The sequence below is a fragment of the Heterodontus francisci genome, chromosome 36 (genome assembly GCF_036365525.1).
Source record: "Heterodontus francisci isolate sHetFra1 chromosome 36, sHetFra1.hap1, whole genome shotgun sequence".
Taxonomy (NCBI): domain Eukaryota; kingdom Metazoa; phylum Chordata; class Chondrichthyes; order Heterodontiformes; family Heterodontidae; genus Heterodontus; species Heterodontus francisci.
In genome coordinates this window covers 32442012-32699402 of record NC_090406.1, presented here as the reverse complement: position 1 = coordinate 32699402, position 257391 = coordinate 32442012, and the positions used below count along the sequence as shown (strand labels likewise).

The window sequence follows — 257391 nt, the reverse complement described above, 5'->3', positions numbered from 1 at the left end:
CTTGGGTTGGTTACCAGCTCCTGGGGTTAAATAGACTTGGGAGTCCATTGGTCGGAGAAATTCCTCCACCTCAACCTATTTAGTGACTGGTTAAAGTTATGTTGCCTGCACCAGATACTAACATCCCAGAGATCCCATTCTCAAAATGGTGTCAGTATTACACCAGTGACCTCCAGCAGATACATTACAAGTTGATTACACCATCTCAGATCTGTGATTAGTTCTAGTTTTATAATGGGTTGTGCTGCAAGTTGAGCTGCACTGATTTCCCATCAGGTCCTTTCCAAAGTGCGACTCTGCTTATAACATGAGCTCGACAGCGGATTGAAGCAAAACTAGTCATCCCATTTTACCTACAAATACTGGGTCCCATACTTGCTGCTGCTAATCTTCACTGTTCAAAGAATCATCGACAGTCTCCTATTGCAACTCATTCATTCCCAGGACTTCCAGACTATGACACTCCTCACCTCACATAACGAGAGAAAATAATAATAGAGGAGAGGAACATATAGGCAAAGAGGAGGAAAGAGAAATGCAGAGATAAAGACAAATAGATGGGGTGGATGAATCAATATTTGGAGCAGTTACAGAGCTATTGGGTAGTGGGTTTAGTTTTGGATTACTCGAGCAAAGTGCTGGCACAGACACGAAGGGCCAAATGGCCTCCTTCTGTGCTGTAAATGTCTGTGATTCTACAGGTTTTCAAAACCTGTTTGGTATCACTTAATCACAACTTTGTAATTTATCACATCTTTCAACCTTGGTGGTGTTCTGCATGATAGGGTTTGGCCTTTCACTTGATTTTTTTTTCCAATGATAAAAAGAGACTGTCCTGTTCTTTATCTCCCAGTAAGGAGATTGTTGATCCTGTATAATGTGGAGCGAGAATATATGTGTTGGCGTTCAATACAGCTGTTTTTACTATTCTCGCCATTTGGCACATCAGCCAAAGGGAATGTTAAATGGGGAAAATGTGCTCCTGGCATTGACTAGGCTGCACACATATTCAAATGTACAAGATGGCCACCAATGGCAATTCCAAAACCAGAAAGAAGGGTAGGACAGAAGCAGGGCCCAGGGTGAAATCATGGATTCAGTATTGATATTTACCTTGGTGTTGATAAATATTAATTGAAAAAGTTAATACTTCATTTCTTCACACTACAGGATACAGAAGTATTTGGGAAAAACCTGCATTGCAGAAATCTTTGGATCACTCATTCATAAACAGGACTGTCCAGTCTGAAATAAAAACTGAAAATGCCGGTCAGGCAGCATCTGTAGAGAGGGAAATAGAGTTAACATTTCAGGTCGAAGGCCTTCAGCTGGTGAAAGGTCATCGATCTGCAATGATAATTGTTTCTCTCTCCACAGATGCTGCCAGACCTGTTGAGTATTTCTAGCATTTTCCATCATTTCAGATTTCCAGCATCTGCATTGTTTTGCTTTTGTATTACTGTCCAGTGTAAAAGCAGATGAGAAGCAATGCTTTTTAGAACTTTTTTCTTCCCCTTTTTTTTGAAGCAGTGCTCTCACTGGGTGAAGGGCAACAAATCCAAATGAGTTAGACCCATTAACATTGCTTTCTCACTGGATGGTAGGAGACACAATTTGAGTAGAGATGAACTGCACTGTTTTGTTCCCTTTGCCAGAGGTGTCTAATTGTTGTGACACACACCATCAAACAGCCAGTCTGAGAACTAACCAAATGCTGAACACCAAGCTTACTAGAGTTCAGGTGAGGGTGAATGAGTCAATGACTCCAGTTAGCAGGCTTGTTGTCTGAATTCATCCAATTTTGAAGAATCCACGTCCTGCAGCATAGGTATCAAAGATGCTCAAAAATGAGAGATTCATTATGTATCAGAAAATATCGAAGAAGTTGTTTAACAAGAACTCTCAATTCCCCATGTTTGATACTTTATAGACATTGCCATAAATTACATGAATGAGTTTCCCATGGAGACAGTCTGTTGCTAGGTTTATGATCCAGCCTGGGATTAAAATGATAGACACCATTTTTGCGCACCTTTTTGGGCCATAGCCATCTGTACATGCTGCACACAAATCTCCCCTGGGATGACAAATTAGCTCATGATGCAATCGTCCAAGGGTTTTGGACAAGAAATTTCTGGCATCCAGCAATGTTCTTCTCACTGCAAGTCTAGGCTGCAGCTCCTACTTGACACTTGTGATTCACTCCTGGAACAGATTTTATGCTGAAGGCTGCAAATGGGAAATCTTGGTTTCTTGATAGGTTGAAAATACCCATGCAGGACTGTCAAATAGGGTCTCCGGTTGGGACCAGCAGTGAGAATATCATTAAGGTCTTTGGGGGAGATAAAGGGGAGAATCTATCTCTGAATTGGAGGTATTGGAGGAGGAGAGTGCACCTATTCAGGACAGTGTGATTATTCAGGTAGTATTTTTAATGTGGTAGTTTGGTGCCAGTTGGCATGACGGCTAGGGAATGGGAAACATTTGGAAAGGTTTAAGTACAATCCTACAGCCCTGACCCCAGTGATTCTTTGTTGGAGATCAGGGAGTATTAAATGGTTGGCACAGAACCCATAAGTGTACCTGGGATGTGGAAAGAGGTTAAATGGATGGGTAGACCCCATGTTCAGGTAGATTGTACATGAACTGTGGAAGAAGAAAGATTGATGACTGAATGGTCTTTCCTCTTTTTGTGCTGTATTATGTTCTTAACCTTAATTGCATCCTAACAATATTGTGTGGGTAGATGTTAGTATCAGTAGTCAAAGCTCAAGTCAACAGGAACCAGGCCTGTTGAGTAGTGTATTGTAGAAGTTTATTGTAAGTAGTTAAGTGTCATCTTTAGCTCAGTAGTAACACTTGTGCCTCTAAGTCAGAAGGATGTGCATTCAAGCTCTACTCAAGAGTCTTGAGCACATAAACTAGGCTGACACTTCAGTCCCATGCTAAGGGAGTGCTCCATTGTTCAAGGTGTCATCTTTCAGATGAGATGTTAAACCAAAGCTCTGTCATCATCTCAGGTGGGTAGGAAAAAGAACCATGGAACCATCTGAAGATCAGAGGAGCTTTTTTAATTTGTTCATGGGATGTGGGTGTTGCTAGGAAGGCCAGCATTTATTACCCATCCATAACGCCCTCGAGAAGGCAGTGGTGAGTCACCTTCTTGAACTATGGCAGTCTTTGGGGTGTCGGTACACCCACAGTGCTGTTAGGGAGGGACTTCCAGGACTTTGACCCAGCAACATTGAAGAATGGCAATATGTTACCAAGTCACGATGGTGTGTAACTTGGAAAGGAACATGCAAGTGATGGTATTCCCATGTGCCTGCTGTCCTTGTTCTTCTCAGGGCAGGAGATCACGGGTTCTGAAGGTCAAAGAAGCCTTGGCAAGTTGCTGTATTGCATCTTGTAGATAGTGCACACTGCTGCAATGGTGTGCCGGTGGTGAATTGGGTGCCAGTCAAGTGGGCTACTTCCTCCTGGATGGTGTTGAGCTGACTGAGTGTTTTTGGAGCTGCACTCATCCAGGCAAGTGGGGAATATTCCATCACACACTCCTAACTTGTGCCTTGTAGATGGTGGACAGGCTTTGGAAAGTCAGGAGGTGAGTTACTTGCCGCAGAATTCCAGCCTCTGACCTGCTTTTGTAGCCGCAGTATTTATATGGCTGGTCCAGTTCAGTTTCTGGTCAATGATAACCCCAAGGATGTTGATGGTAGGGGATTCAGCAATGGTAATGCCATTGAATGTCAAGGGGAGATTGATAAATTCTCTCTTGCTGGAGATGGATCTTTTCCTGGCACTTGTGTGCCACAAACATTACTTGTCACTTATCAGCCCATGCCTGAATGTTGTCCAGGTCTTGCTGCATGCGGGCATGGACTGTTTAATTATCTGAGGAGTTGTGAATGGAACTGAACACTGTGGAATCGTCAGCAAACATCTCCCCTTCTGACCCTATGATAGAGGGAAGGTAATTTATGAAGCAGTTAAAGACAGTTGGGCCTAGGATACTGCCCTGAGGAACACCTGCAGTGATGCTCTGAGGCTATGATTGGCCTCCACCAAGCACAACTATCTCTCTTTATGCTCGGTATGACTCCAACCAGTGGAGAGTTTCCCCCCTGATTCCCATAAACTTCAATTTTACTAGGGCTCCTTAATGCCACACTCTGTTAAATGTTGCCTTGATGTCAAGGGCAGTTACTCTCACCTCATCTCTGGTGTTCAGCTCTTTACTCCAAGCTTGGACCAAGGCTGTAATGAGGTCTAGAGCCTAGTGGTCCTGGCGGAACCTAGTTGTCCCAGTTCCCTGGCTGGCATTTATCCTTTAACTAACATCACTAAGAAAAGCAGCTAATCTCACCATTCATCTCATTGTTGTTTATTGGGCCCTGATGTGTGCAAATTAGTTGCCACATTTCTCTACCGAATAATAGTGACTTACACTTCAAACGTTCTTTGTTGGCTGTGAAGCCTGAATTTGTGAAAGGTACTATATAAATTCAAATTGGTTCTTTTTTCCTTTCTTAAACTGATCACCTCCATTGTGCCAGTATTAAAAGAATGTAATTATTCTTTAATTGAGGAAAAAGCCATTACATCAACAAGTTTATACAAAAGCAAGATACTGTGGTTGCTGGAAATCTGAAATAAAAATAGAAAATGCTGGAAATACTCAGCAGGTCAGGTGGCATCTGTGGAGAGAAAAGCAGCGAAATGACAAAAGGTTAGTAACCTGAAACATTAACTCTGTTTCTCTCCACAGATGCTGCCTGACCTGCTGAGCATTTCCAGCATTTTCTGTTTTTACATCAACAAACTTGTCATTTATTGATAGATCTCAATATCAGAAATACATCTAATTATTTTGTAACCCCATTTATACTGTCCCCTTCAATGTTCTCTCTGGTAACTTGTTCCACTTCTCAGTTACCCTTGAGTTAAAAAAAATTGCCTGACTTAGGTTCTGGCTCCTAACTTTCAGTTTTAACTTGGATCCTCCTGCTGTTTGATCATTGCACTGTTAATTGGGCTGCAGAAGGGACTTTATGCAGGATCATTTCTCCGTCTCTCACTAGATTCATCAAATCATCTACAATTCCCTGCACACAGCAGAGAGACATCCCGACACCCCCATTGTCTCTGCTAGAAGTAGGTTTTTACAAACAGAATCTGGACTGACCAGCTGTTCACAAGGTACATTTATATTCGCCCAATATCTTTTATACCATAGATTCACCTTCTTCCTGAAATAAACCATTTTTCTTTTCAATCTCTTTTTACCACTCTTACTTCCAACCCTCTCTCCCACTACAGTAATTGAGAACACAGACTGCAGGATTCTCATTATATTCTTGTACGGTTCGATAATATGGAACAAAATCAGTCATCCCATGTTTTGTCATGTGCGCTGTGATTGAAACCATTTTTAAGGTACAGTACCTGCACTGATTTGTGAAATGATGCCTACTTTAGTGATTAACCCTTAAACTGTGGCTAAGAATACATGCAGCAAAGCTTCACACATTGCTCTTCCTGTCTGTGGAACTCTCTCCCAGACTATTTTGTTGAGCAGAGCTCCGTCCTTATTTGCAGAATCACTTGCTGAGCCAGGCTGTTGGAACATGCATTCAAGGCCATTAAAAGGGCATTGACCTCTTCTTTTGCAGCTTGGCACAAATGCTTCCAGCACTGACCAGTGATCACTTTCGTGAGATAATACCATCTGTTCTCATGAATGATGCTGTTGCTGCATCTGGTTGTTATATCAATTAATCTATTGCTCTGTACATCCATATATCTGTATTACACTACAAATCCTGTATGTGGCACATACTCATATAAATGTCACATATATTTCCTGTAACACATTGCCAATCATGTTTTGTTATTAACACCATAAAAACAGTATTCTCTGACTCACTGTGAGCAATGTTATGGGAGATCTGCTAGTTGGTTATAAAATATTTATGTGACACTCTTTGTCAATCGCAGCACACAATACAAACTGTCTAAAACAAATATCCATATCACACTTAAAAAAGGAATAAAATACATAAAGGCTGTCATTTGGAAAGCACATTTCTCCCAATAAATCAAAATAACTTGATTCACACAAAGAACTAGGATGCATGTAATCTTGATTAATCTTATCAAAACAATTTAATAAAGAGAAAGAAATCCAAGATTGTAACCTTCTGCCTGACCTCATCCCATGTTAACTCAATAGTAATCAGACTTTGTTGTCTTAAAACCACAGCAGAATGATACAAGTACATTACATGGTATAACACTGTTGTCCTTTGAAGACAACACATCACCCAATTTAATTCAGCAATTCCATAATAGATCTATATATGAAAAAAGCTTTGCACCTTGCAATCATCCATTACATTTTGGAAGTTAAATTTTGAACTGTCACACACAAATGTCAAATAATCTTAAAAAACAAACAAAAAGATTGGCAGTCATTGATAGGGAGCCTGAAATTTCCAAGTAGATGCAGTTAGTTAGCATGCCAAGACCTTGGAGAGGATGCACACCAGATTTACCAGAATGATACCAGGGATGAGGGACTTCAGTTATGTAGAGAGACTCCCGGGAGAGACAAAAACATAAAGAAATAAAATTATGGTGATATGATTGAGGTAGAGTTTTACACCATATTTAACCTGATCTGGTTATGCAGGACGCTGATATTGAGTGCCTGAAATGGGAATGTGTGCCATTCCCAACACTAACATCCCTTACCTTGATGAGCAGGAGTTACAGCACTGTATCATACTTAATGATTGTTAATGTATGACATTGCTACAATACAGAACAGCTGTGAACGTCCCACTCACAGACATTTTCATGGCCAATGGGGGCCCATCAGTATTTAACACAAGGGTGATTTGATACTTGGATTAGGAATAATTTGCATTTTAAAACAAAGGCAGATTTTCAAGATCACGGAGGACAGTTAAGGAGGAAAATAAGACTTGCATGATCTTGAGACCCTATTTGAACTAAAAAGAAGGCAGTTCTGTCTTGGTTGTAGTGGGACTCACTCATCTATCTATACAATAAATGGTAAGAGCAGTGCACATTTTGGGCTGAATTTTATAAGCCCGCAGCCCAAAAAAATGGCTGCCCACCTGTCTGGGCCGCATGCCAAAGAGGTGCCACGATTCCAAGCACAGCGGCTCGTTTAAATGGCCGGGGTGAGCTTCCCCCCCCACCCCGATCACGTGGAGGGAATGAGCTGTCCACCCAGGCAATGGCGTCAGCTGCATGTGCGCAGGTGCTGATGCCATCCCTAACTCTACTGGGAACTTTAAATGTTTAAAGGGAAATGGAATTAAAATAAACAAATACTTCTCCTTTGCCCCTCTCCCCCCCCCAATAACAACTAAATTAGTTATATTCCCTTCCCCCCAAAACACTTACCTTTACCATCTGACCCTCCCCCCCAAACTGCACAAACTTTCAACTACAACCTTTCCCACCATCCCCTACACCTATGACGTTAATTTGACCCCATTCCCCCCCACACTGAGAAACCTATCTTCCCCCCCACTTCCCACAAGTGCTCCGCCTCGTTTTCCCGGGCAGGGATCCGAAGGTGCGGCAGTGCCAGCCGCCGGGCTGAAGATCACAGCAGGACATAAGGAGGCAACGTGAGATTAATTAATTCACTCATTTTAATTTATTTAAATATTTAAATTGCGCTCCTGTCGCCAAATGGCTGTGAGGGGGGCGGGGGCATGGTGTGGTGTGGTGTGGCGCTGGGGGGTGCCGCCACTAGGCCTCGCCACTGCCGGTAATATTGGGTCGGGCCCTGCTGGCGTCGTGGTCCGTGGCGGGCCTCATTCGGGGCCATCTTCAGGCCCCCTCTACCACAGATCCCAACATCGAGGGCTCCTTAAAATCCTTCCTGTCCAACACACTTAGCTGTCACACTTCAAGTGTCACAGTCAATTCTCTGCCTCATACTTCAAAGAAGAATATAAAGGAACAGAGACAGTGTCCAGGAACGCAGAACACCAAACCCAAAACATCTGAATTCTTGAAACTGACACCTGCACAAACTTGCTCAGCATTTACTTAACATCAGCAGTGTATTTACTAATACAAAAGCAAAATACTGCGGATGCTGGAAATCTGAAATAAGAGGAGAAAATGGCAGAAACACTCAGCAGGTCAGGCAGCGTCTGTCAAGAGAGAAAAAGGTGTTAACGGTTCGGGTCAATGACCTGAAGGTTAGAGAAACGTTTAAGCAAGGCAAGGAAAGGGGCAATGGAAGGGAAGAATAAAAGAGAACGTCTGCAAATAGGATGGGAAGGCAGGAGAGAAAGGGATGATAGTGCAAGACAAAAAGGTATGGTAATGGAACAAGTAAAGAAACAAAGATGCGTGTTGAGGAAATGTAAATTGGAATATCAGAATCATTACCAACAAACCTTGTCTGAAAAAATTGGGGCAGAGGTTTGTTCTGAAATTTTTGAACTCGTTGTTGAGTCTGGAAGGGATCACAAAGCTTGGTCAACGAAGTAGGTATTAAAAGGGTCAAAGGAGGGGAGAGAGGTGGTGAGGTTTAGGGAAGGAATTCCACAGTTTAAGGCCTAGATGGCTGAAAACATAGCCCCCAGTGGCAAAAGAAGCCAGGGTTTAAATTTTCTTTTCAAAATTTTAATCAATTTTCATGTTATCCCAAACAGGAGGGAAAAGCAGATAAACATTGATGTTCTCTGTCAATCTAGTCTTTGAATTCAGGCCTGACACTGTGAAATGGCCTCACTATGTCATTCAGTCTCTGAAATGTAGTATCTCCAAAATTGCCAAGGGGAAATGTTACATTTTGCATATACCATATAATGATATATAATTATGTTTAGTTTAGTGATACAGTCTGTGCTGACCATCAACCACCCATTTATACTAATCCTACACTAATCCCATATTCCTACCACATCCCACCTGTCCCTATATTTCCCCACCACCTACCTAAACTAGGGGCAATTTATAATGGCCAATTTACCTATCAATCTGCAAGTCTTTGGCTGTGGGAGGAAACCGGAGCACCCGGAGAAAACCCACGCAGACACAGGCAGTACCCAGAATTGAACCTGGGTCACTGGAGCAGTGAGGCTGCAGTGCTAACCACTGCGCCACTGTGCTGCCCACAAATTATATAGTGTTTCTTTTTATATTACATAATGCTTGTGTCCTCCAACTTACTGAGAACAATGTGATGAAACACCAATCAGTAGCTATAAAATTCTTGTAGCTAGCATGTACCAGTTACACTTCAACAAATAAAAGGAACCTTCATGTCGTGACTTGTCAGACTGTTAATCAGCCTCTGAGTCCTTCCATCACTTGACACTTGAAGTGTGTGAAGGGGCGAGAACAATAACCACCTGCATGAAATGCCATGGGAGATCTTAGTTTTGATTTTGATGCATTTCACTCTCAAAAATAAATCCTGTCTCAATCCCTATGTTTCTTCTTGCTAGCAATTCTGACGAAAATCTGCTTTTCACAAATAGGCAGAAGGGTAAAGTGTGCAGATTGCCGTTTGCTAGAACTGTTTGGTGGGAAGATTCTGTGGTCCAGATAAAGATGTAGACAGTGCAATGCCGTTGCCGTAGCTGAAGTAATAAGGATTGAGGTTTGAGTCCTCTATCAGTTGCACAATCAACCCTGTTTTTTAAACTCAGGTCTGATGCTGTGCAGTGACCTTACTGCGTCCCCCTGACCTACAGTATAGAACATAGAACATAGAACAGTACAGCACAGTACAGGCCCTTCGGCCCACGATGTTGTGCCAAACCTTTAACCTACTCTAAGATCAAACTAACTACCTACCCTTCATTCTACTATCATCCATGTACCTATCCAAGAGTCGCTTAAATGTCCCTAATGTATCTGCTTCTACTACCACCGCTGGCAGCGCATTCCACACACCCACCACTCTCTGTGTAAAGAACCTACCTCTGACATCTCCCCGAAACCTTCCTCCAATCACCTTAAAATTATGCCCCCTGGTGATAGCCCTTTCCACCCTGGGAAAAAGTCTCTGGCTATCCACTCTATCTATGCCTCTCATCATCTTGTACCCCTCTATCAAGTCACCTCTCATCCTTCTTCGCTCCAATGAGAAAAGCCCCAGCTCCCTCAATCTTTCTTCGTAGGACATGCCCTCCAGTCCAGGCAGCATCCTGGTAAATCTCCTCTGCACCCTCTCTAAAGCTTCCACATCCTTCCTATAATGAGGCGACCAGAACTGAACACAATATTCCAAGTGTGGTCGAACCAGGGCCTTATAGAGCTGCAGCATAACCTCGCGGCTCTCAAACTCAATCCCTCTGTTAATGAAAGCCAACACACCATACGCCTTCTTAACAACCCTATCAACTTGGGTGGCAACTTTGAGCGATCTATGGACATGGACCCCAAGATCCCTCTGTTCCTCCACACTACCAAGAATCCTGTCTTTAAGCCTGTATTCCGCATTCAAATTCTACCTTCCAAAATGAATCACTTCACACTTTTCCAGGTTGAACTCCATCTGCCACTTCTCAGCCCAGCTCTGCATCCTGTCAATGTCCCGTTGCAACCTACAACAGCCTTCCTCACTATCCACAACTCCAGCAACCTTAGTGTCATCGGCAAACTTGCTAACCCAGCCTTCCACTTCCTCATCCAAGTCATTTATAAAAATCACAAAGAGCAGAGGTGCCAGAACAGATCCTTGTGGAACACCACTGGTCACCGAGCTCCATGCTGAATACTTTCCATCTACTACCACAATCTAACTTCTATGGGCCAGCCAATTTTGTATCTAGACAGCCAACTTTCCCTGAATCCCGTGCCTCCTTACTTTCTGAATGAGCCTACCATGGGGAACCTTATCAAACGCCTTGCTAAAATCCATATACACCACATCCACTGCTCTTCCTTCATCAATGTGTTTTGTCACATCTTCAAAGAATTCAATAAGGCTTGTGAGGCATGACCTGCCCCTCACAAAGCCATGCTGAATGTCTCTAATCAAACCATGCTTTTCCAAATAATCATAAATCCTGTCTCTCAGAATCCTCTCCAATAATTTGCCCACTACCGACGTAAGACTGACTAGTCTATAATTCCCAGGGTTATCCCTATTCCCTTTCTTGAACAAGGGAACAACATTTGTCACCCTCCAATCATCCGGCACTACTCCAGTGGACAGTGAAGACGCAAAGATCATCGCCAAAGGCGCAGCAGTCTCTTCCCTCGCTTCCCGTAATATCCTTGGGTATATCCCGTCTGGCCCCGGGGACTTATCTGTCCTCATATCATTCAAAATTTCCAGCACATCCTCCCTCTTAACCTCAACCTGTTCGAGCATATCAGCCTGTTCCACGCTGTCCTCACAGACGACCAGGTCCCTCTCACTAGTGAATACTGAAGCAAAGTATTCATTTAGGACCTCCCCTACCTCCTCCGACTCCAGGCAAAAATTCCCTCCACTATCCCTGATCGGCCCTCCCCTCACTCTGGCCATCCTCTTGTTCCTCACATAAGTGTAGAACGCCTTGGGATATTCCTTAATCCTACCCACCAAGACTTTTTCATATCCCCTTCTAGCTCTTCTAAGTCCATTCTTCAGTTCCTTCCTGGCTACCTTGTAACCCTCTGGAGCCCTGTCTGATCCTTGCTTCCTCAACCTTAAGTAAGCTTCCTTCTTCCTCTTGACTAGCTGTTCCACATCTCTTGTCATCCAAGGTTCCTTCACCCTACCATCCCTTACCTGCCTCATCGGACAAACCTATCCAGCAGTCGCAGCAAGTGCTCCCTAAACAACCTTCACATTTCTGTCGTGCATTTCCCTGAGAACATCTGTTCCCAATTTATGCTCCCCAGTTCCTGCCTAATAGCATTGCAATTCCCCCTCCCTCAATTAAATATTTTCCCATCCCATCTGCTCCTGTCCCTCTCCATGACTATAGTAAAGGTCAGGGAGTTGTGATCACTATTACCGAAATGCTCTCCCACCGAGAGATCTGCCACCTGGCCTGGTTCGTTGCCAAGCACCAAGTCCAACATAGTCTCCCCTCTAGTCGGCCTATCTACATATTGAGTCAGGAAACCTTCCTGGACACACCTGACAAAAACTGCTCCCTCCAAATTATTTGCACTAAGGAGGTTCCAATCAATATTAGGGAAGTTGAAGTCACCCATGACAACAACCCTGTTACTTCTGCACCTTTCCAAAATCTGCCTCCCAATCTGTTCCTCCATGTCTCTGTTGCTATTGGGGGGTCTATAGAAAACTCCCAACAAAGTGACTGCTCCTTTCCTGTTTCTGACTTCCACCCATAATGACTCAGTAGACATACCCTCCTCGACGACCTCCCTTTCTGCAGCTGTGATACTATCCCTGATTAACAATGCCACTCCCCCACCTCTTTTACCTCCCTCCCTATTCCTTTTGAAACATCTAAACCCCGGAACATCCAACATCCATTCCTGCCCCTGTGATATCCACGTCTCCGTAATGGCCACAACATCGTAGCTCCAAGTACTGATCCATGCTCTAAGTTCATCACCCTTATTCCTGACACTTCTTGCGTTAAAATAGACACACTTCAACCCATCATACTGGCTGCAACTTTGCCCTGTCAACTGTCTAACCTTCCTCACAGACTCTCTGCACTCGGTATCTGCCTGTTCAACAGCTACCCCATCCACTGATCCGTGGCTCCGGTTCCCATCCCCCTGCCAAACTAGTTTAAACCCTCCCAAAGAGCTCTAGCAAACCTCCCGCCCAGGATATTGGTGCCCCTCCAGTTCAGATGCAACCCGTCCTTCTTGTACAGGTCCCACCTTCCCCAGAAGGTATCCCAATGATCCACATATCTGAATCCCTCCCTCCTACACCAGTTCTGTAGCCACGTGTTCAGCTGCACTCGCTCCCTGTTTCTAGCCTCACTAGCACGTGGCACCGGTAACAATCCTGAGATTACTACTCTGCTCGTCCTGCCTTTCAGCTTCCAACCTAACTCCCTATATTCGCTTTTCAGGTCCTCATCCCTTTTCCTAGCTATGTCATTGGTACAGATATGTACCACGACCTCTGGCTGCTCCCCCTCCCCCTTAAGAATCCTGTGGACTCGATCCGAGACATCCCTGACCCTGGCACCCGGGAGGCAACATGCCATCCGGGAGTCTCGTTCGCGACCACAGAATCTCCTGTCTGTTCCTCTAACCATTGAATCTCCTATCACTATCGCTCTCCTATTCTCCCCCCTTCCCTTCTGAGCCACTGAGCCAGGCTCAGTGCCAGAGACCTGGCCACTGTGGCTTTCCTCTGGTAGGTCGTCCCCCCCAACCATATCCAAAACGGTATACGTATTATTGAGGGGAACGGCCACAGGGGATCCCTGCACTGTGCGCCTATTCCCATTCCCTCCCCTGACGGTCACCCAGCTAACTTTACCAAGTGGAAAGTGTGTTGTATCCAAATGGCCAGTCAAACCCAATACGAGATCTTTAAAATGTTTACTGTTCCTTATGACCACTATTTATAGGGTTATCCTAGAAACAAGAGTTCCATAATATTGTCAAGTGTGCAATTTTCAAGCACTTTTTTGAGGAAGCTTCAAGTGGCATTTAAGAAAATTGTAAAAAAAAATGTAATTTCAGCTGGGCAGCAGTCGCAATGTTAAAAGTAGCCTCAGTGTCATCGGCCTGGGGTTTGGGTGGTGGGGATAGATATCAACCACGATTCCCATTTCTGATGACTAACCAGTGATTCCTGCTGAAAAGTGCACATGCGACAATCGAATGAGGATGGGATTATGGTCATCTTTGATCCTTCCTTGGGAGAACCATCCACTGAGGCCTACTGTCTCAGCTCACACATGAAGGGCTGCCACTTGAGTGAAATAGCAAGGGGTGGTCGATGTCTGTGGCACCGGTACCCCAGCAGAAGTTGGGGAAAGAAGGCACTGAGAGAAAAGTGTTTGCAAAACACTGTTAGCTCTTTTGGCTTTCATGTACAATTGATTATAAGGAGTAATGTTCATTATTGACTATTTAAGTATTTTCTCATTATATTTTTCCTTTGGTGACAGATTAAGCAGAAAGATGTTAAAATGCCAGATTATTTTGAAATGGCTGGATTTTACAAGATCTCCATTGTTGCATGGGGAGATTTGGGGAGTTTGTGTCAGTGTGGGAACAGCCTGAGCAGTTATCATGGTGACAGTGCTTAACATCACTGGCTTATTTATACAGAACAAAGAATTTGACACCAAGCAACTAAAAGCTATCATCCATTGGGAGGCAAGCACCCGGATCCTGTCACATATCGGCCATATTTTACATCTTGCAGCTTGAGCCCCAGTTCAGATTACAGTACCGTGTGAGCTCGTCGTGCATTTAATGTGCAATTAAGGCATATAATTAGAGCTTGTTTTAGAGTTAGTACATGTATACAAATGCACGAAGCATGGTAAATAAGGTTGGTGAACTGCAGGCACAAATAGCCACGTGGAAACATGATGTTGTGGCAATAACGGAGACCTGGCTCAAAAAAGGATGGGACTATGTACTAAATATTCGTGGATACAAGGTGCTCAGGAAAGATAGGTAAGAAAGAAAGCAAGAGGGGTGGCAGTATTGATTAGGGATAATGGTGCTGGAGAGAGAGGATGTCTTGGAGTGGTCAATGACAGAGTCTATTTGGTTGGAGTCAAGAAACAATAGAGGTACAATTACACTACTGGGTGTATTCTATAGGCCACCAACTATTAGGAAAAATATGGAAGAGCAAATTTGCAGAGAAATTACAGAGAGGTGCAAAAACTATAGAGTAGTGATAATGGGGGACTTTAATTATCCTAATATAGACAGGGATAGTAATAGCATAAAGGGCAGAGAAATGTGTTCAGGAGAATTTTCTTGATCAGTATGTTTCCAGCTCAACAAGGAAGGAGGCATTGCTGGATCTAGTTCTGGGGAATGAGGTGGGTCAAGTGGATCAAGTGTCATCGGGGAACATTTATGAAACAGTGATCATAGTATTATAAAGTTTAGGTTAGCCATGAAAAATGACAAGGAGCAATCGAAAGTAAAATTGGAGAAGTGCTACTTCTGCTGGGGTGAGAATGGATCTGTCTTAGGTAAATTGGAATGAAAGATTGGCATGTAAAATTATAATGGAACAATGGGCTGCCTTTAAAGAGGAGATGGTTCAGGTACAGTCCCATGAGGAGGAAAGGTAGGGCAACCAAAAAGCAGAGCTCCCTGGATGACAAAAGAGGTAGAGAGTAAGATAAAGCAGAAAAAGGGGACTTATGACAGATGTCATGTTAATAATACAAGTGAGAATAAATAATACAAGATAAATGTAGAAAGTTCAGAAGGGAAGAGAACTGAGAGAGGCAAAGAGAGAGTATGAGAAGAGATGGGCAGCTAACAAAAAGGGAATCCTAAAGTCTTCTATAAGCATATAAATAGTAAAAAGGTGGTAAGAGAAGGGATGGGACTGATTAGTGACCAAAAAAGGGATCTACTCATAGAGGCAGCAGGCATGGTTGAGGTACAAAATAAGTTATTTGTATCTGTCTTTACCAAGGAAGAAGATACTGCCCAAATCATAGTGAAAGAGGAGGTAGTTGAGATACTGAATGGGGTAAAAATTGATAAAGAGGAGGTATTAGAAAGGCTGGCTGTACTTAAAGTTGATAAGTCACCAGAACTGGATAGAATGCATCCAAGGATGCTGAGGGAAGTAAGGGTGGAGATTGCAGAGGGACTGGCCATAATCTTCAAATCCTCCATAGATATAGAAGAAGTGGCAGATGACTAGAGAATTGAAAATGTTACACCCTTGTTCAAAAAAGGGATTTATGATGAGCCTTTAATAAAACACTAGTTTGGCCTCAACTGGAGTATTGTGTGCAATTCCAGGCACCACACATTAGGGAGGATGTGACGACTTTAGAGAAGGTGCAGAAAAGACTTACAAGAATGGTTACAGGGATGAGGGACTTCAGCTGCGTGGATAGATTGGAGAAGCTGGGTTCCATCAAATCTCCTTACAGAAGAGAAGGTTGAGAGGATATTCGATGGAAATATTCAAAAACATGATGGGTCTGGGCAGAGTAAATAGAGAGAAACTGTTCCCATTGGCAGAAGGGTCGAGAACCAGAGGACACCAATTTGAGGTGATTGGCAAAAGAACCAATGGCGACATGAAGAAAAGTTTTATTTACGCAGTGAGTGGTTAGGATCTGGAATGCACTGAGAGTGTGATGGAGGCAGATTCAATCGTGGTTTTCAAAAGGGAATGGGTAAAGCGCCTGAAGAAAAAAATTTTTCAGGGCTACGGGGAAAGGGCGGGGAGTGGGAAAAGCTGAGTTGCTCTCACAGAGAGCCGGCATGGAAATGTCGGGCCAAATGGCCTCTTACTGTGCTGTAACCATTCTATGATTCTAGTTCAATCAATCCAACTTTGAATTTAAAACAACTTAAATTTAGCAGCCCCAATCGCTTCCAAACTCCATCTTGCAGAACGTTAGTTAAATCTTCTCCAGTTGCTGAATCAGATGTTAATCCTTATTATGTATATTTTATCACTGTACACAAAAAGGCATTTACTGAAGTTTTGCAGGTCAGGTCACTGGTGGGTCTGCTCGTGCGGGTGGTGAAATTTGCTTCTGAAATCCAGGATGCAAAGAAATGCTAGGCCATGGTAAGTGTGACTGCTTGCTTATATTTAGATCTTTAGTACATGCCCAGGTGAGCACTGACTAGAACCACAACCAATTTTTGCTCGAAGCTTTCTGCAACTGGTGGGCACTACAGGCATTATTAATATGACAATAGCTATTTTAAAAGTACCAGATGCAAATTTTAGTTTGATCATACCGTCTTTTTATTTTATCAGTGGTGTCTTTAAAGTGGTCCGTGTAATTTTTTGGGATTCAATCATGGGTTGTGGAGGCCAATGGCAAGGCCAGTATTTATTGTTCATCCCTAATTGAGAAGGAGATCTGCCTTCTTGACCCACTGCAGTCCTTGTGATGTCAGTTCACCCACATGTTAGGTAGGGAGTTCTAAGGTTTTGACACAGCGATGATGAAGGAACAATGCTAAGAACATAAGATATAGGAGCAGGAGTAGACCATATAGCCCCATGAGCCTGCTCCGCCATTCAATACTAACATGGCTGATCTTTTCCTTCACCTCCACTTTCCTGCTCATTCCCCATATCCCTTGACTCCCTGTCTGTCTGTTTACTCTTCCTGTGGCACCTTACTGAATACTTTTTGGAAAACCAACTACATTACATCTACTGGCTCACCTTTATATACTCTACTAGTTACATCTTCAAATAAAATTGTCAATCATGATTTCCCTTTCATAAAACACGTTGATGCTCTCAGATCATATTATGATTCACTAAGTGCATTGTTAAGTCTTCCTTAATAATAGATTCCAGCATTTCCTCGAGGACTGATGTCAGGCTAACTGGCCTGTAGTTCCCTTTTTTCTCTCTCCTTTTGTTGAATAGCAGTGTTACATTTGCTATCTTCCAATTTACTGGGACCATTCTAGAATCTAGGGAATTTTGGAAAATCATAACTACTATCCCTGCAGCTACCTTCTTTAGAACCCTAGGATGTAAGCCATCAGGTCCTAGGGATTTGTCAGCTTTTAGCCCTTTAAGTTTCTGCAATACTTTTTCTTTGGTGATATTAATTACTTTAAGTTCCTCACTCTTATTAGCCCCCAGGTTGCCCTATATTTATGGGATGTAAGTTGCATCTTCTACTGTAAAGACAGACACAAAATATTTGTTCAACATCTCTGCCAATTCCTCAATCCCATGATAATTTCTCCTGTTTCTGCCTCTAAGGGACCAATGTTTATTTTAGTTACTTTCCTTTTTATATACTTGTTAAAGCTCTTACGATCTGTTTTTATATTCCTGGCTAGTTTACCCTCATTCTATTTTTTGCTTTTTTTAATCAACTTTTTGGTTAGCCTTTGCTGGTTTCTAAAACTTTCACAATCCTCAGACTTACTATTATTTCTTGCAACATTATAAGCTCCTCTTTTAATCTAATACTATCCTTAACTTCCCTAGTGAGCCACAGATGAATCTTTCTCGCTGAGTTTTTGATTTTAATGGAATTTATTTTTATTAAACATTTTGAATAGTTTCTTTAAATGCTTCCCACTGTTTATTTACCGCCATACGTTTTAGCCTATTTCCCCAATCAACCTCAGCCAGCTTGCTCCCATTCCTTTGTAATTTGTGCAGTTTATGTGCACTGGAATATGTCACTCACAAACTTAATATGGAATTCAATTGTAGTATGATCACTTTTTCCCCTAAGGATCTTTTATTATGAGATTACTAATTAAACCAGCCTCAAACCATCCAAAATAGCTTTATTCCTAAAATAAAAGCAAAATATTGCAGATGCTGGAAATAGTTGGTTCCACAATGTACTGTTCTAGGAAACTGTTCTGAAAGTGTTCTGCAAACTCATCTTCCATATTATCTTTGCCAATTTGATTTATCTAGTCTATAGGAAGATCACATTTCTCTACAACTATTATATTTCCTTTGTTACATGCTCCACTTATCTTTTGCTTAGTGCTTAGTTCAATGGTATAACTGCTGTTAGGGCACCTTATAAACTATTCCCAGCAGCTTTTACTGACCCTTGCTATTCCAAATCTCCAAGCATACTGATTCTACTTCCTCATCTACTGAGCCAAGATCCTTTCTTACTTTTGTCTTTATGTCAACCTTTACTATCAGGGCTACTCCTCCTCCCTTTACATTCTGCCTGTCTTTTCAAAATGTTAGGTAGCCTGGAATATTTATTTCCCAACCTTGGTCATCTTGTAACCATGATCTAAACCATTTATCTCTATTTGTGTCATGCATTCAGATAGAGAGCCTTTAATTTTTTTTAACTACTATTCTTTGCATGGATCTTATTTGCTGATGCACTATTACCATTAAACTCTCTGTCCTTTCCTGTCCCACTCTGCTAATCTTTACCCAAATCACTACATTGCTCTATTGCTTCGATTTTTCTCTTTAGATTTCTAATTCTCCCTTCACCTGACCCCTCCCACCCCCCTCTTTTAGTTTAAAGCCCTATCCACAGCCCTAGTTATATGATTTGCCAGGACGCTGATCCCAGCCTGGTTTTAAGTGGAGCCCTCTTTCCCCAGTACTGGTGCCAGTGCCCCATGAATTGAAACCTCTTCTTCCAACACCACTCTTTGAGCCATGCATTTAATTTCCAATATTTTCAGGTCAAGATATGATGTAACTTGGAGGTGGTGGTGTTCCCATTGGCCTGCTGCCCTTGTCTTTCTAGGTGGTAGAGCTTGTGGGTTCGGGAGGTGCCGTTGAAGCGGCCTTGATGAGTTGTTGCAATGCATATTGCAGACATATTGCACTGGTGGTGTAGGGATTGAATGTTTAAGGTGGAAGATGGATTGCCGTAAATGCTCAAAATATACTTTAAAAATCAATAGCACACATTTGGGGCTGGATTTTATTTTCCCACCACCAGGAATGGTGGCAGGTGAAAATAATGGTGGCCCGCATGTGATCTAGCATGTGACGGCTCATTATAATATGCAGCGCGGCCGTCCACCCCACCCCCCCCAATCACATGGGGGGTGGCCTCGGCAACACTGTCAACAGCATCGCCTGTTTGTGTGCAGGTGCTGGCACCATTTTTAAAGGGCTGCCAAAAATGCATTGACAGATGACAGTTGACCCTGTCTATCCCCCCCACCATCTACACTAAAAACAAATGTTTGGCCCGTTCCTGCACCACCCCCCTCCCCCCAAATACACTGAATTTGCAGAGTTGACCCCTTCTCCTCCCAACTGCACAAAGTGCAGAGGTCACCCCTCTCCACCCCACCCCCCAAAACTGCACAAAGTGCAGAGGTCACCTTTTCCCTCCCCTCACACTAAAAATTCAGTGTTGACCCCGCTCCCCACCCCCCACTACACTAAAAATGCTCTGATACCCACTTCCCCACCTCGGTGGTGCCAGATTTCCTTGGACAGGAAAGTGAAGGCACATGATTGCAGCGGTTTGCACTGAAGATTCGGATCCAATGGTAAGATTGCGGGGAATTGGATTTAAATGTATGCATAGATTTAAATATTTAAAGTCAGGTCCCGTCGCTGAGCAGCGAGTGGGGGTGGCCACTGCGGAACCTCGCCGCCGGGAAGATCAAGCCCGGCAGTCCCAGTGTCGGGCTCCGCAGCAGGCCCCTGTCGGTGCAATCTTCCGTTCCCCCCCACCTGCCATGGAGCCTGACATCAGGAGTTGAACAAAATTCAGCCCTTGATGTTTAATAAAAGTTTGTTTAATGAAGTGCTGGAAATTCACTGCAGATTGATCAGGTGACAAATGAGAAAAGACAAGTTAATGTTTCTGATGGGACCCTTTACGAGGACTGGGCAGTTCAAGGTTTAGTTCCCTTGTGCCATAAGTTTCGTTACTTCAAAATGCCCTGCAAATGTCTGACAAAAAGGTCAACATATATCGATGACGTTGAGGGGTTTCTAAGAATTAATCTGCACCTTTCATTGATTCCCAATACTTCAAAAACAGAAAATGCTGGAAAACACTTAGCAGGTCAGGCAGCATCTGTGGAGAGAAACAAACCTACACTTGTATGACGACTTTAACATAAGTAAACATCCGATAGCACTTCACAATATGTAATACAAGGACCAGATAAAAGCTCCACTATTATGCTTTATTGATGCAATCACTGTGATGCTCAAACGATATTGTTTCTGTAACTATTATTAAACTAATATTAAATGTTTAATTAGATTAACATTGAGTATTGATCAAAACAGTATTTTCATTTTAAATATTTGTTGCTTAGAAACTGAATGCTCCATACGCTCTCTCCATATTCACTGATGAGATTAAATACACCGAGACCTATTCTCTCTTCAGCTTAACTTACTTAGTACCTTTTAATAAAGCAAAATGTCCCAAAGTACTACACAAGTGATGTACTTGTGTAACTACTTGTATTATATAACAATAACTACTTATATTTATACACCTTTAATGTAATGTAAAACAAAATATGGCATTGAGCCATATAAGGAAAATATTAGGAGAGATGGCCACAAACTTGATCAAAGAGGTAGGAGGAAAGCAAGGCAGAGAGGGAAAGAGGCGTAGGGAGGGAACTTCAGAGCTTAGGACCTAGGCTTTTGAAGGCAGGGCATTCAATGGTGGTGTGATTAAAATCAGGGATGCTCAAGAGGCCAGAATTAGATGAAAGGAGAGTTCTCGGAGAGTTGTGAGGCTGGAGGAGATTATGGAGATAGGGAGGAGCAAAGCCATGAAGAGATTTAAAAACAAGGATGAGAATTTTAAAATCAAGTTGTTGCTTGACCAGGATCCAATGCAATGAAAATCAGACAATGAGCAGAAGCAGAAGGTGGTAAGGGAAGGTGGTAAAAAGCTGCATTTTGAGCAGGTTTTCAAAATGAGAATAAAACAATAACAAGATTAAAACAGTTGAAAATTTTCTTGATTTCTATTTGGTCAAAGTCTGTGAGACTCGCCTACGAGTGTATCAAGTTTGATTGTCCAGCCATGGTTAGAATTTGGAAAATAGGAACATAGGAGCAGGAGTAGGCCATTCAGCCCATCGAGCCTGCCCTGCCATTCAATATGATCATGGCTGATCATCCACTTCAATGCCTTTTACCCACACTATCCTGATATCCCCTCATGTCATTGGTATTTAGAAATCTGTCAATCTCTGCTTTAAACATACTCAATAACTGATCTTCCACAGCCCTCTGGCGTAGAGAATTCCTAAGGTTCACAACCCTCTGGGCAAAGAAATTTCTCCTTATCTCTGTCCTAAGTGGCTACCCTCTTATTCTGAAATTGTGTCTCCTCGTTCTAGACTCCCTAACCAGGGGAAACATCTCACCTGCATCAACCCTGTCTATCCCTTTAAGTATTTTATAGCTTTCAATGAGATCACCTCACATTCTTTGAAACTTTAGAGAATACAGGCCCAGTTTCTCCAATCTCTCTTCATAGGACAGTCCCGCTATCCCGGGAACAAGTCTGGTGAACCGTTGTTGCACTCCCTTTAAGGCAATATATCCTTCCGAAGGTAAGGGGACCAAAACTGCACACAGTACTTCAGGTGTGCTCTAACCAAGGTTCTATACAATTGAAGCAAGACTTCACTACTTCTGTAATCAAATCCTCTTGTGATAAAGGCTAACATACCATTAGCCTTCTTGATCGCTTGTTGCACCTGCATTTTAGCTTTCTGTGACTTATTGACAAGGACACCCAGGTCCCTTTGTACATCTACACTTTCTAATCTCTTACCATTTAAGAAATACTCTGCACATTTATTCCTCCTACCAAAGTGGATAACCTCACATTTTTCCACATTATATTCCATCAGCCACATTCTTGTCTACGCACTAAGTCTATCCAAATCCCCTTGAAGCAGCTTTGCATCTTCCTCACAACACACATTCCCACCTAGTTTTGTGTCACCTGCGAACTTGGAAATGCTTTGATATATATTGTGAACAGTTGGGGCCCAAGCACTGATCCCTATGGTACCCCACTAGTCACAGCCTGCCAATGCCAGAATGACCCATTTATTCCTACCCTCTGCTTTCTACCTGTTACCCAATCCTTAATCTATTCCAGTGTATTACCTCATATTCCATGTGCTTTAATTTTGCTAACCAACCTCCTGTGAGGGACTTTATCAAAAGCCTTCTGAAAATCCAAGTGGGCTACTGGTAGAACCAGTTCTTTCTTTTGGGCCTCCTTATCTCGAGAGACAATGGATATGCGCCTGGAGGTGGTCAGTGGTTTGTGAAGCAGCGCCTGGAGTGGCTATAAAGGCCAATTCTGGAGTGACAGGCTCTTCCACAGGTGCTGCAGAGAAATTTGTTTGTTGGGGCTGTTGCACAGTTGGCTCTCCCCTTGCGCCTCTGTCTTTTTTCCTGCCAACTACTAAGTCTCTTCGACTCGCCACAATTTAGCCCTGTCTTTATGGCTGCCCGCCAGCTCTGGCGAATGCTGGCAACTGACTCCCACGACTTGTGATCAATGTCACACGATTTCATGTCGCGTTTGCAGACGTCTTTATAACGGAGACATGGACGGCCGGTGGGTCTGATACCAGTGGCGAGCTCGCTGTACAATGTGTCTTTGGGGATCCTGCCATCTTCCATGCGGCTCACATGGCCAAGCCATCTCAAGCGCCGCTGACTCAGTAGTGTGTATAAGCTGGGGGTGTTGGCCGCTTCAAGGACTTCTGTGTTGGAGATATAGTCCTGCCACCTGATGCCAAGTATTCTCCGAAGGCAGCGGAGAAGGTAGAACCAGTAAGCTACCTAATACAAAGGGTGAAGAAATCACTTTTCAAAGTTTGGATTCTGAGTTGAGAGTTCGGATGTATCTGAACCTGTACTCAGATTGATGTCACAAAACATTGGAGAAATATAAGAGCACAGAATATATCTGAATTTAATGTCTTCTTTGAGTTAAGTAGATATAAGACAATTTCTTACAGTCAATAAAAGTTCAGATGAAAGTGGACTCACTGTCATATCTCAGTAATGCGATGAAAAGTCATACATTTCAGCTTAAAGATGAAATCAGATGGGGTCCCTGCTCCTGATCTGTTCAGTGGTGGAGACCTGGCTCTTTTCACCACTGGAAGCTGAAAGATTGGCGAGTGAGTTGCCAGATTTTTGTGTGTGTGTGTATGCACACACGTGCACACAGTGAACCAGATCAATTTTGGATATGATGCCCTTCACAATTAAATAACTCTTGTTACGACCAAGGTGGGGGTAATGCACTGTTAATTCAGTCCCACTACTCCACAGGTCATAGCATATTAGTAAAGTTTCCCACCTATTGGAAAATAGCCAAATTACACACTCTATTTATCCCCCAGAATAAAGCACACCAAACCAAGTTTCTTTAAACAACAACATTAACTATTTATTAATAAACTAAATCTTAAACAATAATGAGATAACTCTATATGTAAAAGGATTCTTTTCAAACTTCTTATTCTTCTCAACCCTCCTGCACACATACATACATTTTAAAAAATGGCTAACCAGTTTTAAAAGGATGTTTTGGTTTACAACTGTTTCTTAGGAATAATAAAATAACTGGGTTGTAACTTTCTGGTAGGATATTTCTGGGTCGGTGAGGTGTCCCAGAGTCGAATAGTTGGATGCCACATGAAGTCTCTCCAGGTGAAGTTGATGAACAGTCTGATGGGTAGGCGTTCATGGCACATTTTCTGCAGCAGGTGTCACACAGATCTTTCAGCAATGGATGTAGCAACAGGTCGACTTGGGTTTTGAAATAGCAGTCTAGCAATCGAAGCTTTCTTAAGCATTCAGCATTTCCCAAAACATAAGCGGCAACAGGAATCACACCTGAGGCAGAGATTTTTCAGAGACTGGAGGCAATAGGAGTCTGCACGGCTTTTAAAATGCAGGGCTTCCTCTCAGCAAAGGAGCTTTTTCCACAGAGAGCAGCAACTCCTCTTTTCCTGGGTCTTTTCCTCTCCAGGGTTCTTTTTTCTCTCAACGCAAGCTCGAGGAACAGCATCTCATCTACCAATTAGGCACACTACAGCCTGCCGGAATGAACATTGAGTTCAATAATTTCAGAGCATGACAGCCCCCCATTTTACTTTCATTTTTAGTTATTTTTTCTTTTTTCTTCTTTTTTTCTTTTTTACATTCTTTTTTACATTTTTTACAATCTTTTTTTGCATTTATTTCATTTCATCTTAGTTTGTTCAGTTTGCCTACCCACTGTTTTTTTTCAGGTTTGCACTTGCTGCTGTTCAATATTCAGTGCATTAACACCTAGTCTGTACTAATGCTTTGTCTTTCAACACACCATTAACATATTGTTTGCCTTTGCTCCATGACCTTTTGGTCAGCTATGTGGCCCGGTCCAATCTACACCTTCTCCTTTGTTATCTCTTGCCCCACCCCCACCTCACTTGCTTATAACCTGTGCCTTTTCTAATATTTGTCAGTTCCGAAGAAGGGTCACTGACCTGAAACGTTAACTCTGCTTCTCTTTTCACAGATGCTGCCAGACCTGCTGAGTGGTTCCAGCATTTCTTGTTTTTATTTCTTTTTTCTCTCTCCAGGCAGACAATAGCCGCCACCTCAAATGCAGAATTTCTTTTTTTTACAAGAGAGGCAAGCCTTCTTTCTCAGGGCGAGCTCTTTTTTTTTCTGGTCTGTAAAAAATAGGTCCCAGCCAGTTTGTTCGGCCTCCTGCCTCTCCAGCACTGGTCTTTCACAAAGCAAAAGTGAAACTGAACGTTAACAATAAGTCATGTGACCTATCATTTCCTTTGCTGTTGCTTGGAACAGGTGTCTTCCTGTCTGTCCCACTCAGTTCAAACACCAAGTTTCAGCATTCAATGTTCACAAAAAAATCCCTTTTCTCAGTCTTTTTAAAAGCACACAGAATTCTAAGCTTTCAAATAAAAAAACAAAACTCTTGTGACACTCTCAATGCTTACCACTTAAACTGACCCATGAAGAATGGCCACTTAGGCAAGTTACTGGAAGGCGGCTGATGCCTATGTAAAAATATTTCCCAAGAGTCAGGAGGGCAGGGGAGGAATCGTTTAAAAAACCCACAGCTTTACATGGTATTCAGGTACAAGGGCATTCCTTTAAAGATAAATTACAGTCAGTAAACTACTTCAATAACCCCTTGAGAATCCAGTTTAGGATTGGCTGTATTTATATATTCAAAGTCCATCAGAATTGGAACAGCAGGCATTGATATTTCATGGGCTTACTTGGAATCATTATATAATTGCAAACTCAATGAGTTTATAAACAGTAATTACTGACTATCCTTTGCATGACAAACAGCAACGCGCAGCCTCTATAATCTTATTGTTCAGACACAGATGTTCCCAGAAGAATTTCAACAAAATACTACCAATGCATGATGCATTACCAATTAAAAAGAGAAAATGGATTTCATTTTTTTCTTAACAATTCCAATACTGGCTAATGTGGCTGTGCTGTCATGTGAAAATGCGTTAAATCCACTGGACCCTAAATATTTTATCACAAAAATAACCTAATTTTTAATTTAAAAAGACTAAAGATTCCTATTAGTCTTCAGACATGGTGATCTTGACCAGGAATTTTCCTGTTCCACTGCTGTAACTTCACCTTAGGTAATGGGTAAATCCCATTTAAGCACGGAAATGGAGTTTCCGATGCAGTTCTGGCAAAGTTATGGTGGTGGGTGTGGACCAGCTCCGAGGAAATTAATACATTTCAATGTGGTTTTTGTCTTCCTACTGCTCTGCTCCTGCTGTGAAGTGGGGTGGAAATGGGACCAAAATTAACCTTGATAAGACTATTCAATTACTAAATAGCCTATGTTGAAAGATCCTCGATTGTATGAGTCCAGGTGGTACATCGTGTGAAACTCAATGTAAAGGCCTTCTCAGGTCACGAGAAAAAAACCCGACCCGAACCCGACAGAACCACATCAGATCTGAGCCCGAACTGGCCCGAGTCCCTCCATTTTTTCCCGTGCCTGACCCGACCTGAGCCCGACCATGACCCGACCCGAGCCCGACCTGACCTACCTTCCGCCTCCAAATCTGCAGGAAGCTGCAGCATGAACGTGATGATGTCATAGAGACACTCACTCACTCACTGCGTAAACTCAGAGTTTCCTTCTTTGACGTCCCGGACACCCAGCTCAGGTAGGTTTTTTACTTTTAACACTTCTTGCTGTGTGTGTCCGACCTGGACCCAGCCCGACCTGGACCTGGACCCGGCCTGACCTGACTGAACCCAAAAGCCGGACCTGGAAGAATGACACGACCTGACCCAAGCCCAACATATGTCGTCAGGTCCCGTCGGGTTCAGTTTGGGTAGTAGACCTTTAGCTCAATGTCCCAATGTATAGAGTAAATGTTGGATTGAGTTCATTGCAATTTTACTGGAAAAATCATTTTGGACTATAATTCTTCCAAAGTGGATCGGCACTCAGACAGATTCCAGCTCCCTTTACAATAACTCCCTGTTAAATTCCCTGCAAAATCATTAGTCGGATATGGTGCTCAGCAAACCGTGCAGCTGTCTGCTTTCTAACTGGAATCAATGTAGTTCTTTAAATTACACCAGTGCCTGAAAGTATAAAGCTTAGCAAACTCTTAATGCTCTACTAAGCCAAAATCTGCCCAATACTTGAATATTGCTCTTGTATGTGTGGAGACTTCCTCACATTCCAAGATGGAATACAAGAAACCACCTTTCCCTCACCTCCAGCCACCAACTTGTCTCATTAGCAACCTTTCTTGTCTCTCTTTTTAGTTTATTAATGTTTCCCTTAGCTGTTCCTCTCTTGATCCTTTCATGCACTAAACAGTATATTTATACAGCATCTGAAAGTCAATGAATGTCTCATGGTGTTTCAGAAAGAAGAAATGGGCAATAAGCAGTGTTAAGGGAACTAATTGAAGGCATAGTCAAACAGGATGGCTTAGAACTTTCTGTCTCAAGAGATGAGAGTATTATCAGCTGAACAACTTGGAAAAACAGAGTAACGAAATACTTCAACTTTCTGAAGAGCACTTAGCATGGATGTGGTTTTCCTGTGTCACACAAACACTGTATGAGGGGAGATAATTGAAATTACAACTGCAGCACCAACAGGTGTCAGATGAACCCTTCCAGAGCAGTCACTTTTATTTAGCAATTCTTTTTATTTGAAACTGACAGGTTCAGGTCTGGTTTGCAGGAAAAGGATTAGTAGACCTTCCTGTCTCTGATGCTGAATGATCAGTACTTAACAAAGGACTCAATTTTATCCCCTTATGCCCCCACCTCAATGTATTTCGTGCTTAGCATGACGTTGAGCTCTTCTTTCGTCATCTTCACCTCCGGGCTCAATTCTTTGACCAGGACTCCTTCCCCCGGCCAGCGGACCCTTTCACCGCCTCCAGTTTTCTCCATCCACCTGGACACCTCCCTCTGGCCTGTTACGCCCTCTTGATCTTTTCATTGAGAACTGTCAGCGTGACATCGGCCGTCTCAATTTCTCCACTCCCCTCACTCACTCTAACCTGTCTCCCTCCGGACTTGCTGCACTTCGTTCTCTCAGGTCTAACCCCAACATTGTGATTGAACCTGCTGACAAAGGTGGTGTTGTTGTTGTCTGGTGTACCGACCTCTACCTTGCAGAGGCTGAGCGCCAATTCTCAGACACTTCTTCCTACCTCCCCCAGACCATGACCCCACCACCGAACATCAAGCCACTGGCTCCAGGACTGTCACTGACCTCATCTCCTCCGAAGATCTGCTATCTACAGCTTCCAACCTCACAGTCCCATAACCCCGGACAGCCCGCTTCTAACTCCTTCCCAAAATAGGACTGTCCTGGTAGACCCATTGTTTCAGCCTGTTCCTGTGCCACTGAACTTATTTCTTCCCATCTTTAATCTATCTTTTCTCCCCGGTCCAGTCTCTTCCCACCTAGATCCATGACTCTTCGGACGCCCTACATCATTTTGACAATTTTCAGTTTACTGGCCCTAACCGCCTCCTCTTCACTATGGACATCCAATCTCTCTACACCTCCATCCCCCACCAGGACGGTTTGAGGGCTCTCCGCTTCTTCCTTGAGCAGAGGCCCAACCAGTCCCCATCCACCACCACCCTCCTCCACCTGGCTGAACTTGTTCTCACATTGAACAACTTCTCCTTCAACTCCACTCACTTCCTTCAAATAAAAGGTGTTGCTATGGGTACCCACATGGGTCCTAGTTATGCCTGTCTTTTTGTGGGATATGTCAAACATTCCTTGTTCCAGTCCTACTCAGGCTCCCTCCCTCCCTCACCTCTTTTTCCAGTACATTGATGAATGTATTGGTGCTGTTTCCTGCTGCCGCCCTGAACTGGAAAACTTCACTTCCAATTTCCACCCTTCTCTCACTTTTACATGGTCTATTTCCTACACTTCCCTTCCTCGACTTCTCTGTCTCCATCTCTAGGGATAGGCTGTCTACTAATATTCATTATAAGCCCACCGACTCCCGCAGCTACCTTGACTACACTTCTTCACACCCTGCCTCCTGTAAGGCCTCCATCCCATTCTCCCAGTTTCTCCATCTCTGATGCATCTGCTCTGATGATGCAATATTCCACAACAGCGCTTCTGACATGTCTTCCTTTTTCCTCAACCAAGGATTCCACCTCCCCACCACCACTGTGGTTGACAGGGCCCTCAACCATGTCCAACTCATTTCCTGCACTTCTGCCCTGACCCCTTCCCCTCCCTCCCAGAATTGCGACAGGGTTCCACTTGTCCTCACTTTCCACCCCACCAGCCTTCACATCCAAAGGATCATCCTCTGCCATTTCTGCCACCTCCAATGTGATGCCACACCAAATACATCTTTCCTTCCCCTCCCCTGTCATCATTCCAAAGGGATCATTCCCTCTGCGACACCCTGGTCCACTCCTCCATCACCCCTGACACCTGTGCCCTTCCCATGGCACCTTCCCATGCAATCACAGGAGGTGTAATACCTGCCCTTTTACCTCCTCTCTCCTCACCGTCCAAGGCCCCAAACAGTCCTTCCAGGTGAAGCAGCGATTTGCTTGTACTTCCTTCAATTTATTTTACTGTATTCACTGCTCACAATGCGGTCACCTCTATCTTGGGGGGACCAAACGCAGATTTGGTGATCACTTTGCAGAACACCTCCACTCAGTCCAAAAGCATGACTTCGAGCTTCCGGTTGCATACCATTTCAACACACCCCCCTGCTCTCATGCCAACATTTCTGTCTTTGGCCTGCTCCAGTGTTCCAGTGAACATCAACGCAAGCTCGAGGAGCAGCACCTGTTCTTTTGATTAGGCACTCTACTGCCTTACGGACTGAACATTGAGTTCACTAACTTCAGAGCATGACTGGCCTTTTTAAATTATTTTTTATTTTATTGATTAACCATGTGCCTGTTTTTCATGTAGTCAGAGCTGCTCATTATCCGCTGTTAATACTCTCTCTGGCCTAATGCTTTGTCTTTCACCACAAGCATTAACACACTCTTTGCCTTCGTCCCAGGACAGCTTTGTTAGTTAATCTCTCCTACCCTCTGCTCTATCTCACACCTTCCCTTTTGTTTTCTTCCCCCTCCCCCAACCTCTTCACTTGCTTAAAACCTAATTATTTTCTAACCTTTGCCAGTTCTGATGAAAGGTCACTGACCTGAAACGTTAACTCTGCTTCTCTCTCCACAGATGCTGCCTGACCTGCTGAGTATTTCCAGCACTTTCTGTTTTTATTTTAAATAGATTATTCATGTGTGTGTGTGGTTTCTATTCTGTGAACTCCTGGTGGCTCACTCGTTAAAGGCACTACCAAGCTTAACACTGAACCATACAGACCTGTAAGCTCCCAGATTCTACCCCAAGTCTGTGGTGAACTGGTGGGAGGTGGGATAGGGGGTAGGGCCACACCAACTATCCACCTCCCCTACACAAGAGAGGAGAAGTCAGCCATGGTTGCTACAGTTGATCACAGTCCAGCGATCCCTGTTAGAAAAACAAGTGACTTTGTTGTTGGGTGAGGATAAAATTGGGTGATGTATCCACGGAAGAATAGCCTGCTCATACTTACTATGAAGGCTGATGCATGAAGAATGGCCACTTGGGTGAGGAACTGGAGAGCAGCAGTGGCTGTGCAACTGTTACTGATCAAAAGTCAACATCTTTGGGAGATGGAAGGGGGAGAAAAAGCTCTAAAATGCATTATTCATGTGCTCCACAAAGACTGAAGTAAACAAGGTATTCAATAAATTATGAGAGCTGCAGTAGTTTGGAATTAGTCATGAATATAAAGCATTTTCATACAAATAGCGAATCCCTAATATCCCTTGGGCTTGAGAGTAAAGGGAACACAGTTTATTTGACACCGAGATTAGTATTCTGTTCAGGACCATTCAGAGCTTCATCTCACCCAACCTTGGTAAATACACACTGACAACGGACAGTAATGACAATTCTCCTCAATATAAAGTGAAATACATTTGTCAAGGGATTTTGTTCAATCATTTGTCTGCTTCGATGTTCCACATGTTGCACATATGTTATAGTGTGATAATTGCAGGCAATCACTTAAAATGCCTTATAAATTATAGGTATGCTTTATTAAAACTTTGAATTAGTAAGATGTTGAGAGTGTCTGAATGTAGGAATCTAATCTAAATGTTCAATTCCCAACCAATGAAGAAACTTTTGAATCCCAGCCTCCAGCTTTATCCAGAAGTACCCACCCTCTGTTAAGCTTTACTTGCTCTCTGGTGGCTCACTAGAACTAGAACAATGTTGTCCAACATGTCAGTCACCAGTCATGTGGCTAACAGTGTGATGTGAGGCATGTGCTGCCTGTAACTACGGAGCATCTGAATCATCATTGTGGGATTCATCCTGTGACTTGTCAGGTGATTCTTTTTGTTTTCTGGTTCTCTCTGTGCGTCTGATCCAGTCAGCAGCAAGACACTTGCAGCTCCTGAAACTGCTGTAAGTCAATTTGTTGTTTTTATATAGGTAGATAAAATGTTGATACTTTTTATAACAACTCTCAGCTATTTTAAAGTGTCGTCACATGCTACCAGTGATGGCCCTGATAGTTTACAGCAACTTTCGTTATTTTGATGGACATCTTGGTGTCCGGCATGATCTGCCACCACCTCAGGCTCTCGAGATACGCAAAGTGAATGTTGCGGAGAAGTGGAAGAGATTCGAGCGAGCCTGGAATCGCTACTCCTCTGCGATGAAACTTAATTAAGAGTTACAATGTGTGCAGTTGTTGACACTTCTCACAGTAATAGGGAAAGGGCGTGAAGTCCACTCCACATGGACGGATTGGGCCGTGGGTGGAGACAGAGATAAGATCGAACGAGTGCTGATGAAATTTTCTCAGTACTGCCAATCATGTAAGAATGTTTCTTTTATAAATTCAACAGGAGAATGTAGGATCCTGTTGAAACGTGACCAGTATCGTCCAGCATTGTGAAAACTGGTCGAAGGGTGCGAATTCTATCCTGTAATACCAGAAGTGATACTCAAGGACTGATTTGTGTTTGGAATTGCGGATTCGAGGATGCGAGCACAACCACTTTGAGAGGGTAATCTTACCTTGTCGAAGATTGATGAAATTTGTCACACGGCTTGAAAGTTTGGTGGAGCATCGGGGGTTTCAAGTGACAGAATGTGATTGTGATACTTGAAGCCAAGGAAACCCAAGGTCCGACAGAGACAAGCTTCGGGTCAACATTAAAGAATCCCCAAAAGCTTGTGAGTGTGGAAAGAAACATGAGCACCACAAAAGAGAGCGTTGCCCAGACATTGGGAAGGAAGACAAGAAGAGGAAAGAACAACCATTTTGCAGCAAAATGCCATGGGAAAAAATTGCCTGTACAGATAGCTAGAGCAATTTTTTTATTCTTTCATGGGATGTGAGCGTCACTGGTAAGGCCAGCATTTGTTGCTCATCCCTAATTGCCCTTGAGAAGGTGGTGGTAAACTGCTTTCTTGAATCGCTGCAGTCCATGTGGTGGAGATACACCCACAGTGCTATTAGGAAGTTCCAGGTTTTTGACCCAGTGCCAGTGAAGGAATGGAATATAGCTCCAAGTCAGGATGGTGTGTAGCTTGGAGGGGAACTTGCAGGTGGTGGCGATGGTGTTCCCATGTGCCTGCTGCCGTTGTCCTTCTAGGTTGGTGGTAGCAGTAGTAGGCATCCGTCTGTTTTGGAAGACAATGGACTGTACCAGGGGTGTATGCCACTTCTGAGTTAAACATTGTCTGTTGTAGCTGTAGAGGCTGACTCATGAGTGACAATCTCTCCCACAGCTGGCACAGACAAATATCGTTAGCCTAAGGTCGACTGATGTTTTTTCATTCCACTGGGTTCTCTTTTCTGCCATCTGGTCGTTTCTTTTGTCCTCTGCTTTTTCCATGCCCTTCCTACTGCCATTCTCCAGGAATTCTGGTCAGCAGCAAGGACCTCCCATACATTGACTTGGATCCCGGTTAAATTGAGGTCTCACTTGCATACATCCTTGTATCGCAGATGTGGGTGACCTCGTGCCAATAGCAAGCTCGCCATAGAGCATGTCTTCGGGGATGCGGCCATCATCCATTCGGTGGACATGATACAGCTAACTGAGTCGCCCCATAGACTCGAGGGCAAACATGCTGGGGATCCCTGCATGCTGGTGTACTTCCATATTCAGCACTCTGTCCTGCCAGGGGATGCCTAATATCCATCTGAGGCAGTGGAGGTGGAAGCTGTTCAGCTGCTTTTCTTGGCTTGTATTAGTTGTCTATACTTTGCTACTATAGAGGGTGCTGAAAACACAAGCCTGGTACACGCGGAGATTTGTATTTTCAGTTAGTTTGCGGTTGGTCTACATTCGTCTTCTCAACTTTGACATGACAGCTGCAGTCTTGGCAATCCTGGTGCCTGATTTTGGCCTCAAGGGACAGATTGGTGATCAATACTGGTTGAAACTCTGCAACAGCATATAATCTGCTGCTGAATCTGGGGAAGCTAGAGGATGTATATAGGAATAAAGAAAGCAACAGGCCCAGCAGTACCTAAATCTAGGTGGTAGAGGTCATAGATGTGGAAGGTGCTGTCGAAAGAGGCTTGGTGAGTTGCTGAAGTGCAGTACACGTTGCTGCCACTGTGCATCGGTAGTGGAGGGAGTAAATGTTTAAGGTGGTGGATGGGGTACCAATCAAGCAGGCTGCTTTTTCCTGGATGGTGTCGACCTTCTTGAGTTTTGTTGGGTGCTGCACTCATCCAGGGAAGTGGAGAGTATTCCATCACACTCATGACTTGTGCCTTATGGATGGTGGACAGGTTTTGGGGAGTCAGGAGGCGAGTTATCCACCACAGAATTCCTGACCTGCTCTTATAGCCACAGTATTTATATGACTGGTCCAGTTAAATTTCTGGTCAATTGTAACTCCCAGGATGTTGATGGTGGGAGATTGAGCTATGATAATGTCATTGAATGTCAAGGTGAGATGGTTTGATTCTCCTTTTGCAGATGGTCATTGCCTGGCATTTATATGGCACAAATGTTACTTGCCACCCAGCCCAAGCTTGAGTGTTGTTCAGGTCTTGCTGCATGTGGACACAAACAGCTTAATTTTGTTTTTTTACATATGAGTTGTTGTGATCTGAAATGCACTGCTCAAAAGGTGGTGGAAGCAGATTCAATATCAAATTCTCCTTTGAATGTTACTAAAGATTTGAAGGGGACAAAAGGGCTATAGGCAAAGTGCTGGGGAGTGAGATTAATTGGATAGCTCGACCAAAGAGGCACAGTGGACGGAATGGCTTCCTTCTGTGCTGGTATCATTCTATGATTCTAACACTACACTAGAGGAAGCTTTATCAATGAAAGTTTGCACTTAATTCAAATTATTTTACTGTAAAATGACAGTTTGAATTAAAAGTATTTTTTAGCGTTGGCAGGAATCCAACCACTATGAAAGAGTGGAAGTCTAGGATAACACATTGCACTGTTTGAATTTTCTAGCTGGGTTGAAAACAAACATTTTAATTAACAATGTTAGAAATGTACAACATTTCAATTTAATAATTTTTTATTCTCTCCCAAAGACAGACTCTGGTTGGGGTAAAGTTCCACTGGAAACAGACACTTCTAACTCCATTTATGAGCTTATGTAGTGAGTGTTGACAGGCTGTTTGCCAGCATCTGCTGGTGCTCACATCAGCGGAACCTGAGCTTCATACACAACAAAACATGAGCTGAGGAATTATCACTAACCCCAACTCCACTGCAGGTTTGAGTATATTAATGAAGGTGCCCTGGAGACAAATGCTTGGTGACCAAGATTCTGGTTGAGATGCACTGCCTCATGCTTCTGCGTTCACAAGTAGTGATGAATGTAAGATTATACACACGATGAAAAAATATAAGTTGAACTTCAATTTTGTTGCTGCGATAGAGCACTGTGGCAGCCAAATCAGCTTTCTGGATTTAGGAATCGGAGGAGATTATGCACATGGATCCCTTTACTGAAGGGGAGACCTTTGATAGTATAAGTTGTACAACACAAGGGGGCAAGATTTCCTGTGTGCCACATGGAATGAAATAGGTTTAAGGTTTTCTTGCATCGAGCACACACAGGAAATCTTATAAATGAAGGTCTGGTTGATCATTTTGCCTGGGCTGACACCTTCCACTCCACTTGATGGTGCTGCCTCTCACTGGGATGCAGTTCTATAGGTGCAAGGTGTCCTTATATCTCACCCATGGAGTCATTCTTCATTGAGTAAATTTGGAGGAAAAAATTCTTTTCTGCAAACCTACAAGATTTTCTCACTCTATCTTCTAATTTCTGTCTCATACAGCAGTGTATAACACAGACACACGTCCTGTGGGAGCAGCTGTCTCAGTTATCCATTTTTTTGTGGCTTCATTGTATGGATTGCAGCTGTCATGCCCAGTAAAGACATATCATATTCCTACTTTTAAGTTATGAACTTTATTTAATGCGGACTCTTTGAAATTGACTTCTTTTAAAAAAAGTGGACAGTGTGCTGCAAATGGCCGCCGAAAGTCCAGATGATCTGGCTTATGTATTCAAACACTGCTTCACTGTCTTGAAAGGACAAAAAGATACATTCCAGACTAAGAGGTGTTGATTAGACCTATCCTGAAACCATCAAGAGACATTCCTGAATTGAATGGATTTCTTCTGAGACAAAGGAGGTGTTAAGTAGACACATCATAACTGAATGATACTCATCCAAACATCAATAAATAGCCATAGATTCCACATCCTGGTCCATTGTGTGGTCACACCAGGAGAGAAGGTCACATGTCAACTAACAGAGACTCTAATTTCATGGATTTTTGACCTTAAAAGATAACCTTTTGGACAGAGGAAGAAATCACAGCCACATCACAGAAGACAGTCCAGCCAGGGGCTGTGGAAAGATCCAGCCGATACAAGAAGCAGCCCTGCTGCTAATTCTACACTTCAACTTTCAGCAGAGAACTGAAAATGACCACCCCCAGTCTGAAATCTTAATCGCCAAAATCTACAACACCTCAACAAATTCAACACTACAAACACCCAGGTCTGCACCTTTAAAAGAGACGGTCTTACTTAGAAGATTCAATAGGTTTACTATAAACCAGGAACACCTACCACACATTGAACTCTTACCCTTTACCTTCTATCTTCTCCTGAATATGCCTGCGAGAGCAAATGCATGCATGTGTAGTGTTGCTAACATTTTGGGGAACTAATATTGTTTAATAAATAGTTAATCTTTTGTTTTAAACCTACAAGAAAACCTGCCATTTATTTATTTATTTAGAGATACAGCACTGAAACAGGCCCTTCGGCCCACCAAGTCTGTGCCGACTATCAACCACCCATTGACCCTAAAAAGAAACACTCAGGGACTAACTCATCATTTTAAACAAAACACGATTGCAGTTAGTTGGGAGGTGAACAGTGGGAACCACCCACTCCCGTTACCACCTGTCTGTAACACAGCCATTCTAGATGCATTGATAGATATTAAACAGTGTGGCTATCTTGCAAGTTGGGGTTGGGTTCATTAGGAGTTTGACCCACTAACCCTGAAAGGAGTTTGCTATAAATAGAATGAAGTGCACTACATACAGAATTAATAACTGCCTTAAATTACACTCATCAATCTATTTATAATATAAATAAATGTTTACATCATGAAAAGATTTGGAACTAACAGAGTTAGATGAAACCATGTGATTTAAATTGAAGCAATATAACCATTTATAAGAGAGTTTGGTAAAGGTACATACCTCATACAGATTATATCCTCCTATCGGGTGGAGTTGCTCCAAGGTAGGTTAATAGACAAAACCATTTCCAGAGTAGACCTAAGCCATATAAGACTGGGAAAGGCCCAAGTTTGGATCTTGGATCTGACTTGCGTTTGCTGATCTTGGTCACAATGGCAAAAGGCATGCTAAAAAGTTACCGCCTGTGCATGATATAGTAATAGTTTTAAGTATGCTATGTTCAGTTCTTCCTCCCCACTCTTTGCTGTGGCATTGGGACTACAAGCCCTCCGGTACCTCATCCAGATGTGGAGCTAGACAAAGAGCCAGCAGGCTATTTGACCATTGGAACACTGTGGCTTCACTGGATCTTATCCTCACCCAGGATTTAGATGTACTTTCCAGCAGAGGTCACTGGATAGTGATAGCTTATTTTCCCTTCTCACCCAGGTGTGTTGATGACAATTGTTGTGCTTCTTGCCGATCCCTGATTTTAATTGCTTTATCAATGGTGACTGTGCCATCAGGTGCCTAGGCCCACAGCTCTGGAATTCTTTCTAAAACTTGCCATCTCTCCTCCTTTAAGACACCCCTTAAAACCTCTTTGGCCAAGATTTTGGTCATCTGTCCTAATATTCCCTTATGTGGGCTCAGTGTCAAATTTTGTTTAATAATTGCTTCTGTGAAGTGCCTTGGGATGTTTTACTACGTTAATAGCACTATATAAATGCAGGCCATTGTTGTTGTTGTCTCAACTATTACCTGCCGGAAACCAGGTAACTTAGCATAGACCACAATATCACTACAATGATTGGAGGAATTTGTTTTCTCTCAGCTGCCATGGTGGCCGTGCTGTCCTCTATCCCCCCTTCTGCCTCCTCCCCTCTACACACAGCTCAACTTTAATACATTTACCAATTACATTTGCCAGTTAAGGTTTGTTTAACAGAACAAAATCCTTCTTAGACAGGATAGAGGATGAGATTTGTGTGTGTTTCTTGATAAATTGAACAGGTAGTCACCTCATTCAATCATTTTCAGTGTCTGTTTCCAGACCTAATTTAACAAAGATGGTTTTCTTTGATTAACTGTTAACTTTTTCCTTGCCTTGGGAAGGATCTAGAATTACTACCTTTACTGATGCCACCTCTCTGTCAGGTTGTTTGCCTGCGAAATCAGGAGTGGAGACCAGCACAGGCAGGTAACCCTGAATTGTCTTTGACAGGCAAACTTGGAAAGCAAAGTTTCAAGGTGAATTGAATTCCATCCATTACAACAAAAGCATTTGCGTGAAAGGCAACTCATTAACAAAATAGAAAATGCTAGAAATATACAACAGGCCCAGAGGATTCCGAAAAATGGTTTCAGGTGTAACCCCAGGAGAGGTGGAAGGACAATGCAGTTGTACAAAGTTCTGATCAGAAACTAAATGGAAAGGACACTTTTTAAACTACTTAAAACCATTTATTTTCTTATTTGGAAGCAGAAATGTGATTTGAAGACATTGCTTCAAAAATCATTTAACATTTTTTTCCAATTTATTATCTGTAAAATTTCCAAGATCCCAAAAGAGACAGAAAGCACACCAAAAAAATAAAAACAAAAAATGCTGGAAATACTCAGCAGGAAAAAGGAACGTGTTCTGATAAATTTCCATTGATCAATCGCCACATTATGAAAGGTCACTGTTTACTCCATGGTCGAAATCATCTTTTAGTGTATCAGCTCCATATCATCAATGTTATCCTTCAAACGTTACCTTTTCTCGGCCTCGCAATTTTAATAGAAATTCATCTGGCCACTTGCTTTACACAAACTGCGAAACATACTTTAGATGTAATTTGGCCTTTTCTCCCTCGGGGTTCCTTTGCCTACTTATAACTACAGTCACCACAGTTAATATAGAGAACTCTTCTGATGAAAGGTCATCAACCTGAAACATTAACGCTTTTTCTCTCTCCACAGATGCTGCCAGAACTGCTGAGAATTTCCAGCATTTTCTGTTTTTATTACAGAGAACTGCTTCACGGATATGTGAAAGCAGAATTGTTATGGTGATAAATCGAAGCCGACTGGGCCAGTGGTCATGAGAGATGCTCAGAAAAAATACTTTTCTCTTTTAGTAGGAAGATATCATTTGTGTTATGAAGCAGTGAGGCATCCAGCAATGCCCCTCCCCCCAAAAAATAATTCTTGCAACATCCTTGTCCCAACTGCAACGCACCATGTTAACCCTGCAATGAGTTTAGCATCTCCAACTTAAGACAAGAATTATTATTCTGTTAATAAATATCTAAATGTGTCAAGTAACCTCTCACAGCAGGGTTTATCTTGAAGAATCAGTTTTTAAAAAACATTAAAAATAAAAATCCAATCAGCAGGCATATAATAGTACAGTTCTGTCTTGATGGGTTTATAATCAATTGCATAATCTATTATAAAAAGCTGGTTATAAATCATCTTTCTGGCAGTAGAATTCTACAAGTTAATTTAAAAACATTAGATGATTTGCTGTGCTCGTGAAAATTGGCAAATGGAATGGATCCATCTTTTCGTGCCCAGTACTGGCTTTAAGCACTCCCAGGTTAGGTATAGTATAAACTGGAAGCAGAGTAGAGCTCCCTCTACTTTGCCATAATCCCAACCTTAAATAAAAAGTTGTTTAAAGTGCCAGAGGGGATGTTTATCATTTTCCCCTTTGTGTGGACTCTAGGAGGCTGCCAATTGGTTCCACATTACAGGCATTTCTTGGACTTGTGTCCATTAGTAACAGGGCTCATTACAAGAAAGTTTCTTATGAGAGGTGCCAACCTCTCCCTGATATTAACTGGATCAAATTCCAAGCCCAGAGATGCCATTCTCACTACCTGAATCCTGGAGTTATTAAAAAAATGCTCTTCCTGTCATAATACTAAACTGTAAACTTTGCTATGGTTCAGTTGATATTTCTACAGCAATAGGAAGAATTATACAAATCCCAGTAGTAAAACTTCATATAAAGACTTCAGTATGGATGCAAGCTTAATCTTATGCTGAATTCTATATAAAATAATTGCATAGTAGAAAGATCACAGTATTTATGGGATTATTTCAAAATGTTTATTTAAAAAATGTCGGATACTCCAGATATGTACAAAGTTCCCAGAAACAGAAATCGAGAGAATAGACAACTCAAATGTGAGGCACAAAGTAGAACACAAACATTGCAATGGGAGCTGTGATTCTAAATGCTTCCATCAGTCAAAACAGTCAACTTGACATAGAATAGCAAAAGCACTAGCCAATCAAAATGTGAGAATTGTGTCACATGATCAGACCAGTTACTCCAGTAACCATGTAGAAGTCACAATTCCAATTGCTGTCTTAGTTGATGGTCACACTCTTATGCTCCAAAATGGGATTTGGGTCTATGCCTATGCTTTTCCCACACTGAGCTCCTGATTTCAATCACAACACTGTGGAAAGTTGTCAAACAAGAGGCAACTCCCCCACAGGAAGAGGGGAGACCACAAGACTAGGATTCCTTTTGAACACGAAATCCTATATCAATTCCAGGATAACCACACTTGCTAACAGCATCACATTTTGGAGGGAGGTCAAAGAGTTGACCTGCAGCTCTGGTGATATCCCACAGCTTGATATCATCGCGCGAGATGACAAAATCAGTGCATCCTGCAGAGACAGTAAATGCCTGTTGTGCTTTGAACACAAAATCAGGCCTTTGGGTTTAAATCCGAACAGGAGATACCTACCACTTCACAAACTGCAGAGAATTGGAAATTGTTACTGTAGTATTTGAATATCCAAGCTGCCTGTCTTTGAGAGGCACCGTGTGTACACCACGTGGCCTCAGGGCCACAGATAAGGTTTAAATTCATGTTGCCTCTAATTTGCATATACCAAAGATACTTATATAACAGATCTTGACCCCAATGAGGCAACAGAACAGCCCTTTCCAAACCTCCAAGTCCACAACGTTCAAACAGGACAAACCTATGAAGAATTATAAGCAGTCTCGAGTTGCCAGGATTCAGGGAATAAATATGTAGCGCACTAATATATTTACAAACAGATTCTCAAAATACAACCCAAGCAGAAGGTGAAGGCAATATCTTCTCCCAAAAAAAAGTCACTGGGAAGAGCCAGCATCAATTGAGTCACCCAATCTCAAGATTTAGCGAATCTGGCAAATTTACATTGGGGCTGTCATGAGTATGAGACCCATGTGTCTGGAATCAACATAGCTAATATGCCAAAAAGGACAATGTAAAAGCAGCTCAAGAAACATCCGACTTAAGTGGACCTGACTATGTGCAAATAAGCACAGGACACAAACACCTCTGAACTCAGCACAAATAATTCAAATTACAGACTCATTAGTGGGACCACAATTGGAAATGCTCAAGGTTACCAGTTCATTTTACAAAGTCTATGAACGTCTATATTAACATACTACTAACAAAAACCTGATACTGGGTGCCACATTATTTGCAGCACTTTCTCTCTCCATCTTTTCTATTTATGGCTGGTCAGAACTTGCACTGAAAAATCATACAAGTCTCTGTTGATCTTCTTCAATGTCTTCACTTCATCCTCCAGCTCAGCCACTCTTATTTTTGTGTTCTCGCCATCTCCCAGTACATGCTGCAAAGAAAAAGAAAAATGAATCTGAACAAATTACAGACTTCCCCTCACTTTTTATATTAACGATAAACATTTTAATGAGCTCATATGAAAAGGATAAATAAGATTGAATAAAATCACAAAGATGGAAATCAAGTCAAATTTAAAACTGCAAATACTCAGCAGGTCCACCAGTATTTGGAAAGAGAAAAAAAAAGTTGATTTTTGTGTATACTCTGAAGATTTTATACCCAAATAAACCTAGTATTTCTCTTTAAAGATTCTGATAGACTTGTTTATTTCCAGCATGTAAAAACTATTCTTCAGTTAATGGAGAAACTAATTTATGTAGATACATGCTGGTTTTATAATTCCAATAAGAAGTCCGATTGGAATATAATGATTGTTGAGAATAACTTTTGACTGTGTGGACTCTGCCAAGTAATTTATATTGAGGAACCCAGGTGAAGGGTATCAGCAGTGTTTTAAAAGCTTGTCAGGGAAGGGAAGACTCAGCAAAGTGAGGAGTTCCGCAGTTGCAGTTCCACTAGGAGGCACTGAGATGAATCTTGACTTCAACACAGTGAGAATACAGGAAGGAGGGCTGTGTGTAGGACACATTATTTAGAGCTTAGGGGAAACAAGGAAAGTTCAAATGTGCAATGGTTTTGATAAAATGGAAAGAGACAAAAAAGACTCAGACAGGGAGAGCAATGTTGGTGACTAAAAGTCAGAAAATGATTGAATTACCAAAGCAACATCCTTTTCTCCCCCCTGCCCAGAAATGTCAGAGAGATGCTCGAAGAGCCATCAGAAAGTGAGTGCAGAGTTTTGCATGCATGATGTTCCCTTTATATTGTAAGGTTCTGCCACAAGTTATCCTTGTGTTGTTCAATTGATGACATACCGTTTTGATCTTACAATAATTCACTAAACAATTATCTAGCACTTCTTAATTGACCACAAATTTTTGGGTTCAAGCACAGGAATATGTTTTCATTTAGTAAATTTTGGATTCATCAAGATGAGGGATATTAGTGCTGGAAAATGGAATACCTTATTTCAGGGACCCATGATTAACATTAAACACTCCCAGGTCATGTACGGCACCCTCTACATTACCCATCAAGCACATTCTAGGCCAGATGAAACACTAATTAGATGAAGAGCAAAGTTCCCATTCTGTCCCAACAATGTGCTTTAGGCCTAACCTCAGAGGATGTCCATTGCAGCATGTGATATTTTGCCACTGCCCATGGAAATCATTGTGTTTTTCCCTCAGCGAGATTGCCAATGCTGAATTAAAGGCTGTTTTGTTCTGCAGGCCACGATCCACTAGAAAGTGGACTGAAACGATGGAAATTAATTTCACAGGGATTCTTTGAAATCGACAGAGGAAGAATCTGGTACAGGGTTGAAACTGAACATGACAACCTATTAAAGCCAAACAAACCTTATCTGCAGCAGCACACATAACAGAATACAACTCCTCAGCTTTTTCCAGGTAACTTTCCTGAGCCTCCTGGTGAAAGATAGAGAGAAAATTTTTTTTTAAAAAAAGTTATACTGCAGCCATCTTGAAGCTGAAGGAGTGAGAGACGGGCACCTCTAGATGGTTTCATAAATTTCTGTTTAAATTGAATCTCATTGTGCTCACTACAGTTATACCGTAGTATTTGGCCCAGCCTATGGAATTATACTGCAGCAAGAGGCAGCACCTGAGGGACTGTACCCCAACAAGAGTCAGCACCCTGGGGAACTATACCCTGGCAACTGTTGGCGCCTGGGAGAACTGCACCCCAGCAAGAGTCAGTGCCTGGGGAAACTGCCCCCTAGCAAGAGTCAGTGCCTGGGAGCTGTACCCTAGCAAGAGTCAGTGCCTGGGAACTGTACCCTACCAAGAGTTAACACCCAAGGAACTGCACCCCAGCATGGGTCAGTGCCCAGGAGAACCACACCCCAGCAAGTGTCAGTTCCTGGGGAACAATACTTTGGAGTTTCAGAATTTTGATTTCAACACAGAGGAGAAAGGAGACACAACTCCTCTAAAACCAGTTATTTTCTGCCCTTCAACCAATTTATTATTGACTCCCACGGTATATGGTGAATCCATAACTACAGTCCTTTTTGTAGAACTTTGTTGGAAATTTTGATACATTACTTTGTAGGGCTTCAAACATTTCACTTGAAAGGCAATTTCCTCAAAAAAGTCAAGGTGGTTGGTCAGGCCAGATCTCTCCCTGAACTCATGCCCACAGCTTTTTGTTAGGTTATTATTGTACAGTTAAGTTAATAATTACATTATTGTGCACCCTATAGAAGATTTTTTTGCATCTGCTTTATCATTAGCCTGTTTCGACTCTACTGGGCCCTCTCCAGTGACTCCCTCATTACAATTGCTCGTGCCTCACAAATCTCTGTCCTCGTCTTTCTCAGTACCCTAGGATAAATAGCTATTATCCCATGGGATTTAATTAAACAGATTAAAATTTCACTGAACCTCAACAGGGAGGCATATGATAAAAGTAGAAACAAAATTAGAAATACCATGATGGGAAAAACGCTGTGGATATGTGAAAATATAAATTAGAAGGCTGTAAGGGAAAATGGATAAATAAAAGGAATCCAGAAGGGCTTTTACAAGCTCATAAAAAGTAAAAGAATAATTAAAGAGTAGGGCCACTCAGATGTAAAAATAAATCTAGTCATGCAGATGAAGGTATGGCAAAGATATATTAAACAAACATTTTAGGGCAGAATTTAAATGGGATTCTTCCACTGTAATTTTGGTGGAATCAGTGGGAAAACCTGACGAAACAGCCGATTTTAGCCATTTACCTGGTTTCTTCTCCAGGAACTCCATTAGTCCCTGGCAGAGAACCACTGCAGACATTTCAGGTACTTGTGTCAGTACTTACAAATGATGGTGGATGAGGGAATGTAGGTGTATTAAAAAATGTTATGGAACAATTGTCAAGCTGAGGACATAATCTGGAATAAAATTATGGCAGCTAGTATAAATTTGTTAATGGCCAGCTGTTGAGACTAATTTAATAGCATTTCTTTTCAGGTAACTGATCAACTGGACAAATAAAGGGAATGCAGTAAATGTGGTCTATAATGAGTTTCAGAATATGTTCAATAAAGTGCCTTACAGGAAGCTTTCTTATAAAAGTTCAAATGTATGGTAAGAGGAAAATGTGGAACATAGATAGATGGTTAATGGTCAGGAAACAATAGGTTAAAGTTAATCAGTGCTGCTTGGAATGTAGAATGGCCCCAAAGATCAATGTTGGACCCACTCTTGTTCTTGGTATATACAGTTGATTTAAGAACATAAGAATGTGAAATAGGAGCAGGAGTAGGCCATATAGACCCTCCAGCCTGCTCCGCCATTCAATAAGATCATAGTTGATCTTCTACCTCAACCCCACTTTCCCACCCTCTCCCGATTTCTGCTGATTCCCTTAGTGTCCAAAAATCTATCAATGTCAGTTTTGAATATACTCAACGACTGAGCATCCACAGCCTTCCGGTGGTGCAGAATTCCTAAGATTCACAATTCTCTAGTGAATAAACATTTCCTCATCCCAATTCCAAATGGCAAACCCTTTATCCTGAGACTATGACCCCCCTAGTTATAGACTCTCCAACCAGAGGAAAGAGCCTCTCAGCATCTACCCTGTCAAGCCCTCTCAGAACTTTATATGTTTTGTACTTGGAGAAGGAAGTATGGTAAAAGGAAGTAAATAAACAAATTCGCTGATGACACAGTAGTAGGGGATTTGGCAAACATTAAAAGATTTCAGCAGGACATGGACAGGTTACGGATTGGGCAGACAGATGGCAGAAGTGATTAAGCTAGAGAGGGTACAGAAAGATGTTGCCTGGTTTGGAGGGCTTGAGTTATAAAGAGAGATTGGATAGGCTGGGTCTGTTTTCCCTGGAGTGAAGGAGGCTGAGAGGGGACATGATAGAAGTATATAAAATTATGAGAGGCATAGATAGGGTAGATAGCCAGAGTCTGCTTCCCATGGTAGGGGTGACTAAAACTAGATGGCATAGATTTAAGGTGAGAGGGAGGAAGTTTAAAGGGGATCAAAGGGGTAAATTTTTCCCACAAAGAATAGTGGGTATCTGGAATGAGCTGCCTGAGGAGGTGGTGGAGGCAAGAACAGTAGCAACATTTAAGAGGCATCTGGACAGGTACTTGAACAAGCAAGGCATAGAGGGATATGGAACTAATACAGGCAGGTGGGATTAGTATAGATAGGCATTATGGTCTGCAAGGAGGCGGTGGGCCGAAGGGCCTGTTCTATGCTGTACGACTCTATGACTAAGTATGAACAAAAAAAAAGAGAAAAACCAAAGAGTCAGAGTATTTACTCAATTTCTACTGGAGGGTTTGTATAACTCCTTGAAGAGGCAAATACAGGCAAAGGTTTAAAAAAGGCCAACAGCTTTTTGAAATTTGTTAAGTATGGACATACAGTACAAGAATAAGGGAATATTATTGTAGTTGTGCTGGGCTACAATTAAGAATATTGTGTACAACTTTGTGGTGTCTGATTATAGAAAGGACATTAGAGAATGTACAGCATAAATTGAACAGGATGATGCCAAGAATGGGAAACTATAATTATAAGGAAAGACTGGGACTATTTCCAATTGCGCAGAGAAGGCCAAGAGAAGATTTAATAAAGGTTCTTAATATTATGAAAAGTTTGGAGAGTGAATAGGGATAGACTATTTCTTCTGGTTGGAAAGCCATTGACAAGAGGTCATCAATTTGAAATTGTCACAGACAGTAATGTTAGGAGAAATGTCTTTACTCAGGATTGTTCAAGCATGAAATGCTTTATAATAGAGAATGGCTGAGGCATAGACCATTGCATCATTTAAAGAGAAACTGGATAAATATTTGAAGTAGTAAATATAGGGCTTTGGAGAAACAGAAGGAAATGGGAATTAGTTGTGGATTTCCCTCGCTTATAATTGACACAGACATGATGGGCCAAACCGTCTCCTTCTGTGCTGTGAACCTCAACAAATTTATTTATTTTCAACATTTCATCTGAGTTATACTGAACTTGTTAAATTCTACTTCGGTTATTCATCCCTAGTGAATATTTGGAGGAATTAATCATTCATTCTATCTTGTGCTCAGCCTTAGTTTCAGCTTCATCTGCAATTTGTTTTATAGTCCTCACTTCTTCCCGAACTGCTCTCTTACTGCAGCTATGCCTTTAACCAGTCTCTCTCTGGACCTCTGACCACCCTTTTAACTTGTTTATATATCTTCCTATATTCATCTCCACTGAGCCCCTACACATTTCTCCCAACAGGATTTGTAGAGGTTGTTCTTGTCACTTACCTCAGGCTGAAGAATCACATTTGAAGTCACAGATTTAACTTTAACAAAGATTTAACAAGCTTTAATAAAAAGACTTCTGTACAGTTCTTGCTTACTGCTGCTCACTGTGGCTACATAGCCTTTTTGACCTAACAACAACCCCCAGGTCAGGTGTTTTCCCCAAAACACAGTTACTTTCAGTTTCACTTCCAAGTACCATATAGTCTCTAATACTCAAGCCCACACATACAATCATGACAGTTCTTCCTTCCTGGTTTGCTTCTGATCAATTTGTTAAACCATTTAGGATCACATATGTTGAGTTTACACTGGCTGATTCTAAGTATCTCTTTTAAAGGTATCCCACTTGTCCTTCACTGGAATGTTGTGTAAGTTTCCAATCAAGTTGCCCAAGCTGTTCCCTATTTTCTTTGAAGTTAGCCTTTTAAAACTATATACCTGGTTCCCGGATATTGATATTTGAGTCCCAGATCATGTTGAACTTGATTATCTTTCACTGTTAGCCTCCAAGGGTGCCAAGACTTACAGTTCCTTTATTTTTTCTGGGTCACTACTCTTATCATGTCAAGATGTGCACTGCCTCATGTGGCTTCCCAGACACAGTGGGCTATGAAGCAGAACAACTTCGATTCTGAACTACCTGGGCAATTCCAATTTATATTTGATTGATTGAAGGCATGACTGAAATACGTTCCACTCTAAAATAATCCACTAATGCTGTATGTAATTTTTCTTACTTAGTCACCAGTTTACTACCTACTGTTAACAGGAGGTCATATCAAACGAGAACAAATTGCATTTTGCATTTTTGGCTTGTGAACAAAATGGAAAGAGGTCTCATTGCTGAATGGTTGCGACTAAGGTATTCTTTGGGGCAGAATACAGGGAGCTTTATTGTGCAACAGCTGACCTAACAATGATATTGAATACTTAATCATCATAATCGAGACTCCTCAGATACTGAAGCAGTCCGTGTCCATTTGCAGCAAGACTTGGACAAAATTCAGGCTGATAAGTGGCAAGTTACATTTGTGCCACACAAGTGCCAGGCAATGACCATCTCCAACAAGAGTCATAGTCATAGTGTCATTTATGGCATAGGAGGAGGCCATTTGGCCCAACCAACCATCTCCCCTTGACATTCAATGGCATTATGATCGCTGAATCCCCCACTATCAACATCCATTGTTACCATTGACCAGAAACTGAACTGGACCAACCATATAAGTACTGTGGCTACTGAGGCTGGGAATTTTGTGGCGAGTAACTCACCTCCTGATTGCCCAAACCCTGTCCACCATCTACAAGGCACATGTCAGCAGCGTGATGGAATACTCTCCACTTGCTGGGATGAGTGCAGCTCCAACAACACTCAAGAAGCTCGACACCATCCAGGTCAGAGCAGCCCACTTGATTGGCACCCCATCCAACGCCTTCAACATTCACTCCTTCCACCACTGACACAGTGGCAGCACTGTGTACCATCTACAAGATGCACTGCAGCAACTCATCAAGCCTCCTTTGACAGCACCTTCCAAAACCGAGATCTTTACCACCTAGAAGGACAAGAGCAGCAGATGCATGGGAACATCACCACCTGCAAGTTCCGTTCCTGACTTGGAACTATATTGCCATTCCTTCACTGTCGCTGGGTCAAAATCCTGGAACACCCTTCCTCACAACGCTGTGGGTGTACCTACGCTACATGGACTGCAGCGGTTCAAGAAGGCAACTCACCACCACTTCTCAAGAGCAATTAGGGATGGGCAATAAATGCTGGCCTAGACAGCAATGCCCACATCCCACAAAAGAATATTAAAAATTAGGTGCTTCATTCCTCTGCTTTAGCATTCCTCATCTCAGTAAGCACAATATAATCTTAATTTCATGAACTTCCCTGGCCAAAGGGGAAGGGAACATAGGTTAGAGAATCTGCTACTACTGTACAGCCCTGACTGACCAACATATACTCCTTCAGTGCAGCTTCCAACTGGAAGTGAGAGATTGTGGAATTTGTTTTTACACACCAGCTTGGCACAATCATTTTCAGCTGGGAGTCAGAACTGCAATACCTCAGCATGTAATCTAGGCTGACACTTTAGTTCAGCATTGATGGAGTATTGCATCAATCAAGGTGCCATCATTTGGATGAGATATTTAACTAATGCCCTGTCTGCTTTTCCAGGTGAACAATTAAGATCCATGGTACTATTTGAAGAGAGGCAGGGAGCTCTCCTCATGACCAACATGCCCCCATCAACTAAGATCACCAAAAACAGATAAAGTGGTAATTTATCTCAAGGGCTGTTTGTGTAATCTTGTTGGAGCAAAGTGTTTGTCGAATGAACAGCATTTCAAAAGTAATTAATTGGTTGTAAAGCATTGTGGGATGTCAGATAAAGTGCTATACAGAAGTTCTAGATTCTTTTTCACTCAATATATATGAAACATTTCTACTTACTATAATATGCACAAGTGCATCCAAATCTAAAAGTTAGAAACCATTTTATTTCTGCTGAGCCTGGAGACTGCCTACTCACTACATTCTGTCTGATCAACAGGTCTCCTCTACATTGGGGAGACCAAGCGCAGACTGGGTGACCGCTTTGCGGAACATCTCCGCTCAGTCCGCAAGCAGGACCCTGAGCTTCCAGTTGCTTGCCATTTCAACACTCCCCCCTGCTCTCATCTCTGTCCTGGGATTGCTGCAGTGTTCCAGTGAACATCAACGCAAGCTCAAGGAACAGCATCTCATCTACCGATTAGGCACACTACAGCCTGCCGGACTGAACATTGAGTTCAATAATTTCAGAGCATGACAGCTCCCCACTTTACTTTCATTTTTAGTCATTTTTAGTTATTTTTTCTTCCTTTTTTTTTTACATTCCTTTTTACATTTTTTACAATCTTTTTTGCATTTATTTCATTTCATCTTAGTTTGTTCAGTTTGCTTACTAAGGGGAAGAGCAGGCAGGGAGCAGATGATGAATATAAAGGGACTGGTGGTCTGAGGTGCATTTCTTTTAATGCAAGAAGTGTAGTAGGTAAGGCAGATGAACTTAGGGCTTGGATTAGTACCTGGGAGTATGATGTTATTGCTATTACTGAGACTTGGTTGAGGGAAGGGCATGATTGGCAACTAAATATCCCAGGATATCGATGCTTCAGGCGGGATAGAGAGGGAGGTAAAAGGGGTGGAGGAGTTGCATTACTGGTCAAAGAGGATATCACAGCTGTGTTGAAGGAGGGCACTATGGAGGACTCGAGCAGTGAGGCAATATGGACAGAACTCAGAAATAGGAAGGGTGCGGTAACAATGTTGGGGCTGTACTACAGGCCTCCCAACAGCGAGCGTGAGATAGAGGTACAAATATGTAAACAGATTATGGAAAGATGTAGGAGCAACAGGGTGGTGGTGATAGGAGATTATAATTTTCCCAACATTGACTGGGATTCGCTTTGTGTTAGAGGTCCAGATGGAGCAGAATTTGTAAGGAGCATCCAGGAGGGTTTTCTAGAGCAGTATGTAAATAGTCCAACTCGGGAAGGGGCCATACTGGACCTGGTGTTGGGGAATGAGCCCGGCCAGGTTGTTGAAGTTTCAGTAGGGGACCACTTTGGGAATAGTGATCATAATTCCGTAAGCTTTAAAATACTCATGGACAAAGACGAGAGTGGTCCGAAAGGAAGAGTGCTAAATTGGGGGAAGGCCAACTATACCAAAATTCGGCAGGAGCTGGGAAATGTAGATTGGGAGCAGCTGTTTGAAGGTAAATCCACATGTGATATGTGGGAGGCTTTTAAAGAGAGGTTGATTAGCGTGCAGGAGAGACATGTTCCTGTGAAAATGAGGGATAGAAATGGCAAGATTAGGGAACCATGGATGACAGGTGAAATTGTGAGACTAGCTAAGAGGAAAAAGGAAGCATACATAAGGTCTAGGCGGCTGATGAAAGACGAAGCTTTGAAAGAATATCGGGAATGTAGGACCAATCTGAAACGAGGAATTAAGAGGGCTAAAAGGGGTCATGAAATATCTTTAGCAAACAGGGTTAAGGAAAATCCCAAAGCCTTTTATTCATATATAAGGAGAAAGAGGGTAACTAGAGAAAGGATTGGCCCACTAAAGGACAAAGGAGGAATGTTATGCTTGGACTCAGAGAAAATGGGTGAGATTCTAAATGAGTACTTTGCATCGGTATTCACCGAGGAGAGGGACATGACGGATGTTGAGGTTAGGAACAGATGTTTGATTACTCTAGGTCAAGTCGGCATAAGGAGGGAGGAAGTGTTGGGTATTCTAAAGGGCATTAAGGTGGACAAGTCCCCAGGTCCGGATGGGATCTATCCCAGGTTACTGAGGGAAGCGAGAGAGGAAATAGCTGGGGCCTTAACAGATATCTTTGCAGCATCCTTAAACACGGGTGAGGTCCCGGAGGACTGGAGAATTGCTAATGTTGTCCCCTTGTTTAAGAAGGGTAGCAGGGATAATCCAGGTAATTATAGACCGGTGAGCCTGACGTCAGTGGTAGGGAAGCTGCTGGAGAAGATACTGAGGGATAGGATCTATTCCCATTTGGAAGAAAATGGGCTCATCAGTGATAGGCAACATGGTTTTGTGCAGGGAAGGTCATGTCTTACCAACTTAATAGAATTCTTTGAGGAAGTGACAAAGTTGATTGATGAGGGAAGGGCTGTCGATGTCATATACATGGACTTCAGTAAGGCGTTTGATAAGGTTCCCCATGGCAGACTGATGGAGAAAGTGAAGGCGCTTGGGGTCCAAGGTGTACTAGCTAGATGGATAAAGAACTGGCTGGGCAACAGGAGACAGAGAGTAGCAGTAGAAGGGAGTTTCTCAAAATGGAGACGTGTGACCAGTGGTGTTCCACAGGGATCCGTGCTGGGACCACTGTTGTTTGTGATATACATTAATGATTTGGAGGAAAGTATAGGTGGACTGATTAGCAAGTTTGCAGACGACACTAAGATTGGTGGAGTAGCAGATAGCGAAGGGGACTGTCAGAGAATACAGCAGAATATAGATAGATTGGAGAGTTGGGCAGAGAAATGGCAGATGGAGTTCAATCAGGGCAAATGCGAGGTGATGCATTTTGGAAGATCCAATTCAAGAGTGAACTATACAGTAAATGGAAAAGTCCTGGGGAAAATTGATGTCCAGAGAGATTTGGGTGTTCAGGTCCACTGTTCCCTGAAGGTGGCAACGCAGGTAAATAGAGTGGTCAAGAAGGCATACGGCATGCTTTCCTTCATCGGACGGGGCATTGAGTACAAGAGTTGGCAGGTCATGTTACAGTTGTATAGGACTTTGGTTCGGCCACATTTGGAATACTGCGTACAGTTCTGGTCGCCACATTATCAAAAGGATGTGGATGCTTTGGAGAGGGTGCAGAGGAGGTTCACCAGGATGTTGCCTGGTATGGAGGGCGCTAGCTTTGAAGAGAGGTTGAGCAGATTAGGATTATTTTCATTAGAAAGACGGAGGTTGAGGGGGGACCTGATTGAGGTGTACAAAATCATGAGAGGTATAGACAGGGTGGACAGCAAGAGGCTTTTTCCCAGAGTGGGGGTTTCAATTACTAGAGGACACGAGTTCAAAGTGAAAGGGGAAAAGTTTAGGGGGGATATGCGTGGAAAGTTCTTTACGCAGAGGGTGGTGGGCACCTGGAACGCATTGCCAGCGGAGGTGGTAGATGCGGGCACGATGGAGTCTTTTAAGATGAATCTAGACAGATACATGAATGGGCAGGAAGAAAAGAGATACAGAACCTTAGAAAATAGGCGACATGTTTAGAGAGAGGATCTGGATCGGCGCAGGCTTGGAGGGCCGAAGGGCCTGTTCCTGTGCTGTAATTATCTTTGCTTGTTCTTTGTTCTTACCCACTGTTTTTTTCAGTTTGTTTTTCTTCAGGTTTGCACTTGCTGCTGTTCAATATTCAGTGTATTCACACCTAATCTGTACTAATGCTTTGTCTTTCAACACACCATTAACATATTGTTTGCCTTTGCTCCGTCACCTTTTGGTCAGCTATGTGGCCTGGTCCAATCTGCACCTTCTCCTTTGTTATCTCTTGCCCAACCCCCACCTCACTTGTTTATAATCTGTGACTTTTCTAATATTTGTCAGTTCCGAAGAAGGGTCACTGACCCGAAACGTTAACTCTGCTTCTCTTTCCACAGATGCTGCCAGACCTGCTGAGTGAATCCAGCATTTCTTGTTTTTGCAACAGGGTACTGAGTTTGGATGATCAGCCATGATCGTATTGAATGGCGATGCAGGCTCGAAGGGCCGAATGGCCTACTCCTGCTTCTATTTTGCTATGTTTCTAACCACGAAGGTAACTGTTAATAAGGTTTCTGGAATTTCTCACAACTGATTACATTGAATATCCTTTGTTATTGCTCCTTTTTAAAAACACCTCCATAATTATATAATTCGTATTAAATTGTGAAAGTGATTGCTGTGAAGAGGCAATTATGTTAAATGAATGCAGGGCTGTCTATCATGGTGAAATTTAACTAATGATCTCGCATATCAAGGTCTATCCCACACACTCTAGATTCTGATGAAGGTATTAATACCAAGCAACTTTTCTTTAAGCAAACAGTGAATTAACTATTCATAATGAAAGCTACTTTATTAAGACTGTCTGTTTGGAGATATTTAAAAAAAATACCAACATAAACCTCATTATGGTCTACGCAGAGTTAGCAGATCTCAGCCAAGGTTGCAGCAGGGAAGGTACAATTCCTCTTCGGGCCCATGGTTTAAGGAAAGAAAAAACAGAGATCAGGTAGGATCTCACACGTTGACACTCCACTCATCTGTTGAGGCTCGCACACAAAAAATGCTGAAATGGGCAAGGTGTCAGAGAGATGCCAGTCCTTCTGAAATTATAGCCCAGTATGTCTACACCTTCAAAAAAAGGGGTGAAAACTGATGGGGGAGTGGGGGGGGCACAAGGTGAAAAGAAGAAAAACCCAGCATTTAAATAACAGACACATAGCCTTGTACTGTTGTTACTTGCTTTTGATAACTTTTTTTGCCAAATAAGCAGCATTTCATAGTGGAAGTCGAGCTTCCTTGGATGGAATCCATGTTCCGTGAAGATTTATTTGCACTTTGATCAAACGCAGAGAAAGTAAAGGGCTCTTAAATGTTCTGCTTTCTCATGTCAGTGTGTAAATGTACAAATCTGATGTCAGCTATAATAAAGAGTTTGCAGACAATTCCTGAGTTTAAAAAAAAAAGTGTCCTTGTTGAAGTTTTAGCTTGGCATAGACTTTGTTAATTCTGGTACACGGGTTAAACATCAGCTTCACTCAGGGAGGAATATACCAGCTTAGTTTGTTATACATTTTACAGATCAATGGTATTTGTCAGGCAAAAGCCGGAGGCAGGAGGCTCAGCTGAAATGCCAATATCTTGTACAATTCCAAAAATATTTGTGATTAACAGCTCTCTCTGAACTTGAAAGTGACTTAAATTCACTGGATCCTGATTACTTTTTTTCAAGGTATTTATTAGACTATCTTTGAGATCTGTCTGAAACCTTTGGAGAAAGAGAACAAAGTAGTCTATACATGGTGAGGCAAAGAAAAGAACTGTCATGTATAAAATAGTACTTTAATCATAGTTTGTAAAAGCTGCACTAACCTATTTATTATTTTCTACTACTCAAGGAGCTAGTGAATCTTTATTATAAAAATCTATAGCATGTTAGCATTATTCAATTTAACAGTTTGATTAATATGTTTGGCATTAAGTCGAAATCTAGTGTAGTGCTATCTGGCATGTGAGAACAGTCACTGCAACATAACTAGCACTCAGCTATGAGAGTAGCCTGAAACATGCAAAAGTATCCAATGTTTAAAGAAAAAGATAAAGAAACACAAAAATATGACAGTCTATTTTTGAGATTTTTTTTATATTTACATAGAAAACAAAAGCCTATTCCTCTCCTTCCTCTCCTGAAAGTACTGACTCTTGCTCGGATACCATTCCATAGTCACTCTCCCATAACTCACTTAAATGTCATTCTTTACATAAAAGGGCAGAATTTTCGTGGCCCAGGAGTGGTGGGCTTGGAAATGGAAGGGGCGGGAAAATAACGGGGAGTCACATCGGCAGATCCCTGATGCACTCTTGCCACCAGGGAAAGTTTCCCAGCAGTGGGCAGCGACCCGGATCAGCTGCCCGCTGAATGGAGGTGGGCAGCCAATTACTGTATCTAATGCCCAAATTAGAAGCGATTTAGATGGCCTACTGGCATTTTGCTGGTGGCAGACTGGCTGCCCGCTGCATGGGGAGCCACAAGCTCCATGTAGGCAGCTTCCCTGTGGCAGTCCGGGGGCCTTCGGAGTCAAAGAGGGGGCACGGGCAGGAAAGGTAGCCCCTAAACCCCAACGAGCTTTCCGGAGGGATTTCCCCTCTGATCCACGTAGGCTTCCTGCTTGGCCCCTCTGAATTTTTATTTTAAACATACCTCTCTGAGGGCACCTCCATGTTGAGGCGCCTTCTCAATCCCCAACCTGCCTCATCAGTGCCCACCTCTCCTGGTGGGGCTGCTGAGGCTTCAGAGCTGCCGCTGGCAGCATTGGGCACCCAGGACAGCAAGCTCAGAGAAGGGAAGCTGTCTCCAGGAATATCCCTGTGCCTGCACCCATGCTGCAAAGTGTGGCCTTGGGACCCCATTTGGTTCTGATGTCAGGTCTGAAGCCTGCAGGAAAATTCAGCCCAAAGAGTCTGCATAGTGAGTGCTATTCAACCATGGAAGACGATCAGAAATAGGTCAAATGCGGTCTTCATCCCTTCACATTTTAGTCGGTTGCTGAATAGCAATGAAAAGCAGAAACAGCAAATGCTTGCATTATTAACAGCATTGTAACTGGGCTAATTAGATGTGTTGGCACTAATACACAATGGTGGGTGGAGGGCAGGGGGAATATCACATTTAACCCACTACTTGAGCAATGTGCAGTGTGCTTCTTGTATGATATTCTGAACTCGTCCCCTCAAATTTATCTCACTTCTTGCCATCACCAATGAGATGTGCAACCACGAATATAGCAGGTCAAAATATTATTTTGACACAGCCCATGTCTGGAAGGACAGAATCTGTAATTTTACCATTAATCGTATTTCCTAGTTCAAGTTGACAACACTCACCCATGATTACATGTTTTACAGAAATCCTAGGAACCCTGCTTTAGTAAAATGCCCAAAACGTGAAGAGCAATTTTTCTACAAAAGTATCACTATATCTGTGCCTGAACCTTCACCTGCACCATTGATTTCAACAGAGAATGGTGAAATGGGAAGTGTTCCTTCCTCTCAAGGAAAAGCCCAAGACAATGGAGGGGCAAAAAACATAAGGCACAGCTCCTGCTCTTGATCACTAGCCCAACTGGGAAATGCCTGTGTGCAGTGGTCAGGTGACAAATAGACCAGGTTTGATTGCGATGCCATTGACAAATGTATAACCTGCTGATGCTCTCTTTCTCGGCTCAGAGTGCCCAATTTGGACATGGGAACAGTGTCTGTGGGTTAATTAATTTACGACAGCAGAGAAAATTAAAAGGAGATTTTTGTTTTAAAGCACAGGAATAACAGTTATGATGGGGCATGGGATTGATTCAAGGTAGAGGGTGGAGATGCCAACATCACAAGCTTAACAAGCTATGAAAAATGGGATCAAAACTTTCTGTAGCCCAAAGCTTCCACCCTCCAAAAAAGTGCATCAACCTCAAAACTGGTGCTGGGTAATATGTGCACAGTGTGTTTATTGGACTTCCTCCTGACTTCCACCAGGGTGCTGGGATGATTGCTATAACAACCCCTGAATATACTTCCACCAAATATATACAGATAATGGTGAGGCAGAAAGACAAATAACTTATTTACCGTACCAATAACTGTGTACCTACCATGTAGCAGTGTTTTTATGTTGCCTGTCTGATGGGTGGTACTTTACCACCTGTGGTACAGGACTGCTCTGGTATTGGATTTCCAATGAATTGGATAGGCATAGAACCAATTAAATTGTGAAACACTGCAGATTAAACACAATGAAATGCTCTCCAGATCAATGTTGTAAGATGTGTCAGTGCAGGATATTAATCTTTTAAGCCCTGCTCAGTTTAGCTGCCTGATCTGGGCAAGTTTTTAGTTTACATCCTATTCTACTGATTAGAACCCCAAAATCCAGGCCAATGGTGGCAAAACTGTTACTATTCATACTCATTACCCTATGAAAATGACAGCAACTTCGGGCGTCCACGTATGCACAGCTAAACATGGCATTCCAGAAGTTGCTGTCAAATGATTCTCTACTTGTCTACAGGGAATGCAGTTGAAGACTTCGCAGATGATGATCTTAAAAATGACTTGAACTGATGCGAACTTCCACTTTTTATGCTCTAATCTGGCTGTAAAAGCCCCTGAAAATGTTAATCCTTGTAGAATGAGGTGCAGCAGGGCTTTTAACGCTGTACTAAATCATTATAACTGAATAGCCGCTCTGGCCCTGAAAAACAAATTCTATATTTGTGGAATGTCAAATTTCTCCATTATGATTAAAACGGCATAGATTTTTACATTATTTTAAAAGTTTGTATATACGATATTTCAGCTTCTACTGTACGCCCATGTGTATGTCCCAATCTTTATTTTGCTTTCTGTAAAATTTATAAAAAAGTGAATAATAAAGCAGGCTCACTACTTCCTGCTTTGCTGTCTGTGCGAAATATTCAATGTGACTTGCTGCTTAGCCTGCTTGATGTTTAGTTTAATTTAGTTTAGAGATACAGCACTGAAACAGGCCCTTCGGCCCACCGTCTGTGCCGACCATCAACCACCCATTTATACTAATCCTACACTAATTCCATGTTCCTGCCACATCCCCACCTGTCCCTATATTTCCCTACCACCTACTTACACTAGGGGCAATTTATAATGGCCAATTTACCTATCAACCTGCAAGTCTTTGGCGTGTGGGAAGAAACCGGAGCACCCGGAGGAAACCCACGCAGACACAGGGAGAACTTGCAAACTCCACACAGGCAGCACCCAGAATTGAACCCGGGTCGCTGGAGCTGTGAGGCTGCGGTGCTAACCACTGCGCCGCCCATCACTGCTGTGGACTGCTGGAATCTCCTATAATTAGTGCCAGGGAAAGGTGAAATCCACACCAAAGAGTTTGCTAGATCTTTGTGGATAGCTTTCATTGTCAGCAGCGAGCGCTGTCACTTCACTGCTGACTGTAAAATTCGGGCCATTTGTTTCTGGGTTACAGTTCCATGGGGACTGGCCCCCTGCCATCTGGACCTCACCCAAGTGGCCACTATCATGTGTGAGCCTAGACAGTCACTGTTAGCAGACTACATGATTGTGGAGGGCATTGGAGAGAAGTCCATTACTGCCCTCACCCAACATCTACATGCACACATTTCCCAGCAGGTCACTAATGATCAAGAGCTAGACCTCTGGCTGGTTTCCTTTTTCTATTGTCAGGATGCTGAGGCCATTTGTAACATTCCTACCACTTCCCTGGCTGAAATTGAATGGAAGACTAGCATGGCAGCTGTGACTTTGCTGGTTTATACGGTTCGAAATTTTTCCAGATCATTAACCCAATGAGTCATGGGGGAGCCAAGAGCAACATTTTCTTCGCCAAATGGGGTCGATGCCAACACAATGCTGCTGTTCCACGGACAAGATGGGAGCTTAAAGGAACCTATCAGTATGTGGTACTGTAAGCTCGTGGAATACAGTTAGAATCCCAGCCATGATACAAACATGCACACTGCCCCCTTCATCCTGAAAAAACTTGCAGTTATTTACATTGCACCTTTAAAGAACCTGAGGACATCCCAGAGAACTTCACAGTCAATGAATTAGTTCTAAGGCATAAGGAAATGTAAAATTAGGATGCAAATGATTTGGTTCAGTTAAATATTTGAATTTACAGGGTCCACATGTGGAAGTGGGTGAAGGTTAGAGGCTAATTCCAATTTTATCAATTTTTTTTGCCATAAAGAGTCAGACAGATACAGATAGAATTAATGTCAGCAAACAACCCTACTTCAACATCTTTTTTCCCCACAGAGGACCACAACAGTGGAACTCTTTACCTTTGCCCTTCTACCTTCCCTTCTAAATTTGCAAACTTTAAAAATCAAGTTTGGTGACAAGGAACCACAACTCCCTGATTTACCTCTTCTACTTTTTCTCAACCATGGTGATGTACTGCAGGATGGACTTCAGTCATTCAACTAAGATTAGTAATATAACAGCTTGCATTATATTGAGCCATTAATATGGTAAAGCCATTCCAAGGCACTTCACAGGAATGTTATCAAACAAAATTTGACACAGCTACATAAAGAGATTTAGGAAGGTGACCAAAGGCTTAGTCAAAAAGGTAGGTTTTTAGGTGAGACTTAAACAAGGGGAGAAAAGTAGAGGGGTGGAGAGGTTTAGGGAGGGAATTCCAGAACTGAAGGCAAGTCGCCAATAGTGGAGCGATGGAAATCTGGAATGCGCAATGGGCCAGAATTGAAGGAGTGCAGAGATCTCGCATGGCTGTAGGGTTGGAGGCAGTTGCAGAGATGGGGAGGGGTAAGGCCACAAAGTGTTTGAACACAAGGACGAGAATTTTAAAATTGAGGCATTGCTTAACTATGAGCCATTGTAGGTCAGTGGGACTAAGGGTGATGAGCAAATGGAACTTAATGCGAGTAGGATACAGGCAGCAAAGCTTTGGATGAACTCAAGTTTATGGAGGGTGGAGGATGGGAGGCCGGCCAGGAGAATATTGTAATAGTCAGGTTTAGAGGTAAGGCAAGGATGGTGATTTCAGCAGTGAATGAGCTGAGGCAGGGGCAGAGATGGGCAATATTACAGAGGTGGAACTAGGTTGTCTTGGAAATGGCGAGGATATGGATTCGGAAGGAATAAAATATATTGATCTGAGGTCTGCAAATAAGAATAGGGTACAAATAGCCAATTTTACAGACCATACTTAAAGTTCACTCTCTCTTTCTGAAACATAATGAGCTTCATAAACATAGAACCCGAGTCAGCAAGAAAAATCTAAATTAAATTTAAGTCTAATTCCAAGCTTTTACTGTTATCATAAACAATGTTTCCTTTTGTTGAAGATCCAATTTTTTTCAAGGAACCAGAATATATGTCTCAGAAAAAGAAAATCAGCAAATACTTTAGTTAACTTGATTAAACAGAAATATATTCTGGAAACCTATCATTGTTTGAACCAGTTGACAAAAAAGCCCAAACAAGATTCTAATGGTAAATATTAAAAGGTTGCAAGCCACTGCAGCCTCTCCACCAAACAGATGTTGTTACTCTAAGAGGTTAAAATGCAGCTCATTTTCAACTTTCTTATTCTGGGAATTGGCAAGACTGCTTGCTGGAGAATTACTGCAAAATCAACATGTTGACGTGGCGCCTGGCACAATTAATGACAATCTGAAAACTTGTGTGTATTAGAGGCACAGACAGGAAAACTGTTAAATGGTCTAAGCCTTGCAACAGATTTAATTCTTTTAAGCAGTAAGGTTGGCACCACATTCAAGTAATTTAATACTTTTATTTAGCTCTGCCTTTCCGTTTTTGAAGCTGGATTTGTTGGAACATTCAGTGCCAGCGATAGAGGAAGAGGATTTTAAAAATCCAACTACTGGGGAACAGTGAGCCAATGTAATTCACCAAGGGCAAAGGTGAAGGGCGAGTGGGACAGAATGTTGGCTGTGGAGATTTGAACCAATTGGAGGTTGGCAAAGAGGGCACTGGCAAAATTGAGCCTGCAGGTGGTAATGACACAGAAAGGGGTTTGGGGGAGAGGGTAGTGGAGTTAGGTAGGGTACAAGCAGAAGGTGAAGATGGAAGGAGGCCGTTTTGAAGATGTATAGGATTTTGAGTTGGAAGCTTAGCTCAAAGTTGGAAAGAATGCCAAGGATGCACAGAGTGTGGTTTAGCTTAAGTAAGCAGCCCAGGAAAAAGTGTGTGGGGGTAGGTGAGTGTGGGTACAAATCAGTGGTAAGGGTTTGGAGAGTATTGCTTAGTACCACGACGTTCAATTGGCGGAGGTTAATTATTGTTTGACAAGATTAGAAAATGCTTGTAAGTTTCAAGCTGCAGGAGATCTATCCAGCATCAAGTGAATGGCTTTCTCTCTGTTAGAAATTCAGAACAATTTAAAAAGAAACGTGTAGTGTCTGGAGAGTGATACAGCAGTCAGTAAAATATCATGCAGTATCCCTCAGGAGGAGTGTTTGCAACATCATCTACAATGTGTGTTTATATAGTGGCTTCAACATAGTTAAATGTCCCAAGGCACTTCACAGGAGATTTATCAAACAAAATTTGACATTGAACCACATAAGGAGATATTAGGGTAGATGACCAAAAGCTTTGTCAGTGCTAGTATTTAAAGGTGCATTTTAATGGAGGAAAGAGAGGTGGAGAGGTTTAGGGACAGAATTTCAGAGCTTAGGGCCTAGGGAGCTAAAGACACGGTCATCAAGGGTGGGGCGATCAAAATTGGCGATGCAGTTGTCAGATTTGAAGGAGCGCAGATATCGCAAAGGGTTATAAGGCTGGAGGAGTTTACTGAGATAGGGAGGGATGAGGCCATGGAGGGATTTAAAAACAAGGATGAGAATTTTAAGGATTGAGGTGTTGCCTGACTGGAGCCAATATAGGTCAACAAGCACAGGGGCGATGGGTGGACTAGACTTGGTGCAAGTTAGGACATGAGCCGCAGAGTTTTGGATGATCTCAAGTTTATGGAGGGTGGAAGATAGGAGCTGACCATGAGTGCATTGGAATATTCAAGTCTAGAGGTAACAGAATCATGGTTGAGGATTTCAGCAGATGATCTGAGGCAGGGGTAGAATTGGGCTATGCTATGGTCATGGAAATAGGCAGCCTCGGTGATGGTGTGGATATGTGGTCGAAAGCTCATTACAGGGTTAAATACAACATCAACGTTTCGAGCAGTCTGTTTCAGCCTCAGAAAGTTGCTAGGGACGGGAGAGGAGTTTGTGACGTGGACTGAAGTTAATGGCTTTCATCTTTCTACTATTTAGTTGGAAGAAATTCCTGCTTATCCAGTACCGGATATCAGACAGTTAGACAATTTAGAGACAATGCAGGGGGTCAAGAGAGGTGGTGTTGAGGTAGACCTGGGTGTCAACAGCATCCATGTGGAACCAGAAGTGTTGCTGGACGATGTTGCCAAGGGGCAGCATGTAGATGAGAAATAGGAAGGGGTTGAGGATAGATCCTTGGGGAAGACCAGAGATAACTGCGGGAGTGGGAAGAGAAACCATTGCAGGTGATTCTCTGGCTACGATTGGATGGATAAGGAACCAAGTGAATGCAGTCTCACCCAGCCAGACAACAGAGGAGAGGCTTTGGAAAAGGATGATGTGGTTAACCATGTCATTGCTGCAGAGAGGTCAAGAAGGAACTTTTGCAACAACTTATGAAACTTCAAAAGACATTATGAAGTCAAATCCTACCTTCTTCTCATGTTGAAGACGTAAAGTTATGGCACCTCCCTCTTCGTTCTCTGTGATTTCAGAGCTGTGTACGTGTCTGCTAAATTTTGGAAGACTTACACTGGGCCTGCTGTCAGGGTTGAACATGTTAGCCGAGGCAACCATCAAAAAGGCATTTGTCACAGGCCCTAGGGATAAATACGGGAGTGTTATAACGTGGACAGTATTTAACATACTGCACGGAAAACCTATTCATTATTTGCCAGTGCTTTGATTCAAACCAGTAAGTACAGACAAGCATCATTAATATTCTGCAAAAATGTCCATCCTTATAAAATAGATCACATCTTATTTAAAGAACAAATCTAAATTTCTAACTTTTGCCTTCTTCATGCATGATGCAAATTAAATTTAGTTGTGAAATTTTTAAAGCAGAATGATGTTAGTGTTGGAGGATGGAACAGTGAGGGACAGAAAATGGAAGGAGGAGGGATGTTAATACTGGGAAATAAAACACTTTCCGATTTCAGGTGCCCAGTGTCAATATGGAGAACTAACAGCTCAGTTTAGATAGAGGGAGAGAGAGCACAGCAGACATACACACAGAAACACAAACACAAGAACCTTACTGCTAAAATTAACAAAGATGGAAATGTGATCCCTGATTGTGGCTCATTTACTGCATCAACCTTCTGTGGCCTGAGATTGATAATGTGATGCCTAATTGATGGTAGTTCAATGGATTAAGCTGCAATCCAACTTTTCTTCCCTTCAACTCAACTCAAGGTGTTGACACCTGTTGTACTACGGTGGTTTCCAACTCTCTGCTATCTCACCTATGGCAATTCATCAACTGCGAACTCACACAATGGGCTGGATTTTCAGAAGCCCTCGATGTCGGTATCCGTGGCCAGGAACGGGGGGGCCTGAAGATGGCCCCGAATGAGTCCTGCTATGGACCTCGACGCTGGCAGGGTCCGGCCCGATCAACCTGGTGGTGGCGGCGAGGTGACCATAATTTGAATATTTAAATCAATTAAAATAATTAATTTAAATAAACATACCTCCTATTGTCCTGTTGTGATCTTTGGCCTGGCAGCCGGCACTCCGGGTGGGGGGGGTGATGGTGGAACAGGGTCAAATTAACGTCATGGGCGTAGGGGATGATGGGAAGGGTTGTAGTTCAAAGTTTGGTAGGGGGGGGGGGGTGGAAGGAGAAGGGCAAATAATTAATTTATTTGTTATTGGGCAGGGGGTGGGAGAGGGGCAAAGGCTATGTTTTTATTTAGTTTCATTAAATCTTTCTTTAAATATGCCGGTGGGCCAACAGCACAGGCAGCTGACGCCATTGCTGGGGACGGACAGCCCGCCCCCTTCATGTGATCAGTGTGGAGGGGTTGTTTGGGGGGGGGGGGGGGGGGGCGCCCCGGCTATTTAAATGAGCCGCCGCACTTAGAATGGTGGTGGCTGTTTGGCGTGCGGCCCGCATGGGCGGGCTGCCATTTCTTTTGCCCACTGCTGAAATTGGTGGCAGGCTTATAAAATTCAGCCCAATATATGTTAACAGGTTATTTTGACATTGGGGTGTTATTGGTCCAGTCCTATATTTGTCTGACATTCAGGCACATTGCACTTCCAGGAATAAACACTGGATAGCATTTAGGATTTGGGAGTGGTAGAAAAAGTCAGAACCCCAGCTGATTTTTCAACTGTTCAACCGGGTCACAGGGTAATTGCTGCCTTCCTACCACTCCCCCAACTTAGTATAAGTGGGGAACCATATACGTGCCATCACAGACTGCCTATCTCCACCTTCATAACACTGCTTGACTTAGCCCCTGTCTCAGCTCATCTGCTGCTGAAACCCTCATTCATGCCTTCGTTACCTCTAGACTTGACTATTCCAACGCACTCCTGGCTGGTCTCCCACATTTTACTCTCCATCAACTTGAGGTCACCCAAAACTATGATGCCCGTGTCTTAACTTGCACCAAGGCCCGTTCCTCCTTCACCCCTGTGCCCGCTGACCTACATATTGGCTCCCAGCCAAGCAACAGCTTGATTTTAAAATTCTCATCCTTGTTTTCAAATCCCTCCATGGCCCCACCCCTCTCTGTAATTTCCTCCAGCCCCACAACCCCTCCAAGATATCTGTGCTCCTCTAATTCTGGCCTCTTGAACATCCCTGATTTTAATCACTCCATCATTGGTGACCGTGCCTTCATGTGCCTGGTTCCCAAGCTCTGGAATACCTTCCCTACACCTCTCCATCTCGCTTTCCTCCTTAATGACACTCCTTAAAACCTACCACCTGACCCAATATCTCCTTTTGTGGCTCGGTGTCAAACATTGTTTTATAATGCTACTGTGAAGCGCCTTGGAACAGTTAATTACATTAAAGGCACTATATACGTTGTTGGGAATGAAACTGGGACCTTCTAACCCAGGGTTGTCCAACATGTGGCCTGTGGGCTAGGATCCAGCCTGCAAAAGATTTCCATTCAGCCCACAGATGTATTGCAGAGATGAGAAATTTCCCACTGTCTTCTTTCATTCCAGCTTTTTAAAAAAAATGCAAGTCAGTTTCACAGCTGACATCGGAGAACAGCAGTTGCTGAACTTCAAAAAAATGCAGGTTTTCCAGCAGGTTCTGACTGTTTTTACAAAGCCTGCCCGGGGGATGGGGGGAACAACACAGAGAGGGGGAAAACAGAGAGGGGGAAAACAGAGAGCGGGGACATAGGGAGAAAGACAGATGGGGAGAGAGAAAGAAAGGGAGATAGTATCATCAAGATCACTCCTGACAGACGGATATCTATCTGGAATACTCCACATCGCTACAAGAAGTGTGTTGGCAAACACTGACTGCTTGTGCAAGCAAAAAAATGCCAGGTATCTCACTAAATCAATGTCCAACATAGTAAAGAGAAAGTATGTTAATAAATTAACCTTCTCAGTTATAGCTTCTTCACAAAAATGCACAATTGTTGTCATTTTAATTGTTAAATAAATTTTTAATACCTTTATCTTTCAGAAACTGTCTCACCAGCCCCCTATATAAGACATGCGAAAAGGTTGGACAATCCTGTTTGAACCCATTAGACCATAGGAAGAGCTGTCTAATATGGCTTTGAAAATGATTACAAACATTTTCAGAGAATTCTTAATGATTTGCCAAAGTATCACTTTGCTACTCAAATCTCTGTAGAATATTACTTTGTTTAAACTATTTCTGTTCAGTTTATCACTCATGCTTAAACATAACCTTTCTATGGTGAACAGAGAAATAACTCGAGCTTAAAAAAAAACCTATAAATACTGAAAGTATACTGAAAGAGCCCTTTCCTATCCTGAGTGGTGTGAAACAGGGCTGTGTTCTCGCACCCACACTTTTTGGGATTTTCTTCTCCCTGCTGCTTTCACATGCGTTCAAATCCTCTGAAGAAGGAATTTTCCTCCACACAAGATCAGGGGGCAGGTTGTTCAACCTTGCCCGTCTAAGAGCGAAGTCCAAAGTACGGAAAGTCCTCATCAGAGAACTCCTCTTTGCTGACGATGCTGCTTTAACATCTCACACTGAAGAATGCCTGCAGAGTCTCATCGACAGGTTTGCGTCTGCCTGCAATGAATTTGGCCTAACCATCAGCCTCAAGAAAACGAACATCATGGGGCAGGATGTCAGAAATGCTCCATCCATCAATATTGGCGACCACGCTCTGGAAGTGGTTCAAGAGTTCACCTACCTAGGCTCAACTATCACCAGTAACCTGTCTCTAGATGCAGAAATCAACAAGCGCATGGGTAAGGCTTCCACTGCTATGTTCAGACTGGCCAAGAGAGTGTGGGAAAATGGCGCACTGACACGGAACACAAAAGTCCGAGTGTATCAGGCCTGTGTCCTCAGTACCTTGCTCTACGGCAGCGAGGCCTGGACAACGTATGCCAGCCAAGAGCGACGTCTCAATTCATTCCATCTTCGCTGCCTTCGGAGAATACTTGGCATCAGGTGGCAGGACTATATCTCCAACACAGAAGTCCTTGAAGCGGCCAACATCCCCAGCTTATACACACTACTGAGTCAGCGGCGCTTGAGATGGCTTGGCCATGTGAGCCGCATGGAAGATGGCAGGATCCCCAAAGACACATTGTACAGCGAGCTCGCCACTGGTATCAGACCCACCGGCCGTCCATGTCTCCGTTATAAAGACGTCTGCAAACGCGACATGAAATCGTGTGACATTGATCACAAGTCGTGGGAGTCAGTTGCCAGCATTCGCCAGAGCTGGCGGGCAGCCATAAAGACAGGGCTAAATTGTGGCGAGTCGAAGAGACTTAGTAGTTGGCAGGAAAAAAGACAGAGGCGCAAGGGGAGAGCCAACTGTGCAACAGCCCCAACAAACAAATTTCTCTGCAGCACCTGTGGAAGAGCCTGTCACTCCAGAATTGGCCTTTATAGCCACTCCAGGCGCTGCTTCACAAACCACTGACCACCTCCAGGCGCGTATCCATTGTCTCTCGAGATAAGGAGGCCCAAAAGAATAGTCAGTCGGTATCCGAAAGAGAAATTAGGTTTATGTTCCAAGTGGAGACTGTCTCCTAGTTAATCCATTTCTGTTGCTTCAGTTTTCTATGTTAATTATTGAGAACAAAAATGCTCAAATTCAATTATTGATGAAAGTCAGCTGTTTTAAGCCTGTGAAACTCTATTTTAGTTTTATACACATTTTAAGTGCAGTCTCTAAAGCTCAGTATTAAATAAATGAATTTGCAACCTTAACACCTGAATATTTAATGATTTGGAGAATGCATTGCCATCTGTAGTTTTGATTTCCACTTCTGTTAGTTTTATTTCTTCTTCTGAAGTTACTGTTTCTGGGGTATAGTTCCATGGGCGCCGGCTGCCCTTCAGTACCTCATCCATGTGACCATGACTCCAGGCAGCAAGTATCCCCCAACTGATCGATCATGTGGGGCATTACTGCCATGCTCAATCCTGTCCTCTGTTGACACACACAAACACATGCCTTCCAGAGGATATCACTGGGTACCAATCTAGAGCAAAAATCCTGACTAGTTCTGAAACATTGCTAACACAGCGGCAGCAAGGCCAATTGCAACGTCAGTACCGCAGGTGAGATCGGAATACAGTATAGACTGAGGAACAGATCTGGGGCCTCCAGTATACAGGCTACATTCCCCATGACTTAATTTAATACATTTGTTGCACAGATGAACTCATTCAACCTTAGTATTAATCCAACATGATGCCCAATTAGCAAGAAACAAGTCAAAATAACACAGGTAACAATAAACTACAAAAGCATAGGAACCTATAGATGAAGTGTGGTGACGGAGATACCAACATGACACAGGTCCATTTAATCTAAGAGCAATAGGCACAGCATCAGCCCAATGGCCACCTGTGTGTGATCAACCAATCAAAAATAAACCAAACCAAGGCAATTAAAACTGGAGTTAAAGAATGCACAAGTTTTCTACTCTGAAACTGCACTTGTGTATAAGCTGTAAAAATTATTTACAGACATCAATCACCAACATGCCAGCAGAGAATTCAGCCCCACAGAAAGTACATAAGTCTTTTTGCATATAATCAAATATGCAAAACATCAAATTGCTCCACCCTCATATCATAGTTTTGGCAAAAGAACATACTTAAGATGACAGAGAAAGGCCTTTTGGCTTACTCTGCTTGACCATCCTATAAGTGGTCTGAGCAGCTTGCGTTTGTTGTGTGGCTGTACTACTCAATATCTAATATGATAGTGTAAACCAAAATATAACAGGATCCTCCTGTGATTTCAACTGGATGTGCCTTTCGCACAAGTCTCTGCAGTCTTCTCAAAGCCAAGAAAACATTTGGTAAGAGGAGGCCAGATACATTGTTATGATGTTTTATTTTTCAGACAGCTTGTAAACACACAAGAACAAACATCCATCTACCCCACCTTCTGAATCTGATGAAAATCTGCCCTAGAAGCTTCCAGTTTAAAAATGTGACTGCCAAAAGTGCTTTTCTGTCCCTATTTAACTACTGCCGATGTTCACAACCAGAGAGGGAAGGCCTATGTCAGACAACCCCTGTTGAAAGCCTGGGATCAGGCACCTCTTCCCCATAATTCTTTTTTTAATTCACTCTTGGGATATGAGCGTCGCTGGCAAGGCCAGCAATTATTACCCATCATGGAGCAGATGGTGGTGAGCCGCCTAGAACTAAGTGGCTTGCTAGGCAATTTCAGAGGGCAGTTAAGAGTCAACCACATTGGTGTGGATCTGGAGTCACCTGCAGGCCAGACCGGTAAGGATGGCAGATTTCTTCCCCTAAAGGAGATTAATGAACCAGATGGGTTTTTAATGACAATCCGGTAGTTTCATGGCCATTATTAATGACACTTGCATTTTATTCCAGATTTATTAATTGATTGAATTTAAATTCCCCAGGTGCCATGTTGGGATTTGAACTCATGTCTCCAAAGCATTTAGTCCAGGCCTGTGGATTACTAGTCCAGTGACATCACCATCATGCTACCATCCCCCTATAATGAGACAGGCTAACACACTGTTTCTATAGGCATATAGATAGTAAAAGGCGGAGTAGGGCCGATTAGGGGCCAAAGGGGGGATTTTATGCATGGACGCAGGGCTGAGGTATTAAATGAATACTTTGCATCTGTCTTTACCAAGGAAGAAGATGTGACCCAGACCACAGTGAAAGGAGGTAATTAATATAATAGAAGGATTTAAAATTGATAAGGACGAGGTACTGGATAGGCTGTCTATACTTAAAGTTGATAAATCAACTGGGCCAGATAAGATACATCCGAGGATACGGAGGAAAATGAGAATGGAAATTGCGAAGGCACTGGCTATAATTTTTCAGTCTTCCTTAGTCTCAGGGGTGGTGCCAGAGGATGGGAGAATTGCAAAATGTTACAATCTTGTTCAAAAAAGGATGTAAAGATAAGCCCAGCAACTACAACCAGTCCGTTTAACTTCTGTGGTGGGGAACTTCCAGAAACAATAATTCAGGACCAAATTAATAGTCACATGGGTTAATGCGGATTAATTATAGAAAGCCAGCACAGATTTGTTCAGGGAAAATCATGTTTAACTAACTTGCTGGAGTTTTTTTGAAGAGGTAACAGAGAGGATTGATGAGGGCAATGCTGCTGATGCGTACATGGACTTCCAAAAGGCATTTGATACAGTGGCACACAACAGACTAGTTAGCAAAGTTATAGCTCATGGAATAAAAGTGACAGTAGCAAAATGGATATGAAATCGGCTGAGTGACCGGAAACAGAGTTGTGGTTAATGGATGTTTTTCGGACTGGAGGAAGGTTTGTCGTGGAGTTCCCTAGGGCTTAGTGTTGGGACCCTTGCTCTGCCTGATGTATATTAATGACCTATACCTCGGTGTACAGGGCACAATTTCAAATTTTGTGGATGATACGAAACTTGGAACAATTGCGAACTGTGAGGACAATAGCGTAGAACTTCAAAAGGACATAGGCAAGTTGGTGAAATGGGCAGACAGGTGGCAGATGAAATTCAATGCAAAGAAATGTGAAGTGATTCATTTTGGTAGGAAGTACATGGAGAGACAATATAACAAAGGGTACAACTCTAAAGTGGGTGCAAGAGCAGAGGGACCTGGGGTGGTAGGTGGTAAGGCAGGTTGCGAGAGCAGTTAATAAAGCATACAGTATTATATGGGGGTATTTATTAATGGGCTTTATTAATAGGGGTATAGAGTACAAGAGGGAGGAGGTTATGTTTAATTTTCACAAGACACTAGTTTGGCCTAAGCTAGAGTACTGCGTCCAGTTCTGGGTGCCACACTTTAGGAAAGAGGCGAAGGCATTGGCGAGAGCACAGAAAAAAACCATCTCTCCCACCAGGTCCCATTTTCTCAACTCTCAAATGGCCAGCGTTCCAGTGCAGGACAAAGAAAACTCTTCAAACACACTCTGAAGCTCTCTTTGAAGCACGGTAGCATTGACATTGATGACTGGGAGCAGCTTTCTACCAATCGTTCAAAATTGCAACAACTTGTCCATCAAGCTGCATCATGCTTTGAGTCCAAACGCCTGAATGGTGAGGCAGAGCAGTGGCAGAGAAGGAAAGCAAGCAAATCCTGCACTCCGGATCTCACTACCTCGTGGAACGTCTTGCCCCATGTGCCCAAAAATCTGCAGGTTGAGAATCGGCCTGTTCAGTCACCTGAAGATCCATGGCAGAAACTAGCGATCTAGAGTAGACATCATCCTCGAATTGAGGGTTAACGTTTCGGGTCAGTGACCCTTCATCAGAACTGAAGCGAAACGTCAACTCTGCTTCTCTTTCCACAGATGCTGCCAGACCTGCTGAGTGGTTCCAGCATTTCTTGTTTTTATTTCAGATTTCCAGCATCAGCAGCATTTTGCTTTTATTACTATAATAGGAGAGTTAGGGTACTAACAAGATGGGCTTCAATGGGACAGCTGGGGCATTAGAGATGGGCTTTGGTAGAGATGGGGTGGGGTAGCGAAAGAGAACTAGGATACCAGACAGAGCAGCTTCAGTGGCTGTCCATTACTTTTACTATGTTCAGTGGGGCACCAACTGTAGCAGAATCAACAAAAAAAAGTCTTGTTGGAGACAAAAAAAGATTGGAAATAAGAGAATTATTGCCTGGACAGTGAACGTTACCAGGCTACTTGATCATGGAGGACTCCACAGCCAGGACCAATCCTGTTCTCACTCAATATGCACCTATGTGCACTTCCAGCAGGTGCTAATTAGTGGTCAGAAGTGGAAACCCTAAACAATTTCCCTTCCCGAGTCCAAGGGTTCTGAGCCAACTGTATTGTGTAAAATTCCACCCCTGTTGAGATCTTAGCACAGACCATGGATGGAACCTGGGACCTTACTGATGTGCACTCAGGTACTCACTTGCCTTACCAGCTGAGCCAAGAGGATACCCTTGCTTTTTAGTCTGATAAAAAAAATCATCCAACTCATGATTTGGTCTCTCATTTTCTGCATCTCCCAACATCTGGTATACTCCAAGCACAGGAACAGCTAACACCACAAAATGCAGAGCTACCCAGCCAAACATACACACTGTTTTTTTTTGTCAGTTCTAATAACAATACTTTGATTTCTTCAGGCACCCTATCAGTGAAGCATGAAACATCAAATCTACAGGCTGCTTCTTCTAAGCAGATGAATCTGAATCGATTAGCTGATCTTAGTGGTAGGGATGTTAAAATTGGTCTTCACATATTGGGTTAGGGAGAAGATAATATTAACCAAGGCTCTTGCTCCTAAGTGGAAACTGCATTATGTATTGATGCCAAGTTAAGACAGGATTGGCTTCAGCTGTGATGCCTCCTGTCCACAGTTGAATGATGGATAGTCAATGATGGATAGTCACTCGGAAGAGATGTGTCCATAGAGCCAAGATTCAGCACTTATAAAGAACTTGTGAGAAAACTGGCAAGATAAAAGATTTCTCCTGTTATAGGATTAGATTAAAAAGTAGTTTTGATTGAGAGATATATATTAATTTATCCCTAAAAATGTTGGGGAAAAAAAATCCTTACATGACCAGTTGTCCTGTTTGGGGGCGTTGCCCATTTTGCTGTAGAAGACCTGGGTATGATTCATATTGATATGTTACTTCAAAGTTAAATGGAGTTCAAAAGAGTTAAAAGGTTCCCCCTCCAGCATGAAGCTGGAAAGGAAGAGTGGCGGCAGGGGACAGGGAGGAGAAATTACATAGAATATACAACACAAAAACAGGCCATTTGACCCAATCAGACCATGCTGGCAATTATGCGCCACAACAGCCTCTTCCCATCCTTCCTCGTTTAATGATCAGCATAAATCTCTATTCCCCGCTTTATTTCTGTTGTGCCCTAATGATCTGTGTCACAACTCTCCATGATTGGCGCATTTTTACTCATTCCTTTGCTCCTCTAACCCATTTAACTTATTTTCCAAGTATTATGGGGTCTTATTTTTCTTACCAAAATGTAATATCTCACACTTACCTATGCTGAAATTAATTTGCCAATTGTATACTCATTCTGCAAGTTTATTAATGTCTTCTTGTAATCTGCTGCAATCCTCCTCAGTGCTCACTATCCCTTCCAATTTGGTGTCGTCCGCAAATTTAGAAATTGTGTTTTTGATTCCAAAGTCTAAATCGTTAATAAAAAGACATTTATTCAGGTCAAGCCAGACAGACTGTGGAACACGGCGCCGTCTTCTAATCATTATTTCTTTCCTGCGAAGCATCCAATTCTCATCATGTTGGGTCAGCTCCATGCATTTTGAAAACAACAAAGAGTTACTTGTCAGGGTCCTCCACTCAGGAGAAGTAGCCAGCTTGATTGGCATCCCCAGACAGGGAAGGTGTTGGAGTCAAGCCCTCAATTTCCTTAGCAAGAGAGGCAACAGAACTGGGAACTCATGTTCTGGTTAAGTCTTACTGAGACAGGTAGGCAAGGGCCTAGGCCAGTTTACTTTGAGAGAGATGATCAGGCACAGAATAAGCCTTGGTCTGCTTTAGCAAGGATTCAAAGGAAGTGATAATTAGCCCACAGTAAGGCAGGAATTGACATGAATTTATTACGAAGGACTAAAGTTAAGTTAAAGGGAGGTGAGATTTGTTACAACTGTTCCTCCGTACTTTTACTTACTGACTGAAACAATGCAGCTTTTGATTCACACCTGACTACAATGTTAATGAATTTCTGCCTCGGATGAATGGAGATACAAAGTGAGAAGTGTAAATTTACAGTAACATGGGAGTGTCATTGCTATCCCTAGTCATGCTATCCTCTAACTAGATATTGGGTGGTACAGGTGAACTCCTGATTAGACCTGCTGTGTTGGCTGAGTCATTGAATACATTCAAGGCTGAGAAAGACAATTTTTTGAACTATCGGGGAGCCAACGGTTTATGGGGAACAGGCAGGAAAGTGGAGTTGGGCCCAAGATCAAATCCTTGATATTACTGAACAGCAGAGCAGGCTCAAAGGGCTGTAGGCCCTACTCCTGCTCCGATTTCGTATGTTATGTAAGGTCCACTTACAAGACAGACTACGGGATAAAATATCTAAAAAAGACCTGAAATTTCTAACATCAATACTAACTCCTTTGCTAATATAAAGCAGGAAGACATATAGAAAGATTAATTGCACCTAAACAAGTCACACAATGAATTACTTTCAACAAGTTCTGTGGGGAAATTTTTAGAATCTCTGTCTATTATCTTCTTAGTACTCCAAATTTCATGTCTCTCCAGAAGACATTTCCTCCCTCACAACAGTACTGTTGAATTGCTGCTGATTGCCATCTATCACCTTGCCCAATTGACTGTTATGAATAAGTGAGCTTTGACAGCAGGGTATTCATCTATGGAGGTATCATACCAAGACCAATCCTGTCCTTAAAGTGAGTCAACCCTCACACACATTCTAGCAGGTGCTGCAGGATACCATTTCAGTAGGAAGAGCCCCGAGTGATTAGCCTTCTAGATTAGGGAAGGACCAATGATCAGTAGAGGCATCCAGTACAGACCAGGAACCAAATCAAAAAGTCTTACTGGCCCCTATGTCTCGGAGACAGAGAGTCAGTGGGATGACAGATTGACATTTTTTTTTCAGGATTTCTCTACAGTTCTAAATAAGACTACTAATTGAACTAGCGTCTTAGGGGAAGACATGCCTTGTGCACAAGCAAAATGAAACTGTAATGAGGAATCTAACCAACCAGAGTCCTTATTTAACTTCGAATGAAGGCATCAAAAGCACTTTAGAATTCGTCTTTTTAAAGTTAATGGCCCGGAGACACCATCAAAAGTTGATAGCAGACAAGCAAGGATTAGCAATGCAAGAAGCCCTCTGCAAAATTAGAAGACTTTTCATTTCTCTCAACCCTCGAAATACAGGATTCCAAAAGATGGGAAAAACATTTTGCTTCAAGGGAAAACAAGTGCAAGTGGGTGAAGTTAATCCCATCAGGGCATGCATTTCTCTTTTTAACTATGATCTATTCCCAGCTATCCTTAGGCTCTTTTATCTTCACAGTTAAAGCACATTCAGTTTTTGGACAGCAGTACTTGTAGACTGCTCTCTCGCTGCTTTACATTTGAAGCAGGGAGCTGATCTCTAATGGCATGCTGGTCTCCATTTCTATATGAAGGCTAACCAGACAGCAAAAGAATAGAACTAGACGAATTATCAGGATGTAAGAATTGTAGACTCACATTTTCGATCTTTGCTGGAATATTCAAGTGCAATGCAGAATTGGTTTGGCCCAATGGTCAAACACTCTGTTGGCATCCACAATTACGCTTCCTATGAAGATAACAAAGGTTTGGCTAAGGTACCAAAAAGTTTGTAGTGGAACCCAACCATGTATGAGTGAGAACTTTCAGCAGAGGGGAGAATATTCCTGGTGAATCTAATTTTTAAAAAAAACTGCATTAAGTCAGTTGTAAGACACTAATGTCACGATCATACGTAACTGGACAGAACTTTCAACTATGATCCAAATTTCACTGTTAAAGCCATACAGCTCCTTACACACTGACCACTCGTTCATCCTGATTCCAGCAACAATCTCCTTCATCCTGATTCCAGCAACAATCAGGAATGGCAGGAGAAACAGGGAACACAACAATAAGAAACAAGAAAGGGAAGGAGAAAACAAGGCACTCCTTTACCATGAAAATGAAACCACTAATTTAAAGCGACTGAATAAGTCAATTTTTTATCATATGGAATTCTAGGATTTTTAAGTGGTGTTTTCAGGATAGGAATTCTGAAAATTTGCTTATTTTTCAAAATAAAAAATTAGCAACTTTGAGATTAAGAACAAACATTGCTGATAGTACAAATGGAAAGCATTATCCCTGAGGTTATCAGGTCCTCACTGGTATTGCAGTATTTTTCTGCTCCAAAACAGGTACTTCACTGAGGTTACTGCGAAGCCAGGCGGATCCGAGCAGAGCGAAGCCGGGCGGATCCGAGCAGAGCGAAGCCGGGCGGATCCGAGCAGAGCGAAGCCGGGCGGATCCGAGCAGAGCGAAGCCGACCGCGAGTATTGTGAAGCAGACTGAGATTGGAGCAGTGTGAGGCAGTTCGGGATCAACATGATCCAGTTCTGGAGCAGTGTGAAGCATTTCGGGAGCAGTGTGAAGCATTTCAGGAGCACTATTACGCAGGTTGAGAGCAGCTGATTGATGAGTCTTTTTTTAATTACTACGTTTAATAGTCCAATAAATAGAGGCATGGCAGGGCAACTCAGACAGGGTGGAATACACATCTAGCTCCATGTGGAACTCCTCAGGTGATTCTCGTGTCCTGGTCAACTACATGCGCAGGAAGCGTTGCCAGCTGTAGTAGCTTGAACTCCAGGTTTCAGAGCCTGAGCAGCAATTGGCATCACTGCGGTGCATCCGCGAGGCTCACAGTTTCGTGAATAGGACATTTACAGATGTGGTCACCCGCAGCTTAACAGTATGCAGGCAGAGAGGGAATGGGTGACCACCAAGCAGTCAAGGAGGATCAGTCAAGTAGGACAGGCGTCACCTGCGTGCATCTCACTCACCAAGCAGTATTCCATTCTGAATATTGGCGAGAGTTATGATTCCGCTGGGGTGTGCAGCCGAGTCTAGACCACGGCTGGCTCAGCTGTACAGAGGGGAGGGCAGGAGGAAGATTGGAAAAGCAATAGTGATAGGTGATTCTATAGTTAGGGGAACAGACAGCTATTTCTGAGGCCGTAGACGTGAATCCAGGATGCTATGTTGCCTCCCTGGTGTCAGGGTCAAGGATGTCACAGAGAAGCTGTAGAGCAATCTGAGGGGGTGAAGGTGAGCATCCAGCTGTCATGGTCCATATTGGTACCAACAACATAGGCAGAAAGAGGGATGAGGTCCTACAGACAGAGTTTAGGCAACTAGGAAAGAAACCAGCAAGTAAGACCTCAAAGGTTGTAATCTCCAGATTACTCCCAGTACCAAGCCCAAGTGAGTACAGAAATAGGAAGATAGAGCAGATGAATGAAGGGCTGAAGAGATGGTGCAGGAGGGAGGGCTTCAGATTCCTGGGACATTGGGATCGGTTCTAGGGGAGATGGAACCAATACAGGTCAGACGAGTTGCAGCTGAACAGAGCTGGGACCAATGTCCTGGTGGGGCTATTTGCTTGTGCTATTGGGGAGGGTTTAAACTAACTTGACTGGGGTGTGAGAACCAGAAGGTAAATGTAGAGAGGAAAACCAAGGTGCACTGAGAACTGGGAGAGACATATAGCACCAGAGTAGGAAATAGTAAGGCATTAGGTGGCACCAGTGTAAGGGGTAATGTAATAAGCTTTAAATTAGGTTTACACTGCATGTCTATGAATGCACAGAGTGTGGTAAATAAGTTTGGTGAGCTGCAGGCGCAGTTGGCCACGTGGAAATATGATGTTGTGGCAATAACGGAGACCTGGCTCAAAAAAGGCATCTGGATACTAAATATTCCTGGATACAAGGTGTTCAGGAAAGATGGGGAAGAAAGGGAAGGAGGAGAGGTAGCTGTGTTATAGAGTCAGAGTTTTACAGCACAGAAACAGGCCCTTCGGCCCAATGCACCTGCGCTGACCATCAAGCACCCGTCCTAACTAATCCCATTTCCCCGCACTTGGCCCGTAGCCTTGTATGCTATGGCATTTCAAGTGCTCATCTAAATACTTCTTGAATGTTGTGAGTGTTCCTGCCTCTACCACTCCTTCAGGCAGTGTGGTCCAGATTCCAACCATCCCATGGGTGAAAGAAATTCTTCCTCAACTCCCCTCTAAACCTCCTGTCCCTTACCTTAAATCTATGCCCCCTAGGTATTGACCTCTCAGCTACGGGAAAAAGTTTCTTCCTATCTATCCTATCAATGCCCCTCATAATTTTGTATACCTCAATCAGGTCCCCCCTCAGCCTTCTCCGCTCCAAGGAAAGGGACCCCAGCCTATCCAGTCAGTCTTCATAACTGAAATGCTCCATCCCAGGCAACATCCTGGTGAATCTCCTCTGCACCCTCTCCAGTGCAATAACATCCTTCCTATAGTGTGGCGACCAGAACTGTACACAGTACTCGAGCTGTGGCCTAACCAGCGTTTTATACAGCTCCATCATACCCTCCCTGCGCTTATAATCTTTGCCTCGGCTAATAAAGGCAAGTATCCCATATGCCTTCCTAACCACCTTATCTACCTGCGCTGCTGCCTTCAGTGATCTATGGACAAGCACCCCAAGGTCCCTGACCCTCTGTACTCCCTAGGGTCCCACCATCCAATGTATATTCCATTGCCATGTTAGACCTCCCGAAGTGCATCACCTCACACTTCTCAGGATTAAACTCCATTTGCCACTGCTCCGCCCATCTTACTAGCCCATCTATATCGTCCTGTAGTCTAAGGCTTTCCTCCTCACAATTTACGACACCTCCAATTTTCATGTCATCTGCGAACTTACTGATCATACCTCCTATATTCACGTCTAAATCATTAATGTACATTACAAACAGTAAGGGTCCCAGCACCGATCCCTGCAGTATACCACTGGTCACAGGCTTCCAATCGCAAAAACAACACTTTACCATCACCCTCTGTCTCCTTCCACTAAGCCAATTTTGAATCCAATTTGCCAAATTACCCTGGATCCCATGGGCTTTTACTTTCTTAACCAATCTCCCATGCGGGACCTTATCAAAAGCCTTACTGAAGTACATGTAGACCACATCAACTCCTTTACCCTCATCTACACCTCTAGTCACCTCCTCGAAAAATTCAATCAAATTTGTTAAGACAATCTCCCCCTGACAAAGCCAAACTGACTATCCCTGATGAATCCCTGCCTCTCCAAGTAGAGATTAATCCTGTCTCTCAGAAATTTTTCCAATAATTTCCCTACCACTGATGTTAGACTCACCGGCCTATAATTACCTGATTTATCCCTGCTACCCTTCTTGAATAATGGTACCACATTCGCTGTCCTCCAATCCTCTGGTACCTCTCCTGTGGCCAGACAGGATCTGAAAATTTGTGTCAGAGCCCCCGCTATCTCCTCCCTTGCCTCATCTGGGCCTAGGGATTTATCCACCTTTAAGCCCGCTAATACAGCTAATACTTCCTCCTTTTCAATGCTAATTTGATCAAGTATATCACAATCCCCTTCTCTGATCACTATACCTACATTGTCCCTCTCCATAGTGAACACAGATGAAAAGTAATTGTTCAAAACCTCACCTACGTCCTCCGGCTCCACACACATTTTGCCTCTTTGATCCCTAACGGGCCCCACTTTTTCCCTGGTTATCCTCTTGCCCCTAACATACTCGTCTGCCAGTGATTTGTCATGCCCCCTCTTCGCTCTCCTAATTACTTTAAGTACTCCCCTACACTTTCTATACTCCTCTAGGGCCTCCGCTGATTTCAGCACTCAATCTGCCATATGCCTCCTTTTTTCCTTATCCAATCCTCTACATCACCTGACATCCAAGGTTCCATTGACCTGTTGGTCCTACTCTTCACCTTTACAGCAACATGCTGCACCTGAACCCTCACAATTTCCCTTCTAAATGACTCCCACTGGTCTGATGTAGACTTTCCTATAAGAAGCTGCTCCCAGTTCACTTTGGCCAGATGCTGTTTTATCATATTGAAATCTGCCTACCCCCAATTCAGTACTCTTATTTCTGGACCCTCTATGTCCTTTTCCATAACAACCTTAAGTTATGGTCACTATCCTCGAAATGCTCCCCCACTGCCACTTCTACAACTTGTCTGGCTTCATTCCCTAGGAACAAGTTCAGTACCGCTCCTCCTCCTGTAGGACTCTCTACCTGCTGGCTCAAAAAGCTCTCCTAAATGCACTTGAAGAATTCCACCCCCTTTAAGCTTTTTGCACTAATACTATCCCCTCTAATATCGGGGAAGTTAAAATCCCCTACTATTATGATTGCACCTCTCTGAGATTTGCCTACATATCTGCTCCTCGACCACTGCCTGACTGTTTGGAGGCCTGTAATACACTCCAAGCCAAGTAATAGCTCCCTTTTTGTTTTTAAATTCCATCATTAGAGGAACCTTCTAAGATATCATCCCTCTTTACTGTCTCTTTAATCAACAGTGCAATGCTACCTCCTCTTTTACCCACTCCCCTATCACGTCTGAAGATTCTATAGCCTGGGATATTAAGCTGCCAGACCTGCCCTTCCCTCAACCATGTCTCAGTAATAGCTGTGGGAACAGATTAAAAGTAATCTAACCAACTAACTAATCAGCTAACAGACTAACTGTGAAGCTGTGGAGCCAATTTATAAAAAAACAAGCAGAAGCTAACAGGACAGCTGCAGATAGCTTAATAGTAGCCTATTGTTTAACAAAAACAACAAATGCAGGTCTGACAGCAACTGTGGAAAGAGAAGCAGAGTTAACGTTTCGGGTCAGTGACCCTTCTTCGAAACTGTTTAATAATCAGCCTAACAGTTCAAGGAGGGGGGATGTGAAACTACTGAAATAAAATGCAAGTATAAAATGCTGAGACGAATCAACCAATCATGCACTGATAATAGAAGTCTGCAAACCACTCAACCAGGGTTGGGGGTGGGCGTTACTAGTTTTGTTTGAATAACCATAAGAAAGGTTTTCTCCGGGTGCTCCGGTTTCCTCCCACAAGCCAAAAGACTTGCAGGTTGATAGGTAAATTGGCCATTATAAATTGTCACTAGTGTAGGTAGGTGGTAGGGAAATATAGGGACACGTGGGGATGTTTGGTGGGAATGTGGGATTAGTGTAGGATTAGTATAAATGGGTGGTTGATGTTTGGCACAGACTCGGTGGGCCGAAGGGCCTGTTTCAGTGCTGTATCTCTAATCTAAAGGCTTGCTGTAGTGAGCACATGTTCTTTTGTTTTGTTCTTTTACTTGTTCTTTTGTTTTGCTTTTTGTTCTTTTTGTAACCTTGCAATGTAACAACAATATACTGCAATAATGTTTCTAAAAATTACGGTCGGACTTCGTCTCTCTTTGTAATTGATGGGATCCAACAATAGCAATAATATCATATTCCCATGTGTTAATCAACACCCTCAATTCATCTGCCTTACTAGTAAGACGTCCTTGCATTAAAATAGCTACAATCCAGCCTTGCATTCTTTGCCTGAGCCTTAACAGGTCTACATTTACTCTGTCCTCCGGACTGACTTAGCTTCACATTTATATTTGATTGTACATCACCCCTTACTGTGCTTCCACTCTGTATTCCACCCCCTGCCAAATTAGTTTAAAACACCCAACAGCACTAGCAATCCTCCCAGCAAGGATGCTGGTCCCGTTCTGGTTCAGGTGCAACCTGTCCATCTTATACAGTTCCTACCTTCGCCAGAAACAGGCCCAGTGATCCAAGAATCTAAAGCCCTCCCCCTCCTGCACCATCTCCCCAACCATGCATTCATCTGCTCTAACCTCCTGTTCATATACTCACTAGCCCGTGGCACCAGAAGAAACCTAGAGATTACAACCTTTGAGGTCCTACTTTTTAATCTGCTGCCTAGCTCCCCAAATTCGTTTTGCAGGACCTCATTCCTCTTTCTGCCTATGTCATTGGTACCAATGTGGACCACAACCTCCGACTGTGCACCCTCACCCTCCAGAATACTTTGTTGATTAAGGAGAACATTATAGTGCTGGACAGAGAGGATGCCCTAAAGGGGTCAAGGACAGAATCTATTTGGTTTGAGCCAAGAAACAATAGAGGTACCATTACATTGCTGCGGATATTCGATCGGCGACCAACTTGTGGGAAGAATATAGAGGAACAAATCTGCAAGGAAATTACAGAGGGGTGCATTAATTATAGAGTGCTTAGTTATAATGGGGGACCATATAGACTGGGATAGTAGTAGTGTAAAAGGCAGAGAAGGATGAGAGTTTCTAGAGAGTGTTCAAGAGAATTTTCTACATCGGTGTGTTTCCAGTCCAACGAGGAAGAGGACATTGCTGGTTCTGGGGAATGAAGTGGGTTAAGTGAATCATGTGACAGTAGGGGAACATCCAGTGGCCAGTGACCACAGCATAATAAGGTTTAGTTTAGCTATGGAAAAGGACAAGGAGCTATCCAGAGTAAAGATTATTAATTGGGGGAGAGTCAACTTCAATGGAGTGAGAATGGATTTGGCCCAAGTAAATTGGAATCAAATATTGTGAGGCAAAACTGTAACTGAATAACAGGCTGCTTTTAAAGAGGAGATAGCTCGGGTACAGCCAAGGTAAATTCTAACAAGGGGGAAAGGTAAGGCAAATGGATCTAGAGCTCCCTTGATGATGCAAGAGATAGAGATAATGATGAAGCAGAATAAGGATGCACATGACAGATGTCAGGTGGATAATACAATTGAGAACCAGGCTGAATATAGAAGGTTCAGAGGGAAAGGGAAAAAACAAATAAGAGAAGCAAACAAAGAATATGAGAAGAGACTTGCAGCTAAAGTAAAAGGGAATCTAAAAGTCTTCGATAGACACTTTTTTAAAATTCGTTCATGGGATGTGGGTGTCACTGGCTAGGCCAGCATTTATTCATTGCCCTTGAACTGAGTGGCCATTTCAGAGTCAACCACATTGCTGTGGGTCTAGAGTCACATGTAGGCCAGACCAGGTGAGGATGGCAGATTTCCTTCCTTAAAGGACATTCGTGAACCAGGTGAGTTTTTACAACAACCGACAATGGTCATCATTAGAGTAGCTTTTGAATTCCAGAGTTCTTTTTACCAATTGAATTCAAATTTCACCATTTGCCGTGGTGGGATTTGAACCCATATCCCCAGAGCATTAGCCTGGGCTTCTGGTTACTAGTCCAGTGACACGACCATTAGACCACCTCCCCACATAAAGAGTAAAAGGCTGATAAAAGGAGGTGTGTGGCCAATTCGGGACCTAAAAGGGGATTTACGCACGGAGGCAGAGGGCATGGCAGAGGTACTAAATAAGTACATTGCATCTGTCTTTACCAAGGAAAATGCTGTTGAAGTCATGGTGAAAGAGGAGGTGGTTGAGACACTGGATGGGATAGAAATTGCTAAAGAGGAGGTATTTGATAGGCTGGCTCCATTTAAAGTTGATAAGTCACCAAGACCAGATGAGATGCCTCCAAGGATACTGAGGGAAGTAAGGGTGGAAATTGCAGAAGCACTGGCCATAATCTTCCAATCCTTCTTAGATACAGCGTTGGTTCCAGAGGACTGGAGAAATTATATACCCTTGTTCAAAAAAAGGGTGCAAGGACAAGCCCAGCAACTACAGGCCAGTCAGTTTAACCTCAGCGGTGGGAAAGCTTTTAGAAATGATAATTCGGGACCAAATTAATAGTCACTTGTACAAATGTGAATGAATTAAAGGAAAGTCAGCATGGATTTGTTAAGGGCAAATCGTGTTTAACTAACTTGCTTGAGTTTTTTTTGATGAGGCAACAGAGAGGGTTGATGAGGGTAATGCGGTTGATGTGGTGTACATGGACTTCCAAAAGGCATTGGATGAAGTGCCATTAGCAGACTTGCCAGCAAAGGTAAAGTCCATGGAATAAAAGGGACAGTATAGCATAGATATGAAATTGGCTGAGTGACAGGAAACAGACAGTAGTTGTGAACGGTTGTTTCTCGAACTGGAGGAAGGTATACAGTGGGATTCCCCAGGGGTCAGTGTTGGGACCACTGCTTGATATATATGAATGACATTGACTTGGGTACAGGGCACAGTTTCAAAATTTGCAGATGACACAAAATTTGGAAGTATTGTGAACTGTGAGGAGGATAGTGATAAATTTCAAGAGGACATACGACTGGTGGAATAAGACGACAAAGTGGTAGATGAAATTTAATGCAGAAAAATGTGAAGTGATTCATTTTGGTAGGAAGAACGAGGAGAGTCAACATAAATTAAATGGTCAAATTCTAAAGAGGGTGCAAGAGCAGAAGGACCTGGGCACAAAAGTGCACAAGTCACTGAAGGCTGCAGGACAGATCGAGAAAGCTGCTAATAAAAGCATATGGGCATAATAAATAGGGGCATAGAGTACAAAAACAAGGAAGTCATGATAAACCTTTATAAAACACTGGTCCAATCTCAAATGCAGTATTGTGTCCAGTTCTGGGCACCACACTTTCAGAAGGACGTTAAGGCATTAGAGAGGGTGCAGAAAAGATTCGCAAGAATGGTTCCTGGGATGAGAAACTTCAGTAAAGTGGATAAGTTGAAGAAGTTGGGTCTGTTCTCCTTGGAGAAGATTAAGAGGAGATTTGATAGAAGTGTTCAAAATCATGACGAGTCCGGCAGAGTAGATGGGGAGAAACTGTTCCCATTGGCAGAAGGATCCAAACCAAAACAGAGGACACCGATTGGCAAAAGAAGCAATAGAAACATGAGGAAAAACTTTTTTAATGCAGCAAGTGGCTAGGATCTGGAGTGCACTGCCTGAGAGCGTGGTGGAGGCAGATTCAAATTTGCTACGGGGAAAAGCAGGGGAGTGGGACAAGGTGAGTTGCAGACAGCTGGCAGGGACATGACGGGCCAAATGGCCTCCGTCTGTGCTGTAACCATTCTGTGATTCTAAGTAAACCATATACTGCATTTAAAAGTTTGAACTGTATCTGTACTACCATTTTAAGGAGCCTTCCAGATCCAATTGTATTTTGAAGATCAGTCCTCAGCCTCCTGAGGGTACACTGTACACTGCCTGGTAGCTGAAGATCTAGCTTCAATCCAAGGCCAATATCTCCTGGACTAGTGCTTGGCCTCTTAGGGGTTTCAAAGAGGAATGTTCCGGATTCCTCCCTCCTTAATTTGCCATAGGTTTTTATCAGCCTCTCCCAGGTTATTATGCAGCTTCTAACTAGTCGTAGGTGTCTGTCTAATCATGATGCTTCAGGCATAACAACTGTGTGGACCGGATGGTCTTTTGCTGTCTGTCATTTTCATATGTTCACATAAGTTAATCCATTTTCAATATTCGAGACACAAAACTCTGCTGGAACTGAAAAGCCAACTCTCAACCCTCTCATCACTCCTCACTAGCTCTGAACAGAGTGATCAATCAAGACTTAAGACAGCCAGGTATGAGCCATGTCTCCATGTGGCATAATCACTGTCACATATTTACTGTAACTATTTCGGTCAACTGCAGCATGGGGAGGTAGATACAAGAAACTGCAGCCCTCTTCTCCCCCTCAGTCTTTGCTTTTTGCAATTGAAAATACAGTGACTGACATCTTAACGATCACCAGTCTATAGAAACTTCTTCCTAGTGGTGACAATTTGGCCATTTGAAAACTTATGATTCCTGTTCCCCCTCCTTTCTCTCTGATGCCGACTCTAGTTGAGGTACCGGTTCAACGGGAACAGGCAGTCCTCGGGTGCCTCGTCAAGTGGTCATTCATTATGTATGAGCCTAGAAGTCAGGTCGGTAGGATATTCCATATTGGGAACATCAAGCTGGATCCTGTCCTTATGGGACATCCATTTTGGCCCACCCTAACTCAGCAGCATTGAGGCCAACAGTAGCATCCCAGGTGCTGTTCTGGTTACAATCAACTAACTCAGCATAGTCCAGGAATCGAACATAACAGTTTGCATTTATATTGTGCCTTTAACATAGAAAAACGTCCCAAGAGGCTTAATCAAACAAAACGAATGCTGAGTCAAAGGAGGAGATATTAAAGAAGTGATCAAAAGCTTTAGCAAATTGGTAGGTTTTAAGAACAACTCTAAAGCAGGAAAGGGATTTTGCGATGTAGAGAGGTTTAGGTAGGGAATTCTGGAGCATGAGGCCCAGATGGCTGAAGGTACAGGGCTTGCACAAGATGTCAGACTCAGAGGGTTACAGGACTGGAGGAGGTTGCAAAGTTAGGGAGTGGCAAGGCCACAAAGGGATTTAAACATGAGTAGGATAATTTTAAATTGCAGGCTTTGAAAGATTGGGAGCCAATGTGGGTCAGCAGTGACAGGAGTGATGGACGAGTAAGATTTGATCCAGGATAGGAAATGGGCAGCAGTTTTTTTTTTAAGATGAGCTGAAGTTTAAAGAGTGTCAACTATGGGAGGCTGACCAGGAGAGCATTAGAATAGCTGAATCTGGAGGTTACAAAGGCATGGATGAGAGTTTCCGCAGTAGATGACCTGAGGCAGGAGTGGAGGCAATTGATGTTAGGGAGATGGAAGTAAACACTCTTTGTGAGGGAGTATAGGGTCAGAAACACTGTTCAGGTTCGAATGGGCATCAAGGTTGTGAACAATCTGATTCAACCGGAGACAGTAGTCGGGGGGGAGGGGGGGCGGGAAGATGGAATCAGCAGTAAAGGCAAGGAGTTTGTGGTGGGGGCCTAAAATAACGTCTTCTACCTTCCCAACGTTTAACTGCAGGAAATTGCAGCTCATCCAAGACTAGATGTAGAACAAGGAGCCTGACAGCACTGAGGTAGTGGAAGGGTCAACAGAACTATTTTTGTTCCAGGTAAATCTGGCACTACAAGTTTCATATAACTAGGAAAATAGAGTGAGCACAATCACTTATATCATTTAAGCTACACAAATAGACAGTGGAGATGTAACTTTCTCCACAGTGATTTACTAATTGAGAATAAGACAACTTGGAGAGATGAGGTGACAATTCTGTTTTACTGTTAAATGCCAGGAAACTGCTTGGAGTCTGGAATCAAAATTGGTAGAAACTGGCTGATTAATAATGATTGGGGCCCAGAAGGTATTTTGGTCACTTGTCAACTTTTCCCTTTTTGCTCCGAATGCCAAGTGTCACTCAGAATTCTGTAAACTGCAAAATGAACTCAAACAGTTGGGAAATGTGCATAGAACCTAATATCTTCCAGAACTGTTAAGAGGACAGAGATCCCTCAAAGCATCGGGCAAATAACATTAAAATAGAATAACGCTTCTCACTCGAAATAAAACTAGCCGCCGGCAGGGCACATAGCTAAGTCATCTGCTGTAATAGTGTCACATTTAAAAACTGCCAACTGGGACACCCAACCAGGAACAAAACCATTTCATTAGATTTGCCCCAAGTATACTTAACTCACAGGTACCAGGTCAAATACACCAGAAATCAAATTAGTGCGCAGACTTCCCCAATACAATATATGAATTGTGCTTTGTTGACTTTTTTTCTTGTAAGCCAGAAATTCCTGAGGCGAAACCAGCTCCTTGTTGTCATCAGTTTAATGATGCTGACTTTCTCCCCATCTCTCCTAAAGGCACTGACTGTTGCTAGGGTTTGGGTTCCACAGGCACTGGTCACCCTACGAACATATATATGAATTAGGAGCAGCAGTGGGCCACTCAGTCCCTTGAGCCTGCTCCGCCATTCAACAAGATCGTGGCTGATCTAACTGTAACCTCAACTCCACATTCCTGCCTAGCCCTGATAACCTTTCATCCCCTTACTTATCAAGAACCTATCTACCTCTGTCTTAAAGATATTTAAAAGCTCTGCTTCCACTGCCTTTTGAGGAGGAGAATTCCAAAGACTCATGACCCTCAGAGAAAAAAATTCTGCTCATTTCTGTCTTAAATGGGCGATCCCCTATTTTTAAACAGTGACCCCTAGTTCTAGATTCTCCCACTAGAGGAAACATCCTTTCCACATCCACCCTGTTAAGACCCCTCAGAATGTTACATGTTTCAATTAAAATGCCTCTCACACTTCTAAACTCCAGCGGATACAAACCTAGCCTGTCCAACCATTCCTCATAAGACAACCCGCCCATTCCAGGTATAAGTCTAGTAAACCTTCTTTGAACTGCTTCCAATGCATTTGCATCCTTCCTTAAATAAGGAGACCAATACTGTACACAGTACTCCAGATGTGGTCTCACCTATGCCCTGTATAACTGAAGCATAACCTCCCTACTTTTGTATTCAATTCCCCTCACAATAAATGATAACATTCTATTAGTTTTCCTAATTACTTGCTGTACCTATATATGAACTTCAATAATTTTGTTTCTCTTGCATTGCACTTTGGTAAACATCAGTCTCATGAGCAGTTCTTTTATATTTCAAACATTTTCCACCTCATTTAAGTGGGCATTTGTCACGTGCAAGTATGGGTACCAATAGTCAAAAGGCTTAATAATCATGGTGAGCACCATTTCTGCTGTTGGACTTTAGAATGCTCCAAGTCTCAGAATTTGTGCAAGGAGCACGTGACAGTGAGAGATTGAAATGAGCAGTATGCTAAAGTCACAGCTCAGATGCAGCATTCTCAATGTAGTCAAAAAGCCCTCATTTGAGCATATAATCTAGGATGACACTTCAGTGTAGTACTGTGGGGGCGGGGGCGGAAGTGGAGGTATTGTTGGCGATGCTCTCTTTCAGATTGTACAATAAACCAAGATCTTGTCTGCTTGATCAGCTGAATGATATAGGCTCTGTTCAAAGAAAGTGGGAGCTCATCTGGTGTTCTGGTCAACATTACTGCTCAATGATCTGACCATTTATCTCTCTGTTGCTTGCAGGGCTTTGCTGTGTGCAAATTATCTACAATTCTACACAGTTCCAAAGTGATTAATGGACCGCAAACGCTTTGGGATGTCCTCAGGAACTGAAATGCACTATATCAATGCTAGCTCTAGATCTTCAGTGTAAAAGCAAACTGCATTGAAACAGAAAAACCAATCACTGTACACAGAGTAATGCATTATATTTAGAATGAATTTTGCTGCATATTAAACCACTTGTCTGAACTCAATCCTGACCAATTTGGATTCATAGCCCGTGAAGTCAATACAGAAGCTTCTTCAAATAGATTGTGCCATTCTGTGAATTTGCTGCCACATCTTATTCTATTACAATGATGTGCAACAGCTCAGTGTTGTGAGTTTACTAGCATCTCTCAGCACCCTGTTAGAACGATGAAATGCCTGACACCAAGTGCATTACTATCAAATGTAATCTCTCATGTCAGAATAGATAACCCCTGTACATAATGTATAGGGTTGGTATAGCAGCTTCACACCTTTACATGGATTTTAATGCCAAGTCCATTGGTGAGGTACAAGTGTATTGAAGCTTGTGGAAAAGCAGGGCGAATTCAACGGCAACGTCCGGATTTCCAAGTTTAGCTGCACACATGCGGACTCCGGAAGTTGCTGTCCAATTTAACTCCATAATAATGGTGAGTGCTGACAGCCTCACCATTATTATTAAATGCAAAATCCGGGCCTATGTCTAAAACATGCCTCCACTATTTCTGTTTCGGTTGGTTTGCAGATACAGTACACCACAGATTATCTGTTGAACTGCCTAATGAAGGAACTGTAAATATTTACATTTAAAACCAAAGTAAACTACAATTTTAGGCTATCATGTGAGCACCACCAATGTGAGATTTAATATTTCTGATAGCCATTTCAGAATCACAATGCTCATAAATAGTTTGTGTAATGGTAAAGTCATTGTAGGGCTGTAAAGAGAAATGGACTTTGCTAATTCAAAGGACCTCACACATCACTGAAAAAAAAACTGTTCTTGTCTCTGGTTAATAAACAAAGTGGTCAAGTTTCGCACGCATTGGTAGGCATTTTGAGCTACAGTAGAGATTGTTCTTCCCCCTCTTTTTGAGTCACTATGCATCAGCTCTCACTACTCATGTTCATCTCCAGCTCTAGAACACATCAGACATAACCTCAGAATGCTGAGTAAAAACACAGGGGGCTGGTTCTGTATTTACATTGATGGAACAGGTGGCCTCAATCAAAAGCAGATTAGGCACAATGTTTTGTGATCCTGTAATTCAGAAAGTTTACACCAAGATGTTTAGCTGCTGGATAAAGAAATGTGTCTGCTCACCTTCCAGAGAAAACTTCAAAAATTTTAGCAGGAAAAGCCATGACTCCAAACAGAAGGCACTGTGTGAAATGGAACATTTCAGGAATGATTTACGTGCACAAGTGTTACTGATACTGCCCTCAGTTACTGAAAAGAGGATTACAGTAAACGTAGACCAACTTAACACAGTAAGATTCTAGACATTAGTACGGCTAACTTGAATGGATGAGAGAGACTGTTAACAGAAAAATGATCAAAACTGTTATTGGGGAAAACTAGATAAGCAGTGGGAGGTTATAATTTAAAAAAAAATTAGCTTAATACAGGGCCGTAATAAATACCCTAAGGGGCATTAGCACCACCTGCCAAATGAAACGGTTTAATTTAAAAACAAAAAACTTACTGATAACTCAGCACAAACTTATAATTCAGATTTAACCAGGTACTTCCTGTCTGCAGAAACAGCAAAAAACCAAAAAAAATTAGAGAATCTTTCAAAAACATTAGCAAGCTCCTTGAACATGATTGCTATAGAAGCACTATGTTTAAGTGGTTTTCATCAACCTTTCCTGCTGTGCAACAGATGTGAATTCCTACCCATGAAGGAAAGAAAGGCACGAGGTGCAACACCTTACATACTTGTCTCTAATGTGGAAAACATCACAAAGCACTTCACAAAGGAGAAAATGGGTCCTGAGCAGCAGTGGGAAGATTAGGAGGGGGTGACTGAAAGCTCAGTTAAATGAGTCAGCTTTTCAAGGTGGGAAGAGAGGGAATGAGGATACAATTCAAAGTATAGGATTAAGATGGCTGAAGGCTTTACCACAGGCAGTGGAGCTGGCCGGGGGGGGGGGGGGGGGGGGGGCGGGGCGCAGAGGTGGTTGGGGGGGGATGCAAAAGAGGCCAGAGTCAGAGCATTGAAGGGTGTGGCATGGGACATAATGCTGGAAGGGAATTGTAGAGGTAAGATGAGGTGAAAGCACTGAAGAATTTTTAGATGGGGATGCGGATGATAAATTCAATGTATTGGGGGAACAAGGAGCCAATGGAGATCCACAAGGCTCAGTGTGATGAGTGTTAGTGTAGGACAGGATACAGGCAGTGGAGTGGAGACAGATTACAGTTTGTGGAAGCTCGAGCTCAGAACAGCAGCATGGACAGCTTCAGGGAAATCTAGTCTAGAGGTAACATAAGCATAGATAAAGGTTTTGGCCACATCTGGGGTACTGAGTACAGTTTTGGTCTCCTTACTTAAGAAAGCATATAATTGCATTAGAAATTCAGAGACGGACTGACTCCTGGGATGAAAGGGTTATCTTATGAGGAAAGGTTGGACAGGTTGGGCCTGTATCCACTGGAGTTTAGAAGAATGTGATTTTTTTTTTATTCATTCATGGGTGTCGCTGGCTCGGCCAGCATTTATTGCCCATCCCTAATTGCCCTTGAGAAGGTGGTGGTGAGCTGCCTTCTTGAACCGCTGGAGTCCATAAGCGGTAGGTATACCTACAGTGCTGTTAGGGAGTTCCAGGATTTTGACCCAGTGACAGTGAAGGAATGGCGATATAGTTCCAAGTCAGGATGGTGTGTGGCTTGGAGGGGAACTTGCAGGTAGTGATGTTCCCATGCATCTGTTGCCCTTGTCCTTGTAGTTGGTAGAGATTGCAGGTTTGGAAGGTGTTGTCTAAGCAGCCTTGGTGCATTGCTGCAGTGCATCGTGTAGATGGTACACACTGGTGCCACTGTGCATCGGTGGTGGAGGGAGTTATTGAAACATACAAGATCTTGAGGGGACTTGATAGGGTGGGTGCTGAGAGGATGTTTCCCCTTACGAGAGACTAGAACCAGGGGACACAGTTTAAAAATAAGGACTCGCCCATTTAAGTTTGAGATAATGAGAAATCTTTTCTCTGAGGGTCATCAGGCTGTGGAATTCTCTTCCCCAGAAAACAGTGGAGGCAGGATCATTGAATATTTTTAGGGCTGATTTAGAGAGATTCTTGATTGACAAGGGAGTCAAAAGGCATAAGGGGTAGACAGGAAAGTAGAGTTGAGGCTACAATCAGATCAGCCCTGATCTTATCAAACGGCAGAGGGGCTTTGAGCAATTGAATGGCCTACTCCTGCTCCTAATTTGTTTGTTCCTATGCATGCATGTTCACATGCGTGATACACACACACACACACAGACCCCTATTTTTAAAGGCCAAGCTCGATCTGCATTTACATTGTACTACTGCCTCTGGCTCCTGACCTTTGGTCTATACTGACAGTAACATTGAAGATAAACTTGTCAGATTCTCCAGGGCTAGGAGACCCAGCGGCATCAACGCAAAATAAAATCAGCTTAACTGCCCCTTGGTTTAGATGTTGCCTATTCATCTGTACTTGGAGGCTGAGTGAATGAAGGAGGATGCAACTTTATTGAGCTTTATGAGCTTTCCTGTCAATTCTAAACATTAAAAATCTTACAGTTCTGGAGCCCCATCAATTTACTGAATTCTCTGTATTCTCTGGAGTCAATTAAAATAGTAACTTTCTGTTTTCACCGGTCTCTTTCCAACTTCCTAGGGGAAAGTGGATAATGGTCTTAACTCTTACATTTTTGTTTGTATCATTTTAGTAAGAGAGAAATTGTTTATGCTGGTACTTGGGTTTGACAGGTGAGGCCCCTGCAGCATATGCTTCTTTCTTTTTGAAGTGCATGAAATAACAATACTGCCTGTGCGGAGTTTGCAAGTTCTCCCTGTGACCGCGTGGGTTTTCGCCTGGTGCTCCGGTTTCTTCCCACAGCCAAAGACTTGCAGGTGATAGGTAAATTGGCCATTGTAAATTGTCCCTAGTGTAGGTAGGTGGTAGGGAATATGGGATTACTGTAGGGTTAGTATAAATGGGTGGTTGTTGGTCGGCACAGACTCAGTGGGCCGAAGGGCCTGTTTCAGTGCTGTATCTCTAAAAAATAAAAAACTGTTATTTCAACAAACAAGCAACGAGAGCAATATTCCCCCAGTTACCTTGACAGTCAAGATTGTGAAAATTACTCAAAACAGTATTCTGACATTATTCGAAGCACAGAAACACAAAACCATCACTGCAGAAACTTGCAAAAATTGCTTTGATGGAAATGCATTTCAGCACAGATGTCTGCTGTTTCAGTGTTTTCACATCCATGTGAAGTAGTGCTGCTGAAGGGTTAGGGACAGCGCAAACAACTTGGAAGGTCCAAATACCAGTGTACACAAGTTAAAAATGCAAATGTTAAAAACAAGTCAAGGGCAAGGTGGAGTCAAGTGAGCCATTTTTACATAAAGGATAACTATGTTGTGGATGTATGTAGAGGAATGTCACTGAATTGGACAGTGTAAATAGGATCAAGAGATGGGATTGAGGAATACAGTGAAATGGTGAGGTTGATTTCTGAAAAATGTACAGGTTTGATGGATTAGTGATCTTTTACTCCTCCTAAATTTTCTTATTCCATTGTGGCACAGTGCTATCAGTTGACAGAGCAGAAAGAGGACAACTCCATGGGGAATGGGGTATGTGAGCATAAAATGGTAAATTCATTATGATGGGAAGGTTTTTAATGCTTTACTGAACAAGGATACTACATGGTGATTTTGGAATGTATGAAATGTTATTGGGCACATATAAAATTTGCCCTACATCACTCATCCTACCATCCCACCCCTAGCAATTTTCTCTACTTAAGACACCTAACTCCTTGCTAGGGTACAATTTTAGAGGCAGTCTCTGAAGCTTGCCCAAAATGCCATTATTTATTTACAAGCATAGAGTGTTGGCAAGCTATTTGAGCTTGGGGAGTATTGCAGCCAAGTCCAATCCAATCCTCAATGAATGCCTAGACATTGACTTACAGTAAGATTTACTGGATAGGGATTGAAATTGTTAACTTAGGTCAATTTTTCTCCTCACTAGCCCAAGAAAGCTGAGGCTCACCATAAAGATCAACTAACTCAGCACAGAAGTCTGCACAACTCAGCCAATAATTGTCTTAATCAGTTGGGCCACTGGAGAACTGTCTATTTATCTAATTTACCAAAAGGTAAGTTATATAAAGTTTGAACCAAACAAAAATAACCACTACAATGTGTTATTGGCCACATGCTCTGTGGATTGTTTTGAATAGATCTGTAAATATGTGGCGGGTTAGGAGCCACATCTATTAAAAATGTGTCATTTAACATCTGAAACTATCATATGTTACTCAGCTATGAGCACACATGCATATTGAAGCTGGATTACCAGCTCTGCCAATATCAGAAGAAATTTGCCATCTAGTGAGCCATTCAGCAAGAGTAAAAATTGAACAGACTTAAGGCTCTTGTTCCTTTTTTCAAGCTTGGTTTGCAATGATTTTACACAAAAAGGGCAACATTTTAAATGTCCTACTAGATAGCAAATTCTGCATTTGTCCTATTAAACTGACATTCTACTACTACTACTATCATCAAAAACAGATTTAAAAAGCCATTCATCCCATTGCAGTTCGTGGGATCTTGCTGTTATCAAAATAGCTGTCATGTCTGCCTACATAATCAGCAGTCATTGCACTCTGAAGTAACTAACTGAACTTTGGTGGGAGCAGGTGATAGGGGCTGTAAAAAATGTACATGACTTTGAAAACAAAATGGCTTTAAGTCTATATAACTACTGCTAGAGAAAAATTAAAGTTCTATTTAATAATTTTTGCCATTTAATAATCAGCAATAATGAACAGAGAAATTGCGCAACACCAAATCTTCTTGGGTTAGCAACACAAACTGAACCCCACCCTAGTAAATGATGCACTGATAAAATATTACTCCACTTGAGTATTTAATGAAAACTTCAGGAAACTACAAGGAACACGCATCACCCAGGAGATTCTGAACAAATTAGGTTTGGCATTGAAAACACTTGGTAAAGACACTGAATCAGCAATAAAAGGAATTGATTACTCCTTCCAAAATTGTGCCATTGCCTGTAGAACCTTGAAGTCTATAGATCCAGAACACAACTGATCATTAATGTCAACCTGCTCAGCATCTTTACTGACAAGCTGTAATGTTTTGAAGAACAAGCGTGAGGTGATGCATTTTAGCTGAAGGAATAGGGACAGGCAATATATACTTAATGGCACAGTTCTAAAGAGTGTGCAGGAGCAGAGGGATCTGGGGATGCAACTGCATCGATCTTTGAAGGTGGCAGGACATATTGAGAGAGTGGTTAATAAAGCATATGGAATTTTGGGCTTCATAAACAAAGGCTTTGAGTGTAAAAGCAGGGAAGTTATGATGAACCTTTACAAAGCATTGGTTAGGCCACAATTAGAGTATTGTGTCCAGTCCTGGTCACCACACTTCAGGAAGCATGTGAGGGTCCCTGAGAGGGTGCAGAGGAGATTTACAGAATGATTCCAGGGATGGGGGATTTTAGTTCCACAGTTAGGTTGGAAAACTGGGGTTGTTCTCCTTAGAACAAAGGAGGGGAGATTTAATCAAAATGTACAAGATTATGACAGGCTTAGCTAAGTTAGACAAGGAAAAACTGTTCCCATTAACTAATGGTAAAAGGACTAGGGGACACAGATTGAAAGTTTTGGGCAAGAGATGCAGGGGGAATATGAGGAAGAACTGTTTTTACGCAGCGGGTGTTAGTGACCTGGAACTTGCTGCCCACAAGGGTAGTGGAAGCGGAGACAATCAATGACTTCAAAATGAAACTGGATGGCCACTTGAAGGAAATAAACTTTCAGGACCATGGGGATCAAGTGGGGGATTGGGACTGACTGAAAAGCTCTGTGGACAGTTGGCATGGACTTGATGGGCCAAATGGCCTCCTTCTGTGCCGTAAATGACTATGACATGAATATTTGATATTTGTTGGAGCAATTTAGTATGGGTTTGTAACTGAGCTCTGATTAAGAACAAATATCTTTTTGCAATCACAACTAACATTTCTATTGTGATTCAAAGCACTACACAATACAAGAAGGAAAAAAAGAGATTAAAATGCTGACCATTGGGACCTCACCTCTGGAACCTAGGTTTAGGTCTAATCTGTAAATATTCACGTGCAGGAACAAAGGCCCTAGCTGAAATGCACTTGGGCAATGTAGTTCCTGGCAGGCATAGGTCTAAGGAAAATTTCCTTCTAATTCAGTGTTAAAACTGTTAGCTTCATGCACTGGAATGCCAGGGATGAAAAGGAAATGTTATCCTAGCACAGTAGGGGGTACTATTCTGAGATTAGGGCAGAGCAGAGTAAATTCTATCTGGCAACAAATTCATTTTATACTAAACCCTAGTATATGACTAGATGCCAGACATGGAATTCCAGCCCTTGTCTTAAGTATTTTTTTTAACCAAAATGCATTAAGAAAATGAAGGAAAATTTATACTTCTCTATAATTTTTTTTCTGCCTGTAAATAGAAGATAGAGAAATTTAGAACAATTGAAAGAACACTACCCTGCAACTCAAGAGTCACAAAAGCTGGTGACTTATGCAATCCCTCCTCACTCGTAACAAAACAGGTATTTATCTCAGCCTCAAATGAAAGTCTCGTGCAGCTACTGGTTTTAAGGATTCCTTTGTGGAGTTAATTGGACGATTTCAACCAGTTCCTAGTGGGCATAGGCGCACAGCATATAACTAATTCCAGTTTGGCATTAATTGGCAATCTCACTCAGGTCACAGGATGGCTAGTGTGGGAAGTGGGGAAAATGCTATACTGGTTCAGTAGGGGTGTTCATTCAGGGTTAGGGCTCTTGCAGATTGTTTGGGGCAATGTAGAGTGAGCTTTACCCTGTATCTAACCCATGCTGAATATAACCTGAGAGTGCTTGATGGGACAGTGGGAGGAAGCTCTAATCATGCAATACCTGCCCTAGGAGGCTCAATGAACAAACAGGATGCCTGAAACGGGAAAATGTTTCATTTCCCGGTACTAACATCCTTCATCTTGATGAGCATGAAGTTAACCAAAAAAAGTACTGCACAATTGTCACATAAATAGTTTATACTTACCCTACTGCAATTATTGTGAAAAGTTACCCATCTTAAGAATGAGAAACTCCAAAGGTTATTTTTTTTTTTTAGGAACCACACTATCACAAGTTTCTCCTCAGAAGGTTCCTGCAGTCAAATATCCTGTCAACAATTACTATACAAGCTCACATATGAAGAACTGTCACTTGGATAAAGTTATCAGAAGGTGACTGAGGCTTGATGAACTGTACCCTAGTGGGAAACTGAACCAGCAGGAAAGGAGGGGAGAAAACTGGAGGGAAAGCCAATTAACTACTAGTATGCACAGCAAAAATAGCCAAACCCTATACAATAACAGCGTCACAAAAGAAAAACTGCTACATAGCAGCAATTGAGATTGCACTTTGCTGGTATTGTCAGGTAAGCTTACCAGAATCACTAAGGCCAGTAGTACGAGCATGGTACAAGTGCAGATTGGGTGAAAAGGGTAAATATTTTGCACCTCTTAACTTTTCCAAAGGAATCGGCAAGAAGGAAACAAATCTCCATTAATCCTTTCAAAGTTACTGACGGAATATGAGTATCGTTCCCCAAGTAGAAAAACAGTCTCAACATGCTCATTCTAATGCAAATCCAATGAATCTGTCCATTTAATAAATCAGGCTAATGAGTTTAAAACGCAGCGTCTAACCACTCTATTTGGCTCTGACCGACTAAGTACAGAATCTGAATGTACTTGCATCACTTTGGATGGATAACTGCTCCAACTCTGCACTTCACACATAACAGCAATTCCTGGTTGGGACTGAAGATGCAGAGTACAAGGCAGAAGATTGCAGGTAGAAAAAAAAAATGTAGGAGTAGTACATCTGTAGAATATGAGTGGAGATAAAAAGAACATCTGGAAATACAAGAAATATGAAGTAAAAAAACAGAAAATGCTGAAAATTTTAGCTTAATGCTTTCATAGTCACTGTTCTCTTAGAAGCAAAGCTACTGAAATACGTGAACCTTTGGTGAACGTTGACTACTGAAATACACTTCAGGGTTGTGTTTTTCAATTTCCATGATGGGACTAATCAATCAGATATAGGGACAGATCTGCCTTTTATGAACAAGAAGGATCACATTAAAATGAAAGCCATACTTCAAAGTGAATACAGAAATAGGCCAGAGGAGCCACCTATCCAGGAATAAGGCTTCCAAGGTCAGTAGAGATTGACGTGGGATGTTGAAAGAACAAAAGATTTAGACGTTGATGGATGAACTGAGGCATCAGAACAGAGACAATATAAAAGTGTTGAATGGGTTTTAATTAAACCATTAGACTACCACTGGAACAGTCAACATTTTCAATTTGGCTCTCTGTAGGTTTTAGCGGCATTTGGTTAAGAAACTGAAGGCTGAGATGCAAGGCATTCCAGATCTGCAGCTACCACTCTCAGGCAAACTTCTCCTTTTCTTTCCTTTTTCTTTAAACTGTTGCAGTCTTTTCTAATTAATTCTTCATAGTCTTGCAGTTTAGAAATCAGATGAACTCAATAGAGTCTTCCATAGAATAAGTTATTAATGTCATTCTGTTGCTGACTATTGACATTGAGAGTTACTACCACAGGCTAGACATCCCCACTCTCCAACCATCTCTTCCCACCCTGGGCAAAAGAAAAACTGATACATCTCTGATGAACACTGACCAGAAAGGAAAGCAAGGAAGGACAGACTTGCACTTTATATCACGCCTTTTTACATCCTCATGACTCCCGAAATGTTTTGAAGGCAATAAAATACTTCTGAAGTGTTGCCACACTTGTTTTGAAGGCAAACATGGCAACCAATTTGCAAGGTCCCTCAAACAGCAATGAGATAAATGCCAAATTACTCTGATTTTGCTAATGTTGGTTAAGGGATAAATAAAAGAACCCTCATGCTCGACTACAAATAGTGTCATGGGATATTTTAAAGTGAACGGACGGACACAGCCTGGATTTAACGTCTCACCCAAAAGACTGCACTTCCGACAATGCAGCGCTCCCACTGCACCACATTGAAGTGTCAGTCTCAATCATCTGATCCAGTTCCCGGAGTGTATCCAGATCAATTAATTTGCTGACAGATCCATCAAACCTACATCTGGTATGGAAAAGACAAATTGGATTTGCATGGTAATTTATTGGAGTTAGTGTCCTTTGTGAAAATTGAACCCAAACCATGTGATAAAACTCAGACCAGGAGCACACTGCCACTATAGCCCTCTACTACAAGAGGGGCAGTTATATTTTGTGTTGAATTGGCCGGTCTCAGTTGGAGCACTAGCTGCAATTAACTTCACCTTTGGACTGTGGAGATTGGGAGAAGATAAGCAAGCCAGTGCTCATACTCAGCACCCAAAAACCACTGCTGTGAAGCGTGCATTTTGAAGTTGATGCCCCCTTCAATTCAAAAGCCTGCCAATTCTCACTGTTTCGGAACACACAAGAGCTTGTGGCAGGTAGCAGAAAATGCCAGTTGCCTGTGGAACTGAACCCCATCAAGGCTCAGAACTCAAAAAGGGAAAGGAAAAATACTGGAAGTGGACATAATTCCAGACCACACCTTGCGCTATCCCAGTTAAATAAGGATACAAAAGGGGAATTTTATTTAAAATTGCATAATTCAAGTTGCAGATAAAACAGTTTTACTTTAAGAGTTGGTTTGAACAGAAAAACAAAAAAAAGTCCTAATCTCAACTAAAATAACATTACCGTGGAGCTCATATTCTACAGGACATCAGTTACTCTAGAATACAATAAAAATAATTACTCTCCAAACATGCGATTGTTGGTTTTTGTTTTACAAGTATACAAAGATAAAAAGCAATCAGATTAACCTCAGTGTTAACATTTTACAACATGCAAACCATGCTATGAAGGCGACAAAGTAGTTTAGTCTCATTTTATTTGCAACTACAATAATAATGCTGCTTGAAGCCATTGTTATGTAACTAGATCATTAATGGAGGGATTAATGGAGCACAGTACAAGGTCACCTTATGTGACTGGGGTGCACTGCAGTTACTGAAATGAACTTGTTTATGAGCAGAGCTTTTTGCTGTTAAGGCAGGGTGAAGGATAATAGAAATTTATGGTGGGATCTATGCATGGATCAGACCTGTTCAGTGGCAGAATTTCAGAACTTGCTATATCTACCAGTATTGCATGTTAATATTTTAGAGTCATACAGTTATACAGCACAGAAACAGGCCCTTCGGCCCAACGCGTCTGTGCCAGCCATCAAGCACCCATCCGATCTAATCCCATTTTCCCACACTTGGCCCATAGCCTTGAATGCTATGGCGTTTCAAGTGCTCATCTAAATACTTCTAAAATGTTGAGGGTTCCTGCCTCTATCACTCCTTTTGGCAGTGTGTTCCAGATTCCAACTACCCTCGGTGAAAAAAATTCCTCCTCAACTCCCCTCTAAACTTCCTGCACCTTACCTTAAATCTATGCCCCCTGGTTATTAACCCCTCCACTAAGGGAAAAAGTTTCTTCCTATCTATCCTATCAATGCCCCTCATAACTTTGTATATCTCAATCAGGTCCCCCCTCAGCCTTCTCAGCTCCAAGGAAAACAACCCCAGTCTATCCAGTCTCTCTTCATAGCTCAAATGCTCCAGCCCAGGCAACATCCCAGTGAATCTCCTCCACATCCTCTCCAGTGCAATAACATCCTTCCTATAGTGTGGTGACCAAAACTGTACACAGTACCCCAGCTGCGGCCTAACCAGCATTTTACACAGCTCTAACATAACCTTCCTGCTCTTATATTCTATGCCTCGGCTAATAAAGGCAAGTATCCCATATGCCTTCCTAACCACCTTTTCTACCTGTGCTGCTGCCTTCAGTGATCTATGGACAAGCACCCCAAAGTCCCTCTGACCCTCTGTACTCCCTAGGGTTCTACCATCCACTGTATATTCCTTTTCCTTGTTAGTCCTCCCAAAGTGCATCACCTCACACTTCTCAGGATTAAATTCCATCTGCCACTGCTCCGCCAATCTTACCAGCCCAACTATATAGTCCTATAATCTAAGGCTTTCCTCCACACTATTTACAACACCTCCAATTTTCGTGTCATCTGAGAACTTACTGATCATACCTCCTATATTCACATCTAAATCATTAACGTACATTACAAACAGCAAAGATCCCAGCACCTATCTCTGCGGTACCCCACTGGTTACAGGCCTCCATTTGCAAAAACAACCCTCGACCATCACCCTCTGCCTCCTTCCACTAAGCCAATTTTGGATCCAATTTGCCAAATCACCCTGGATCCCACGGACTCTTACCTGCTTATCGAATCTCCCATGCGGGACCTTACCAAAAGCCTTACTGAAGTCCATTAGACTACATCAACTGCTTTACCTTCATCTACACATTTAGTTACCTCCTTGAAATTTTCACAGGAACATTAGGTTTATTTGGTCCCAATTACATGAAAATGGTAGCTCTGGTGTCCCTCTGCGAAGCCCAAGAAGATCCTGCTAATATTTACTAACTTCTCAAGACTACCTTGCCTGTAGCAGTTATATCAGGTTTATCCAGAATGACGAAGCAGAAAACCAAAAGCTACAGCCCAAGCAGGGGAATTATTCCAGTCTGATTCAATAAACCCTATCGCAAAACTCAGGACGGGAGAATCGCTTAACCCACACTTTTAAACACAAGACGGACTGAGCCGTGAGAACGCAGAGTTAAGTGTGTGGCAAGGCAATGCTTATCTAGATTTAGGTAGCAGAGGTCAATCTTGCCATGGACACCAGGATTTTATTTAACCTCCCTAGACTTTCTAAAATAATTGATATCTGAACCAAAGATTTTAAGCAGCTTTTGCAAATGGTACACAGCGAACAGATGGATAATCACGCCAGTTTCTAGTCTGAAATATTTAATAAAATTATATTTCACAGTTTCCCCACAGCTGAGCTGTTTGCCCAGGCACAGATGAATAGTCTATATGCAGAAACAAATCCACTTTGCTGTCCAGCACAAGAACATTGGTCTGGATTTTGCTGTAAAAATAACGGCGAGGCTAACAACATTCGTCCGGTAATGCATGTGTAAATAGGACAGCAATTTCCAGCTACCATACATGCGCTAAATGCGGAAATCCAAAAGCTGCATGAAAATATCACGCCATTCAAATGTATTGAAGTAAGTGAGGTATCTGTACTAATCTAACAGACAAGAATTAAACACACCAAAAAAATTTAGGCTTGTCCATTCCAGTCAAAGTATGCTTTTAACAGCATGTTAAGTCTTAATTACTGCCAAACAACTTTTCTGGCAACTTGTTGTGCAAAAGCCCATATGAAGTTTATGGGCAAATGCAAGTTAACGAGTAGCTGATGCCATTTCTTCTCCACTCAACAAAATATGGACCATTCACATCCACCTGTAACCAAAATAGCACCTCTGTTGGTGGCAAATGGGCAATATAAATATGGCACTAAATGCATCAGTGGCAGAGTTCACCAATTAACCTCTCTGAACATAAGAAATAGCAGGAGTAGGCATTTTCCCCCCTTCGCTCTTGCTCTGTCATTCAGCAAGATCATGGCTGAGCTTCTACCTCAACTCCACAAACCCACACAATCCCCACATCCCTCGATTAGTACCCAAAAATCTTATTGACCTCTATCTTGAATATACTCAATGACTGAGCTCTCTAGGGCAGAGAATTCCAAAGATTCACAACCCCTTGAGGGAAGAAATTTATCATCTCAATACTAAATGGCCGACCCCTTATTCTGAAACTGTGGCCTGTGTTCTAGATTCCCCAGCCAGGGGAAACATTTTCTCAGCATCTACCCTAGCAAGCCCCATAAGAATTTTATGTTTTAATTAGATCACCTCTCATTCTTCTAAACGCCAGGGAATATAGGCCTAGTTTACTTAATCTCTCCTCATACAGCAATCCCCTCATCCCAAGAACCAGTAGAGTGAACCTTTGTTGCATTCCCTCTAGGGTAAGTATGTCTTTCCTTAGGTAAGGAGACCAAAATTGCACACAGTACTCCTGGTGTGGCCACACCGATACTCTGTTCATTGTAGTAAGACTTCTTTACTCTGATACTCCAATCTCATTGTAACAGAAGCCAACATACCATTTGCCTTCCTAATTTCTTGATGTACCTGCATGTTAACTTTGAGTGATTCATGTACAAGGACACCCAGGTCCCTCTAAATGCAAACATTTCCCAGTTTCTCATCATTCAAAAAATATTCTGATTTTTCATTTTTCCTACTGAAGTGGATAACTTCACACTTCGCTACATTGTATTTCATCTGCCATGTTCTTGACCACTCACCCCAACTATATCTCTCTGCAGCCTCTTTGCGTCCTCCTCACAGCTTACTTTGCCATCTAATTTTGCATCATCAGCAAACCTGGATGCATTACATTCAGTCCCCTCATCTAAGTCATTAATATAGCTTGTAAATAGCTAAGCCCAAGTACTGATCCTTGCAGTACCCTGTTAGTTACAACTTGCCAACCTGAAAATTTCCCATTTAATCCTACTCTGTTTTCTGTTCATTAGCTGATTGTCAATCAATCTAGTATATTACCTCTCATCCCATGAGTACTAATTTTGTGCAATAACCTTTTGTGTGGGACCTTCTGAAATTCTTCTTGAAAATCCAAATACATTACGTTCACTGGTTCACCCTTATCCATCTTACCAGTCATACCCTCCAAAAAAATCTAAAAGATTTATCAAACACAATATTCCTTTCATAATTATGTGATGACTCTGCTTAATCACATCATTTTCTAGGTTCCCTGTTATTGCCTTCTTAATGATAGTAGTAAGCAAAATACTAGAAACTGATATTGGGCTAACTGGCCTATAGTTCCCCGTTTTCTCTCTTCCTCTTTTCTTAAATAACAGGATTAAGCTTGCTACCTTCCAATCCTTGGAAAGTGTTTTAGAATCTAAGGAATTCTGGAAGACCAAAAACAATGCATCCACTTTCTCGAGCTAATTCTTTTAAAACCCTAGGATGCAGGTTGTCGGGTCCAGGGGGACTTGTGCCACTTAATTCCATTAATTTCTTCAGCACTATTGTTTTTACTCATACAGATTTCTCTAAGTTCCTCATTCTTGCTAGATCCTTGGCTCCCCATTATTTCTGAAATGTTTTTGAACACAGATACAAAGTATTTATTCAATGCTTCTGGCATTTCCTATTCCCCATTATAAATCGATCTGTCTCTGCCTCTAATGGGCCCACATTTACTTCCACTAATCTCTTACCTGACAATACCGTCCCTTATCACTACGACATTCTTATCACTCCCCTCACTTGAATGGCCTCCTGTACCATGGTGCTATGGTCAGTTTGCCCATCTACTCTGCAGTCCTTGATCTCATTAAGTACTTCGTACCTGCTAGTAAGTCAAGGGCTTAGGCTCCTCCATTACTACATCCTGGATTCCTATACCTGCCTGACTTGCAGTCACAGCCTCCTGTCCTTGATCACCGACCAACTCTAAAGTTCTACTTAACTTAAGGGGTGTGATGGTTTCCTGGAACAAAGTGTCCAGGTAACTCATCTCCTCCCTAATGCTCTGCAATGTCTGCAGCTTAGACAACTTCTCAACATCCGAGCCAAAATTCCTCAAGCTGCAGACACTTACCGCGCGTATGGTTGTCTGGGATTGCAATGTTCTCCACAAACTCTCACATGCTGCAGTTAAGGCATACCATCTGTCCTGCCTTGTCTATCTAACCATATTTATTTATTCAATTAGTTTATCAATTTTTTAACTGAATCCATTATCTTGGTTTTATTAAATAATTGGTTTATCTAGTTTAAGTTACTAATTTAGTAAAGTAATAGCAAGTTACAGTTTCCCAGCTAAGAGACAAAAGAAAAACTCACCAGATACTGGAAGTTAAAAAAATATAGCAGACTGTGGCTTTCAGGACCATTTGAAGTTGTGACTCCACTGTCTTCAATGGAGCTGCTCCAAGATGATCTCTCAGTGCGTAGCCAAGCAAGAAGGGGACTCAACTCAAATAAAATAAAATTGGCTTTTTGAAAAAGTAGTCGCCGATTAAAATTCTCCTGAACCTAATATTTTCTTCGATAAAATGTGATAAATGGAATTCTCTTCCCCAGAACGCAGTGGAGGCTGGGCCATTGAATACATTCAAGGCGGAGTTAGATAGATTTTTGATTGACAAGGGAGTCAAGGGTTTTGGGAGTGTAGACAGGAAAGTGGAGTTAAAGCCACAGTCAGATCAGTCATGGTCTTATCGAATGACAGAGCAGGCTCGAGGGGCCAATTGGCCTACTGCTGTTGCTATTTCTTGTGTTCTTGTGATGGTATGTTGAACAGAAAGTACTCCCCCTAGACTTTGCTTTCCCTTTAAGAAGTAACTAGTTTTGTAAAGCTTGACCTGAATTTGAAATCAATCCACGGGATGGGGAGATCGTGGATGTGGGAAGCAGGATTTACAGGGTTAGCATGTTGAGCCTGGAGAAACATTCTTGCTCCTCCTGCCCCCACATGCAGTTTTTTTTAAAGACACTTAGCTGATGGATCCAGCCCTTCTCACTTCCTCTTGCTCAAGACAAGATGGGTTTGTGAATAGAAATCCTCTTAAAATGAAGGCACACAGCCTCCTTAAAAGGTTTCAATGCCTGACCCAGCTCTTCAAAGTGGATTGGTTGCCTGCCCCTTGTCCCGCCTCTGTTAAAACCAGAGTAGGCGGGGTTGAGGTGGTTTGGGGTCCTGCTTCAGATTTTTTAAATTTTAACTTCCCAACACACACACCCATTTTGGAGGGTTAAAATTACCCCCAATTTCTTGCGCCGACAGGTGTCCTTTGTCAGAGTGATGCAGCTCTCAATATAGGGCAACATTTGGTAGCAGTCAGCTCTGTTGGATTTTGGGGCTTTTCTCTGGGCTCCTCACAATTGTTTCCCTACTTAGTAATGTTTTAGTCTATTTGCAGACTTTATTGAACCAATGTGGTTACTTCTCATTAAAAACACATGGTGGGTAAGGTCAGAGAAAAAAAATTAACAGGCACTTAGAGAGGTTTGAGTTAATTAAGGAGAACCAGCATAGATTTGTAAAAGGCAGATCATGCTTGTCTAATCTAACTGGATTTTTTGATGAAATAACAGAGAAGGTTGATGAAAGGAAATCAATGGATGTTGTCTGTATGGATTTTATTTATTTTTTATTTATTTAGAGATACAGCACTGAAACAGGCCCTTCGGCCTACCGAGTCTGTGCCGACCATCAACCACCCATTTATACTAATCCTATATTAAATCCCATATTCCTACCACATCCCCACCTTCCCTCAATTCCCCTACCACCTACCTATACTAGGGGCAATTTATAATGGCCAATTTACCTAACAACCTGCAAGTCTTTGGCTGAGGGAGGACACCGGAGCACCCGGCAAAAAACCACGCGGTCACAGGGAGAACTTGCAAACTCCACACAGGCAGTACCCAGAATTGAAACCGGGTTTCTAGAGCTGTGAGGCTGCGGTGTTAACCACTGTGCCGCTTTTTAAGAAAGTGTTTGATGTAGTACCACATAAAAGGCTGCTTAACAAAATTGAGGCTCATGGAATAGGAGGGTCAATGTCAGCTTGGAAAAAAAAATTGGCTCAAGGACAGAAAACAGCAAGTCGTGGTAAATGGTTGTGTTTCAGACTGGAGAATGATACAAGCTGGTGTTCGCCAAGGTTCAGTGCTTTTTTAATATATAAATATAAAAAAATAAATGACTTGGATCTTGGAATACAGAGTAAATTTCAAAATTTGCTTATGATACTAAACAAGGAGGTGTGGCAGACAGTGAGGATGATACCAATTGACTGCAACAGGACATAGATAGGCTAGCAGAATAGGCAGACAAGTGGAAGATGTAATTTAATACAGAGAAGTGTAAGGTGATGCATTTTGGCAGAAGAGATAGGGAGAGTCAAAATAGACTTAATGGTCGGAATTTTACGCCACCCCAGCGAGCCAGATGGTGGCGGGGGGGTGGTGTGGCGTAAAATTAAGCGCGAGGCTCCGGGAAGCCTTCCTAACCCGCTCCCGCTTCCGCCCCACTTCATGTAAGGGGGGGGGGGGGGGGGGGGGGGGGGGGGGAGGGCGGGGGCAAAAAACAGGTTGCCAGCCCCAGGCCAATCAAGACCATTAAGTGGCCACTTAGGGGCCTTCGCCTGCCTCTACGGGGATTTTACCCATAGCAAGCAGGCATCCTGAAGACGTGAAAGATTGTCTGGAGACACCTGGCAGCCTCTCAGCGCACCGGGGGGGCGCCCCTGACAATTAGACACCAGGTGCCCAATTGAGGGTTGCACCCATTTCCCCAACCACCCCAGGACCCAAAATGCCCCCCTTCCCCCCCAAATGACTACCCTTGCCTCGTCGGGGCCCGACCGATTACCCCCTGCGAGGCAAACCAAACTTACCTGCACTCCTGGCTCCACATCCTCGGTTGGGCTGCAGTCCCAGCAGTGGCCACCGCTCTCAAGGTGCTGCTGGGACTAAGAGCTGCTGACCTGATGATTGGCTGGCAGCTCAATGAAGCGGGACTTCCTCCCTCAAGCAGGTGGAAGTCCCGCCTCAGAACAATGCCGGACAGATCCCCGGGCTAGGCGGAAGCGGGTTTGCCACCGACTTTTACTTTGGTGGCCAGCTCCTGTCCAACCGATGTAAAATCCAGCCCAATGGCACAGTTCTGGAGAGTCTACGGGACAGAGGGACCTGGGGGTTCAGTGCATAGATCTTTGAAGGTGACAGAACATATTGAGAGAGCAGGTAGCAAAGCATATAGGATCTTGGGTTTCACAAACAGAGATACTGAGTACAAAAGTACAAACAGTGTCACTGGCAAGACCGGCATTTACTACCCACCCCTAATTGCCCTTGGGCAGAACCGCTGCGGTTCATGCGTTTTAGCTCCACCCACTGTGTTTTTTCTGTAGCGGTTTGATACAACTGGATGGCTTGCTGCGGCACTTCAGAGGGCAGTTAAGAGTCAAACTCATTGACTGGAGTCATGTGTAGGTCAGACCGCGTTAGGACGGCAGATTTCTTTCCCTGAAGGACATTAATGAATCAGATGGGCTTTTACAACCATCTGGTAGTTTGATGATTATTAATGAGAATAGCATTTTATTCCAGATTTATTAATTTAAATTCCCCCATGCCATGGTGGGACTTGAACTCATGTCTGCGGAGCATTAGTCCAGGCCTCCGGATTACTAGTCTAGTAATATTACCACTATGCTACGTCCCGCTAAAGCACTAGAGCATGGCGTCCAGTTCTGGTCACCACACTTTGAGAAGGATGTGAGGGTCCTTGAGCAGAGGAGATTTAACAGAATGGTTCCAGGGATAAGGGATTTTAGCTACAAGGTTAGGCTGGAGAGGCTGGGGTTGTTGTTCTTGCAGCAAAGATGATTGAGGGGAGATCTGATAGAGGTGTACAAGATTACACAGGGGCATTGAGGATATATGACAGCATCCTGTAATACGCTACACAGGGGCTTTGGGAATATATTAGAAAAAAGGGGCGGCACAGTGGCGAGCACCGCAGCCTCACAGCTCCAGGGACCCGGGTTCGATTCCGGGTACTGCCTGTGTGGAGTTTGCAAGTTCTCCCTGTGTCTGCGTGGGTTTTCTCCGGGTGCTCCGGTTTCCTCCCACAAGCCAAAAGACTTGCAGGTTGATAGGTAAATTGGCCGTTATAAATTGTCACTAGTATAGGTAGGTGGTAGGGAAATATAGGGACAGGTGGGGATGTTTGGTAGGAATATGGGATTAGTGTAGGATTAGTATAAATGGGTGGTTGATGTTCGGCACAGACTCGGTGGGCCGAAGGGCCTGTTTCAGTGCTGTATCTCTAATCTAATTAGGCCAGGTTTAGATAAGGTAGACAAAGAAAAGCTGTTCCCATTAGTTGCTGGTGCAGGGATTGGGGGCACAGATTTAAGATTTTGGGCAGGAGATGCAGGGGTGATGGTAGGAAAAACATTTTTATGCAGCAAGTGGTAATGACCTGGAACTCGTTGCCTACGAGGATGGTGGAAGCAGACAATGAATGATTTCAAAAGGAAATTGGATTGGCACTTGAGGGAAATAAACGTGCAGGGCTGTGGGAATGGACTTGATAGGCCGAATGGCCTCCTTCTGTACCATTACGTTGATGACACAGAATGTGTTATAGCAAATGTGTATTGCTCCATCAATCTAGTGGTGATGTTGGGGAGCTTATATAAAATTACCAATAAAGTCAATGAATTTCAGAAGTCCCTGTATGAAATATATATAAAAGTTACTTTACTTCCTAAAAGACTGCAGTGTTTGATTGTCAAAATCTAAAGAGATAGAATTGTACAACAGCTACAATTCTGAAGATAGAATACTGCATGGAGTCTTTCTTTCCAAAGAACAAAGAACAGTACAGCACAGGAACAGGCCATTCGGCCCTCCAAGCCTGCGCCGATCTTGGTGCCTGCCTAAAATAAAACCTTCTGCACTTCCGGGGTCTGTATCCCTCTATTCCCATCCTATTCATGTATTTGTCAAGATGCCTCTTAAACGTCTCTGTGGTACCTGCTTCCACCACTTCCCCCGGCAACAAGTTCCAGGCACTCACCACCCTCTGTGTAAAGTACTTGCCTCGCACATCCCCTCTAAACTTTGCCCCTCTCACCTTAAACCTACGTCCCCTAGTAACTGACTCTTCCACCCTGGGAAAAAGCTTCTGACTATCCACTCTGTCCATGCCGCTTATAACTTTGTAAACCTCTATCATGTCGCCCCTCCACCTCCGTCGTTCCAGTGAAAACAATCTGAGTTTATCCAATCTCTCCTCATAGCTAATGCCCTCCAGACCAGGCAACATCCTGGTAAACCTCTTCTGTACCCTCTCCAAAGCCTCCACGTCCTTCTGGTAGTGTGGAGACCAGAATTGCACACAACATTCTAAGTGTGGCCTAACTAAAGTTCTGTACAGCTGCAGCATGACTTGCCAATTTTATTACTCTATGCCCCGACCGATGAAGGCAAGCATGCCGTATGCCTTCTTGACTACCTTATCCACCTACGTTGCCACTTTGTGACCTGTGGACCTGTACGCCCAGATCTCTCTGCCTGTCAATACTCCTAAGGGTTCTGCCATTTACTGTATACTTCCCACCTGCATTAGACCTTCCAAAATGCATTACCTCACATTTGTCCGGATTAAATTCCATCTGCCATTTCTCCGACCAAGTCTCCAACCGATCTATATCCTGCTGTATCCTCCGACAATCCTCATCACTGTCCGCAACTCCACCAACCTTTGTGTCGTCCGCAAACTTACTAATCAGAACAGCTACATTTTCCTCCAAATCATTTATATATACTACAAACAGAAAAGGTCCCAGCACTGATCCCTGCGGAACACCACCAGTCACATCCCTCCATTCAGAAAAGCACCCTTCCACTGCTACCCTCTGTCTTCTATGACAGAGCCAGTTCTGTATCCATCTTGCCTGCTCACCTCTGATCCAGTGTTACTTCACCTTTTGTACCAGTCTGCTATGAGGGACCTTGTCAAAGGCTTTACTGAAGTCCATACAGATAACATCCACTGCCCTTCCTTCATCAATCATCTTCGTCACTTCCTCAAAAAACTAAATCAAATTAGTGAGACACGACCTCCCCTTCACAAAACCATGCTGTCTCTCGCTAATAAGTTTGTTTGCTTCCAAATGGGAGTAAATCCTGTCCCGAAGAATCCTCTCTAATAATTTCCCTACCACTGATGTAAGGCTCACCGGCCTATAATTTCCTGGATTATCCTTGCTACCCTTCTTAAACAAAGGAACAACATTGGCTATTCTCCAGTCCTCTGGGACCTCACCTGTAGCCAATGAGGGTGCAATGATTTCTGTCAATGCCCCAGCAATTTCTTCCCTTTGCCTCCCTCAGTATTCTGGGGTAGATCCCATCAGGCCCTGGGGACTTATCTACCTTAATGCTTTGCAAGACACCCAACACCTCCTCCTTTTTGATAACGAGATGACTGAGACTATCTACACTCCACTCCCTTTGCTCATCATCCACCAAGTCCTTCTCCTTGGTGAATACTGATGCAAAGTACTCATTTAGTACCTCGCCCATTTCCTCTGGCTCCACACATAGATTCCCTTCTCTGTCCTTAAGTGGGCCAGCCCTTTCCCTGGTTACCCTCTTGCTCTTTATATACGTATAAAAAGCCTTGTGATTTTCCTTAATCCTGTTTGCCAATGACTTCTCATAACCCCTTTTAACCCTCCTGACTCCTTGCTTAAGTTCCTTCCTACTGTCTTTATATTCCTCAAGGGATTCGTCTGTTCCTAGCCTTCCAAATGCTTCCTTTTCCTTTTTGACGAGGCTCACAATATCCTGCGTTATCCAAGGTTCCCAAAACTTGCAAAACTTATCCTTCTTCCTCACAGGAACATGCTGGTCCTGGATTCTAATCAACTGACGTTTGAAAGACTCCCACATGTCCGATGTTGATTTACCCTCAAATAGCCGCTCCCAATCTAAATTCTTCAGTTCCTGCCTAATATTGTTACAATTAACCTTCCCCCAATTTAGCACCTTCACCCGAGGACTACTCTTACCCTTATCCACAAGTACCTTAAAACTTATGGAATTGTGGTCACTGTTCCCGAAATGCTCCCCTACTGAAACTTCGACCACCTGGCCGGGCTCATTCCCCAATACCAGGTCCAGTACGGCCCCACCCCTAGTTGGACTAACTACATATTATTTCAAGAAGCCCTGCTGGATGCTCCTTACAAATTCTGCCCCATCACTAGTACTGTCCCTAGCACTAAGTGAGTCCCAGTCAATATAGGGGAAGTTAAAATCACCCACCACTACAACCCAGTTACCGTTACATCTTTCCAAAATCTGTCTACATATCTGCTCCTCTACCTCCCGCTGGCTGTTGGGAGGCCTGTAGTAAACCCCCAACATCGTGACTGCACCTTTCCTATTCCTGAGCTCCACCCATATTGCCTCGCTGCATGACCCCTCCAAGGTGTCCTCCCGCAGTACAGCTGTGATATTCTCCTTAACCAGTAATGCAACTCCCCCACCCCTTTTACATCCCCCTCTATCCCGCCTGAAGCTTCTAAATCCTGGAACATTTAGCTGCCAATCCTGTCCTTCCCTCAACCAAGTCTCTGTAATAGCAACAACATCATAGTTCCAAGTACTAATCCAAGCTCTAAGTTCATCTGCCTTACCTGTTATACTTCTCGCATTGAAACAAATGCACTTCAGACCACCAGTCTCGCTGTGCTCAGCAACATCTTCCTGCCTGCTCTTCCTCTTAGTCTTACTGGTCTTATTTACTAGTTCCCCCTCATTTATTTCACTTGCTGTCCTACTGCTCTGGTTCCCACCCCCCTGCCACACTAGTTTAAACCCTCCCGAGTGATGCTAGCAAACCTCGCAGCCAGGATATTTGTGCCCCTCCAGTTTAGATGCAACCCGTCCTTCTTGTACAGGTCCCATCTGTCCCTGAAGAGATCACAATGGTCCAGATATCTGAAACCCTCCCTTCTACACCAGCTGTTCAGCCACGTGTTTATCTCCACTATCTTCCTATTTATAGCCTCACTGGCACGTGGCACAGGGAGTAATCCCGAGATTACAACCCTAGAGGTCCTGTCTTTTAACTTTCTCCCTAACTCCCTAAACTCCCCCTGCAGGACCTCGTCACTCTTCCTGCCTATGTCGTTGGTACTGATGTGTACCACAACCTCTGGCTGTTCACCCTCCCCCTTCAGAATGCCCCCTGTCCGTTCAGAGACATCCTTGACCCTGGCACCAGGGAGGCAACATACCATCCTGGAGTCTCTTTCACGTCCACAGAAGCGCCTATCTGTGCCCCTGACTATAGAGTCCCCTATAACTATTGCTCTTCTGCGCTTTGTCCCCCCCTGCTGAACAACAGTGCAAGCCGTGGTGCCACTGCTCTGGCTGCTGCTGTTTACCCCTGATAGGCCATCCCCCCAACAGTATCCAAAACTGTATACTTGTTAGAGAGGGGGATAGCCACAGGGGATTCCTGTACTGACTGCTTGCCCCTTCTAGTGGTCACCCATCTATCTGCCTGCACCTTGGGTGTAACCACTCCTCTAAAACTTCTGTCTATGACACTTTCTGCCACCTGCAAGCTCCTAAGTGCTGCTCCAACTGATCCATGCGGTCTGTGAGGAGCTGCAACTGGGTACACTTCCTGCAGATGCAGTCGTCCGGAACGCTGGAAGCGTCACGGACCTCCCACATCTCACAGGTGAAGCACTTCACCCCTCTAACTGACATTTCTAGCACTATTTAATAAATAAAAATACTTATTAAATCCTTATTAAATTGTTATAATTAACGATATGGTCCCTAGTGCTAGATTCCTACTATAAATATTAAATGCTGACTAAATACAGTAATCTCCTCCCTCTGGTTTAGTTACTCTACTTAATAATTCGTTAATTCGGGTTTTAATCAATTTTTATCAATGTTTTATTTTCAAATTCAGTACAAATTCCCTACCGGCCAATCAGGTCACAGCTTTCCTGTGACATCACTTTTCCCTTGCTGAATTTCAGATTCTGAATGGGAGTTATTTCATGGGTACTTGTCAGGTACTGATACCTTACCCAAGTGGCTAATTGATTTTGAATCTAGACGGAGTGTAATTAGGCTTCTTAACTGTGCAGAGCATTGTGGCTGAACTTGAACCAGCTCTCATGCATTGCTTACATGCAAACACTTCCAGCAGAGGTCACATTATAGGGACAAGAAATAATTACTGTATCCCTCCTTCCTCCCCCACACTTCACTGAACTAGGGATGCCTACGCAAGTGTAGCGTCACTACTTCGATCAGATAAATTAGTATTGACCTTGCATAGAACCTGGGACTTTCCTGATCTATCTGGCACAATGCCATGTCAAGCTCATTTACATACTTCTTTCCATACAGAATTTGAAGCAAAGACCCATAGGAGAGCTCCAAATTATCAAGAAAAACAAAACACAAATGACATCTCAGGCAAACAATAAGACACAAACATTTGAGTAAAGGAAGACAGGATCAGTAAGCGATCACTTAGAGGGAATTTAGAAAATAATGAAGATAACAGGTGCCAAGCTTCCCCCAATAAGAGATGATAAAAAGTATTTATCCATTCTTAAAACTAGTCTCCCACCTTCTCGCCTCCATAGTTTGTCTTTTGCTTTACTCATTTAACCTCCTCATGATCTCTTGTATGGGGGAGACGGTGGCATAGTGCTAATGTCACTGAACTAGTAATCCAGGGGCCTCGGCCAATGACCTGGGGACACAGGTTCAAATCCCACCACGGCAGCTGGTGCAATTTCAATTCAATTAGCTAATTTCATGGCACTATTACTGAAACTATCATCGATTGTGTAAAAACCCATCTGGTTCACTCATGTCCTTCAGGGAAGGAAACCTGCCGTCCTTACCTGGTCTGCCCTACATGCGACTCCAGGCCCACAGCAATGTGGCTGTCTCTTAACTGCCCTCTGAAATGGCCTAGCAAGCCACTCAGTTGTCAAGGGCAATTAGGGATGGGCAACAAATGCTGCCAGCAACACCCACATCCCATGATAGAATTAAAAAAAAACTTAATGGCATACTGGTCCAAAGTCCTGCAACTAGGCCTCCTCTACAATAACATCCAATTGGGACCAAGAGGGCCATCTATACAGTGCTGTTTTCCTGACTATTTATATCACATTTGCCACTTTTGGCTCACTTTGCCTTCTCCATGTATCTGACATACCATTAAACCTGCACGTTTATTGTCTTTCACAATGCACATAGGCATAGGGACCACAATGGATCAAACGCCAACCTACTACAAACTTAAATGAGATGTATTGCTTGCAGGATCCAAAGTAAATTCAGAAAAATTTCCATTCATGATGTATATATAAAGCAGCATAAATGAGGGCATAAAAACTGAATCAGGACAAAATTACCAATTTGGTGATTAGCTCTAAATCAGAATAGCCGTTTAAGGTTGCTTTGAAAAAAATTCAAATCCTGTAATCAGCAACCAGCTGTAAAATACAATCTTCAACCATTACAGGCTTTGTTAAATATCAAATAATTGAATAAAATCATCCCTGGAAAAGAGCAGTCCCTGAAGGGATGCTTTTAACAATTTAGCTATCATATTACTGATTAATTTAATACATTCCACAAATTACATTGCTCCAGACCTTCCCACTGTTATCTCTGAAATTACATTTCCCCATTTTCTCAGTTATGAAACCACTAAAGTTAGTTGTAAGGAAATTTTATGTCACATCTTTTAAGACATAAATACGATGAGCAACACGCAATCTGCATAAAGCTATAACCTTAGCAGCCAGAGGGGAGCTAGAGAGATTACAAGTGAAGAGGTTTTATAGATTTCTGTTTGTTAGTTCCCTCTCTCTTTTGAAGGTATTGACTCTGACTGTCGACAGCCTGTGTGTGTTTCAGCAGCCATCTGATACCTCCTTCAAGTCCATACCGGTCCTTACTCAACGCAAGCCCAATTTAGCAGGAGTCACTGGATTCTTATCAGGACCAGGAACTGTCTGTTTTTTCTCACAGTAGCCCTGAGGGGAACTCCAATGCCCCAAATGAAGTCAGCTAACTCAGGAGAGACAATGGCCGTAATTTTGCAGTGGGTGGGGTGGGGGGAGACGTCCACAAACCAAAGAGTCGGTGGCGACCCCGCCTCCGCCTGGCCTGGGGATCCAGACTGGAATTTACGGTCCCCAAGCTCTTAATTGGTCTTGGGCGGGATTTCCACCTCATTGAGGCAGGAAGTCTCGCCTAATGGAGCTGCTGGCCAATCAATGGGCCGGCAGCACCACTGGGAGCGGTGGCTGCTGCTGAGACTGCAACCCAGCTGAAGAACGAAGATGGCGGGGAGCACCAGAAAATGGGTACGATTCTGGGGCCTCGCTGGGGCAATTGGTCAGGCCCCGGCGAGGCAAGGGGGTTGGTTAGGGGGAGCGGGGGGCATTGGGGGTGGTTGGGGCGGCCCACTGTTGGGCACAGGGTGCCTGATAAGTAGGGGGCCCCCGCCATCCCCAGGCCATCAGAAGACTGCCTATTTTTATCAGGCAACTTTTCTGAGGCCTCAGCCGCCTGCCTGCCAACCGTAGAATTCTCGTGACGGTGGGCCTTGAGTGGGCGTTAATTGGCCACTTAAGGGCTTTGATTGGCCTGGAATGGGTGGGTAATTTCCTGCCGTCACCGCCCCTCCTAAATTGGTGCCGGAAGCGGGAGCAGGTCGGGAAGGGACCCCAACCTCCCACTCCATTTCCCCCGCCACCAACCTGCCCTTTTGGGGCACGTAAAAGTCTGGCCAATGTGTCAAATCTCTGACTTTTATCTACATAGCTCAGTGCTGGATGTCAAAACTGTAGCATCTTCCATTTGTGCATTTCAATGCACAAACTGTATTTTCCCATGGGTCGATTTATCGTTTTTCAATTTCACAAATGGTGGACTGGAAAATGCCATTACCTTACTGGTGGAAAAAGGTTGCTCTATTGAGGATTTTTTTGGCGATCACATATCAAAGTTAAAATAATCCAAAGGAGATGCACAGGAGTGAGAAATAATAGGCCATCACTAAGCAGTGCGAGTGGAAACAAGAGCACAAAGTAGAGATCCAGCATAAAAGGGAGCAGGCTGCGGCCTTTGCATTGCTTGTTCCTCTGGGGGATTTCAGTTTTTAAAATGGCACTTGAAATATTCTGTCTGTTTATTTGCCCTCATGAGGCTCTATGGCACACAATTGTTTTTGGACACACATGGCTTTCACTTGTCAAACCAGCAAGGGAATGAATAATGTAGTGTGTTGCATCAGAGAATGGTCAATGGGGTGGGGCCAAACCAAACTCAAATCTTGAAGTCACCAAATTAGTATAATTTTAATAATTTCAAGTTTTGCACTTTTACAACTTTGAGCAGCAATCACTGAGCAGGATTATGAATCATGACAGATATTTTTCCCCCTCGAGCCCTGGGTCACTGAGGCCAATTGCTATGCTTCGTGGTGTTCAGCTAGTTTACCAAAACATTTAGAACTCCAATTCCACTTTCCAGAGAGTACGCATAAAATAACCCAATTTAGCACAATCCAAACCTCAGTCACTTTAGCCATTTATTCTGCAGCTGAATGCAAGTTAAAAACATAAGACATCATATTAGGAATTATGTAACAAGGGGTTAATCTGTGAGATTGCCCTGTTTTGCTATCTTTACCTGAAATGAAGCATGAGATTGGTGGAAAGAAATTAGTATTGAAAGCAGGAATAGCTGGAAGCATTTCATACTTGGACCAGGTTTATGCATTTGGTGACTGTAAGATTCTCCTTGACAGAAGTGAGGACAATGGAATTACAAATGGAACATTGGAAAAGCTGCCCTGCCAAAGTGCATAAATAATACTACACAATTACCCTGGATAGAACATGATGAGTGCTTAAGTATACAGGAAACGTCCAAATGTGCTCAAGCACCTCGGTTTAACAAACATTCTAGCCTTACCTTTATGATTGATTGTTCTCAGACACTGTTTGCTTTGAATGTCCCACAGTCTCACCGTCTCATCGTGTGATCCTGAAATCAGCAATGTTCCATCCATGGAGACCGACAGACAGGTCACCTGATTTCTAAGGAACGAAGTTCCAGTTTAAGTTCAATATTGAGAAATTACAAGATTCAAATAATACCCCGCCGTTCCCACTCCTAACTATTTTTCTGCTCCTCTCCTGCCTTTGGCACTTACTGGGACATTGTTCTATCAGCACTAAACACCCTCACCCCAAATTGGCATTCTCCATGCATGTGAGCCAAACAGCAAGTGACAGCAGGTTATTCTACCATGAAGGGAATCACAGCAGAATCCAATCCTGTCCTCACATGCAAACTTTCCAGTAGGTGGATAACAAGAATGAGAACCCTGGCACATTTTTCCCTCCCACATGCAGGGTTCTGGGATTCAGTGAGTTTCATACTCCTGCTCCTACCAAGACCAACTAACAAATTCAGTGAGAGTGGGGTGAGTTTGAGGCAGAGGAGAGGGCAAGGAATAGACATGGGGATAGATTTGACACACACCCCATCATAGAACTGGTTCTGTAAATTGGTTACCAAATTTAGAAACTATATGATTTTCAATTCCATTGATTTGAATGGGAAGAAAAAATTAACAAAGCCAGTTTCACACCCAAAATCTGTTCCTTAGAGAGCTGTGGTGGGGGGAGGGGGAGGGAAACTAAAGCAGACAGGAGAGAAGAGGGGACAAAAAGAAAAGAGGAGGGTGCAGAGAGAAAAGTGGGGGCAAAGAAAATGCCAATAGAGAGTGCTGTTTTTAAGCTAGTTGGAGGCCCTGATCACTGAAGGAGATGCAGAAAAAGGGATGCGTTTCCCCCAATGCATCTTTGGAGAGTCAATTTTATCTGGTTCACAATTAGCATGTTACAATTAGTGCTCAATTATCTTTTAAAAAAAATTTTTTACAGAGACAGACTGCTGGCAGCTCCTCGGCTCTTAAACTTGGAAAGCCTGTAACACTTTAGCTGTGTCAACTAATAGGGTGAGATACTATAGGATTCATGTACTATGTATGGACGGCACTGCTGCACAATGGTGCAAATAAGGAGTAATTAAAATGAAATTGCACCAAAGTCCTATTTAAATGTCAGAGTTATAACTTGGGCCCATGTATTTGGGTCAGTTACCAGAGGGCTGATTAGAACTGCTGACCTCCTGAATGCAGTGAAACTCATGAAAAATTTTTTAAAAAGGTCTCTTCATTTAGATAATAACGAATATTAGCTATTTCCATTTGGCATTACAATTTTTCGACTTACATTAGCATTACAAGAGTCAGTCTGGCTCAGTTGGTTGCACTCTCACCACTGAATCAAAGTTCTGGGTGAGAGCCCCACACCAGAACTTGAAGATAATCTGGGCTCACTTGACAATGTAGTACTGAGTACTGCAATGCCAGAGATTCTGTCCTTTAGATGAGGTATTAAATCAAGGCCCTGTCTGCCTTCTCTGATGCTTCTGGTGGATGTTACATGGCACCAACTGAAAAGTACTAACACGTTCCCCCAGTGCCATGGCCAACAATCCTCCTCAACCAATACAAAGACATACCAAATGCTGATTATGGCCATTCATCTCTTACGGCGTGCAAAATGCATGGTGTTTCCCTAAATAGCAACTTTTGCTGCACTTCAAAGCAATTCACAATATGTGAAGATGCGATAAGATACTATATGACTGTAAACCTTCCTTTCAAATCAATGAAGGATTGTAAATTATTTAAAAGGCACTTTTATATCATTCTGCAGCTGCCAAGACACATAATATGGGCCTCCCACACTAGTAAATCCACTGAAATTTTCTCTGGGACTCCCTAGTTGCCACCAGTGTTAATGGGCTAGTAAACATGCTACTGCATCATCACACACATGGGGGGAATTTTATTCTCTCCCCGCGTCCCGTTTGGGGACAGGGAGAGCATATAATCGGGTGGGATGGTGGCGGGAGGGGAACACTCCACCATCATCCCACCTCCACCCAAATTAAGTCCGGGGCGGTAAGGCCCCGTGAACAGCCGTCAACTGAAGTGGAGACTTAATGGACACTTAATGGCCTCAGCCCGCCGCTGCCAGCATTAGCCAAGCAGTGGGCAGGCCTGTTGTTGCACAGGGAGCATGGCAAGTAAATGGGTTGCTTGCCGGCTCCAGTGTGGGGGGTCCCTCATTCAAAGGCACTTAGTGCCTGAACAAGGGACTTGGCATTGGGAAGGGGGACCCGGTAAGAGCCACATCCCCTGCCCTTGCTGCCACCTTCCTGACAATCCCTCCCCTGCACCCCCACCCCTCAAATCCCCTGCCGTCCTGATTTACCTGTGGCCTGGTTCCAGTGCCTCCAGTGATTGCTCTACCAGCAGCAACCACTGTCTCTGCAGTGGCGCTGCTCGGTTAAGAACAACGAACAGTACAGCACAGGAACAGGCCATTCGGCACTCCAAGCCGGCTCCGATCTTGATGCCTGCCTAAACTAAAACCTTCTGCACTTCCGGGGACCGTATCCCTCTATTCCCATCCTTTTCATGTATTTGTCAAGATGCCTCTTAAACGTCATTGTCGTACCTGCTTCCACCACTTCCCCCGGCAGCAAGTTCCAGGCACTCACCACCCTCTGTGTAAAGAACTTGCCTCGCACATCCCCTCTAAACTTTGCCCCTCTCACCTTAAACCAATGTCCCCTAGTAACTGACTCTTCCACCCTGGGAAAAAGCTTCTGACTATCCACTCTGTCCATGCCGCTTATAACTTTGGCATCTACGGAACTGCACCTCAAGCGAGGGTCAATGATTTTAGATAGGGACAGAATTGGGTGGTGGGACAGGAAACGAAAGAACAGGTAATGAAAATGTGCAAGCTTATGCTGCTTAATATCAAATGCTGTGTTAAACTCCAGAAGAAATCGTTCAATGCAGTCATAGAGTTATACAGCACAGAAACAGGCCCTTCGGCCCATCGTGTCTGTGCCGGCCATCAAGCACCTAACTATTCTAATCCCATTTTCCAGCACTTGGCCTGTAGCCTTGTATGCTATGGCGTTTCAAGTGCTCATCTAAATATTTCTTAAATGTTGTGAGGGTTCCTGCCTCTCATCTTCAGGCAGTATGTTCCAGATTCCAACTACCCTCTGAAAAGTTTTTTCCTCAAATCCCCTCTAAACCTCCTGCACCTTACCTTAAATCTATGTCCCCTGGTTATTGACTCCTCCGCTAAGGGAAAAAGTTTCTTCCTATCTAACCTATCAATGCCCCTCATAATTTTGTATACCTCAATCACATCTCCCCTCAGCCTTCTCTGCTCCAAGGAAAACAACGCTAGCCTTTTCAATTTCTCTTCATAGCTGAAATGCTCCAACCCAGGCAACATCCTGGTGAATCTCCTCTGCACCCTCTGCAGTGCAATCACATCCTTCCAATAGTCTGGTGCCCAGAACTGTACACAGTACTCCAGCTGTGGCCTGACTAGCGTTTTATACAGCTCCATCATAACCTCCCTGCTCTTATAGTCTATGCCTCGGCTAATAAAGGCAAATATCCCATATGCTTTCCTAACCAACTTATCTACCGATGCTGCTGCCTTCAATGATCTATGGACAAGTACACCAAGGTCCCTCTGACCCTCTGTACTTCCTAGGGTCCGACCATCCATTGTATATTCCCTTGCCTTGGGCGGCACAGTGGCGCAGTGGTTAGCACCACAGCCTCACAGCTCCAGCGACCCGGGTTCGGTTCTGGGTACTGCCTGTGTGGAGTTTGCAAGTTCTCCCTGTGACCACGTGGGTTTCCATCGGGTGCTCCGGTTTTCTCCCACAGCCAAAGACTTGCAAGGTTGATAGGTAAATTGGCCATTGTAAATTGGCCATTGTAAATTGCCCCTAGTGTATAGGTGGTAGGAGAATGGTGGGGATGTGGTAAGGAATATGGGATTAACGTAGGATTAGTATAAATGGGTGGTTGTTCGTCGGCACAGACTCGGTGTGCCGAAGGGCCTGTTTCAGTTCTGTATGACTATGACCGTGACTATGACCTCCCAAAATGCATCATCTCACACTTCTCAGGATTAAATTCCATTTGCCACAGCTCCGCCCATCTATATCGTCCTGTAATCTAAGGCTTTCCTCCTCAGTATTTACGACACCACCAATTTTCGTGTCATCTGCGAACTTACTGATCACACCTCCTATATTCACGTCTAAATCATTAATTGGCCTTTATAGCCACTCCAGGTGCTGCTTCACAAACCACTGACCACCTCCAGGCGCGTATCCATTGTCTCTCGAGATAAGGAGGCCAAAAAGAAAAAAAAATGTACTCTACAAACAGCAAGGGTCCCAGCACCAATCTCTGTGGTACACCACTGGTCACAGGCTTCCACTCGCAAAAACAACCCTTGACCATTACCCTCTGCCTCCTGCTACTAAGCCAATTTTGGATCCAATTTGCCAAATTGCCTGGATCCCATGGCCTCACCTTCTTAACCAATCTCCCATGCGGGACCTTATCAAAAGCCTTACTGAAGTCCATATAGACTACATCAACTGCTTTACCCTCATCTACACATTTCGTCACCGGCTCAAAAAACTCAATCAAGTCAGTCAGACACGATCTCCCCCTGACAAAGCCATGCTGACTATCCCTGATTAACCCTGCCTCTCCAAATGGAGATTAATCCTGTCTCTCAGAATTTTTTCCAAAAGTTTCCCAACCACTGATGTTAGACTCACCAGCCTGTAATTACCTGGTTTATCCCTGCTACCCTTCTTAAATAATGGAACCACATTCGCTGAGCTCCAATCCTCTGGTACCTCTACCTGTGCTGCTGCCTTCAGTGATCTATGGACAAGTACACCAAGGTCCCTCTGACGCTCTGTACTTCCTAGAGTTCTACCATCCATCGTATATTCCCTTGCCCCTGCAATCTCCTCCCTTGCCTCACATAACAGCCTGGGATACAGCTCATCTGGGCCTGGGGATTTATCCGCTTTTGGTACAGGCTGTCCTGGGAACAGTAGAAAAATGACTGCAGATGTATAAAATGGAATACAATCGCGCTGCAGATTCTGACTTTTGCAGAGCACAACACTGGAAAAAAAATGCAGAGTTTGTGCAACCACTGTTAATTCTTTAAAAAAAAACACACACACATGTAGGGGTCTCGTTAGCAGGACATACCAGAATTATATTAGAATTTTCTATCCTATAATGGATCTAACTTTTGTCCCTCTCCACATTTCCATTTGCAGTCCTGTAGAAATAAATAACTTGTACCAGTTATGTTTTAGGACAGGACAGCCCTTTAGTGACATCACATAATTGTCAAGAGAAACCTACCAAAAACATATAGTCCCTGATAGATGGTTGAAGTGCATGTGGCTTTCACTGTTTTGTTTTTGCTCAGTCCTACATACCATTGCAGTACATCCCTGACGACTTATGTGACTCATAGGAAAGTAACGAGTGGTATCAATATTCTGAAGTTTTTTAATCTTCCCAAAATTCCATGGGATTTTTTTCCCAAGGCTGAGGGGGAAAGGAAAGAGAAAGGAATTTACCTGGAATTTTTAACAAAAAGATTCTGATTTGTTACTATTAAAGAGGAATTGTTTCCATATGAAAACATCACATGGCCTTTTTGCTGGACAGAAAAAAATAGGACCTGCTTTCACTTTAAACAAAATCAGCAATAAATTCAATGATGCAATGTCCAGCAGGTCAGAGAAAAATGATAAAACCTAAATTTATTTGGGAGTACGGAGGGGTGGTTAGAAAATGGATTCAGACATTAATTCTATCTTGTCCTAAGCAAAACTGCCTGCAATTTCCATTACTGTAAAGAAAAACTCCACAGTGAGGAAACTACAGGAGCTCACGTGTTTAAGCTACATACTGGGATTCTGATGGCAAATAGTTAATAAGCAGTTCTTTACCGATGTCCCTTGAAAATCTGACTGCCATCTTTGTCAGTCTGAAAGTTCTTCTCTCTCTGAACAGGCTGCAAACAAGCACAATTCATTATTAGTATATCAGTCCAGGATGAGCCAAATATTTCTTGAGGTATGAACTTGCAGGTAAACAGAAAATAAATTAATACTGCTTTTTAAAAATAATTCTGAAGTTTCACAGCTCCACAACTGCTATGCTGACCATCAATCTAAGTACGGGAGAATGCAAATAATCCCAAACAGTCTTGCACACTTTTCCCATGACCATTTTCAGAGGGGTATCAGTGAGGTCTGCAAGCAACCTGTCTTTCCTGTTGGGGTATGAACAGGAGAAGGAAAAATAGCAAGGACAGCATGCCCACAATCAGGAGAGCCCACCTTTACATCAGGACTGAAAAATTAGGGATGATTGAAGCAAAGATGCACTTGTGCTGAGTGTAAAGTTCAAACAGCTCTAACCCATGTTCCCCCCGCATTAAGGTAAACTTATACTTTCCAATATCCCAGCCAGAAGTGGCACTAATTGAGGAATTCATAAATACAATTGCCTTTCACTAGATTAAAGACTCAAAGCTATAAAACAAAACATTTTTCTTTAAAATAAAAACTTTATAAAAATTCATTTCTATCATGAGAATAAAGACAATCATGTAGTGTTCTGCAACTGTAAATTGCACCCAAGATAAGGAACAAATGAAGAATTCCCATTGGGAGTAAGATATGTACAGCTGTAGCTCTACGCAACAAAATTTGCTTTGGCAACACTCAGCAGGTCTGGGAGCATCTGTGGAGAGAGAAACAGAGTTAATGTTTCAGATCTGTGACCTTTCATCCTTCTGATGAAAGGTCACAAACCTGAAACATTAACTCTGTTTCTTGCTCCACAGATGGTGCCAGACCTACCAAGTGTTTCCAGCACTTTGTTTTTATTTCAGATTTCCAGCATTTGCAAATTTTGCTTTTATTATAATTTGCTTTGGGTCATCTCGATTCCTGAGATTTCAAAGGACATTAGAAAAGAAACTTACACATTATAAGTTAATAGCAGAAAAAAGGAGACATGGGAAGGCGGTGACCCTGAATTAAAAGGAATCTGTTTGAAAGGGATATTTTCTGCCTCCTCAAGACTGCTTTTCCCAGTCTCCATTTCCAGGTTTCTTTCTCTCATTGACCGATACATTGCACTTGCTGGTTCTATCTGTATTCGGGCGCAAAAACTATCAGTTCCCCTCACTAATTCTGAGGCAGTCACATCACATCAGTGCTGTCACCAGAATTATTTAGTGCAATATACTGCAGGGAAATATCATTTTTAAACCCATAACACTTTAATAGTCCATGATGCTTTAATTCGTCCCATAATGCTCCCAAAACAGCACTGCCATTGCCAGTAACAGATCTGTATGTACACTCCAGGACATCACCTCCAGCTTAAAATATTCCCTTCACAGAGCTCAAGTTTGGAGGACAGAATCTTCAATCTAATTTTTGCATTCAAACAGGATCTACTATGAAAAATTTCTCACATTTGTAATTACAATTTCTTGAAATCTGAATGACAGTACTGAAGATTGTGCACCATAGCTCACTGCTAGTTCTAAAAACAGCGTGGGTAGAAATCAAAAATTAATAGTCACAAAGCACAATCCCTACTCTAGCACCAACAGCGAGTGATGAATGGTTAGGTTTTCTGACTTTAAAGTTATAGCCCAAATACAACACTGCTCAGAATGAGAGCCACCTCAGCATCAAGCACAGCAGTCACAGTCTGAACAAAATATAAAAACACTCATGCTCCTTTGTTTCAATCTTCTTTAATCCATCTCGCCCCCAATCCATCATTAGTTCAGCCGTTCCATGTATCCAGCTTTGATCTTTTGATCCATCTGATTATCTGTCATCCTGTGTATTTAACAAGCCCTTTTTATATGACCATCATGTATTTGCCTTCTCAGCTCTTTTGTTCATCAGTGCTGGCAGTTCTTACCTATCCTTGATAGCACAGCAGAACATACCATGTTAAAAGCACATGGGTGAACCCTCTCCACATGCTGCAGTGGTTTCACAGTAAAAAAGCATGGACATTTGAACTGCCATTTTACTTGTACACTTCAAGCTGGACAGTGATAATGAAAGACCAAGACAAAATGGAACGTGGAAATTGTTCAAGCAATATTAAAAAACATTGGCAGCATCAACGTAAGTGATGGGCAATATTTGTAAATCCAACTATCCCAATTGCTATTTCATACTCTCACTTCCCTAGTTACAACCTCGGGCCTGCACTAACCCCGTGCCCAACCTCAGGCCCGCACTATCCTTGTGCCCAACCTCAGGCCCGCACCATTCTCGCGCCCAAGCTCAGGCCGGCACTGCTCCCGCGCCCAACCTCAGGCCGGCACTGCTCCCGCGCCCAACCTCAGGCCCGCACTGCTCCCGCGCCCAACCTCAGGCCCGCACTGCTCCCGCGCCCAACCTCAGGCCCGCACTGCTCCCGCGCCCAACCTCAGGCCCGCACTGCTCCCACGCCCAACCTCAGGCCCGCACTACTCCCACGCCCAAGCTCAGGCCCGGACAACCCCCGCACCCAAGCCCGCACTATCCTTGCGCCCAACCTAAGGCCCGCACTATCCTTGCGCCCAACCTAAGGCCCACACTATCCCCGCTCAAACTCAAATTATTCAGTCATAATCTATGTCCCACTTGCAAGCAGAAAACGGTCTATGATCTGCAAATTGAATGAAATGGTGTGGAAATCAAATTCGATCCATTTTTAAGGTGATTGGCAAAAGAACCAAAACGGCATGGAGAATTTTTTTTTTAAACACAAAATGAATGGTTAGGATCTGGAATACAATGCCTAAGAGGGTAGTACAGGCAGATTCAATCGTGGCTTTCAAAAGGAAATTGGATAAGCACCTCAACAGAAAAAAACTGCAGGGCTGGGGGATGGGTCACGGGAAGGAGGCGGGCAAGGAAGTGACAGTAGCTAAGCTGCTCTTGCAGAGAGCCGGCATGACAGGCAGAATGACTTCCTTCTGTGCTGTAACCATTCTATGATTTTAGGATTCCTTTGTGCCTCTTGGAACTTTCCTCTAGTCTCTTCTTAACTGTAAGAAGTATGTCCTACACATATACTCCCTGTATCCTCATTCCACTGAAATTGACAATACATCATTTCATGCTCTAATCAATTTTTTCTTAGGGCTCAAAACTGTAAAACTCACCATCTCCTTCAGTCTTTTCTTCCTCCTACAATCTAAAGGATTTCAAAACAGAAACTTGGCCCTGTTGCTGAGGTTAATTTTTTTTTAAGCAAATACTTGTAAAATTTGCAGAGAGGGCACCTCAAAATGAGATACTCATTCACACCTCCATCTGAGCTGCAGGTCCCCCAGCTTCAAAAGCCCACCTGCCATCCTTAATTGGACAACATTCTGGCCACTAATTGGCCATTTTGGGGAAAACCATTGCCAGATGTCTGTTTCCCAGACAATGCGGGATTGTGACCCCCATTTCAATCCAATGTCGGGGTCCTGACCCAAAGGGCAAAATCCTATCCTTAGAGTCAACTGAACACTACTGTTTGATTTACCAGGATGGGGTCCTGTGGCAGTTGCCTTGGCCTGGGTTTATCCTTTGTTTTAAAAATGGGCTCTTGTGCTGACATTTTTAATTATCTACTGCTATATATCTTAGCTCAATATTTAAGCATTAAACCTTTGTCATCGAATTGATATTTTTCCTTTTGCTGTTCCACTGATGTCTGGCTTGGAACAGTGCAGGCCTAGAGTGCATCAATATTCCTCTGCAAGACATTGTGGACGCACTTCGGGAGGAGCATTCCCAGGAAGCTTCACATGTGTGGATTCGAATCCTAATTGTGCCTGCTTCAAGAGGATAAAAACTCCAGATTAGTCTCCTGTTCCATCTGAACTTAACTCAATTAGATTTCAATTGCCCCATACAGTTCTAACCTAGATTAGTTCCACCCAATCCTATCCCCCATCTATACCTATATCTATGCCAGACTCAGCATTCCTGAGGGTATATGAAATTGTCAGAAATATGTCAATCATTCTAACATTTCATAAAATTCTAACATTTAAAATACAATTGTTCATGATGTAGGATGTTAAAAAATAAACTATGGAGTGCAGATTGCTCCTTTAATAGTCAAAGAGGGAAGTAATAAAATCCCATAGGATCCAGGGAAATGTAGTAAGGTGGACACAAAATTGGTTCAGTGGCAGGTAACGAAGGATAATTGTTGACGGGTGTTTTTGCGACTGGAGGGCTGTTTCCAGTGGCGTTCCACAGGGCTCAGTACTAGGTCTCCTGCTTTTTCTGGTATATATTAACGAGTTGGACATAAACGTAGGGGGCATAGTCAAGAAGTTTGCAGATGACACAAAGATAGCCGTGTGTTAGATAGCGAGGAAGGATAGCTGTAAACTGTAGGAAGATAGCGATGGACCAGTCAGGTGGGCTGAAAAGTGGTAAATGGAATTCAGCCTGGAGAAGTGTGAAGTGATGCATTTGGGGGAGGTCAAACAAGGCAAAGGAATACACGATTAATGGGAGAATACGGAGAGGTGTAGAGGAAGTGAGGGACCTTGGATTAAATGTCCACAGATCCCTGAAGGTAGGAGGACAGGTCAATAAGATGCATCATGCAGGCCCCCACCTGCCAAAAATGAGGCACATTAATTTTGCCACATGAACATTGATTTTTAAACTGTTACTGCAGTAAACAAAGAACTTGCTTTTTATAGGAAAGCAACACCAGACCCTTGACTGGAAAGACATTTGCATATTTACAGACAGTGCTTAAAAGGGACAAAAGACCATGCCCTGACACATTCAATCGACAATGGACTTTTGATTACCAGACATTGAGGGTGGAGGAGCTTGTATTCCAGGTGGACTGCTAAGATGACCGAATACATAAACAGACATGGTCACACCCCCATGTCACATGACTAACCTGCTGGGCAACCAGAGTTTTTTTGAATTTGAACTTGCCACAGAGAATTTGAACTCAGAAAGCTGCTTGCTCCTGGGCTAAAAAGACCTCTTGTGGCTGGACCGGTGCGGCCTCTCCTGTCTGCTTCCATCTCTTTCTCACAGAACTGAAGACCCATGAACCCCAAGAGAGAAAAGTCTCCTACAGTGAACAAGGTTTAAGAATAATACTGGGCCCCAATGAAAACCAAGCCTACCTACAATCAAGGACTCTACAGCGAGCTCAATGCACAGTAACAAACCCCTTCAGAGATTGCCTCAAACTTTTTCACTTTATTTTTCTTCTGCCTTTTTTCTGTCTCGATTTGCATGTGCGTATCACGTATGCATGCTAGTGTGGGGTGCGGTGTGTATCCGTAGGCGTAAACTGAATTAGAGTTTTAAGTTTTAATAAATTTCACCTTTCTTCTTTAAACCTAAGAAAGCCTGTTTGTGCTAATTTCTTTGCCTGATAATTGGAAAGTGGTGAACAAGGATTCATCAAGGGGAAGCTCAAAACACGGAGTGTTTAAAATTAAACCCTGTGACAATAAGACCAGGTGAAGGCTGAAAGGGAACCCCTAGACCTCTTGCTCACCTGGTCGTAACAGGTGGTTAAGGAGGCATATGGAATCCTTGCCTTTATTCGCCAAGGAATTCAATATAAGAGCAGTGAGATTAGGCAGGAACTAGATCAATCATTGGTTAGGCCATAACTTGAGTACTATGTGCAGTTCTGGTCACTTCACTATAGAAAGGATGTAATTGCACTGGAGAGGGTAAGATTGGATATGCTGGGGTTGTTCTCCTTGGAATAGAGAAGGCTGAGGGGATGTTTGATTGAAATGTACAAAATTGTGAGGGGCCTAGATAGAGTAGATGTAAAGAACCTATTTACCTTAGCAGAGAGATCAGTGACTAGGGGGCATAGATTTAAAGTGATCGGTAGAAAGATTAGAGGGGAGAGGAGGAAATTATTTTCACCCAGAGGGCGGTGGGGTCTGGAACTCACTGTCTGAAAGGGTAGTACAGTCATAAACCCTCAACTCATTTAAAAGGTGTCTGGATATGCACCTCAAGTGCCATAACTTGCAAGGCTACTGACCAAATGCTGGAAGGTGGGATTAGACATGGTGGCTCGTTTTTCAGTCGGCGCAGACACGATGGGCCAAGTGGCCTCTTTCTGAGCCATAAACTTTCTATGATTCTAAGTTATAGTCTTTGTTCTTTTATAATCAGTGTAGCTTTTCTTCCTATAGTATACTGTTTTTGTGCTTATCCTTTCCATCACCATTATTTACCAACATTCTCCGGTCCTTCAAATTTATTGCTATATTTTCCAAACAGACAGAAAAGTTCTAAAATCAAATTAGCTAATCTCAGCTGGGGTGGGGGAGAGAGACACATTACAATTAGTCGTCATGTTCCCAAGTTAGGATAAGGCAAAAAAAGCCAGCAAGGGTTCCCATTCTCTATCACCATCCAACGATTCCTACTGCACGCAGCATGTGTTGGTATTGGGCAAGAACAAAATTAGGCCAATGCAATACTTCTTATAAGGACCCTACTATTACACACTGTTTAGGCTCATACATAAAACAATAGCCACTTGGGTGAGGAACAGTAAGGCAACTGGCACCCATGAAACTGTGCCCAGGCAAGAATCGGTACCTTCAGGAGTGGGGAATTGAGGAATGAAGTTAACAAAGTTTCTAGCCTTAGAACTGGACAACATAGATTCGTGGACTGTTGATATTTTGGATCTCAGAGCAATCCTTAAACTAAATACATATAAGTAGCCTGAGAATCTTACTTTAAGGAGCAGTCTCCAAATGCTCAAGTGACCTTTGCAGCAGCAGCTTTGGTTCCCTGTGTCCTACTGCACTGGTCAGATAATTTAATTTTACAAAGTTTGTGTCATTGTTACACCGACTCTCTATTGTTCCTAGCAGGGTGGCCCACAATCAGCAGTTTACGTTGCATTAAATGACTGCTTTGAGCTCAGCAATGATGATCAAGTACGTGCAGCAAAATGCTGCTAAAAACTTTCAACACAAGCTACTCTGCAATTTTAATTGCCTTTCACTTTAACCAACCTCTTGAAATCAAATTTGTACATTCTACGGAGCTCAAAAATCCTTTAATTTACCGTGTCCTCCAAATAATTTTATTAATGGATGTGATAGAATGGTACTGATAACCTCAGCATTCTTGAGGGCAAATATAGTTCTAGGGTAATTAAGTTAATTGTTTTAAAAAAAAGTACAATTACTGTTTTGAAATAAATCGTGGAATGCAGCTGTCTCTTATTAGGTGTAAATACTATTACAGTAGTTTGTCTAGAAAAGGAAGGACCACTCAAACAAGACACTGGCTTTAATGAGGAACTATTTCACAAGTTTTTATTTTCCTGCTTTCAGGGGAAATTATATATTTAAATAAATGCAGCAAACTCTACCCAATTATAAAATGCATCAGAATCAGACGCAACAAGTGCCTTTGCATAGTTTGGTAACTGATGTCACAATAATCGGCCGTATCTGGGTGTGACAGAAGATCACTAAGGCTGAATATCTATGTTCAGAAAGCCTGTAAACAGGGAGAATGTTGAATGTATATACATATATACACACACATACATATACATACACACACATGCACCTCCCATTTGTGCTTTGCTCCTCACCAACACTTACCCAATTTTAATTTAAATAAAAAATGCATTAAAAAAGCAAGAAATAATAAATAATGCTCATATTAATTTAAATGCTGTCCTGGTTAGATGAATGCACAGCTGAAGTCTACAGGAACTAGCTTACTGAGCAATTCATGGTATCAAAGTTCCAGTTGGAATTCACAACCATGCAATATGTAAACTACTTCCTGATAAGCTGCCCCCAGTAAGGATAGGTTTTGACAGTGAGACACAATGGACAGTGCATGTGTTTGGTGGTGGTGGGGAGGCAGGTGTAGAAGTGAAAAGGGGAGAAAAGTGGGAACAAAAGCAAAAGACTAGAGAAAGATTTCATGTAGTTTTCCAACTTGTTATTGATTTTTCTGAATGTAACATTGACAGTAATTGCAAGAATGATGCAACATACTGGACTTTTTAAAATCACATTTAGGACTAGGTTTAAAAATAATTGAGGTCACCAATGGCCTATCGGTTCCAATGCAGCAATGAGAAAAATGCAGCTACAATAATCTCTCATTTGATGTTGCACACAATAGATTAGAGACTATGCTGTTTTATAATGATAGGCATGCTGTACCAGGTAATACCCAATAAATTATTCTGCGAAGGTGGAACTGTGTTTAAGCTTGCCTGTCCCTTTAAGGCTGTGATGCATTCTTGCTGTAAATAAACAAAAGCCTAAGGTCAATTAGAATAAATTTCGATTTAGAAGGGAAATTTGCAGATTGGAAGTGGCTTGTAAATCTCTGGCTGCAGGTCAGAAGAAACCAGTCTTAAATAACTCTCACCTACCTTTGGGCAGAAACCTGTAAATTTCTCTGGAAAGAAATGAGAAAGGAAGGGAGTTTTTAAATTTTTGACACTGTGAAGAGAAATGTCAGAAGTGAGACAGGCAGACATGAGACACAATACAAGAACACAAGAAATAGGAGGAGTGGACCATATGGCCCACTGAGCCTGCTCCGCCATTCAATACAATCATGGCTGATCTTAGGCTTCAACTTCACTTTCATGCCCGCTCGCCACATCCCTTGATTCCCTGAGACACCAAAAATGTGTCTATCCCAGCCTTAAATTTATTCAATTATGGAGCATCCATAACTTTCTTGGGTCGAGAATTCCAAAGATTTACAACCCTTTGAGTGAAGTAATTTCTCCTCATCTCGGTCCTAAATGATCGGCCCCTTATCCGGAGACTGCACCCCGTGTTTTAGATTCCCCAACCAGCGGAAACAATCTCTGTGTCTACCCTATCCAGCCCCTTCATAATCTTGCATGTTTCAATGAGATCGCCTCTCATTCTTCTGCACTCCGGACAATATAAGCTCAATTTATTCAGCCTCATCATAGGCCAACGCCTTCATCCCATCCATTCAAACGGCCAACCGCAATCAGGCGGTTACTTTACGTAATAAAGGTGCGTGCACCGTCCAATTGCCGGGGGGGGGGGCGGGGGGGGGGTTTGGGCTCCAAGGTGGTGATTGCTGCACCAGATGACTCCAACACAGGTGCTGGCACCATATTTAAAGGACTGCCAGCCCTGCTTGTAATACTGCCTTTCAGTGATTCAGAGATTCAGGAGTGCTGCTGGAGCCGTTGGAACTCCTGGGCCCTCATCGCAGCTCCCCCCCCCCAATCCCAGAGCAGGACGCATCACCCTCGGAACAGGGCAGGAGTGACTGGGCATACATCTGAGGGAAGATACCAAGTGGCCCCAAGGTTTAGCGATGCCTCTCTGGAGATTCTCCTCCAGGCTGCAAGGGAAAGGCGGAAGGTCCTCTTTCCAAGGGATGGAAAGAAGAGATCCTCCTGCCTGATCAAGCAAGCCTTGCTGTTGGGCCACCCCACGCAACTGGATCCAGTGGAGGAAGACAGTGAATGACCTCCCTTCGTTCTGCCAAGGTGAGTTCTCCACACCTCCCTCCTCTTTGAGGCTCGCATGTGATTATGCAGAAGGCAGTGTGACATGGGGAAGGAGTGCCCAGATTTCTGCTAGCAAGGGGATAGGCATCACCACATACTGGAAGATGCATGGCTGCATCTCAGCGACAGGCCACCTTCTTTCACAGCTCACCCCCATTATGTACCTGAGAGCAGACATGGGGAGCAGCCATGTAGAAAACCCTAGCAGGAGAGGAGTGGCTGCCACTAACATAACTGTTCTCTTGCTCTTCTTGCGAAGTCTTACTGTGTCCCACTTTCCACTTGCAGGGCAAACGGGCCCGTAACACCAGGGAGACCTTGCAGGCTGGCAGAGGCGGCTGCTCTGGAGTTAGCGGGGGCCCAGGACGGCTACTCAATAGCAGATGGTGAGAGATGCTGCCTTCACCTTTGCTCCCTTGTTGGGCTGGCAGTGTAGGCACAGGCCACCTTTGGCAAGTGTCTCAGATGTTCCAGGGCGTGTGGTGAAGCTGGGCACTAGGCATGGAATCCACAAATCGAAAGTAGGCAATAGGTGGATTATAGTGAGGGGTTTCTTTATTGAGCTCACATTGAAAGGACATCATGGTGGCAGGAAGTGGGTATGCAGGAGATTGTCTTTTGCCTCACTTGCCCATATCTCAATGTGCCTGGCCTCTGGGGAAAAGGATTCAATATCCTGTGCTCCCTGCTCAGTAGCCTCCTCTATATTCTGCTCGTTGGTTGAGGACTGACGATCAATCATGTCCTCTCCATGCAATGCCTCGCCACTCTACAATGCTAGACTGTGCAGAGCACAGCAGACCACTACAATACATAAGCCCCTCATTGGGGCATACTGCAGGGCTCCACCGGAATCTCATCTTCAGCAGCCCAGCGGCCTGCTCAATGGTGGCTCTGGTGGAGCTGTGGCAAGTAGTGTACCTCTCCTCTACATTGTGAAGTTCCTAACCGACGTCAGTACCATGTCTTCAATGGGTAGCCCTTGTCCAAGAGAATCATTCCCTGAAGATGAACGGGGGAGCCTGAAAAGCTATGGCACCTAGGACTGTCGAAGTATGTAGGCATCGTAGCTACTGCCCAGGAAGTGGGCACACACCTTGAGGAAATGCTTTCGGTGATCGCAGACTAGTTGAACATTGATTGAACGGAAACCTTTCCTGTTGATGAAGGCAGATGGTTGTTCCATAGGAGCCTTGATGACATGCGTGCAGTCTCACACACCTTGAATCCAGCGATGACTGTGAAGCTGATGACCCTCTCCACTTAACCATCATGGTCAGTCTGGTAACGCACAGTCGACAGTCCTCTTGAACAGGGCATTGGCTACCTTCTTGATGCAGCAGTGGTCTGCTGCTTGGGAGACTCAACACATGTTCCCGGTGGATCCCTGGAAAGAGCTGGACATGTAAAAGTTGAGTACCACAGTGATCTTCAGGGCCAGGGGCATTGGGTGTCCACCGAAGCCCATGGGTCGCAACTCGTCGTGCAACATGGCGCATAAGTTGGTGACTGCCTCCCTGGAAAGCTGCCGCTCAGACATTTGGAGGTAGCTGAGTTGAGTCCAATACACACTTTGGCACAGGTGGGCCCTTCTTGCCATAGCTGGCTGCTGTCACTGCAGCTTCACCAGCAGGTGCAGCTGCCTCAAGGCCCTCCCTCCATCAGAGGCACTGCATTGCACAACGGGGGTCCACAAAAGACAGGGTGTATAAGACCCTTGCCAGCTGATCTGTAGCCCTCCAGAGCACTGCCCTTGCAGTGACAACCTGGTCTTGGTATCTTTGCCTTGCCTTTGCTACTCCCCTCATAATATGCGCTAATGGCCCTCAATACCTACCCTTGCAGAGAGCCCACCACCCAGTGCTATAGCCACCAGACCCTCTCACCCAGTGCTATGGCCACCGGACCCCCTCACCAAGCCCACCCCTTGCTCCACAGCACCGCAAGCTGACAATGGCCTCTGCTACCCCCCCACCCCCTCTTCCCCTATCCATTGCTCCTCATGGCAGCACTGAGTCCTTGCCTCAGTGCCATCAACCTTCAAAGGCCGGGGACGCGAAGACATGTGATGCCTACCCGCCGACTTAATTCCAAACTCTCCCTCCTCCCACCCCCCACCCCCCACCCCATTGAACTGCGATCAGTTCCATGCACATATATTACAATGAGTTGTTCACCAATTTAAATTTCAGTCCCGTCACATCAGGGCGGTGTTGTCTTGGAGCTTTCCCAAACCACGTCACGACGCCAGATTTCCAAGAGGGCGCATCCGACCCTATCCTCCAGCATGCCCCCACCACCCCTCCATTCCCGCTCCTAATGGCCTCTCAAAATTCCACCAGAGTCAGGACTAAGTGTAGTCTTCAGGTGAAGCAGGCTTAAGGTAAAAAAATAATGAATGGACCAGGCCATATAGACAGAAATAAACCATTCTGTCCTTGTTTTTGTATTTCTATATCTACATTTATAACAGAAATTGCTTATGTAAAATTATCACACCGTGTTTATATTTTACTGCATGCGTACTGTGTGATTCATCTCTGGAGAAAACAGTTCATTCCTTAAATATAAAATGTAGTTCTAGTATGCCTAGTATATGATTCAGCCTCGATGTACTTAAGTTATTGATCACAGTTTTAAGGAGTCTCTTATGGCAAATGATTTTTTTTTAAATTATAAAAATGTTTGAATGGCAGAGAGCCACACAAGTCAGGAGATCCCAGTTTAATCTTGTTTGTGCTGAGTAAACTGGCCTCAGCCGTGGTGGATTTTTAATTTTAACTTCTCCATTTACAGTCCCACTATTGTATGCTGCACCCATTTCAAGCTACCCTCTCCAGCCATCTTAGTTCAGAAGACTGGCAGTACAACTGCATGGAAAGAAAGGAGATTCCAACTGTTAACAATTCAGACATCAGGGTGCCACTGTGAATTCAGCTCACTTTGATGTACAAACAGTTTAAGGAGATCAATGGGTAAGCACTTTAATTGTGCAATTCTGACTTCACCCCATAAACTACTCATTGCCCCTGTCAGATAAGAAATAGGTCGTAATTGATAGGTATATTTGAAATTAATTAATTAATTAATACAGACATGTTATATTGAAGAAAATAAAATATAAAAAGATGAGTGCAAGATAGCATCCTCAGAATACACCTCCAAGCCAAAGACTTGTTTGGACAAGCTGGGTGTGCGACAAATCTGAAAACTTATTACCCTGAAGATTCTCCTAAATAAGTCTGAAAGAAAGCCAATTAGGCAGCATTTCTGTTTGCTTTATAGAGCATGTACATTTTCTTACTAGAAAACTTAGGTGTAGGTCAGCAGAGCCAATGTTTGAGGATTCTCTAATGTGCATGGGGGCACTGCTGGAATTTAACCAGCCAATCAGAAAAATAGAATGAAAGAAATACATAGGTGAGCAGAGACCAACATAAAACAGTGACATTTGAACAACTACAAATCACAAATACTTTATAAAAATGAAATGCTATTAACAAATCATGTCACAGCCTTTCCTTCTAATATAACGTTAGTAAATCACTGGGCCCTTTTCAAATATTTGTATGACGTAAAAGTTCTCAAGTTTAGAACTGCATTTTTACAAATGATTAAAAGATTAAACACCAAGAGTACGTTTAACAAATATATTTTATTGCCACTCAGCATAGGCTCGGATACAAAATACATAAAATTTCAAGCCTCGTTGACCACAAAGATCATTTGCACTATTTACTGGAGATTACCAGCATATGTTGACAATGCATGCAGACATGCTTCTTAAGGACAGTATCCTAATCACATTATCAATTGAAACTTGCAGCAAGCTGATGGGAGCCACTGGAAAAATATAACGAGAAACTATTTTTTGTATGAATATTGGTCATGGAATATTAATTTGATTTGACAACATAAAAATTATTGGCACACAAATTACAAACTTTCCGATTCCAACTCTGCACTATAACTGGTTCAAATGTTTAAGAAAAATCGATTGAGATTTTTACTGTGCATCATACTTTTGTCACTAGTTAGAATGAGCTCTCTGGACAGGCTAGTCCTGTAAAATGATATATACTGAGGCAAGATTTTATATTACATTTATATAAATGTTAGTTTCAATTTCTACAGTGAGGATGCAATTTTTTGACCTCCCCACCCCAAGTTGCTTTGTTTGTATGAGCCAGATTTTTTCAGACAATTACAAGTTGGTTTGGAACAATCATACCTTATTTGGAATCTGATCTTTTTCATTGCAAAATACATGCTTAATGTGAGAATATCAGATCTCAAAAAGAAATAATAACCAATTGTTTCTGTTGATAAGTATAAGTGAGGACCATACAGCTAGAGGGTTTCTATAGTGCATAACTTAAACACATATCTTAAACAACTCTCAATACAGCAGAAAATGGTGTTGACCAAAATCTCCTTGTAATTCACAAAGGCAATCTCATTCAAGAGGCAGCTGAGACTGCTTCATATCACAGTGAAAGAGGATTTTACTTTGCATCTAACCTGTGCACCACCTGACCCGGGAGAGCTTGGTGAGTGGGTGCAGATGGAGCTTTAGTCTATATCTAACCTCTGCTGTGTGTGACCTGGGAGTGCTCAATTGGGCCATGTAGAGGGAGCAGTATTCTGCATCGAACTGTACTTGATTCCAACAGCTTGACGATGACATCAGGTGCCTAAAATATGGAAATGTCCCATACGAAACATATCAACTTATGGCATGTATTCAAAAATAAAACTACATAAACGTGATCTCTAGAATCCAGTCTCTCGAGTAGATGGTTAAAAAAGATTCTTTCTAAAAATAAGTCAAATGAAATGACACTAATTTTGCCCAAAGATTTAATTCATACTGCAGTTTACTTTCCTTTGTGCCTATTATAAATTTCAGGACAGTACTAGCTATTCTTTGATACACTATTCCTTTTTGTGGACTAAATTCACTTTAATGACTAACAAATCCCAAACTGGTCAATGTCAATGAAGGAAGTGTCAGCCCCTATGCATTACTGCCACTACAGATTTCTGGAGACTCCGGACTGAATTTTACGATTGCGCCGCAGTTTGGCGCGGCGCACTCTAATGGCGGCATGCATCCCGCGTGGATGCATCAACCCTGAGCCCCTGCAATATTACATGCGGGGACTCATTTAAACAGAGGGGGGTGGAGCGGCCGACCCTGATGACGTAGAGGGGGCGGCCGCTACGTCCCTGGCAACGGCGTCCAGCGTCACCGCGCAGGCACTGGCGTCATTTTTAAAGGGCTTTAAGCCCTTCAGCAAAATGTTAATATTTAAAGTTGTACCATAGTTAAATTTTATTAAATAAAAAATTGTGACGGAGGCCTCTCCTCACCCCCCCCCCCCCAATAGTCATTTCATTTCCCAAATTGGCTTTTTCAAATACCCAAACTTTCCCCCCCAACCTTCAATCTTTTGCCCTTCAACCCCTTCCCACCATCCCCAAATCCAATCAAAAGTGTTTTCCCTGCTCCTCCACCCCTCCCGCCCTGAAAATTTTATTACTACCCCCCTCGCCACCAGGTTCCTGCCTTGGAACTCTGTATGGAGATAAAAGGCCTGCTGTGTGGAGGCGGGAGGGCCGCACCAAGGACCCCCCGCCGCCGGCAATATGCTACGGCCCTTTTCAACGTCGTGGGTCAAGGCGGGCCTCTCTCCGCAGAATAAAATTCAGCCCTCCATGTTCTAACTAGACAGGAAGCCAACGACTACCTCTGATCCTCCTCCAAATCTCATGAGGATTGACTATTCAAGCTACCATTTAAAGCTGCTTAAAGGTATGGGGTCCCAGCAGCTCACTCCACTCACTGGGCTCAAATCAAAGAAGCCATTCCAATATGTGATGGGTGAACATTTACTGGATTATGTTAATGAATCCCTATTGTCTCACACTGATGATATATGCAGCAAATACCATTGCTTCTGCTTCATCTGGATCTAATTCACATTCCCAGGATCAGGGTGTGTTCTGTGCTAATCTTTACTTAACAGAGTAATCTTGATATAAATAAATGCAAAATTTCTCCATAGCCAAATAGTCAAAAATTTAAAAAACTGGCAACCACCTTTATTTAACTATCTTAATCCAACTTGGACATGACAGAGCTCGGTTGGTGTGGCAGTGCTGTGCTGGAGTGACCATTTCATATCCAATGTCATAAGAATATATGACGGGACAGCCAGTCAAAGGAACACATCTTGTGCACATCTGGGATACGGTTCAGTACTCCATTCAGGAATACATTATGAACAACCCCCTCCCTCACCCCTGCTCAGTCCCCTAGGTAAATGATAAAAATCTCCACATGCTGCCAGGGTCGTCCAATGCCTTTCCACTGTCATCTAGCTGGGTGGGACTGCTCTCACCTGGTTCCATTCTTACCTATCTAATCGTAGACAGAGAATCACCTGCAATGGCTTTTCTTCCTGCTCCCACACCATTACCTCTGGTATCCCCCCAAGGATCTATACTTGGCCCCCTATTTCTCATCTACATGCTGCCCCTCAGCAACATCACCCCTGTGCTCGTTCACCTACTTTGGCTCCTAGCAACATCTTGATTTTAAAATTCTCATCCTTTCTTTCAAATCCCTCCTTGGCCTCACCCCTCCCTATCTCTGTAATCTCCTCCAGTCCCACAACTCTCCAGGATATCTGCACTCCTCTAATTCTGGCCTCTTGTGCATTCCCGATTTAAATCATTCTACTATTGGTTGCTGCGGTTTCAGTTGCAAAGACCCCATGCTCTGGAATATCCTCCCTACACCTCTCCACTTCTCCATCTCACTTTCCTTCTTTAAGACGCTCCTTGAAACCTACCTCTTTGACCAAGCTTTTGGTCATCTGACCTAATATCTCCTTTTGTGGTTCGGTGTCATACTTTGTTTTCTAATGCTCTGGTGAAGTGTCTTGGGATGTTTTATTATATTAAAGGCACTATATAAATATAAGTTGCTGCTGTTGGGTCATTCATAGCAGTATATCCAATGTCAAACTGTCCATTAAATTACACAATGTAAGGTAGATAACAAGTCATACTAGTACACCCTGTAACTGTAAAATAAATACATCTGATGGGTTTTAACAATCCAAACATTCAACTTTAGCTCAAAGCTGTTGCCATAATCTTTTGAGCTACACTATATGCCTGCATTCAGTTTACAGGAGCTCCTGTTTAGGAGTAGGTCTTAGCATTAATGACACAAACACACTCCATTATGGGCTTAAAATCCATGCAGAAAGAGGGTTAGTATACATTACTCAGGGGATGAAAAACACATCAAACATGGTAGAATGTGACAGAGACAAAGAGAGAAGGAACAGAAGACAAACCTCAAAGGAGGTGATGAGGCGATGACCCTTTTGAAAGGATAACCCCTAGCTCTCATGCCTGATTCATCGCCGAGCAGTTTTATTTTCCCTCAAATGCAAGATGTCCGCTTGAATACTTCTGCATGATTAAAACATTTCCTCCACTGTGGAAATGCAAGACACTTCATACCATTTCCATTATGCAATTTCTTGGTGAAAGCTGAAAGCTAAGGTCCAATGTAGGACAGCACCAAGGTTGAAGAGAGATTAGGTAAATCAGTACTGATTAAGTGACATCAAGTCTCTGTTTGAAAGCCTACAGTGTAGAAGGAAGACAAGACGGAGTGGTGTTAAAGAGTTACACAATTTTTAGGTCCTAATAAAAACCGAGTTAAAGCAATAGATGGTAATTTGGTTCACCAAGTTCACCTTTCACTGCAATTGCTATGTAAGGAATTCTCTTGAACTATCGCACTGTATGCAGGGAAAATGATGACTGCTCCATTTCAATCTTCCTGCACTTTCAAAAATGTCCTTTCGTAATGTGTCTCGTGTGATTGAGTATTATGGGCCTTTTAGGGATCAACATGCTTTGACTTAATTAGTTTTGCTGTCATGCATAATTGAAAGAAGATTAGCAGCTGATAGTCTTGCAAGGAATCAATTTTCATGTTTCTGGCAGAGGATAACTGAATAAAGTACAGTAACTCATACTGAGAATCTGGTCTGTTTTCTGTTGCCAACCTTTCAGCTGCAAGATCAGCTGCAGCCCATAAAAATGACATGGATACATCCTAGTGGTTATGATACTGCACCAGCAACCTGAGATTGTGAATCCAAATGTCACCATTGCCAATTGTGAAATCTAATTCAATAATCTGGTAATTTGTGGACCAGTACAGAAAGAAGGACCAAGTTGCTAATTGCTGTAAAAACCCAAATGATTCACTAATGTCCTTCAGGGAAGGGAAACTGCCACCTCTACCCTGCCCACTTAATACCCTCAGAACAACTATGAATGGACAATAAATTCTGCCTTGCCAGTATCACTCACATCCCAAAAACAGGAGCAACCCAGAGTACTATGCTTGCACTGGGCTTGTACTGCACCTGGTACAAAGCAAGTGTTTAGAACTTATAAAAAATGTTATTGTTCATTTTATTAAAAAACAAACGTAAATTCATTTGAATTGATTTATGCTTCTAGCATGATGATCTGATTGGTCCTCTTCTGTGCTGTATGATTCTACTAGGTGAGACACTCACTGCCTTCAACCACCTTATTTGATAGGACTCCCTTCATTCCCCACCATTACATGCTCCTGACCAAGCAGGTCACTTGTCACCAGAACTTGCCTAAAGCTGCTCACAAATGGTTGCTGGCATAGATGAATAAATTGATTTTTCTATTTCCGCTCCAGCTCAGAGCGCAAACTTAGGTTGTAAGATAAACAGAAATGAAGTTCATAGTTCATCCATTAAGAAAGCCCCTACAGTTCTTAACCAATCATTGTACCCAACTGTTTTTTAAATGATCCATGGTTTTGCCTCCACTACATAAGAAAGTCTATTGAATGAGCCGATCATTATGTGAAGAAGCACTTTTTCATTTCAATCTTAAGATTGACCATTTGCCCGTGGTCCGACAGTGACTGCTGATTTTAGAGTAGCGTTCTGGCAATACCTCCAAATAAGAACAGTCCTTTCACTATCAATATGGATTAGCCTGGTACAACCTTTAAACAGTTCATAATACAATTACCATACAAGTTCCATATTGCCTGAAGCATTCAAAATTGTTTTTTTTTTTAAAAAGTCTTTTGTCATTTCTTCCAGTTGAATTTGGAGCTAAAAATTCAACATTCAAGCTGCCACTGTGGTCATGTTGATTTTTCTTGTCACTGAGCACAATTCCCATGAACCTAATTTAACTACTGTTGGTCTGGCTGGATTCAAATCCATGCATCAAACACAAGTCTTAAAAGCTCACACCAAGGAAAACCAATAGAGGAAAACGGCCCATGCAAAATTTACTGACTGGTGGATTTTAAACTCTTTTAGGTGAGGGACTCCACCCAAGCAATTACACATTCCTGGGAGACGCCCTACAAATACAGACATACTCAAACTTACTGTTTGTAGTGTACACCAATGATTTAGACGTGAATATAGGAAGTATGATCAGTAAGTTCACAGACATGAAAATTGGTGGCGTCATAAATAGTGAGGAGGAAAGCCTTCGACTACAGGACGATATAGATGGGCTGGTAAAATGGGCGGAGCAGTGGCAGATGGAATTTAATCCTGAGAAGTGTGAGGTGATTCATTTTGGGAGGACTAACAAGACAAGGAAATATACAATGGATGGTGTGACCCTAGGGAGTACAGAGGGTCAGAGGGACCTAGGGGTGCTATCCATAAATCACTGAAGGCAGCAGCACAGGTGGTTAGGAAGGCATATGGGATACTTGCTTTTATTAGCCGAGGCACAGGGGTTACAGGCACAGCCGAGCAGCGAGGTTACGTTAGAGCTGTATAAAATGCTGGTTAGGCCACAGCTGGAGTCTGGTCACCACACTATAGGAAGGATGTGATTGCACTGGAGAGGGTGCAGAGGAGACTCACCAGGATGTCGCCTGGGCTGGAGCATTTCAGCTATGAAGAGAGACTAGATAGGCTGAGGTTGGTTTCCTTGGAGCTGAGAAGGCTGAGGGGGGACCTAATTGAGGTATACAAAATTATGAGGGGCATTGATAGGATAGATGGGAAGAAACTTTTTCCCTTAGCGGAGGGGTCAATAACCAGGTGGCAGAGATTTAAGGTAAGGGGCAGGAGGTTTAGAGGCAGGAACCCTCACAACACCTATTTAGATGAGCACTTGAAACGCCATAGCATACAAGGCTATGGGCCAAGTGCGGGAAAATGTGATTAGATTGGATGGGTGCTTGATGGTCGGCACAGGCACGTTGGGCCAAAGGGCCTGTATTTGTGCTGTAAAACTCTATGACTCTAAATTTCTTCACTCAGAGGATTGCGAATCTGGAATTCTCGAACCCAGAGGGCTGTGAATCCTCAGTCGTTGAGAATGTTAAAAATTGAAATCAATAGATTCTTGGGCATTAAGAGAATCAAGGGATATGGGGATAGGTGGGGAAAGTGAATTTGCTGTAGAATTCAGCGGTAATCTTACTGAACGGCACAGCAGGCTCAAGGGGCCTTATGGCTACCATTTCTTATACTCAAGCTTTTTTTGGGGCGTTCATGGGATGTGAGCATCACTGGCAAGGCCACCATTTGTTGCCCATCCCTAATTTCTCTCGAGAAGCTGGTGAGCTGCCTTCTTGAACAGCTGCTATCCATGTGGTGCAGGTACACCCACAATGCTGTTATGTAGGGAGTTCCAGGATTTTGACCCACGACAGTGAAGAAACGGCGATATAGTTCCAAGTCAGGATGAGGAACTTGCAGGTGGTGGTAAGAACATAGGAACATTGGACTTAGAAGCAGGAGTAGTCTAGTCAGCCCTTTAAATCTGCTCTGCCATTCAATAAGATCATGGCTGATCTGGTTGTGGTTTCAATTCCACCTTTCTGTCTGCCTCCCATAACCCTTGACTCCCTCGTCTATCAAAAATCTACCTAACTCAGCCTTGAATAAATTCAATGACCCAGCCTCCACTGCTTTCTGGGGAAGAGAATTCCACAGACTAACGACCCTCAGAGGAAAAATTACTCCTTGTCTCTGTCTTAAAAGGGAGACCTCTTATTCATAAACTATGTCCCCTAGTCTCCCCCACAACAGGAAACATCCTACCGGTATGCACACTATCAAGTCCCCTCAGGAGCTAATATGTTTCAATAAAGTTACCCCTCATTCTTCTAAACTGCAACGGTATAGGCCCAACCTGTTCACCCTTTCTTCATAAGATAGGCCCTTCAACCCGGAATGAGTTGAGTAAAACTTCCTGAACTGCTTCTAACGCAATTATATCTATTTTCAAATAAGGAGAACAAAACTGTACATAGTACTCCAGATGTGGTCTCACATCTACAGTAAAACATCCCTACTTTTATACTCTATTCCCCTTGCAATAAATGCCAACATTCCATTTATCTTCCTAATCACTTGCTGTACCTGCATACTAACTTTTTGAGATTCATATACCAGGACACCCAGATCTCTCTACCAACAAATTCTGAAATCTCTCTCCATTTAAATAGTAAACTGCTTTTCTATTCTTCTTGCCAAAGCGAACAACTTCATATTTTTCCACATTATAGTCCATCTGCCAAATTTTTGGCCACTCACTTAACCTATCTATATCCCTTTGTGGACTCTTTATCTCCTCTTGACAACTTACTTTCCTTGCTATATTGGTGTCATCAGCAAATTTAGCTACCATACATTCGGTCCCTTCATCAAAGTCATTGATATAAACTGTAAATAGTTGAGGTCCTAGCACTAATCTCTGAGGCACTCCACAGCTTGTCAACTGGAAAAATAGCTATTTATCACTATTCTCTGCTTCCTGTTAGCTAAACAATCCTTTATCCATGTTAATATCCTACACCATGTGCGCTTATCTTTGATGTGGCATCTTATTAAATGCCTTTTGGGCGGTACAGTGGTGCAGTGGTTAGCACCGCAGCCTCACAGCTCCAGCGACCTGGGTACTGCCTGTGCGGAGTTTGCAAGTTCTCCCTGTGACTGCGTGGGTTTTCGCCGGGTGGTCCGGTTTCCTCCCACAGCCAAAGACTTGCAGGTTGATAAGTAAATTGGCCATTGTAAATTGTCCCTAGTGTAAGTAGGTGGTAGGGAATACGGGGTTAATGTAGGATTAGTATAAATGGGTGGCTGTTGGGCCTCGGTGGGCTGTATCTCTCTATATCTAAAACCATGTTGACTCTCTGATAACATTATGATTTTCTAAGTATCCTGCTATAAACTCCTTAATAGTAGATTCTAGCATTTTCCCTATGACTCGTTAGGCTAACTGCTTTCTGTATCCCTCCTTTCTTGAATAAAGGTGTTACATTTGCTTTTTCTAATCAGCTGGGATCGTTTGACAGGCAAACAGCACCAGAATTAGCTCAATTGAGAGTAGGACAGAAAATCAGAGTCCTCAATCATGCATCAGGAACATGGTTTCCTGCAGAGATTACTGGAGCATGCGACCAGCCCAGATAGTATGAGGTCCAGAGGTCCAATGGTGCGATTCTCAGACGGAACCGAAATCAACTCAGAGCTGTACGACAACACTATGGCATCATGGGCACATTCAAAGACAAAGTTTGAAGATGAACATATAGAGGCTACAAGCACAGAGGAAGAACATGCTAACCAGAGTTCTGAGTCACCCGAGTCTCAAAGGAGTTAAGACAAGCTCAGCTCTGGCAAGAGGTTTACGATAACAAGATCAGGATGAATAAGCAAACATCCTCTGCATTTTAGAGAGTGTTCAACTTGCTTACCTGTAAATGACATTTAAATCATGTATAGTTATTCTGAACTGCAACATTATATATTGTACATATGTTTTTATCTTTGGAAAAAAGGATGTGGTAGAATGACATTAAGAGGAGCACCTGTAGAAACTGTAAGTGAAGATCACCGGAGGAAGTGATATCATGTTACACATGATCAGAGAGAATGGGTGTAGCCTGGCCGAGTGAGCTGTGTGTTGTTGTGGCTCCTGCAGTGGCTGTATATATGTATGTGTTAGTGAAGTTATAATAAAAACCTATTTAGTTTGGATATTACTTGTAGTCCTGTAAATCTTACAACAGTTCGCCTACCTAAGGAACAAGACAAGGATGGTGTCAGTAGGTTTTTCTCTCTTGCTGGTTCTCTCACCACCTGCTGCAGACCCTGCCTGGCAGATATGTCCCTCAGGACTTGGCCAGCTCAGACAGTAGTGGTGCTACCAAGCTACTCTCGGTAATGGACATTGAAATCCCCCAGCCAGAGTACATTCTGTGCCTTTGCTACCCTTAATGCTTCTTCCAAACAGTATTCAACATGGAGGAGTACTGAGTTATCAGCTGAGGGAAGGTGGCAGGCAGTAATCAGCAGGAGGTTTTCTTGCCCATGTTTGACCTGATGCCATGAGACTTCATTGGGTCTGGAGTCAATGCGGAGGACTCCCAAGGGGACTCCCCAACATGACTGGATACCATTGTGCTGCCACCTCTGGTGAATCTGTCTTGCAGGTGGGACAGGACATATCCAGGAAGGATGGTGATGGAGGAATCCAGGATTTTGGCTGTAGAGTATGATTCAGTGAGTCAAGCTGTTGCTTCACTCGTCACAATTTTGGCACAAGTTCCCAGATCTTAGTGAGGCGCACTTGATGTGCCTTTGTCGTTTCTGGTGCCTAGGTCGATGCAGTGTGGTCCATCCGGTTTTATTCTTGTTCGATGTTCCGTAGCGGTTTGATATAACCGAGCAGCTTGCCAGGCCGCTTCAGAGGGCAGTTAAGAGTCAACCAACATAGCTGTGGGTTTGGAGTAACATGTAGGCCAGACTACGGAAGGACAGCAGATTTCCTTCGCTGAAGCATATTAGTAAACCAGATGTGTTTTTACGACAATCCAGTAATTTCATGCTCACAATTACTGAGACTAGTTTTTTATTCCAGATTAATTGATTGATTTTAAATTCCATCAGCTGCACTGGTGGGATTTGAACTCATGTCACTGGAGCATTAGTGCTACTCCAAATAACACTAATCCAGTAGCATTACCACTATACTACCGTCCCCGGAGGGGAGGTGAAGCATTTCAAGGCCCTGGGGAAAGGAAACGGTGAGTCTCCATTTCAACACAATGAGAATGCAAGGAAGAGTGTTTTGAAAGATATCCAGTTTACTTTGCTGGCTATGCAAAAAGAAAATTCTTTTGTTAATAATGTGTCAGACAGCTTCAGATAAAGGGACTTGTTTACAGATGATTCATTTATTTATTCTTCAGATGCTAATACAGAAGGTTAAACTGGTAGGATGTCAAGGCAATGAGGTGATGATGGATGCTTAACTGGTTCATCAGTGGTTTAGCCTCCTATCTGGCTCAGATTCAGATTACAGTTTAAATGAAGTGTCTATAAAAAGTGATAAATCATAAACACATGGCAGCTCACATTCATGATTAGTTCAGCTGGCAGCATATATATACTAATTAACTGCATAAATAATGAATAATGCCATTAGGATTTTAATTTTCTCTCAATTAACAATCTTCCAATATTGCTTTTGTGATGCCTAACAAAACACTAAAAATTAGTGCAGTGGGGGGGGGGTACGGGGAAGGAGAGAGCAACTTGCACTCATTTCAGTAAATTCAATAGGTCATTGCAACAACAACAAAAATTTGCATTTGACTGGCATCCTTCCATCTGCGAGCGATAATTGATGCTGAGGGTTTTCATTTTTTTTTTGACAGCATCCCTGAACCAGAGCTTTAGATGCCCTGCAGATCTCTTGCCACGGGCTACCTCCCCATATAGCATATCTTTGGGAATGCGGCCATCTTCCATCCTGTGCATATGCGCAAGCCAGCGAAGCCTTCTTTCTCAATTACTGCTAGCATGCTTCGCATGTTTGCCCTAGAAAGCACTGCTTCACTGGTGACTTGGTCTTTCCATGTGATGCTGAGGATGTTCGTATACACCAGAGATGGAAGTTATTGATCCTTTTTTCTTAATAGGTGCTAGTTGCCCAGCTTTGTTGCCATACAGAAATGTGAAGAAATGTCCTTGTGGAAAACATCTTAGTCCTGTGGGTCAGTTTGTTGCTTTTCCATGCCCGTTTTGTTAGTCGGACTAAGTTGGTGACTGCCTTTCCAATGCTTGTGCTGAGCTCTTCATCAAGAGGCAGGTTGTCTGTCACTGTAAATCCAAAGCAGCAGAATTTGATGACCGCTTCAAGTGTTGTGTTGCTCACTCTGATCACAGGCAGAGACACAACACTCAGTTCCATAACTACGGTTTTGACACTGATGGTGAGGGAGAACATTACACAGGCATGGGACAAACAATCCATGAGCCTTTGGAGCTGGTCTTCTGTCTGGGCAACTAGTGCAGCATCAGCAGCATTCAGAGTTCTCTGATCAGGTTGCACTTTGTTTTGGCTTTCAATCTTGATAGGTTGAGGAGTTTCCCATCTGATCGTGTATGGAGGTACACTCCTTCCATGTTGGTAGTGAAAGCATAGATCAAGAAGACAGAGAAAAAGATACAAAACAGAGTAGGGGCTAAGACATAACCCCGTTTCACCCTGTTCTTGATCTCACAACTGTCAGAGGTGGAGCTGTCGAACTGAATGGATATGCATGTTATCATGGAAGGACCATATGAGACTGCCAAACTTGGGAGGATAGCTAATTTTCTCTAGCATCTGGTAGAGGCCCACCCTGCTCACGGTATCAAATACTTTTGAGAGATCCACAAAAACAAGGTAGAGTGGTGTTTGCTGCTCTCTGCACTTCTCTTGAAGCTGATGTAGGAAGATGATCATGTCAATTGTGGATCTGCCTGTTCTGAAGGCACACGATGCAGCCTCGTTAGAATGACTCTTCCCAGTGACGCTGAGGAGCCAGATGCCCCGGTAGTTGTTGCAATCCCCTCGATCGCCTTTGTTACTGTATAACGTCATGCATATCCTGTGGGACAGCCTTCTCCCGAGCAGAGGAGAAGGTGGTTGTGAAGGTATGGCAGCAGGTGGGGCTTTCCATACTTGAGTAGCTCCGCTGGTATTCCACCCTTTCCAGGTGCTTTCCTTGCTGCTAGGGAGTCAATGGTCTTTTCAAGCTCAAGTTAATGAGGGTTTTGCATCAAGCTCATACATGACAGGTAGCTGCAGAAGATCAAACACAGACAGAGAGATATCTGTCTTACATGAGTATAGCTCAGGAGTAGTGCTCTATCCAGTGGGTCATTTGCTTCTTCCTGTCACTTCCCCATCTGCGGATTTCAAAAGAGCAACTTTGTTGACTGTGTGACCGAGTGCTCTTTTGATACATACATAAGCATGAAGGTTACTATTGTCACGAACAGTTTGTATTTCTTCGCAAAGATTGATTCAATACTTGTTGGCACAATACTTTGCTGTCTTCTATACAACTGCATTGGCTAGCATCAGATTGTCACGAGCATTAGGGCAAGGAGACAGGTTGTAAGCCAGGTGAGTTGCACACTTCGCTTCAATGACAGGAGTAATTTCTTTAAGATAGGTCTCAAACCAATCTTTGTTCCTGTTTCTTCCTCTGTCAAATGTGGTTATTGCAGCTTCATAGATGATTGACTGCAGAGACTTCCATGCTTCATCAGCATTATCTGGTGAGCCCTCAGGTGGAAGGGACTGCCCAAGAGCTTCACAGAACTTCTGACATTTGTCGTCACCCCTTGCGCATGGAATGTTGATGTGCAGCATGCTACTGTGTTGGACTTGCGCATTTTCCATGGTTGCACCTTCAGCCTGCTACTGACAAGCGAGTGACCAGTAATCACAATCTGCTCTGTGACAGGCGCAGGTGTGAAGAACGCTGGACAAATCACGTCTTCTGGTGACTATCAGATCAAGTTGGTGCCAGTGGCCAGACCTCAGATGGTGCCATGATACCTTGTGCCGATGTCTGCCCTGGAAGGAGGTGTTGGTGCGCCATGCACCAAGTTATCATAGCTGCTTTCCGTTTTTGCTCATCTTGTCAAAGCCATGATGACTGAGGCACGTTTGTCGAGAAATCCTTTCTGATCCAACTATTGCGTTAAAGTCCCCAGGAGAAATAACATTTCTCCATCTGACAGATGCTCCAGAATATCATCTAGAATGTCGTAGAAGTTTATAGTGCCTTTGAACGCACAGGAGCATTATCAAACAATCTGACAGTGAGCCACATAAGGAGGTGAGGACAAGCTAAAAGCTTGGTCAAAGAGGTCGGTTTAAGGAGTGTCTTAAAGGAGGAGAGCATGAGAGAGACAGAGGTTTAAGGAGAGAATTGCAGAGCTCAGCGTCCAGACAGCTGAAAGCATGGCCACCAATGGTTGAGTGATTAAAATCATTGATGAGTAAGATGCCAGAATTGGAAGAGTACAGACATCTTGGAAGGTTGTAGGAAGTTAAGAGAGAGGAGGAGGAGCATGGTGTTACTCAACTAGGAGCCAATGTAGTGCCACAATTGATCAAAAACCATTGCTTTTCATTTCCCCCCTTCTGAACCCAGTCAATACTGAGAGCCACTTAATGTACTTCTGTCCCAATAAATGCCCCGAAAAAGAACAGATCTGTAAACTGCTTGGACCCAATACAGCAACAACTTTATATTATGCCTTTAACATAGAAAAGTCATCCCAAGACACTTTACAGAAGCGTATGCAGACAAAAAAGGAGACCGAGGCAAAGAAGAAGAAATCTGAAGGGGTTACTAAAAGCTTGGTCAGAGGTGAGTTTTAAGGATGATTGTAAAGGAGAGAGAAGTTTAGGGAAAGAAATCCAGAGGATAGGTCCCAGATTGCAGAGGGCAAGCTGAGATGAGATAGAAATTGAAATCACTGAGGACGAGGAGCAACTCAGTGCAGAGGCTGAGGGAAGTAAGGAAGCTACTGGTGACAAACTCGAGGTGGGGTTGCAAATGGACAGTAGAGAATGAGGATTTTATAGTCGGTTAGAGTGGTATATCAAGACGAGGTGCTTGAAAGGAGAATGTACCAGAGGAGTAGATGAATAGATCAAGGTGCAATTTAGTGATAAGGGCTAATGGACAGGACAGAAAGTATGGCCGGGATGTGGAAGTTTCAATAAGGGGCAAAGTATTAGTATCTATAAAGGGGAAAAGACAGGAGAGAAGAGCCCTAGAGGGACCATAGGAAGCAGAAAAGGGAGATGGAAATAATGGACTCAGGTTTGAAACAGCAGGGAAAATAGGCACATGAATGGACACAGAAACCATACAGGCTACAAAGGCAAAAGATTAGAGGAGACATGTCTTGAACAGCAGACAAAATGAGAGAGTCCAAAGTTAAATTCAACAGCAATATAAGAATTTTTAGGTATCTGAGAAGTCTATTAGGCTTAACAAGCTGTTCCTTTTTAATACAAAAGCAAAATACTGCAGATGCTGGAAATCTGAAATAAAGACAGAAAATGATGGAAACTGTCAGCAGATCAGGCAGCACATGTGAAGAAAAGCAGAATTAATGTTTTGTTGGATTAGGAATTTCCCTCAATCCCTACTCTTCCAAAAAAACATATCTAGTTGCCTTTTAACCTCATTTACAGTGTCTGCTTCAATGTCCTTCCCTGGTAACTAATTACACAACTCAATTATGTTTTGAGTAAAAGAAAAGCCTTCTGACCACTTGCTGACTTCCCTTCTTACTCCTAACCTTATCTTTAATCCATGTCCCCAGAATTGTCAAGTTCATATAAACCCTTCTATTCGCATTCACTTAACTAAAACTGACTGCACTCAACAGCACAAGTCTGGCATCTGCATCAGAGGATAAAGTTAAATTAGGAGAACATACGAACATATGAACTAGCAGCAAGAGGCCACTCGGCCCCTTCAGCCTGCTCCGCCATTCAACAAGATCATGGCTGATCTGATTGTAACCTCAACTCCACATTCCCGCCTACCCCCGATAAGCAAAAGGTTATCAAGAATCTATCTACCTCTGCCTTAAAAATATTCAAAGGCTCTACTTCCACCACCTTTTGAGGAAGAGTTCCAAAGACTCACGACCCTCAGAGAAAAAACTTATCATCTGTCTTAAATGGGGGACCCCTTATTTTTAAACAGTGACCCCTCGTTCTAGATTCTCCCACAAAAGGAAACATTCTTTCCACATCCACCCTGTCAAGACCCCTCAGGATCTTACGCTTCAATCAAGTCACCTCTTACACTTCTAAACTCCAGCAGATACAAGCCTAGCCTGTCCAACCTTTCCTCATAAGAGAACCCAAACAGAATGATGACAGTTCTTTAATGGTTCAGCTGGTAAAGTTACCGTGCCTCAGCCATATCGACCAGAAGGTCCCACTTTCCATTCCCGGTCTCCGTTGAGTTAGCAAATTGCAGGGTTCCTGCTCCTAACCAACGACCATAGCTGAAAGTGGGGGTCCTTGTTTGGAGAAACTTGAGAGTTTTCAGCTTTGAAAAGAGATGACTGAAAGGAACCTTATTCAGGTTAAATAAGATATAGTATTGAAAAGATACATTCAGGAATTTACTTCAACTAAACTGTGACAAAACGAAGTTGCATTTCTAGCACTATAGTGTCTCAAGGAACAGGCTCAAACAAGTAACAGGCAAATTTGGGACTGACATCCGGTTATTCGCACCAAGAGTGACCAATACATGGAATGAAATTCCAGAGGTAAAAAATTCTGTAATAATTTAAGAAACAGCTGGTTGCACTGATGGAGGGACTGCAGCTTTGTCCCAGCAAGTTTCAAAACAAACAGATATTTAAAAGCTGATGAACGGGGTCAGTTTAAGAAAATCCTCACCAGGTGTCAGAGTCTGTGTACAAGTCTGTCTCTTCCTTTCCCCGACAAATTTTGTGGGTTTTTCTTTTCTATAATCACAATTCCTATGTGCTTTCAAATTAAGAAACACAAAAAAAACTAAATATTTGAGAAGAGGTAGGTTATACTTAAAAGTTTAATCAGCAATCTTACTTAGTTACTTCTGCTCTATTTCTCACACAGCATCAACATTTCAGCCTTGAAACCTTTGTTTCTTAAACTTGAATTCTGCACTCACATTCGCACACACTGGAAGAAAAATCAAAATGGATGAAAGAGCTGTACTCTACAATTCATCTTTTACTAATGAGTACAGGACACTATCTAGAAATTATCAAACTCCCTGATGGCTTAGTGGCTAAATGCAATGCATGGTGTGGTATTCAGCACTGTTGCCTGGTCTGGGCTATTAACAGGAGGTGCTCTGCAGTTTGCCACACTGTCCTTGGGCTCAGCAAAAAATTATAATCCAGCACTTCCACTCCTCATCACTATCAGTGACCACAGCTGGAAAGGCAGAAAGATGACAGGCAGAAAGATATGTGGATGTCAGGTGAGGACTTGATCAAATTCAGCAGTAATGTTCCCATAGTCAATATTGTCTACATTCATACAAGAAGAATGGCTAGTTGGGGTGAGGTACATCGCTCATGGAACAATACTTCAGCCATCAGAGCCTTTAGAATGGAGGAAAGAAATGTATCTTTTGCATTGGGTACAGTAGTATAGTGGTTGTGTTACTGGACAAGTAATTCAGAGAACACGAATTCAAATCACACTACGACAATGTGAGAATTTGAATTCAGTTTTAAAAATCTGGAAATAAACAGCTGGTATTAATAAAAAGCGACCATGAAGCTATCTCATTGGACATAAAAATCCAACTGGTTCATTAATGTTAATAAAGGGAAGGAAACATGCCATCCTAATCAGGTCTGGCCTAAATGAGACTCCACTGCCACACCACTGCGGTTGGCTCTTAACTGCTATCTGAAGTGACTCAGCAAGCCACCTTCTCAGGGAAACTAGGAATGGACAATAAATGCTGGCCTTTACCAGTGATATCCACATCTCAAGATGGAATTTTAAAAACAAAGTAATTCAGCATCGACTTAATAAAAATTATTAAAAATGACAAAAAAATTAGCCCATTAAATAAAAAAATTCTCAAAGCTCATTTATTACAGGTCTCATGCATTGCACAGCTCAACAGCAGTACGTGCTGTAGTATTTGAACCCAGTCATTTGTTATTTTAAAAAAGTTTGTATAACCTGTTGCGTCAACAATCAGGGTCTACGTGAAGCAAAATCCCACACAATGTTAACATTCACACTGTAGCAAGAGCAAGAAGAAGCCAAAGAACAGTGGAGAAGAAATTGGTTCACGTGGTACACATTTTTTGGGTGACAAAGTAACGTTTGTGGGGTGGGGGGGGGGATGTTGGGGGGCTGAAATACGGTAGATGACAATCAACGTTTGGTCATAATCTCACATCTGGAAGCGTGCTAGCTGCCAAATTGGAAGTCACTTACTTCTAAGCGTCCAAGGTGCCCATTAGCAAGATATGAATATGCTAATTAGGGTCCTAACACCTGTTTTAATGGCCTGCCGGACATTTGTCAGAAGCTTGGAGGGAGTATGCAGCCCACACGCTCTGCTCAGTTTTTCCTGGTTCTACATCGACCTAAGCTGGCAGTCCATAAACAAACCACTGGAAGCTGGAAGTGAATTAGTTAACTTTTTTTTACACTTCAAGGAAGAACTTATATTTATATGTCTTTCACAACTTCAGGCCATCACAAAGTATTTTACAGCTAATGAAGTACTTTTGAAGTGTAGTCACTGCTGTGATGTAGGGCAACGCAGCGACCAATTTGCACCCAAAGTCCCACAAACAGCAATGAAGTGAATCACCAGATTATGTTGATTGATGGATGAATATAGTCCAGGACACCGGGGACAACAACCCTGCTCTTCTTCAAAATGTGCTGTGGGATCTTTTACATCCACCTGAGAGGGCAGATTAAGTCTTAAGTCTCAGTCTAACACCCCATCTGAAGGCAACACTTCCCGCAGGCCTGAACCCAAACTTCTGACTCAGAGGCAACAGTGCTAATACTGAGCTACTGATAACGTGCAGCCAGGAGGGCTCTACAACACTACTGTGGGCCCAGGCCTGCTGCCTCCCCCAACCACTCCATTTCCTTTCTGGCTTGCCTATTTGCATCCGCAGCTCCCCAGTTTTATGCGTGAGATTCGAGACCCCCAATTAATGCGAGCCTCGGGACGACGTCTGAGCGCATGTTCCAGTTGCATCGACTATTATGCATGTTTCCAGTGCTACACAAAATTCTCCCCAGTCAATCCAAACTTCCGTGGTTTAATTTGGATTAGCTGCCTTTCAGTTTTGCTCATTTAAATTTGTATTCATTTTAGCAAAGACTTTTAAAAAAATTTTAAATAAATTTGCTTTTGTCTTAACATAAATTATATGTTACTATGTGAGGGACAGATTAAATCCAGAAGCTTTAATTTCTGGCTTTATTCAAAAGTGGTTTTTTTTCCACGTGTCTTACTTTTGTGTAATGGACTTCTACCTGCTTGGAATTACATAAGGCTATCTAATACTCATTTCACTTTAGACCAATACAGCCAGCACAGAAAAAGGATTTTGAGCCACCAATCTGTGCTACATTCCAATTCTAGCCCCAGAGGTGAAAGGACAGTGCTGAAAGCCACTAAACCACCATAAAGAAACAACTCAAAATCAACTTGGACAAATCTTTCCAGTTGGGAGCTCCCTAAGTTTTGGCAGACAAACGTGAAAAAATGTGCCAGAAAAAGAAAATTGATGCATTACAATTGTTCAGTGCTTATGTCCACCTACTTTAAGTGGCTTATTTCCATTGGCAGAACCTGAAATAATACAAAGCTGGCCTTGCAAAGAGCTCTAGCGCACAGTGAAGATATGTCAGTTTTGCATTGATTGTAACCTGAGCACATAACTATCCCATGCACTTACTGCCACACTGTGACTTAATGTGAAAATAAATCTATGAAAACATCAGACTGCATTGCAGATTATTTCCTGCACCCAAAAGGGATAGTGACAGATTTTTTAAAAAAGCAAATCCAGAAAAAAAATCTGCTTCAGAGAAATAGACAAAACGAAATCTTGGGTCTGCGTTCAAGCAGATGTGTGATGTCAATTAAATTCCAAAAGCTGCTGGTGCTAAATGTGACAAGAGCACCTCAAATTGAAATGTCAGATAGCAGGAGATAAAAACTCCCAAGTTTGATCCCTCATTTAAGTTAGCACAGAGTGACTGTTAAGGGTGTTTTAATTGGCCTCAACGTCTTTGAAGTGAGGGGCTAGGATAGCAATCACCTAGTTTCCATTATTCAGATTTCTGTGTTGAAAAGCGTGCTTGTATTAGAGGAGTGACAATCCCAGGCAGCGGTGGCACTCAGGTCAAAGCCTCCCTGTACATGGACGACGTTGCTGTCTTCAGCTCGGACCCAATGTCCGTTCGCAGACTGATGAGCATCTGCAACCAGTTCAAATTGGCGTCGGGGGCCAAAGTAAACCGCGGCAAGAGCGAGGCCATGTTCTTTGGGAACTGGGCCGACCAATCCTTTGTCCCATTCACCGTCAGGTCAGACTACCTGAAGGTGCTGGGGATATGGCTCGGAAGGCCGGGGCGTGCGCCAAAACCTGGAAGGAGCGCGTAGCCAGGGTACACCATAAACTAAGCATGTGGGAGCAGCGATCTCTCTCCATTGTGGGTAAGAACCTGGTCATCAGGAGCAAGGCGTTCACGTTGTTGCTCTATGCGACGAAGTTGTGGCCCATACCCCACTCCTGCGCTGTGGCAGTCACCCGAGCCATTTCCCACTTTATCTGGAGATGCAAAATGGACAGTGTCCGGAGGGACACAATGTTCAAACCTCTGAATAAGGGCGGAAAAAACGTACCCAACGTCGCCCTCATCCTGATGACCACCTTCGTGTGCAGCTGCATCAAGCTGTGTGTAGAGCCCCAGTATGCAAAGACCAAGTGTCACTACATGCTGAGGTTCTATCTGACCCAGTGTTCCGAAGGATGGATCTGGCCATATTGCCGCGGAACGCTCCATCCAGTTGGACCATGCCATACCACCTATCCTTCGTGGAAAAGTTTGTGTGGAAAAACACCTTTGATCACCATCCATCAGGCAGTGGTCTGCAGGGAATGTCTTCAAGGCCCTATGGGATAGGGAGATGGTGGATCTTGTCGGATTGTTCCCCGAGCAGACTGCCAAAGTCATTTGGCAATATGCCTCATCAACAGAACTTTCAAACAAGCACCAAGATTTAGCTTGGCTGGTAGTGAGAAGGGCCCTCCCCATCCGATCCTTCCTGCACACCCGCTCTGCACGCTGCCCTCGAGGTGGCTGTGGTGGGGAAGAGACTGTTGCCCATCCCCTTCTGGAATGTGCCTTTGCAAAGCAGGTGTGGAAAGAGATGCAGTGGTTTTTGTCGAGGTTCATCCCAAGCAGCTTTGTAACACAGGAGTCTGTGCTCTACGGGCTGTTCCCAGGGACGCACACCGAGATAAACATCAACTGCTGCTGGAGGACTATCAATTTGGTGAAAGACACTCTCTGGTTTGCCCAACACTTGCTGGTCTTCCAGCGCAAAGAGTTGTCCACGACCGGGTGCTGCAGACTGGCACATTCCAAGGTCCAGGACTACGTGCCGAGGGATGCACTAAAGCTTGGCTCAATGGGGATAGACCACTGTGTAAGGTCCTCCAGCCATAGCAAACTGAGGGGCTGGATCCATGGAAAACCCCTCAGGCTGTATACACACAATATGGTTTAGCTGTAAAATGTACATTGAATGTAAAATGGAATGGAAGGGTTGTGAGGCAACTCACACCTATATTGAAGAAAACTGATTTCCTTTGCACTTTTTGGAATGTCAACTTGGTGCTGTTTTGAACTGTTTTGTAATGTACTTTTTTTTTTAAAAACAGATTTTTATGAATAAAGTATATTTTTTTGGGGGGAAAAAAAGTGTTGAAAAGTTTGTTTGTGCCTTTGGAAGCTCAGTGGTTTAAAGGATAAACTGTTATGATAGTTAGCCATGATATGGTCTCTGCAGATTAATTTTCCTCTAGGATCTCTAGCAGGATCTGGACCTTCTAGGTCTAGTGCAAAAGGTCTCTAATCTCAACCATTAGTTCTACCAGCTGCTAGGATGGTAAAGAATTTGGGGAAAACATTACTGACAAAGCATATAAAACAGCAATGATGAAATTGATTTCAGAAGACCTGTGCCATCATTCAAAATTTGTAGGGCAACTTGCACAAGACTCCAGGGCAATTTCTCACTATTTGTATTTGGACAAGTTTGGTAACAAAACAGATTAATTCTATTTGATTTTGGATCGATTGTAATTTTAAGGCATTTAAAAGTCATCAATATTGTTCAACTTCATTCAAAAACGGGACACATTTGCAGAATTGTGTGTGGGGATACTCTGGTTGAATTTTGAAGAGCTAACTGATAACAGAAAATACAGGAAAGAGAACGTCTACCAGCATCAAGTTATGAAGGTGATCAAAGGACAAGGGAGACCCTGACCAACAACATAACTACAGATACAAAATATAACAACTAAAAATACTCTCAGCATTTCAGTAGTAAGAGAGTCAGATGTGAAAACTATAAAAGATGAAAAATGGGCTTGAAGCAGAGAGTGAACAGGGATACAACATCCTGAATGATTACTTCTTCCAAGTATTTACAAGAGAAACCACGACCAATATGCCTTCCTGAAGCAAAATTAATAACTTTCGTAGAAAATTTAGATGGAAGTCCTGGAAAGACTAAAAGTGCTAAAAAATAAATAAATCCAGGGATAGATAATATTTATCCCAAAGTCCAAAAAGGAAATTAGGGAGGAGGTTAATGAGACATTGAAAATCCATGTGAGGGAGTCATGGGACATTGGGGAGGTACCATTGTGATGCACATATTCAAAGAGGGTAGAAATCAGATTCAGCCAACTACAGAACTATTACTCTCATGTGCAATCATCAGAAGCATGAGGTGTATCTATAGAATAGTAGCCTACTATGGGTTCAGAAGGGGGAGATCATGGTCGACAAACCTCCTTGACATATTTGAGGAAATACCATCACAAAAGGACCTACAGCATTCTGTACCGCCTCATTCTGAGGCGTCTGACAAAGTCCCACTGTAGGGATTCAGAGCAAACCCCGAGAATGACAGAAAACAATCGTACTTATTACAGGAATTAATGTCTGGTGGGGAAGTTCTGTTTAGGGTAGCCTAGGAATCAGTTTTGGGATCCTTACGATTTCTATTTTACATCAATGACTTAGATGCAGAAACCTAATGTAAATTGGTCTAATTTGCATGCAGTGTTAAACTAGGAAGTCCAGTGGAATCAGAGAAGGCAGTTTCAAAATTACAGGATGAGCTGGACAAAATATGAAATTGGGCAAAATAGCAGCAGAACTTTAACACAGATAAAAGTATTATTCACAGGAAGGAAAAATGGGAAACACACATACTTCACAAATGGTTTAAATAGCCACAGATGAATCTGAAAGAGATAGATTAGATTAGAGATACAGCACTGAAACAGGCCCTTCGGCCCACCGAGTCTGTGCCGAACATCAACCACCCATTTATACTAATCCTACACTAATCCCATATTCCTACCAAACATCTCCACCTGTCCCTATATTTCCCTACCACCTACCTATACTAGTGACAATTTATAATGGCCAATTTACCTATCAACCTGCAAGTCTTTTGGCTTGTGGGAGGAAACCGGAGCACCCGGAGAAAACCCACGCAGACACAGGGAGAACTTGCAAACTCCACACAGGCAGTACCCGGAATCGAACCCGGGTCCCTGGAGCTGTGAGGCTGCGGTGCTAACCACTGCGCCACTGTGCCGCCCTAATATATAGCAGTCTTAGCAAACTTGCCATTCAAAATGTCCAATCAACATAGAGCGAAGAACAAAGAAGAACAAAGAAAATTACAGCACAGGAACAGGCCCTTCGGTCCTCCAAGCCTGCGCCGATCCAGATCCTCTACCTAAACATGTCGCCTCTTTTCTAAGGGTCTGTATCTCTTTGCTTCTTGCCCATTCATGTACCTGTCTAGATACATCTTAAAAGACGCTATCGTGCCTGCATCTACCACCTCCGCTGGCAACGCATTCCAGGCACCCACCACCCTCTGCGTAAAGACCTTTCCACGCATATCCCCCCTAAACTTTTCCCCTCTCACTTTGAACTCGTGACCCCTCGTAATTGAATCCCCCACTCTGGGAAAAAGCTTCTTGCTATCCACCCTGTCTATACCTCTCATGATTTTGTACACCTCAATCAGGTCTCCCCTCAACCTCCGTCTTTCTAATGAAAATAATCCTAATCTACTCAACCTCTCCTCATAGCTAGCGCCCTCCATACCAGGCAACATCCTGGTGAACCTCCTCTGCACCCTCTCCAAAGCATCTACATCCTTTTGGTAATGTGGCGACCAGAACTGCACGCAGTATTCCAAATGTGGCCGAACCAAAGTCTTATACAACTGTAACATGACCTTCCAACCCTTGTACTCAATGCCCCGTCCGATGAAGGAAAGCATGCCGTATGCCTTCTTGACCACTCTATTGACCTGCGTTGCAACCTTCAGGGAACAATGGACCTGAACACCCAAATCTCTCTGTACATCAATTTTCCCCAGGACTTTTCCATTTACTGTATAGTTCACTCTTGAATTGGATCTTCCAAAATGCATCACCTCGCATTTGCCCTGATTGAACTCCATCTGCCATTTCTCTGCCCAACTCTCCAATCTATCTATATTCTGCTGTATTCTCTGACAGTCCCCTTCACTATCTGCTACTCCACCAATCTTAGTGTCATCTGCAAACTTGCTAATCAGACCACCTATACTTTCCTCCAAATCATTTATGTACATCACAAACAGTGGTCCCAGCACGGATCCCTGTGGAACACCACTGGTCACATGTCTCCATTTTGAGAAACTCCCTTCCACTACTGCTCTCGGTCTCCTGTTGCCCAGCCAGTTCTTTATCCATCTAGCTAGTACACCCTGGACCCCATGCGACTTCACTTTCTCCATCAGCCTACCATGGGGAACCTTATCAAACGCCTTACTGAAGTCCATGTATATGACATCTACAGCCCTTCCCTCATCAATCAACTTTGTCACTTCCTCAAAGAATTCTATTAAGTTGGTAAGACATGACCTTCCCTGCACAAAACCATGTTGCCCATCACTGATAAGCTCATTTTCTTCCAAATGGGAATAGATCCTATCCCTCAGTATCTTCTCCAGCAGCTTCCCTACCACTGACGTCAGGCTCACCGGTCTATAATTACCAGGATTTTCCCTGCTACCCTTCTTAAACAAGGGGACAACATTAGCAATTCTCCAGTCCTCCGGGACCTCACCCGTGTTTAAGGATGCTGCAAAGATATCTGTTAAGGCCCCAGCTATTTCCTCTCTCGCTTCCCTCAGTAACCTGGGATAGATCCCATCCAGACCTGGGGACTTGTCCACCTTAATGCCTTTTAGAATACCCAACACTTCCTCCCTCCTTATGCGGACTTGACCTAGAGTAATCAAACATCTGTCCCTAACCTCAACATCCGTCATGTCCCTCTCCTCAGTGAATACCGATGCAAAGTACTCGTTTAAAATCTCACCCATTTTCTCTGACTCCACGCATAACTTTCCTCCTTTGTCCTTGAGTGGGCCAATCCTTTCTCTAGTTACCCTCTTGCTCCTTATATATGAATAAAAGGCTTTGGGATTTTCCTTAAACCTGTTTGCTAAAGATATTTCATGACCCCTTTTAGCCCTCTTAATTCCTCGTTTCAGATTGGTCCTACATTCCCGATATTCTTTCAAAGCTTCGTCTTTCTTCAGCCTTCTAGACCTTATGTATGCTTCCTTTTTCCTCTTAGCTAGTCTCACAATTTCACCTGTCATCCATGGTTCCCTAATCTTGCCATTGCTATCCCTCATTTTCACAGGAACATGTCTCTCCTGCACGCTAATCAACCTCTCTTTAAAAGCCTCCCACATATCAAATGTCATCAAACAAACAGGCAAACTAGTAGAATGCAGCTCAGAGGAAGTGATGATCAAACTGTATGGAGTTCTGGTCAAACTGCACCTGAGCGTAGTGCCCAGTTCTGGTCACTAAGACACAAGCACCAGAAGCATGAGGCAAACATCCGTTTTAGAATTCTGTTATGAGGAAAGACCAGTGAAATCTGGGCTCTTCAGCCTTGAAAGAAGACAGCCGCAAAGGAGATAGATGTATAAAGATTGTAAATGGTGAAGAGATTAATTCAGAAAATTACTTTAAACTGAACTGAGAGTGCAGAACAATGGGTCACAGTCCCAAACTAATATACATACAATTTAGGACCGATATCAATTCTTCAGAGAGTAATCAGTATATGGAACAAACTCTCAGTCAGAACAGTGGAAGTGAAATACCTGAAATCATTAAGGATCCAACGGGATAACTCAATAGGGAGCTTTACGGCCGTTCAGGACAGATAGTTGAGATGGGCCGATTGGTCGCCCTCATCTATATTTATCTTGTGAAAGCGATTCAGTTAGAACCGAAAACTAGAAGATAAGAGAGTCCTTTTACAGGACTGAAAAAAGAAAAAGATGGATGAGCACAACTGGTAACCCAAAACGTCTACTGAATATAATGACAAAAAAACAGTACTCTTTTAAAATAAAGTTGTAAAGCCTAGTAATGCTGAGTGATAATACAAAGATCTATTCAGTCAGGCAATCAAAGAGATTAGAAAGACAAATAGGGGAAAACAGTTCCAAACAGAAGAGAATACATTGGAAAATAAAAGAAGAAATGGAGAGGAAAATGAAAGAGACAACTAAGATCTGAAGTTACTAAAGTCAATAGCCTAACTAGGGCCCAAGAGGAAGAGGAAATGTTGTTCCTGAAATGTTTGTCAAGCTTTGTTAAAGCAACACAAGCCAAAGACTTGTAGGTTGATAGGTAAATTGGCCATTAGCAATTGCCCCTAGTATAGGTAGGTGGTAGGGAAATATAGGGACAGGTGGGGATGTGGTAGGAATATGGAATTAGTGTAGGATTAGTATAAATGGGTGGTTGATGGTCGGCACAGACTCGGTGGGCCGAAGGGCCTGTTTCAGTGCTGTATCTCTAAACATAAACATAAACAACACAAAACCGGAGACAGAAAGGTGAACAGTAGTGGGAGTTGAAGTTACAACCTTAAAGACAGAATGGAAACATTTGGCAAAGCAATCCCCCAATCTGAATTTCATCGCCCCAAATATAGAGGATGATGCACCTTGAGCACCAGCTCCAGAATGTTAGGTTGTAAAAAGAACATGAAAATTGCCATTCTACAAACACTTCCTCATCTTCCTCTTGCAGTTGCCTGGTCTGAACACAGATGTTAATAAACTCTGACCATTTCGGCCTCCCACATTTCCCTCCGTTTCTCCTATCCATCCTCAACTTTATTCTCTTTCCTACACACCATTTTGTCTTTCCTGTCCATTTTCACTGCCCAAAGATGCTGCTGGTATATCACCCATCATTATTGACAGTCACAATTTCAAATACCCAACAGTCCAGCCTTTGTCCCTTCATTCACCATGACATTTTTGCAGCCACTGATCTACTCATCACACCCTCCACCTTTAATTCCTTTGTTCCCATTAAAACCAATACTCTCTTACACCCTGGTTGTTGCCTGGTACAGCCGTCATCTTCATGGCCTTGCGTCCAAGGGATGCTGTCTTGATGTTTATGCCGGACATTTCGTTTAGGCAATCATTGCCAGAACCACATAAAGCTCCATCAGGTCTTGCTCTCCTCTGCCAAAACTGCCCACGATTCCTAGATAATCCTGGAATGCGAAAATAACCCGAGCTTCTTTTCTGCACTATAAACTGTCTTAACTCCCTCTCCCCACCTCCACCATCCTCATCTCTAAGAACAAGTGTGACAAGTTTATGGATTTCTTTGTCTGCAAGACTGAGACCATCCGTTCAGCCACCTCTGCTATTTGGTTCCCTAACCCACTGCTCCTAACTTCCCCTAGCCCTGAATTTGCATCTCCAGTTTCTCTCCTATCTCCCCTCATGCCCCTGCCAACTCTAACAGACCCAACTCCGAATGCCTTGACCCTATTCTCACCAAAATGTTGACCATGCAATTTGCCTTCCTGTCTCCTATATCTGCTGATATTAATGGTTCTATCTCCTCAGGTGTTGCTCCCCTTCTCTTTAAATCTGTTGTCATTGCACCCCCCTCAAAAAAAAACACCCTTAACACCTCAGTCCTTTCAAACTATTGCCCCATTTCCCTTTCCTCTCCAAAATCCTTGAATGCACTGTCACCTCCTAAATCCATGCCCATCTTTACCACAAACCATATGTGAATTCTTCCAATCAGGTTTCCACTCCTGCCACAATACTGAAACAGTTCTTATCAAAGCAACAAATGACATCCTATGTGACTGTGACAAACTGTCCCTCCTCATCCTTTGACATGGTTGACCACACCATCATCCTTCACTCTATCAGCTAGCTGCATAAGGTTGCCCTCACCCAGTTGCATTTTTACTTGTAGTTAGAATCACCCATAATGGCTTCTCTTCCTACTCCTGTACAGTTACCTCTAGAATCCCCCAAGGTGATAGTACTTAGTGACCCTGGCTCTGTACCTTTACCTGCTGTTCTTTCATCCCTTCTTTATTTTATTCCGTCTTAATAAAGGAACTGACATAGCTTCCAGCTCTGTTGAAGTGTTCAATATGTTAACCTGATTTTCTATCAGATTCCAATTCACTTGCTGTGTATTTGCAGCATTTTATGCTTTTATTTCATCCAGCACTACTACTCTTCATATAATTTTTAAAAACCTATTGACTGTTTCTTTGTAAGTTCAGTCAGTTGACTCTAGAAATCTAATGTTTAACAGAAACTGAGCTAAAAAACTTCGAAGATTCTTTGAATTCATCAAAGGAAGCATCAGATAATCGATACAACTAAATCCTGAAGCTCTGGAGCAAAAGGATTCCTTTCAACCTTTTATTTCAACCTCTGCACATGACTCATTCATGTGATATGCTCATCCTTGATGGAGATTGAGTAATTTCAGTCATTTTCTACATCCTCATTTGTATCTGTGAATTTTCTCCCTCTCTGTGAATGAATGTTTCTCTGCCTGCCATGCATCTGTAGTACTTAATCATCTGTCTCTCTCTCTCTCTGTCCTTGTGTGCATCCGTGATTTATTTTCTCTCTCTCTGTTCCTGTGTAAGTTCATGGCTCTCTTTCCTTCCTTTTCTGTATTTGTGGCTTTCTCCCACCTCTACTACTGTGGTGCTCTATTACCTGTCTCTCTGAACCAGTATGTGATTCATTCTTTCTAGAGACAATCTCTCCCTCTGTCGTGGTTCTTGCTCTCTCTCCCCTTGTGTATGCTTGTGATTCATTCTCTTTCTATTCTTGTGCAGATCTGGTTCTGGCTCTCTCTATCTCTCTGCACACATACCTATCTGAAACTGAACAGATTAATATTTGTTTGATTAATTAAATAATTTGGCTTCACTGGACCTTTTTTTGAAGGCAATCATGCAAGTATTTGTAAAATTCTGATTTCCACTTGTCCCTCTCAAAATTGTGCTACAGTACTCACTTCACTATCAAATAAAATCTCGAATAAATCTAGCAAACTAGAGTAAAATACTTAAGTGGAGGAGAGCCAATTTTAGTGGGTTGAGAACAGATTGGTCCTGGGTAAATTGGAACCAAAGGTTGGCAGACAAAACTGTAATCGAACAATGGGCTGCCTTTAAAAAGGATATGGTTCGGGTACAGTCGAGGTACATTCCCATGCGGGGGCAGGTAGGGCAACCAAGTCAGAGCTCCCTGGATGACAAAAGAGATAGAGAGTAAGGTGAAGCAGAAAAAGGGTGTGTAGGACAGATGTCAGGTTGATAACACAAGTGAGAACCAGGCTGAATATGAAAAGTTCAGAGAGAAAGTGAAAAGTGAAAGAAGAGGGGCAAAGAGCAAATATGAAAAGAGACAGCTAACATGAAAGGGAATCCAAAAGTCTTCTATAAGCATATAAATAGTAATGAGGTAGTAAGGCGGGGTAGCCCTGATTAGGGACCAAAAAGGAGACCTACACATGGAGGCAGAGGGCATGGCTGAGGTACTAAATGAGTATTCGCATCGTCTTTATCAAAGATGATGCTGCTGCCAAAGTCAGTGAAAGAGGAGGTGGTTGAGATACTGGATCGGCTAAAAGTCGATAGAGGAGATACTAGAAAGGGTGGCTGTGCTTTAAGTTGATAAGTCACCAGGACCTGATGAATGCATCAGACAATGCTGAGGGAGGTTGGGGTGGAAATTGCAGAGATACTGGCCATCATCTTCCAATCCTCCTTAAATAGGGGGCAATGCCAAAGGAATAGAAAATTGCAAATGTTACACCCTTGCTCAAAATAAGGGCATAAGGATAAATCCAGCAACTACAAGCCAGTCAGTTTAACCTCGGTGATGGGAAAGCTTTTAGAAACAATAACCTGGGACAAAATTAAAAGTCACTTGGACAAGTGTGGATTAAGAAAGGAAAGCCAGCACGGATTTGTTAAAGGCAAATTGTATTTAACTACCTTGAGTTTTTTGATGAGGTAACAGAGAGGGCTGATGACAGTGATGCAGTGTATATGGACTTCCAACAAGTGTTGGATAAAATGCCACATAATAGATTTGCCAGCAATGTTGAAGCCCATAGAATAAAAGGGACAGCGGCAGCACGGATACAAAGTTGGTTGAGTGACAGGAAAGAGAGAGTAGGGGGAATATTTGTTTTCCGGACTGGAGGAAGGTATACAGTGGTGTTGCCCAGGGGTCAGAACATATAGATATATAAATATAAATTAATGACTTAGACTTCAGTGTACTGGGCATGATTTCAACATTTGCAGATGACACAAAACTTGGATATATTGTGAACTGTGAGGAGGATAGTGATAAACGTCAAGAGGACATAGACAGGCTGGTGATGAAATTTAATGCAGAGAATTGCGAAGTGAAACATTTTGGTAGGAAGAACAAGGACAGGCAATACAAAAGAGACACCTGGGGGAATATGTGCACAAATTGTTGAAGGTGGCAGTGCAGTTTGAGAAAGTGGTTAAAAAGGCATTCAGGATCCTGGGTTTAATAGAGGCATAGAGTACAAAAGCAAGGAAGTTATGAAGAACCTTTATAACACATTATTACAGCCTCACCTGGAATAGCATGTCCAATTCTGGGCACCGCACTTTAGAAATAATGTAAAGGTTTTAGAGAGGGTGCAGGGATGAGGGATCGCAGTTGCATAGACAGATTGGAGAAGCTGGGACTGTTCGGCTGGTCTCCCATAGAGGAGAGAAGGTTGAGAGGAGATTTGATAAAGATGCACAAAATCAAAAGGGATGTAAATAGAGAGAAACTTTTTCCATTGGTGGAAGGGTCGAGAACAAAGGACAGATTTAAAAAGTGGTTGTCAAAAGAATCAAAGGTGACATGAGGAAAAACGATTTTATGCCGTGAGTGATTACAATCCAGAAAACACTGCATGAAAGGGTGGCTTTTAAAAGGGAATTGGATAGGCATCTGAAGGGAAAAGAATTTGCAGGGCTATGGGGAAAGGGCAGGGAATGGGACTAGCTAAATTGCTCTTGGACAGCTGGCATGGGCTTGACAGGCCAAAAGGCCTCCTTCTGTACTGTAACTATTCTAGATTCTATAAAACATCTCAGACCATCACTTTGCAACCACATTCAATATAGTGTATAATCTTCTCTGCTAGAACTCCTCCCTATATATGAAACCCAATACAAAAATAGGCAACCTTAAAAATTTAAAAACATTGATTAATAATATATTGGTAGATCAAAGTGCTTATTTTTTTTAAAAATTGTTTTAAGTGAAGAGATTGTCTCATCAGCAATTCAAGTATACTTCAGGACTTGAGTACATAATCTACATGGGCACTCCAGTGCAAAATGGAGGAACCTTTCAATATCAGAGGTGCAATCCTTCAGTTGGGGCACTAAATTGTTCAGGTGAATATAAAAGACTCCATGTCACTTCGAAGAGCAAGTCCTTCCTCAATTAACACGACTAAAAACAGAACTGGTAATTTTGTTTCAGTTGCTGCATGTGGAGCATTGTTGGCACTGAATGACTCTGTTTGCCTACATGCCAACAGTCACTGCACTTCAAAGTAATTCATTGTGTGAAACGCTTAGAAATATTAACACAGCATGACCAGGAACTATAGAAATGTAAGTGTTTTCCCCCCACAATGCACCTTTCTCCACTTCCCTCGCAGCAAGAGTTTCAGACCATTCTTTTTTCCTTCTTTTAAAATGTCTGGTTGTTTTATTCCCAAAGGTGACTTTTGCATGTTCTAACGGAAACAGCAACTCCAATGCCAGACTGAAGCCACACTAGTGTTGAAATTTCAGGTCAGAAACCCCTTCTCAAATGCACCCTGAAGCATCTGAAACTGGAACACACCCCACTGAAGTTGACTGACGGAAATGATTACCTGCCAGATTGAATTATGTTTAATTAGCACTTTGATCTGCCATCATATCTTCCCGGTTTTGGTTTTTGTAGATTAGCAAAAGTAGAGCTGACAGCAGAGGGGCACCTTTTACAATGTTTCCCTCTGGTGCCAGGTGTATAGGCTGACAGGTAACCACATTGGGCAGAGAAACATATCATCCATGTAAACAGTTAAAGCAGCAATGGCACTGAGCAGCTAGCAGTGGGACAGGTTAAAAGTGGCAGATTTTATCGTCTTAAATCATGAGCCACAATAGAATGATAATGCTCCTGGTTCTGCAAGATTTTCTCCACTTATAACATCAGAAAATAAACTAAATCTAAGAGTCACATTTAAATGTCTTTGCTAATAAATACACTAATTCACAAGAAATTTTACATTTACAACACAATGCTGCACAACCCTGAGGTCTAAGCTGTACAAATACAAATATGGCCACTGCAACTGTCCACAGCTTAGAAATCAAGGATCAGCACAAAATATATTATCTGACATTAAGCATACAAAGTCTTCCTGTATCTTATCAAAGGTGTACAACCCCAATTATGCCAACATTTTCAAGTGTCCTTTCTACCCCATCTTCTCCAGATTAAACATATGTACAAGCTTTTCCTGTCATCACTGGTATAAGAAACAAGCATTTCATTGTGAGCAAATTGATATTTTATGCACAATGTGACTAAACCTCCAAAGGGAAGGGCATAGGGCACAGCTGTGCGGAAGTCTGAATATACATTAATCTGATGCTCCATATCTTTAGAATGATTTAACTTATCTTCACAGCTTGTGTAATTGTATTGACAATCAATGGATTCAATTACTCAACTCCTTGTTGACTCTGAGTAATTGCAGTACCCATAGCAGAACTTAGTCACGCAGGCTTAGCTTCCCCTTAAATGCATCTTTGCTAGTCGCCTCAACTACTCCTATTGGTAGTAAGTTCCTCTTACTAACCACTCTCTGGGTAAAGAAGCTTCTTTTGAATTCCTTTTTGGATGACGTTATAGTTATCACCCTGGTTTTAGACACCCCACAAGTGGAAACATCTTAGCTATGTGCTGTAAAGCATCTGTATGTGGAGCGTTTGGGAGAGGACAGAATGAGCTTCAGCTGTCATCGCTTCCTCCCCTCCCACAACTGAATATCCTATCAGCTTGCGCTGCCTAAGCTCACACATGAAGAATGGTCACTTGGGTGAGATATTAGTGCACCTCGCAAGCCTGTGGATTTGTGCCACATCAAGAATTCGAGTGGTGAGGCAGGGAATAAAACTTACCAAAACAATCACAGAGCTTCTCTGAACTGCAGTCCTGATACTTTCGAGACCCTTGTACTGATGCCAGAATATGACAAAGTATCTGCTGCAGTCTCGAATGATTACCTCTGGCATTTGGATTTATTAACAATTCTAAGCAGTTCCTTACAGGGAATTTTTATACAGCTGTTGAATATATTTGAAACACACTTTAAGGATTCCAGTATGCAACAAATCACCTTTTAAGTGAATAGGCCACACTCACCCCAGTGAACAGATTGACCTGATATACGGATCCATCATTTCCTCCACAGAACAGGTAATATTCACAAGGATCGAGGGTCACAGACATGATTCCAACGTCAAACAGCACAGACATCAGGAGTTCCCCGCAGGATAGTTCCCAAAGCTTTGGGGGGGGGGGGGGGGAGAAGGGGAAGAGAAAGAAAAACATTAATAATGGAATAATTTAGCATCAGAAATGTTCTAATGTTCTGAGAGGAAAGGAGGGAGAATGGATGGGGAGGGGAGGGAAGCAGGGGAAAGGATGGGGAGGATTTAGTCCTCAACCAAAGGAGTAGACAACTAGATTGTTACAACAAACAGTTGGAAATGAGCTAGAGTATGTTAAAACAATCAAAGCCGAAGGGTTATGCTGCATTCACATTCTGGAACAGTCTGAAGAATTGGTTCTGCAGCATTACCTCAGGATCTGGCTGTGTTTATATTATGCAGCAAATTCAACAGCAGCATATGCATGCAAACTCATGTTGTGATTGTTTTCTCCAATGGTTGGGATATTTCATGCAGACCGGTGAACACATAATTGCTTTGTTGGCCTGTATAGGTGGAACCAGCTGCCAGAAGCAGAAGATAGAAAATGCAACTGCCTCCAACAGCAATGGTACCTCAAGGTACCTGGTAATACCACTCCTTCTGATGGGTCTCGGGCCCTCTGGAGGCAAGTGCCAACTCATTTACTTTGCTGCATGGCTGCTAATGGAAGTGCATTTTTAGTAAAAACGACATCGCTACATGCCCTGCTTTTGCTATCTTGCCTAGAATATCAGCAGGGAATGCTACATTCATAAGAAAATGAAAAGGCCATTTAGCCCCGCCAGCCTGTTCCACCATTCAATCAAACCATGGTTGGGCTACACTTCAATTGTATATACCCGCCTTTGCTCTATTTCACTTGATAGATTTTTGTTAGGTAAGGCTATCTATAGTAGTCTTGAAAACTTGAATTAACCCAACACCCACAGACTTTGGGGAGAAAAAAAGTGTTTCACAGTTTCATTACCCTGTGTGTGAAAAAGTGCTTCACAATTTCACTCTTAAATGGCATCCCTAGATTAGATCAGCCTACTAAACATAAGGGAATACAAGCCAAGTACATGCAAACTGTCCTCATAATTTAATCCTTGAAGCCAATTTTGTTGAATGTGAATACCTTCCATGCCCAATATATTCTTTCTGCATTGTGGTGCCAAAAATTGAATTGGGTACTCCAGATGGGGACTGACCAAGGCTCTGTGCAACTGAAGCATCGCTTCTTCCTCTTTATGAAAGCCGATTATGCAATTTTTAGTACTTTCTGTATATTTACACCTAAATCTCTGTGCTCCTCTACCATTCCTAGCCTTTCATCACATAGAATATATTCTGATTTGTCATTCTTGGATCCAAAGTGAATATCTTCACACTTCCCCACACTGAGCTTCATCTGCCACAGTTTTGCTCACTCAATCTGTCTACGTCTCTTCGCAACTTCCTGCTCCCATCTACACAGCTTATTGTGCTAACTAGTGTCACCTGTAAACGTGGATATACAACTCTCCTATTACTTCATCCAAATCATTGATATATATGGTGAAAAGTTGAGGCCCCAGTACAGATCCACAGGGAACAGCACGAGCCATTTGCGCTATTGAAAGTCATAGAGTCGTACAGCATAGAAACAGGCCCTTCGGCCCACCGCGTCCATGCTGACCATAATGCCCATCTATACTAATCCCATCTGCCTGCATTAGTTCCACATCCCTCTATGCCTTTCTCATTCAAGTACCTGTCCAGATGCCTCTTAAATGTTGCTACTGTTCCTGCCTCCACCACCTCTTCAGGCAGCTCATTCCACATATCCACTATTCTTTGTGTGAAAAATTTACCCCTTTGATCCCCTTTAAACCTCCTCCCTCTCACCTTAAATCTACGCCTTCTAGTTTTAGTCACCCCTACCATGGGAAACAGACTCTGGCTATCTACCCTATCTATGCCTCTCAATTTTATATACCTCTATCGTGTCCCCTCTTAGCCTCCTTCGCTCCAGGGAAAACAGACCCAGCCTATCCAATCTCTCTTTATAACTCAAGCCCTCCAAACCAGGCAACATCCTTGTGAATCTTTTCTGCACCCTCTCTAGCTTAATCACATCTTTCCTGTCGTGCGGCGACCAGAACTGCACACAGTACTCCAAATGCGGCCTAACCAACGTCATGTACAACTGTAACATGACATCCCAACTCTTGTACTCAATGCCTCGGCCGATGAAGGCAAGCATGCTATACGCCTTCTTCACCACCCTGTCTACTTGCGTTGCCACTTTCAGGGAACTATATACTTGCACCCCAAGGTCTCGCTGCTCAACAACACTCCCCAGGGCCCTGCCATTCACTGTATATGTCCTGCCCGGTTTTAACTTCCCAAAATGCATCACTTCACACTAGTCTGCATTAAATTCCATTTGCCAATCCCTTGCCCACTTTCCCAGTTGATCTATATCCTGTTGTAACCTTAGACAACCTTCTTCACTGTCCACTATACCACCAATTTTGGTGTCATCTGCAAACTTACTAATCATGCCCCTTACATTCACATCCAAGTCATTAATATATATGACAAACAAAAGTATATTTCCTTTATCCCTACCTCCCAAACCATGTTGATTCTCTTTGATCAGCTCTTATACGTCCAAGTGCTCAGCCACTCTTTCCTTGATGATACCAGTAACTTCCCCAAACTGATTTTAATCGGACAGGTCTGTAGTTTTCTGGTTCATTTCTTCCATCCTCAAACCCCTCTCCTTACCCTGTCTACCTTTACTCTCCTTGTTCACCTCTCATTCCCCTTCTCCACCTCCCTCCTGATCCTCCCCCTCAATTCTCCTTCCCCACCCTTCTTTTCCTTCCCATCATTCCCTCTTTCTACCTTTACCCAGTTATTCCTACCCTCTAACCCTACTCGATCTGAATACTGCACATGGCTTTGCCATTATACAATGACACAGGAGACTAACTAGTAGTTTTTAAAGAGGGAAATGGACAAAACATTTGAAATAACTTAAAAAGGATATCAGAAGAGTGAGACTAAGTGGATCAGGCACGGTGGTCTGAATGCCTCCTCCTATGAGATAAAATTCTACACTGGTATTGACTTTCCCTTTTATTGCTTTCACCTGGAATCCTTTAGCAATGAAAATAATTTTCTCACAAATAATTGTATCCTTCACTTATCTAATTTAGCATTTCAGTCCTGGTAATACAGTAATGAAAAAGTACAACAATTATTATATACTGTCACTATAGGTCCCAGTTTATATTGGGAATGCCAATTTCCGTAACTTTTTGATAGATACCTGTTGAAGTAAAATGTTCATTTGGTGATTGACAGAATATGGCCAGTGTCTAAGCTCTCAAGTGCGTGGGACGGACTCAATTAATAGCAACTTCTAGCGACAAAATAAAAGCTTTCCCAAAATGCTTTTATATTCTAAGAAATACAGTGGCCGCTTCCAAGATCTGGAAAGTTCTGCCTCAGTCCGACTCCGAGAGCTATGTCACTAAATCACCTGTCAGTGGCAGGATTTGAACATGCCCCCTCTCCCAGAAAGCCAGCAGCCTCAATCTAGTATCTTGTATTCTTTTTAATTACAGGGTTTCTTGCTATTGGCAAAAACACAAGAGACAATAATACGATGGTCCATGTTAAATTCCAGAAAGTTTGTTGTTGAAGGATAATGCCGGAACCAATCTTTATTCAGTGTTACCTTTATTATACAGAGTAAAAGGAATTACAAACATGTAGCTCCTTACTCCAAACCTCCACCGGTCTCAGCAAGTCTCCTTATAAATGCTCAAGGAAGACCCCAATGAACACCCTCCACTTGTATATAATTGAACAACTGATACACAATTAACAGATTCCCTTCCTTTTCCTAAAATAAAACTTAGATACATGCTCAAAGAGCATTTCAAAATAAATCAAAATAAGTTCCATATTAGATACAAAGTATTACATTGTGAGACACCCATCCTCCAGGACCCCTAACAGTTTCTTTGTGTTTCTTTTTGAAAAACAAACACAATCAGATAGCTGATGACTTGCATCTACTCAATCAAGCTCGGTGATTTCCTTGCTCTCCAATATTTGTTTCAGTCCAGCAAGGTCAATTGTCGTCTCTTCTCACTCACACTTTTTGTGGAGTGTACATTATCCCACAAAGAACAATTATCTACATATGTTCAATGGGTATCCTATCTTCAGTATGCCCTTTGTACACAATCTCACCTAAAATATTTGACAAATAGAACCCCATATCCACCGTCTCCACAAGTCCCAGTGTTTCTGCAACTCAAGTACTTTTAACAACCTTTTTTATTTTATCTTCCCAATCTAAAAGGACATGTCCTATCTTCACCCATCAGAAATATAATGAAACCTACTGCACTCGAATACCCATCAAGAAGATTAGCATGTGAAGCATCACTAAAAATGAATAGCTTCATATTCTTTGGGTCACCTAAGGATGGGAACTTAAATACATATTTCTCCAGATATAATTTTTCCAATGTTTCATTTGCCCTTAAAACATTCTCACTTCAGGTGTTTCATCGTAGTACTTAACTCCAGCACATCAAAATCAGCATCAGGTCAAGTCTGACTGCACAACCAGTTTAATTGACCAATCAAGCTTTGCAACTGCTCTGTCTCTTCTCTAGATATATCATCTTTCTGTGATGATCTAGTATGTTTAACCAGGATGGGAGGAACACTCTCGAAGTAAGACTATTGATTTAAAGTTATTCCAGATTTACTCTAAATACACTAGTTTAGATATTAAGCAAAAACTCCAAAAGCCTGAGTCCCAATCTTAAATTCTGCAGTACTACCACATAGGAAATCATCAAATTGCATCATGAAGATGCCTGAAAGTTTCCCTTTATGATACTAATAAAACGTTGCAGGATTTGCTTTTAGTTGAACACAATCAATTTTCAGCAAAACAGATCTCACCGAGAAATACCACACCCTAGAAGCATCAATGAGGACACAGACGCATTTGTTTAGCTTCCGTAGTCTTCCTTCTGCATCTGCTGCCTCTTTAGGTGGTTTCAGCAACACTTCTCTCTGAAAAGTATCACCCTGAAGAAATGCGACTTTTATATCCATGGATCTATACTCCTGTGAATATGTGGCCAAAAGAGCTGAAAGGATTTTTAAGATTATTTTTCCAGCTGTGGAAGAGTCCTCTCTAACATCAGTATCACCCAGGCGCTCTTCAAAACTTCTCGCAACGAGCCTCGCAAGTCCCATCTGGAAGGACTTTTTCAGTACAAATCCACCTACGTGTCAAGGCTGGCTGTCCCCTATCTGGTACCTCAGAATAAACAACAAACTTTTTTCAACTCTCCAATTCCTTTTGTTTTGCCTCTCTTATTAGTGTATCCTCAAGTTTATTGGCAACTACTAAAACTTCATGGTCATGAGGACATCGGCTTCTAATTCTATTGCAAAACTATTCTTTAGCCTTCATTTCATTGGGTAATCTTTTCAAACTACGGCCTCTACAAGCACTTAATCTCTTTCGAGACTACTACTGTAAGATCTTCCTCCTGCACTATCGGAGGCTCTTTCTCCAGTACATGATCGTTTCCTGATGCAGGAATGACTTCCAGACCCACTAACAGAACTTGCACTGTGCTTTCTTACTCTCCACTCGATCACCCCATTCTCCCAAGGCATGGACCTCATATTTTGGCTATCATTTTTTTATAATTCATTTATGGATCATGGGCATCGCTGGCTAGGCCAGCATTTATTGCCCATCCCCAATTGTCCTTGAGAAGGTGTCTTGAACCGCTGCAGTCCATGTGAGGTGGGTACACCCACAATGTTGTTAGGATGGGAGTTCCAGGATCCCAGTGATAGTGAAGGAACAGCGATATAGTTTCAAGTCAGGATGTTGAACATTCAACCAATATGTTAACTTGCCAGCAGATTTTCCTGCATGTCATACAATTGTTGCACCCCTCCATTCATTAGACCCCTCTGAAATATATGTCACCCGAGTACTTGCTTGGGGCAATCGGCCTTTGGATGTGATAGCTCTTTCGTGCATGTCATGATCACTCACATTACTATCAAACACTTGATCCACTGTATTCTGTTCCTCAGGACATTCATCACAAAACACATGAGCATTTAAGGTACAAGGTGCCTCGCTTCCCTCTATCAGCTGCTCAGATTCTGAGATTTTGTAATCAAACCTGATGAATCGTGAGGAATGAACCTGAACAGTTTAATTTCCATGTTTGATAACTACTGTCTTACCAACATGACCTGTTCCCTTACCAGGGCCCTTCCATTCCCTATGACCCTCTTATTAAATTCCAAATCTCCTCAATTAAATTGCGTCTCAGATGGCCTGATATAATGCCTCCGAGCTCTCCGAATTTTGTCTGAAACCTCAGCCTTGATGAAAGCCTGTCTCCCTGCATATAAAGCATTTAAATGTGCTGAAAAAAATGGAACTGTAGTACCTTCTAGAGCAGGAGGACTGTCGCACAGCACAGAAGGCAATTTGGAATTCTGCCCATAGACCAATTGATAGGGACCCTCCAACCATCTGAAGTGAATTCTCTGCATGAACCTAACTTGCAGTTTGGTTGGTCAGCTAAGATTTTATGCAGCATTTCATCACTCATCGCATGATTCACAGAGCCCACTGCTGAAAGGACTTTCAGCTGCAGTATTCATGACCATAATGTTCATGTTTTCCCACATGCCTCTGAATGTCTCATTGGCAAATTGTCCTCCATTATCAGTCAGAAACATTGCTAGTGCCCCAAGTCTAGTCCCTATTCATTTCTTCTTGACTTTATCTATAACCTTACTATGTATTAAAGACTAAATCAGGTTGGCAGATCTATAAAATGTAGAATAAAAATATTTGCCTTTGTTTCATATCTTTAAATCTATGACAACTACCTTGTTACAGGTCACATCCCAATGAAAGGTTCACAATGGTACGTTGTGGCTTCCTCAGTTACCTTTTTACAGATTTCACACTTTTCACTAATCTGTTCTATTATCCTCGTACACTCTTCATCAATCACACCTGCATCCTTTGGCAGGGTTTTAAAATCTTTGCCAAGAAAGCTGAGCAAACTGTCTGCGTAACGTTAATACAATTTGCTTTTTTCCCTAGGGGCAAGATATTGCGGATGCTGGAATTCTGAAATGAGAACAGAAAGTGCCGGAAATACTCAGCAGGTCTGGCAGCATTTGTGCAGAGAGAAACAGAGTTAGAGGTCGGTATGCCAGACAACAATAGCAACACCCTTGTCAGCGGGTTTGATCACAATGTCAGGGTTAGACCAGAGAAAACGGAGTGCAACAAGTTCAGAGGGAGACAGGTTACAGTGAGTGGGGGGGGTGTTGGGTGCAGAGAAATTAAGACAGCCGATGTCACGCCAACAGTTCTCAATGAAAATAACAAGAGCAGGTAAGAGGTCAGAGGGAGGGGTCCAGTAGGAAGGAGAGTACTGAGAGACCTGCTGAGTACTTCCGGCACTTTCTGTTCTCATTTCAAAGCTCCAGCATCCGCAGTATTTTGGTCTTATTTTAATGCTTAATTCACTGCCACTTTTCTTCCAGGAATGCTTACCTTGAAGTTCTGCTCTTCTCTACCTTGCTCACCTTCATTGCTTTCCATTTCCCTCCTGGTGTTCGATAAGGTTTCTGCTAAAACTTGTTTTCACAGCCACATTTCCTTCAGTTCCACATTTCTCTGCTCCCCTCACTCACTCTAACATCAAGTCCTCCATTCTTTGTCACTGCAGAATGCCCTGTTTGTTCTACCAGGGCTGCAGGAAATGACTGTTTCCCCAGGAATTTCTTTAAGGCAGCAGACATCTGATCCAACAGGGAGTAGTTTTGAGAACCAAACTCCAGTTAGAACCAGGAACCTGTCCATATGCGACACCCTAGCACAATCTAGCAATTTAAATGCTACATCTGGACCAGGGTTCTCCAAATTCAATTTCCTCAATCTTCTATACAGTTTGTTCAAGTCCATTATATATTCCTCCATTGAATAACCATCCGTTTTCCTAAATCTATCAAAGTCTGACCATGCCTCATAGGCATTCAATAGGTCATCTTTCTTGTAAATTTCATCCAAGAATTCTAACAGAAAATCCAAACCTTCATCAGTATCCAACTGATGAGCATCCATCTCACAAAATGCTTCACTTCTGATTTTATTTTTGGTAGACAGTGACAACACCAAGGCCATATCTTGTTTCCTCTTTGATAAGGACGCAACCAGTGTCCACATATCCACTTCATTCTTCCACTGGTATGGTTCAAACTCAGAACGTCGGAGGATAATCATACTCTTGACAGTTTACACTTGCTTTCTGCAATTTTTTCCACAATAACTAGTGAGATTTGTTTTCTATGTTTAAAATAAAATTTTTGCTTCCAACCTTCACCTTTAGGCAACCATCCTCTGCCACCACATTAGATTCCAGAAAGCTTATTGTTGAAGGATGATGCTGGAGCCAATCTTTACTCTGTTACATTTATTGTACAAAGTAAAAAGGATTACAAACATGTAGCTCTTCACTCAAAAACCTCCACCAGTCTCAGTAAGTGTCTCCTTTATAAGTGCTCAATTAACACCCTCCACCTGCATATAATTAAACTGATAGACATTTAACAGTCCAAAGCTAGAATGGTGAAATTCTTAATTTGCTCCTTGCCTCCAACTAAATGTCACTAGCAGCAAAGTTAAACAGTGCAATCCTACAGCATCAGGTCTGCATGTGGACATGGGCAGGTTGACCTCTCAGCTTCCCTGCACAGCCAGCAATGTGCTTTGACCAAGTGCGGTTACATTAAATTTACAACTACGACTTTGGAGCACCTACACTTATGTAAATCTGTTGCAATCCATTGCATTCTTGGATCCATTCCAAAACACAAATGGGGCAATTCGGCACCAATGGGAGTAGCTCAGCAATATCAAAAAGAATATTTGCTGTTGTTTTGTTTGGGTTTCTTATGGAGTCTTTTGACAAAAACATGCAGGCAAAGCAAGGCCATGATCCACAAAGTGGCACAAGACAGCTCAGTTAGAGAACGGGCCATTCTGCAGTAAATTACATTTGGAGCCAGGATCTGCGTGAAATGTACATTTTTACAACAAAATATCAAATTCAAACTGATATATGTTTCAGTACTACTGATCTAAACTCGCAGCTCTGCATCAAACTGAGCAATATCCAAGATGAAATGTACTTCCTTCTGGGAACATCATGATGCAGAAGGGGAAAAAAACCTGACAAATGGGCCATAAACTATATGGTACCACATGTTCTTAAATAGCATCTCCTGTGAATTTGCACATTAGGAACACCTATCCTACCAATGGCATGTCATGGATTTATTTTAAATCTGTCTATTATCCATAATATCTCAGAGATTTCATCCACAGTGTGATGAATGCACAATAGATCACAATTCACCATTCTTTAAAATTGTGCCTTTTCCTGAATGTAAGAAAAACTTGTCCATACCATAAGCAAGTTCCAGCAATTGGAAATAGCCACAGTAATTAGCCTCTCATCCACCCCATAACAGTCTATTTAGATCATTTCCTGTAGAAAGCCCGAGCATTAGTTTTAAACGGGTAGACCAGGTAATCACCTAAAGATCACAATCACGCTCCAATCCCCAGACTACCCATATGCAAAAGCACGGGAGATCAGTTTTTATAAACTTTTCTTCTATTTTGCAGTCTCTCTGGGCCACATACCACATCTGCTGGGAAGGCCGCCGACTATAGCTTGTGACCAGTTTATTCCTTCAGTACTAATTCAGTATTAAACTGCAACCTTAAATAGATTAACAAATTAAAAGCGACCAACACAGATCCCACAGGGAGAAAGGAAAAGGGATTCACTGGGATGAATACAGGAGCATGCATAAAAAAGGTAAGCAAGAGACACCAAAATATTCCTTTTAGCTATCTTTTTCTACCCTCTTTAAAACACTTTGGAATATTTTCATTAAAGACGGAAGTTGATGTTGAAAATAGAAATCTGAATTGAATCATCAACCAACACAAATGTCAAATCAGATCCCACAAAGCAATGAAATAATGACTGGATAATCTGTTTTAGTAATTTTGGTTGAAGTATAAATATTGGCCAGGACACCAGGGAGAACTTCCATGCTCTTCTTCAAAATAGTGCCATGGGATCTTATATGTCCACCCCTGAAGGAAGAAAGGGCTCTGGTTTAATGTGTCATCTGAAAAATAGCACCTTCAGCAATGCAACACACACGGTGCTGCACTGGAGTGTCAGATTGGACTATGTGCTTAAGTCCCTGAAGTGACTTCCTCTCCATTGGATTATCGGCTGGATGCCAGTCTTGAAATACCACTTGCAGCCACATGCTACTCGGTGATCCCTCACGCTTTTCAACAGACTGACAAATCTTCCACCACATTCTTCACAATAAGCTATGTACTGAGTAACAATGTATAATGATGGTAGTATTGCTCTTTAAAATTACAAATTAACTGTTGTTCCATAAACCTCAGTTAAGTTCACACCAAGGTCAATTAAGAGGCTGCAGACATTCTAGCTAAAGTATTAGGTTCCTGGAAAGTCTCTGTTTCTGGAAGAAGGGCATGACAAGCTTACATAAGCAGTAAATATGGGTATAATAGCATATTACAGAAATTAAAAAAACACAATTTCACTACTTTTAAATGGAACTGAAGTCCATCTACACACTCTGGTCCAATTATCCCCTGCCTTCTAACCCCACTTTATGTGAAGATGACTCTTGGTCTTGACTTCCTATCTTCAATGCCACAGGGGACAGACTAATGTACACTAGCACAAGGACATCATAAATCATTTATCACAACATAAAATGTAGAGTACACTAAAATATCACCCCACAGAAAAAGTGATGCAGGTGAAAGGCACAATGTGTGCCACCAGCTTATCCTATAGTTCAAAGCTTACTCCATCTGTCATATCAGGGTGAACTGAAGATAACTTCTGGCGTGAATTAATTTTTCTATTAAATTATTCTATGAGAAACAGAACATATCAACCTAGATAATGAGGCAAAATATAAAAGAAGAAAAAAAATCCCAGGAACCAAAACTTTGAAAGCTGGCTCCTGACAGTTTAACTGCAGGGTGTGAAGTAACGCTTGACTTAGGCACCAGGACATGACTAATGCTGGAAACTGTAACGCTCACAGATCCACTGATACATAACCAGTTTAAGACTCATGGCTGGAATACATATATGGTCTCAGGCAACAAGAAAATCCTTAAATTTAAATGAATATTTCTGTCTGTTGTTACCAATTTAATTACAGCACTTACCAGCAAGCTGATGGCTTAGTTGGCAATTACATCACCCACTGAGAAACTGAACATATAGATCAGGAAGGTTTCACATCTAATGTTCTGTCAGTGCTGAATCAGCTACTCTTAAGAGGGATAGCTTTATGGACTCTACAATTAGTCTCAATGCCCCTAGACCAAGGAGGACAAGAAAGAACAAGTGCTCCCAACTGCCAATCACAATTCAATGAACCCTCCTGGAAAGTGTGTTTGTGTAGGCGGTTGAGTGAGGGCAGGTTCAAGCTCAGTTGCAATGCCTTCCATGATCAAACAGCTTGCTTATACTCATTATCCGGTTCACACACAAGGAATGACCACTTGGATGAGATGCCAGAAGCTTGCCAGCAACCCAGATAGCCATCACCTCAAAAAGGAATAACTTTCTTTCATTCAAAAATAAGACAACCAAGAACTTATTGTGTAGGATACCACCAAAGCTGAAAAGAAAAAAGATAAATCAAGAAGCAATAATTGGCTATTGCCAAGCCTAACTTTTAAAATCCCAAAGAATGTAGGAGGAAGATAAAAGCGAATAGAGGTAAGGAGCCAGACAGCTTTGAGGTCTGAGGAACAAATGATCTAAATTTGCATTGATAGCCCCAAAGGATAAGGAAGAGATCAAGATATTGTAATTCAGCCAGCACAAAAAGAATGAAGGTTGTGTCCTGAACCTGAAATTATTTTTTCTCCTCGGATGAAAAACAGTGTGTGCGCCTTTAAGACTTTGTTAAAAACAGTGCACCTTTAAGGGAGAGAAGATTCTGGAAATCTGGAGACACAGTGTATCACAGCAGCATTTTTGGTCACCCTGAGCAACAGCAGAGAGAGGTCACATGGTATAACGTGTCCATTTGACTGTGTGCGGAGCTGGCAGGGTCCGTCTGAACCAGTTTCTCCTGACAGACTTTTCCATCGAGGCGATCTGAAGAAAGGACCTGTTTTATTCTCTCTCAAGAAAAATTCTACAAATCGACAAGCCAAGTTAATCCCCTGAGTAAGGAAGAAAAGCTTTTCTTTTTCAACATATTATTTGTATTCTTGTGCTCATGGTTGAAAGAACCATTTAATGCTAGTGCAGACGAACTGTTTGAATGCCCATCAAGAACAGAGTATTTTCATCAAATCCGGATGAAGACTTCGAACGAACTTTGCTTATCTTCACATCAGAAGACCTCATTCACCAGGAACATAAAATGCAAAAACGTACTTATTTATTTTATTCTTGAGACAGCTCATTTTTTAAAAACTCTACCTTTAAAACCAGACCAGTTATTTTTGAATGTGTGTGTGTGAATGCGGGAGTTAAATTAAATTAAGAAGTTATACGCTCATTAAACATAGGTTTATCTTAATAGTTAAGATTTAGGTTTTTTTTTAAATAAATAGTTCATTTGTTGTTGTCTAAGGATACCTAGCTTGGTCTGTTTCATTCTGGGGATATTAGTGAGTTTAATTTGGCTGTTTTTTTCCTGATTTGGTGAAAGCTTAATAATATGCTTCGACCTGTGGAGTGACGGGACTGAATTAACAGTGCATTGCTCCCACCGCGGTCGTAACAGTTGTTTGCACCAATGTGATCTGAAGGAAGTTGGTGAATGTAAATTGGAATCAGCAAAAGATATATGACTGAATGATGAGTGGAGGTCAATGATACTAAAGAAGAACAGAACAGAGTTAATGGGAAAACAGTCCAAGGATGACGGGTCATCAACCAGAGCACAGAGAAAATGATGCGAGATGAATAAAGACAGCAACGAACAGAGCTTCAGTGGGATGCTATCTGATAGCAACTTATTCAAAAGCGTACAATGCAAAACCCTAATGGATGTTTTTGAGATATTAATGGTAACAGAAAATGATTTAGTGAAATATCCAACAGCACAGTGCACAACATAGAGAACAAGATGATTGCTGGAATAGCTTTCATAATCCCACATTGGCCAGAACTTTCAAGCTAACAAATAATGGGAGTGAACATGTTCCATAATTTAAGTTACTGAAGGAAGGACCAAAAGGCAGGAGTTGGAAGTGCAACAGGAATCACATTTCTTAGGAATGGGGTGAACACAAGCACATTTCCAAAGAACATCTCCATATGGGCTGGGAGAAAGAAAGACAAAAGAGAAGGCACAGGACAGTGACAGTTACAGACATATATATCTTAAGGAAATGGGTGCGATACGACGAGGACCTTATCAGACTCAGAAAGCAAAGAATATGACAATATTGACTGGACTAAGACTTATAGCTAATATCTTAACAAATAACTTCCTGTTCTAAGTAACCCCGGTAGAAAAGAATCATGTAAATTACTTTAATTTTACAAAATAAAACCTTGTGCTGTGAGGGCCATTAATAAACTGGAGTACAATTCTAGAATCAAAAGCAGAAAAAGACTACAAAATATTGAGATCGAAGTTTGCAAAGAGCAAGCACTTGCAAACTTGTGCAACATAGCTGTGACTGGAGACATTTGAATTGCATATCTGCTGGGTTTATTTGAAACAATCCCCAATATAAATAAATATATAAATATATATATATATATATATATATTAAAAAAAACAGTTTTCAACACTTTTCTCAGAGACTGAAGGTTGTCGGATCCCACTTCTGAGTCTGAATATAACCAAAGGGTTCTCCAACCCCCAACCCGGGGGGGGCGACAAAGCGAGGAGGGTGCACGGGTGGGGAGTGGAAAGTGAGAGTCTGTGCGAGTGTGCGCGAGAGTGTGCGAGAGTGAGTGAGTGAGTGAGAACTCTTGACAGATGGGTGTCTCTCCGGAATACTCCACATCGCTACAAGAAGTCTGCGGGCAGATACTGACTACTTGTGCAAGCAAAAAAAAATACCAGGTGTCTCACTAAATCAGTGACCAGCACAGTGAAGAGAAAGTAAGTCAATAAATTAGTCTTTTCATTTAAAGCTTCTTCACAAAAATGTACATTTGTTGTTGTTTTACCCCAGTGATCACTTTTAGTTTGTGCCAGTCAGGCACAGGGAGTAGCAAAATAGCACAGCTAGTTGGTATTTTTAACTCCAGAATTTCTTCTCTGCTGGCTTCACAGCCAAATTTATAACTATAGAATATTGAACAAACATTTCCAAAGCCGACTGTGAATGTTTTAGAGTTTTTGAAGCTTGATAATTAAATATCACCGTTCTCCCTTTTCAGCCTACAATAAAAACCAGAACAATTTGCATCCCAAAAAATTCAATAATCAAAAAAATTACATAAAGACAATTCAACTACTGATATAACTTCAGCTTTCTCAAGTATGAAAGATGATCTGTTCTGGGAATCATTTTTTAATTCATGATACCACTGACAGTAAAATTACTAATTCTACTCCTCACTGTAGGGAACAGATGTTGGACAGCAACTTGGGACTAACCTAAAAGACAGCCATTTTTTAGTCAGTTCTCAGAATTCCCTCCAGTGTTGTTGGGGAAAAGAACTTCTGTCCAAAACTTCAGGATCATTCAGAAAATAAGTATGCCAGGGGTCATAGTGCACATCAGGTTTGACGCACACATTCTCGAACACCAAAATCGAGAAGCCACAGAGCAGCCCGGTTACCAAGAGGCGCATTTCTTGTGTAAAGCCATCAATCACACAGCCACCTGCGGCATGCATTCATACTGCTTTCCTTCCATGAAAGGAGACAAAATCTCATTGCACATTAAAAGTGGTAAGCTTTCACAGGGGCAGGGAACAATTCAAAAAGTATTTATATATTTGTTCACTTTTACTGCACTTCATATTCAATATAATTTTCCAAAATTACAAAACTAAACAAATTCCACATGTCTAACATTGTGTTGACTCTCAAAATAAAATTACTTAAAAGAAAACTTAGAACAGGTCATGTTTTCTCATTTACCAATAACTTACATTCAATAACATTCCTCTAATAGTCATTTCGGCTCGGTGATAGTTGTCACCTCCGAGTTAGATGGTTGAGGGATCAAACTCCACTATAGGACCTGAATATCCAAGCTAGACTGACAGTGCTGAGTGTTATGAACAGTGGAGTTTGTAGCATAATGTTTTAAAAATTGTGATTTTTAATGCCGTGTAAGATAGAGTCAGAGAAGTCATAGTGGCGCAGTGGCACAGTGGCGCAGTGGTTAGCACCGCAGCCTCACAGCTCCAGGGACCCGGGTTCGATTCCAGGTACTGCCTGTGTGGAGTTTGCAAGTTCTCCCTGTGTTTGCGTGGGTTTTCTCCGGGTGCTCCGGTTTCCTCCCACAAGCCAAAAGACTTGCAGGTTGATAGGTAAATTGGCCATTATAAATTGTCACTAGTGTAGGTAGGTGGTAGGGAAATATAGGGACAGGTGGGGATGTTTGGTAGGAATATGGGATTAGTGTAGGATTAGTATAAATGGGTGGTTGATGTTCGGCACAGACTCGGTGGGCCGAAGGGCCTGTTTCAGTGCTGTATCTCTAATCTAATCTAAACTCTGCTTAAAGACAAGACAGAAATCATGGTTACCAGGACAAGGAGCCCAGATCAAAGTCCCTTTTGAAAAGCACACAATGCAATGGGGGGGATGGGGGGGCAATTTTATGCTCTCTCCTGCAGCAACTCTGGAGGTGGGGAGAAAGCATATAATCGGGCAGATTGTGGCTGTGGTGGATCCTGCCACCTTCCTGCGTCCACACTAAGTCCAGGGCGGGAAGGCCTGAGAGTGACCTTCCTACCCTGCCACCAATTGAGGCTCTTAAGTGGGCAATTAATGTCCAATGAAGGGCCTCATCCTTCCACTGCTGGAATTCGCCCACCAGCAGGTGGATCTGTCGCTGCACGGGGAGCGCAATAAGCAAACCCGTGCAGTTGACCTCCAGCTCTGGGGGGGGGGGGGGGCTCCCTCGTTAACACGAACAAGGGACCCAGCACCGGGAAGAGGGGGGCACCCTACACTGTAACCTCCCCCCCAACCTGCGAAACCCCTCCTGCCCTGACTTACCTGTGGCCTGGGTTCAGTGCCTCTGGCGAGTCTAGTATTGGCAGCAGCCACTGTTGTAGCGCTGCTCAGTTAACATGCTGCCGGCCTCTGACTGATCCCAGTGAAGGCCAGCTGCTGTCCACTTAAGTGCTTAATTGGCACATTTTTAAAAATGTATTCATGGGATGTGGGCGTCGCTGGCTAGGCCAGCATTTATTACCCATCCCCAATTGCCCTTGAGAAGGTGATGGTGAGCTGCCTTCAAGGACTGCAGCAGTCCTTGGAGTGTAGGTACACCTACAGTGCTGTTCGGAAGGGAGATCCAGGATTTTGACACCGTGACAGTGAAGGAACAGCAATATAGCTCCAAGTCAGGATGGTGTGTTGCTTTGAGGTGAACTTGCAGGTGGTGGTGTTCCCATGCATTTGCTGCCCTGGTCCTTGTAGTTGGTAGAAGTCGCGGGCTTTGAACGTGCTGTCAAAGGAATCTCGGTGAATTGCTGCAGTGCATCTTGCAGATGGTACACACTGCTGCCACTGTGCATCGGTGAAGGGAGTGAAAGCTGAAGTTGGTGGAAGGGGTACCAATCAAGTGGGCTGCTTTATTCTGGATGGTGTCGAACTTCTTGATTTGGCGGGCCTTCACCAGAGGAGGCAACATGGGGCTGTCGCAGTGGTCGAGATCACGTTGCTCAGATAAAATCCCAGCCTGGGTTTCGTTAACCCGAACTCTGAGATTGTGGGGGGAGCGGGGGGGAGAGGAGAGAGAGACAGAGAGCGCGCGAGAGAGACAGAGAGCGCGCGAGAGAGACAGAGAGCGCGCGAGAGAGACAGAGAGAGGGAGAGAGAGACAGAGAGACAGAGACACAGAGAGAGAGAGAGAGAGAGAGAGACACAGACACAGAGAGCGAGCGAGGGACAGAGAGCGAGCGAGGGAGGGACAGAGAGAGAGAGACAGAGAGGGAGACAGCGAGGGAGGGACAGAGAGAGAGAGAGAGAGGGAGACAGAGAGAGAGAGGGAGACAGCGAGAGAGAGAGAGAGAGACAGCGAGAGAGAGAGAGAGAGACAGCGAGAGAGAGAGAGAGAGACAGCGAGAGAGAGAGAGAGAGACAGCGAGAGAGAGAGAGAGAGACAGCGAGAGAGAGAGAGACAGCGAGAGAGAGAGAGACAGAGAGAGAGAGAGAGACAGAGAGAGAGAGACAGAGAGAGAGAGACAGAGAGAGAGAGACAGAGAGAGAGAGACAGAGAGAGAGAGACAGAGAGAGAGAGACAGAGAGAGAGACAGACAGAGAGAGAGAGAGAGAGAGACAGAGAGAGAGAGAGAGAGACAGAGAGAGAGAGAGAGAGATTCACAGAGAGAGAGAGATTCACACAGAGAGAGAGATTCACAGAGAGAGATTGAGACAGACAGACACAGAGACAAAGAGAGACGGAGAGAGAGAGAGAGAGAGAGAGAGAGAGAGAGAGAGAGGGGGGGGAGGGAAGAGTCAGAGACACACAGAGAGACACACACACACACAGACACAGAGAGAGAGAGAGAGAGACACAGAGAGAAAGAGACAGAACGGCTGCAAAGACTTCCATCCGATTAGAAATTTGAGGTTTGCGGATAAGGAAAAGCCCAATAGGATCACCAGAGCTCGCCTTATTCATGGAAGTCCAGATCGAAAGTGCTTGGAAGTGAGTAAAGAGGACATTGACTTTGAGAATGTCTGGGAGATCCGACCCATTGCAACTGGGAGCAGTTTGGGACTTTTAGCTCGTAAGATTTCACTTCAGGGAGTAACATATAAATGTGGTGAGGTTTTCAAGTATGTTAGTCAGTGAATAAAATACCTTTCTCTGTAATTTAGAGTATTTGCTACTTGCAAAGTACTGTGTAGTTAATGATGATTTTTAGTTTAGTTGTTATAATAAGTCTTAAGATGTGAAATCTTGTCAGGTAAATCTTTAAATTGGTCTGGGGAGTTCATATCTCGTGTTTTAACATTAACGTATTTTCTTTTTGTATTAGCGTTCAACCTAATGACTGCTGGTCAAGGTTTAGCTCACCAGGTAGGCCCGCTCCCCGCAAATTGTTGGATAAGGGAATAACAAGGCAGCTTTCCAGCTTTAAATTGACCCTTATTGAAAGTGCAACTCTGAATATTAGGAGAAGGCACAATCAGATGTAGCTGTGATTCACTTCATTTGTTACGCTCTCTGTTGTTGGTTTACACATAAAAAGATGACTACTTCGGCAGAGGCTGAAAGGGAACTTCCTGGAAATAGAATAAGTTCACAAAACAGTAAGATTCCACCATGATTTATAGCAGAATCACCACATCCAAGAATTAGATGGTCTCTGTTGTGAAGATTAAGTCTTCTCTACTGAGATAAACAAAAATAAAAAGCACAGCGAGATGCTTCTTGCTCAGAGTTAGAAGAGGGTCAATAACTCTCCAGCAATTAAACAAGCCATCTGTATTTTACCCTGATAGATGTTATGCTCATTACCCAAGTGCTCTGAACCTTTAATAAACTTATGTGAAGGTCTACCCAAGAGAGAAAGAAAATTTCTTTATCTTTTTTCTCTTCCCACCCCTAGATAGAAGAACCATTCATTTCAGAAGAATGCCGTATAATTTTAAGAATTCCAGGTACTGGTGCAATACAAGCCATACACCCCTCCGTCTGTTATCATTTCCCTTGCAAATCACTCAGAATATTTGATTATAGTAGGGAAGGATAAAATCATTGGTGGTGGAGATATTTTCCAAATTAGTCTGGTTTATTCTGCATTTCCTCCCAACCCCAGGCGTATGGAACAGAATGTGTGTTTCAGGATGTGTGCTTTGAGTCATTTACTCTGTAAACTTAAGGCAGGTTCTGAGCTTCTATTCATCTGCAGAGTTTTGTTCCCTTATGCATCTTTGAAATTATTTAAGAAGTTATATCATGATGAAGTGGGACTATGTTTTACCCAATTTGTTTCTATATTTTATGCCACGGTGTCAGTAGCTGGAACAAGAGGTAGGGAGATGCCTCAAATCTGACCTGGTGGTTCTTGGAAGCACAGAAGTACTTGGAAGTAAATGACGTTTAAATTTCTCCAAGGGACTGCATTCTAGGCAATTATACCAACTGGGCGAGGGTTTCACAGATAGAGGAACCAACATATGAATCCTTGCTACGAGCATTCGGGACAGCCTTTAAATCAATACAAATTGCTGAGCTGCGACAGCTCCTTGCATAAACACTTTGGTCTGCAGGACTACCGCTATTACATATTTTCAGTGTTGGATGGGACAGAGTGTGGACCATCCTCAGAAAGTCTAGTTTTGACTGTACTAAGTCGAGGAGGAAGATACGATTTTGTCACCTACTAAACAGAGCTACCATACTTCATTGTGATTTACTTGTACTTCTTACAACCTAGTATTTCCTGCTCACTATGCAGCCACCCCTACATTGGAGAGATCAAACGCAGACTGGGTAATTATTTTGCTGACCACTTTCATTCTGTCAGCAAGTGTGACCCCGAGCTTTCGGTTGCTTGTCACTTACTCCCAATTCCTATCCTGATTTCTTTGTCCTTGGCCTCCCACATTGTTCCAAAAATGCCCTACATGAACTGAAGAATCAGCAACTCCCCTTTCTACTGGGTGTTTTACAGGCTTCTGCCCTCAACAGACTTTAATACCTAAAGACCTTAAGCACCATTTCATTTTCTCTCAGACAGCAGGTGCTAGTAACGCAGGATGGATGAACCAGTACTACTAGGAATGGTGAAGGTACGGACCGGTGCTTGGGATCAAGATTCTCTATCACTACGCAGCCAGTGGGGTGGTCCACATGTCTGTTTTCCACCATATTCGTGCAGCACAGGAGCCTTCTTAACTGTCAAATTTTCCATATTTCCCTCCCTATCTGCTATTCTGCTGTAACCATTCACATATCTTTTATTTCTTAGAACATTACAGCGCAGTACAGGCCCTTCGGCCCTCGATGTTGCGCCGACCTGTGAAACCATCTGACCTACACTATTCCATTTTCATCCATATGTCTATCCAATGACCACTTAAATGCCCTTAAAGTTGGCGAGTCTACTACTGTTGCAGGCAGGGCGTTCCACGCCCCTACTACTCTCTGAGTAAAGAAACTACCTCTGACATCTGTCCTATATCTATCACCCCTCAACTTAAAGCTATGTCCCCTCGTGTTTGCCATCACCATCCGAGGAAAAAGACTCTCACTATCCACCCTATCTAACCCTCTGATTATCTTATATGTCTCTATTAAGTCACCTCTCCTCCTCCTTCTCTCCAACGAAAACAACCTCAAGTCCCTCAGCCTTTCTATATAAATATAGAATTTATATCTTGGCTTTTATAATTACTTTTATATTTAGGGATTTATATATGATCCTTTTTCACTTCGGAGCTGTCATACATAAATCAACACAATTAATGAAACTGTCATAACCAGTAGTTAACGAGTATAATGTAGTACTGGAAAAAGTTACCATTAATACTTCATGCATTTCGAAGACTTGATGCATAACTTCATACACTACCTCTAATCTCTCTCATTGTCTTCTCCTTTTGCCTTGCATCACTTGTTACTTAATCATCTCATGCCCTCCTCCAGATCACAGACCTCTTCTTTTCTCTGCTTTTCAGTTGTTTTCTTGCAACATCTTCCAGTTCTTATACAAGGTCATCAATCTGAATCATTAACCCTGTGTTACTTTTTCCACATATGCTGCCCATTTCCAGCATTTTCTGTTTCTATTTCAGATTACCAGCAAGCACAGTTTTTTATAATACTCCATCACTGGATAGATACAAGTTTTATATGATACTGAAGTTGACAAGTGACATTTGTACACAGCTTCCTAGAGAAGTTCTCGAACTAGGGGACATACAGAATAAGGGGGCACACATTTAAAACTAAGATGCGAAGGAATTTCTTCTCTCAGAGGGTGGTGAATCTCTGGAATTCTCTACCTCAAAGAGTTGTGGAGGCTAGGTCACTAAATGTATTTAAGGAAGGGGTAGATAGATCTTTGAAATCTCAGGGAGTTAAGGGTTATTTTTTTAACCCCTCGTTTTTCCTGATACAATTGCCAGACCCAAGATGCTGAATGCTTATAACTAAAATCTTATAGATTTGGCAAGGTGGGTGCTATACCATCAGCTGAGTTACTGTTATTACTAACATAAAGAACTGATACAATATTTGTAAAACATCAATAAAGTAATGTTTTTAAATAATACACAGAGGAGGAGAAAATGTTTGACCATGGTGAGATCAGCAAGTATTAATTTGGTCAAATCTGCACAACTTTTGAAAAATGGATGTACTGCACACCAATTAAACTACGTGGTAACATTTATGCATTCATCTCAAACTGGTCTGGCAGCTGAAAACTGAAATTATGTCGATGATTCAATTTAATTAAAAGTGTGTGTTGAAAGCTTATTCAAGAGGTTTTTTTTATTACATAATGGTGTAAAAAGACTAATCAGCCAAGAAGCTTTCTGTAGACTAGTTGCTAACTCGGGACCACTAAAATAAAGAGAACACATACAGGAACAAATGACTGAGAATGTGATGGAAGACTGCACCAAGGAAACAAGAAAGAGTAAATGTAACAAACCCCAATTTTGAATAATTTATAAACATGCTTTTTTTTTTAAAAAAAAGCACAGCGAGTTGTGATCTGAAATATACTGCCTGCAAGGATGGCAGAAGCAGATTCAACAGTACCTTTCAAAAGGCTATTGGATAATTACTTGAAGAAAAAAATATGCAGGCCTATGAGGAAAAAGCGTGATATAGGACTAATTGGATAGCTTTAACAAACAGCCAACACAGGCACGATGGGCCGAATAGCTTCCTTCTATGCTGTATCATTTTACCATTCTATGATCATCTGTAACTTGAAACTGTATCACAGCCTTGTAGCACATTCAGACATTCAGTACTTTAGAGATTACTGGGGTCGAAGCACCATGGCACTTACTTGGTTGATTCATTTCCCAATGTGGTACTGAGTCTCACAGATCAGAAGGTCAAAGTTGGGTTCATATTGAGTTAAATAAGCTCTGCTTTTGTTATCTCCACACTCGACTACTCCAATGCACACCTGGCCAGCCTCCCACAAAGTTAAGCAGATGCAAAACTCGGTGCGAGTGAGAATACGGGCAGCAAAGTCTTGTTCAACCACCATTCCTGTGCTCGCTGACCTGCACCGGCTCCCAGTCCACCAATGCCTCAAAATTATTACTTTCATGTTCAAACCCCTCCCTTGCCTTGCCCCTCCCTATCCCAGGAACTTCTTCAGCCTTACAACCTTCCAAGAACTCGGTCTTTCTCCAACTCTGGCCTTGTACATACCCCACTCCCTTTGCCTCACCATTGGCGGCCATGCCTTCAGCTGTCTAGGCCCTAACCCCTGCAATTCCCTCATGAAACCTCTTCCTCTGCCTCCCTTCTTCTTTAAGATGCACCTGAAAACATACCTCTTGTCCTAATGGCTCCTTCTTTGATTTGGTGCCAACTTTTATCTGATTATACTCCTGTCAAACACCTCTTTGTGTTTTTCTACATTAAAAACATTATATAAATGCAAGTTGTTATTGTTGTTGGTGGTCTGAGGTGAAACTGTGGGGGACTGGGAAAAGAGGCTGTAATTCTGTTGATATCAAATTACACCCTCTGGAAGCATACATATAGACTTTGAGGGCAGGACTGAGCTTTGCTTTGACTGAAAAGCATAGCTTGCCGAAGCTCATACATCAAGAAAGGTCACTTGGATAAGATAATGGAGGGTTGCTACTGTCTATGGTATCATACACAAATAAATGCCTTCAATGAAAAAATACCCCAGATTCATTAACAGTGCGAATGGGGCAGGGTGGAAATCCTATTTCTACCTTGTAACATCCCCAATAATTCAAGAATTCAAGGCGTCACACAAGAAGTCTTGAAACGAGGCAACTCAGAGGAGTTTTTAAGAGAAAAGCTTGATAGTAAACAGTACAGAAGAGGTAACTCCAGAACACTAGTTCAGTGGTGAGAATGCAGAACTTGCGAGTGGTTGAGGCAATTTGATGCATTTGAGGGAAAAATAGAAAATTACATGAAAGATAGAAGTAGAAGGATATGCTGATAGGGTTAGTTGAACTCAGAAGGAAGGAGGCTCGTTTGGAACATAAACACCGGCACAGACCTGCTGGGCTGAATGGCCTGTTTCCGCACCGCAAAATTCTATGCAAGCAAACCACCAATGGACAAGGCGCACAAGTTTCAACCAGTAAATGACAAATTCAAGGAAAATCTCCTTCACAAGGAGATCACAAAAAGCAATCAATACATGAAATCAACTTCCGGGTAGCACACTGGAGGCAAAAACCCTATCTTTTCACAAACTATCAGATGATGTGTTGGGAGGATTGCAGAGTCTTTCTAGATTTGAGAGAAGATAGGTGAAAATAGTCTCTTAGTTTTACCTATCTTGAGATAAGCTGGTAGAATGGGAAACCTCAATTAATTCACCCCCACCAGCCCCCCCTACAAAACACCTTCTTTTACACTCCTAAGCCATCAGCAAAGCAAGAGATTCACTGCAGAAACTTCTCCCTACATTGAATATATATCTGATGCTGAAGTTCTTTTCAGAATAATATCCATGTTGAAAATCAACTGAATGGTAATATTACCAAATTTCAAAAGGTTGCAACTAAAATCTTTTTTAGTGGGTGAATAGTTTCCATTCTGAAACCACAGAAACAGGATGAAGACTGGCACCTTATCAGCAGTTTGAGATCAAGCAGTAAGAAATTTGTAAGCAGTTTTCTGAGAATTTTTCTGTTTAATAGCCTCCATTCATTTTCATTCCAAATTCTCCAGTTAGTGTATATATACACACACACAGCCTCCTAAACAAACATGACAACTGGTCTTATCAATTATCAAACCAAAATACACCACCTGCTGAAATGTACTCAATTACAAAGGTAGATTGGTGGCTTACATAAGACAACAAAACCAGCTTCTTGCTGTCTGAATTTAAAACCCAGGTTTAGTTATAACTCATCTGTCCTTCCCAATTCCCTTACATCTCATTTACACTGCTAAATTGATGGTCAAATATGGGCAGACACGCCTATATCAAATATCTGAAGCAGAAAATGCTGAGCTATTAATTATTACTGCCAAACTAGTTCCAAAGGTTGTTCAAGGAATGCTTCTGACAGCAGTTCCCTGAAAATCTATGAAACCAAAAATGTAGGCTTTGATTTTGCAGTAGTAATGACAACGAAACTGTCAGCAATCACCATTACTCCTCTGAAACTGACAGTAACTTCTGGAGTCCACACATGCGCAGTTAAACGGGGAAATCTAGAATTGCTGTCAGTGATTTTATGTTTCTCCATGGTGCGCTGTTGCAAACCTTCAGACTACAATCAATTAGAAAATCACTGAACTGATGAGAACTTTTTCTTTTACATTATTAGTCGTGCTGTAAAAACCAGTGAGTTACATCTTTCTGAGTGATTCCAGCATTTCTTGTTGACCCGAAACGTTAACTCTGCTTCTCTTTCCACAGATGCTGCCAGACCTGCTGAGTGATTCCAGCATTTCTTGCTGACCCGAAACGCTAACTCTGCTTCTCTTTCCACAGATGCTGCCAGACCTGCTGAGTGATTCCAGCATTTCTTGTCTTTCAACACACCATTAACATATTGTTTGCCTTTGCTCCGTGACCTTTTGGTCAGCTATGTGGCCTGGTCCAATCTAGATCTCCTTTGTTATCTCTTGCCCCACCCCCACCTCACTTGCTTATAACCTGTGACTTTTCTAATATTTGTCAGTTCCGATGGAGGGTCACTGACCCAAAACGTTAACTCTGCTTCTCTTTCCACAGATGCTGCCAGACCTGCTGAGTGATTCCAGCATTTCTTGTTTTTATTTCAGATTTCCAGCATCCGCAGTATTTTGCTTTTATTAAAGAGTTACATCTTGTTGGATAAGGTGTAACTGGGTTTTTAACAGTGTACTAAGCTCATAATTACTGCCGAGCAGCCTCAATGGCCCAGAAAAAACAATTCTATATTTCTGGAATGTCAAATTTCTCCACTATGATAAAAAAATGTATTTTGAAAACTTTTTTTAAAGTTTGTTGATGCTATTTCTGCCTCTACATTAATCCCATGTGTATGCCCCATTCATTTATTTTGCTGACAAAAGTGCATTTTATTTGCTGTTTTTCTGTCTATAACAATACGTCAATGAGATTGGCTGTTTCCCCGAATTAATGACATCACTGTTTCTAGATGCTTGGAGATCCCCTTGACTTAATGCCAGATTCAAATTAATGTAGAGAAAGGGGGGGGGGAAACACACCACAGAGATTGTTAGATCTTTGTGGCCAGCTTTTTTTGACTGATCATCCTTCACTTTTAATTAAATTTTACAGACAGAAATTATAGAAATTCATTTGACCTCAACCTGCCCCCGGTTAATTTCTCCTTTGTGCATTCGATTTTATTTCCGTTTTTTCACCGTCTTTGTGTTGATTAAATTAGAACATTACAGCGCAGTACAGGCCCTTCGGCCCTCGATGTTGCGCCGACCAGTGAAACCATCTGACCTACACTATTCCACTTTCACCCATATGTCTATCCAATGACCACTTAAATGCCCTTAAAGTTGGCGAATCTACTACTGCTGCAGGCAGGGCGTTCCACGCCCTTACTACTCTCTGAGTAAAGAAACTACCTCTCACATCTGTCCTATATCTATCACCCCTCAACTTGAAGCTATGTCCCCTCGTGTTTGCCATCACCATCCGAGGAAAAAGACGCTCACTATCCACCCTATCTAACCCTCTGATTATCTTATATGTCTCTATTAAGTCACCTCTCCTCCTCCTTCTCTCCAACGAAAACAACCTCAAGTCCCTCAGCCTTTCCTCGTAAGACCTTCCCTCCATACCAGGCAACATCCTAGTAAATCTCCTCTGCACCCTTTCCATAGCTTCCACATCCTTCCTATAATGCGGTGACCAGAACTGCACGCAATACTCCAGGTGCGGTCTCACCAGAGTTTTGTACAGCTGCAGCATGACCTCGTGGCTCCGAAACTCGATCTCCCTACTAATAAAAGCTAACACACCATATGCCTTCTTAACAGCCCTATTAACCTGGGTAGCAACCTTCAGGGATTTATGCACCTGGACACCAAGATCTCTCTCTTCATCTACACTACCAAGAATCTTCCCATTAGCCCAGTACTCTGCATTCCTGTTACTCCTTCCAAAGTGAATCACCTCGCACTTTTCCGCATTAAACTCCATTTGCCATCTCTCAGCCCAGCTCTGCAGCCTATCTATGTCCCTCTGTACCCTACAACATCCTTCGGTTACCTTAAATTAAAAGCAACCCTGTCTATAAATTAATCTGGATGAAATTAAAATGATTAAGATGGTCAAAAAAGTTAGGCCATGTGCACTTAGGAGTGAGTGAGTTGTTTTATGGCGTTATAAGTGATAATTACTGATGAACAATCTCTCTGGCCCTGAAAAAAATAATTTTACAAGTGTGGAGTTTCATTCCCTCAGAAGAAAATTAATATTGCAATTTTTTTTACCTTTTCCATTTGTCTCTTTTATCAGTCCCTGAATCCCACCTGTATTTCCCAATCTTTATTTCACTTTCTCTTCATCATTCAAATCTAATTTACATTTCCTGCTTTATACTTATAGTTTTGGACTTGGCATGTCTCAGTGACCATTCTTAAGTATGATTGGTTAAAGAGCCTCGCTGTTTCTTGCCCTATCTATAAATTCCCCCGAGATAACTCCACACTGAAACAGATACTCCATGACAGGAAGTCTCCGCCCTAATGCCCAACAAAACTTTGTGGACACCTGTCAGTATGGTGAACAGCATGCACTGTTCTTTCAGTGCTAACAGGAATTTTTTTTAAAATTTATTTAGAGATACAGCACTGAAACAGGCCCTTCGGCCCACCGAGTCTGTGCCGACCAACAACCACCCGTTTATACTAACCCTGCAGTAATCCCATATTCCCTACCACCTAACTACACTAGGGGCAATTTACAATGGCCAATTTACCTATCAACCTGCAAGTCTTTGGCTGTGGGAGGAAACCGGAGCACCCGGCGGAAACCCATGCAGTCACAGGGACAACTTGCAAACTCCGCACAGGCAGTACCCAGAATCGAACATGGGTCCCTGGAGCGGTGAGGCTGCGGTGCTAACCACTGCGCCACCCTGTTTCAACTAGTAAATCCAGGCAGTTACTTTCTTGAAAGCTGATCTGGTGAAGTTACAAGTTTTTAAGCTGGTACTTGCTTCACTATCTGAACATGAAATAAATTACAGGGTGCTGTGTAATCAACTGAAACATTTTTAGAAATATTAAGTTAAACAAATACATTATTTTTTAAATGTTTTAGATAGTTTATTGAGTAGCATGGACCTATGTCCTCTAGAATTTAAGCGGTAGAATTTCCCTCTTTGCTGTTGGGTTAATAAATCAGATGGAATCCTGGCCTTTATAAATAGAGGTATACAGTACAAAAGCCAGGAAGTGATGCTAAACCTTAATAAAATATGAGTATTTCCCCAGCTGGAGTACTGTGCCTAATTCTGGGACTACACTTTAGGAAGGACATAAAGGCTTTGGTGGACGTACAGAAGATGGGGCGTGGGGCGGCACAGTGGTGCAGTGGTTAGCACCGCAGCCTCACAGCTCCAGCGACCCAGCTTCGGTTCTGGGTACTGCCTGTGTGGAGTTTGCAAGTTCTCCCTGTGACCGCATGGGTTTCCGCCGGGTGCTCCTGTTTCCTCCCACATGTCAAAAGACTTGCAGGTTGATAGGTAAATTGGCCATTGTAAATTGCCCCTAGTGTAGGTAGGTGGTAGGAGAATGGTGGGGATGTGGTAGGGAATATGGGATTAATGTAGGATTAGTATAAATGGGTGGTTGTTGGTCGGCACAGACTCGGTGGGCCGAAGGGCCTGTTTCAGTGCTGTATCTCTCTATGACTAAGAGATTAGCTAGAAAGGTTCCATGGATGAGATTCTTGTAGTTATACGGATAGTCTGGAGAAGCTGGGGCTGTTCTCCTTAGAGCAGAGAAACCTAAAAGGAGATTTAATAGATGCTTTCAAAATCATGAAAGGTGTAGTTAAACTGTTTCCAATGGCTGAAGGATCGATAACCAGAGGGCACAGATTTGGCAAAAGAACCAGAGACGACAAGTGCTTAGGATTTGAAATGCACTGTCTGATAGGGTGGTGGATACAGAATCAATAGTAGCTTTTAAAAGGGATTTGGATTAATTATTGGAGAAGAAAATTGAAGGAGAAAAAATTGCAGAGTTATGGGAAAGAGTGGGACAGTGGGACTAACTGGATAGCTCTTTGTAAGAGAAAGCACAGACTCGAAGGGTTGAATAGCCTCCTACTGGACTATACTATTCTATGATTCCATAAATGAATCATAGAAATTTACAGCATGAAAGGAGGCCATTCGGCACATCGTGCCCACACTGGCCGACAAGCAGCCATCCGTCTGTTATGACCAGGTGAGAAAGAGGTCTAGGGTTCCTTTTTAGCCTTTACCTTTTACCTGGTCTTACTGTAACAGGGTTTTATTTTTAAACACACTGTATTTTTAGCTCCACCTTGGTGAATCCTTGTTCACCACTTTCCAATTATAAGGCAAAGAAACCAGCAAAAAAAACACAGGTTTTCTTAGTTTTAAAGAAAGATTGAAATTTATTAAACTTAAACTCTAATTCAGTTGACGCCTACGGATACACGACGCGCCCATGCTAGCATGTATGCGCGATACACACATGCAAATAGAGACAGAAAAGAGAAGAAATAAAGTGGAAAAGTTTGAGGCAATATCTGAAGAGTTTTTGTTACGGGTCTTCGAGCTCACTGTAGAGTCCTTGATTGCAGGTAGATCTTGCTTTTCGTAGGGGCCCAGTATTCTTCTTAAACCTTGTTCGCTGTAGGAGACTTTTCTCTTGGGGTTGATGTGTCTTCACTGGATTCAGTTCCGTGAGAAAGAAATGGGAGCAGACAGGAGACACTACGGCGAGCCAGCAGGAGAGGTCTTTTCAATCCAAGAACAAACAGCTTTCTGCCGGCTCTCAGTTCAAAACTGTACCTTTCAGGAAAAAAACCCAGACTGCCAAGCAGGTTAGTCATGTGACTAACTGGTTTGACCACGTCTGTTTGTGGATTGTATTGGAGCAGGGGATGGCTCCTTTGTTCCCAATGAGAGTCTGTTAATACGCAAAAATGCCTTTCCAGCCAGGAGCCTGGCAACCCCTCGTTACAGGCCTTCTCTTCTTCCCAGCAACAATTTGAAATTTAATGCCACGTGGTGAAATTAATGTGCCTCATTCTTGGCAGGTGGGGGCCTGCATGACAGTCTAACCCAACTTTCTAGCTTTTGGTCAGTAGCCTTGTGGAACTATGGCACTTTAAGTGCATATCCAAGTACTTTTTAAAATGTTGAGCATTTCTGCCTCTTCCACCCTTTCAGACAATGAGTTCCAGATCCCCACCGCCCTCTGGATGAAAATATTTCACCTCAAATCTCCTTTAAACCACTTTCCTCTTACACTACATCAATGCCCCTGGTTATGGACCCCTCCACCAAGGGGAATAGGGCCTTCTGTCCACTCTGTTTAGTCCCCTCATAATTTTATACACTTCAACTAGGTCTTCCCTCAACCTCCTCTGTTTTAAAGAAAACAACCCTAGCCTATCCATCTTTCCTCATAACTAAAATTCTCCAGTCTAGGCAACATTCTCATTAATCTCCTCTGTACTCTCTCTAGTGCAATCACATCTTTCCTATAGAGCAGTGACCAGAACTGCATACAGTACACCATCTGTGACCTAACTAGTGTTTTATATAGTTCCAGCATAACATCCCAGCTCTTATATTCTAGGCCTCGGCTAATAAACACAAGTATACTGTATGCCTTCTGAACCACCTTATCTATCTGTCCAGCCACGTTCAGGGATCCGTGGACATGCAGTCCAAGGCCCCTCTGTTCCTCTACACTTCAGTATCCTAACATTCACTGTGTATTCCCTTGCCTTGTTTGCCTCCCCCAAATGCATTCTCTCACTTCTAGGTAAGCTCACTGAAACGTATAAAACTCAAGAGGGCTTAACAGGGTAGATGCTGAGAGACTGTTTCCCCTGGCTGGAACTAGGGGTCTTAGTTTCAGGACAAGGGGTCGATCATTTAGGACCAAGATGAAAAGAAATTTCATCACTCAGAGGTTGTGAATCTTTGGAATTCTCTAACCCCGAGAGCTGTGGATGCTCAGTCACCGGGTATTTTCGAGACTGAGATTAATAAATTTTTGGACATCAAAGGAATCAAGGGATATGGGGATAGGGCATGTTGTGTGATTGCCTTCAAGAGTGATGTTGCTTCAAGATCATAGTATGCTAATGAGGCAAAAAAACAGGATGCAGTCATGTGACAAGCCTGAGTCACTCTGCTACTGTAACACCCAGAGTAAGGTTCTGTAAATAGTTAGCTCTGAACTATATAATAGTTAACTGTAACAAACCTGTTTGAGGTCTTTAATCAACTGGACTCCACACATCTCATTTATGTTGCAGCAGGCAACATAAAAAGAACTCGTTGCAGGACAGGAAAGCAGAGTTGATATACAAGGTCAACTATGATCTAATTGAATGGCGGAACAGGCTTGAGAGTCCATATGGCCTACTCCTGCGCCAGTTCTGATATTTTTATGTCCCTCCTCAATACTACTGAATATAACATTGTACTGTATCTGAGGGACACATGAACTTATCAAGTTAACAGTGAGTTCCATCTACCACTGAACAAATGATAATGGAAGCAATGTATGTTAGTGGTATTTTACTCATGATAGTGGTTAAAGACGACTATCACCCCCTTGAGGGAACTTTGACTTCAGTATAACCCATTGCATTTTTCCCTTTCATGCACCCCTCAATTAACTGTTACTCTTCCATCTCTTTCAGAGTTTTTCATGCCACCCCAAAATCCATCTTCCATACCCACATTTCACTCTCAACTATAACCCCTACTTTGTCAGAAATATTACTTCCTTCCTGTAGGTTTCTTTCTTCCCTTTTTCTGGTCTGTCTGGTCTTTTTCTCTCCAAATACACCTGTGTCCATCCCTCTCTCTCTCTTCTCCAACCCTCCCACCCCCTCCCCCCCCAAACACTTTGCAGGTTCTTTTATTTGTACTTTGTACCTCCGCCACTGTAACCAAGTGCACTAAATAACTTTTTAGTATTGTGCATTGATGGTTTTATAAATCTATTCTCGATAGCTCCAAATTTTTTTGATAGATTTAAATCTGTAGTTTGCAAACCTATTTCTTTATATTTTTCCAAGACAGAGGTGCTCACGCTATTGGTCTTTGTTGGCCATATAGATGCATATCAATCATGAAAGCAAAATTTCCATAAAGTTTAAATCCATAATAGCAACAGAAAAGGTTAACAGTCAGCTCATTCCACTTCTTCTCCCATATGTGTGACTTTTTCCCCCTTCCTCTTCCCCTTGTTCTGAGACTTAGTTTTTCACCCAGTTCTGATGCAGTGTTTACAGATGCAATATTAACTTGTCTGCTCTCTACAAAGATGGCAACTAACCTGCTGAGCATTTAAAGCAGTTAAGGAGTTCCGAAGAAGGGTCACTGACCCGAAACGTTAACTCTGCTTCTCTTCCCACAGATGCTGCCAGACCTGCTGAGTGATTCCAGCATTTCTTGTTTTTGTTTCAGATTTCCAGCATCCGCAGTATTTTGCTTTTATTTAAAGCAGTTTGTGTGTTACTTCATATTTCTGGCATTCCCAGTTTTTGTTATTGTTAAAAGTTTAAAATCTATATTCCCATTAATTTGCAAAGATCATCAGGTACTGATAACAGATCTTGATGCTCCGATTAGAGTTTATCCACCATTGAGGCCACAGGGATAAGAAGAGCCCTTTCCAAACTCCATACCCATGAAATCCAAATAGGTCAAATCATAGGTCATGTCGTCAGAGCTCGCCAATCACAAGAAGCTCACCAACTGCAGTTTGGTTTCCCTGCGTTTAGCCTTCACCAAAATTCTGGTGAAATGTTTCGATTTGAGTCTCAATCATTCACATCATACCTGCATCAGTACCTGATATTTGCAAATTAATGAAAACATAGGTTTAAACTTTTAACTTAAAAAAAAACTGGTGAAACACACGTTTGGGAACACTAACAGTGGATACATCAGGTGATAGAGTTTCTACTCATTTATGCCAATAATATCAGCATAATCTGGGTAGAATCAGTTAAAACGGTACAACAATTCATGTAATTTTAATTGTAAGTGAGTTATGCCCAAAACTACATATGTTTGTGTTTTCTGCAAACTTTTACAATGGTTCAAGATTCAATTCGCCCACCCACAAAACTAGCCATACCCTCATGTTGTACTTGCAAGATTCTGACAGTTGAGTTGGTTTGAGAAAGTTCTTCAAATTACAACAAACAGGCACTAGCAGGTACTTAATATAGATTGAATTTCAATTAATAGACTATGTGAATGTGCCAAGATTTAAAAAGAATCGGTGTGTGGCAACCATCTCCTAAGTGATCCCTTAAGTCTAATCCTCCAAAAGATAAGGTGCACCATACGTTTGGGAAGGCTGTTCATATCAAAAAATTAATGTACTAAGAAATGGTCTAGTGTACACTTATTAGAATATTAAATGGGTCAGTATGGTTTTTTAAAATTTATTTTCAGTGTTTTTGAATCAGAGGTTACTCACAGGTGGAGGACGCTCTTATGAAAAATGCTCATTTTTGGTAAATCATTGGATAGAGATTAGGAAAAGGAACTCTGGCTGATCTTAAATCTCAATCCAAGGATTGATTGATTGAAAGGCCAACTGAAACATCCCTACTGCCACCCTGAAAGACAACAAACCTGGAATTTAGCTGTTTTGTACAGCTCAGTTGTTGAGCTTTTCAAAGAGCTGATACCTTGCATAAATTCTATGTTTTTTCCAAAGTCTACAAGTGCTTCTATGAAACAAAGAATATTTACAAATTTGCAAATAGGTGGAAATTCTCTAACTGCTCAGCATTGTGCAGAAATCAGTGCAATCGATTCTTTAAATTCCATGCTAATTGGATCGAAAAACCAGAATCTAAAAGGCAGCTGAAAGTGCTAGTGTAGCACCAATTACTAATGCTGTGTCAGTCTGCTCCTTTCCATTTTATAAATTATATGGTTGCATAGCAATTATGGGGATTGAGAGGAAATGTTTTTTAACCACAGTCTACTGCCAAGAGGATTTACAATATCCCAGCTATAATTTGAAATAGATCAAATCTCAATGATTAGTCTATGTGAATGCACTACTATTTAAAACAAATCTTAGTGTTGCAACTTATTCAAACCATTCCCGGAGTGATCCTCCAAAAGATAAGATGGCACTATAGGTTCTTCATGTTTTATAAGTTTAGATTATTTGCATTGGTGGACCTTCGAGTGATGTTCACTCTGTACATTAGACAGTTCACTGGGAGACTATCATAGCAAATTCATCTCCTTTAAGATGTTTAAACATATTATCTAAATCAACCAATTCCTCCTGCAGGCTCCAACAACTACCCTGTAATCATTCACAAGCGCTTCCCATATATTCTTTATAAAAGTATCAAAGGCTGATAACACCTTTACTCTTCTACCACTAGATGTTACTATTACTTGGAATTTTTTTTTTTTTAAAGCATTTAAAGACCCTTGCAAGGCAGAAGAGCTTAACTGAGCTAAACTACTACTCCCCACTTTCCTTGTATTCAGTGTTGGGCTCTGTGTACATATTCCTCTGTTCAGGCCCTAGATCCAACACATCAATACCGTATAAAGATTGATATGTTCTTTATTTTTTCAGACTAACTTGCTTCCTCCTCTTCCTCTATTAGGACATCTTTAATAACGGAACCAAATTAAAGGATGAGGAAATCTAAAATAAACAGATACTCTGGTGACTGGCAAACCTCTATCAGCTACATTGGAAAAGGAATGAGAGTAAAATCTGATGAAGCAGCCGAAGTTACAAATAAAAAACCTGGACAAAATTTGCAGAACAATGGCAGATGAAATTCAAGACGGACAAATGTCTTAGATGCAAAGAAAAAAATATATGGAACATACTTAATGAATGGCATTAAACTAGCAAAAGGAGAGGCTGAAAGAGAAATGGGGTGAAAGTAGATTCTACATGACCATGTCCAGTCATTAAAAAGACACAACTAAAAAAAAATGCTCTCATCTGAAAAGCCAATTGTAGCATTCAAATCTGAGATGCTGACACTGAAGCTTTATGGTGTTATGGCCAGGCCACATGTGGAATACTGTGTTCCATTCTTATCAGGACATCTTCAATAAATGAACCAAAGTTAAGAATGAGGAAATCTAAAACAGATACCCTGGTAACTGGCAAACCTCCAAAAAGCTAAATTGGGAAAGGAATGGAAGTAAAATCTGATGAAGCAGCCAAACAGTTACAAATAAAAAACCTGGACAAAACTTGCAGAAATATGGCAGATGAAATTCAAAAAAACATCAAGGCCTTGGAAATTGGGTTAGTGAGGGCCAAGAAACTGAACCCTAATGTCAGAAGACTGAATCATGAGAAAAGGTTAGAAAAACTTGGGCTCTTCAACTTCATCCATGCCTTTGTTACCGCCAGGCTCGATTATTTTTATGTTTTCCTAGCCAGACCCCAGCTTACACCAGCCAAAACATTGTTGCACTTATCCTAATTCACACCTAATCCTATTCACATATCACCCCGCTCCGTGCTCATCACCACCGTCCATGCTCAGTGCCAGTCAAAGCCTCAATTTTAAAATTCTCATCCTTGTTTTTGAATTATGCCATGGTCTCACCCTTCCCTATTTCTGTAATCTCATCCAGCTTTACAACTCTCAGAAATCACTGCACTCCTCCAATTCAGGCCTCTATTTTCATATATTCTATTTCCTTCACTCCATCACTGGCAGTCAAGGTCTGGAATTCCCTCTCTGCCACTCTACTTCTCTCCCCTCCATTAAGAAACTCCTTAAAACCTATTTCTTTGATCAAGTATCATCACCAAGTATTGTCATGTGGCTCAATGGCAAATTTTGTTTGATAATCACTCCTGTCAAGAGACTTTGAATGTTTCACTACGTCAAAGGCACTATATAAATGCAAGAAATTGTCATTGAAACAAGGTGAGTAAAAGAGGACCTTATAGAGGTGTGTAAGGCACCAAGGGGTAGAAATTTGTCTACAGTGGTAGTATTGGATGGGTGATATCATAAAGGATAACAGAACTGAATACAAAGAGGAACAAGCAGCCCATACCACTCCATTTAGCATCCCTGCCCAAGTCAAATTTTATCACTTAAGTATCCAGAGCACTATTTCAAGAACACTAAAAAAAATGATGGACAGGAAAAGGCCCACTGGTCCATCTAGCCTGTCGCATATATAGTTTGGGTACCATATGCATCACGATACAGACCCTAAAAACTGCACTATGAGGGTATAGGTTCAAAATGTCAAGTTCAGACTGATGTCAGGAAGCACAAGAAGTGATTGATATGTGGAATGGTCTTTTTCAGCATGCTACTGGAAGCAAAGAATAACTATCATTCAAGAGGCAGTTAGATGCAGTAGTCGCAAATGTAGGTTTGATTGGAAGGATTATCTTTTGCAAAAACCCTATACTGGTTTATAAGGGACAGGACTTCAAATATGCCTCATCACCTAGACACTGGTCTTTCACTTTGGGATCTGCGAAAGCAAAATCTCACTGCCTGGCTCACCATTGAAATGCACTGAATAGCTTGAAGATGCTGTACTTGTGCAGCAGACACAAACTAAACCCATCCTAAAAGTTAAGTCTTATATATTTCAGTTTAAGCACCCTTTTAACAACATGATGAGTGTTAATTACTGCCAGTCAACCTCTCTGGCACTGAAAATTAACTATTACCAGGATGGAGTCTCATTCTTTCCGGTTTTAATTGCTGTTGGACATTCTAAAAAGATTTTAAAAATGTTAATTACTTTTCCTTTCTATCTTTTTTTTTTCCCCACCCTCAATGCTCTTTCTGTATCTGATTTGGCAGTGAATTCACCCGCTCTAATTTACACTTCCTTCTCAGTCCTTCTGCTGTTAATTTCACAATTCTTCCATCTGATTGGTTAAAGAGATATACAACTGTTTGCCTTGTTCACTCAGGTCCCAGAGGCCCGGATTCCCTTGTTGCACAGTTCGCACTTCCAGAAACCTACCCCTCAAAAAAATTAAAAACCTAAACGTACAAGGGCAAGTCTAATTAATGGCAGACACCATTAGATTCACTCCTACAGAAAACTGTATGCCAATGCTTGGTATGAGAAATGGAAAACACTCACACTGATGCAACAGTGGGTGCTCGAATGAGATAAGGCTGGGGTATTTTGTTGAAACAATGTGGAGGAAGCTTTACGCTGCATCTAACCTTGCAATATCTGATTTGGGGGCAGGGGAGGGGGCGGGGAGAGCTTTATGTTGACCCTGGATGCTTTCCCAAAAGGGAGTGTGTTCCATTCCCCTGTATCATTAGTCCTCACTTCAATGAGCATTAAATCCACAAATTGAATTAGAAAAACATGCATGAAAGTTGAACAGGTATAAAAGATTTTTATGACACATTAAACTTTAGTCACTAAATGATCTGAATTCCAAACTGTTGTATGCTTCTGTACATTTCTGTCACTGCATTTAAACCACTCAACATTGCTAGTGGAGGCCGAGAGAAAAATGTGAGCCTATTTTGTACCAGATAAGGTCATTCAGTACAGTGGAAGCATTAATAAATGCAAAACTGACTTGGCAAGGAATGATGTGCATGGATCAGCATTTCTGTAAATTGCTTATATTAAAGGGCCAATTTGTAATATTTGTACCCTGGGCCCTTTCCGCAATCACTCATCCTCATAACTGAATCCAACATTTTATTACATGAATTACAATCTTTCACAATAATTTGTTAGTGTGTGAATGACTGACATGCTTGGCAGACTACATTCAATGCACTTAAAACTGAACACCAAAATACTGTCACCATTGAGCACTTCCTGCTTAATGCATGGTGATTGTTTGTTATCTGCCAATTCTTCTAATCAGAAAGTAACAAAATGGGAACGATTTGTTCACTGGAATTCCATACTTCAACCAGTTACATATTTAACACAACTCAGGAATCCCTTGTATTTAAAAACAAAAATCACATTTAATGATGGTTTGGTTTGTGTCAGGAACTCCTGCACGGTGATGTCCTCAGGCTGTAAATAATCATACTTAACTTTTACGTAAAACTTTAGAACAAAAGAAAATTAATATTTAAATTTTTCTTCTCAATTTCAGCAGTGCTGTAGGTGTCCTGCCTGAACACTACAAAATTCCCTTTCTGGCATCAGTTTATCCACATTTTGAATTTGATCATCTTTCATAGACTTTGGAAAATACTGATCTTCAGCTTTTCAATAATATAAAAATATCTGGGCTCATTTCTTTCCTACTTTAGAAACTGCAGTAGCATTTTTTGGGCAAGAGATTTATAAACAACTATCTCATGTTTTGCATGTTCTAACAAACATTCAGATTATATGCTTATTGTTTTGTCCAGCTTACACTATTTAGATATTTGTTTTTATGCATATACATGTGTGCACGATACATACAAACACACAACATTTGATATCTACAATACAGTCAATTTATCTTAATTAATCAATGCCTGATTTTAAAAGGAGGATACAGAAATTGTAAATGGATGGCAGCGAGTTACTAAACTACACAAACTTCCTTACTGGCTTTGAAAAGCGTCATGACATCTTTTATTTCTTTCTAAGACAGCAGACATGACCTGGCTTAACATCTCATCCCAAAGATAGCAACTCCAACAGTCTCGCACTCACTTAGTACTGCATAATTGTCAGCCGTGATTATGTGCTCAAGTCTCTGGAGGGGAGCTTGAACCCACAGTCTATTGACTCAGAAGCACCTAGGAAGTGCAAGGGCCCGGTTAATAAAATAGTCGACCTTGCACCTTTGTTTCTTCCTGTGGGGACTTTGGGACTCGTATCACTCAGCCAAGGCTGAGCCGAGGTAGATAAAGCAAGGTTAGGGCAATATCAAGGAAATAGAAACCAGAATTGAATGCGGATTTCAATGAGATGTAAAGGGTACTAGTCCAGATAAACTGGAGAGAAAATTGGTCTCATAACACAGTAGAGAAACAAGGGATAACTATGAGAAAAAACAGTGGTTTAGAATATATACTGGAATATATATTCCTATACGAACTAAGTTGTATGTAGCAAAAGGTTGATTTCCTTGCATGAAAGAAGAAATTTAAATTAAGAGGCGGCTTAAAAAATATCGCAAATCTAAGGCTGTAAATAATAGAAAAACAGTATAGAAAATAGAGGGTCAGCAAATAAAGACAAAAAAGACTAAGAGGGCATGCAAAAAGACTGGCAGGTAACAAAGGAAATAGTAAAGCATTTTATAAGCATAAGAATCAAAACATGTTAAAAAAGGGTGGGGCTAGGAAATGAAAGAGTCTTATGGATAACTAAGGAATGACAGATATACTAAATGAGTACTTTGCCTCACAGAAGAGTGCGCTAATGAGAACAAAAAGATAGATGGAGCAATTAAGACAACTATAAAGTAATATCAAAGAAATATTAGAACACTGTGGAAACAGACATTGTACCATAATGTCATGCATCCTAAAATAATGAGGGAAGTCAGAAAGGAAAGAAGAGACTTTGACCACAATTTATCAAACACCCTTGGATACGGAAGTAATGCCAACTGATTGGAAGGTTGTCAATGTAACACATCTGTTCGGTAAGGGAGAAAGGAATAAACCAGGTAATTATAGACCAGTCAGCCCAAGACTCGTAATGGGTTAGCGTCAAGAAGAAACTATAGAATAAAACTAATGTTCACCTCGAATGAATTAGCTTCATTAAGGCAGCCAGTATGAACTTGGAAAAGGGAAGTTGTGTCCTACAAATCTAAGGGTTCTTTGAGGAAATAACAGAATGTATCAATAGAAAGAGTCCAGTGGATGTTATGTATATGGAATACCAAGGTCATCAAGGAAGCTGTTTGATAAAATTAAGGCACATGGTATGAAAGGTATATTATGGAAGCACAAACAGGAAGTTGTTTAAAAGGGTAACGCAAAGCCTATAAAAATATTGCTAATGTCACAGTTTGAATATTTTGTCCAGTTTTGTGCAACCTACTTTAGAAAGGATGTCAAGGCCATGAAGAGATCCACTATGATAGAAGGTTTGAGAGGCTTTAGTTATGAAGAGAGACTAGAGAACGTGAGGCTCTCTTCATTAGAAGTGAGGTTAAAAGGAAACGTAACGAGTTGTTCCAAATTATGGAAGTTTTGGCAAGGTAAACAGGAAAAAAAAGATTTCCACTATCTAGTGAATCAGAAGGAGAATCCATAATATGTTTTGTAAGGAATGTGAATTTGTAAGCTATGGGAATGGGACTAAGCGGATCAATCTTATTAAAAGCTGATACAGGCACAGTGGTCAGGTGACTTCCTTCTGTGCTGAAAAATTCTATGATTCAATGAAACAGGTTTATACTTAACAAGCCCACAGTTCACAGAAATGCTACAGCCAGAGGTACAGAGATGACTTTCATGCATTCAGCCTGAGTTGGATATGACCTCAGGCCCCAGAGGGGACCACAAACCCTCTAATCTATTATGACATAAGCCAAACCCACAGCAAAAGTACAAGAATCTGAAAGGACTTAAACCTACAGCGATGAAGCAGGGTTTTCACTTCCTTGAAGAACAAGTAGGTTTTAATAATTTTTGACCATGGTTTTTACGCCAATATCAAAATGACAATTATTTACAGAATGACACGTGAAACAATGTTCTGTAATTGTGTATTTTAGAACATAAAATGCTTTCCACATAAAAATATATTTTGCAACTGGCGCACTCTCTCTTCTGATGGCTCAGTGAACCTATCCAGTTAGTAGCTGATCCATACACATCAGGAAAAGACCAGGTTTGATCCCGGGACTGTGTTAAATTAACTATCTCAATAGGGTGGCAGGTGCTTAGACTCAGTGGCTTTTTGCAGGGATGAGGGAAGAAAAAGGGGAACTGGGGAAGTTAACAAGGGATCCAGCTCTCAGTTATTCTGTGAATCGTGATCAAAACATATGCACTTAGATGGCAGATAAGAACAAACAAGTTCAATAACAACACCTTGTATGGCTAAACAGCAGGACACATTCTCTATAGGCTCACATGTGAATAACGGCGACTTGGGCATGCTGCAGCAGGGTCACTTTTTTTAATTATTTGTTTATGGAATGTGGACCTCACTGGCAAGGCCAGCATTTACTGTTCATCTCTAACTGCCCTGGAGAGGGTGGTGCTGAGCCGCCCTCTTGAACTGCTGCAGTCCTTGTGGTGTAGGTACCCACAGTGCTAGGCGTCAGGGAGGGAGTTCCAGGATGTTAGTCCAATGACAATGAAAGTACGGCAACATAGTTCCAAGTCAGGATAGTGTGCGACTTGCAGGGGAACTTGCAGATAGTGGAGTTCACATGCACCTCTTGCTCTTGTTCTTCTCGGCAGTGGACGTCTTAGGTTTGGAAGGTGCCGTTGAAGAAGCCTTGGCGAGTTGCTGCAGTACACCATATAGATGGTACACAGTGCAACCATGGGGCGCCATTGGTGAAGGGAGTGAATGTTTAAGGTGGTAACTGGGATGCCAGTCAGGCAGCATGTTTTGTCCTGGATGGTGTCAAACTTCATGGGTGTTGTTGAAGCTTCAATCAATGGATGTGCACAGTATTCTACCACACTCCTGACTTGTGCCTTGTAGATGGCGGAAAGGCTTTGAAGAGTCAGTGGTGAGTCACTCGCCACTGAATACTCAGTCATTGACTTGCTCTTGTAGCGACCATATTTGTGTGGCTGGTCCAGTTAAGTTTCTGGTCAATAGGTGACCCCCCAGGATAATGATGGTGGGAGATTCAGCGACGGTAGAGCCTGAATGTTGTCCAGGTCTTGCTGCATGCGGGCACGGATTGCTTCATTATCTGACTAGTTACGAATGGAACTGAACACTGTGCAATCATCATACATTCCCACTTCTGACCTTATGGAGGGAAGGTCATTGATGAAGTAGCTGAAGGTGAATGGGCCCAAGAGACTGCCCTGAGGAACTCCAGCAGCGACGTCCTAGGGCTCAGATGATTGGCCTGCAACCATCTTTTGTGCTAGGTATCACTTCTAACAGTAGAGAGATTTCCTCCTGATTTCCATTTATTTCAACTTTACTCAGGCTCCTTGATGCCACACGGTCAAATGCCGTCTTGGTATCAAGGGCAGTCACTTTCATCTCACCTCTGAAATTCCACTCTTTTGTCCATGTTTGAACTAAGGTTTAAATAAATTCAACATCCTGTCGAAACCCAAACTGAGCCTTGGTGAGATTATTGGCAAGTGGCGCTTGATAGCATGTTGATGACACCTTCCATCACTTTGACGATGCTGGAGAGTAGACTGATGGGGCGGTAATTGGCCGGAATGGATTTGCCCTGCTTTTTGTGGACAGACGTACCTGGGCAATTTTCCACTTTGAATTGAAATCCTTCTAACTGTTAACTGGCTAGGAACCAATGTCTTCGGAGAGGAAAAATTGATTTGAAAAGAAGTTCTGAGCTAAGTTCTGAGAAGAGGTTAATTGATATTCTTGAAAGATCTTCACTTGACGCCACCCTGCTGGAGCTTCTGCATATTTTACCAAGTAAAATTATTTGGTATCAACAATAGTGTTTATTTTACACCAATAGATGGCAAATAATGTTAGAGTCATAGAGTCATACAGCACTGAAACAGGCCCTTCGGCCCACCGAGTCTGCGCCGACCATCAACCACCCATTTATACTAATCCTACATTAATCCCATATTCCCTACCACATCCCCATCTTCCCTCAATTCTCTTACCACCTACCTACACTAGGGGCAATTTACAACAGCCAATTTACCTATCAACCTGCAAGTCTTTGGCTGTGGGAGGAAACCGGAGCACCCAGCGGAAACCCACGCGGTCACAGGGAAAACTTGCAAACTCCGCACAGGCAGTAGCCAGAACTAAACCCGGGTCGCTGGAGCCGTGAGGCTACGGTGCTAACCACTGCGACACTGTGCCGCCCCAAAAACAAAGGGGAAAATTGCCTAATCCTGCTGCTGGTGGCCTACGAACAAGACCATTTTCCTCAGCACACTTTTAAAATAGTTAGAAACAAGATCAAATTGAAACAAGTAGATAAGAGATTGATCATGTACATTCCTGTGTCTGACATTAGCAAAGAACAAGCTGATAAAGAGTTTTGGAAAGATGCAAAAGACAAGAGGCCCGAGACTGAGCAGCTATATGGATTTAAAAGGGAGAAAAACAGAAAACAGGAAGTGGAAAAGATACTCTTAAATATTTCTATAATTAATTCAATGTTACAAGATACATGATTATTTTACATTTAATTCTGAATTACTGCACACAGACTAAGCAGCTCTTCAAATATCCTGGAGTTGGTTGAGTACACTTAGGCCAATTATCACTATAAAATGAAACATTTTCCTAAGGCTGTTATTTCCCTGCCTCTCAGTGATGAACTTATTAAGTGAAAGCTACTTTTGATTCCATATTGCAACAGGATCATCCCATTCCCAATTACTGCTTAGATTGGTCATCCTGTTACAATCTTTGAGGACATCAGAGCTTTAATTTGTTGAAAACTGGGCGGCACAGTGGCGCAGTGGTTAGCACTGCTGCCTCACAGCTCCAGCGACCCGGGTTCAATTCCGGGTACTGCCTGTGTGGAGTTTGCAAGTTCTCCCTGTGTCTGCGTGGGTTTTCTCCGGGTGCTCCGGTTTCCTCCCACAAGCCAAAAGACTTGCAGGTTGGTAGGTAAATTGGCCATTATAAATTGCCACTAGTATAGGTAGGTGGTCGGGAAATATAGGGACAGGTGGGGATGTTTGGTAGGAATATGGGATTAGTGTAGGATTAGTATAAATGGGTGGTTGATGGTCGGCACAGTCTCGGTGGGCTGAAGGGCCTGTTTCAGTGCTGTATCTCTAAACTAAACTAAACTTATCTAAATTCTGAGCAATGGTGGAAATCATTGCAGGATGTTGACTGACATAAACATAAGAAATAGGAGGAGTAGGTCATTCGGCCCCACCATTCAATAAGATCATGGCTGATGGTTCTTCTCAATCCTAAAGCAATATCTATCCATATCAAACATCAGACATCCAGTACACTAACGTATTGACGTTTTTAAAGTGAATTGTTATCTAAAAGCCAAAATTCACCCCTGCCCATCTACATTAAGTTACAGTAATAAAGATAATTTTCATTAAATGCTTTTGTGTTCTATTTGTGCAATTTGAATTTAAACAAATTGACTTCCTATTGTCAACATCATGAGATATTAATTGTTTAGCTAAATGGCTGCTATCTATTCAGTAACTGGAAGACTCAGTACATTAGCATGATTTTCTGTTTAATATTAAAAAGAAAGCCCACGTCTGCTAAATGCCTTCATGTTCTGACATCCTTGTTTGTGTCTGCAGTAATAACTATTTAGTCTGAGGCTGGTTTTCAGTGGTGGCAGAGGTGAAAATGTGAGCATCATTGCTTTTGCTTGCTCTCATTACCTGTAGATGATTCATGTTACTCAGCACTTTTGTTTTGTCCTAATTCGCTTACCCACTATGTAGGGACTGAAAAAATACTTAAGTATAAAACAAATGCTATTATATATTGCTCGCTCACATGGGGATGAAGATACATATTTCTATAAACTGCAGGTTTCTTCAAATAGTCCCTACAAATGCAAAGGTGAAGAACTATAGTCTGCTGGCATGAGCTAGTTATGGGAATGTAAGTAGGAGAATGCCATGAGTGGTCACTTTTTTCAGGCATGCAGGATTCTGCAATACATTCAGTCAGAGACCTGGGATTATCGGAATTCAAATTTGCTTTGTGAGTCAGATTCGAAGCCAACATTGGTTTCAGCCAACTTGGTACCACTGAGCCCAACAAAATATTTGATTCAATAAATCAGCACATGGACCAATGGAATATTAAACACAACTTAACTGCAAATTTTTTTTAATAACCCTCCTGTTACACAGCACTTTTCTAAGTGAATTATAGTTGTTTGTATAGTTTTTTTTTAACCTCTAACTATGAAGTCCCTAGTATTATATTACTATATTATAAAATTGTCATCAGTCAGCATCAAAATCTCCTGACTTCTATGAAACTGGTCCAACTTCCACATTACTGCAACAACGAATCTGGGGCATAAGAGGGAGTGGCAATACTTTGTAAAGTGTTTCATTGGAACGATACCAGGTGTGAACAGATCTCCACAGAAGATGATTAGTCACTGCTCTGAATATATCTACCACTGCATGTGGGTAGTACTTATAGGTCTCTTCCTCAGAATTACAAAGCATAAGAGGTCATTCAGTCCATTGTACCCTTGCCGGTCCTTTGAAAGAGCTATCCAATTAGGCCCATGCCGTGCTTTCTCTCAATAGTGCTACAAATTTTCCCTTCAAGTATTTGTCCAATGCCTTTTTGAAAGTTAGTATTGAATCTGCTGCCACCATGCTTTCAGACAGTGCACTCCAGATCAAAACTCACTGCATTAAAAAATTCACATCCTCCCCCAGCCTCCACCCCACCTCTGGTGCTCTTCCAATTATCTTAGATCTGTATCCTCTGGTTGCAAATCCTCCAGCCACTGGGAACTGTTTCTCTTTATTTATTCTATCAAAACACTTCATAATATCCTGTTAAATCTTCTTTTAATCTTCCCTGCTCAAGGAGGAATAAACCCAGCTTCTCTAGTCTCTTCACATAACTGAAGTCCCCCATCCCTGGTATCACTCCAGTAAATCTTCTGTGCACCCTCTCCAAGGCCTTGACATCATCCCTAGAGCATGACGTGCAGAATTGGACAAAATTGTCTAGCTGAGGCATGACTAAAGTCGCAGAATGTGAAGTTAGGGAACAAGCAGCAGAACTGATAGTAAGCTGACTACAAAACAGAAATCAGAGAGTAGAGGTTAAGGATAGTTACTCAGACTGGCAAAAATATGAAAAGTGGCGTTCCAGAGGAATCAGTGCTGAGACCACCATTGTGCACAATTACCAAATTATTTGGACTCAGGAACCAAAAATACAATTCTAAAGTTGTGGACACCACCAAAATGGAGAGGTGCGGGGGTTGCCATAGTTAATGCTGGGAAAGTAACAAAATACAAGATGACATTAATAAACTTACAGAAATGGCATTTAACTGGCAAATACATTTCAATGTAGGCAAGTACGAAGTGGTGCATGTTGGTAGGAAGAATAAGAAGGCCACACACTGCTGGGATAATAAGAGTCCAAATGGGGTAGAGAAGCAAAGAGATTTAGAGGTATAGAAATCACCAAAAGTAATTATGCAAGTTAATAAGGCTATTAAAAAAAGCAAACCAAGCACTGGGGTTCATGTCTAGAGGGACAGAATCGAAAAGCAGAGATATTATGTTAAACTTGTGCTAAACCTTGGTTCAGCCATATACGGAGTAATGTGCACAGTTCTGGTCTCTGTATTATAAAAAGGATATTGAGGCACTGAAGGTGGTGCAAAAATGACTCACAAGAATGATACCAGAACTGAGGGGATATAATTATCACAAAATAATGGGGAAAAGAGGCAGCTGAGAGGTGATACAGGTCTTTAAGATTATGAAAGGCTTTGATAGGGCAGACAGAGAAAATGTTTCCATTTGTGGGCGAGCCCAAAACTAGAGGTTATAAATATAAGATTGTCACAAATAAATTAAGTAGGGAATTCAGAAGAAACTTCGTTACCCAAGAAGAGTATTAGCATGTGGAATGTGCTACCACATATTTAGATTTCCAAAACGCATTCGACAAGGTACAACATAAAAGGTACCACATAAAAGGTTATTACACAAGATAAGGGCTCATGGGGTGTGGGGTAATATGTTAGCATGGATGGAGGATTAGTTAATGGACAGAAAGCAGAGAGTAGGGATAACCGGGACATTTTCAAGCTGGCAGGCTGTAACTTGTGGGATGCTGCAAGGATCAGTGCTGGGTCCTTAGCTATTTGCAATCAATATTAATGACAAATGAAGGAAGTGAGAGTGGTGGCGATACAAAGCTAGGTATGTCAGTAATCTGTGAGGAGGACACAAAGAGGCTGCAAAGGCACATAGACAGGTTAAGTGAATGGATAATAAAATGGCAGATGGAGCATAGTGTGGGGAAAGGCTGCATTTGCTGGCAACACAACCACTAGATGGCGCAAATACAGTCTCATCGACTGAAACATCACTGTCTGCGACATCTCAGGCAGCTGCCGGTAATAAAAAATAGCGCTGCTCAATTTGACAAAAAAAAAACTGAACCCAAACCCCTCACCCATCAATGGCCACAATTGCCTCCTCCACACACCCCCAACAGTACATCATTCCCTCTCACAATCGCCATTTCTGTCCCCCGCTCCCTCCAGCGACACTAGCGGCATAGCAGGAAGCGAGCAGCAGGATGGAGCGGCCAAGAGTCGGGAGTGGCGGTATGGAACGGTGAGCAGGCGGGCGCAGGAGAGAACGGCGGTAGGGAGCGGGGAAGAGAAGCAGCGATTGAGGTGCCGATTGTGGGAGGGAGCAGATGGAGGCGGCAATCGCAGCCAGTGAGAGGTGAAGCAACAATTGGACGTCATTACGTCTGACGTCATTGTGTGGTGACATTGATACGCGCATGCACAGACCCATACTGGCAAGCTGGCAAATGTATGGACACGCCAATGATGTCAGTGATCGCTCTGCGCATGCTCTGTGTTGTCAGGAGTCACTCGGTAGGGAAATGTGAAGTTATTCACTTTAGTAGGAAGAATAGAAAATAATTTTTTTTTTTAAATGGTGAGAAACATTTCAATGGTGGTGTTGAGAGGGGTTTGGGTGGTTCGTTCAAGAAACACTAAGTTAGCAAGCAGGTACAACAAGCAATCATGAAGGCAGAAGGCAAAAGGCAATGTGACCTGTATTGCAAAGGGGCTGGAGTACAAGAGTAAGGAAGTCTTACTATCATAAGAAATAGGAGGAGTAGGCCATTCAGCCCTTCAAGCCTGCCTCCCCATTCAATATCATGGCTGATCTGTCCCAGGCCTCAACTCCTCTTACGGGCCTGCTCCGCCTAACCCTCAACTCCCCGAGATTTCAAAAATCTATCTAACCCCTCCTTAAATGCATTTAGTGCCCTAGCCTCCACAACTCTGAGGTAGAGAATTCCAGAGATTCACCACCCTCAGAGAAGAAATTCCTTTGCATCGCAGTTATAAATGTGTGCCTCCTTATTCTGTAACTATGTCCCCTAGTTCGAGATTCCCCCACTAGTGGAAACATTTTACCATCTACCCTGTCAAGCCCCCTTAAAATCTTATGTTTCTATAAGATCACGTCTCATTCTTCTAAATTCCAATGAATAAAGGCCTCAGCTGTTTAGCCGTTCATCCCCTTCATCCCAGGTATCAGCTTGCTGAACCTTTTCTGGACTGCCTTCAACGCTAGTATATCCTTCCTTAAATACGGGGACAAAAACTGTACGCAGTACTCCAGGTGTTGCCTCACCAACACCCTGTACAGTTGTAACAAAACTTCCCTATTTTTAAACTCTGACCCCCTAGTAATAAAGGCAAAAATTCCATTTGCCTTCCTAATTACTTGCTGTACCTGCATGCTAACCTTTTGCATTTCATGCACAAGAACACCCAGATGCCTCTGTACTGCAGTATTTTGTAGTCTTTCTCCATCTAAATAATAATCTGCCTTTTTATTCTTCCTACCAAAGTGGATTACCTCACACTTTCCCACATTGAACACCATCTGCCAAGTTTCTGTCCACTCACTTAACCTATCTATATCTCTTTGCAGATTCTTTGTATCCTCATCACAACATGCCTTCCCAGCTATTTTGGTATCAGCAAATTTGGATACACTACACTCTGCCCCTTCCTCCAAGTCATTAATATAGATAGTAAATAGTTGAGGCCCAGGACCGATCCATGTGGCACCCCACTAGTTACGGCTTTCCAACCTGAAAAACACCCATTGACCCCGACTCTCTGCCTTCTGTGTGTAGCCAGTCCTCAATCCATGCCAACACATTACCCCAATACCCTGAGCTCTTATTTTGTGCAATAACCTTTTTTGTGGCACCTTATCAAAAGCCTTCTGAAAATCCAAATACACTACATCTACTGGTTCCCCTTTATCCACTCTGTTTATTATATCCTCAAAGAACTCTAACAAATTTGTCAAACATAATTTCCCTTTCATAAAACCATGCTGATTCTGTTTGATTGCATTATGTTTTTCTAAATGTCCTGCTATTTCTTCCATAATAATGGACTCTAGCATTTTCCCAATGACTGATGTTAAGCTAACTGGTCTGTAGTTTCCTGCTTTCTGTCTCCCTCCTTTTTTGAATAGGGGTGTCACATTAGCGGTTTTCCAATCCGCTGGTACCCTACCAGAATCCAGTGAGTTTTAGTATATTATGACCAATGCCTCCACTATCTCTGCAGCCACTTCCTTTAAAACCCTTGGATGCAGGCAATCAGGTCCTGGCGACTTGTCTGCCTTTAGTCCCATCAATTTGTCCAGCACCTTTTCCCTCATGATAGAGATTGTTACAAGTTCCTCCCTCCCATTTACACCTTGCTCATCTATTATTGTTAGGATGTTTATAGTGTCCTCCACCATGAAGACCGATGCAAAATATTGGTTTAAATTATCTGCCATTTCTCTGTTCCCTGTTATTAATTCCCCAGTCTCATCCTCTAAGGGTCCCACACTTACTTTAGCTACTCTCTTCCTTTTAATATACCCGTAGAAGTTCTTACTGTTTTTTATATTTCTTGCCAATTTACTCTCATACTCAATTTTCTCCCTCTTTATTTGTTTTTTTAGGCATCTGCTGCTGGTTTCTAAAAAATTCCCAATTCTCTAGCCTATCACTCATTTTCGCTGTATCGTATGCCTTTGTTTTTGATTTGATACTCTCCTTAACTTCCTTTGTTATCCATGGGTGGTTCATCATTCTCTTAAGAGTCCTTCCTTCTGACTGGAATAAATGTTTGTTGAGTGTTATGAAATATCTGCTTAAAAGTCTGCCACTGCTCATCTACTGCTTTCCCCTGTAGTCTATCTTCCCAGCCCGCTTTAGACAACTCTTTCTTCATACCTCTGTAATTGCCCTTGTTTAAGTTGAAGACACTGGTTTGAGACCCGAGTTGCTCACCCTCAAAGTGAATTTGAAATTCTACCATGTTATGATCGCTTCCCCCTAAAGGATCCTTAACTACGAAATCTCTTATCATTGTATAGAGCTTTGCTAAGACCACACCTGGAGTACCGTGCACAATTCCGGTCTCTTTAGCTAAGGAAGGATATACTTACTTATCTTGGAGGCTGTGCAGCTAGGGTTCAATAGATTGATTCCTGGGATGAGAGAGTTGTCCTATGAGAAGACATTGAGTAGAATGGGCCTATACTTTCTGGAGTTAAGAAGAGGAGGAGGTTATTTAATTGAAACATATACAATTCAAAGGGAGCTTGACAGGGTAAATCCAGTTTCCCCTGGCTGAAGAGTCTAGAACTAGGTCTCAGGATAAGGGGTGGGTCATTTAAGACTGAGATGAGGAGGAATTTCTTTGTAATTCTCTATCAAAGAGAGCTCTGGATGCTCAGTCACTGAGTACATTCAAGGCAGAGATAGATAAGACTTTTTGGATGCTAGGGAAAAATCAAGAGATATGGGATCAGGCAGGAAACTGGAATTGAGGTCAAAGATAAGCCATGATCTTAGTGAATGGCAGAGCAGGTCCAAGGGGACATATGGCCTACTCCAGCTCCTATTTCTTATGTTATGTTCACAAGGCAAATAGCATTTTATTTTTTAATTCATTCTCAGGATGTGAGAGTTGCCGGCAAGACCAGCATCTATTTCCCATCCCTAAATGCCCTTGAGAAGATGCTGAGCCATTTTCTCGAACCCCTGCAGGGTGCGGTACGACTGAGTGGCTTGTTTTGTCATTTCAGAAGGCAGTTAAAAGTCAACCACATTGGTGAGAGTCTGCATTCACATATAGGCCAGACTGGGCAAGGAAGGCAGGCTTCATTCTCTGAAGGGCATGAGTGAATCAGGTGGGTTTTTACGACAATCCGGTAATTTCATGGTCACCATTACAAATACCAGGTTCATTTAATTAACTGAACTTAAATTCCTCAGCTACCATAATGAGATTTGAACTTGTGTCTCCAGATCATTATTCCAGGTCTCTGGATTACTAATGCAGTAACATAACCACTATGCTACCATACCCGTAGCATAGGTGCATTTAAGAGGAAGCGAGACAAGCACAAGGGAGAAAATAGAGGGATATGCTGGCAAGCTAAGATGAAGAGGGGTGGGAGGAGACTCTTGTTGACGTTTCTGCCCCACATGGCCTGTTTCTGTGTGGACTCTAATTCTATGCAACCAATGATTTATAAAGGCTCACCATAACTTCCTTGCTTTTGTACTCCATAAACATCTATAAAGCCAAGGATCTCATTTGCATTTTTAAAAAAATGCCTGATCAACTTGTACTGCCATCTTTGAATATATAATCTCTAATTACTCAATACGGACAATCAAGCTTTAGGCAATCTGCTATTTTGTAAATCTAATATTTCTCATCAAATTTCCCATGCCTTCTGAATTCTAAAGTCATATTTAAGGAATCAAAGAACAAATGTTAATTCCAGCTACAAAAATAAACTACCAAAAGATTTCAGGTTCCAGCCCTGGTCTGTGCTGCTAGCTGATCTCAGCCAGTACAGCAGTAGATGTAGCAGATATGCTACATCTAACCTCAGTATCTCACTTAAGGAGGCAATGACCCAGGGTATTCAATACTGATCACTTCCCTGCAATCCACGCTGCTCAGTGTATGTACACGACCCTCAGCTGAGGACAGGATGGTGATGCACGTCATGGATAAACAGCCTGCTGATACTTAACAACTTGTATTTGCATAGCACATTGAAAAATGTCACAACACATCAAGAGATGCAACTAAACAAAAATGAACCAAAGGAGAAGCTATCAGTAAGAGTTACTAAAAGCAAGTCAAAGGTAAGTATTAAGGAGAGTATTAAAAGAAGAAGCACGTGTAGAGCTAGAGGTTTAGGGAGGAAATTCCAAAGCACAGGGCCTAGTAGGCTGAAGGCGTGGCAACCAATAATGGGGCAAAGATGCACGAGAGGCCAGAGTCAATGAATGCAGAGTTCCCAGATGGTTACAGAGCTGGAGGAGATTAGAGAGAAGGGTTGCAGGAGATTGGTGTGATCGACCATGTCAAAGAATTAAAGAGGTTGAAAAGGACGAGGAGGAATAGTGCACCACAATTACGAACACAGAGGATGTAATTAGTGACTTTGATTAAGGCCATTTCAGTGCTGTAGTGGAGTGAAAACCTAATTGGAAAGATTCAAACAATGATTGCAAGAAATGTGGGCAAAGATTTGGGAGGTGACAACACAGTCAAGGTGAATTAACAAATTCATTAACCCAAAATAAGTTCATTCCCACAAAGAACTATACAATCCCCAAAAAACATATACCAGAACATCCAAAACTGGTCCACTCCTCCAAAAATTGGTCATTTTGTGTAAGTATGTGCACCAATCTACAACGGGGTTTGGATCATGGAAAACTGATACAGGTTCCTACAATCTTTCGACTGACATTTAAATAACATGAAAATAGGGTGGGTTTTTGCACCAGACACGAACAGGCACATTCCCAATCTCAGTTGGTCATTTAAAAAAAAAATTTTCATGGGACGTGGGCATCGCTTTGTTGCCCATCCCTAATTGCCCTTGACAACTGAGTGACTTGCTAGGCCATTTCAGAGGGCAGTAAAGAGTCAACCACATTGCTGTGGATCTGGAGTCACATGTCGGCCAGACCAGGCAAGGACAGCAGATTTCCTTCACTAAAGGACAGTAGCGAACCAGATAGTTTTTATGACAATCATTACAGAGACTAGCTTTCAATTCCAGATTTTAATTAATAGAATTTAAATTCCACCAGCTTCCGTGGTGGGATTTGAACCCATATCCCAGGTTATTAGCCTGGGCCTCTGGATTACCAGTCCAGTGACATTACCACTATGTCACCATGTCCCGTATTAGGAAAGACAGCCATTTTCCAATAGGAAAAACTGGAGGACAGACATAGGAAGAGATGATTTTTTTTTTTTAAATCACAGCAGTTGCTCCCAATTGCCTCAGTCAAAGGTCCCAGGTACAATCTCCAATTTTGCTGAGCTCAATGATCTCAACCAAAGCAGCAGCATGGGTGCTACAATTGGCCTTAGCCCATTCATCGCTCGCATATTAATTTCCCCACCCCACCTCCAGTTTGTGATTCCACAGTAGATGAACATAAATGCTTTAAATGCTATGGGAGCAGATTTTTCTTCCCCTAATACTTCAAAAATCAACTTTTCTACTCGCTAGAAACTATTATGTAAACTTTAACCAAAGGAACAAAATAGCAAATGAACAAAATGTGCCTCTGGTAGGTTGAGAAGGTTGCCATGGGGTAGAAACAACCTACTATATGCCAGAAAGGATCAGAGGCAGAGGAAACAGCACAGTTGTGTATGCCAGCTTTGGTGTCACTGTTTAGCAGATGAGAGAAGCTGGAATTAAACTGGTTAAGGCTAGCAGGGTGCTTCCCTCAGGGTCAAATTTCAGGTATAACCTCCATTTTCAAGATTAGAATTTGACACAAATATGGACCACTCTATAGGCTGTGTAGAGGGCACTGGACAACTTGACACACTATCACTCAGACAGTAAATCTAAATTCTAGCCACGTGCCCAGGTTGGTAACAGAAATCCCATGGTACAAATTACATTTTAAAAAGCCAGCAATAACCTTGAAATGTCCTGGACAATACTTTTTCCAGAGCTCCAAAATAATTAAGATGTACAATTTCATTGGACTATCTAGGTTCCACTTCCATAAATAAAACTTAATTCCAATATATATTAATGATAGTGTTTTCCTTATGATCGAATGTGAAAGGCAGCATCTCATGCAATGGGAACAGAAAGTCTCAGGTAAGAATCCAGGGAATCTCCAGTGTGGTCAACATTCCTCCTTCAAGCAACATCAAAAAAATCCATTCTGCAACATCTTGCTGTGCACAAAATAATTGATACATTTGCTTAGATAGTAACAATGATAGCCAAAAAATAATTCATCAGTAACTTTGGAATATCTGCAGGCACATGAAAAGGCACTATATAAATATATATTTTAATTCAATGAGCTGCTGTCTCTGAAACAGAGCTTATACTGATATTTTATTTCAGTTGAAAGTTTTATTAAACCTATTTTGGCTGAAACAACATAGTCGGAACTGTGCTTTAAAGAGAACAAACTCACTTTAACAGTTTGATCGAGAGATGCTGTCGCAACACGAGATAGGGGGCCTCCAATTCCACAGTGTATGTCTGTCACTGGCAAGGTATGGCGAGACCAGACGTATCGGGGTTCAGGCGCACAAGCAAAACTGACCTGTAAGACACTAATAGAAAAAAGTCAACATTTCAATAACCTGCTCCATTCTACATGACAACAATAGGAGTAATATAAAACTGGAACAATACTTCAATACATCAGGACAGCAGCCCATGAATGCACAGGTTCAGGGCAGAGAGGAGTAAGTTTAGGACAGACATCAAGATTTGCTTTCACACGGAATACTCAGTAGCTTTAATGAGGTTGTCAGAGAAAAGCCATGCATTTATATAGCACCTTTTGTGACTTCAGGATGTACCAAAGTGACTTACAGCCAATGAAGTACTTTTGAAGTGTAGTCACCGTAATGTAGGAAACGTAGCAGTCAATTTGCACATAACAAGCTCCCACAAACAGCAATGTTCTAATGACCAGATAATCTGTTTTTGTAATAGTGATTGAGGGATAATTTCCCTGCTCTTCTTTGAAATAGTGCCATGGGATCTTTCAAGTCCACCTGAGGGGGCAAACAGGGCCTCAGTTTAATGTGCCATCCGAAAGACGGCCTCACTGACAATGCAGAACTTCCTCAGTACTGCATTGGAGTGTCAGCCTAGATTTCTGTTCTCAAGTCTCTGGAGTTAAACACAATCTTCTGACTCAAAGAAGAGAGTGCTACCAACTGAACCATGGCTAACACTGAAGGTCAAGGCCAAGACATTGAAATCATTCAGGATTCAGCTCCTGAAATGTAGAGATATCCAGGTTGCTATTCTGGAAGAATGGGATCAAAATGAGCTAATGTGGGCATTCTTCATACAAAGTGATCGTATGATCTTTAACCTTACATAAAGTTCCAAATATATGCAAAATGAGCTCCCCCCACCCTCTTTTACTTCAATTTAAACCCGATAATGGAAGCTGGAGCAAGTTAATGAATGTAAAACTAAAGTCAGGAGAAGTGGAGTCAGGCTAAGCAGCAACATTCACCACCTTGCGACATTATGAATTCATCAGGATTTACAGCAGCAGGAGGTCACTATCCCATAAAATTATAACATACAAAAACCTCAAAGGGCAGATTATGCAGATTCCATAGAATTTGTTAGCTCACATACGCTAATGAGAGCACAATTCTTTTTGAGTATATCGTGACTATAAACTGCGCATTACTTTTAACAGAGATATACTATAGGAAATTATTTTACACTACTAGCTGGAGAACATATTCCAAAATGAAAGCTTAGTATCAGCCCATTGATACTGGCAATTTTTAGTACTATAGTATCTTTCAATTTGACCTATCCAACCAGACGCTATAAAGCTGAAAACATCTTTTGACAGTTTCTGAAACAAGATTTAAGAGTGGTGACAGTTCACTGTAGTGCAGCTTACTGAATTCTGACAAACGTTATGAGCTACTAGTTCAAAATGCCCATCAGTAGCCAGACATAAATCCCACAAAGAGAGAACTCAATGCCAAACAGTCAAGTAATTCCCAAACCAAGGTCTTGAATGAATGGCCAAGACATAATTTAATTTAAAAGTAATATTTCAGATTTATTTCTTCCATTCCCTTATCCATCTTGTGTAATTCTATACGGTCATCTCTTAGATGCCCCCTATCCATTGGCTTGTCCAGTCTTTCTTTATAACCCATTCCTCTGACACCAGGAATCAGCTTTGCAGTGAACTTTATGGGAACAGAGGAATGCAAGCAGATATGGGAATGATGAAATACAACCAGCTTTGGGAATCACTGCATGTCAACTTGATCAAAACTGAGAGACATTTGATTCACATCAGTTTAAAATATTTTCCAACTTGACTGTCACTAACTGATTAAGTTCAGCTCACATGCAGCAGACAGTCCAAGGTGTCAGTATTAGCGTTCTTCCAACTTGCAACCCTTCATCTGTAAAACCAATTAAAGGTATGGGAGTTAATGAATTGATAGCGGCCTTACACATAGGCAAAATTAAGTAAAGAGTAGCCCAGAAAACGGGGGGGGGGGGGGGGGGGGGTGGCTTACATTGAGAAAACCAAGAAAATAAAGAGCAGACCTTCATCTGGGAAATTAAAGAGGGGTCTCCATTAGCAAAATTAAATAAATAAATAGAGAGCCTCTATCAGGGAAATTACAAACTATATGAATTAGAAGCAGGAGTAGGCCACTTGACCCCTTGAGCCTGCTCCGCCATTCAAGAAGTTCATGGCTGAACTGATTACTCCACATTTCCACCTACCCCCCATAACCTTCCACCCCCTTGCTTATCAAAAATCTAACTAACTCTGCCTTAAAAATATTCAAAGACTCTGCTTCCACTGCCTTTTGAGGAAGAGAATTCCAAAGACTCATGACCCTCAGAGAAAAAACTTCTCCTCCTCTCTGTCTTAAATGGGCGAACCCTTATTTTTAAACAGTGACCCCTAGTTCTAGATTCTCCCACAAGGGGAAACATCCTTTCCACATCCACCCTGTCAAGACCCCTCAGGATCCTATATGTTTCAATCAAGTCGCCTCTTACTCTTCTAAATTCCAGCGGATACAAGTCTAGCCTGTCCAATCTTTCCTCATAAGACAGCCCGCCCATTCAAGGTATTAGTCTAGTAAACCTTCCCAGTACTGCCTCCAATGCATTTACTTCCTTCCTTAAATAAAGAATACTGTACACAGTACTTCAGATGTGGTCTCACCAATGCCCTGTATAGCTGAAGCATAACCTCCCTACTTTTGTATTCAATTCCCCTTGTGATAAACAATAACATTCTATTAGCTTTTCTTTTTTAAATATCTATAGAAATTCTTACTATCTGTCTTTATATTTCTAGCTAGCTTCCTCTCGTACTCTAATTTTACCTTCCTGATCAATCTTTGTCATTCTTTGCTTTTTTTTTTTACATTCTGTCCAATCTTCTGACCTGCCTCCCAGCTTTGCGCAATTATAGGCTTTTTCTTTAAGTTTGATACTATCTTTAACTGTTTTAGTTAACCACAGATGTCAGGTCCCACCCTTGGAATTTTTCTCTCATTGAAATGTATCTATTCGATGTATTCTGAAATAACCCCTTAAATGTCTGCACTGCATCTCTATTGACCTACCCCTTAACCTGCTTTGCCACTTCATTTTTGCTACCTCTGCTTTCATGCCCTCATAATTGCCCTTATTTAAGTTAAAATACTAGCCTTGGATCCATTCTTCTCTCCCTCAAACGGAGTGTAAAATTCAATCATATTATGATCGCTGCTGCCTCGGGGCGCTTTCACTAAGAGGTCAGTAATTAATCCTATCTTGTTGCACAATACCAGGTCTAGTATAGCCTGCTCTCTGGTTGACTCCAGAATGTGCTGTTCTAAGAAACTATCCCAAAAATATTCTATGAGTTCCTCATCTAGGCTACCTTTGCCCATCTGATTTTTCCAGTCAATATGTAGATTAAAATCCCCTATGATTATCGCCGTACCTTTCTGACAAGTACCCATTATTTCTTCCTTTATACCCCATCCTACTATATCGTTACTGTTAGGGAGCCTCTGCACCACTCCCACAAGTGACTTCTTGCCTTTATCATCATTTGTCACCTCAACCCAAACTGCTTCTACATCCTGGTTTCCCGAACTTAGGTCATCCCTCTCTGTTGTGCTAATACCATCATTAATTAACAGAGCCACTTCTCCACCATTTCCTAGTTTCCTGTCCTTCCTAAATGTCATGGTACCTTTCAATATTTAGGTCCCAATCTATATCATCCCGCAGCCATGTCTCTGTAATGACTTGCAGATTGTACTTATTTATTTCTATTTGCGCTCTCAGTTCATCTGTTTTGTTTCGAATGTAACATGCATTCAGATAGAGCCTTTAGTTTTGTCCTTTCATTCTTTTTTAACCACTAACCTTGTCTGCTGATTTACTCATATATTTGTACTCACTGTCCCTTCCTGTCACAGTCGATTTGTCTTTTCCCACATTAATACCTTTCTCTCTTGCCCTGTCTCTGCTCTGATTTACCATATCTTCCTAAATTTGATCCCTTGCCCCCTCTATTTAATTTAAAACCCTCTCTACTTCCCTAGCTATGAGGCTCGCTAGAACACTGGTCCCAGCATGATTCAGGTGTAGACCGTCCCAACGGTACAGCCCCCACTTTCCCCAGTATTGATGCCAGTGCCCCACGAACTGGAACCCACTTCTACCACACCGTCTTTGAGCTACGCATTCATTTCTCTCATCTTATTTTCCCACTCCAATTCGCATGTGACTCAGCTAATAATCCAGAGGTTACCACCTTTGAAATTTTGCTTCTTAATTTGGTGCCTAGCTCCTCACACTGACTACGCAGAACTCCTTTCCTTATCTTTGGTACCTACATGGACCACGACAACTGGATCCTTCCCCCTCCCACTGAAAGTTCCTCTCCAGCCCTGAGCAGATGTCCTGAACCCTGGCACTGGACAGGCAACACAGCCTTTTGGGCTCTCGCTCTTTGTTGCAGAGAACAGTGTCAATCCCCCGCACTATACTGTCCCCTACTACCACTGCTTTCCTTTTTGCTTCCCCCACTTGAACAGCTTCCTGTGCTGTGATGCCATGGTCAGTCTGCTCATCCACACTACAGCCCTCACTCTTGTCCATACAATCTGCAAGAACCTCAAATTTGTTGCTTAATTGCAAGGGCTGAGGCTCCTCCACTCCCACCTTCTCGATCCCCTAACAGCACAACTTGCAGTCACACTCATAAAAGCAAAATACTGTGGATGCTGGAAATCTGAAATAAAAACAAGAAATGCTGGAACCACTCAGCAGGTCTGGCAGCATCTCTGGAAAGAGAAGTAGAGTTAACGTTTTGGGTCAGTGACCCTTCTTCGGAACTGACAAATATTAAAAATGTCACAGGTTATAAGCAAGTGAGGCGGGGGTGGGGCAAGAGATAACAAAGGAGAAGGTGTAGATTGGACAAGGCCACATAGCTGACCAAAAGGTCATGCAGCAAATATTGTTTGCCTTTGCTCCATTTTTAATATTTGTCAGTTCCGAAGAAGGGTCACTGACCCGAAACGTTAACTCTGCTTCTCTTTCCACAGATGCTGCCAGACCTGCTGAGTGGTTCCAGCATTTCTTGTTTTTATTGCAGTCACACTCTCCTGTCCCTGATCACTGATCAAAACTGATGACCCTATCCTAAGGGGTCTGACTGCCTTCTGGAGCAAGGTGGCCAGGTAACTTTCCCCTTCCCTGATGCATCTGCAGCTCAACCTCCAGCTCAATGACTCTGAGCCGAAGCTCCTCAAGCCGCATACACTTACTACAGACGTGGTTGCCATGGATCGCAGTGGCATCCAAGAGTTCCCACATACTGCAGCCACAACACATCACCTGTCCTGCCATCTTTATTGTGTTAATTTAATTACATTTATTTTTAATTACATTATCATACCCCTTGTTACAAAAGTGCCTCTGTGTTTTGTTACATATATTCTTTGAGGATTCATTTTTTGAAAGACTGAAGAAATGTTAAACTTTGGGGGTTTTCAAAGGGGGTCATGTAAAGGCCACCCGACTTTGAAAAACAGCCCCGAAAATGTTTTTTTTTAAAAAAAGGGTCACTGAGTGGTCTTGAGGAAAACAAGCCTTTCCGCGAAACCACTTGACTTCCAGCAACAACGACAACAACCTTTCAGAGAAACCACCTGATGTCCAGTTCAATAAACAACAGAGAACTTCGGACACCTGGAGAAGTTGTTTACGAAAGAAGTGACAGGTCATGATTGATGGAGGTCAAAAGGTTGACCTCCTGTTGTCGGTTTCGCTTTTGAATTGTTTTGAGTTAGGGTTGAACTGTATAAAAAGGGAGAGAACTTCCAAGGAGAGAAGAGAACTTCCAAGGAGAGATAAGAATTCCCAAGGAAGGAGAGAAGACCACAACCCAGCTCAGCTTTCCAGCTAAAAGACCCTGAGAAGTCCACTGTGTCAACTTGTCTCTTCTCCTGCCTTTGTAGAAAAGCCTGCTAAATTAATTCTCAACACCGCCTGAAAAGAACTGTTCTAAAAGATCCCAGTGACCCGTCTATGTTTACTCGGAGGCCAGACTCTATGCCAGTTTTGGAACACAACATATCTCATCTGCTGTTTCTTCAACAATGAGCAAGTATTCAACCCGTATTTTTTTGTCTGTAATAGAGCTCTAAAATCAAAAATCCCTTTATTTTTCCAGTTAACCGGTGTATGTGTACGTGTACATGAGTTCGAGGGACGAAGGCAAAAAGGGAAATTCAATATTTCAATGTGTGTGTTTATGCTTTACTTCATTATTGGATAAGATTTGTTTTATAATAAACTGGCAATTGTGTTGTTTATTAAAGAAACCTGGTTGGTGGTATTTTATTCTGGGATAAAAATAGAGTTTATGACTGACCGTATCCTCGCTCCTCACTATCTAACGTCCCAAACACTCCTCTCAGGTGAAGTAGCAATTTACTTGTACTTTTGAATTTAGTATACTGTATTCGCTGCTCACAATGTGGTCTCCTCTAAATTGGGGGGGGGAACCAAACGCAGATTGGGTGACTGCTTTGCAGAACACCTCCGCTCAGTCCCTAAGCATGACCCCAAGCTTCCGGTTGCTGGCCATTTCAACAACACCATCCCCCAACACCGCACCCCCCTCTCTCCTCCCCCCCCACCCCCAGCTTTCATCTCGGTCCTGGGATTGCTGCAGTGTTCCAGCGAACATCAACGGAAGCTCTAGGAACAAGCACCTCATTTACCGACTGAACACTGAATTCAATAATTTCAGAGCATGATGGGGGCCCCCCCCCCCCCACTTTTATGTTATTTTTTCTTTTTATTTGGTTATTTTAGTTTAGGTTTTTTTAGTGTGTTTAGTTTGTTTCTACTGTGCCTACCCACTGTTTCTGTTTTTTTGATTTTTTTTTAATGTTTGTGCTTTACAGTCTATTCACACCCTCTCTGTACGAACGCTTTGTCTTTCAGCACACCATTAACATACCGTTTGCCTTTGCTCCATGACCTTCTGGTCAGTTATTCTCTGTGACCTTGTCCTATCAACACCTTCTCTTTTGTTATCTCTTGCCCCACCACCCCCGCTTTACTTGCTTAAAATCTTTTACATTTCTAACATTTGTCAGTTCTGAAGGAGGGTCACTGACCTGCAAAGTGAACTCTGCTTCTCTCACCACAGATGCTGCCAGACCTGCTGAGTATTTCCAGCATTTCTTGTTTTTATCTCTGAAGTAAAGGCCTGCTCAGGTCAGAAAAAAGAACCTGACCGATCCACCCGAGTCCGACCCGGACCGAATCCCTCCAATTTCGTCCCAAGCCCAACCTGACCCGACCCAAGCCTGACCCGACCATCCCTTTACTTACCTTCCAACTGGGAAGTGCCACAAAGCTGCAGCGCATGCGTGATGATGTCATAATGATGTCATTCGCTCACTGCACAGACTCAGTTTTGTCTCCGACTCCCAGCTCAGGTAGGCTTTTTATTTTTAATAAATACCAGCAGAGCACTTACCGCTTGTGTCCAGCCCGACCCGGACTCGGCCCAACCCGAGCCCGAAAGCTGGATCCAACCCGACCCGGACATGTCGTCGGGTCGCTTCGGGTTCAGGTCGGGTAGCAGGCCTTTACTCTGAAGCTCTCTTTGAAGCGCGGCAGCACTGACATTGATGACTGGGTGCAGCTTGCTATCACTTGTTCAAAATGGTGATAACTTGTCCATCAAGCTGCATCATGCTTCGAGTCCAAACATCTTCATGATGAGACAGAGCAGCAGCAGAGAAGGAAAGAAAAGGAAGCAAATCTTGCTCTCTGGGTCCCTCTACCTCGTGGGACATCCTGCCCCATGTGCCCAAAGATCTGCGGTCAAAAATCAGCCTGTTCAGTCACCTGAAGAGCCATAGCAGAAACTTGTGACCTTGAGTAGACGTCATCCTCAAATCGAGAGAGCCAACAATGACTAGCCAATATGGCTGTCACCACTGGAGGCTCAGAAACCTAATTTCAAGTTGATGACCTTTTGCTAGAACTGAGCAAAACAGAACTGAGTTCTGATGAATGATCATCAATCTCTCCACAGATGCTACAGTGTTTCCAGCTGTTTTTATTTCAGGTTGCAAACAGCCGCAGCATTTTGCCTTTTAAACAAAATTTCAACTATTACCCGAGTAGTTACTTCTTTTGTAACATTGAACCACCAATGACAGTACACGTGGACTCTGATACCGAAGTTCCATTTGCAACCAGCCCAGTAATTTTAATATAAAAAATAGATTTATAGTTACTGAATGGCACAACATTGAGCAATTTGCAGAAAAGCTAAGTAGAAACTTTTGCAGCACAGGAGTTCTCTACAGTGCAGTCCGAAGAGCTGGAAGATGTAAAATTAAGGCACTATAGTACTGCCAACGGTGGAAGGGTACTTGGTAGCATAACATTTACATAGGCAATTTCTATAATAAATTTAGACACAGGAATTTATAATGCATAAAAGTTAACCTAAAAAGTGAGAACAGAAAGTAAGGTTTGTAGACTAGAAAGTATGAGCAGACATAAGATTTTTTTGTATATATTATACATAGATAAAAATAACTGACTTGGACAAGAACACAGGATCCAAACCTTCAAGTTTTCAAATGATACCAAAATAAACACAGCAAATAAAAAACAATGTAATCAGTTCATAAGGATTTAGAACTTACACATAACTGGGCCAATAGATGGCGGACAGAATTCAATTGAGATAGGTGTTGAATAATTATTATGGGATCAAGGAACCAAAATTGGAAGTGTTTAACAATCATTAACACTGTTCCAGTTTATCAGGGAAGACACCTTGAGGTGAAAGTGTATGTTAAATGTAAGAGTGTGATGGATTAGAGTATGATATCAAGGTAAAATATTGTATTAAATGTAACAGCGAGCTAGTTAGACTCATTGGAAAAGCTCCAGACAGTTCCAAGAGTGCAACCTTTAATCTTTGAGATGAGAAGGAATCCAACTTAGATGGGGAAATTCTAGCAACGGCAGACTTTAGACAGTTCAGCAGTGGAATATGTAACTGATTAAATTCATTCAGCAACTAGTCTCCAGAATCTTGACATGAGAACTGAATGAAAAAGGTTTCACTCCCAATTACCATCCTCCCTCACACCATGCAACGTCACCAACATTAAACGTAAACTGTCTAAGGAGAATATATATTGGAAACCTTTCACTAATCCATCACGAGCAGTGTCTCTTCTTTCCTCCCAACCACCTCCCCCCCCCCCTGCCCCACCACTACCCTCCTTCCTCAACAGGGCTGCAGCTTGGTCAGAACATTAGTCATACTTGTGCTAATTATGTCCAATTACAAATAATTACAGTAAGAGAATCTTCAGCCTCCAATCTTGCAGTGGATTAACAAATCACCCTCCAGTTTTAAAGCATCTTATTCAGCCTGCCAGTATAAAAATCAGAACGACTTTTAAAAGGGATTACTGGATAGCAACCAGAGGTGGGAAGCTGGCTGATTTCCCTCTCCCTAACCCAGGGCCTCAAATGCCAATTGCAGTGGCAATCACTGCTCTAGCTTAATCCAATGGAAAAGCAATCTGCAATGTTCCTGGTTGAAATCAGTTGTTTTCATGCTTTTCTATGTAGAGAGGAGCCTGCAAATACTGACACACTTCCAGGGAACCCTTGTCATAATTCTGAAAGTCATTGTCAGCTACCTGTAGAAAAACTGAATCATTGCAGGATGATTATTGATGAAAACAAATCCAGCTCAAGACGCCATACTCGCATGTTATGCTCAATGACAGAAATATAATGTCCTTGTGGAAGTCCTGGGATCCCCTCTGAGACAACAGCTTGGAAATCTACAAGACACAGTTACTAACTGCCTAACATACTAACCTATCAAGGCATGAAGTCCTGAAAATGATGTATTGAAGTACAGACACACATGGTCTTCTGAATCCACAAAGTGCAACAAGATTAAAACCTTATAAGTCCTGTGCACCTCTACTAAAGTTAATCTATTCAAAAGAAATAATGAGACATGATGTTGATATGAAAGCAGCTGAATCAGGTACTCCATTCATCTAGTAACTCTAAACAGCCATTACATTCACCCCAGTCACTCCTCCACTAATAGTGCAAATTTTCCACAAACACCTGCTGGGAAGGTTGGAACCAGTGTCCCAACGTTGTTGATCCGTGGACAGAACAGTTACAGGAGTACCCATATCTAGATTGCAAATGACTCACTCCCCTACAAATTTAAACAATAATGTCAGAGTAAATTATCTTGTGGACAGGGAGGATCTATATCATGTATTTTAATTACCCAAAATTTATTTAGTTTATCTTACAATGTGCCTTGTAGAGGGGAATGATTGTGTGATTTCAGTATTTTATTTTGTAATTATCATTATGCTGCCCAACCATAAGCCAATGAAGACAAAGAATGATTCACTCTCAAAGAGAGCATATATGAGGAAATCGTCTGTGATTTTCCATCTCATTAATTTTATTGGAAGACTAACAAGGCAAGCTGCCCCACACAAATTATAACTTTTTAAAAAAATTCTTTCATGGGATGTGGGTGCCGCTGGCAAAGCCAGCATTTGTTGTTCATTCCCAACAGCCTCTGACAACTGAATGGCTTGCTAGGCCATTTCAGAGGGCAGTTAAGAATCAACCACATTGCTGTGGCTCTGGCCTGGCGTCACATGTAGGCCAGACTGGGCAAGGACAGCAGATTTCTTTCCCTTAAAGGTCATTAGTGAACCAGGTGGGTCTTTAGGACAATTGATGATAGTATCATGACACCACTACTGAGACTAGCTTTCAATTCCAGATTTTTATTAATTAATTGAATTTAAATTCCAGCAGCTGCCATGATGGAATCTGAACTCATGACCCCTGGGCTCTGGATTACTAATTCAATGACATAACCACTACGCCACAGTCTCTGCCAAATCTATAGAGTGCCTTTAACGTAGTAAAACGTCCCAAGGTGTTTCACAGGAGCATTATCAAATAAAATCCGAACCAGAACTACATGTGTGTGAGAGAGCCAGACAGAGCAGATGCGCAAGAGGCCAGAATTGGAAGAGTGCAGATATCTTGGAGGGTTGTAGGACACGAAGAGATTACAGGGATAGGGAGGGGCAACGCCATGGAGGGATTTGAAAACAAGGAAGAAGATTTTAAAACCAAGCCATTTCTTAGCTAGTAGCTACTGTAGGTCTGGGGCACAGGGATGATGGATGATGAATGGGACTTGGTGCAAGTTAGGACATGGGCCCAGAGTTTTGGGTGTCCTCAAGTTTGCTGAGGATGAAAGATGGGATGCTAATAAGGAGCGTGTTGGAATAGTCAAGTCTCGGGGTAACAAAGGTATGGACTCAGAATTTTAACTTAAACAGGAGACGACAATAAAAGATTTGTTTTTAAATATATTCTTTGATCAAAGAACTTGAAATTGAATGCTGTAGTAACTATTGCTTAGACTGCTAAATAGACTTGTTACATTCTATTATAAAAAATGAAAAACGAAGAATTACAGCTGTAGAGCAGAGCGATAAGAGTGAGGAAGTATGGGTAGCCAAAATGTAGCTCCACCTTACTGAAGTCAGACACCCTTAAAACCATCTTCTATTTAATCTATTACCTGCACAGACTCCACACCAGTACAAGATTATCCTTCCCTCCTGAGATGAAGTGGCTACTGTCATCAGTGAAGCGAATGCACGTCAGATCCTGGAAATGCCTGTTCAGTGTGAGCAGGAGATTTCCAGTAGATACCTGAAAAATAAGCAAAACATTGGCATCATAACTAGTTTCAAACACTATTCTCACCACTTGTTCAAAATGTGCTGTGGATACAATTTCAGCATAAACCTATATAACCTGGGCTGCACTGGGATTTATCTCCATACATTTCCTACATAACACTGTACCATCGGGCTACATTTACACTTTTTACCCCTACCCCGATGATTCAGATGCAATCCAGTTTACTTTGTCCATAATGTTAAGAGTAAACCCAAATATTTCCATTTCATGCTGTGCTGGAATATAGCAAGTCATCCTTTTAATCTTTATTCTAAATGTCATATTCACTTAAATCAATCTGAACAAAGAAAGCCTCCAGCAAAATTAATTTGTAAAAATGTGTGTGGAGTTCATCTTCTACTAATTCTTTGCAAATTAAAAACCAGCCTTGCATCAAATAAAGCATGCCATTCAGTAACGATAAGGTAATATATGTGTGGTGCCATTTACTCATCATGAGCACTACTGCACCACAGAAATGAGCTGATCATGTGACTCTCTCTCAAGCAGGATCAAAAGATTGTATCAGACCACTGATCAGCTGTGGTTGACAGCTCACCATGGTACCACCTACTCAGGTTTTCAATTTATCAGCCAAGTGGAAGCACAACAAGATTCTATACTTGAACTTTATTCATGCCCATAAAGAAACATTCACCAACTTCCGCAGTCTCTGACTTGTGCTGGAGTATGGTTGCTAGGGTAGCAGTCCATGGATACTCTTGCCCAACACCCAACTCAGTTTCCCAGCAGCCACCTTTGTCAGGACAGCGATGCTCGCCAGGCCAGTTCATCCAGCAACAACTCTCACCAGGGCAGTTTCCTGGGCGAGAGGGGGGGGGCGAGGGCTGAGAAGGCAGAGAGGGCAGAGAGATTGCTTGCACACACTGAAGAGGATCAAATTCATGGAGTGACAAAACAGTTGTTAGTGGAATGTTGAGTATAATGGAGATTTCAGCGATCCTGGGTGGATCCAAAACAGGATTTAAGCAAAAATCCATGTGAAATGAAAGAGAGGTCTTAGCAATGACGTGATCAAAAACAAAAGGACATAGATAGCAATGAAGGTGAAAGGGATAAAAGAGACAAATGGAAATCATGTCAAAAAGAGGAGCAGAATATCCCCAAGGTGGGCAATCTGGAAAAGATGCGGCACTGAATTAAACAATAAAACAAAAGGCAAAATGCTGCAGATGCTGGAAATCTGCTCTCCACATATGCTGCCTGACGTGCTGAATGTTTCCATCATTTTCTGTTTCTGCTTTAGATTTCCAACATCTGTAATTTTTTTCTTTTTGATAATTCTGGTTTCAGTTGCACAAGGATTACCCCAATTAACAGTCTTCAGCTGCACAATATTTCACTGTCAGCCATAAAACAATGAAGATAATTCAAAATTAAACCCCAGAGAATGTGAAGTAGCAGCAAGGTTTTTCTGACTTTGAATGTTTATAGAGTGCCACATTGTGGTTATTTTAAAGAACTGCTTCAAGTTACAGAACCTGGTAATTTCATTAACTCCAATAAGAAATAACCTTTTGCAAATTCTATAGCAAAAGTGACCACTGATACACTTCAAAATTAAAACCAGATCAAATATTTAGCTTGAAATGTTTCCATGACAATTTATGAAATTTTCAATTCATTTCAACAATTCAGATTGCCAACCAATTGACAAATCATATTTGAAACATTAATGTCCTCCAGGATAAACAGTTAAGAAAACAAAGTTCTATTGAGTTCTCAAAAGTTTTACATAATTCAACCTAACAAGAACTCTCTACAAGCTAAGCCTGCCCCTGGTTTGTGTGTTTTTGCCCAAACCCCGATTCTGGATAATCGTATGTGAAGTCCGCAATTATTAGATTGCAACATTACAATTTTGGTGCTCAACAGTAAACAGGCACTTTAACATTTACCTCCCATAGGTAGATGCTCTCTCCAATCCCAGCGGTAATATGAAGTCCATTAGGTGATGCAGCAAGACAGGTCACAACCCCAGGACAAATGATTTTCTGCTGCAGCTGATCCTAAAAATAAGAGAAAGTAAAAGGTGCTCACTCACAGCATCCGCTCCAATCATACTCTACTGAAACAGGGCTCAACTGCTATCACTGGCACTACTGTTATCTTTTACTGATATATGATAGCTCAAATCTCTAAATGTATGAACAGTTTTCGTACAAAAGTATTGAAATTACATTCAAATGGTGCACGCACAGAATCTCACTCCCAACGAAAGCTGTGTGCAGCCAGATAATAGACATCAACTGCAGCAGCTCAGTCTGTAAATACATTTCAAACATTGATACAATTTTTACAGAGGATAATATTTGTTAATTTTAAAAGTTAATTTGTGACCCTGCACTCCCAGATCTAGACCCCCAGCTTGGATTCAAAGAGCATACAGATAGGATAAGGCCAAAAAACAGCTTCTGTCAGATGCCAAAAGCGCAATACTGCAGAAAACCTAGAGAAGTATAGAAAACGCAGGGGTGAAATTAAAAAGGAAATTAGAAAAGCAAAGAGAGACCATGAAAATTTTGGCAAGTAAAGTCAAGGAAAATTCAAAGAAATTTTATAAATAAATGGACAGCAAGAGAATAACTAAAGAATAGGGCCAATTAGAGACCAAAAATGTAACCTGTGCGTGGAGATGGAAGACGTGAGCATGATTCTTAATGAATACTTTGTTTTTACGAAAGAGGGGGGGCAAAGCAGACATTGCAGGATGAGTGTGAAAAACTGAATGGGATAAACATAGCGAGAAAACAGACAGTAAGGTCATTAGCATCCTTGGAAGTGGATAAATCACCAGGCCCGGATGAAATGTATCTCAGCCTGCTAACTGAAGAAAGGGAAGAAATAGCAGAAGCTCTGACCATCATTTTCCAATCCTCTCTGGCTACAGGCGTGGTACTGGAGGACTGGTCGACTGCTAATATTGTACCATTGTTTAGAAAGGGAGGAAGGGATAGGCCTGAGTAATTACAGGCCAGTCAGACTAACCTCAGCAGCTGACAAATTATTGGGAAAAATTCTGAGAAACTATATAAATCGTCATTCAGAAAGGCACAGATTAATCAAGGGCAGTTCACATGGATTTGTTAAGGGAAGATCATGTCTAACTTGCTGAATTTTTTGAGGAAGTTACAAGAAGGGTTGATGAGGATAGCATGTTTGATGTCGCCTACATGGATTTTTAGCAAGGCTTTTGGCAAGCTCCCAAGTGGTAGACTGGTCAGAAAATTAAAAACTCATGCGATCCAAGGAAATGTGGCAAGTTAGATCCAAAATTGACTCAGTGGCAGGAACAAAGGGCTATGGTTGATGGGTGTTTTAGCGATCGGAAGGCTGTATCCAGTGGGGTTCCACAATGAGTCCCTTGCCGCAAGAGGACATGATTAAGAAGTTTGCAGATGATATGAAAATTGGCCATGTGGTTGATAGTGAGGAAGAAAGCTGCAGACTGCAGGAGGATAACAATGGATTGGGCAGGTGGGCACAAAAATGACAAATGGAATTCAATCTGGAGAAGTGTGAGGTAATGCATTTTGGGAGGACAAACAAGACAAGGGAATACATAATAAATGGTAGGATTCTGAGTAGTGTAGAGGAATAGAGTGCGTCTCCACAGATCCCTGAAGGCAGCAGGACAGGTAGATAAGGTAGTCAAGAAGGCATAGGGATACTATCCTTTATTGGCTGAGGCCTAGAGTATGAGCGGGGAGGTTATGCAAGAACTATATAAAACACTAGCTAGACCACAGTTAGAGTACTGTATATAGTTCTGGTCTCCGCATTAAAGGATGAGATCGCACAAGAGAGGGTACAGAGATGATTTACGGGGATGTTGCCAGGAATGGAGAATTTTAGCTATGAGGAAATATTGGATAGGTGGGTTTTTGTCCTTTGGAACAAAAGGATGCTGAGGAGAGATTTAATTGAGATGTATAAAATTCTGAGGGACTTCGATAAAGTGGATAGTAAGGAGCTAATTCATCAGCAGAGAAGTCAATAACCAGGGGCACAGATTTAAAGAATTTGGTAGAAGGATTAGAGGGGAGTTGAGGAGTAAGTTTTTGACCCCGAGAGTGGAGGGGGGCTGGGACACGCTGCCTGAAAGGGAGGTAGAGGCAGAAACCCTCATCGTATTTAAAAAATACTTGGCATAACCTACAGGGCTACAGACCAAGAACTGAAAGGTGGGATTAGGCTGGGTAGGTTTTTTGGCCAGCACAGATGCTATGATGTAATTAGGAAAGCTAATAGAATGTTATCATTTATCGCGAGGGGAATTGAATACAAAAGTAGGGAGATTATGTTTCAGCTATACAGGGCATTGGTGAGACCACATCTGGAGTACTGTGTACAGTACTGGTCTCCTTATTTAAGGAAGGATGTAAATGTGTTGGAGGCAGTACAGAGAAGGTTTACTAGACTAATACCTGGATTGGGCGGGCTGTTTTATGAGGAAGGATTGGACAGGCTAGGCTTGTATCCACTGGAATTTAGAAAAGTAAGAGGTGACTTGATTGAAACATAGAAGATCCTGAGGGTCTTGACAGGGATGTTTCCCCTTGTGGGAGAATCTAGAATTAGGAGTCACTTTGTTAAAACTAATGGGTCGCCCATTTAAGACAGAGATGAGGAGAACTTTTTTCTCTCAAAAGGTCATGAGTCTTTGGAATTCTCTTCCTCAAAAGGCTTTGGAAGCAGAGTCTTTGAATATTTTTTAAGGCAGAGGTAGATAGATTCTTGATAAGCAAGGGGGTGGAAGGTTATTGGGGATAGGTGGAAATGTGGTGTAATCAGTTCAGCCATGAACTTATTGAATGGTGGAGCAGGCTCGAAGGGTCAAGAGGCCTACTCCTAATTCACATGCTCATATGAGTCGAATAGCCTCCTTCTGTGCCATAACTCTTTGTATATTTCTCTAGTTCTATGTTATTTTAAGGTGTATTGCAGAAATTTATCTATGTGGTGCAGCCCAGCCTAATCTCAAAGTAATAACCAGAACGCCATCCATTATTCATTCTCAAGTATCATTGGACAGAATTTAGAATAATATTGGTTTTGGTTAAAGCAAATACAAGAGGATCTCTCTGCAGTGGCAGTTCCCAGCTGTGCTTTCAGGAGTGCGAAACAGCACCTCGAGTTCACCGTCACTAGGAACTAGCCTATGACAGCATGAACTCTCAAAATATTGAACCACATTTACTATCAGCCACTTCCAGTATAAAACATCAAACCCATGATTTGGTTTTTACTGTGCTGAATTTGGTTAGCTTACTCTGCGCGGTGGGTGTAGAGGCTCTCAGCAGCACCACAAAAATTGTACACAGGCAATTTCTTCCAGTTGTAAATACAGCTTTAATACCAAATGAAACTCATGCACACCAATACTTATGGTTCCCACCCAATCTGTGATGGTAACTGTATTAGTCCTGTAGCATGAGCACAAGCAACAGTGACACTGTGTGCATAGGAACAAACATGCACAGCCAGGCTGAACAGGTGAAATGCTCCTGGTTCCCTGGTTGCAGCATCCCGAGCTACAGGGAAAGATACCAAAGAAAATAGCTGCTTTGGAACAATTGTAAAACTTGACCTGTGTATGTACACTCTTTAAAATGGGCCAGTGGTAGGGACAGCAGCCCAAGTTTCTCATATGTCATTTAGGTTCCGCTCTCCTGCGGCCAGTTCCACAATATAAATGAGATAATTGACTATTAGCTCTGACCATTCAAAGTTCAACCACATGGCCACAGTCCCGACAGATCGAACCTGCAGCACACTGATCCCAAAGCATGTGATACCTATTTACTTTTCAGAACTACTACTAATTGAATTTATAATATATCAAAACACTCTTGCTAACACCACTACTCCATTCATACAGTAAAGCAAATTCAGAACAGATAATGCTCAGGTGCAAAATTGCACACCTTGACGAACACAGATTACTGATCCCACTTCACCTTCTGAAAAGTCATTGGCAAACAGGATTAAGGAAAACCCAAGGCTTTTTATACATATATAAAGAGCAAGAGGGTAACTAGGGAAAGGGTTGGCCCGCTCAAGGACAGATGGGAATCTATGTGTGGAGCCAGAGGAAATGGGCGAGGTACTAAATGAGTACTTTGCATCAGCATTCACCAAAGAGAATGGTGGATGATGAGCCTAGGGAAGGGAGCGTAGATAGTCTCAGTCATCTCATTATCAAAAAGGAGGTGTTGGGTGTCTTGCAAAGCATTAAGTTAGATAGGTCCCCAGGGCCTGATGGGATCTACCCCAGAATACTAAGGGAGGCAAGGGAAGAAATTGCTGGGGCCTTGACAGAAATCATTGCATCCTCATTGGCTACAGGTGAGGTCCCAGAGGACTGGAGAATAGCCAATGTTGTTCCTTTGTTTAAGAAGGGTAGCAAGGATAATCCAGGAAATTATAGGCCGGTGAGCCTTACATCAGTGGTAGGGAAATTATTAGAGAGGATTCTTCGGGACAGGATTTACTCCCATTTGGAAACAAATGGACTTATTAGCGAGAGGCAGCATGGGTTTTGTGAAGGGGAGGTCGTGTCTCACTAATTTGATTGAGTTTTTTGAGGAAGTGACAAAGATGATTGATGAAGGAAGGGCAGTGGATTTTATCTATATGGACTTCAGTAAAGCCTTTGACAAGGTCCCTCATAGCAGACTGGTACAAAAGGTGAAGTCACATGGGATCAGAGGTGAGCTGGCAAGATGGATACAGAACTGGCTCTGTCATAGAAGACAGAGGGCAGCTGTGGAAGGGTGCTTTTCTGAATGGAGGGATGTGACTAGTGGTGTTCCGCAGGGATCATTGCTGGGACCTTTGCTCTTTGTAGTATATATAAATGATTTGGAGGAAAATGTAGCTGGTCTGATGAGTAAGTTTGCGGATGACACAAAGGTTGGTGGAGTTGCGGACAGTGATGAGGATTGTCAGAGGATACAGATCGGTTGGAGACTTGGGCGGAGAAATGGCAGATGGAGTTTAATCCGGACAAATGCGAGGTAATGCATTTTGGAAGGTCTAATGCAGGTGGGAAGTATACAGTAAATGGCAGAACCCTTAGGAGTATTGACAGGCAGAGAGATCTGGACGTATAGGTCCATAGGTCACTGAAAGTGGCAACACATGTGGATAAGGTAGTCAAGAAGGCATACGGCATGCTTGCCTTCATCGATCGGGGCATAGAGTATAAAAATTGGCAAGTCATGCTGCAGCTGTACAGAACCTTAGTTAGGCCACACTTAGAATATTGCATGCAATTCTGGTTGCCACACTATCAGAAGGACGTGGAGGCTTTGGAGAGGGTACAGAAGAGGTTTACCAGGATGTTGCCTGCTCTGGAGGGCATTAGCTATGAGGAGAGGTTGGATAAACTCGGATTGTTTTCACTGGAACGACGGAGGTGGAGGGGTGACATGATAGAGGTTTACAAAGTTATGAGAGGCATGGACAGAGTGGATACTCAGAAGCTTTTTCCCAGGGTGGAAGAGTCAGTTACTAGGGGACATAGGTTTAAGGTGAGAGGGGCAAAGTTTAGAGGGGATGTGCGGGGCAAGTTCTTTACACAGAGGGTGGTGAGTGCCTGGAACTTGCTGCCAGAGGAGGTGGTGGAAGCAGATACGATAGCGACGTTTAAGAGGCAAATACATGAATAGGATGGGAATAGAGGGATACAGTCCCCGGAAGTGCAGAAGGTTTTAGTTTAGGCAGGCATCAAGATCAGCGCAGGCTTGGAGGGCCGAATGGCCTGTTCCTGTGCTGTACTGTTCTTTGTTCTTAACGAACTTTCTGGGCATGGGCTACACTGCTTCATTAACCATTTCTGCAACAGTGTTCGATTGCTTCAAAGAAGAATTTATTTTGGAGGCTTCCTAATTTCACCTAACAACTCTTCACAGTTACAGGCCTGTTTTGTAGAACAGTGCATTGCAAACTTTACCTCAGGTTTCATCATGGCTATGGCTACATCATCCATCTGGTTCAACCCCGGCTGTCATACATAGTTGGTCCAAGGCTTTGTTCCCTAAACTTAGGATTTTTCCCCACTCAACTTATTAAAACAGAATCTTACAGATAATCATCCCTGGAATGCTAGGTGAGCCATTTGCAAATTGGCAGAGGGAAAAACAGATTAAAAGGTTAAATGTGTGGCTGCAAAAGTGGTATGGGAGGCAGGGGTTTCGATTCATGGATTACTGGCATCAGTACAGGGGAAAGAGGAAGCTACTTTATTGGGATAGGCTCCACTTAAACTGGTCTTTGATCATTACCCTCGCGAGTCGAATAACTAGGGCTGTAGACAGGGTTTTAAACTAATATTTGTGGGGTGGGGTGATAGGATTCAGGAAAGGGTAAATTCTAAAGCAATAAGAAAACGTCAAGGCTGTACAGCAGAGTAGCAACTTGGGTAAAAAATAAGCAGAGTGGGTCAGAAAGGCACAGAGAGACTAACAAAGGTAATGAGCAAGGAAAAATAGAAAAAAGTGAAAGGCACTATATTTGAATGTGCGATGCATTCACAACAAAATAGATGAATTAATAGCACAGATAGGAATTAATGGGTTTGATCTAATAGCCATTACCGTGACATGGATGCAGGATGATCAAGATTGGAAATTAAATATTTCAGGATGCTTGGCTTATAGGATAGACAAAATGGAAAAAGAGGAGAGCGAACCCTGAAAATAAAGGATGGGATGAAGACAGTAGAGAGGTCTTAGCTCAGAAGATCAAGATGTAGAATCGATTTGGGTGGAGCTAAGACAACAATAGTGAGAGTAAGACCCCTAATAGTAGCTGTAGTGTCAGACAGAGTATAAATCTGGAAAACACATAACAAGGGTATTACAATATTCAGGATCTTTTAGATATAGTATTGTATAATGAGACAGGTTAGTTAATAACATTGTAGTAAAAGATCCTTTGGGATCATGATATGATGAATTTTATATCGAGTTTGAAAGTGATTTAGTTAAGTCCAGAACTAGGGTCCTAAATCTGAACAAAATAAACTATGTAGGTATGAGGGGTGAGTTGGCCAAGGTAGATTGGGAAATCAGCTTAAAAGATATGACGGTAGATAGGCAATAGTAGGCATTTAAGGAATTAATTTGTAATGATCATACATTCCCTAAGGAATAAAAACCCCACAGGAAAAGTGGCCTAACCACAGCTAACAAGGAAAGTTAAAGATAGTATTAGATTAAAAGAAGAGAGTTATGATGTTGCCAAAAAGAGTAGCAAGCCTAACAATTGAGAAGATTTTAAAATTCAGCATAAGATGACCAAGAAATTGATAAAGAAAGAGAAAATATGATGAGAGTAAACTAGCTAGAGATGTACAAAAAGATCGTAAAAGCACTTTAGGAAGGTTGTTAAGGGCATTAGAGAAGGTGCGGCAAAGATTCACAAGAATGGTTCCAGGGATGAGGAACTTCAGTTACATGGATAGGTTGGAACAGCTGGGGCTGTTCTCCTTCGAGAAAAGAGGATTAAGAGGAGATCTGATTGAGTTGTTCAAAATCATAAGGGGTCTGCACAGAGTAGATAGGGAGAAACTGTTCCCATTGGTGGAAGGATCCAGAACCAGAGGACACCAATTTAAGGCGACTGGTGAAAGAAGCAATGGTGACATGAGAAAACATTTTTTACACAGCAAGTGGTTAGGATCTAGAATGCACTGCCTAAGATGTGGTGGGGAAGCAGATTCAGTCAAGGCCTTCAAAAGAGAACTGGATAATTGTCTGAAGAGAAAAAAAAGTTACAGGGAAAGGCGGGGGAGTGGGATTAGGGGAGTTGCTCTTGCAGAGAGCCGGCACAGACACGACGGACTGAATGACCTCCTTCTGAGCTGTAACCATTCTCTGATTCTAATAAGTATACAAATAGGAAGAGATTAGTGTGTGTAAACATATGTCCCTTAGAGGCAGAAACAGGAGATATTATAATGGGAAATAAGGAAATGGCAGAGACATTAAACAAATGCTTTGCATCTGTCTTCACAGTGGAAGACTGGAAAAAACCTTCCCAAAGTAATGAGGAACTGCAGGTCTAATGAAAATGCCGAACTTAAGGATATTATTAGTAAAGAAATAGTACTGGAGAAAATAAGACTGAAAACTAATAAATCCTCTGGACCTAATGGCCAGGGTTTTAAAAAAGATGGTTAAAGATACTTGATGCAATGGTCTTGATTTTCCAGAATTCCTTCGATTCTAGAAAGGTATCTATGGATTGGAAGGTAGCAAATTGAAAGGTTGCTATTCAATAAAGGAGGGAGAGAGAAAACAGGGAACTATAGGACATTTAGCCTGCGATGGTCATAGGGAAAATGCTAGAATCTATTATTAGGGACGTAATAACAGAGTACTTGGAAAATCATATGATTGGACAAAGTCAACATGGATTTGTGAAAGGGGTGTCATGTTCGACAAATCTGTGTTAGGAGTTTTCTGAGGTTGTTACTAGCAAAATGGATAAGGGAGAACCAGTAGCTGTAATGGATTTGGATTTTCAAAAAGCATTCGATAAGGTGCCATGAAAGAGGCAATTACACAAAATTAGAGCTTATGGGATTGGGTGTAATGTATCAGCATGAACTGGTTAACAGTCAGAAAAGAGTAGGAATAAATGGGCCATTTTCAGGCTGTAAATAGTAGGATACTGCAAGGATCAGTGCTTGGGCCTCAGTTCTTTATAACCTATATCAATGACTTAGATGAGGGGACGGAGTGTAATGTTTGCTGATATAAAATTAGGTGAGAAAGCAAACTATCAGGTAGTCGCAAAAAGACTGCAGCTGCAGAAGGATTTAGGTTGGTTAAGCGAGTGGGCAAGAATGTAGCAGATGGAATACAATGGAGAAATGTGAAGTTATACAAAAGCAAAATACTGCAGATGCTGGAAATCTGAAATAAAAAACAAGAAATGCTGGAACCACTCACGTTAACTCTGCTTCTCTTTCCACAGATGCTGCCAGACCTGCTGAGTGGTTCCAGCATTTCTTGTGTTGTTATACACTTTGGTTCAAAAAATACAATGTTTTAAATGGAGAGAGACTGGGAAATGTTGGTATTCTGAGTGATCTGGGTGTCCTTGCACATAAATCACAGAAAGTTAACATGCAGGTACAGCATGCAATTAGGAAAGCAAATGGTATCCCTTTATTACAAAATGATTGGACAAGAAGAATAAAGCAGTCTTACTGTAATTTTAAGGCACCTTGTTGAGATCACACTTGGAGTACTGTGTACAGTTTTGGTCCCTTACTTTAGAAGGAGTGCACCAGACTGATTCCTGGTATGGAAGGATTGTCTTGTGAGGAGAGATTGAGTAGACTAGGCCCACAATCTTCACTTAGAAGGATGACAGGTTATCTCATTGAAACATGGGATTCTGAGAGCGCTTGACAGGGTAGATGCCAAGAGGCTGGTTCCCCTGGCTGCAGATTTGAGAACACAGGGTCAGTCTTGGAATAAGGGGTCAGCCATTTAGGACTGAGATCAGAAATATTTTCACACAAAAGGATTGTGAATCTTTGTAATTCTCTACCCAGAGAGCTGTGAATGCTCAGTCATTGAGTATATTCAAGTCAGAGATCAATAGATTTTTGGATTCTAAGGGAATCAAGGGATATGGGGATAATGCGGGAAGGTGTAGCCGGGGTACAAGATCAGCCACGACCTCAATGAATGGCAGAATGGACTCAAGGGACCAAATGGCCTCCTTTTTATGTAAATTCAGTAACTCTGCAAAGCAATAGGCGCTCCTGGCTGGAGGAGCAGCAGCACGTGTCTGGTGTTGAGTGGATTCTGACTGGTGTCTCTGCAGACACTGGCCCGTGCTCATCCTGGGATCCCCCGACATGTTCCTGATTTGGGGGGAAATACGAACTCTCCGCATCTCTAGCTGGGAGTTGAGAAACAGCTCATCCTCCTTCCTGTCGGTCCCCCCACCCGCCGGCCACTCACTCACCTTCCGCTGCAGTTCCCACACGCTGATGTAGTTCTTGCCGAGCTGCGCTCCCAGAAGGTACTCGCCAGCCAGCGTGCACAAGGCACGGGCCGAGGTATTGCCGCCCCGGTAGCTGCTAAGTGTGGTCCCCGAGCGTGGCTCCCACACGTTGCAGTTCCACAGCGAACCCCCCGCATCACAGCTCAGCACCACCTCCAGCGCCGCTGCCATCTTGCAAGCTTCCCACAATTCCCGCTGCCAAAGATCAGCGCGGCAAGAGCGGTCCGGAATTGTCACCAAGGCAACGAGTGAGCTGTGCAGGTGAGGGGATGGGTGTTAAAATCACACGGAGACTGATCGCAAATCCATTTAAACACATACAGCTGTGCTTATTTTTAAGTAAGATATATTAAGAGTTGTTAATAAACAAAAAAGAGTAAGAGTTTGGAATGCAAAATGGCATCTGAAAGCAGGACATAATCACTTGGGCAATCAGAGACAGGGAGGGGGTCTTGAGCTACTCACCCCTGAAAACATGAGACTGAGAACGTATGGGTAAAAAGTTTTAAGTGGTACAGAAAGTATAAATTTGGAACACACTGGCAGTAGGTACTGGGGGCAAATTTAAAGTTGATGTCGGACGTTCTTCATATAAAGAGTGATCAACATGGTACCAACTTCCAGGTGGAATGGTAGAAGCAAAAACACTGGAATATTTTTGAAACAGTAGTTACTGTGTTGGGGGACTATTGACTAGAGGAATGGATGAGCTCAAATGGACCAATGGTCTTCCTCATCCATATATCTTGTAAGCAGGGCAACCAGGAACCAGGGCTCATTACCACAGCATCCAGAGGTTGGCAACTGTCAAAAGGGAGACCAAAGATATTTCTTTAATAGTAGACCATCAGGTGATGAGAGAAAGTATATTGTATTCTACCAGGGTGGCCAGAGGTGCCAGAGTTAATAGAGCAAGAGAATCCTCTACTCAATTACTTAGTAAAAAAAACACATTCTCAGAGGAAGATTGTGTTTTCAGATCTGATACTGAACGGCTCCAAAAGCTCTCCATGTTGAAACAATCGCCTTTTTAATTTATTTTAAATTGGAAACGTTGCTATAGTTCCTCCAGTAGCATCAGTCACAGTTCAGAAATAATACTTCAAAGTATCAAACAGAAAAAGATACTTACTTGCTTGTTTTTCTCATCTTGGAGAGTAGCCAGGCATATACAAATAATTACCAATCTACTGAAAAACAATTTGCTTCCAATTAACCTCAGGAAAAGAAAACATGACTTCCAATAAGGAGCTGAACTACACACGCAGGGCAGTCCCAGGTTTGATCCCCAGTTTGTCTGTGACAAAAGAATAATCAGTTTTAAATGTTAACGATCAAGAGAAATTAAAAATTTCAAAAACTCCAAATACTATGACATTATAATATGGATAACCTCATCTCCAGTGTCCAATTAATTATTCAAATAGTTTGCCATTTCCTGAGCCTAGTCTATCCAAACTTCAAAGTTTAAAAAAGTCAAAATCTATAAATGCCTAAGTAAGTAAATCTCTGTGACTGCAAATATCTTTTGTGTGCAATTCATACAAAACAAACCCAATCTTCCTTACTCCCCCATGCTGTGGAGGAGTCCAGAGATGACCTAAATTTTCCATTTCCCAGATGGATCCAAACTGTGGGAATGTTTATTAAAGCAGCACAAACTCACGAGGCAAAATCTTCAACTGAACACAGCCTAGGTTCTACTGATTCAATATTACTGAAAAGCCAAGTTTACTTTTGACTGAGAAACCTAGGCGAAGGGTCATGCTCCACAGTGCCAGACACCACAGAGGTTAAAAAGGAGTAATTTAAATTTTAGCAATAGTTTAAAATGGAATGGAAAACCATGTGAGATATATAACATTATATGTTGCCCATTTACACAATCCCCGACTGAATTTTGGCCTCATTCCCCTTGACAATGAGTTGAAATTTTCTCAACTTCTCCCATCTCCCCATCTGTCCATTTCCACTCCCGCTTTACTCATTTCCTCTCCCTTTTCATCTTTTATCCACACCTCTACCCCAACATTCTCCTCTGTCATCATCCTTCTTCCCTCACCAGCTCCTCCCTTTCCTTCCCTTCATCCTCCACCCCTCCCATATTGTCTTCCCCCTTGCCTCCTTTCCTTCCTGCTTTTTGGCTCTTCATCTTCTTGCATTGCTACCTCTCCCCTGCCCTACACCACACCGCCCCCCCCAACCAACTTCCTCTTTCCCTTCTGCTCCATCTCAGTTTGCGCTCTCCTCTTTGCCTCATCCTCCCTACCTCTCCCTTTTCCAATTACCTCAATCTTACTGTTTGTCTTGAATGCTGACTTTTGTCTCAACTTCCATGCGATGACACAGAAGATGGACTAGTAGTATAATAAACTTGCAACTTGAGTAATTAAATTCCATGCTATACCTGTTACAACTGTAGGTGGTACTAATACAGGAATTTTCATTGTTAAAGGGTAGCTAATGTTATTTCAGAACCCTAACTGCTTAAACGTAGGACACTGTCAAATTCACAGTTAAATTTTACAATTTTCATTCACAGCATTTTAAGAATCATGAATTTCATGATTTCACATATTTAAATCATAAATTTCACAGTGTCGCTACAAACCATGAAAATTATCAGTTTAAATCAAAGAAAACGAGAGGCTTCTGGTTTCAACTGGCATTTATTGTATACTCAAAAGTTATTGTAAAAAGCTGACTATAAACAGGTCACATTCTTTACTAAAATAAAAGCAAAATACTACAGATGCTGGAAATCTGAAACAAAAACATAGTGCTGGAAATACTCAGTAGGTCTGGCAGCATATCTGGAGAGAGAAGCAAAGTTAATATTTCAGGTCTGTGACCTTTCATCATTACTGGCAAAGGTTAGAAAAAAATTAGGTTTTAAGCAAGGGGAGTGGGTGGGGAGAGAACAAAGGGGAAGGTGTTTGATAGGGCAGGAGAGATTAAATAAGAGCAAAATACTGCAGACGCTGGAAATCTGAAACAAAACATATTAAATAACAATAATAACAAGAAATGCTGGAACCACTCAGCAGGTCTGGCAACATCTGTGGAAAGAGAAGCAGAGTTAACGTTTTTTCATCTGATGAAGGGTCACTGACCCAAAACGTTAACTCTGCTTCTCTTTCCACAGATGCTGCCAGACCTGCTGAGTGGTTCCAGCATTTCTTGTTTTTATTTCAGATTTCCAGCATCCGCAGTATTTTGCTTTTATATTAAATAACAAAGCTGTCCTGGGACAAAGGCAAAGTGTGTGTTAATGCTTGTGGTGAAAGACAAAGCATTAGTCCAGAGAGACTGTTAATAGTGGAATAATGAGCAATTCTGACTACATGAAAAGCAGACACATGGTTAAGAAATAAAATATTTTTAAAAAGCCAGTCATGCTCTGAAGTTATTGAATTCAATGTTCAGTCCACAAGGCTGTAGAGTGCCTAATCAAAAGATCAGGTGCTGCTGCTCGAGCTTGCGTTGATGTTCACCGGAACACTGGAGCAGGCCAAAGACAGAAATGTTGGCATGAGAGCAGGGGGGAGTGTTGAAATGGCAAGCAACCGGAAGCTCGGGTCATGCTTTCAGACTGAACGGAGGTGTTCAGCAAAGTGGTCACCAAATCTGCGTTTGGTCTCCCCAATGTAGAGGAGACCGCATTGTGAGCCGCGAATACAGTATACCAAATTGAAAGCAGTATAAGTAAATCGCTGCTTCACCTGAAAGGAGTGTTGGGGGTTTTGGATAGTGAGGAGAGAGGAGGTAAAAGGGCAGGTATTACACCTTTTTTTAATTTTTTTTTAGAACATTACAGCGCAGTACAGGCCCTTCGGCCCTTGATGTTGCGCCGACCTGTGAAACCATCTGACCTACACTATTCCATTTTCATCCATATGTCTATCCAATGACCACTTAAATGCCCTTAAAGTTGGCGAATCTACTACTGCTGCAGGCAGGGCGTTCCACGCCCTTACTACTCTCTGAGTAAAGAAACTACCTCTCACATCGGTCCTATATCTATCACCCCTCAACTTGAAGCTATGTCCCCTCGTGTTTGCCATCACCATCCGAGGAAAAAGACGCTCACTATCCACCCTATCTAACCCTCTGATTATCTTATATGTCTCTAATAAGTCACCTCTCCTCCTCCTTCTCTCCAACGAAAACAACCTCAAGTCCCTCAGCCTTTCCTCGTAAGACCTTCCCTCCATACCAGGCAACATCCTAGTAAATCTCCTCTGCACCCTTTCCATAGCTTCCACATCCTTCCTATAATGCGGTGACCAGAACTGCACGCAATACTCCAGGTGCGGTCTCACCAGAGTTTTGTACAGCTGCAGCATGACCTCGTGGCTCCGAAACTCGATCTCCCTACTAATAAAAGCTAACACACCATATGCCTTCTTAACAGCCCTATTAACCTGGGTAGCAACCTTCAGGGATTTATGCACCTGGACACCAAGATCTCTCTCTTCATCTACACTACCAAGAATCTTCCCATTAGCCCAGTACTCTGCATTCCTGTTACTCCTTCCAAAGTGAATCACCTCACACTTTTCCGCATTAAACTCCATTTGCCATCTCTCAGCCCAGCTCTGCAGCCTATCTATGTCCCTCTGTACCCTACAACATCCTTCGGCACTATCCACAACTCCACCGACCTTAGTGTCATCTGCAAATTTACTAACCCACCCTTCTACACCCTCTTCCAGGTCATTTATAAAAATGACAAACAGCAGTGGCCCCAAAACAGATCCTTGCGGTACACCACTAGTAACTAAACTCCAGGATGAACATTTGCCATCAACCACCACCCTCTGTCTTCTTTCAGCTAGCCAATTTCTGATCCAAAGCTCTAAATCACCTTCAACCCCATACTTCCGTATTTTCTGCAATAGCCTACCGTGGGGAACCTTATCAAACGCCTTACTGAAATCCATATACACCACATCCACTGCTTTACCCTCATCCACCTGTTTGGTCACCTTCTCGAAAAACTCAATAAGGTTTGTGAGGCACAACCTACCCGTCACAAAACCGTGCTGACTATCTCTAATGAACTTATTCTTTTCAAGATGATTATAAATCCTGTCTCTTATAACCTTTTCCAACATTTTACCCACAACCGAAGTAAGGCTCACAGGTCTATAATTACCAGGGCTGTCTCTACTCCCCTTCTTGAACAAGGGGACAACATTTGCTATCCTCCAGTCTTCCGGCACTATTCCTGTCGACAATGACGACATAAAGATCAAGGACAAAGGCTCTGCAATCTCCTCCCTGGCTTCCCAGAGAATCCTAGGATAAATCCCATCTGGCCCAGGGGACTTATCTATTTTCACACTTTCCAAAATCGATAACACCTCCTCCTTGTGAACCTCAATCCCATCTAGCCTAGTAGCCTGAATCTCAGTATTCTCCTCAACAATATTTTCTTTCTCTACTGTAAATACTGACGCAAACTATTCATTTAACACTTCCCCTATCTCCTCTGATTCCACACACAACTTCCCACTACTATCCTTGATTGGCCCTAATCTAACTCTAGTCATTCTTTTATTCCTGATATACCTATAGAAAGCCTTAGGGTTTTCCCTGATCCTATCCGCCAATGACTTCTCGTGTCCTCTCCTTGCTCTTCTTAGCTCTCCCTTTAGATCCTTCCTGGCTAGCTTGTCGCTCTCAAGCGCCCTCACTGAGCCTTCACGTCTCATCCTAACATAAGCCTTCTTCTTCCTCTTGACAAGCGCTTCAACTTCTTTAGTAAACCACGGCTCCCTCGCTCGACAACTTCCTCCCTGCCTCACAGGTACATACTTATCAAGGACACACCGTAGCTGCTCCTTGAATAAGCTCCACATTTCGATTGTGCCCATCCCCTGCAGTTTCCTTCCCCATCCTACGCATCCTAAATCTTGCCTAATCGCATCATAATTTCCTTTCCCCCAGCTATAATTTTTGCCCTGCGGTATATACCTGTCCCTGCCCATCGCTAAGGTAAACCTAACCGAATTGTGATCACTATCACCAAAGTGCTCACCTACATCTAAATCTAACACCTGGCCGGGTTCATTTCCCAGTACCAAATCCAATGTGGCATCGCCCCTGGTTGGCCTGTCTACATACTGTGTCAGAAAACCCTCCTGCACACACTGGACAAAAACTGACCCATCTAAAGTACTCGAACTATAGTATTTCCAGTCGATATTTGGAAAGTTAAAGTCCCCCATAACAACTACCCTGTTACTCTCGCCCCTGTCGAGAATCATCTTCGCTATCCTTTCCTCTACATCTCTGGAACTATTTGGAGGTCTATAAAAGACTCCCAACAGGGTAACCTCACCTCTCCTGTTTCTAACCTCAGCCCATACTACCTCAGTAGACGAGTCCTCAAACGTCCTTTCTGCCGCTGTAATACTCTCCTTGATTAACAATGCCACACCCCCCCCTCTTTTACCATCTTCTCTGTTCTTACTGAAACATCTAAATCCCGGAACCTGCAACATCCATTCCTGCCCCTGCTCTACCCATGTCTCCGAAATGGCCACAACATCGAGATCCCAGGTACCAACCCATGCTGCAAGCTCACCCACCTTATTCCGGATGCTCCTGGCGTTGAAGTAGACACACTTTAAACCAGGTTCTTGCTTGCCAGTGCCCTCTTGCGTCCTTGTAACCATATCCCTGACCTCACTACTCTCAACATCCTGTACACTGGCACTACAATTTAGGTTCCCATTCCCCTGCTGAATTAGTTTAAACCCCCCCGAAGAGCACTAGCAAATCTCCCCCCCAGGATATTGGTACCCCTCTGGTTCAGGTGAAGACCATCCTGTTTGTAGAGGTCCCACCTACCCCAGAAAGAGCCCCAATTATCCAGGAAACCAAAACCCTCCCTCCTGCACCATCCCTGCAGCCACGTGTTCAACTCCTCTCTCTCCCTATTCCTCGCTTCGCTATCACGTGGCACGGGCAACAACCCAGAGATAACAACTCTGTTTGTTCTCGCTCTAAGCTTCCACCCTAGCTCCCTGAATTTCTGTCTTAAATCCCCATCTCTCTTCCTACCTATGTCGTTGGTGCCTATGTGGACCACGACTTGGGGCTGCCCCCCCCTCCCCCTTAAGGATCCCAAAAACACGATCCGAGACATCACGAACCCTGGCACCTGGGAGGCAACATACCAACCGTGAGTCTCTCTCGTTCCCACAGAACCTCCTATCTGTTCCCCTAACTATGGAGTCCCCAATGACTAATGTTCTGCTCCTCTTCCCCCTTCCCTTCTGAGCAACAGGGACAGACTCTGTGCCAGATACCTGTACCCCATTGCTTACCCCTGGTAAGTCGTCCCCCGCAACAGTATCCAAAACGGTATACCTGTTGTTGAGGGAAACGGCCACAGGGGATCCCTGCACTGCCTGCTGGTTCCCTCTCCTTCCCCTGACGGTAACCCATCTACCTACTTCTTTTACCTGAGGTGTGACTATCTCCCCATAACTCTTCTCAATAACATCCTCCGCCTCCCGAATGATCCGAAGTTCATTCAGCTCCAGCTCCAGTTCCCTAACGCAATTGCATAGGAAGGTGCTGTGGGAAGAGGATGAGTTGTTAAGGGTAATGGAGGTGTGGACCAGGGTGTCGTGGAGGGAATGATCCCTATGGAATGCTGACAGGGGCGAGGAAAGGAAGATGCATTTGGTGATGTCATCATGCTGGAGGTGGCAGAAATGGCGGAGAATGATCCTCTGGATGTGGAGGCTGGTGGGGTGGAAAGTGAGGACAAGGGGAACCCTGTCACGGTTCTGGGAGGGACGGGAAGGCGTGAGGGCAGAAGTGCAGGAAATGGGCCGGACACGGTTGAAGGCCCTGTCAACCACAGGAGAGGGGAATCCTCAGTGAGGAAAAAGGAAGACATATCAGAGGTGCTGTTGTGGAAGGTTGCATCATCAGAGCAGATGCATTGGAGATGGATAAACTGGGAGAATGAAATGGAGTCTTACAGGAGGCAGGGTGTGAAGAAGTGTAGTCGAGGTAGCTGTGGGAGTCGGTGGGCTTATAATGAATATTCGTGGGCAGCCTATCCCCAAAGATGGAGACAGAGAAGTTGAGGAAGGGAAGGGAAGTATTGGAAAGGGACCATGTAAAGGTGAGAGAACAGTGGAAATTGGAAGCAAAGTTGATAAAGTTTTCCAGTTCGGGGCGGGAGCAGGAAACGGTACCCATGCAGTCATCAATGTACCGGAAAAAAGAGTTGGGGGAGGTGTCCTGAGTGGGACTGGAACAAGGAATGTTCAACATATCCCACAGAAAGACAGGCATAACTAGGACCCATGCGGGTACCCATAGCAAGACCTTTTACTTCAAGGAAGTAAGTGGAGTTGAAGGAGAAGTTGTTCAATGTGAGAACAAGTTCAGCCAGGCGGAGGAGGGTGGTGGTGGATGGGGACTGGTTGGGCCCCTGTTCAAGGAAAAAGCAGAGAGCCCTCAAACCGTCCCGGTGGGGGATGGAGGTGTAGAGATTGGACTTCCATAATGAAGAAGAGGCGGTTAGGGCCAGGAAACTGAAAATTGTCAAAATGACGTAGGGCTTCAAAAGATTCATGGATGTAGGTGGGAAGAGACTGGCCCAGAGGAGAAAAGATAGAGTCAAGATAGGATGAAATAAGTTCAGTGGGGCAGGAACAGGCTGAAACGATGGGTCTGCCAGGACAGTCCTGTTTGTGGATTTTAGGAAGGAGGTAGAAGCGGGCTGTCCGGGGTTGCGGACTATGAGGTTGGAAGCTGTAGAAGGAAGATCTTGGAGGAGATGAGGTCAGTGACAGTCCTGTTGACAGTAGTTTGATGTTCGGTGGTGGGGTCATGGTCCGGGGGAGGTAGGAAGAAGTGTCTGAGAGTTGGTGCTCAGCCTCTACAAGGTAGAGGTCGGTACGCCAGACAACAACAGCACCACATTGTCTGCAGGTTTGATCGCAATGTTGGGGTTAGACCTGAGAGAACGGAGTGCAACAAGTTCAGAGGGAGACAGGTTAGAGTGAGTGAGGGGAGCAGAGAAATTGAGACGGCCGATGTCTCGCCAACAGTTCTCAATGAAAAGATCAAGAGTGGGTAAGAGGCCAGAGGGAGAGGTCCAGGTGAAGGGAGATTGCTGGAGGCAGTTGAATGGGTCTGCTGGTAGTGGGGCAGACTCCTGGTCAAAGAAGTGAGCACAGAGGCGAAGGCGATGGAAGAAGAGCTCAATGTCATGTCGACCGCGTAATTAATTCAGGTGGGGGCGTAAGGGGATAAGAGTGAGTCCTTTGCTGAGTACAGATTGTTCAGCATCAGCGAGGGGAAGGTCAGAGGGTATAATGAATACACAGCAAGGATCAGATCAGAAGGGGTGGGGTCAGAGGGAAGTGAAGGGGAAGAAGGATCTGGAGGGGCATTAGTCCCGATCAGCTGCTGGAGCTTGAGTTCCTTTACACCTGAAAGGAAAAAAAAAGTTTTTTGTTAATGTGTCGGATAAGACAAAGG

The 257391-nt window shown here is 42.5% G+C and overlaps 1 protein-coding gene across 3 annotated transcripts; it reads right to left on the bottom strand.

Annotated features, from left to right (window-relative positions):
* Positions 1-40046: 40046 nt before the first annotated feature.
* On the bottom strand, positions 40047-248073 carry wdr18 (WD repeat domain 18). 3 transcript variants are annotated; one of them, XM_068016466.1, is made up of 10 exons: positions 247837-248072; positions 237744-237854; positions 235661-235794; positions 223907-224048; positions 169752-169895; positions 123016-123080; positions 117031-117155; positions 62526-62692; positions 43038-43106; positions 40047-41605 (listed from the first exon to the last, which is right to left on the bottom strand). In XM_068016466.1, exons 1-10 carry the CDS (start codon positions 248044-248046, stop codon positions 41477-41479), a joined length of 1296 nt encoding a protein of 431 aa, XP_067872567.1. In that variant the 5' UTR covers positions 248047-248072; the 3' UTR covers positions 40047-41476. The 3 variants fall into 3 exon arrangements, with proteins under 3 accessions (XP_067872567.1, XP_067872568.1, XP_067872569.1); XM_068016467.1 differs by lacking the exon at positions 43038-43106 and having other exon boundaries at positions 247837-248073; XM_068016468.1 differs by lacking the exon at positions 169752-169895.
* Between the last annotated feature and the right edge of the window lie 9318 nt (positions 248074-257391).

Bases quoted from the DNA above. Each gene is read 5' to 3' on its own strand.
- wdr18 (XM_068016466.1), bottom strand. From the start codon at position 248,046: ATGGCAGCGGCGCTGGAGGTGGTGCTGAGCTGTGATGCGGGGGGTTCG. The intron at 237,855-247,836 runs GTGAGTGAGTGG...TCTTATTTTTAG, and splicing joins TGTGGGAACTGCAGCGGAAG to GATCAGCTGCAGCAGAAAAT. The intron at 224,049-235,660 runs GTAATAGATTAA...TTTTTCTATTAG, and splicing joins CTGGTGTGGAGTCTGTGCAG to TGTCTTACAGGTCAGTTTTG.